Source organism: Rhinopithecus roxellana, chromosome 14 (genome assembly GCF_007565055.1).
Source record: "Rhinopithecus roxellana isolate Shanxi Qingling chromosome 14, ASM756505v1, whole genome shotgun sequence".
Lineage (NCBI taxonomy): Eukaryota > Metazoa > Chordata > Mammalia > Primates > Cercopithecidae > Rhinopithecus > Rhinopithecus roxellana.
In genome coordinates, this window is record NC_044562.1 from 31,233,905 (window position 1) to 31,515,730 (window position 281,826).

At 47.5% G+C, this 281,826-nt stretch overlaps 11 protein-coding genes, 3 long non-coding RNA genes, 3 other non-coding genes and 2 pseudogenes across 27 annotated transcripts; 8 read left to right on the forward strand and 11 right to left on the reverse strand.

Annotated features, from left to right (window-relative positions):
• The first annotated feature begins 6,605 nt into the window (after positions 1–6,605).
• Positions 6,606–8,744, forward strand: LOC115893299. The gene is made up of 2 exons (XR_004053301.1): positions 6,606–7,066; positions 7,504–8,744. It is a non-coding gene; the product is annotated as an uncharacterized LOC115893299 (long non-coding RNA).
• Positions 7,632–21,441, reverse strand: CATIP (ciliogenesis associated TTC17 interacting protein). 2 transcript variants are annotated; one of them, XM_010360222.1, is made up of 10 exons: positions 21,398–21,441; positions 21,135–21,227; positions 20,496–20,696; positions 20,138–20,193; positions 17,122–17,208; positions 13,475–13,642; positions 10,998–11,122; positions 8,619–8,695; positions 8,208–8,296; positions 7,632–8,002 (listed from the first exon to the last, which is right to left on the reverse strand). In XM_010360222.1, exons 1-10 carry the CDS (start codon positions 21,420–21,422, stop codon positions 7,760–7,762), a joined length of 1,164 nt encoding a protein of 387 aa, XP_010358524.1. In that variant the 5' UTR covers positions 21,423–21,441; the 3' UTR covers positions 7,632–7,759. The 2 variants fall into 2 exon arrangements, with proteins under 2 accessions (XP_010358524.1, XP_030772947.1); XM_030917087.1 differs by having other exon boundaries at positions 21,135–21,260; positions 21,398–21,440.
• LOC104660077 lies at positions 21,434–38,622 on the reverse strand (annotated as a pseudogene).
• LOC115893342 lies at positions 33,220–33,281 on the forward strand. The gene has a single exon (XR_004053356.1). It is a non-coding gene; the product is annotated as a U7 small nuclear RNA (small nuclear RNA).
• Positions 38,623–40,008: 1,386 nt separating the features above from the next.
• LOC104660018 (probable hydrolase PNKD) lies at positions 40,009–65,692 on the reverse strand. The gene is made up of 9 exons (XM_010360221.2): positions 65,406–65,692; positions 46,851–46,966; positions 46,612–46,724; positions 45,983–46,041; positions 45,141–45,233; positions 44,620–44,783; positions 43,190–43,276; positions 42,224–42,339; positions 40,009–41,986 (listed from the first exon to the last, which is right to left on the reverse strand). Exons 1-9 carry the CDS (start codon positions 65,567–65,569, stop codon positions 41,813–41,815), a joined length of 1,086 nt encoding a protein of 361 aa, XP_010358523.1. The 5' UTR covers positions 65,570–65,692; the 3' UTR covers positions 40,009–41,812.
• LOC115893149 lies at positions 54,669–55,798 on the forward strand. Its single transcript, XR_004053088.1, has 2 exons — positions 54,669–54,816; positions 55,493–55,798. It is a non-coding gene; the product is annotated as an uncharacterized LOC115893149 (long non-coding RNA).
• Positions 59,297–59,397, reverse strand: LOC115893411. Its single transcript, XR_004053418.1, has one exon. It is a non-coding gene; the product is annotated as a small nucleolar RNA U13 (small nucleolar RNA).
• Positions 65,693–70,527: 4,835 nt separating the features above from the next.
• LOC115893257 lies at positions 70,528–99,600 on the reverse strand. The gene is made up of 3 exons (XM_030916798.1): positions 99,544–99,600; positions 72,536–72,656; positions 70,528–71,208 (listed from the first exon to the last, which is right to left on the reverse strand). Exons 1-3 carry the CDS (start codon positions 99,598–99,600, stop codon positions 70,676–70,678), a joined length of 711 nt encoding a protein of 236 aa, XP_030772658.1. The 3' UTR covers positions 70,528–70,675.
• TMBIM1 (transmembrane BAX inhibitor motif containing 1) lies at positions 81,504–112,324 on the forward strand. Of its 4 annotated transcripts, XM_030916053.1 has the most exons (14): positions 93,948–94,006; positions 100,556–100,731; positions 102,339–102,436; positions 104,292–104,539; positions 106,357–106,457; positions 107,121–107,185; positions 107,388–107,441; positions 107,914–107,964; positions 108,504–108,543; positions 108,808–108,845; positions 109,025–109,112; positions 109,406–109,501; positions 110,457–110,510; positions 110,922–112,322. In XM_030916053.1, exons 4-14 carry the CDS (start codon positions 104,338–104,340, stop codon positions 111,066–111,068), a joined length of 936 nt encoding a protein of 311 aa, XP_030771913.1. In that variant the 5' UTR covers positions 93,948–94,006; positions 100,556–100,731; positions 102,339–102,436; positions 104,292–104,337; the 3' UTR covers positions 111,069–112,322. The 4 variants fall into 4 exon arrangements, with proteins under 4 accessions (XP_030771911.1, XP_030771910.1, XP_030771912.1 ...); XM_030916051.1 differs by lacking the exons at positions 93,948–94,006; positions 100,556–100,731; positions 102,339–102,436 and adding exons at positions 81,504–81,873; positions 83,116–83,205; XM_030916052.1 differs by lacking the exon at positions 102,339–102,436 and having other exon boundaries at positions 93,895–94,006; positions 110,922–112,324.
• Positions 112,325–113,572: 1,248 nt separating this feature from the next.
• LOC104660016 (probable hydrolase PNKD) lies at positions 113,573–116,133 on the reverse strand. Its single transcript, XM_010360220.2, has 3 exons — positions 115,930–116,133; positions 114,982–115,150; positions 113,573–113,950 (listed from the first exon to the last, which is right to left on the reverse strand). The coding sequence occupies exons 1-3, from the start codon at positions 115,994–115,996 to the stop codon at positions 113,758–113,760; spliced, it is 429 nt and encodes a 142-aa protein (XP_010358522.1). The 5' UTR covers positions 115,997–116,133; the 3' UTR covers positions 113,573–113,757.
• Positions 116,134–116,277: 144 nt separating this feature from the next.
• Positions 116,278–122,290, forward strand: AAMP (angio associated migratory cell protein). Of its 2 annotated transcripts, none has more exons than XM_010360219.1 (11): positions 116,278–116,565; positions 116,996–117,148; positions 118,830–118,949; positions 119,486–119,625; positions 119,885–120,029; positions 120,325–120,408; positions 120,525–120,640; positions 120,790–120,893; positions 121,012–121,102; positions 121,291–121,445; positions 121,813–122,290. In XM_010360219.1, exons 1-11 carry the CDS (start codon positions 116,445–116,447, stop codon positions 121,886–121,888), a joined length of 1,305 nt encoding a protein of 434 aa, XP_010358521.1. In that variant the 5' UTR covers positions 116,278–116,444; the 3' UTR covers positions 121,889–122,290. The 2 variants fall into 2 exon arrangements, with proteins under 2 accessions (XP_010358521.1, XP_010358520.1); XM_010360218.2 differs by having other exon boundaries at positions 116,364–116,565; positions 116,993–117,148.
• A 280-nt stretch (positions 122,291–122,570) lies between these two features.
• On the reverse strand, positions 122,571–131,315 carry GPBAR1 (G protein-coupled bile acid receptor 1). Of its 4 annotated transcripts, none has more exons than XM_030916045.1 (4): positions 128,525–131,315; positions 125,625–127,616; positions 125,205–125,310; positions 122,571–123,752 (listed from the first exon to the last, which is right to left on the reverse strand). In XM_030916045.1, exons 2-4 carry the CDS (start codon positions 125,780–125,782, stop codon positions 122,715–122,717), a joined length of 1,302 nt encoding a protein of 433 aa, XP_030771905.1. In that variant the 5' UTR covers positions 125,783–127,616; positions 128,525–131,315; the 3' UTR covers positions 122,571–122,714. The 4 variants fall into 4 exon arrangements, with proteins under 4 accessions (XP_030771905.1, XP_030771906.1, XP_030771908.1 ...); XM_030916046.1 differs by lacking the exon at positions 128,525–131,315 and having other exon boundaries at positions 125,625–125,827; positions 126,230–127,664; XM_030916048.1 differs by lacking the exon at positions 128,525–131,315 and having other exon boundaries at positions 122,571–124,377; positions 125,205–125,765.
• Positions 131,316–131,676: 361 nt separating this feature from the next.
• Positions 131,677–169,155, reverse strand: ARPC2 (actin related protein 2/3 complex subunit 2). Its single transcript, XM_010360213.2, has 11 exons — positions 169,020–169,155; positions 168,727–168,808; positions 160,323–160,357; positions 157,420–157,532; positions 151,590–151,635; positions 146,818–147,004; positions 146,182–146,275; positions 140,169–140,295; positions 136,769–136,869; positions 136,328–136,428; positions 131,677–132,139 (listed from the first exon to the last, which is right to left on the reverse strand). The coding sequence occupies exons 2-11, from the start codon at positions 168,798–168,800 to the stop codon at positions 132,115–132,117; spliced, it is 903 nt and encodes a 300-aa protein (XP_010358515.1). The 5' UTR covers positions 168,801–168,808; positions 169,020–169,155; the 3' UTR covers positions 131,677–132,114.
• Positions 169,156–184,308: 15,153 nt separating this feature from the next.
• On the reverse strand, positions 184,309–185,232 carry LOC115893271 (annotated as a pseudogene).
• A 7,874-nt stretch (positions 185,233–193,106) lies between these two features.
• Positions 193,107–193,759, reverse strand: LOC104665661 (60S ribosomal protein L29). The gene has a single exon (XM_030916930.1). It carries the CDS (start codon positions 193,708–193,710, stop codon positions 193,243–193,245), a length of 468 nt encoding a protein of 155 aa, XP_030772790.1. The 5' UTR covers positions 193,711–193,759; the 3' UTR covers positions 193,107–193,242.
• Positions 193,760–201,324: 7,565 nt separating this feature from the next.
• LOC115893394 lies at positions 201,325–201,428 on the forward strand. The gene has a single exon (XR_004053405.1). It is a non-coding gene; the product is annotated as a small nucleolar RNA U13 (small nucleolar RNA).
• Positions 201,429–213,956: 12,528 nt separating this feature from the next.
• CXCR1 (C-X-C motif chemokine receptor 1) lies at positions 213,957–217,666 on the forward strand. Its single transcript, XM_010360212.2, has 2 exons — positions 213,957–214,072; positions 215,741–217,666. Exon 2 carries the CDS (start codon positions 215,774–215,776, stop codon positions 216,827–216,829), a length of 1,056 nt encoding a protein of 351 aa, XP_010358514.1. The 5' UTR covers positions 213,957–214,072; positions 215,741–215,773; the 3' UTR covers positions 216,830–217,666.
• A 6,721-nt stretch (positions 217,667–224,387) lies between these two features.
• On the forward strand, positions 224,388–273,445 carry LOC115893194. Its single transcript, XR_004053142.1, has 3 exons — positions 224,388–225,040; positions 242,213–242,299; positions 271,962–273,445. It is a non-coding gene; the product is annotated as an uncharacterized LOC115893194 (long non-coding RNA).
• Positions 246,180–257,032, reverse strand: LOC104660011 (C-X-C chemokine receptor type 2). 3 transcript variants are annotated; one of them, XM_010360207.2, is made up of 4 exons: positions 256,947–257,032; positions 255,945–256,007; positions 252,965–253,016; positions 246,180–247,739 (listed from the first exon to the last, which is right to left on the reverse strand). In XM_010360207.2, the coding sequence occupies exon 4, from the start codon at positions 247,697–247,699 to the stop codon at positions 246,632–246,634; it is 1,068 nt and encodes a 355-aa protein (XP_010358509.1). In that variant the 5' UTR covers positions 247,700–247,739; positions 252,965–253,016; positions 255,945–256,007; positions 256,947–257,032; the 3' UTR covers positions 246,180–246,631. The 3 variants fall into 3 exon arrangements, with proteins under 3 accessions (XP_010358509.1, XP_030772126.1, XP_010358508.1); XM_030916266.1 differs by lacking the exon at positions 256,947–257,032 and adding an exon at positions 256,599–256,623; XM_010360206.2 differs by lacking the exon at positions 256,947–257,032 and adding an exon at positions 256,366–256,519.
• Positions 273,446–281,826: the final 8,381 nt, after the last annotated feature.

The following is a 281,826-nucleotide window of genomic DNA, read 5'->3' on the forward strand; positions in this document are numbered from 1 at the left end:
GACCCCCATCTCCACAAAATATACAAAGATTAGCTGGGCATAGTGGCATGTGCCTGTAGTCCTAGCTACTCTGGAGGCTGTGGTGGGAGGAGCGCACGAGCCTGGGAGATGAAAACTGCAGTGAGCCGTGATTGCACCACTGTACCCAGCCTGGGTGACAGAGCAAGACCTCCCTCAAAAAACAACCAAAAACCAACAGTCAAAAATCACAGTTAAAAAAAAAAAAAAATGTGGGCCAGACACAGTGGCTCACACCTATAATCCCAGCACTATGGAAGGCTGAGGCGGGCTAACTGCAACCTTTTCCTCCCAGGTTCAAGCAATTCTCCTGCCTCAGCCTTCCGAGTAGCTGGGATTACAGCTGTGCGCCATCACTCCTGGCTAAGTTTTGTATTTTTAGTAGAGACGGGGTTTCACCATGTTGGTCAGGTTGATCTCAAACTCCTGACCTTGTGATCTGCCCACTTTGGCCTCCCCAAGTGCTGGGATTACAGGTGTGAGCCACCACACCAGGCCGGCTAATGTATTTTCACCGTACCTTTTCTATGCTTAGATATGTTTAGATACACAAATACTTACCGTTGTGTTACAATTGCCTAGAGTATTCAGTACAAAAGCATGCTATACACATTTTTAGCCTAGGAGCAGTGGGGTATACCATACGGCCTAGGTGTGTAGTAGGCTATAACATCTAGGTTTGTGTATGTAAACACTCTATGATGGCAAAATCTCCTAATGACACATTCCTTAGAACATATCCCTGTCGGCCGGGCGCGGTGGCTCAAGCCTGTAATCCCAGCACTTTGGGAGGCCGAGACGGGCGGATCACGAGGTCAGGAGATCGAGACCATCCTGGCTAACACGGTGAAACCCCGTCTCTACTAAAAATACAAAAACTAGCCGGGCGAAGTGGCGGGCGCCTGTAGTCCCAGCTACTCGGGAGGCTGAGGCAAGAGAATGGCGTAAACCCGGGAGGCGGAGCTTGCAGTGAGCTGAGATCTGGCCACTGCACTCCAGCCCCGGCGACAGAGTGAGACTCTGCCTCAAAAAAAAAAAAAAAAAAAAAAAGAACATATCCCTGTCATTAAGTGACACAAGATGACATATCATAAAACAAAATGGGAAAACCATCCAACTGAACAAGAACGGATTTTAAGATGCTGGTGTTGGAATAGCAGATTATTAAAGGAAGAGCCTGACAGATTTAATAGGCTAGGTCTGCACCTTCCAGGGACACTCCAGCCCTGGCTTTTCATTTTGTCTAGCTGGATGTCAAAATGCTAGACTTTTCTTGTGTTTTGGTGTTTTTTGCTTTTTTGAGTCTTGTTCTTGTCACCCAGGCTGGAGTGCAATGGCGCGATCTCAACTCACTGCAACTTCCACCTCCTGGGTTCAAGTGATTCTCCTGCCTCAGCATCTCAAGTAGCTGGGATTAAAGGCGTGTCCCGGCCGGGCGCGGTGGCTCAAGCCTGTAATCCCAGCACTTTGGGAGGCCGAGACGGGCGGATCACGAGGTCAGGAGATCGAGACCATCCTGGCTAACACGGTGAAACCCCGTCTCTACTAAAAATACAAAAAGAAAAAACTAGCCGGGCGTGGTGGCGGGCGCCTGTAGTCCCAGCTACTCGGGAGGCTGAGGCAGGAGAATGGCGGGAACCCGGGAGATGGAGCTTGCAGTGAGCCGAGATTGCGCCACTGCACTCCAGCCTGGGCAACAGAGCGAGACTCCGTCTCAAAAAAAAAAAAAAAAAAAAAAAAAAAAAGGCGTGTCCCATCACGCCTGGCTAATTTTTGTATTTTTAGTAGAGACGGGGTTTCACCATGTTGGCCAAGCTGGTCTCGAACTCCTGACCTTGTGATCCACCCACCTTGGCCTCACAAAGTGCTGGGATTACAGGTGTGAGCCACTGCACCCAGCCTAGACTTTTTTTTTTTTTTTGAGATGGAGTCTCGCTCTGTCGCCCAGGCTGGAGTGCAGTGGTGTGATCTTGGCTCACTGCAAGCTCCGCCTCCTGGGTTCATGCCATTCTCCTGCCTCAGCCTCCCGAGTAGCTGGGACTACAGGCGCCTGCCACCATCCCAGCTAATTTTTTGTGTTTTTTTAGTAGAGACGGGGTTTCACTGTGTTAGCCAGGATGGTCTCAATCTCCTGACCTCGTGATCCGCCCACCTCGGCCTCCCAGAGTCCTGGGATTACAGGCATGAGCCACTGCGCCTGGCCCGGCCTAGACTCTTCTTGTAGGACTCCATCTGTAGCATTGCTCTTAGCTTATCTACTCTCATTAAGGCTTTTTGTGGGAGGGGACAAAAAACAACAACACAAATACAGGTAGGCATTTGGGCATTTGCCTAACCCACTTCCAGAGTTTTTCAGTCTCTGGGACGGCAGGCAATGCTTTAGTTGGGCTCCCATGCTCTTCACTATCTTCTCCTGTGTTCCTTGCAGTAGCTCAGACTCCTTCCCTCAGTGCTCTCTCCCTCTCACCTCTAGGCCTTTGCATATGCGCTTCTTCCTGAAACAGCCTCTATACCCTTGGCCTGGTGAATAACTTCTTGTCCTTCAGGATCCAGTTCTGCCGTGACCTCCTCCAGGAAGCCATTCTTGATTTCTCCTAGGTCAGGCGATGTGTTCCCTTAGCACAATGCCCTCCTCTTCTACCCAGGCAAGCCATAGCAGTGAGGCTGCCAGTAGTGACAATGCACTAAGGAACAATGCACTGAGGCCGGGTGCAGAGGCTCATGTCTATAATCCCAGCACTTTGGGAGTCTGAGGCGGGAGGATCGCCTGAGATTGGGAGTTTGAGACCAGCCTGACCAACATGGAGAAACACCATCACCACAAAAAATACAAAATTAGCTGGGTATGGTGGCGCATGCCTGTAATCCCAGCTAAGCTACTCGGGAGGCTGAGGCAGGAGAATCACTTGAACCCGGGAGGTGAAGTTTGCAGTGAGCTGATATCGAATCATTGCACTCCAGCCTGGGCAACAAGAGTCAAACTCCATCTCAAAAAAAAAAAAAAAGAAAAGAAAAAGAAAGAAACAATGCACTAGTTTCTGGGTGACTGGGGAAGGAGAAAGACAGTGTAAAGCCAATGTAAAGCCAAGCCTACTCTGGATATATTAAAGCAGGAAGGTGATTCTTCTCTGTTCTGGGATCTGCCTCCAGAGAGTTACATTTGATCTGTTTAGGAGAGTGGATTGGCACGTGGGCTCTGGAGCCAGACTCTCTGAGTCCAAATTCTGGCTCTGACACTAACCAGTGTGTAGCCATAAGCCTTGACCTCTTCCTCATCTGTAATATGGGAATAGTAATAGAAACCACCTCATAGGGATATAGTGAGAATCACATGCATTATGGGTTTCCTCTTAATATTGTTACTATTTTTAAAAAGCTTTTTTATTTTATTTTGTGTTTTAGAGACAGGGTCTCACTCTGTTGCCCAGGCTGGAGTGCAGTAACAAGATCATAACTCACCGTACCCTTGGACTTGAGGACTCAAGGTATCTTACCTCCTCAGCATCCTGAGCAGCTGGGACTACAAGTACCTGCCGCCATGGGTGGCTAATTCAAAAAAAATCTTTTTGGCGGGGTGCAGTGGCTCATGCCTGTAATCTCAGCTCTTTGAGAGACCTAGGTGAGTGGATCACTTGAGATCAGGAGTTCGAGACCAGCCTGGCCAATATGGTGAAATCCCTTCTCTACTAAAAATACAAAAATTAGCTGGGTATGGTGGCCCATGCCTGTAGTCCCAGCTACTCAGGAGGCTGAGGCAGGAGAATCGCTTGAACCTGGGAGGCAGAAGTTGCAGTGAGTGGAGATGGCGCCACTGCACTCCAGCCTGGGTGACAATGCAAGGCTCTGCCTCTAAATAAATAAATAAGTTTTGCTGTAGAGACAAGGCCTCACTACGTAGCCCAGTCTCCTACACCTGGCCTCAAGCAATCATCCGGCCCAGTCTCCCAAAGTGCTGGGATTACAGGCGTGAGCCACTGAGTCCAGGCTATTATTACTATTTATTTCCTTCTTCCTCCCTGGAGCCCCATACTAGGACAAGGCTACATTAGGCACTCTCACTACATGTCTAGATTCCCTTCTTAGCCCTTCCCGTGCCCTATACTTTTATATCCCCCATGGGATTAATGAGGGCTGTCACTTCCTCTCTAGGCTGACTGTGGGCCATGCAAGTGGCGCCTGGCCTGTTTGCTGGCCACAGCATTACTAGATCCAGTACCTGGCACTTCAGAATTGCTCAACATGTTTTTTCTTTATGCCGAGAAATGCATCTTTTTTTTTTTTTTTTTTTTTAACTTTTTTTAGAGCCAGAGTCTGTCTTTGTCACCCAGGCTGGAGTACGGTGGCGCAATCACAGCTCACTGCAGCCTTGAACACCTGGGCTCAAGCAATCCTCCCCCCTCAACTTCCTGAGTAGCTGAGACTACAGCCTGGTGTCACCATGCCCAGCTGATTTTTTGTATTTTTTGTAGCGACAGGGTCTCGCTGTGTTATCCAGACTGGTCTCAAACTCCTAGACTCAAGTATCTGCTGCCTGGGCCTCCCAAAGTGTTGGAATTACAGGCATGAGCCACTGTGGCCAGCTGAGAAATGTACGTCAGTATTATGGAGCAAGAGGACAGAGTCATGGTGGTTCTGGGAACAAATACCAAGATTTTAAAATAAACCAGTTTTGAAATAGACATCACAGAGGAGACAGGGAAGTGGCTCAACTCCTCCTCCCTATTGCAGGCGCCTGATATAAGAGCTCAGTAAAAGATGAACCTGGGTGGGTTGCAAGCTGCTGCCTTGGCCTCCTCCAAGCGCTGCAGGGTTTCTGGGACTAAAGGGAGCTCTGTGGATCTTTCTGGGAATGTTCTGGGTGCATGGGCTTGGATCAGCCTGTTTCAGTTCTCCACAGATCAAGAGAACTTGCCAGGGCCTGGGCGGCCCTCTGTGATCCAGCCCTGCCCATCTTGCAGTTACTGCATGCTTTTCTCCTGTCCTGTCATGCTCCAGCCTCAATGGTCTGTTCCCAACATGCCATGCTCACAGCCTTTGCACTTGCTGTTCCTTCTGCCTAGAAGGCTTTTCCCTCAGCTCTTCACAAGTCTGACTCCTCATCATTTAGGTCCCAGCTCAACTGAGACCCTAGAGAGGTCTTCCCTGAAGTCCCCACCCTCAACTCTCCATCATTGCAGAAAGTTCTATTGGGTACCACTGCTCTTGACCACAGACATGCATTACATTTTCCTACTTCTGTCCTTTGCTCATGTTATTTGCTTTGCCTGGAATCCTTTACCTGACCTTAATAGAAATCCAACTCATGTAGAATTTGGCAATATGTTAAAAGTTTTAAAATTAGTTCAGCAATGCCACTTGTCAGAATGTATCCTTAAGGAAATAACTGTTGATGTATGCAAAGATTTAGCTACAAGGATGTTCAGTGCAACACTGTTTATAATAGCAAAAATAGAGGCTGTGTGCAGTGGCTCATGCCTGTAACCCCAACACATTGGGAGGCTGAGGGAGGCGGATTGCTTGAGCCCAGGAGATTGAGAGCAGCCTGGGCAACACAGGGAGACTGGTCTCTGAAAAAAAAAAATGAAAAAAGAGGCCGGGTGCAAGCTCACGCCTGTAATCCCAGGACTCTGGGAGGCCGAGGCGGGCGGATCATGAGGTCAGGAGATAGAGATCATCCTGGCTAACACAGTGAAACCCTGTCTCTACTAAAAAATTACAAAATATTAGCCAGGCGTAGTGCCGGGCGCCTGCAGTCCCAGTTACTCGGGAGGCTGAGGCAGGAGAATGGCGTGAACTTGGGAGGCAGAGCTTTCAGTGAGCCGAGATCACGCCACTGCACTCCAGCCTGGGCGACAAAGCGAGACTCCGTCTCAAAAAAAAAAAAAAGAAAGAAAGAAAGGAAAAAGAAATTGAGGCTGGATGCAGTGGCTCACGCCTGTAATCCCAGAACTTTGGGGGACCAAGGTGGAAGGGTCAGTTGAGGCCAGGAGTTTGAGACCAGCCTGAGCAACATAGTGAGACCCTCATCTCTTAAAAAAAAAAAAAAAAATTTAGCCCAGTGTGGTGGTGCAAGCCTGCAGTCCCAGCCACTCAGGCTGAGGTGGAAGGATCACTTGAGCTCAGGAAGTCAAGGCTGCAGTGGGCAGTGATTGTGCCACAGCACTTCAGTCTGGGTGACAGAGCAAGACCCAGTCAAAAATAAATAAATAAAGTCCCCTGAAGTTATAAAGACCAAACAGTCTAGAAAAGGGCTTGACAGAGTGAGCACTCAACAAACATCAGCTGCTTTTATGCATAGGAGAGTAGAGAGGATTTTTGCCGAAACTTTGAGCAGCTGCTTCTAGGTAGAGAGATTAAAATGATTTCGTTTTCTTCTTTTGGTTTATCTCCCTTTCCCAAGTTTTATCTTATGAACATGTACTTCTTTTGAAATAAGGGAGAAAGACAATAAGAGATATATTTTTTTAAATCTTCAAGGCTCAACTCAAGTGATGGTCCTCCATGAAGCCTTTTTTCCGTGATTCTCGGGTCCTCCCCCGCCCCGGATCCCACCCAGCCTTGTAGGTGTCTGGTTATACTGTCCACTAGAGAGCAAAGCGTCTCTGGGGTCTGCAGCAGCAGGTCTGATGAACAAACAAGGGAGGGAGGGAGCCTGTACCCCCACCACTTCCTCAGGGGAGCTTGCCTCAAGTTTGCTACAGAGCATCCGGACAGAAGCCACTGGTCAGCACTGACGTTCCACGATGAGCCCAGAGGATGTGATGATCATCTGCCCATTATTTTTACTCTCGGACCCCCCACCTCCGGAGCTTGGGGGTCCCTGTGTGTCAGTGGGAACCGGGAGGAGCTGAGCATGAGTGCTAGCTGCGTTTGCGAGATTTCAGGGGTTTTGAGCTAAGCCAGCGGTGCTCCGCGTCGGCCCTCCTCCCTCCCCAGTCCCCGCCGCATGTTCTTTTTCTTTGGGCGGTGGGTTGGGCAATTATGCTCTGCGGCGACCGCGACCGTAAGATCTGAGTGCCAAGGCGCTCCGCCCCTCCGTGCTAATCTAGTAAGCGTGTGGGTTTTTTCTTTTTCTTTCTTTCTTTCTTTTTTTTTTTTTTTTTGAGACGGAGTCTCGCTCTGTCGCCCAGGCTGGAGTGCAATGGCGCGATCTCGGCTCACTGCAACCTCCGCCTCCCGGGTTCAAGCGATCCTCCTGCCTCAGCCTCCTGAGTAGCTGGGATTACAGGCGCGCGCCACCACGACCGACTATTTTTTGTATTTTTAGTAAAGATGGGGTTTCACCATGTTGCCCAGGCTGGTCTCGATCTCCTGACCTGGTGATCCGCCCGCCTCGGCCTCGCAAAGTGCTGGGAATACATGTTTAAGCCACCGCGCCTGGCCGAGTGTGGGCTTTCAAGTCCAACGTTCAGGTTCAAATTCTGCCTCCCCACCTGCCAACTCCAAAAGTTAAACTTTCGTGTGCCTCTGTGTTCTTATCTGCAGAATGGAGATAACGAAGAAAACAGCATCTAGGAGGAAAGGCTGAAATCCGCTCGAGGTACGACGGTAATGGTTTCTATTTCTAGCCCGAGACACGAGAGGCTAGCCAGGGAAGCTGTCGGCGGGCGCTACAGAGCCGCGGGAGGGCCCCGTTTATTCCCCCAAAACCAGAGCCCGGAAAGCGCCCCCGCCCCGGCGCGTCCCGCCCGCGTCCCAGCCCGACTTCTGGTTTCCCGCCCTGTCCCGGCCTGGGCCCAGCCTAGCCCGCCCCCGAGCGGGCGTCTCCCTCCGGCTCCAGGGAGCGGAAAGGGTTGGGCCGGTGGGAGGAGCCCAAGGCCGGTGACGACGGACGCCGCGGGTCGAAGGGGCCGAAGAACTCGGCGGCGAAGGTGACCACGTCCTCCGGCTGGCGCAGCAGCAGGAAGAGCAGGAAGTCGGAGATGAGCGCGTGGGCTTCGGGGTGCTGCCGTAGATAGCTGGCGTGGCCGAGCCGGAGCTCCTCCTGGCGGGGGACAGAGCCAGAGCCTCAGCCGGACGGGATCCCCGCGCCCCAGGAGCCCCCACCCACTCGCTCCAAGGAGAGCTAAGGGGCACTGGAGACTTCTAGCCCCTGTGGGTGTGCATTTCAATCAGGGGCAGAGAGATCAGTAATGAATTTAAGGCCGATGGGGGAATGGGAACCCCAGGCTGGTGGAGCCTGCCCTCACCTTACGGTCCAGGAACTTCGAATAGAGCTCCATATCCTCCTCCCACACCGGGGGCTTCTTCTCAAACACTGGGCGTGGCTCAATCTCATCTGGGTGGAGAACAAAGAAGGCTGGGCGTCCCCACCCCAGAACCTTCCCTGGATACACAGCGGGATCCCGAGAACATCCAAACAGAAGGCTCAGGTGAAACCCCAGGATTCTGCACACATGGGCAGAGTTGCAGGAAGGGACTCCCAGTAAGAAAGATCCTCCTCTTACTGCTTGGGGTCAGAGGCTGGAGGGCAGATGTTCTCCAGCTGATTCCAGGCTCCTGTCCCGCACACTCGGTCCAGCCCCCTGCATCCTGGAAGGCCCAGGTTTCCCCACTCCCCTTCACATTCCCTGGATGCCCAAGGCCTGGGCTTCACTCACCCTCTTCCCTCAAGATGGGCATCTTGGTGATGATGCAGCATCCTGGGGAGCCCACCTGTATTCTCTTGGCCAGGTGCCTGGAGTGCAACACAACATGCGAGAGTGAGAATCTTCCCAGGCAGCCTGGTATGGACTGAATTGTTGTTCTAACCCCCAGTGTGGTGGTATTTGGAGGTAGGGCCTTTGGGGAGGTCATTATGTTACATGCAGTCATAAGGGTGGGGCCCTAATCAGATAGGATTGGTTCTCTTATAAGAAAAGGAAGAGATGCCAGAGAGCTTTCTCTTCACTCATGCACAGAAGAAAGGCCATGTGAAGACACATTGAGAAGGCAGCCATCTGCAAGCTAGGGAGAGAGCCCTCACCAGAAACCAACTCTGATGGCACCATGATCTTGGACTTCCAGCCTTCCTGCAAATACATTTCTCTTGAAGCCACCCAGCCTGTGGTATTTTGTTATGGCAGCCTAAGCTGACTCATACATGACAGTGCCCCTTGAGAGACCTGTCCTGGGCCTCTTTACTTCTGCCTCTCTCTCTTGTTTTTTGAGTTCCTGGGTGGTGGTCATTTCTGGATCTCCACATAACACACAGGGCTTGGCAAGTATTAGGCTCCCCATTTAAAAAAAACAAAAAGGATCTTTAGAGGTACAGCACTAGTAAATCATGGAGCCTCTTGGCCAGGCACGGTGGCTCATGCCTGTAATCCTAGCACTTTGGGAGGCTGAGATGGGTGGATCACTTGAGGTCAGGAGTTTTGAGACCATCCTGGCCAACATAGTGAAATGCCATCTGTACTAAAAATACAAAAAACCGGGCAGACATGGCAGGCTCCTGTAATCCCAGCTATTTCGGTGGCTGAGGCATGAGAATCACTTGAACCTGGGAGGTGGAGGTTGTAGTGAACCAAGATTGTATCACTGTATTCCAGTCTGGGCAACAGAGCAAGACTGTCTCAAAAAGAGAAAGAGGCCTGTCACAGTGGCTCACGCTTGTTGCAGTGGTTCATGCCTGTAATCCCAGCACTTTAGGAGGCCAAGATGAGTGGATCACTTGAGGTCAGGTGTTCGAGACCAGCCTGGCCAACATGGTGAAACCCCGCTTCTACTAAAAATACAAAAGTTAGCCAGGCATGGTGGCAGGCACCTGTAGTCCCAGCTACTTGGGAGGCTGAAGCAAGGGGATCACTTGAACCCGGAAGGCAGAGGTTGCAGTTAGCTAAGATCATGCCATGGCATTCCAGTCTAGGCAACAGAGCGAGACTCCATCAAGAAACAGGGAGAGAGGAAGGAGGGAGGGAGGAAGGGAGGGAAGGAGGGGAGGAAAGAAGGAAGGAGGGAGGGAGGGAGGGAGGGAAGGAAGGAAGGAAGGAAGGAAGGAAGGAAGGAAGGAAGGAAGGAGACAGAGAAAGAAAGAAAAGAAAAATTATGAAATCTCCTGCTATACGGCATTCAAAATAGAAAGGTTGGCCTGGAGCTGTGGTGCATACCTGTAGTCCTAGCTACTAGGAAGGCTGAAGCAGGGGGATTGCTTGAGCCCAGGAGTTGGAGGCTGCAGTGGGCTATGAGTGCACCAAAACCAAAAACATACTAAGTTATGAGATAAAGCCAACAATGTTTTGATTACCTTTTCCCCAGTGTAGCGATCATGTCAGTACGTATTCTGAAATTTTAAGAAATAAACTCGGCTGGACTCTGTCTCAAATAGAAACAAAAAACCTCTTTCTTCCACCTGAATTTTCTTTGCTGTCCCCTAGGCTGGAGTGCAGTGGCACGATCTCGGCTCACTGCAAGCTCTGACTCCTGGGTTCACACCATTCTCCTGCCTCAGCCTCCCGAGTAGCTGGGACAGGTGCCCGCCACCATACCTGGCTAATTTTTTGTATTTTTAGTAGAGACGGGGTTTCACCGTGTTAGCCAGGATGGTCTCAATCTCCTGACCTTGTGATCCGCCTGCCTTGGCCTCCCAAAGTGCTGGGATTACAGGCGTGAGCCACCACTCCCGGCCCTGAATTTTCTTATGATTTGGAGCCAGTGCTTTGCTGGAGACTGCATGGCAGCCTGCCACAGGCAACTCTTCCAGCACAGTGATTTCATCAGGTGTGCAGTCATTCAAACCTTGCTGGTTTTCAATATTACCCCTTACACAGTGGTGGCTTCACTAGTTACACCTCAGGCCTGTGGTGTGCAGTGAGGTTTGGGAGGCGCTGTGAGGGTTAAGAGGACGAGCAAATAAATGAAGAGTGAATGATATGGATAAAGCAGAGGGACACTCCTATCTCAATGCCAGCTCTTCCTGGTGCTATCCCCAGAAGCAGCTGGTCTCCTTGAGCACCTACAAGCTCAGCACCATCCCTCTGGGCCCACCATCAGCAGCTCACCCATCGGAGAGCAGGTAGTACTGGCAGGACATGGGGATGCCCTCCTCTGAGTGGACAGTCTGCTCCACGATGAAGACTTTGGCTTGCTGATGGTCTACCTGGATGGTCTGGAAGCCCAGGTCTTGCTGGCAACAGCCAAAATTGGGGGGTGGGAGGTAAGGTGGATGCCCGCCAAGGGCTCTCCATTATCTCAGCCTTTTCTGTATCTCATAACCTCCCAACATTTGAGGTTGCATCTCCAAACCTCCAAGCTCAGTTGGCGACCCCTCATAGGGAGCTAGCTCCAGGTTGCCCGTGCCCTGACCCTTCCCATGTCATCACGCTGACCAAGTGCTTCTAGTTGGCAAATTCTGTTACAGGGATGAGAAGCAGTATGGGGAGGGGTGTGGGAGTGGAGAGGGAGGATGAGCTACTAGGGCCAGTGGGTGGAGGTAAAGTGAGGCTCAGAGGTGTGAGACCAGACAGATTTGTGGCCACCTCAGACCTGTGCTGTTGCTGGCAGGCTGTCCCTGTTGTAATTAAAACTTAAACCCCTGTTATAGCTGCGGCTATGGAGAGAAAAGTGCTAATGTTAAACACATGTTTCAAAGAACACGGAGGGGAATGGATTGTGTTTGTTCATGTCAAATGTATTGCTGCTTGGGGTGTTTTGATAGACAAGTCTGGAATGTAATTTACAAAGATGGTCAAAGAAACACAAATCAGCCCCCATAGTGTCTCACTGGAAATTGTGTGTTCAGTGACACGGCTCTAAAATCACCTATTGCAGCAAGTCCTAGGCATGTGATCATGAAATTTTAGTTAAAAACAAAAAACAAAACAGAAATGGAACACCCTCTGGGGTTAAGAAATAATAAAGGAAGGGCCGGGCGCGGTGGCTCACGCCTGTAATCCCAGCACTCTGGGAGGCTGAGGCAGGTGGATCATGAGATCAGGAGTTTAAGACCAGCCTGGCCAACATGGTGAAACCCCATCTCTACTAAAAATACAAAAATTAGCCAGGCGTGGTGGCACATGTCTGTATTCCTAGCTACTTGGGAGACTGAGGCAGGAAAATAGCTTGAAGTCAGGAGGCGGAGGTTGCAGTGAGCCAAGGCTGTGCCACTGCGCTCCAGCCTGGTGACAGAGCGAGACTCTGTCTCAAACAAACAAGCAAACAAATGAAATAATAAAGGAATATTTCAGTAAAGTTGGACAGTTATACTTCCTAAAGTTAAAAAATGATTTATTTTTATTTATTTATTTATTTATTTATTTATTTATTGAGATGGAGTCTTGCTCTGTCGCCCAGGCTGGAGTGCAGTGGCCGAATCTCAGCTCACTGCAAGCTCCGCCTCCCAGGTTCACGCCATTCTCCTGCCTCAGCCTCCCAAGTAGCTGGGACTACAGGCGCCCGCCACCACGCCCGGCTAGATTTTTCTATTTTTAGTAGAGACCGGGTTTCACCATGTTAGCCAGGATGGTCTCGATCTCCTGACCTCGTGATCCACCCGTCTCGGCCTCCCAAAGTGCTGGGATTACAGGCTTGAGCCACCGCGCCCGGCCTTATTTATTTTTTTGAGACAGAGTCTCCCTCTGTTGCCCAGGCTGGAGTGCAGTTGTGCCATCTCGACTAACTGCAACCTTTGCCTCCTGGGTTCAAGGGATGATTCTCCTGCCTCAGCCTCCCGAGTAGCCAGGATTATAGGCGCTCACGACCATGCCCAGATAATTTTTGTATTTTTATTTTATTTATTTTTTATTTTATTTCATTATTTTTTGAGACGGAGTCTCGCTCTGTCGCCCAGGCTGGAGTGCAGTGGCGCGATCTCAGCTCACTGCAAGCTCCGCCTCCCGGGTTTACGCCATTCTCCTGCCTCAGCCTCCCGAGTAGCTGGGACTACAGGTGCCCGCCACCTCGCCCGGCTAGTTTTTTTTTGTATTTTTTTTTTTTAGTAGAGACGGGGTTTCACCGTGTTAGCCAGGATGGTCTCGATCTTCTGACCTCGTGATCCGCCTGTCTCGGCCTCCCAAAGTGCTGGGATTACAGGTTTGAGCCACCGTGCCCGGCCAATTTTTATATTTTTAGTAGAGACAGGGTTTCACCATGTTGGCCAGGCTGATCTTGACCTCCTAACTTCAAGTGATCTGCCCACCTTTACCTCCCAAAGTGCTGGGATTACAGGCATGAGTCACTGTGCCTGGCAAAAATGATGTATTTTTTAAATCAGCCCTGCACTGTATTTATTTTTCCTGGACTGACTTCTGTGCAGAAGGGTTGCTTCTCTGAACTGTTCCCACCTCTCAGTCGCTCTCAGTTCATCTGCCCCACACTCCCAAACATGCTTTCCTGCCCTTGAAAGCCCCATTCCCACCTGTGCTGTTTTCTCCCCACCTGCCTCCCTTTTCTACTCCACAGTTGTTCCCGATCTCAGTGCTTTTCAAGCCCTTTCTAGTTTGCTCCCAAGCCAAGTCCCCTGCCCAGGGAGACCCCTCACATAGGTCAAATAGCAGAGTTTGCCCTCCGTGTCCAAGGCCAGGAAGCGGGCGTTGCTGGGCACCATCCTCCGCCAGGCCATCACCCTGAGCAGCACCAGGTTGGCAGCCTCTGAGACGAAGCCCTTGATTGAGCTCCACGGGAAAGAAGTCACTCCAGTCTTCACTTCCTGTTCAGAACAGATCTGGGTCAGGGACCTGGAACCAGCAAGGGGCAGGGGAAAACGGGTGGGCAAGCCAGGTGTTGGGCATATGGTTTTTGTTTGTTTGTTTGTTTGTTTATTTTGTTTTTAGACGGAGTTTTGCTTTTTGTCACCTAGGCTGGAGTACAATGGCATGGTCTCAGCTCACTGTAACCTCCGCCTCCTGGGTTCAAATGATCTTCTGCCTCAGCCTCTCAACTAGCTGGGATTACAGGCCACCGTGCCTGACTAATTTTTGTAATTTTAGCAGAGACTGGGTTTCACCATGTTGGCCAGGCTGGTCTTGAACTCCTGACCTGAGGTGATAGGCCTGCTTTGGCCTCCTAAAGTGCTGGGATTACAGGCGTTAGCCACTGTGCCTGGCCTTTTTTTTTTTTTTTTTTTTTTTTTTTTTTTTTTGAGACAGGGTCTTGCTCTGTTGCCCAGACTGGAGTGAAGTGGTTCAATCTTGGCTAACTGCAACCTCCAACTCCCGGGTTCAAGCGATTCTCCTGTCTCAGCCTCCCGAGTAACTGGGATAACAGGCGCATGACACTACACCTGGCTAATTTTTGTGTTTTTATGAGGGACGGGACTTCACCATATTGGCCATGCTGGTCTCCACCTCCTGACCTCAAGTGATCCGCCTGCCTCGGCCTCCCAAAGTGCTGAAATTACAGGCGTGAGCCACTGTGCGCCTGGCTTTCAACTGGGCATATGGTTTTTTTTTTGAGACGGAATCTCGCTGTGTCGCCCAGGCTGGAGTACAGTGGTGCAATCTCGGCTCACTGCAAGCTCCGCCTCCCGGGTTCACGCCATTCTTCTGCCTCAGCCTCGGAGTAGCTGGGACTACAGGCGCCCGCCACCACGCCCGGCTAGTTTTTTGTATTTTTAGTAGAGATGGGGTTTCACCATGTTAGCCAGGATGGTCATGATCTCCTGACCTCGTGATCCACCCACCTCGGCCTCCCAAAGTGCTGGGATTACAGGCCTGAGCCACCGTGCCCGGCGGGCATATGGTTTTTAATGAATCCTCAGTCCGGACTTGTTGTGGGAAGTCAGGGACCCTGAACAGAGGGACCGGCTGAAGCCATGGCAGAAGAACATAAATTGTGAAGATTTCATGGATATTTTTAGTTCCCCAAATTAATACTTCTATAATTCCTTACGCCTGTCTTTACTGCAATCTCTGAACATAAATTGTGAAGATTTCATGGACACTTCTCACTTCCCCAATCAATACCCTTGTGATTTCCTATGCCTGTCTTTACTTTAATCTCTTAATCCTGTCATCTTCGTAAACTGAGGAGGATGTATGTCGCCTCAGGACCCTGTGATGATTGCGTTAACTGCACAAATTGTTTGTAGAGCATGTGTGCTTGAATAATATGAAATCTGGGCACCTTGAAAAAAGAACAGGATAACAGCAATGTTCAGGGAGATAACCTTAAAATCTGACTGCTGGTGAGCCGGGCGGAACAGAGCAATATTTCTCATCTTTCAAAAGCAAATAGGAGAAATATTGCTGAATTCTTTTTCTCAGCAAGGAACATCCCTGAGAAAGAGAATGCGCCCCTGAGGGTAGGCCTCTAAAATGGCTGCTTTGGGGGCAGCTGTCTTTTATGGTCGAAGACAAAGGGATAAAATAAGCCCTGGTTTCCCATAGCATTCCCAGGCTTATTAGGATGAGGAAATTCTCACCTAATAAATTTTGGTCAGACCAGTTGTCTGCTCTCAAACCCTGTCTCCTGATAAGATGTTATCAATGACAATGTGTGCCCAAAACTTCATTAGCAATTTTAATTTCACCCCGTCCTGTGGTCCTATGATCTTGCCCTGCCTCCATTTGCTTTGTGACATTTTGTTACCTTGTGAAGCATGTGATCTCTGTGACCCACACCCTATTCGTGCACTCCCTCCCCTTTTGAAAATTGCTAATAAAAACTTGCTGGGTTTATGGCTCAGGAGCATCACGGGACCTGCCGACATGTGACGTCTCCCCTGACACCCAGCTTTAAAATTTATCTCTTTTGTACTCTTTCCCTTTCTCAGACCAGCCAATGCTTAGGGAAATAGAAAAGAACCCATGTTGAATATCGGGGGTGGGGTTTCCCCCGATACGGACTCCTGGTTTCATCTAATCTGGTCCCTTCTCAGGGTTCTGAAGAGGACATTGTGAAAGAAAAATAAATCTTGGGACCCCAAATCACTGAGCCAAAGGGAAGTCAAGCTGGGAGCTGCTTCAGGCAAAGCTGCCTCCCATTTTATTCCTAAATAAGGTAGCTACTAAGAGAAAAAAAAGCTACATACCTCCCTCACTATTTGCCCACAAGGAAATTGCTTGTGGACAAAGGAGAGGCAGAACTCAAAGTCATCCCTCTGCTCACGTGGATAAGTGCATATCTGATGGCTTTCTCTGCTCTATTGTTTCACTAAGCCAGACTAAAGCATAAGTGACTACTTTTCTACCCCCCATCACATGTAAATTGTGTATTCAGTGAAAGGCTAATCAGAAACTTAAAAGCATGTCTCTTATCTACCTATGACTTGGAAGCCCCCTCCCTGCCTCGAGTTGTCCTGCCTTTCCCAACAAACCAATGTACATTTTTTATTTTTATTTTTTTTTTGAGATGGAGTCTTGCTCTGTCACCCAGGCTGGAGTGCAGTGGCATGATCTCGGCTCTCTGCAAGCTCCGCCTCCCAGGTTCACGCCATTCTCCTGCCTCAGCCTCCCAAGTAGCTGGGACTACAGGCACCCACCACCACGCCTGGCTAATTTTTTGTATTTCTAGTAGATACGGGGTTTCACTGTGTTAGCCAGGATGGTCTCGATCTCCTGACCTCGTGATCTGCCCACCTTGGCCTCCTGAAGTGCTGGGATTACAGGTGTGAAGCACTGCACCTGGTGAACCAATGTATATCTTACATGTGTTGATTGATGTTTCATGTCTCCTTAAAATGTATACAACCAAGCTGTGGGCTGGGCGTGGTGGCTCATGCCTGTAATCCCAGCACTTTGGGAGGCCAAGGCGGGCGGATCACCTGAGGTCGGGAGTTTGACATTAGCCTGGCCAACATGGAAAACCTCCCCCTCTACTAAAAATACAAAATTAGCCAGGCGTGGTAGCGCATACCTGTAATCCCAGCTACTCGGGAGGCTGAGGCAGGAGAATTACTTGAACCCGGTAGGCGGAGGTTGCAGTGAGCCGAGATCGCACCAGTGCACTCCAGCCTGGGCAACAAGAGTGAAACTCTGTCTCAAAAAAAAACCAAAAAACAAACAAACAAAAATAAAAACAAGCTGTGCCCCAATCACTTTGGGCACATGTCCACAGGACCTCCTGAGGCTGTGTCATGGATGTGTCCTTAACCTTGGCAAAATAAAGTCTCTAAATTGATTGGGACCTGTCTCAGATACTCTGGGTTCACAGTGTGGAGTGCAACTCCCATCTGCCTCTCATCCTTACCTCACCCTCCTTGATGCTTCTGGTCACAGCCAGCTGATCATCCTGCTTCAGCAAACTTGTCTTCCGTTCCATGGGGAGGATGAGGAACTGAGGGCCAGAGCATGCCAGGGAGGATCAGGGACTCCCTGGGTCCCCCAGAGGTCACCTGACCCTTCTCCATTAATGAGAAAACTGAGGTTTAAAGATTGTGACTTAAAAAAACAGCAGCTGGGCCAGGCGCAGTGGTTCACGCCTGTAATCCCAGCACTGTGGGAGGCCAAGGCGGGCAGACCACGAGGTCAGGAGATCGAGACCATCCTGGCTAACACGGTGAAACCCCGTCTCTACTAAAAATACAAAAATTAAGCTGGGCGTGGTAATCCCAGCTGCTCGGGAGGCTGAGGCAGGAGAATGCCTGTAATCCCAGCTACTCGGGAGGCTGAGGCAGGAGAATTGCTTGAACCCGGAAGGTGAAGGTTGCAGTGAGCTGAGATTGCACCACTGCACTCCCGCCTGGGTGATAAGAGCAAGACTCTGTCTCAATAATAAAAATAATAACAATAAATTAGGGCCAGGCACGATGGCTCACGCCTGTAATCCCAGCACTTTGGGAGGCCGAGATGGGCAGATCACAAAGTCAGGAGATCAAGACCATCCTGGCTAACACGGTGAAACCCCGTCTCTACTAAGAATACAAAAAATTAGCTGGGCGTGGTGGCAGGCGCCTGTAGTCCCAGCTACTTGGGAGGCTGAGGCAGGAGAGTGGTGTGAACCCGGGAGGCGGAGCTTGCAGTGAGCTGAGATCCGGCCACTGCACTCCAGCCTGGGCGACAGAGCCAGACTCCGTCTCAAAAAAAAAAATAAAAATAGCCGGGCACAGTGGCTCAAGCCTGTAATCCCAGCACTTTGGGAGGCCGAGACGGGCGGATCACAAAGTCAGGAGATCAAGACCATCCTGGCTAACACGGTGAAACCCCGTCTCTACTAAAAATACAAAAAAAACTAGCTGGGCGAGGTGGCGGGCACCTGTAGTCCCAACTGCTCGGGAGGCTGAGGCAGGAGAATGGCGTGAACCCGGGAGGCGGAGATTGCAGTGAGCTGAGATCCGGCCACTGCACTCCAGCCTGGGCGACAGAGCGAGACTCCGTTTCAAAAAAAAAAAAATAATAATAATAATAAAAATAAAAATAATAATAAATTACAAAATAAAAAACAGCAGCAACAAAAACCAAAAAATACCTTTCATACACAGTGGAACTGAAGAATAGCAGTCATGTTATGATGAATATAAAGTTCAAAGCAATGCACTTCAGAACACTGGTTTTAAAAGATGGGGGTGGGCCAGGCGCAGGGACAGCAGGTTGCCACTGATAAGTTCTCCTGATACCCAAACTCTGAACCCAGCCCACACCCATCATCCTCCAGCCTGAGAGCCCAGTGCCTCCCTGAAGGCCTGGTGGGCTGGCCTTTCCCAGAGCCTAGCCTTCCCTGGGGGCCTGTTGCACCTGGCCTCCAAGTCCCCCAGCTTTGTGCCCCTCACACCCAGCCCTTGCCACTTACTTAACTTGTGGAATGTGAACATGACCTGTTTACACACTGGAAACTACTCCAGTCTAAAAACCTTCCCAGAGAAACCATCCCCATCTTTTTTTTTTGTCAGAGTTTCACTCTTGTTGCCCAGGCTGGAGTGCAGTGGTGCGATCCCGGCTTACTGCAACCTTCACCTCCTGGGTTCAAGCAATTCTCCTGTCTCAGCCTCCCAAGTAGCTGGGATTACAGGTGCCCACCACCATGCCCAGATAATTTTTTTTTGGCCTTTTTAGTAGAGGTGGGGTTTCACCATCTTGGCCAAGCTGGTCTTGAACTCCTGACCTCGTGATCCACCCGCCTCGGCCTCCCAAAGTGCTGGGATCACAGGCGTGAGCCACTGCACCCGCCTCCATCTTTTGTTGTTGTTGTTCTGTCACCTAGGCTGGAGTACAGCGGCGCGCACACTGCTCGCTGCAACTTCGACCTCCTGGGCTCCACTGAACCTTCCACCTCAGTCTCCCAAGTAGCTGAGACTACAGACACACATCACCACACCCGGCTACTTTTTTTTTTTTTTTTTTGCGACGGAGACTCGCTCTGTCGCTAGGCTGGAGTGCAGCCTAATGATCTCGGCTCACTGCAACCTCTGCCTTCCAGGTTCAAGCAATTCCCCTGCCTCAGCCTCCTGAGTAGCTGGGACTACAGGCGCATGCCACCACGCCTGGCTAATTTTTTTTTTTTTGTATTTTAGTAGAGACAGGGTTTCACCATGTTGGCCAGGATGGTCACGATCTCGTGATCCGCCTGCCTCGGCCTCCCAAAGTGCTGGGATTACAGGCGTGAGCCACCACGCCCAGCCGCTACTTTTTGTATTTTTTGTACACAAATTGTAAACATTTTTGGTGGGTGTTGCCATGTTGCCCAGGCTCAAACTCCTGGGCTCAAGGGATCCTCCTACCTTGGCCTCTCAAAGTGCTGGAATTATAGGCTTGAGCCATTGTGCCTGGCCCATGCTCGTTGTTTTTTTATTTTTTTTCTTGAGATGGAGTCTTGCTCTGTCACCCAGGCTGGAGTGCAGTGGCGCGATCTCAGCTCACGGCAACCACCGCCTCCTGGGTTCAAGCGATTCTCCTGTCTCAGCCTTCTGAGTAGCTGGGACTACAGGCGTGTGCCACCACGCCTGGCTAATTTTTGTAGAGATGGGGTTTCACTATGTTGGCCAGGCTGGTCTCAAACTCCTCACCTCAGGGTGATCTGCCCACCTCTGCCTCCCAGAGTGCTGGGATTACAGGCGTGAGCCACTGTGCGCAGCCCAGCCCCGTCTTTTAACATCAGTGTTCTAAAGTGCATTGCTTTTAAGCTTTATATTGCATCATAACACGACTGCTATTCTTCAGCTTCACTGTGTATGAAATAGGTTTTTTGGTTTGTTGTTGCTGCTGTTTTTTAAGTCAAAATCTCTCTTCTCTCCCCTGGATTGGGTCAAGGCTGGGGCCCTGGGAAGTACCTTGATGAAGTCTTGGCTGTGCTGTTCCATGAGCTCCAGCTTCTCTGAGAGATAGCCTGGGGTGCAGGGACACAGGCATTGACGTCACAGGAGATGTGGGTCAGAGTCCGAAGGAAGGGAAAGTGGTGGCCCAGGCTGGAAGACTAGGTGTAATATGGTCCCAGAAAAACTACAGGATGGGTAAGAGGTGCCCTCATCCCGAGTCCATGAGGAACTCACTGGTCCCTCCCCGACCCTGTGCCTTGTCCTGGTCCAAGGCAAAGCCAAGGGCTTGGTCCTGAAAAAAGATTCTAGGAATAGTGGAGGGGAGGGGTGGAGGACGGGGAGGGTGACAGGCAGCAGGCGGCAGGAACGCTACCCAGGAGGGAATTTCCGCAGAGCATTTTGTCCAAGAAGCCTCTGCTAAAGGCATGCACGAAAAGGCAGTATGTCAGCACGCCGAGCTTTTCCCGGTATCTCCCTCTCTGCACGTCAATGGTCAGCTCTCCCTGAGGCTCCCCGGTGTCTGAGACCATGGCCAGCGTCTCAGAGAAGAACAGCATCTGTAGCTCCTCCTCATCTGGGGTGAGGGGCCCGTGGGAACAGATAAAGCCCCTGCTCCTGGGCCCCCATCCAATCCTCTGACCCCATGACCACCAGTGTCCCCACAGTCCCCAGCTGCCTCCTCATCCCACAGCCTTCCTCACTGTTCCTCATGGACAGGTGAAGACTTCTGCCCCAAGTCCCCATGTCCCCGGGGGACCTTCCCTTGAAGAATGTCAGCAAACAGGCCTCAGGCCTTTTCTGAGTCCCAGGAGAATCGAAGAAGAAAGAGAGAGAGAGAGAAAGAGAGGGAGAGCGAGAGAGAGAGAGAGAGAGAGCGAGCGAGCGAGCGAGCGCGCGCGCGCGCGCGCGCGCGCGAGAGAGAGAGAGAGAGAGAGCCTGGACCTTCTCTCTTCCCTCCTCTCCAGACTTGCAACCCTCCCGCACCCCCAACCCCAACACTGTCTGAGCTCACGGAGGGAGCTGAGGAAGTCGATGGCTTCAGCATTGGCCTCTGGGAGTGGCAGACACTCCACACCCGAGGGCTGGTGGTCCTTGGCTCTGGAGCCTACAGAGGGAGGAGAGGCTAAGATGGCAGACCCTGGGGAGAAGGGCAGGGGCAGGGTACCTCAGTCCCAGCCCCAGCACCCAAGAACAGAATCCTCTAAGACTACCCTGAGGGTGGATTGGGAGAAAGAAGAGGATCCCCGCCTCCAACCCCAGCAGTCCTCTTCCCACCTGTGGAGTAAACTTTGGAGGACATGCTGTGGGCCTCTACCCGGTCTGTGTCCAGCTGTCTCCATGGCAACCAGAGCTGGCTAGTGCCTCTTAAAGGGCCATCAACCCACTTTACCACACCTAGACTTTGGAGGGAACTGACATTGCAGGTTTGAGGCTCAGCACAAGTTTGAGGTGTTGTCCAGCAGAGGGAGCATTTGATATATTTTTGGTTTTGTTTTTGAGACGCAATCTCGCTCTGTCACCCAGGCTGGAGTGCAGTGGCGCAATCTCAGCTCACTGCAACCTCTGCCTCCCGGGTTCAAGCAATTCTTCTTAAAGCCTCAGCCTCCCGAGTAGCTGAAACTACAGGCGCGTGCCACCACACCCAGCTAATTTTTGTACTTTGAGTAGAGACGAGGTTTCACCATATTGGCCAGGCTGATCTTGAATTCCTGAGCTTGTGATCTGACTGCCTCAGCCTCCCAGAGTGCTGGGACTACAGGTGTGAGCCACCGTGCCCGGCCCACATTTGATATTCTTAAGAGGCAGAGTGAAGAAATGGATCATTAGAATGACCTTAGAAGAGGCCAGGCGAAGTGGCTCATGCCTGCAATCCCAGCACTTTAGGAGTTCCAGGCGAGTGGATCACTTGAGGCCAGGAGTTTGAGATCCAGCCTGGGCAACCTGGTGAAACCCATCTCTACTAAAAATACAAAAATTACCAGGGAGTGGTGGCACATGCCTGTAATCTGTCTCCAAAAAAAAAAAAAAAAAATGACCTTCGAAGATATGACCCAAAGTAAGTGATTCTCCTGCCTCAGCCTCCTGAGTATCTGGAACTACAGGAGTGTGCCACCAAGCCCGGCTAATTTTTGTATTTTTATTTATTTGTTTGTTTGTTTTTATTTTAATTATTTTTGAGATGGAGTCTCACTCTGTCACCTAGGCTAGAAGGCAGTGGCATGATCTCAGCTGCAACCTCTTCCTGCCAGGTTCTAGTGATTCTCTTGCCTCAGTCTCCCAAGTAACTGGGACTATAGGCACCCGCTACCACACCTAGCTAATTTTTGTATTTTTAGTAGAGACAGGGTTTCACCATGTTGGCCAGCCTGGTCTTGAACTCCTGACCTCAAGTGATCCACCTGTAGGGTCCAGACCTACAGGGCTTAGCGGGTGTTCTCCCCGTGTGTGGAGATGAGAGACTGTAATAAATAAAGACACAAGACAAAGAGATAAAGAGAAAACAGCTGGGCCTGGGGGACCACTACCATCAAGACTTGGAGACTGGTAGTGGCACCGAACAGCTGGGCGCGCTGATATTTATTGCATACAAGACAAGGGGGCAGGGTAAGAAGGGTGACTCTTCTAAGTGATTGATAAGGTGAAACAAGTCACGTGATCACAGGACAGGGTGCCCTTCCCTCTTAGGTAGTCGAAGCAGAGAGAGAACACGTCAGCATTTTCTTCTATGCACTTATAAGAAAGATCAGGCTGGGAGAGGTGGCTCACGCCATCCCATCACTTTGGGAGGCCGACGTGGGTGGATCACAAGGTCAGGAGATCAAGACCATCCTGGCTAACACGGTGAAACTCCGTTGCTACTAAAAATACAAAAGAAAATTAGCTGGGCGTGGTGGCCGGCACCTGTAGTCCGCTACTGGGAAGGCTGAGGCAGGAGAATGGCGTGAACCTGGGAGGCGGAGCTTGCAGTGAGCCGCGATTGCACCACTGCACTCTAGCCTGGGCCACAGAGCAAGACTCCGTCTCAAAAAAAAAAAAAAGAAAGATCAAAGACTTTAAGACTTTCACTATTTCTTCTACTGCTATCTACTACAAACTTCAAAGAGGAACCAGGAGTATGGGAGGAACATGAAAGTGGACAAGCACCACAGGGAGGGGTTTAGGCCTCTGGATGACTGCGGGCAGGCCTGGATCATATCCAGCCTCCCACAAGAAGCTGGTGGATCAGAGTGTTCCCTGACTTCTCCAGGGAAAGGAGACTCCCTTTCGCGGTCAGATAAGTAATGGGTGTCTTCCCAGACACTGGCATTACCGCATGACCAAGGAGCCCTCAAGCGGACCTTGTGTGGGCATGACAGAGGGCTCACCTCTTGCCTTCTAGGTCACTTCTCACAATGTCCCTTCAGCACCTCACCCTATACCTGTCGGTTATTCCTAAGTTTTATTAGTAATGCAACAAAGAGTAATATTAAAAACTAATGATTAATAATGTTTATAATAATGATTGATAATTATCCATGATCATCTCTATATCTAATTTGTATTCTGATTATTCTTATTCTAACTATTTTCTTTATTATACTGAAACAGTCTGTGCCTTGAGTCTCTTGCCTCAGCACCTGGGTAATCCTCCACCCACACTTCCTTGGTCTTAGACCTGCGGGCCTCAGCCTGGTCAGCCAGGAGCTTCTTGCAGGCCTTGTCTGCCTTCAGCTTGTGGATGTGTTCCAGGAGAATCCGCTTGTGTTTGAACACATTCCCCTTCACCTTCAGGTACAGGCTGTGATACATGTGGTGACCAATCTTCTTAGATTCACGGTATCTTCTGAGTAGCCAGCAGAATCCTCATTCTCCTTATCCACGTGACCTCTGGCATTTGGACGTTGGTTGTACCCTCCTGCTTACCTATGCCCGTGTGCCTGCCCTTCCAGCGGGCCAAGGTGTTTTTCTGACATGGAGCCCGGGAATGGACCATCACAGGCTTGTGGATGATCAGCCCATCTTTGATTAGCTTTTGGATCTGCTGATGGGAGCTGGCATTGGCGATTTCACTGGTCTCATTGGGGTCCAACCAGACCTTCTTCTTGCCACAGTGGAGGACACTAGAAGCGAACCTCTTCTAAAGCCTGAGCGTACTTATGGCTGCGGCTGCAGCAGCGAAAGGAAAGAGCTCTGTTATTTCGGGTTCTTAAAATGTTTAAAATTGGCATATTAGAGTGCTTAAAAGATACGTCTACAGATTCGAGTTTAAATTGGGTAACTGAATAATTGATTTAGAATTTTAAAGTTTCTTATTGAGATTGCAAGTAGAACCGAACATTAAAAAAATAATGAAATAAGGCCAGGTGCGGTGGTTCACGCCTGTAATCCCAGCACTTTGGGAGGCCGAGGCGGGCAGATCACAAGGCTGGGAGATCGAGACCATCCTGGCTAACATGGTGAAACCCCGTCTCTACTAAAAATACAAAAAATTAGCCAGGCGTGGTGGCGGGCACCTGTAGTCTCAGCTACTGGAGAGGCTGAGGCAGGAGAATGGCGTGAACCCGGGAGGTGCAGCTTGCAGTGAGGCAGAATTGCACCACTGCACTCCAGCCTCGGTGACAGAGTGAGACTCCATCTCAAAAAAAAAAAAAAAAAGAAAGAAATTAAGATTTACTGTATTTATATGTTTACTTTTATTAGTTTGCAGTAAGGGTATTAAGGAGGCTGATTTATCAATCAATCGCTTTAAAAAAAAGAAATAAAATATATTGGATGAACAACTGCAGTATAAGCTGCCTAAAGTAGTTTTTTTTTTTTTTTTTTTTTTTTGAGACGGAGTCTCGGTCTGTCGCCCGGGCTGGAGTGCAGTGGCCGGATCTCAGCTCACTGCAAGCTCCGCCTCCTGGGTTCACACCATTCTCCTGCTTCAGCCTCCTGAGTAGCTGGGACTACAGGCGCCCGCCACCTCGCCCAGCTAATTTTTTGTATTTTTTAGTAGAGATGGGGTTTCACCATGTTAGCCAGGATGGTCTCGATCTCCTGACCTCGTGATCCGCCCTTCTCAGCCTCCCAAAGTGCTGGGGTTACAGGCTTGAGCCACCGTGCCCGGCCCTAAAGTAGTTTTAATTTTGAAAAGAAGACCAACCAATTATTAATTAAAGACCCCTTGGCTGGGTGCAGGGGCTTACACCTGTAATCCCAGCACTTTGGGAGGCCAATCATTTGAAGCCAGAAGTTGAAGACCAGCCTGGGCAACACAGTCAGACCCCGTTTCTAAAAAATGTTAACATTCACTAGATTTATGATGAGAATTACATGACTGGTAAGTTGAACTTAAAAGTTTTAAAAATACTTATGTTTTAAAATTTATATTTTTCCTATTCAACATAGTTTTGGAAGTTCTGGCCAGAGCAATCAGGCAAGAGAAAGAAAAAAAGGGCCTTCAAATAGGAAGAGAGGAAGTCAAACTATCCCTGTTTGAAGATGACATGATCCTATATCTAGAAAACCCCATCATCTCAGCCCAAAAGCTTCTTAAGCTGATTAGCAACTTCAGCAAAGTCTCAAGATACAAAATCAATGTGCAAAAATTGCTAGCATTCCTATATACCAACAACAGACAAGCAGAGAGCCAATTCATGAACGAACTCCCATTCACTATTGCCACAAAAAGAATAAACCACCTAGGAATAGAGCCAACGAGGGAAGTGAAAGATCTCTGCAAGGAGAACTACAAACCGGTGTGCAGAGAACTCAGCGATAATATAAACAAATGGAAAAACATTCCATGCTCATGGATAGGAAGAATCAACATCGTAAAATGGCCATGCTAGTCAAAGCAATTTATAGATTCAGTGCTATCCCCGTTAAACTACAATTGTCATTCTTCACAGAACTAGAAAAAACTATGTTAAAATTCACACAGAATGAAAAAAGAGCCCAAATAGCTAAGGCAATCCTAAGCAAAAAGAATAAAGCTGCATGCATCACGCTACCTGACTTCAAACTACACTACAGGGCCACAGTAACCAAACAGCATGGTACCAGTAAAAGAACAGACACATAACTTTCTAACAGGTCTGGAAGCTCTGAGTTTATCTTGGGACCTCAAGAGGAGAGGATCACCCAACTCACAGGTGTTAGAGGATGCAAACCCGTGGCTGGGCTTGGCTTTAATAGTCTTATCTGAAATTCCTTGTGAAACAGAGTTTCGGCCGGGCGCGGTGGCTCAAGCCTGTAATCCCAGCACTTTGGGAGGCCGAGACGGGCGGATCACGAGGTCAGGAGATCGAGACCATCCTGGCTAACACGGTGAAACCCCATCTCTACTTAAAAAAAAAACTACAAAAAACTAGCCGGGCGACGTGGCGGCGCCTGTAGTCCCAGCTACTCGGGAGGCTGAGACAGGAGAATGGCGTGAATCCGGGAGGCGGAGCTTGCAGTGAGCTGAGATCTGGCCACAGCACTCCAGCCTGGGTGACAGAGCGAGACTCCGTCTTAAAAAAAAAAAAAAAAAAAGAAAAGAAACAGAGTTTCATTAAAGCCAATCCAAAAGTCCTATGTAAGTAAAAATAACAATTCTTGCTGCACTTTATGCAGATAATCAGGCCAAGTATAAGATTGTAGGATATAATAAATTCCTCTTCAAAGGTTTTAGCCTGTAAATTGTTAAGTACAACGAGTTCTGAGATCCTCTTCAAAGAACCAACGTATCATTATGTTCAGCTCTACTGTTCTTTGTTCTTCATTTTAAAGTTTCTCATTCTTTACATCTCCTTGCCCCTAGTTATAGTAAACAACCCCCTCCTAGCCTCTATCACCTGCTATGACCTTAGTCACCCTTGGCCACCTGCTCTGTTCTTAGTCATCCTGAGTCACCTGTTCTGTAACCATCCTTCCTGCCAAACTACCTATCCTGCCACTCCGGCTCATACCCCTACTCTCTTTAAAATAGCCAATTGGAATTAGCTTAGACTGTGTGGTCCAACCCTAGCCAATAGGGGAAAGACACAGCAGTAGGGACTAGCTGCGTTAGGATAAGAACCCCTTCCCCTCCCTTGTTGAGGTCTGCTCTTGCCATTGCTCCATCCGTGAGACACACCCTTCTATAGAAGTAAAACTGCTTTGCTGAGAAAATTAAATTTATGCTCCAGTGCTATTTCTTTTTTTGTTATTCATTTTTGAGATGGAGTCTTGCTCTGTTGCCCAGGCTGCAGTGCAGTGGCGTGATCTCAGCTCAGTGCAAACTCCGCCTCCCTGGTTCACTCCATTCTCCTGCCTCAACCTCCCAAGTAGCTGGGACTACAGGTGCCTGCCACCACACCTGGCTAATTTTTTGTGTTTTTAGTAGAGACGGGGTTTCACCGGGTTAGCCAGGATGGCCTCGATCTCCTAACCTCGTGATCCGCCCACCTTGGCCTCCCAAATTGCTGGGATTACAGGTGTGAGCCACCGAGCCTGCCCTTGAGTGCTCTTTCTTTTGCAGCACTGAAAATTTATTTCTAGCAGGACTAAAGTTTATTCATAATTAGTGCTTGCCAAAAATGAGGACCGAAGAGAAAAATTTTGATCCAAAGCTTATCATACGTTTGTCATTAAATCCTAGTTTCATTGTTTTTAAGGTTTTGGCCTACATTTTAGAATCACCCTGCTTATTCCTGTGAATCAAGAGGTGATCTTCCGCAGCTTGGAAAAAAAAAAAAAAAAAAGGGATGGGTAAGGTAAAAAGGTGAATCAATACGCTAGCTCTGGGCAATTATCTTTCAGATTTTGCCAGGTAAAGAAAGTGAGTAAGGTGCTCATAACCCGGAGGTTTCTTTGCTTGGGAAAATAAAACCAAGGAACTTCATAGACCTTCAAAGGGGAATTCTATATCTTGGCAAATACAATTTTCTTTTTTTGAGACAGAGTTTTGCTCTTGTTGCCCAGGCTGGAGGACAATGGAACAATCTCGGCTCACTGCAACCTCTGCCTCCCCAGGTTCAAGCAATTCTCCAGCCTCAGCCTTCTGAGTAGCTGGGATCACAGGCATGCGCCACCATACCCCATTAAGTTTTTGTATTTTTGGTAGAGACGGAGTTTCTCCATGTTGGTCAGACTGGTCTTGAACTCCTGACCTTAGGTGATCTGCTTGCCTTGGCCTCCCAAAGTGCTGGGATTACAAGCCTGAGCCACCGCGCCCAGCTGGCAAGTAAAATTTTAGATGGAAATTATCTGCCACACCACACTTGTGGGAATTGCTGTCTTCACTCTACTATTTACAATAGTGTTATACACAGTAGCATCTTCTAACTAAAATATTGGACAGTTTGCATTGCTGTTGTATTTTGCTTAATTATTATCCTTATAACCGGGATAACAGTTACTGACAAAAAGGAAGCATATAAGTTTTACTATCACAAAGTCAGCTAGGATTTTTTGGGGGGAGGGGGGTGGAGAAGGAGTCTCGCTCTGTCACCCAGGCCGGAGTGCAGTGGCGCAATCTTGGCTCTCTGCAAGCTCCGCCTTCTGGGTTCAGGCCATTCTCCTGCCTCAGCCTCCGAGTAGCTGGGACCACAGGCGCCTGCCATCGCACCTGGCTAATTTTTTGTGTTTGTTTAGTAGAGACGGGGTTTAACCATGTTAGCCAGGATGGTCTCGATCTCCTGACCTCGTGATCTGCCCACCTCGGCCTCCAAAAGTGCTGGGATTACAGGCGTGATTACAGACTGCATATTGAAAAGGCTAGGGTGGGAGGGACAGCTTTTTCGCAGGCTTTGTGAAGGACATGCCTGGTGGATCCAATCCCCTGAGCCCTATACAAATCAGACACCACCTCCTCCAGCCTCTGAATATATAGCTGGCTGGTATCCACCACACTTGGGAACCTCCTCTTTTGGCTTTGGAGAGCCTTCCTCCCTCTGTCTCTGTAGAGGGGAGCTTCTTCCTTCTGTCTTCTCCCTTCCTTCTTGCCCCTTCTTGCCTATTAAACATTCCGCTCCTTAAAACCATTAATAATAATAAAAAAGAACAGACACATAAAAATGAAACAGAATAGAGAACCCAGAAATAAGACCGCACACTTATAACTATCTGATCTTTGACAAAACCTGACAAAAACAAGCAATGGGGAAAGGATTCCTTATTCAATAAGCTGGGAGTACTGGCTAGCCATATGCAGAAAATTTAAACTAGACCACTTCCTTACACCATATACAAAAATTAACTCAAGATGGATTAAAGGCTTAAATGTAAAACCTAAAACCATAAAATTCCTGGAAGACAACCTAGGAAATACTATTCCAGACATAGGCACGGGCAAATATTTCATGATGAATACGCCAAAAGCAATTGCACCAAAAACAAAAATTGGCAAATGGGATCTAATTAAGGCTAAAGAACTTCTGCACGGCAAAAGAAACTACAAACAGAGTAAAAAGACAACCTACAGAATGGGAGAAAAGTTTTGCAAACTATGCATCTGACGAAGATCTAATATCCAGCATCTATAAGGAACTTAAAGAAATGTATAAGAAGGCCGGGCGCGGTGGCTCAAGCCTGTAATCCCAGCACTTTGGGAGGCCAAGACGGGTGGATCATGAGGTCAGGAGATCGAGACCATCCTGGCTAACACGGTGAAACTCTGTCTCTACTAAAAAATACAAAAAACTAGCTGGGCAAGGTGGTGGGCGCCTGTAGTCCCAGCTACTCAGGAGGCTGAGGCAGGAGAATGGTGTGAACCCGGGAGGCGGAGCTTGCAGTGAGCTGAGATCCGGCCACTGCGCTCCAGCCTGGGCCACAGAGCGAGACTCCGTCTCAAAAAAAAAAAAAAAAAAAAGTATAAGAAAAAAACAACCCCATTAAAAAGTAGGCAAAGGACGACTGGGTGCGGTGGCTCAGGTCTGTAATCCTAGCACTTTGGGAGGCCAAGGTGGGCGGATCACTTGAGGTCAGGAGTTCCAGACCAGCCTGGCCAGCACGGTGAAACCCCGTCTCTACTAAAAATACAAAAATTAGTCGGGCATGGTGGTGGGCGCCTGTAATCCCAGCTACTTGGGAGGCTGAGGCAGGAGAATTGCTTGAACTCGGGAGGTGGAGGTTGCAGTGAGCTGAGATTGCACCACTGCACTCCAGCCTGGGCGACAGAGCAAGACTCCGTCTTGAGGAAAAAAAAAAGTGGGCAAAGGACATGAAAAGACACTTCTTGAAAGAAGACATAGGCTGGGCACAGTGGCTGATGCCTGTAATCCCAACACTTTGGGATGCCGAGGTGAGCAGATCACGAGGTCAAGATATCGAAACCATTCTGGCCAACATGGTGAAACTCTATCTACTAAAAATACCAAAATTAGCTGGGTGTGGTGGCACCCTCTTGTAATCTCAGCTACTCGGGAGGCTGAGGCAGGAGAATCACTTGAACCCAGGAGGCGGAGTTGCAGCGAGCTGAGATCATGCCACTGCATTCCAGCCTGGCAATAGAGCGAGGCTCCATCTCAAAAAAAAAAAAAAAAGAAGACATACATGTGAGCAACAAACACATGAATAAAAGCTCAACATCACTCATAATTAGAGAAATGCAAATCAAAACCACAATGAGATACCATCTCATACCAGTCAAAATTGCTGTTATTAAAAAGTCAAAAAATAGCAGATGCTGGAAAGGTTGTAGAGAAAAAGGAACACTTATACACTGTTGGTGGGAGTATAAATTTGTTCAACCAATGTGGAAGACAGTGTGATGATTCTTCAAAGACCTAAAGACAGAACTACCATTCAACCCAGCAATCCCATTACCGGTTATATACGCAAAGGAATATAAATTGTTCTATTATAATGATATGATGTGGCTTTGTGTCCCCATCCAAATTTCATCTTTTTTTTTTTTTTTTTTTTTTTTTTTTGAGACGGAATCTCACTCTGTTGCCCAGGCTGGAGTACAGTGGTGTGATCTCGGCCCACTTCAACCTCTGCCTCCTGGGTTCAAGAGATTCTCCTGTCCCAGTCTCCTGAGTAGCTGGGATTACAGGTGCTCACCACTGTGCCTTGCTAAGTTTTGTATTTTTAGTAGATATGGGGGTTTCACCATATTGGCCAGGCTGGTCTCGAACTCTTGACCTCAGGTGATCTGCCCGCCTTGGCCTCCCACAGTGCTGGGATTATAGGTGTGAGCCACTGCACCTGGCCCCAAGTTTCAGGTTGAATTGTAATCACCAGATGTTGAGGGAGAAACCTGCTGGGAAGTGATTGGATTATGGAGGCGTTTTCCCCATCCTGTTCTTATGATAGTGAGTGAGTTCTCACGAGATCTGATGGTTTTATAAGGAGCTCTTCCCCGTTAGCTTTTTTCACTCTGTCTTGCCTACTGCCGTGTAAGATGTACCTCTTCCCCTTCCACCATGATTGCAAGTTTGCTGAGGCCTCCCCAGCCATGCAGAACTGTGAGTCAATTAAACCTCTTTTCTTTATAAATTACCCAGTCTGGGGTATGACTTTATAGCAGTGTGAAAACAGACTAATACATATAAAGATACATGGACGTGTATGTTCATTACAGCATTATTCACAATAGCAAAGACATGGAATCAACCTAAATGCCCATCAATGATAGACTGGATAAAGAAAATGTGGTACATATACACCATGGAATACTATGCAGCCATAAAAATATGAGATCATATTCTTTGCAGGGACATGGGTGGAGCCAGAGGCTATTATCCTCAGCAAACTAACACAGGAACAGAAAACCAAATACTGCATGTTCCTACTTATAAGTGGGAGATAAGGCCAGGCACAGTGGCTCACGCCTGTAATCCCAGCACGTTGGGAGGCCGAGGTGGGCAGATCACGAGCTCAGGAGATCAAGATCATCCTGGTCAACACAGTGAAACCCCGTCTCTACTAAAGATACAAAAAATTAGCCAGGTGTGGTGGCAGGCGCCTGTAGTCCCAGTTACTTGGGAGGCTGAGGCAGGAGAATGGCGTGAACCTGGGAGATGGGAGTTGCAGTGAGCCGAGATTGCACCACTGCACTCCAGCCTGGGCGACAGGCGAGATGCCGTCTCAAATAAATAAATAAATAAATGGGAGCTAAATAATGAGAACACATGGATGCATAGAGGTGAACACACACTGGGGCCTATTGGAGGGTGGAGGGTGGGAGGAGGGAGAGGATCAGGAAAAATAACTAATGTGTAGTAGGCTTAATACCTTGGTGATGAAATAATTTGTACAACAAACATCCATGACACACATTTACCTGTGTAACAAACCTGCACATCCTGCACATGTACCCCTGAACTTGAAAGGTAAAAAGGACAGACGTGGTGGCTCATGCCTGTAATCCCAGCATTTTGGGAGGCCAAGGCAGGTGGATCACGAGGTCAGGAGTTCAAGACCACCCTGGCCAACTTAGTGAAACCCTATCTGTACTAAAAATACAAAAAATTAGCTAGGCCTGGTGGCGGGCGCCTGTAATCCTAGCTACTTGGGAGGCTGAGGCAGGAGAATCACTTGAGCCCGGGAGGCGGAGGTTGCAGCGAGCCAAGATCACGCCAGTACACACCAGCCCAGGCCACAGTATGAGACTCCATCTTAAAAAAAAAGGTAAAAAAATAAAAAATCGGTTAAAATAAAATAAAATAAAATTTGTATATTAGGAATTGAGAAAAAAATTGAATATTCATTTTTAAAAGCCAATGTCAATTCTAAATAACCTTTCCTCTACACATGAGCCACCATCAGTGGCATTAAGAAAACTTATGTGGCCAGGCACGGTGGCTCATGCCTGTAATCCTACAACTTTAGGAGGCTGAGGCAGGAGGATTCCTTGAGCCCAAGAGTTCAAGACCAGCCTGGGATACAAAGTAAGACTCCATCTCTACAAAAAAATCAAATAATTAGCTGGGTGTGGTGTCACGTGCCTGTAGTCTCACTTAGTTGGGTGGCTGAGATGAGAGGATTGTTTGAGCATTGGAGGTTGAGGCTGTAGTGAGCTATAATCCAGCCACTGCACTCCAGCCTGGGTGACAGAGTGAGACTCTGTCTCAAAAAAAAAAAAAAAAAAAAAAAAAAAAGAAAAGAAAAGAAAACTCATAGCTGCTTTAGGAAAGCAGTTTGGAAGTTCCCCAAAAAGCTAAATGTAGTGTTACAGCTCTTTTAGAATTTGTCTAGTGGGGTTTTTGGTTTTTGCTGGAAAGCCCCCTAAGTAAAAAAGCAAAATAAAACATAACAAAAAACAAAAAGCTAAATATGGAGTTACTATGTCTTAGCAATTCCACTCCTAGGTATATACCCAAAAGAATTGAAAAAGGGGCTAGGGGAGGGATAGCATTAGCAGAAATACCTAATGTAGACGACGAACTGATGGGTGCAGCAAACCACCATGGTACGTATATACCTGTGTAATAAACCTGCACATTCTGCACATGTATCCCAGAACTGAAAGTATATATATAAAAAAAGAATTGAAAACATATGTCTACACAAAAACTTGTGCATTAATGTTCATAACATTGTTCGTAATAGACAAAAAAATGGAAACAACCCAATTGTCTAACAGCTGTCAAATGGATAAACAAAATGTGGAATATTCACACTATGGAATATTATCGTAGCTAGGGGCGGTGGCTCATGCCTGTAATCCCAGCATTTGAGAGGCTGAGGCAGGCAAATCTCTTGAGCCCAGAAATTCGAGAATAGCCTGGGGAACATGATGAAACCCCATCTCTACCAAAAATACAACAATTAGCTAGGTGTGGTGGCATGCACCTGTAATGCCAGCTACTTGGGAGGCTGAGGTGGGAGATTTGTTTCAGTCCGAAGGTGGAAGTTGAAGTGAGCCAAGCCACTGCACTCCAGCCTCCTGGGTAACAGAGTGAGAACCTGTCTCACAAAAAAAAAAAAAAAAAAAAAAAGAAAATAATATTATCCAGCTATACAATGAGGTACTGACACGTATCCAACATGGATGAACCTTAAAAACATGTTGAGCAAAGGAAGCCAGTCACAAAAGACCACAGAATGTATTACTTCATTATATGAAATGTCCAAAATATGCTAAGCTACAGAGACAGAAAGTAGATTAGTGGATGCATAGCGTTGGTATAGGGTAGAGTGGTGAAGGCAGGGAGTGATATTAAATGGGCATGTGGTTTCTTTTTGGGATGATGAAATGTTCTAAAATTATATTGTGGTGATGGTCACAAAGCTGTATATACTAAAAACCACTGAATTGTACTTTTTTTGAGACGGAGTCTTGCTCTTTTGCCCAGGCTGGAGTGCAGTGGCACAATCTTGGCTCACTGCAACCTCTGCCTCCCAGGTTCAACGACTTTCTTTCCTCAGCCTCCCAAGTAGCTGGGATCACAGGCATGCACCATCATACCTGGCTAATTTTTGTATTTTTAGTAGAGATGGGGTTTTGCCATGTTGGCCAAGCTAGTCTTGAACTCTTTTTTTTTTTTTTTTTTTTTTGAGACGGAGTCTCGCTCAATCGCCTTGGCTGGAGGGCTGGAGTGCAGTGATACAATCTTGGCTCACTGCAACTTCTGCCTCCTGGGTTCAGGCAATTCTCCTGCCTCAGCCTCTGAGTAGCTGGGACTATAGGCGTGTGCCACCATGGCCAGCTAATTTTTGTATTTTTGGTAGAGACAGGGTTTCACTATATTGGTCAGGCTGGTCTTGAACTTATGACCTTGTGATCCACCTGCCTCGGCCTTACAAAGTGCTGGGATTACAGCCGTGAGCCATCGTGCCCAGCCTGAATTGTACATTTTAATGGGTGAATTTTGTGTTATGTGAATTATATCTCAATAAAGCTGTTTGTAAAACATGCAGAGGCACGACCATAGCTCACTGTAGCCTTGACCACCCGGCCTGAAGCAATCCTCCTGCCTGTCTCCCAAGTATCTGAGAATACATGCTTGTACCACCATACCAGACCCTCACTGCTCCTTGGTTAGGTCCCCCGCTAGCTGCATGAGGCTCCTGCCTGCCTGTCCTCAAAGGCTCCCCACCTTGTGGGAACTCATGTTCTCAACTCTCTTTGCACACCCCTCTGCCACCAATTCCATCCTCTCGGTGCTGGCTGTCTTCTGCCAGTGGCTAGGGGTGAAACAGTTCGGCAAAGTAGATTGCAGGACTAATGGCCAGTTTGTTGTCTGCTTTTTAACTCTTGGCAAGAGATCTATTTAGAAATGCTGTTGGCCTGGCACAGTGGCTCAAGCCTGTAATCACAACACTTTGGGAGGCTGAGGCAGGAGGATCGTTTGAGCTCAGGAGTTGGAGACCAGCCTGAGCACACAGCAAGACCTTGTCTCTACAGAAAATTTAAAAAAAATTATCTGGGCCGGGTGCGATGCCTCACACCTGTAATCTCAGCACTTTGGGCGGCTGAGGTGGGTGGATCATTTGAGGTCAGGAGTTCGAGACTAGCCTGGCCAATATGGTGAAACCCCATCTCCACTAAAAATACAAAAATTAGCCATGAGCAGTAGCAGGTGCCTGTGATTCCAGGTGCCTGTAATCACAACACTTTGGGAGGCTGAGGCATGAGAATCACTTGAACTCAGGAGGCGGAGTTTGCAGTGAGCTGAGATCACGCCACTGTGCTCCAACCTGGGTGACAGAGTGAGACTCAGTCTCAATAATTACATACATACATACATAAATTAAAATTTAAAAATTATCTGGGCATGGTGGCATGTGCCTATAGTCCCAGGTACTCAGTGGCTGAAGTGGAAGGATCTCTTGAGCCCAGGAGTTCAAGGCTGCAGTGAGCAGTGATTGCGTTACTGCACTCCAGCCTGGACGGGGGGAGATCCCGTCTCTAAAAGTAAAAAAAGCATTATAATGCGCTTTAGGCCAGTGTAGGAACACTCTGGAGCAGGATGACATACCTGCTGTGTGGCGCGGGGCAGGTTGCCCTCTCTGAGCCTGTGAGGTAGACAGGTGCCTGGCCGCTTGGGTCAGTGTCTGCTGAACAACTCCTAACCCGGAGCGGGCTGGCTCTGTGTCGAGCTCTGTAGGTAGTAACTCATTAATCCTCACAATAAGCTTTGAAAGCTCGGTAGGTTTTAATAAGCTCAGTAGTATCACCCCATTTGACAGATGAGAAACCAAGGCACGGAACGGTTAAGTAACTTGCCCGAGTTATTCATGGCAAGTGTGGACTTCAAACCAGATGGGCTGCCTCCAGAGTCCATGTTCTTTTTTTTGAGATGAAGTCTCACTCTGTTGCCAGACTGGAGTGCAGTGGTGTGATCTCAGCTCACTGCAGCCTCCAACTCCCTGGTTCAAGCGATTCTCCTGCCTCAGCTTCCGGAGGAGCTGGGATTATAGGCATGCACCACCATGCCCAGCTAATTTTTAGTAGAGACGGTGTTTCACCATGTTGACCAAGATGGTCTCAATCTCTTGACCTTGTGATCCACCCACCTCGGCCTCCCAAAGTGCTGGGATTACAGGTGTGAGCCACCGTGCCTGGCCAAGAGTAATGTTCTTAATCTGTTTATTCTACTGCTCCTGGCAGACTAACCCTAAGTTTATCGATAACAGTAAAAAGAGAGGCTGCTGTTAACACCTCTGTGCATCTCATTTAGTTCTCTACAAGGAGGCTCAGTGATCCTGAGTCACCCGTCCAGTGTTACACACAGCCAGTTAGAGCAGAACCTGTTTGTATCTTGATCAGTCCAATTTCAAATGTTTTCTTTCTACCACCTTGTCCAGCATTTGGCCCAAGCCTAGTGTTTATGGACCACTGGTGTTAGGTTCCCACTTTTTTCAAAGGCTCCACCTATGGGCAGGGCTTTGGAGGAGTAAAACCGCCCCCCGACACACACATGTTCATGCACACACAGGGTTTTCACGTTCGTTTCTTCAACTTCTTCCCTGGACCACCTAAGGCTGGCCAGTTATCCCACTCTTTCTCCTTTTCTGCACCTTCTAGCAAAGAGAGCTAGTCTGGGATCCAGGAAAAAAAATTTACAAATGAACTGCTTGCTGGTTATTTTTAAAACTACATATTATTCAAACACCTTTGAGGTCATGTGTCTACCTCCATTTCCTCTCTATAATTAATCATAGAGCCAGAAATCTGACACATAATTTTTTTTTTTTTTTTTGAGATGGAGTTTCGCCTGGAGTGCAATGGTACAGTCTTGGCTCACTCCAACCTCTGCCTCCTGGGTTCGAGCAATTCTCCTGCCTCAGCCTCCTGAGTAGCTGGGATTACAGGCGCGCGCCACCATGCCCAGCTAATTTTTGTACTTTTAGTAGAGATGGGGTTTCACCATGTTGGCTAGGCTGGTCTCAAACTTCTGTCCTTGTGATCTGCCCACCTCGGACTCCCAAAGTGCTGGGATTACCGGTGTGAGCCACCACGCCCGGCCCTTTTTTTTTTTCTTTTTGAGACAGGGTCTCACTCTGTCACACAGGCTGGAGTGTTCAGTGGTGCCATCTCAGCTCACTGCAACCTCCGCCTCCTGGGTTCAAGCGATTCTCCTGCCTCAGCTTCCAGAGTAGCTGAGACTACAGGTGCGCACCACCACACCCAGCTAATTTTTGTATTTTTAGTAGAGATGGGATTTCCCCACATTGGCCAGACTGGTCTCAGACTCTTGACCTGAAAGTGATCCGCCCGCCTTGGCCTCTCAAAGTGTTGGGATTACAGGTGTGAGCCACCACGCCTGACCTCCCCCTCCCCACTTTCAGTCCACCATAGTTCAGCTGGATCTGACACTGGCCTTCTGAGTGTGGTCAAATGAGACCTGGCCTGGCCAGTCAGAGAAGCCCATTCCCCTAACTCCTAGGACTGGTTCAGGGTTGGGCACATGACCCCAGCTGGATCAGTGAAACTCAAGTCTTAGAACTATTGGAGGCTCCACTAGTTTTGAGGAAGTTGCAGCCTAGAAAGCTGGAACTTCTAGAGACCATCTTTCTACTTCAGGGAGAAAGCCTGACAGAGAATGATACCAATCCTGAAGAAAGCAGAACCGAACAGATATTCCCATTGAGTCCCTGGATTCAGCCATTCCTGAAGCCACCACGACATCATCCCACACTTCTCAATTTCATGAGCTGGTAAATTCTCCTTTTGGTTTCAGCTACTTTGTTTTGAGTATTTGTCTCTTGCACCTAAAACGTTCTGCCTCATTGTCCTCTCCATTGGAAGGTGAAGAAACTGAGGTCAGGGAAATGACTTTCTCAAGGTCACTCGGCTACTGAATAACAGAGCTGGAACTGGAGTCCAGGTCTTTAAGGCCAGTGACACCTGCTATTTGGCAAGAAGCATGTGGTCTGGTTGTTACTGCTCAGTGCCACTCTGGGAGAGGCATGTGCCCATCATTCAGTACAGATGGCCCAGTGGGAGGATGCCCCCAGCCCCAGAGAACCATCACCAGGTGCCCCTCAAAGCTGGGCATACCCAGAGTGACCTGCATACTCCAGGGCCTGGCCCTGTGGTTTGTCTGCCCAATATAGCAGTGACTCAAACACATCAGAGCACACAGAACCACCTTCTTCAGGAAGGTGAAGACACAGTCCATGGCTCCAACCCCAGTTCACGTGCAGCCCCGATCCAAGACAGCTGGGCCCAGTGCCAAGGTCGTTGGCCTGGGGTGAAGGGCACCTAAGCGGCGAGGCTGAACTGTGGCCAGTGTGGGAACTCTGTGCCTTTGGCTGGCCCCAAGGAAGTGTGGAGCTGAGCCAGCGCTTCCTGGTCGTCAGCCATTCCAAGGCTACCTTCAGGAGCTTTGCTATAGCCAAGTGAAATAGGAGAATCTTATTCTTCTATTTCAATAAATATGTTTATTTTTATTTATTTATTTTTTTTGAGACAGCATTCTGTCGCCCAGGCTGGAGTGCACTGGCACAATCTCAGCTCACTGCAGCCTCTGCCTCCCAAATTCAAGCGATTCTCTTGCCTCAGCCTCCTGAGTAGTTGGGACTACAGGCGCACACCACCCTGCCTGGCTAATTTTTGTATTTTTAGTAGAGATGGGGTTTCACCATGTTGGCCAGGATGGTCTCAATCTCCTGACCTCGTGATTTGCCTGCCTCGGCCTCCAAAAGTGCTGGGATTACAGGCATAAGCCACCATGCCCGTCCCTTTAATCATTTTTATGAACTGAAAACCGGTGTCACTTGTCAAAAATAAATATTGACCCCAAAGATAAATACAATGAAAACAAAACGATGTTGTTAAAGCTTAACTAGAGACACCTCCCCAACTTAAAGTATGAATCTGGATCCCGGGTCTTTCTTTCCAAAGGCATTAAAGACACACTAGTGCCAAGGCCGTGTCCTTGAAGTCCGATTGATTGCTGTGCTGTGGCCATGTACAGCCACCCTACTTCAGCCAGTGTACACTTGTGTATCTCAAGCTTTGAGAAACACTGAGATAAGCCAATCGTAAACTGAACAGATGCCCATGGGCCTTGGGAGGAACATATTTTAGGCGTAATTTCTCTCTTTTCTTTTTTTTAAGTTGTTTTCTTTTTTTTTTTGAGACAGTCTCACCCTGTTGCCCAGGCTGGAGTGCTGTGGTGCGATCTCGGCTCACTGCAACCTCCGCCTCCTGGGTTCACGCCATTCTCCTGCCTCAGCCTCTTGAGTAGCTGGGATTATAGGCTCCCGCCACCACGCCTGGCTACTTTTTTGTATTTTTAGTAGAGATGGGGTTTCACTATGTTGGCCAGACTGGTCTCTAACTCCTGATCTTGTGATCCGTCCACCTCAGCCTCCCAAAGAGCTGGGATTACAGGCGTGAGCCCCCGCACCCAGCCTTTGGGCATCATTTCTGATCAAAACTCTTGAAGTGCCTAACTGCAAGTTAGCAGGCCTGGGGCTGAGATGGGAAAACTGCAAGAAAGTTCTCTGCTGTTTTCACTCATGTAGCCACAAAGACAAGCTGTTGGGTGATCAAGTCCTGGTTAAATCATTCACTCATTCAACATTTATTGAGCGCCTATTGTGTGCTAGGCACCGTGCTAGGCGCAGAAATACAGAGATGCATAAGATACAGTCCATGCCCTTAAAGATTCACAGTCTAGAAGGAGAGACAAACATGTAAACAAGTAAAATACAGTGTGATAAGTGCCACAGGAGAAGCATTGACAAAGTGCAGAGGTAGCCTGGAGGGGAGGGGCACAGGGGTTGCCTTCCTGGAGGAGGGGGCCTTTGAGGGGATCGTGAGAGATGAACAGGTACTTGCCAGGCAGACAAGGCAGGAGGAGCAGGGGAAGGCATTCCAGTTGGAAGAAACAGCGTGAGTGAAGGCACAGAGGCATGAAACTGCATGTCTTGCTTGGTGAGTGGGGAACTCTAACTAGTCTGGTGGTATTGCTAAAGTGCACTAGAGGCTGCAGCTGAAGAGGCGGGCAGAGGCCAGATCATGAGGGGAAACTGAGGGCAGGGGCATCTTGGAGGGTCACCAGAGGTGAGCAGAGCCCGAGAGCAGGCTTTAAAACAGGAAAAGAGGGCTCCTGGCTGACCCAAGGTACACCTGCCTGAGGACCACAGGGTTCCTCGCTGTGGCTCCAAAGGAATCTGGACCTAAGAGCAGAGGAACAGCAGAGCTGGAGGTGGAGTGAGCAGAGGGGCCGGGCCAGGCCTGGGGCCCAGAGCTGCCATGCACTCCCGTGCTCTGCTCACAGACTTCTGATTTCCAATCTGCACATCAGAGCCCCTCCTCCCAGCCGGGTGGGGGCCAGTGGGAAATCACATGGGAATGTGGCTGGCAAACCGCAAGGGCCAGATGAGTGTCAGGTTACAGAATAAATCTTTACTAACTGAAAGAAGAAAAGGGCTGCAGATAAAGCAGGAGAGATTAGTTAGATGGAGGAAGGCAGGCAGACGCGCCTAAGAACATGGGCCAAAGTGAGAAAACTACAGCTGCCAAAGAGGACCGTGGCTGTCTCTCCCCTGGCAAGGAGGGGCCCTTTTGGCCCAGGGCAGGGGCAGAGGCCAGCGGGCATGACCAGGCCAGATGCGCAAGGAGAGCGTGTGACCTGCAAGACTGTGGGGCTCCACACTCCAGACTCCAGTGTCTCCTTAGCTCAATGAGGAGGTTTCCTTGGCAGCCAGGACCCTCCTTCTTCCAGGCTGTAGGGAGGCCACTGAGGCAGAGAGTGGCCAGCCAGCCTTCCAGCCCTTCAGTGTTCTTAGGAATGGCTCTGTCTGAAAAATGACTTTGCAGGGATGGGTGGGGCAGGGAGGCTGTGGGAGGAGGGCAGAGTCTCAGGACACCAGAGTCCAGCTGCCCCTCTGAGTGGTGCTTTTGCAAGGCATCACACTTGAGGCCACTGTGAGGGGCTGAGCTTCTTTCCCAACCCTGGATTGGGGAAGGGCAAGATGGACTCAACCTGCGTGGGCCCTCTGCCCTGGGTTCCAGGGCTACAGTGAGATGAGGCCTCCCGACGGAGAAGCTAACAGCAACCCCCATGTCCTTGCTGCCGTCCCAGGAGTAGGGAAGGAGGGGACCCTCCCAGTTGGTAGGGTCTGGAGATGTCCCAAGACCCCTCCTTTCCTCTCCCATTGATGAGGCAGCCTCGTGCTGCGGGGTTCCCAGCCTCCGACTGGCCCCCTTCTCTTGGCTTCACAGTCTCATCGCCTGGTGCCTCCCCTCCCCTGAGCAGTGTGGGGGATGATGCCCGCTTGGGCGCCGATGGAGGTGGTGGTGTTAGCGATGAGAAGGATGGTGAGGTGTGGGTGTCTGGGCTGGAGGCGCTGGGGGCATCACTTGCTCTTGTGCATGTCCTTCAGCCGGCGGAGCTCTTCCAGGAGCTGGGCCCGGGAGCAGTCATCATCCCCAGTGGGGCCCGGCCCCGGCCCCAGAGCCTCTTGTAGTGCCAGGCAGTGGGTCCTCAGGAATGGGTTGTAGGAGCGCTCCTCTCCCAGAGTAGACGGGCACTGTGGGCAAGAGGAACCAGGTTTGGTGGAGAGAAGCTGGGAAACGGACCCAAGACAGAGAAGCCTGACCCGACACCTGCCCCATCCTGGAGTTCAGGAGTTCTGACTTGAGGGCCCATGGACCAAACAGGTCAGAGCTTTGGGGAGGTGCTCGCAGGCCTGGGGTCAGCATGGATGGGTTCCCGTTGGGGCTGAGTGCCTGCCCACACAGCTCCTCCTGGACCCCAAGTCCCTCACCGTGCCCTTGCGCTCCAGCCGCTGCCGCTGCACCCACTGCATCTTCCTCTCCCGGGCCAGGTTCTCGGGCTCCACCACACCTGCAAAGCCCAGGTTCTCCTCCGCATACTCATGACCTACCAACAGCCACGGGGGTGAGACGCACAGCAGAGAGAGATTGGTCAGAACAGTCTTCCCTGCCCCAGGTCCAGGCTGATGGGCACCCGACCACCAGGGACAAGGGCAGCACTTCCAGGAAAACCCCAATCTCCAGGAGCTGCTTCTCTAACTGCGGGCACAAGTCAGCCATGGGTGAAAACGTGGCAATGGTTCCAGGGGAAAAAACCACTAGACCTGGAGCTGGCAGGCCTGCATCTAGCCCTGACTCCGCCACTGCCTAGTGTGTGACCTCAGTCTAGTCATGGCACCTCTCTGAGGCACCATTTTCTCATTTGGCAAGTGGAGAGAACAATGATGCCACCAGATACAGATGTACCTGCTGTGTTCCTGGTGCCTAGAACAGAGCCTGGTATGTGTTAGGTGCACAGAAAGCACTTGTTGAATGTATGAATGAATGAATGAATGAATGAATATATGTTCTGAGGATTAACAGATATCTGTGAATGTTTTCAAGCACTACACGGCAATGGTTACATGCAGAGTGGATTTACTGACTTCTCCCCAGATTAAAAAAAGGCTATTTTCTGTTCTGGGCTTGGGCTATGAACAATTAGACATCTCTCTGGAATGCCCTGGGGCCTGCAGGGCTCCCAAGAGGCTGAAGTCTGGCTGGCAGGGGAAGGTAATATGAGAAGCAGAGGTGTTATGGAGTCAGCACTCCAGGAGGAAGGGAGGCCAGAACTCTGCCTCTACCCCTGGAGGTGGAGCTATGTCGCTTCTGGGCCAGGAACTGGGCTGGCCTGCTTTCTAGGGGAGTGAGGGGCTGGGAAGGCCCTTGGGATAGGGAGTAGTAAAGGGGTGTCTCACCAGGCCACAGCAGGGTGTCATCCCCTAGCCCCAGCACTGTGTCCAGTGAGCTCAGCATGGTCTCTGCGTTGCCCTCAAAGGTCCGTCCTGGTGGGGGGTTGGAGGGTATGTCACAAGGCGCCAGGATAACACGATACGACATAAGGCACACCCAGACAGGTGGGAACCAGCTTGTAATGCTCTGGCTGGCCACCAGCCCTGACTGTGCCCTTGCCAGGCCCACCCCAGGCATCTATTCCTTCCTTCTCACTGGGAGCTGGGCCCAACTGGTCACCCCTAACCAAGCCCATCTGAGGCCTCCGTTGCACACAGTGACACTTGAAGGGAGGGGCTGCAGAATCTTCAGGTTGCAGGCCCCAGGCTTGGTAGACGCAGGGCTGCTCTTTCCTGCAGAACACTTCTTCGCCTAGGCTGCCCTTTGGGATTCCATGCAGCCTGGGACTTGTGATCCTCACCCACCCCCTCACCTAGCGGTTCTAAACTTTTCATAACCTAGTCCTGCTAGTCAGTGTATCAGAGAACCAGGCTCCACCCAGGGGAAACTAATTCCCTGCATTCTCTCATTCTGTCCAACAGCTGGGGCAAGTCTTTTTTATTTTTGAGACTGAGTGTCATTGTTGCCCAGGCTGCAGTGCAGTGGCACAATCATAGCTCACTGCAACCTTGAATTCATGGGCTCACCACCACACCTGGCTAATTTTTGTATTTTTTGTAGAGACAGGGTTTCACCATGTTGCCCAAGTTGGTCTTGAACTCCTGGGCTCAAGCAATCCACCTGCTTTGGCCTCCCAGAGTTCTGAGATTACAGGCCTGAGTCACTGCTCCTGGCCTATAGTATTTATACTATTTAATTTTTTTTTCTTTTTTTTTTTTTGTGACAGAGTCTTGTTCTGTCTTCCAGATTGGAGTGCAGTGGCACGATCTCAGCTCACTGCAACCTCTACCTCCCGGGTTCAAGCAGTTCTCCTGCCTTCAGCCTCCCTAGTAGCTGGGATTACAGGCACGCACTACCATGCCCAGCTAATTTTTGTATTTTTAGTAGAGACGGCATTTCACTGTGTTGACCAGGCTGGTTTTGAACTCCTGACCTCAGGTGATCCTCCCACCTCAGCTTCCCAAAGTGCTGGGATTATAGGCATGAGCCACCGTGCCTGGCTTATTTTAAAATATTTTTGTAGAGATAGTCTTGCTATTTTGCCCAGTCTGGTCTCCAACTCCTGGCCTCAAGTGATCCTCCTGCCTCAGCCTCCCAAGGTACCCCAAGGGAAGTCTCAAGGATTAAAACCAGTCTGAGTAACACAGATGGAAGTAACTGCCACGGCAACACCTGTGCTAAAACTAAGGCTTCCGTGCTCTCCATGGGACTGTGGCTGCCCTGGCTTCTGTCTCTCCCTCCTCTCCCAGTTCCTCTCTCTTTCAGGGGGACTCACCACAGCCAGAGAGGAAGAGCAGGTCCCCTGAGAAGAGGCAGGAGGGACCCTTGTAGGGCTCCCCATCCAGTAGGTAGACCAGATGGCCTTGTGTGTGGCCAGGTGTAGCCAAGGCTCGGATCTGAAGCCGTCCCACGCTGACCACATCTTGATGACACAGGGGACTGGGGAACAAGGGAGTAGGGGAGAGAAGGTACTGGATCTGTGCCATGCTGATCCCTGCCCCCATCCCAGGCCCAAGGGGCTGGGTGATTCACAAGAGGGTGGGCTCCCATACAAAAGCAGATACCCCAATGCCCAGGGTCTCAGGTCCGAACACTCCCCCTTTCCTCTTTTGGGGACTAAGGCTGGATCAATTGGAGGATGGGCAGTGCCAGTCTTCAGATAGGCAGGGATTGGGCCAGGAAGGGCACTGGCAAAGATCCACCTGTTGGTACCCCTGAAACACTTCACTGAAGGCTGGGGGTGGGGGAAAGGGCCCATGGAAGGGGCCTAGGACCTTGCCTAGGTCAAGGACTTACTGGGTGAGGTAGGGGATGCCGTCCTGAGGGCTCCCGTACACCCGACAGTCCCGGTGCCGCCGGCTGAGGTCACGGTTCCCTCCACTGTGGTCCCTGCAGGATGGCAGAGACAGGCAGGGGGTTTCAAGGGGCAACTGTACCTAAGCCCCCCTCTTTCCCACAGCATCTCCAGGCCTTTAAGTGCTGGGGCTGTGGCTTCTGGACTAAGCAAGTTGTCCACACCTCTAGGCCTTTGTTCAAGTTGTTCCCTTGCTCAGAACATCGCCCCCAACAACTCAAGCTGGCCAATGCCAGCCGGTCTTCCTGGACTCTCAGCTCAGGTCACCATCTTTCAATTCTCCAAGTGGATCTGATCACACTTTTCCTGGGCCTCCCATCCCTGTACCCTGTTGCCAACTGCTACCTGAATATTACATACTTCTTTTGTGAAGACAAGGTCTCACTATGTTGCCCAGGTTGGGCTTGAACTCCCAACCCTCTTGCCTCCACTGTTATGTACTTTGATACAGGGCTATCTCCCCTATTGGTCTCAGAATTTCCTTGATGGAAGAGTCATAACTTTTGCCCATGCCCAGTGTGCAGTAGGTATCTAATACATGCCCATGAAATGAAAGAGAAATGACTGTCCTGCCCTCCTCTGGGGCTTCAGAAGCTCGATAAATGGAGTGGTGGAAGACTGTCCCCTTTCCTCCCTCCCTGCTGGTGTCCAGGTGACTTCACGAGGAAGGTGGGTGCCGGCCTGTACTGACTTCTTGACCTCCGGTCCCGGCCGTCCTCACTGGGCCCAGTCCTGGCAAGCCCAGCCGGACAAGGGTGGGCCAGGGAAGACAGGAGCCCCTTACCAGTGCTTGTGAGTACAGAGAATGGCGACCAAGGTGACCCCTTCCTTTTCAATGGAAGCCTGCGGGAGAGAGGAGGTTTGGAGACTGGGGAGCAGGATGCAAGGAACACTTAAAGCAGCAGGATCCAGGAGTGTGGGTGCTGGTAGAGAGGAGAGGAGAGGAGAGGATGGAGAGATGAAGTGGAGGGAGGGGATGGGGCTGGAGGGGAGAAATCCGGGAGTGTGAAGCACGGGGCACATGGAGGCAGAGGGACAGACACAGAGAAATAAGGAATGGGAGGGAAAGACAGACAGACCCAGATACTGACAGACAGAGGTAACAGAAATAAAGGGGGTCTGAAGGGGGCCAATGGGAGTGAAAGCCAGCCTGGAAACTCACTAGACCCACAGTCCTGGGCCAACACCCCCAGCCCTCTGGCTCTGCATCCCCCACTGCTGCTCACCCCTTCTGCCCAGCCATGCCCTGTACCTCCCTCCCCCAGGCCATGTGTGTGCATGTGCACGTGTGAACATGGAGCATATGGGATATATCTCACGGGTAGACGGACAAGGGTCAGCTCTCTCTAGCAGGGGAAACTGCCAGTCCCCAAGGTGACCCCAGGCACCCCCTGCTCCCTGCCCTCCCCTCACCTGCACAGCGCGAGGGTCTGAAGGGTCCACAGCCACAGCCAGCTGGGCCTGGGTGTCGATGATGAGGTAGCTGTAGTTGTCCGAGAGGACAGGGATGGGAAGCACCTTCACTCCTGGGGACAGAGATGGGCTGTGGGCAGGGTAATAGGCAGGGAGCCCAGGGGCTGGGGTATGTGAAGGGGAGTAGGAGGGTGGGGGCACAGAATGGGGGATGCTGGCCAGGGGCAATCAGAGCTCACCATTGAAGAGGCGGGGCTGGGTTTTCGAGTGGCCTTTAGGGTAGCGATTCCGAGCCCTGCGCAGCTGCTGTCGGTAGAAGAGGTACCCGAGCCAGGTGCGGGTGTACAGGCTGTACCTAGAGAGCGAGTGGGTGGTCTATGGTTAGCCTTTCTCCCTAGCTCCTCTAGACCCCTTCGTGATGCCTGCAGGCCCGACATCTCCATTCCTTTGGTCACCCCGTGAGCCAATGCAATTCCATCCTCACTTATTATGTGCCTACTGTTTGCCCTGCTTGGCGCTCATAACAAGATGGAGAATGAGACGGACACACCTAGAACTTGCAATCTATCAGGGAGATGTGAACTGAGGAACTCACAGAAGAGAATTGGAAAGGCTGGGCGCGGTGGCTCACACCTGTAATCCCAGTACTTTGGGAGGCCGAGGAGGGTGGATCACCTGAGGTCAGGAGTTCGAGATCAGCCTGGCCAACATGGGAAAACTCCATCTCTACTAAAAATATAAAAAGTAGCCGGGTGTGGTGGCGCACACCTGTAGTCCTAGCTACTCAGGAGGCTGAGGCAGGAGAATTGCTGAACCTCAGAGGCAGAGGTTGCAGTGAGCCAAGATCACATCACTGCACTCCAGCAGGTGAAGAGCAAGACTCCATCTAAAAAAAAGAGAGACTTGGGGCCGGGCGCGGTGGCTCAAGCCTGTAATCCCAGCACTTTGGGAGGCCGAGACGGGCGGATCACGAGGTCAGGAGATCGAGACCATCCTGGCTAACACGGTGAAACCCCGTCTCTACTAAAAATACAAAAAACTAGCCGGGCGATGTGGTGGGCGCCTGTAGTCCCAGCTACGTGGGAGGCTGAGGCAGGAGAATGGCGTGAACCCAGGAGGCGGAGCTTGCATTGAGCTGAGATCCGGCCACTGCACTCCAGCCTGGGTGGCAGAGCGAGACTCCGTCTCAAAAAAAAAAAAAAAAAAAAAAAAGAGACTTGGATCTCTTTTTTTATCTCTTTTTTAATCTAGCCCAGGGTCTAGCACCTCTGATGAAGTAACCTTTGCAGGGAAGAGGGAGTAGGAATTAGGAGGCTGAAATGAGGTAGGAAAAATATTTCAGAAAGAGCAGTGGTGGTCAAACTTTAGCATGCATCCTAATCATCTGAGGAAGGTTGGGTGAAGTGGCTCACGCCTGTAATTCTAGCACCTTGGGAGGGAAGGAGAGAGGATCACTTGAGCCCAAAAGTTCGAGACCAGCCTGGGCAACATTGTACCCTATAGGGTCTCTACAAAAAAAAAAAAAGAATAGCTGGGTGTGGTAGCACATGCCTGTGGTCCCAGCTACTCAGGTAGCTGAAGCAGGAGGATTGCTTGAGCCCAGGAAGTCGAAGCTGCAGTAAGCCATGATTGCACCACTGCACTCTAGCCTGGGTGACAAAACAAGATCCGGTCTCAAAAAAAAAAAAAAAAAAAAATCATGTGAGGCTGGGTGCAGTATCTCATGCCTGTAATTCCAGCACTTTGCGTGGCCGAGACAGGCAGATCACCTGAGGTCAGGAGTTTGAGACCAGCCTGACCAACATGGTGAAACCCCATCTCTACTAAAAATACAAAAATTAGCTGGGTGTGGTGGTGCATGCCTGTAATTCCAATTATCTTTTTTGTAGATGTAGAGATGGGGTCTCAATTTGTTGCCTAGGCTGGTCTCAAACTCCTGGGCTCAACTAATCCTCTTGCCTTGGCCTTCCAAAGTGTTGGGATTACAGGTGTGAGCCACCGTGTCCAGCCTGAAATTCTCTCTCTTTTTTTTTTTTTTTTGAGACAGCGTCTCGCTCTGTTGTCCAGACTGGAGTGCAGTGGCACAGTCTCGGCTCACTGCAACCTCTGCCTCCCAGGTTCAAGCGATTTTCCTGCCTCAGCGTCCCGAGTAGGTGGGATTACACGTGCACACCACCATTCCCGGCTAATTTTTTGTATTTTTAGTAGAGACAGGGTTTTGCCATGTTGGCCAGGCTGGTCTCGAACTCCTGACCTTGGGTGATCCACCTGCCTCGGCCTCTCAAAGTGCTGGGATTACAGGTGTGAGCCACTGCGCCTGGCTGAGCCTGAAATTCTTTTTTTTTTTTTTTTGAGAGGGAGTCTCACTCTGCCGTTAGGCAGGGGTGCAGTGGTGTGATCTCAGCTCACTGCAACCTCTCCCTCCCAGGTTCAGGTGATTCTCCTGCCTCAGCCTCCTGAGTAGCTGGAACTACAGGTGCGCACCACCATGCCCAGTTAATTTTTGAATTTTTAGTACAGACAGGATTTCACCATGTTGGCCAGGATGGTCTCAATCTCTTGACCTTGTCATCTACCCACCTTGGCCTCCCAAAGTGCTGGGATTACAGGCATGAGCCACCGTCCCTGACCCTGAAATACTTAATGATTTTATCTTTGACCTTGTGTCTTGTAAGTGGAGCCTGATAGGACAGTGGGACATGCAGGGAGCAGGAGACACATACAGTGAGTGTACTCCGTTCCTCGCTTACCATACCTGTACAGAGTCTGCAATGCCTGTGAGCACACAGATCTGGGGGACCCACAATGCATGGGAGTTCAACAAGACTCAAAGCGAGTACAAGGTGAGTGCACACCTATGACTGACCCAAGAGGCCAAGCTTTCAGTTCAAACTAGAATGTGCTTCAAGTGCACAAAGAAGACAGAAGTGTTCTAAGAAACACGAATGACCAAGGAATTCTGCTGCGTCCTTTCTTGCTTTTGTGTTATCCACCCATTTATGCTGCAAATAGCGATACAGAAAGGAAGGGGAAGATAGCGTAACCAATCCATCCTTTTCCTTTCCATCCTTCCTTATTAACTGGCAAGCCAACAGTGCTGGCAGAATGTGCACATATTAAGAATTGAAAGCCGGGTGCGGTGGCTCATGCCTGTAATCTCAGAACTTTGGGAGGCCAGGGCAGTGGATCACGAGGTCAGGAGTTCAAGACCAGCCTGGCCAAGATGGTGAAACCCCATCTCAACTAAAACTACAAAAATTAGTTGGGCGTGGTGGCAGGTGCCTGTGATCCTAGCTACTCGGGAGGCTGAGGTTGCAGTGAGCTGAGATTGCGCCACTGCACTCCAGTCTGGGTGACAGAGTGAGACTCCATCTCAAAAAAAAAAAAAAAAAAAAAAGAATTGAAGGCTGGGCGCGGTGGCACACACCTGTAATCCCAGCTCTTTGGAAGGCGGAGGCTGGTAGATCACTTGAGGTCAGGAATTGGAGACCAGCCTGGCCAACATGGTGAAACCCCATCTCTACTAAAAGTACAAAAATTAACAGGGTGTGGTAGTGGGCACCTATAATCCCAGCTACTCAGGAGGCTGAGGCAGGAGAATTGTTTGAACCTGGGAGGCAGAGGTTGCAGTGAGCCAAGAACACACCATTGCACACCAGCCTGGGCAACAAGAGTGAAAGTCCATCTGAAAAAAAAAAAAAAAAAAAAAAACAACGAACTGAAGGCCAGGTGTGGTGACTCATGCCTGTAATCCCAGCACTTTGGAAGGCAGTGACGGGAGAAGAGCTTGAGCCCAGGAGTTTGAGACCTGACTGGGCAACATGGTGAGACCCCATCTCTACTAAAAATGCAAAAATTAACCAGGCATGGTGGCACGCACCTGTGGTCCTAGCTGCTTGGGAGGCTTAGGTGGGAGGATCACTTGAGCCCAGGAGGTCAAGGCTGCAGTAAGCCATGTTTGCACCACTTCACTCCACTCTGAGTGACAGAGGAGACCCTGTCCTGGTAAGAACTAAATATATATATCCATGTATAAGCTAAGAAATATTAATTATGTAGTTTCTGTGACTCTACAGGAGTTAAATGTTCTTATATTTGTATTTAAAACAAGCATTGCACAATATTAAGCAAATGGTAAAATTCCTGCTAATAATTTAAATGCTTCTTAGAACTACATTCCATAGCAAATTAAAAACATAACAGGTCAAAACAGATTGTAGAAGAAAAAAAGCTTCATATTTTAGTATTTTTAATGACTATTTTTTCCCAACTTTTTTTTTTTTTTGAGAGAGAGTCTCGCTCTGTCGCCCAGGCTGGAGTGTGGTGGTGCGATCTTGGCTCACTGCAAGCTCTGCCTCCCAGGTTCTTTCACGCCATTCTCCTGCCTCAGCCTCCCGAGTAGCTGGGACTACAGGCACCTGCCACCATGCCTGGCTATTTTTTTTTTTTTTTTTTTTTTAAGTTGAGACAGGGTTTCACCATGGTAGCCAGGATGGTCTCGATCTCCTGACCTCGTGATCCGCCTGCCTCGGCCTCCCAAAATGCTGGGATCACAGACATGAGTCACCGCGCCCAGCCTTTTTTTTTTTTTGAGACGGAGTCTCATTCTGTCACCATGCCGGAGTGCAGTGGCACGATCTCGGCTCACTGCAACCTCTGCCTCCTGGGTTCAAGTGATTCTCCTGCCTCAGCCTCCGGAGTAGCTGGGATAATAGGCGCATGCCACCACGCCTGGCTCTTTTTTGTATTTTTAGTAGAGACGGGGTTTCACCATGTTGGCCAGGATGGTCTTGATCTCTTGACGTCGTGATCCACCTGCGTTGGCCTCAAAAGTGCTGGGATTACAGGCGTGAGCCATCGCGCCCGGCTGACCCTAAGTCTCTACAAGGATTGACTGTGTATGTGGGAGCAGGTGCAGCCGCTCTTCAGACTCCTTAGGGAAGAGCTGGCTGATTTGTCTGCAAGCAGTTGGGTGAAAACCAAGCAGGTTTCCATGGCAATTTGTAGAAATGATTTAGGTAAAGTTTAATCACTGCACTGTCTGCTCTATGTATCCATGGGCTTATATTGATTGGCAATCTGGGCACATGATTGAAGGGCTTTGCCAACCTTTATTTGCCTTTATGTTCCTTTTTTTGTAGGCCTTCTTTTTTTTGGTTTTATTTCTAAATTAGATTTGGCCAAGCTACACTTTCATTTCTTCAACAATATTTACTGAATCCTTGCTATCAGCCAGGCACTGAACACACACTGAGCAAGGCAAACTCACTGTCTTTGTGAAGATTCTATATCTAGTAGGACAGACAGGACGATTAACTTTTTTTTTTTTTTTCAAATGGAGTTTCACTCTTGTTGCCCAGGCTGGAGTGCAATGGCTCATTGCAACCTCCGCCTCCCAGGTTCAAGCGATTCTCCTGCCTCAGCCTCCCAAGTAGCTGGGATTACAAGCATGCGACACCACACCTGGCTATTTTTTGTATTTTTAGTAGAGATGGGGTTTCTTCATGCTGATCAGGCTGGTCTCGAGCTCCCGACCTCAGGTGATCTGCCTGTCTCTGCCTCCCAAAGTGCTGGGATTACTGGCATAAGCCACCGTGCCCAGCGTTTTGTTTTTTTTTTTTAAGAGATGGGATCTTGCTCTGTCAGCCAGGCTGGAGTGTGGTGGCTCAGTCACAGCTCACTGAAGGCTGAAATGCTGGGGTTCAAGGGATTCTTCCACCTCAGTATCCCGAGTAGCTGGGACTACAGGCATGAGCAGGCATACCCAGCTAATTATTTTTATTATTATTTTTTTAAGAGAAGATGTCTTGATTCGCTTCCAGGCTAACACTGAGAGTTTCTTTTTTTTTTTTTTTTTTTTGAGACGGAGTCTCGCTCTGCCGCCCAGGCTGGAGTGCAGTGGCCGGATCTCAGCTCACTGCAAGCTCCGCCTCCCGGGTTCACGCCATTCTCCTGTCTCAGCCTCCCGAGTAGCTGGGACTACAGGCGCCCGCCTCGTCGCCCGGCTAGTTTTTTTGTATTTTTTAGTAGAGACGGGGTTTCACCGTATTAGCCAGGATGGTCTCGATCTCCTGACCTCGTGATCCGCCCGTCTCGGCCTCCCAAAGTGCTGGGATTACAGGCTTGAGCCACCGCGCCCGGCCACACTGAGAGTTTCTAACACACAAGAGCACGTTCTAACACCTGGAGACCCTAGTCAAATCACCCAAGTACGATGAGAAAGAGAGAAAGAGGATATTTGCATAATCTCAAAGTATCTGCTTCACAAAATAACCACTAATTATAAAGACCATAGAAACCTGACTGACTCCACCTTAAGCCAGTGATCAAAGTTAATCTCACCAGTAACAATATATAGACATCATTTGCCTCTTGGTATGACGTACCAAGGAGGGCACAAGATCACTTCTGTGGTATTTGTGCCAAAAATGCAAATCTCTAATTCTTTTTTGGGACTTGCTCTGTCGCCCAGGTCAGAGTGCGGTGATGTGATCCATAGCTCACTGCAGCCTTAATCTCCTGGGCTCAAGCGATCCTCCCACCTCAGCCTCCTGAGTAGTTGGGACTACAGGTGCGTGCCAGTTAATTTTTTACATTTTTAGTAGAGATGAGGTCTCACTATGTTGCCCAGGCTCTACTCTTCAAATGTATGGACAAGACGAAAGATACACTGAGAAACTGTCCCAGACTGGAGGAGACCAGGAGATAAATGCAATGTGGGATCCTGGACTGGATTGCAGATCAGAGAAAGGGTAACAGCAGGGAAAAATGGTGGATTTGAGTAAGCTCTGAGAGTAGTTCATAGGATAGTATTCATGTTAATTTCTTGGTTTTGATGACTATAGTGAGATTATGAAAGATGGTAGTATTCAGGGGCGAGAGGCATATGGGAATGCTATGTAGTATTCTGACAAGTCTGAAATCATTTCAAAATGAAAAGTTGTGTTTGTTTTTATACTGAATCTTGCTCTGTCACCTGGGCAGGGGAATGCAGTGGCATGATCTTGGCTCACTGCAACCTCCATCTCCCGGGTTTAAGCAATTCTCCTGCCTCAGCCTTCCTAGAAGCTGGGATTACAGGTGCCTGCCACCATGCCCAGCTAATTTTTATATTTTTAGTAGAGACAGGGTTTCACCATGTTGGCCAGGCTGGTCTGGAACTCCTGACTTCAGGTGATCCTCTTGCCTTGGCCCCCCCAAAGTGTAGGGATTATAGGTGTGAGCCCCAGCGCCTAGCCCAAAATGAAAAGTTAAAAAATAAAATTAAATAAAATCACCCTTTCCTCTGACAGACACCACCTTGCACCAATGCCTGAGTCCCGTTCCTATCTTCATTTCTCGCTACATGGGCTTATGGAAAGAGCAGAGGCTCTGGCAACAGAAAGATCTGGGCTCCCATCATAGCCTGGCCCCTGTTGACTCTGTGACTTTGGGCAAGTCATGAGTTTCATAGATGAGGTTCCTCATCTATAACATGGCAATGTTGTGACTTACCCCGAAGGACTGTGCGAAGATTAAGTGCCTAAAATAAGAAAACTAATGTAAAGCACTCAGCCAAGAGCCTGGCGGGTGGAAGATGTTTAGCAATTGTTGTTTCCTTCCCAAATTCAGCCAGGCAGTCCTCCCAGCTGCTAAAGCAGGGTCATGCACATCTGGGAGGGGTGATAAGCTCCCCGCCTCCCCTTACTAAATGCTGACTACATGTGCCCAGGTTCTGTCCCTAACAAAGGACAAGATCTGTGGGGGCAGGGACTGTGCACCAAGAAGCTGCAGTAAACAAGGCCCTTCCCTGTCACTCACTGTATTTGGCAAATACTGTGCAAGATGGACACAGTGGAGATAGCAGAAACAAGGCAGAAGGGGCCCTGCCTTCCGGGAGCTTGTAACGTGGGGAAAGGGAGGGCCAACAGACATTAAACCAGAAACTGGATTAGTCAGCAAACTGCCAGTTAACTATGGCTGGGGGTGGAAAAGAGTAGCCGGAAGGGAAGAGGCCCTACTGTAGACAGGGTGCCCAGGGAAGGCCTCGTCCCCAGAGGGTGACATTCGTGCTGGAAACTGCAAGACCGAGCCAGCGGCATGGACGGTTCTGGGTGATGTGGCACCAAGGCAGGAGGAGTGTGGAATTTTAGGAATTGCCAGGAGGCCTCAGAGTCTCTAGGCAGGGCTGGAGGGACCAACAGTGCTGGAGAAGGGGTCAGTGAGGTGGGCAGAAGCCAGGCCATGCAGAGAGTGGAAAACGGCTGGTGGGCGTTAGAACAGGGTGCACAGGATCAGACTCCCTTTCTGAGAGCTCACTGGGCTGCTGGGTGGAGAAAAGGGTCAGGAGGTACCGAGTCATCCAGGTGGGAGACAGACAGGGGCCTGGAATAGAGAGGGTGCTGGAGGTAGAGAAGGTAGGGTGGCAGAGGAATGGGAGATCTGTGCCTGGCTTGGATGTGGGCTAGGGACAGGTTGCAGTCCTTGCTGGCCTGAGGTCTTGATCTTTGGGCAAAGCAGGAGAAGGCAGGGCTGAGGCGGGGAAGGAGGAAGGGAAGGGAAGAACAGCCTGAGGACCTAGTGGCTCTCCCCAGCCCTGTGTCCCGCCCTGCCAAGGGCTTCCACAGGACTCTCTAAGCCACTTAGCTCAGGCTCTTCCTCCATCTGCCTGCAGAGTTGGTGAGTGACAATCCCCACGGTCAGCTCCCCGTCCTGCTCCTTCTCTTTCTGGGAAAGGCCCCCTGTCCTTACAGTTGCATTTAGCCCTCTCCCTGGCATATGCAACCAAAACAGGATCCCTCTCAATTTTGCCATCCACTGCCCCCCATTGCAGCCTCACCTGTGGGAACAGGCCCTGGAAACTCACTTAGGGTCTTTTTTTTTTTTTTTTTTTTTCACTTAGGGTCTTATAAGAGCCTCTGTCCCCCAGCTCTCTACCTCCGACCCAAACTGCAAACCACAGGCAAAAAGAAGTTCCTAAAGCGCCGCGTTTTGCTGAGGCTTGCTCCCGCTCGAAAGTCTTCGGTGGCACCTCACTGCTTATGAACAAATGTCCAACTTCCAGTCAGGCCTTCTGGAAACTGAGACCACGGGAGTCGCCACCCCCTCCCTTCCTGTACCGCCCAAGGATAATCCCGTGCTCCCAAGAGTGAAAGGACAGAAACCCCCTAAATGACTGCCACCAGCAAAATGTACAAATAAATTCCAACATATTCAGACCTTGGAAAACTGCGCAGCAAGGGAAACACATGATCTAGAGCAACAGGTTTCAACATTCACAAAGCTCAAGCACGTATCGTTATGCTGAGACATACTGCAGAGAAAACAATATGACAATATTCATTAAAAATACAAAAGCATGGCTGGGTGCAGTGGCTCACACCCGTAATCCCAGTGCTTTGGGAGGCTGAGGCAGGTGGATCACCTGAGGTCAGGAGCTGGAGACCAGCCTGACCAATATGGTGAAACCCCGTCTCTACTAAAAATACAAAAATTAGCCGGGCATGGTGGCGCGTGCCTGTAATTCCAGCTACTCCAGAGGCTGAGGCAGGAGAACTGCTTGAACCTGGCAGGCAGAGGTTGCAGTGAGCCAAGATCGTGCCACTGCACTCCAGCCCGGGTGACAGAGTGAGACTCCCTCTAAAAAAAAAAAAAAAAAAAAAAGGCATGCAAATCAATCATGTATATTTTTTGGGGTTTTTTTTTTGAGACAGAGCTTCGCTCTTGTTGCCCAGGCTGGAGTGCAATGGCACGATCTCGGTTCACTGCAACCTCTGCCTCCTGGGTTCAAGTGATTCTCCTGCCTCAGCCTCCCGAAGTAACTGGGATTACAGGTGCCTGCCACCATACCCAGCTAATTTTTTTGTATTTTTAGTAGAGATGGGTTTCACTATGTTGGCCAGGCTGGTCTCGAACTCATGACCTCAGGTGATCCACCTGCCTCGGCCTCCCAAAGTGCTGAGATTACAGGCATGAATCACCATGCCCGGCCGGAACCTGTGCCCTTCTGTCTTCAATCCCCTGCTCCACCTTCCAGGATGTCACTGCCCCATGTTATGGCCCCTGGTTTCTTTTTTTTTTTTTTTTTTGAGACAGAGTCTCGCTCTGTCGCCCGGGCTGGAGTGCAGTGACTGGATCTCAGCTCACTGCAAGCTCCGCCTCCTGGGTTTATGCCATTCTCCTGCCTCAGCCTCCTGAGTAGCTGGGACTACAGGCGCCCATCACCTCGCCCGGCTAGTTTTTTGTATTTTTTAGTAAAGACAGGGTTTCACCGTGTTAGCCAGGATGGTCTCGATCTCCTGACCTCGTGATCCGCCCATCTCGGCCTCCCAAAGTGCTGGGATTACAGGCTTGAGCCACCGCGCCCGGCCGGCCCCTGGTTTCTTAAGCCATTACCAGAGATACAGCTTCTTCTTTTGCTGGAGGCAAGAAGCAGGAACTCACTCCCCTAACCTCAGTTTCCCTTTCTGTCAAATTGAGTGCTCCCCTGCAGCCTGGACCAGTAAGTTTACTTGACTCACAAGAAAATACTGATGCCCCAGGCCCAGATGCGGGTTCACACTCTCTGCATGGGGCTCCCAGGCACGGTCAGCAAGCTGGGATCTAGGACAGTGCTTCTCTAAAATGGGCCTTGGTCCATCTATATTAGAATGATCTAGGGGTGCTGGTTAAACAAGAAGATTCTGACCTTCTTCTCTCCCTCCCTCTTCCTAGATTTTGATTCAGCAGTTCTGGGGCCAGGAACTACCTACCCATCATCACCTCACCAAAAAGAAGATAAAGTTTCCTAATTGGTCCTCTAGGACTTAGGTGGGAGGCAGAAAAGCCATTCTGCAAGGTGGGGAGCAGCCAGCTTGGGTAAGTGGCAGCTGCCCCGAGGGACCCTCCCTGTGGGGTTACAACTGCAGACAGTGCCAGCGCCTCCAGTGTAGGGTCAAAGTGCACCTTCTACTCCTTGCCTCAGTGAGCTAGCAGTTGGTGTCTCTGGTGTCTGAATGTGAGCCTCCAGCCCCATGGGAGGCCATGTGTGACAGCTGGGGACAGTGAGCCACTGCCCCCCCAGATGCCCCTCCCTCTGACACAGTGGAAAACACACAATGAAGCTCTTCTTCTCTCCTCCATAGGGCCATTTCACCATCCTGGGCAGCCCTGAGAGAAGCCTGAAGGTTTTCAAGCCTCTGTCCCAGCTGGGCCCAGGGCTGGCCTCAGGCCAGGGGGAGTAGGAGGGAGGGTGGAGGGCAGGGGAGCAGCAGAAAGGGGGCTCTGCCTCCCACAGAATGACCTGGAAAGCCCTTATTGCCAGGGTCACCTGCCTTGGCTCCTCCCTTCCTCCTATATCTGCTAAATGGCCCCCTGATCCCACAGGGCCCCAGACTCCACTGGGACCCAACGGACAAGCTCAGGCTGGTGGGGTCTCTGGCCGGGGACTGTTCTGGCTTCTCCCTTCATGTCCTCAGGACCCAGACTGCCCAGGCTCTGCATCTTACCACCGACAGGGCACTCCTAATGAAACGGAACTGAAAGTGCCTGTCTGAGAGCTGAGGGACCTGGAGGGCAACCAGGACACAGGGTTCTATGGGACTCAAGGTCTGCTCCGAGGCCCCTCAGGAACGCAGAGAGCACCTCCATGTTTTGTGCATTCTCAAAACTGAGGAAACCGAAGAAGATAACGAGACAGCTAAAAGGCCCTTGAGGGTGAGGGTTTCCCGAAGCTGCCAGCATGCCTGGGGGCGGGGCGACTTCCTCACGCCCAGGAGAGGGACAGGGCTGCTCTGCGGTCAAAACAGGAGATCCCCGGGACGAAGGGGATGGGCTGCTGGGAGCTCTTGGCTAGAACTAGAAGCACAGTAAGAGCTGGTGGCCTCTCCATGGTGTCTCAGCCCTGGCTGGGGGGCCTTAGCTAGTTCTGTCTCCATGGGTGTAATCCCAGGCCACCTGCCCGCCAAGGGCTCTGGGCTTTGTTTAGTTTTGGTTTGTTTCTTGTGACTTTCTCCTTCTCTCCTCACTCATCCCAATCCCAGGCCTTCCTGATTCAATCCTGCTCCCTAAGCTAGGCCTGAGGGTCCCAGGGTTCTAGTGGAGCTGGGGTCTGCTCCAAGGCCCCTTAGTTTTTGTTTGTTTGTTTTGACACAGAGTCTCGCTCTGTCGTCCAGGCTGGAGTGCAGTGGCGCGATCTCCGCTCACTGCAAGCTCTGCCTCCCAGGTTGAAGCGATTCTCCTGCCTCAGCCTCCCGAGTAGCTGGGATTACAGGGGTGCGCGACCATGCCCAGTAAATTTTTGTATCTTTTAGTAGAGATGGGGTTTTGGCCATCTGGTCTATCTATCTTTTAGTAGAGATGGGGTTGGCCAGGCTGAGATGGGGTTGGCCAGGCTGGTCTCAAACTCTTGGCCTCAAGAAATCCGCTTGCCTTGGCCTGCCAAAGTGCTGGGATTACAGGTGTGAGCCACTGTACCCGGCCCAAAGGCCCTTAGGAACACAGAAAGCTGCCAGGAAGTCCGATCCATGAACACCTAACTTCAGTACAAGCAAGAATGCGCACGGGAAGCTAGAAGAGGGAAGATAGTGCCGGGGGCAGTCTGGAGACAAGAGGTTTATTTTGACTGAGGAGGCTGGGAAGGCTTCATGGAGAAAAGGGCACCTGAGCCAAGCTTTTTATTCATTTATTCATACACGCATGCATTCATTCAGAAACTTTTTTTCTTTCACATCAGATGGATACCGTGCTGACATCATCACAAGGTTTGAGGGATGCGCATGTTACCTTTGCGTGTGAAAACTCAATCATACTTAGGAATTAAAAAAGGATCATTCAGAGGCATTTAGTAAGGGCTACCTAGGTGCCAGGCACTGTTCTGGAATCTGGGATGCAGTCTTGAACAAAGCTTCTCCCCCTGTGTAGCCACATTCTGGTTGGGGGAGAAGAACAATCAACATGTAGTGTGTCCCATGGTGATGTGAACTAGGGGAGCATAAAGCCAGAGAGGGGACAGGGTGCAGGGGTGGGGGTGGTGCTACGTTTATGTGGGGTGGTCAGGGCAGGGCTCTCATATAAGGCAAAATTTGAGCAGAGAACTGAAGGAAGTGAGGCGACAAGCCATGCGGAGCCACAGAAAGGCCTGAAGGGAGGGGTGTCTTGGTGTATTTGAGGCCTGGGATTACAACAGGCAGAGACAGAATTAGCCCAGACCTCTCAGCTAGGACTGAAGCACCGTGGAGAGGCCACCAGCTGTGGCTGAGGCAGAGGAGCAGGCTGAAGGGCGTTAAAAGATGTGGTAGGGATGGGCAGGTCACAGAGGGCCCTGAAGCCATTCTTTGAACGGACTTGGACCTCATGAGAGAGGTGGGAAATCGCTGGAGGAGTCTGAGCAGAGAAGTAATCCATTCCTGACTTAAATAACAGTTTCTTTTTTTTTTTTTGAGATGGAGTTTCACTCTTATCACCCAGGCTGGAGTGCAATAGCGCAATCTCGGCTCACTGTACCCTCTGCCTCCTGGGTTCATTCAAGCGATTCTCCTGGCTGGCCCAGGGTGGTGGCAGTGGAGGCAGGGAGAAGTGTTCAGATTCTGGGTACCTTTGAAGGTGAGCTTTGAAGATGGAACAGAATTTGACAGTAGAGACGTAGGGAGGAAGGAAGGCAGGACAGGTCAGACAGAAGTGCAGGAACAGCTCAGGCCTGGGGAAGATAAAACTGGGCAGGTCTGTAGGGGGTGTGGGAGGGCTGCAAAGGCCTGGGCGAGGGGCGTGGCTCCATTATGTTGGCAATGTGGCTTGCAGAAGTGGACACTTGCTCAGAGCCACACTTTGAAAACTAACCAGGCAGCAGCGGGAAGCTGTGTTAGTGGGGAGAGCAGAGAGCAGCAGGGAGGCATGAGGCTGCTGTGGGTGCTCTGGCCGTAGCTCTCCAAGGTCCCACAGGCCCCAGAAAAGAAAAGGATCGGCCGGGCGCGGTGGCTCAAGCCTGTAATCCCAGCACTTTGGGAGGCCGAGACGGGCGGATCACGAGGTCAGGAGATTGAGACCATCCTGGCTAACCCGGTGAAACCCCGTCTCTACTAAAAAATACAAAAAAACTAGCCGGGCGAGGTAGCGGGCGCCTGTAGTCCCAGCTACTGGGGAGGCTGAGGCAGGAGAATGGCGTGAACCCGGGAGGCGGAGCTTGCAGTGAGCCAAGATTCGGCCACTGCACTCCAGCCCGGGCGACAGAGCAAGACTCCGTCTCAAAAAAAAAAAAAAAAAAAAAAAAAGAAAAGGATCCTGCTCCCTCCTGCCAGGCTGCGACGTGGATAGTCCAGCTCATCTACCTGGCCTCATTTGGCGGCTGGGAGGATTCACTCAAGGACCCTCCCATCAGGCTCCTGCCACTCTTGAAATCAAGCCAGTGGGACTCATTGGCCCCAGCTAAGGGCTTTCCTCTTGCAGAAGTAGAGCAAGCTAGGTCCATCCCAGGGAGGGTTGCAAGGGTCAGGAAGGACCTTCTACGCCTCGGAATGGAGAGGGGGCTTGGTCTAGGAGGGAAGGCTGTCACTAGGACTGGCTTTCCCCACAGGCCAGCTGCTACCCACTTCCTTGGTTCTGCAAGACACTCGCAGACCTGCCTGTGTCCTATCCATCTCCCCTCTGCAGACAGAGGCTCTCCTCAAGACTCTGTTCTGCAAAATCCCCACAACTACCCCTAAGAAGGCAAAAGGGCAACTGAGGCATGAAGCAGGGAACACACACGGGCGAGTCCTACATTCCTGATTCGACTCCCCAGGTGTATCGTGCTGCTTCTGGGGAGCTTGCCGTGCCCTGCCTCCTCCCGAGTTTGGGCCCCCCCCATTTTTTTTTTTTTTTTTTTGAGACGGAGTCTTGCTCTGTCGCCCAGGCTGGAGTGCGGTGGCCGGATCTCACCTCACTGCAAGCTCCGCCTTCCGGGTTCACGCTATTCTCCTGCCTCAGCCTCCGGAGTAGCTGGGACTACAGGCGCCCGCCACCTCGCCCGGCTAGTTTTTCTGTATTTTTTAGTAGAGACGGGGTTTCACTGTGTTAGCCAGGATGGTCTTGATCTCCTGACCTCGTGATCCGCCCATCTCGGTCTCCCAAAGTGCTGGGATTACAGGCTTGAGCCACCGCGCCTGGCCTATTTTTTTTTTTTTTTTTTTGAGATGGAGTCTTGCTCTGTCGCCCAGGAGTGCAGTGGTGCAATCTCGGCTCACTGCAAGCTCCGCCTTCTGGGTTCACACCATTCTCCTGCCTCAGCCTCCCGAGTAGCTGGGACTACAGGTGCCTGCCACCAGGCCCAGCTAATTTTTTGTACTTTTAGTAGAGATGGGGAGACCTCCTGACCTCGTGATCCGCCCACCTTGGCCTCCCAAAGTGCTGGAATTACAGGCTTGAGTCACTGCGCCCGGCTGGGCCCTTGTTTATATGTGTTCGCATGTGCTTTCCCCTTCCCTGCAGAACAGTGATCAGAACCTGTTCATATCTGGGACCCCACAGTCCTTACCCAGGGCAGCTGGGTGTTCCCTGGCTGAATGAAGGGATGTGGAGTTTCCTGCTGGGTGGTGAGTAGGACAGGCTTGGAAGACAGGGGTGGAGTTATGTAACGAAGCTCCGGAAGGACACAGGGCCATGGATCCTCTCCCACCCAACGCCAGGTCACAGCAGGAACACTTGCTAACATTTCCTGAACACTCTTTGGGCCAGGCCCTGTGTATTTTAGGTGCGGTTTCATTTGATCTTCATAGGAGCCCTATGAGATAGGCATCCCCAACCCCATTTTATAGATAAAAAACAACCAAGGCACAGAGACGTTACTTGTCCAAGGTCACATGGCTACTAAGCAACAAAGATAGGATGCATAAGCAGATTTGTTCAACCCCACATGCTATGTGCTTAGCTACTATCCACACTATCTCCCAGGTGCCATAGAGCCCCAAATGCATGTGTCTCACATCAGGTTCACCTGTGGCCACTGTGCTCAGTTATCCTCATCCTAAGACAATTGTAGTTACGGTTAAGGAAAGCCTTTTATAAAATTGCCAAACACCAGGGATGCTGATTATTAATGATAACATGGCCAACAGCTCTCCTCCCGGTGAGCCTGGTGTTTCCATCATTTCCTTTCCACCCCAGTAGAATCCTCTATTTGTGATCCTCCCAGCCACACCTTCAGGTTGGTAGCGCGTGTGCCCTCCCCCTCCCCACCATGTCCTGTCCCATCCCGTTCCCCCTCCCTCCCCATCCTTCCTGGAGACACCCCTAGCACCAACACCTGCCCATTTCCACCCTAGAGTTTCCTGCAAATATCCCCTTTCCCTCCCAGCAGCCAGCAACCTCTCCCCCTGGGGACTGGACTGATTGTTTCCCAGACTATGAGGAATAGGGTCTGGAAATCTGACTCCAGGCACACCCTTCAAATCTGCAAATTTGAGGAGTGGATTCCAAAGCAACCTTGAAATCCAGACACAGAAAAGCCTGTAGAAATACTGCATTTTGAAGAAGCTCTCCAATGATTCCAGTTTTGGAGATCTGTAAAATCCCAAGTCCCAATTTCCAGGCATACCCACACCCTCAAGATTCTGAGATAGTGATTCTGGCATTCTGATCTCAGGAATTCTGATTCCAGTTCCTTATGGAAACTTCTATTTTCCACTTCCTCAGGCCATTTGTATGACCTCAAACTTACTAATTTTGAAAGCTAGAAGTAGATTTAAATATCTTTCCCCAGATAAGACTGTAAAATTCCCAGAAATTTTATGGGGAGAAAATGTTTCCATTAAAAATCCCAAATATGGGCTGGGTGTAGTGGCTTCTGACTGTAATCCCAGCACTTTGGGAGGCCGAGGTGGGCAGATCATGAGGTCGGGAGTTCAAGACCAGCCTGACCAACATGGTGAAACCCCATCTCTACCGAAAATACAAAAATTAGCCAGGTGTGGTGGCGAGTGCCTGTAGTCCCAGCTACTCAGTAGGCTGAGGCAGGAGAATTGCTTGAACCCGGGAGGTGGAGGTTGCAGTGAGCTGAGATTGTGCCACTATACCACTCCAGCCTAGGGTACAGAGCACAAGTCCATCTCAAAAAAAAAAAAAAAAAAAAAAAAAGGCCAAGTGTGGTGGCTCATGCCAGTAATCCCAGCACTTTGGGAGGCCGAGGCGGGCAGATCATGAGGTCAGGAGTTCGCAACCAGCCTGACCAACATGGTGAAACCCCGTTTCACCATGCCAAGATCACACCATTGCATTCCAGCCTGGGCAACAGAGCGAAACTTCATCTCAAAAAAAGAAAAAAAAGAAAATTATTTAGATACCTTCATATTTGGGGATTTTCTTTTTCTTTCTTTTTTTTTTGAGACGGAGTTGCTCTGTTGCCCAGGCCTGAGTGAAATGGCGCTATCTCGGCTCACTGCAACCTCTGCCTCCCAGCTTTAAGCGATTCTTCTGCCTCAGCCTCCTGAGTAGCTGGGATTACAGGTGCTCACCACCGTGCCCAGGTAATGTTTTTAGTAGAGATGGGGTTTCACCATGTTGGCCAGGCTGGTCTCGAACTCCTGATGTCAGGTGAGCCAGCCACCCACCTCAGCCTCCCAAAGTGTTGGGATTATAGGCGTGAGCCACCACGCCTGGCCTAAATATTTTTCAGTCTCATTATTTTAATGCAATATGCAGAGCAATGGTAACTTACTTGGCGCATTATCTAAACGGTGACCAAGGTTTAGGATATTAGAGAGATGTGAATGCTCCAAAAGGCACAGACACAAGATCCCCACCCCACCCTCCAGCACCATGTTTTTCTAGTTTTCCCGTCCACTGAAGCCTTTATATCTCCGCTTCTTAGACTGTGAGTGGAATCCTGGGCCTAAAGCTTCTGGGCGTGTGGGTGGTCTGGGGAGGAGAGGGTGAGTTGCACAATGTCTGCTCAGAAGCTCAGGAAATTCCCAGGCTTAGGCTCTCCCCACAACCTGGCCTGTGGCCAGGGCTCTCACAGTTCCCATCCCCAACATTACTGTCCCTAAACTGGGGCTTGAGGTCCTGACCCTTGGCCAGGCCAGTAGTAGGAAGGGGACAGGGGCCCTCGGAGGCCTGTCTTCTTCCCTGCCTCTCAGCGTCCCTGGGGCTGAACAGTGCTTGCTAGTCACCACCCTCCCCTGGGGCCAGGAAGGAAGGGGTAGAGGGAGGCAGGAGGGCAGAGTGAGTGGGGGAGGGTCGATGGAGACAAATCACTGGAAAAGTGGGCAGAGTCAGTTGGGTCAGATTTCACAGCCTGGGGCTTCCACTAGGGCCAGGCTGTGGTTAGAAGGAAACGGACATGCTGGAATCCAACAGGGTTGAGACCCTTGCTTGGGACAGAAGAACCTAACTTGACTGGTGAGAAGTTGGGTGCTGGGGAGTGGGACAAGGACATACAGAAGGAGTTGGCGATTTTAAATGTCAGACGGTGGGAGGCATTCCTTCTCTCCGGCACTTGCCATCGGAGCGCGGGCATCTGCTGACCTTACCCCCGGACAGGGACGGTCTTTCCAGCCCTGGCTACTGCACTATCCTCCTGTCCAGCTTCCTGGTCTCCAGCCCCTTCTGTGGCACTTTTCTCCAGATATTCTCTCACGCCTCCTTCCGTGGCCACCCTGGCCCGCCTCTCCGATCCTCCTTCCCCAGCTTATCCCAATTCTCCAGCCCCCCAACTCAGTGGCTTCTCCAGTCCGTCTCCTCGATCCCTTAGACCAAGCCCCGTCCTAACCGCCACGCCCACCCCCAGCTCCGGCCCCCGCCTCCCGGTCCCCTCTCCCAGCGCGCCAGCCTCCCGAGCCCGCACGCTTCGGAACCCGGGCACTAACCCGATTCGGAAGAGCAGCCGCTGGCTGTGCGCCATGAGCAGGCCGCGGAGGCCCCGCCGCACTCTGCAGCCGCGGGGGCTCACAAGTAGGACGAGGACAAGGACGAGGAGGAGCCAGCAGCCGGCGACCCACTGCCACGGCGCGGGCCAGCCCTGCCAAGCCATGCTGGGGGCAGGCGCGCGCCAGTCGGGCGGGGCTGGGCGTTGCTAGCCAACGGCCCGGCCCCGGCCCCCCGCAGGGAACCTGCCAGCAGGCTGGGGGCGTGGGGGCGTTGTGGCCCCGCCCCGCCCATTGACCTCTGCTTTGGACCCGCCCCCTCACCACCTCCAGCGGGGCGAGCACCCCGAAGGCCACCGGCTTGCGGGGCGGCCTGGCTCCGCCCCCGGCTGGCGGCCAGGAGGCGGGGACGCAGCGGGCCGCGAGCCTACGCTGATCGGGGTCCACAGTAGCCTGAGCCCTGGGAGGGGATCAGAGCTCGTAGTTCGCCCCGCCCGCCTCCCCGTCCAGGGCACTGCTACAGTTTCTCAGCTGGCAGAAACCTGAGAGATCATCTGGGTCAGCTGCCATTCATGGATTTATTCATTCGCCGAATTACTTTTCTAGCTTCTCCTATGTACTTGGCACTCTGCCAGGCTCTGAGGAGGATGCAAAGGTCAAAGGCACAGCGTCTGCATTCCTGGAGCCCACAGTCCGGAATCCAGTGAGGAAACGAACCAAATAAGCAACCAAACAAAATTATATCTGTTTATGCACACACATACATATGCGCGTGATAAATTGTGAAAGGAAGTCAAGGAGGGGGCAATGATATGGAGCACAGAGAGGGCCAGCTTAGATGGGGAGGGCCTCCCCAGCAGATGACATTTAAGTCCTGCCCTGAAGGATAGGAAGAGGCCACACAAGCTCTGGGGGAGCAACATGACCTAGGATATGTAGCCGTCGGTGGCACAGAGGGGCCTAGGGCTGGGGCACTCCCACTCCCAAACCCAGGGCGATTTCCACATCACCGTTCCCAGCTCCCTCACTGCTGCCCTCCTGATGGATTCTAAAAGTTGTTAAGGTGCCTGGAATGCTAGTAGGTGTGAGGGCATGCGTGGTGGTGGTGAAATCTACAAATTTAGGCACAGGAGCCAGGACTGGGCTCATTTTGACTCCAGCCCTAGCTCTGGCCCAGGACAGGAAGGGAAGGAAATGCTCTAAAGAGTCAAGCTCAGCTAGGCTCGGTGGCTCACGCCTGTAATCCCAGCACTTTGGGAGGCCAAGGGGGGGGGGATCACCTGAGGTCGGGAATTTGAGACCAGCTTGACCAACATGGAGAAACCCCGTCTTTACTAAAAATACAAAATTACCTGGGCATGGTGGCACCTGCCTGTAATCCTAGCTACTCGGGAGGCTGAGGCAGGAGAATCACTTGAACCCAGGAGGCAGAAGTTGCAGTGAGTCGAGATCGTGACATGGCACTCTAGCCTGGGCAACAAGAGCAAGACTCTGGCTCAAAAAAAAAAAAAAGAGTCAAGGTCGGCCGGGAGTGGTGGGTCACGCCTTTAAATGCCAGCACTTTGGGAGGCTGAGGCGGGCGTTTCGCTAGGCCAGGAGATTGAGACCATTCTGGCTAACACGGTGAAACCCTGTCTACTAAAAATACAAAAAATTAGCCTGGCATGGTGGCGGGCGCCTGTAGTCCCAGCTACTTGGGAGGCTGAGGCAGGAGAATCGCTTGAACCTGGGAGGCGGAGGTTGCAGTGAGCCAAGATCGTGCCACTGCACTCCAGCCTAGGTGACAGGGCGAGACCCGTCTCAAAAAAACAAACAAACAAACAAGTCGAGCTTACCTCTGATGCTGCTGGGAGGTGTTTGAAGGGAGATTGGTGAGGAATAAGTTAAATTATCTTCAAAGTGAATTGTAATTCCAACACCTGAATCTAGGTTTAATCCAGAAAACCCAGACAGACATGGAGTTTCTCCTATGTGGGTACAGCTTGAGGGACAGAGCCTATGGCCTGCTCCCTCCCTGTCTCCTTGCCTGTAATTAGGCTGCTTCTCAGTGCCTGGCATATAAAGGGCTGGTACCACAGAGGAGGCAGAGGAGAGAGAAAACTAATAAGCCAATTTGCAGATGGCCCTTGTAAGATGCAGGAGTTTGCGTCTCCAAGTCTGTGTCTGTACATGCAAAGTGAAGGATCATGGGGCATCATCAAAAGTCATTGTGCACACACCTTTTTGCAGGTAAGGCTGTGCCAAGTAAGGCTGTGCCAGGCATTCTGTCGAGAAATTAAAATGCAGTCCTGTAATCTGAAACAGGAAATGCATGCTCAAGCATGAGCTTGCAGAGAATGTAGAGACGACCAAATTCTAAATCTCAAGCCACACAATTAACAAGATTATAGACAATAAATCCAAGATACGTTTGATGAAGTATATGGAGTCAAGGCGGGACTGGGATAAGGAGTGAGGGTGTATGTTTTAGGGGACTCATGCAGGCCCAGGGAGCCATAACCCCACCCTTAGACTGTTCTGGAAGACTTCCAATGTCTGCTGCAAGTTGGCTTTAGTTTCACCTCCTCTGCCATAAGAATCTTCTATCCCATTCAGGCTAATGCCTTATTATTACCCCTCTCCTGCACTTTATATCCTAGAATACCTAACTACTTATAGTTGCCTGGACCTACCATATTGTTTCACACCCCCATGCCTTTGCACATGCTGTGCCTTCTGCGTGGAATGCCATTTATCCTTTGTTCCCCAAAGACTCGGATTGGGTGTGGTCTCTCCAAGAAATCTCTTCTTGAACCCTCCTAGCTCCTTCATGGGCTTAAGCATGTCCCCTTTTGTGCCAACTCTGGGTCATATTCATACTTTTTTTAAAAAATAGAGACAGGGTCTCACTCTGTCACTCAGGCTGGAGTGCAGTGGCACGATCATAGCTCACTGCAGCCTCAAACTCCAGGGCTCAAACAATCCTACCGCTTCAGCCTCCTGGGCAGTTGGAACACCAGGCATGAGCCACGGGCACTGGCCTGTATATTTTCAAATAGCTAGAAGAGCAGACTTTGAATGTTGCCAGCACAGAGAAATGATCAATGTGTGGGGTGATGGATATGCTAATTACCTTGATTTGATCATTATGCATTATATACATGTATCAAACTATCACACTGTGCCCCATAAATATGTACAACTATTATGTGTCAATTAAAAATAGTAATAAAAGCAAAAAAGAGTAGGGCCAAGGATTTAATTTATTACTCTCCAGTGTCTGGCATGGTGCCAGGTACATATAAAACACTCACAAACGTTCTTTGAAAATGTCAGACTCCTAACCATATCCCACAAAGCCCCTGCTTGACAGGGCCCAGCCTGTCTCTTCAACCTCCTCAGATGCCTTTCCCTTGTCACCAGGGACCAGTCACACTTCCTCAAATGTGCCACTGTCATTCCCACCTCAGGGCCTTTGCCCATGCTCCCTCCCTTTAGAACACTCCTTCCCCAGTTCTCTGAATTGGAGGCAGCTTCTTAGCTGTTGGGTGTCAGCTCAAACGCCAACCCCTCCATGTGGAAATAACTGTATCTTGAGCTGAGTGCTGGCTACATGGTCTATGCCAGTGGCTTTCAACAGGGGCGATTTTGCCTCCCAGAAGATATATGGCAATGTCTGGGAACATTTTTGATGGTCACAACTGGGTGGGGAGGAGTGTTACTGACATTTAGTGGGTAGAGGCCAGGGATGCTGCTAAACATCCTATAATATACAAGACAGGGCCGAGCGCGATAGCTCACGCCTGTAATCCCAGTACTTTGGGAGGCCGAGGTGGGTGGATCACAAGGTCAGGAGTTCGAGACCAGCCTGACCAACATAGTGAAACACTGTCTGTACTAAAAATACAAAAATAAGCCAGGTGTGGTGGCGGGCACCTGTAATCCCAGATACTCAGGAGACTGAGACAGGAGAACCGCTTGAACCCAGGAGGCAGAGGTTGCAGTGAACCAAGATCATGCCACTGCACTCCAGCCTGGATGACAGAACAAAGCTCCGACTCAAAAAAAAAAAAAAAAAAAAAACAAGATAGTCCCCAGGACAAATGGCCCCAATGTCTGCAGTACAGAGGTTGAGAAACTCTGACATACACAAATTGAAAAACTCACCAAGTTGTACATTAAAGATTTGTGCACGGCCGGGCACAGTGGCTCACGCCTGTAATCCCAACACTTTGGAAGGCTGAGGAGGGCAGATGACAAGGTCAGGAGTTTGAGACCAGCCTGACCAACATAGTGAAACCCCGTCTCTACTGAAAATACAAAAATTAGCCGGGTGTGGTGGCACATGCCTGTTGTCTCAGCTACTCGGGAGGCTGAGGCAGGAGAGTCATTTGAACCCGGAAGGTGGAGGTTGCAGTGAACCAAGATCGCACCATTGCACTGCAGCCTGGGTGACAGAGCGAGACTCTGTCTCAAAAAGAAAAAAATTTTGTGCACTTTACCATACATAAGTTATACATCAAGTTAATCAAATGAAAGAAAAAATGTTACCCCCTCTATGAGGCCTTTGCTAACTACCTCCTCACTCTCTACTCTATTACTAATATTACTGTGCTTACATCCTTCACTTTCTTTTTTTTTTTTTTTTTTTTTTTTTGAGGCGGAGTCTCGCTCTGTCGCCCGGACTGGAGTGCGGTGGCCAGATCTCAGCTCACTGCAAGCTCCGCCTCCCGGGTTTACGCCATTCTCCTGCCTCAGCCTCCCGAGTAGCTGGGACTACAGGCGCCCGCCACCTCGCCCAGCTAGTTTTTGTATTTTTAGTAGAGACGGGGTTTCACCGTGTTAGCCAGGATGGTCTCGATCTCCTGACCTCGTGATTCGCCCGTCTCGGCCTCCCAAAGTGCTGGGATTACAGGCTTGAGCCACCGCGCCCGGCCCATCCTTCACTTTCATAGCACTTTTCACAATGTGATGTTATTTTGTGGATCTTTTCTGTTACTCCCACTGGAATGTTAGCCCCATGAAGCCCCATGGAGGGACCTGTGTTGGCATCACTGTATTCCCAGTGGTGTGAATAATACCTGGCCCAGAGTAGGTGTTCAGTTAAGTATCTGCTGAATCAATGAGTGAATGATAGAAACAAGGCATGGATGAATGACAATTTAGGTTTTGCCACCAAGCACTGTGACTGTCAGGAGACTGGAGCCCTCTTGTTCTGACTAGTGTGCTCAGGGCCCACAGGAGAGCTGTACAGAAGCCAAACCCCACTCCGAAGGGTGGATCATGTAAAGGAGTCAGAACAAGCCCGGTGGTGGCAGGCTCTTCATAATATTAGAGGAAGCTGCAGGAGAGCCACGGCTGAAGAACCCATGCACTACAGGGCTTTGGCTGTGACCCCTCCCCTGAGCAGCCTGGGGGGCACTGCCAAGGCTAAAGTTTGCCTCTGCCACTCTCTTAGGAGAGACACCTTCATAACCCGAGTCGGGTGCCTGGCAGTCATGCAGGTCTGGCCTGTGATGTGGGTTCCTGGGTTGGGGTGGGGGTTCTTGTGTCTCCTCCTTGTTCCACCTGTCATCCCGGGCTGCCTGTCCCTGGTGTCTGAATCTTGCCTTCCCTACTGGCCTGGGAAGTTCCCTTAGAATGGAGAGCCTGCCTCCATCATTGCACCGTGGCTCAAGCTTGATGACTGGTGCTTGGTTGGCATTCAGGAAATCACTGATGATGATGATGATGACAAAGACGACGGTGATGATGACGAAACAATCATGAAGATGCTGAGATGGTTGGAGCTGCTTAAATGTTAGAGAAAAGAGACATCTTGTTGGACCTGGGTGGAGAAATTAGTTCAGTTTAGAAAAGTGAACCCAGCACTTTGGGAGGCCGAGATGGGCGGATCACGACGTCAGGAGATCGAGACCATCCTGGCTAACCCGGTGAAACCCCGTCCCTACTAAAAAATACAAAAAATTAGCCGGGCGAGGTGGCGGGCGCCTGTAGTCCCAGCTACTCGGGAGGCTGAGGCAGGAGAATGGCGTAAACCCGGGAGGCGGAGCTTGCAGTGAGCTGAGATCCGGCCACTGCACTCCAGCCTGGGCGACAGAGCGAGACTCCGTCTCAAAAAAAAAAAAAAAAAAAAAAAGAAAAAAGAAAAGTGAACCCAAAGCAGAAGTGGTGACTGGGATAATCTGGCCTCTGCTTAGCCCAGTGCATCCCCTCATCTGTTGTCCCCAACCAAAGCTCAATTTCCCTCGTGGACCATTTTCTCATGGACTCCTCTCTGAGCCATTCTGCTATACTCTGCGGAACCCTGGTTTGTTCGGAAACAAATCCTCCCCCAACGTCCTCTGCCTTCTCACAGAGCTCTCAGCCTGTCTGGACTGAATATGATCCCTGTCTTCTATTCCCTCCCTTCTCTCTAACTGCCCTGCCTTCTGCAGTGGAAACCTTTAGTCTCACATTGTCTCCAGGTTGGAAAGGGATGCACTAGTAATAGTCCAGGCCAAGGCCATTGCTCTCCCTGACTCATGTACAGACTTCTTTCCACCCCTCCTCATCAGTCCCATACACTGATCCCGCCCAGGCTCTCTAAGGATTTCAACACCTGTTTTTAGTTTTCCTGCCTGATTCCTGCCATCAGGTAATTCCAACAAGCATGGCTCACTCAACATCATAGCGCGGCAGTTTTCAAGTGTTAGGGAGCCTAAGAACCACTCAGGGAGCTCGTCAAAATACAGAATGCTGGGTCCCTCCCCCTGAGATTCAGACTTAGTAGGTTTGGCTGGGGCCCAAGAGTGTGCATTTCACATGGGTGATTCTGAACTCTGCCTTGACCTCAGTTCCTGACTTCAATTCCAATGCCTTCAACATAATTCAGCAGCTTGCTCACATGGCCACACCCTAGATTCACCTGGAACTTCTCTGCCTCTGAGAACCTAAATTCCAATGTCCTTTTCCCTGATCCCCTCTCATCCCCAGTACACATGGGCCTCCAATTCCAGCACCTCAGGCAGTTTGTTTTCTTCCAGCCCTTCAGCCCCTCTTGCACCCATATTTGAACTTAGGCTCAATCCCTTGAACTACTTACCACCTGTCAGCTTCCTGACCCTCTGACCCCCTTGCCCCCCCAGCCTTAGCCTACCAACCTTCAGACCTACCTGAACCAACCTGACAGTCTCCTACCTCACGGACAGGGCTGAAGAAAACTGCTGTACCACATGGCTCAGGGCTGCTATGGTTCAGGCCAGCCCAAGCCCCTGACACCAATGCTTGGCAGTTCTATTTTGCTGAGGCCGCATCTCATCTGCAGTTGTTATTCCAAACCTCAAGCCGCAATGTCATTTCCTTTACTTTCAGCAAATATCCTTCTTAGAGAAAACAATTTCTGTGACTACCCAACCCTCTACAAATTTTGCAATTTTCCTCAGCCTAAGAGCAAATTCCAGTATCTCTTTGCCTTAAAAACTCCCCGGCCGGGCACAGCGGCTCACGCCTGTAATCCCAGCACTTTGGGAGGCCAAGGCAGGCGGATTGCCTGAGCTCAGGAGTTCGAAACCTGCCTGGGCAACAAGGTGAAACCCTGTCTCTACTAAAAATACAAAAAATTAGCTGGGTGTGGTGGCGGGCACCTGTAATCCCAGCTACTCAGGAAGCTGAGGCAGGAGAATCGCTTGAACCTGGGAGGCGGAGGTTGCAGTGAGCCAAGATTGTGCCACTGCACTCCAGCCTGGGTGACAGAGCGAGACTCTGTCTCAAAAAAAAAAAAAAAAAAAAGAAAAGAAAAAGAAAAAAAAACAAGAAAAAAACTTCCCTTGACCTTGTACCATTTCCTAGACTCCGTTCTGCCTTTATCACAACACAATCCAGTTTCCTGAAAGGCTGTCTCCAAAAGTGTGGTAGATGGCATTTCAGTTTCGAGTTCTTCATCTCTCGCTATAAATACACTGTTCACCCCGTGACTGTGCACCACTTCAATGGAGGCGTATTTTCCCACGCCACTAATGTTGCTGGTCTAAGGGAGATGAAAGGCACGTGGAGCCACCTGGATCCCACTCACAGCTTGGAAGTCAACCCAGCCCAGCAGAACCCAAGCTAGATCAGCTGAAGCTCAGCCTGCCCACAGATGCATGAGCGAGATACATGCTTATGGTTGCAGGCTTCTCAGTTTTGAATTGGCTTCTTATGCAGCATTAGTGCAATAATAGTTAACAGTGACAGAGGGAAACAGAATATTAATGATGCTGGAAAGACATGATGGATGAGTGATTAGCTATTTACAAAAGAGCAATTTATACTTGTGCCTCACGGAATCTACCAAAATAAATTCTACCTGAATTAAAGCATTAAGGATATAAAATCAAACCACAGAAAATTAGAAGAAAATGAAAGACATGTTAAATCTGGATTGCAGAGGATTTTCTAAAGCTAAAAATAACAAATGCATCATCTAATTTTCCTTAATAGGCATATATAATTCTTAAAGGCATTTATTATTCCTATTATTCCTTAAGGGCATACATTATTCAGAAAAAAGCAACAGAAGACCTAACAAGGGAAATAATTACTGTTTTAGTTACTTGAAATCAAAAACCTTGGCTGGGCACCGTGGCTCATGCCTGGAATCCCAGCACTTTGGGAGGCCGAGGTGGGCGGATCACGAGGTCAGAGATCGAGACAATCCTGGCCAACATGGTGAAACCCCGTCTCCAATAAAAATACAAAAATTAGCTGGGCATTGTGGTGCGTGCCTGTAGTCCCAGCTACTTGGGAGGCTGGGGCAGGAGAATCGCTTGAACCCAGGAGGCAAAAGTCACAGTGAGCTGAGATCATGCCACTGCACTCCAGCCTGACGACAGAGTCAGACATCATCTCAAAAAAAAAAAAAAAGAAAAGAAAAGAAAGAAAACCTTGGCCAGGCATAGTGGCTCATGCCTGGAATCCCAGCACTCTGGGAGGCTGAGGCAGGTGGATCACTTGAGGCCAGGAGTTTAAGGCCAGCCTGTCCAAAGTGGTGAAACCCTGTCTCTACTAAAAATACAAAAATTAGCCGGGCATGGTGGCAGGCGTCTGTAATCCTAGCTACTCAGGCACTGAGGCACAAGAATCGCTTGAACCCAGGAGGTAGAGGTTCCAGTGAGCCAAGATCGCCCTGTAGCACTCCAGCCTGGGCGACAGAGTGAGACTCTCTCAAAAAGAAAAAAAAAGGAATTTAAATATACTTGATCTTAGCCAAAAGGCCAAGGAGTGATTACAGACCTTAAATAAATGTGACAAACACGATGACCACAATTAATAAATGGATAAATGGCTAATAAATATGAAAAAATGTGAAAACTCAAAAGAATCAAGAAAATCCAAGTATAGCCAGGCATGGTGGCTAACTTGCACCCAAAGTACAAGTAACCCCAGCACTTTGGGAGGCTGAGGTGGGAGGATCACTTGAGCCCAGGAGTTCCAGACCAGCCTGGGCAACATAGGGAGACCTCATCTCTACAAAAAATTAAAAAATCAGCCAGGCTTGGTGGTGCACGCCTGTGCTTCCAGCTGCTCAGGAGGCTGAGGTAGGAAGATCTCTTGGGCCTGGTAGGTACAGGCTGCAGTAAGCTGTGATCATGCCACTGCACTTCAGCCTGGGAGACAGAGACTCTGTCTCAAAAAAAAAAAAAAAAAGCTGGGTGCTGTGGCTTATGCCTGTAATCCCAGCACTTTGGGAGGCAGAGGTAGGAGGATCACCTGAGGTTGGGAGTTTGAGAACAGCCTGACGAACATGGAGAAACCCTGTCTCTACTAAAAATACAAAAAATTAGCTGGGCATGGTGGCGCATGCCTGTAATCCCAGCTACTCAGGAGGCTGAGGTAGGAGAATCGCTTGAACCCGGGAGGCGGAGGTTGCGGTGAGCTGAGATTGTGCCGTTGCACCCCAGTCTCAAGAGCAAAACTCCAGCAACAAGAGTGAAACTCCATCTCAAAAAACAAACAAACAAACAAACAAAAACTGCAGTTAAACAATAAGATTTGATTTTCACTTAACCAAAACGCCAATATTAAAAACAAGAATAAAATCCTGAAGTTCTAAGAATATAGGAAGGTGAGTATTCATACATTGTTTGTGGGGGCATCAAATTTGTATAATTTTCTGGAAAGCAATTACCAATATGCATCAAGGCCTTAAAAATGTCCATATCTGTTTACTTAGTAATTCTGTTCTAGGAATCAGCCCAAAAGATAGAATCTGAAATGTACTCCAGGGTTACTGGTAATGATGCAACCCTACAAACAACCTAGAGGTCCTGCAACAAAAGTTAGGTTCTGTGGAACTCGGTGTTCCTTTTAAATGGTGTTTAAATTAGACATCAGTGCAGTGCGTGATCTTGAATTGGATCCTGGACTAGAAAAAAAAGACACTGGGGAACAACTGTCGATATCAATAAAGACTATAGGTAGGTTATTAGAATTGCATCAAGGCTGGGCTTGGTGGCTCATGCCTGTACTCCTAGTACTTTGGGAGGCTGAGGCAGGTGGATCATCTGAGGTCAGGAGTTCCAGACAAGCTTGACCGATATGGTGAAACCACGTCTCTACTAAAAATACAAAAATTAGCCGGGCATGGTGGTATGCACCGGCAGTCCCAGCTACTTGGGAGGCTGAGACAGGAGAGTTGCTTGAACCCGGGAGATGGAGGTTGCAGTGAGCCAAGATCACGCCACTGCACTCCAGCCTGCAGCCTGGGCGACACAGTGAAACTCTGTCTCAAAAAACAAAACAAAACAAAAAAAATTATATGAAGGTTAATTTCCTGGTAGTTAAGTAATATGTGAACATTTGTATCAAGGTTAATTTCCTGGTAGCTGATATTTGGGGAAGCTGGGGGGCAGGTATGAGATCTCTTATACATTTTCACAAATATTTTGTAAATCTGAAATTACCTAAAAAAAAAAAAGTTAAAAAAAATAGAACACATGCGAAGAGAATAATGCTTATACATTGATAGAGGGGGTTTTTTGTTGTTGTTTTTGTTTGTTTTTTTAAGGTGGAGTCTCACTCTGTCACCCAGGCTGGAGTGCAGTGGTAAGATCTAGGCTCACTACAACTTCTGCCTCCTGGGTTCAAGCGATTCTTGTGCCTCAACCTCCCAAGTAGCTGGGACTACAGGTGCACACCCCCATACCCGGCTAATTTTTATAATTTTAGTAGGGATGGGATTTCATCATGTTGGCAAGGCTGGTCTCGAACTTCTGAGCTCAGGTGATCCACCCACCTTGGCCTCCCAGAGTGCTGGGATTACAGGCATGAGCCATCTCTCCAGGCCCAGGTTTTTTTTTTTTTTTTTTTTTTTTTTTTCAAACAACATGGGTGTGGCAGATCCTGTTGGTCAATACCCATTCTCCACCTTTTTCCCTTGTTAACCCCTATTTTGCCCACTCTCCTCTGAACAGCCATAGCCTTCAAGTGAGTTCCTCCCCAGCCCTGATGGGTGGGTCTTGCTTGGTCCATGCCACACATTGCCAGCCAAGCTATTAGTTAGACCCAGGAATGTAATGTAATTCTTGCTATCAGACAGTAATAGCAAATATTTATATAGTACAAATCACAGGCAAGGCACTGTTCTAAGTGCTTTACATAGATTAACCCTCAGCTCTCACAACAAATGCAATTATATTTGTCATTACATGTGGGGAAAAGAAAGAGAGATCAGATTGTTACTGTGTCTATGTAGAAAAGGAAGACATAAGAAACTCCATTTTGATCTGTACTAAGAAAAATTATTTCTGCTTTGAGATTCTGTTAACCTGTAACTTTAGCTCCAACCCTGTGCTCACAGAAACATGTGCTGTAATGAATCAAGGTTTAATGGACTTAGGGCTGTGCAGGATGTGCCTGGTTAACAATATGTTTGCAGGCAGTATGCTTGGTAAAAGTCATCGCCATTCTCCATTCTCGATTAAGCAGGGACACAATGCACTGCGGAAAGCCGCAGGGACCTCTGCCCAAGAAAGCCTGGGTATTGTCCAAGCAAGGATCCCCCTCCCCGCTCCCCCCCCACCGTCCCCCCCAGACAGCCTGAGATATGGCCTCATGGGAAAGGAAAGACCTTACCATCCCCCAATCCCCCAGCCCGACACGACACCCGTAAAGGGTCTGTGCTGAGGAGGAGTAGTGAAAGAGGGAGGCCTCTTTGCAGTTGAGATAAGAGGAAGGTTTCTGTTTCTTCCTCGTCCCTGGGAATGGAATGTCTCGGTGTAAAACTGACCATTCCCATTCGTTCTATTCTGAGATAGGAGAAAACCGCCCTGTGGCTAGAGGCGAGATATGCTGGCAGCAATACTGCTCTGTTGCTCTTTGCTACACTGAGATGTTTGGGTAAAGAGAAACATAAATCTAGCCTACATGCACATCCTGGCACAGTACCTTTCCTTGAACTTACTCATGATATAGATTCCTTTGCTCACATGTTTCCCTGCTGACCTTCTCCCCACCTGTTGCCTGCTACACTCCCCTTGCTAAGATAGTAAAAATAATAATCAATAAATACTGAGGGAACTCAGAGGCTGGCGCTGGTGCGGGTCCTCTGTATGCTGAGCGCTGGTCCCGTGGACCCACTGTACTTTCTCCATACTTTGTCTCTGTGTCTTATTTCTTTTCTCAGTCTCTTGTCCCACCTGATGAGAAATACCCACAGGTGTGGAGGGGCTGGTCCCCTTCAATTACACAGATAGGAACCCTGGGGTCCTGAGATCAGATCAATGGCTCCAGGTCACACAGCTGATTAGATGGGGAGGCAAATAGGCTGGAGGCCTTCTAGGAAGGTTCTCCTTGCTCTTAAAAAGGGATGTACAATCATGTGTTACTTAAGGACAGGGATACATTCTGAGAAATGTGTCAGGTGATTTTGTAGTTGTGCAAACATCACAGTGTGTGCTTACACAAACCTAGGTTGATTGGCCTAGCCTGTTGCTCCTAGACCACAAACCTGCACAGCATGTTACTGTACTGAATGCTGTAGGCAATTATAACACAATAGCAAATATTGTGCATCTAAATCTAGAAAAGGTGCTTTAACATGGGGCACATGGTGGCTCACGCCTGTAATCCCAGCACTTTGGGAGGCCGAGGAGGGCAGATCACCTGAGGTCAGGAATTGGAGACCAGCCTGACCAACATGGTGAAACCCCGTCTCTACTAAAAATACAAAAATTAGCCAGGCATGGTGGCACGCACCCGTAACCCCAGGTACTCAGGAGGCTGAGGCAGGAGAATCACTTCAACCCCGGAGGCAGAGGTTGCAGTGAGCCGAGATTGCGCCACTGTACTCCAGCCCGGGTGACATGAGGAGACTACCCCTCAAAAAAAAAAAAAGCAGTAATCTCATGGGACCATCGTTGTACATGTGGTCCGCCGCTGATTAAAACATTGTTATGTAGGCCGGGCACGGTGGCTCACGCCTGTAATCCCAACACTTTCGGAGGTCGAGGCAGGTAGACCACAAGATCAGGAGTTCGAGACCAGCCTGGCCAATATGGTGAAACCCCATCTCTACTAAACATACCAAAAAATTAGCCAGGTGTGGTGGCACATGCCTGTAATCCCAGCTACTCGGGAGGCTGAAGAGGAGAATTGCTTGAATCCGGGAGGTGGAGGTTTCAGTGAGCCGAGATCCCGCCACTACCCTCCAGCCTGGCGACAGAGCGAGACTCCGTCTCAAAAAAACAAAACAAAACAACAAAAGCATTGTTATGTGGCACATGGCTGTAACAGGGCTATTTTCTTGCTTCAAGATGCCGTCACATGCCTATGATGCTGGAACCACAGCCACCATCTTGGACTGCTGGGGAGCAGTTTAGGAGGATATCCCAGCACCTGAGGATGGCACAGCAGAAGTGATGGAGACCTCACTGAGCCCCTGAATTAGCCAATCCTGGAATTACTCTGCTCTGGGCTTCTTGTTACTTATAATTTAAGCCACTTTCAGTTGGGTTTTCTTACTTTTCTTTCTTTTTTTTTATTTTTATTTTTATATATAGTCTCACTTTGTCGCCAGGCTGGAGTGCAATGTCGCGATCTTGGCTCACCACAACCTCCGCCTCCCAGGTTCAAGCGATTCTCCTGCCCCAGCCTCCTGAGTAGCTGGGATTACAGGCATGCGCCACCACGCCCGGCTAATTTTTTGTATTTTTAGTAGAGATGGGGTCTCACCATGTTGGCCAGGCTGATCTCAAACTCCTGATGTCAAATGATCCACCCGCCTTGGCCTCCCAAAGTGCTGGGATTATAGGCTGAGCCACTGCGCCTGGCCTCAGTTGGGTTTTCTGACACCTGCAGCCAAGAGCATCCAAACTAGTACTTTGGGTAAATTTTATATTTTCCCATAAAACTGGAGGCTGATGTGCTGGCCATGCCTGTAACTCTGGGAGGCCAAGGGGGCAGATCACTTGAGGTCAGGAGTTCCAGACCAACCTGGCCAACATAGCAAAACCCCATTTCTTTTTTTCTTTTTTCTTTCTTTCCTTTCTTTTTTTTGAGACACAGCCTCTGTCTGTTGCCCAGGCTGGAGTGCAGTGACATGATCTTGGCTCACTGCAATCTCTGGCTCCTGGGTTCAAGCAATTCTCCTGCCTCAGCCTCCCTAGTAGCTGGGACTACAGGCAGGCACCACCACACCTGGCTAATTTTTTTTGTATTTTTAGTAGAAACAGGTTTCATCATGTTGGCTGGACTGGTCTTGGCCACCACACCTGGCCACCACACCTACAAAAAATAAGACAATAAGCTGAACGTAGTGGTGGATGCCTGTAGTCCCAGCTACTTGGGAGGCCGTGGTGGGAGGATCTCTTATTTTATTTTATTTAATTTTTATTTAAATAGAGACAGGGTCTCACTATGTTGCCCATGCTGGTCTCGAATGATCTCTTGATCCCGAAGGTCAGGATTGCAGTGAGCCATGATTGCACCACTGTACTCTGTCTCAGAAAAATGAAGGAAGGAAGGAGAAAGAAAGAAAGAAGAAAAGAAAAAAAGAAAAAAAAAAAAAGAAAAAAGAAACGAAAAGAAAAGAAGTTGAGAAGGCCAGGCACGGTGGCTCATTCCTGTAATCCCAGCACTTTGGGAGGTTGAGGCAGGCAGATCCCCTCAGGTCAGGAGTTCGAGACCAGCCTGACCAACATGGTGAAACCCTGTCTCTACTAAAAATACAAAAATTAGCTGGGGATGGTGGCGGCTCCTGTAATCCCAGCTACTCATGAGGCTGAGGCAGGAGAATCGCTTGAACCCGGGAGGCAGAGGTTGCAGTGAGCCGAGATCGTGCCATTGCACTCCAGCCTGGGTGACAGAGCGAGACTCTGTCTCAAAAAAAAAAAAAAAAAAAAAGAAAAGAAAGTAGTGGAGAAAAAAATAGGACACAAAACTGGGTAAATTTTGAATAACTGATATGATATGATTGCACCTCTGTAAACAAAAACGGATTAAGAAAAATCTAAGGCTGGGCGCGGTGGCTCATGCCTGTAATCCCAGCACTTTGGGAGGCCGAGGCAGGCAGATCACAAGGTTAGGAGTTTCAGAACAGCCTGGCCAATATGGTGAAACCCCATCTCTACTAAAAATACAGAAATTAGCTGGGTGTGGTGGCAAGTGCCTGAATCATCCCAGCTACTCAGGAGGCTGAGGCAGGAAAATCATTTGAATCCGAGAGGCAGAGGTTTTAGTGAGCCGAGCCGAGATTGTGCCACTGCACTCCAGCCTGGGCGACAGAGCACGATTCTGTCTCAAAAAAAAAAAAAAAAAAAAATCGAAATGCTTCCAGTCATAATCTTTGGTTGATTGACTCATGGGGTACCATTTGTTTATTTTTTTGTGTGTGTGCTTTTAAAATATTTTCTGGTCTTCTATAATGAAAACATATTAGTATTTTAATTTTTTAAATTATTATTTTATTAAAACAAAGAGAGTAGTCCTCTCTGCTGTCTCTACCTTTCACTTCACGTCCATTCTCAGGCCACTCAACTGGGCCCCTGCCTGTACTGCTCCATCCTAAGTTGGTGCTGTCCTCTTGAAAGTCAAACCCATTTGTCATTGTTCAGCCCTTATCACTGATCCTCTGGGTGGCAGCTATGACAATGGAGCATGCCTTTTTCCTCTACCTTTCCTGCCACAGTTTCTCTGGCTCTCCTTTCCCCTCTCTGACAAGCTCCCCTTCTGCTCTAAATTTTAGCTCTAAATTCACCACTTACAGGCTACCACCTGTATACTCATTACTTTAAAGGAGAAATGTCCACGAAAGCCTCTCTTGGATGCCCCACAGTAGGGGCCCCCAGCCGCTTCCCTCCAACCCTATACCCGTCCTTGGTCTGTTAGGAACTGGGCCACACCACAGGAGGATGGGCAAAGCTTTACCTCTGCATCGCTTGCATTACCCTCTGAGCTCCGCCTCCTGTCAGATCAGCAGCAGCATTAGATCCTCATAGGAGCTCGCACCCTATCGTGAACTGTGCATGTGAAGGAGGTAGGTTACATGTTCCTTATGAGAATCTAATGCCTGATGATCTGTCACTGTCTCCCATCAACCCCAGATGGGACCATCTAGCTGCTGGAAAACAAGCTCAGGGCTCCCCCTGATTGTACATTATGGTGAGTTGTATAATTATTTTATTATATATTACAATGTAGTAATAATAGAAATCAAGTGCACAATAAATGTAATGCACTTGAATCATCCCGAACCCCCCTAATCCCCTCCCTCCCCAAGTCCCTGGAAAAACTGTCTTCCACGAAACTGGTCCCTGGTGCCAAAAAGGCTGGGGACTGCTGCCCTACCGGATCTTTAACTTGATTTGTCCAAAGCTACTTCCTCTTCCTCATGTGACCCCAACCCTCTCCTTCAGGTCCCCCAACTTGCCAAATGGTATCATCTGTGTTGCCAGATGATTTTGCCCAACTGTAAACGAATATCATTGTTCTGTGCATGTTTGAGGCAGCTTAGGTTAGGCTATGATGTTTGGTAGGTTTAGGTGTATTTAATGCATTTTCCACTTAGGATATTTTCTTTTTTTTTTTTTTTCTTTGAGACGGAGTCTTGCTCTGTTGCCCAGGCTGGAGTGCAGTGGCCGGATCTCAGCTCACTGCAAGCTCCGCCTCCCGGGTTCACGCTATTCTCCTGCCTCAGCCTCTGGAGTAGCTGGGACTACAGGCACCCGCCACCTCGCCCGGCTAGTTTTTTTGTATTTTTTAGTAGAGACGGGGTTTCACCGTGTTAGCCAGGATGGTCTCGATCTCCTGACCTCGTGATCCGCCCGTCTCGGCCTCCCAAAGTGCTGGGATTACAGGCTTGAGCCACTGCGCCCGGCCCACTTAGGATATTTTCAATGTAGGATGAGTTTATTGGGATGTAACCCCTCTATAAGTTAAGAAGCATCTGTGTTTGTCAAATGACCAAATGAACCAATTCTGAGACCTAGTTCCTGGGCGAGGGCATCTCTTAGGCCTAGGTAATGACTTGCCCACTTCGTTGCACACATGTCTCTGTGATAGTCCTTAGGCTGTGCAGTAATTCCTGGGGCTGCCCCTGTAACACTTCAAGTGCCTTGTGGGTAAGGAGGGTGAATTGTGGGGGAGGGAGTGGAATCGGGGTTAGGGGTTGTGTGCTAGACTTGGAATGACCAGCTTAGAACCCTGGCTCCACTAGGAACTCTGCACCTTGGGGCATGTTCTTAATCTACTCAAACCTCATTCTGTTTCTCTCCACAAGGGACTGGTAATTTGCATGGAGCTACTCTGAGGATTAACCGTGATTACCCAGCGAAAGGACACCTTGCCTGGTGTACCTGGGCCGTCTCAGGTACTCCATACATGTTCCTTGATGTTACTGATCTCATTCTTGCAACATCAGCATCTGTCCTGGTGGGTGCTCAAGTAAATATTTTATGAATGAATGATAAGAGGGTGTGATCTTTGCCTCCATTTCCCATTGCATCATCCCAAATCAGGCCCTTGGGTCCTCATGCCTGGCCCATTGCAGGTACCTGCAGCCCCTAGCCATCAGTTTCAAGCAGGGGCTCCCCCTGCTCAAAGCCAGTGTCTACACAATCAAATTTGCATCCCTTGTTTTAGCAACACGGTCTCAGCCCAGTTCTCTAGTGTGTGGCATTCCTGCTGCTCCCCTCCACATGCGTCCTGTCTGCCAGCCTGCCCAGATCACCGTCCTGGATTTCTGCCCCATGCCATCCAGAGAAATCCTTTCAGGCAGCTTCCTCAAGATACCAGGTACCTTCCAGCCCTACCATGCTCCCGGGGATATGATACCCTCCCAGGAGTAACCATAACTAATGAAGGTCCAATTCTCAATTTGGGGAGTCTGGCAGCTCTTGAGGGAGGAGGGAGGAGAGTGAGTTCAGTTTTTAAGGAGGCTGATAATGCCTTTCCTTTGAGTACAGTTTCCTTAAGGCTAAAAATAAATTCAACCTCCTCTTTGAAGACTTTTCTGATTACCACAATTACTTGCATTGCCTGGTCACTACTCTATCTCCAGACCCTGGAAAAAATGTCATTTCACAGCCGAACAGAAACGAATGGTTTGGCTATGGTGGGGGCGGGAGGGGGCACACCCAGGGGGCACACCTGGGGGAGCCACAGCCTTTCCTTTACCGCCAGGCATGGTGGTGGGCACCTGTAATCCCAGCTACTTGGGAGGCTGAGGCAGAAGAATCACTTGAACCCAGGAGGCAGAAGTTGCAGTGAGCCAAGATGACACAACTATACTCCAGCCTGAGCAACAGAGTGAGACTCCATAAAAAAAAACAACCCTCCAGGTCTTTAGATAATAACTCTTTCAGTCAATTACCAATCAGAAAATTTTTAAATCTACCTGTAACCTGGAAGCTCCCTTCAACACACACACACATTCTGTGCCCCTGTCCCCTCCACTCTGACTACCTTGGGCCACGTGTTCTCAGGGTCTCCTGAGGGCTATGTCGAGGACCATAGTCACTCATATTTAGTTCAGAATAAATTTCTTCAACTATTTTACAGAGTTTGAATGTTTTCATTGACATCTTTAGGGTGAAATTTGAAGTCCTTAAGGAGGCCCTGAGGCTCTGTAGACCTGGCCCCTGCCACCTCCCCAGTCTCCTCTTGGGCCATGCCCCAGTGCCCACCACTTTCCAGCTACACCGCTCTCCTGGAGGTTTCTGGAACACTCTAAGCTCTTTCAGCTTCAGGGGTGTCTCCACACCTTCACATAGCTTGATCCTTCTGCTTAGAAGGGCCACAGCACCCTTGCCTGCCGCCCCCCACGGCCTGTCCCCTCTGTAGCTACTCTTTCATGCCACCTTCTGCCAACCTAAGCGAGGTGCCTGGGTGCCACTCTTTTGTTTTTGTTTTCTGAGACGCAGTCTCACTCTGTCGTTCAGGTTGGAGTGCAGTGGTGCCATCTCCGCTCGCTGCAAGCTTCGCCTCCTGGGTTCAAGCGATTCTCTTGCCTCAGCCTCCCCAGTAGCTGGGACTATAGGCGTGCACCACCATGCCTGGCTAATTTTTTGTATTTTTAGCAGAGACGGGTTTCACCATGTTAGCCAGGATGGTCTCGATCTCCTGACCTGGTGATCTGCCTGCCTCGGCCTCCAAAGTGCTGGGATTACAGGCTTGAGCCACCACACCCTGCCTTGGGTGCCACTCTTTTAGGGCACTGAGTCAACTTTCCTTCAGTGCATGTATCACAGTTTGTAAAGATACCTTTGCTTATGAGATGAGTTGCTAATATCTGTCCTGCCTTCCCCACTGGACTGTAATCTCCAAGAGAGCGGGGACTGCATTTTATTTACTTCTGTATCCCCACAGGTCTGGCACACGGTAGGCCCCTCATAAATGCTTGTTAAATAATGCTTGGTCTTAATGGTATTGGGGTTGAGTCCTGGCTATTAAAAAGGGGTTCCCCTTTCTTTTCTCCCGTTTTTGTTTGTTTGAGACAGATGGTAGCTCAGGCTGTTGCCCGGGCTGGAGTGGCATAATCACAGCTCACTGCAGCCCTGACCTCCTGGGGTCAAGCCAACCTTCCACCTCATCCTTCCAAGTAGTTGGGACTACAGGCACGCACCAGCATGACCAGCTAATGTTTTTATTTTCTTAAAGAGATGGGTCTCACTGTGTTGCACAGGCTAGTCTTGAACTCCTGGGCTCAAGCGATTCTTCCGCCTGGGCTTGGCCAAAATGCAGTATTACAGGTGTGAGCCATTGCGCTGGCCAGGGCTCCCGTCTTCTAGCCAAACAGTGCTGGTCAGATTCTGCCCTCTAGTGGTCATATCTGGGAACTGATTGTGGCTTGTTTCAACCCCTCCCTAGATGTTTTTGACTTGCTGGAAGTAAATGGAACTCAGTAGAAAGTACTGAGCGCAGGCCCTGGGCTATGCATCTGGCCAAGATGAATTATGACCTAGACCCTTGCCCCCAGAATTCCCCCTCAAGTCAATGACCAGCGCTATATAGACCTGTGCTGTTTCTTTTCTTTTCTTTTTTTTTTGAGATGGAGTTTCGCTCTTGTTGCCCAGGCTGGAGTGCAACGGCACGATCTCGGCTCACTGCAACCTCTGCCTCCCAGGTTCAAGTGAGTCTTCTGTCTTAGCTTCTCCAGTAGCTGGGATTACAGGCATGCGCCACCATGCCCAGCTAATTTTGTATTTTTAGTAGAGACGGCGTTTCTCCATGTTGGTCAGGTTGGTCTCAAACTCCTGACCTCAGGTGATCCGCTCACCTCGGCCTCCCAAAGTGCTGGGATTACAGGCATAAGCCACTGCACCTGGCCAGATCTGTGCTGTTTCATACGGTAGCCACTAGCTACTTGTGGCCACTGAGCACATAAAATGTGGTTAGTGAAACTGTAAAACTGAATTTTTAATTTTATGTAATTTCTTTTTTTTTTTTTTTTTTTGAGACGGAGTCTCACTCTGTCGCCCAGGCTGGAGTGCAGTGGCCGGATCTCAGCTCACTGCAAGCTCCGCCTCCCGGGTTCCTGCCATTCTCCTGCCTCAGCCTCCAAGTAGCTGGGACTACAGGCGCCTGCCACCTCGCCCGGCTAGTTTTTTGTATTTTTTTTTTTTTTAGTAGAGACGGGGTTTCACCGTGTTAGCCAGGATGGTCTCGATCTCCTGACCTCGTGATCCGCCTGTCTCGGCCTCCCAAAGTGCTGGGATTACAGGCTTGAGCCACCGCGCCCGGCCTAATTTTATGTAATTTTAACTCATTTAAACTTAAATCTAAACATTGGCTGCTCTATGGAGTAGCCATTCTTTATTCCTCTACTTTCTTAATAAACTTGCTTTCGCTTTACTCTAAAAATAAAACAATAATAAAATAAACCTTGATGCTTATTTCAGTTATTGGAAAACACTCAAGTATGTACATTTTACAAACAGTTTTTAGATTTGATCTAAATACAGATCCTATATTTCTGATGAAAAAGTAACATCCTAATTGAGATATGTGGTAAGTGTTAAATACACACCAGATTTTGAAGACTTAGCATTTAAAAATCCCATTAAAAATTCACCTGTGGCCGGGTACGGAGGCTAATGCCTATAATCCCAACACCTTGGGAGGCAGAGGTGGGTGGATCACTTGAGGTCAGGAGTTCAAGACCAGTCTGACTAACACGGTGAAAACCCATCTCTACTAAAAATACAAAATTAGCTGGGCGTGGTGGGGCATGCCTGTAATCCCAGCTACCTGGGAGGCTGAGGCAGAAGAATCTCTTTAACCTAGGAGACAGAGATTGCAGTGAGCTGAGATTGCGCCATTGCACTCCAGCCTGGGCAACAGAGCGAGACTCCACCTCAAAGAAAAGAAAAGAAAAGACTCTCAACCTACCAAAGCAGACTCCGCATTTTCACACGATCCCCAAGCGATCTCTTTGCACATTAAAGTTTGAGAAGCAGTCGCCTGTTAGACATCCAAGTGGTGATATAGGCAGCAATTCTCTGCTTGCCCAGAGACATAGGAAGCAAAGTCCAGGCTGAGAGTGAGGCTGCAGAGGGGGTGTGGGAGTTCTGAAGGGACTGTAGAAAGTGTGGAGTAATTGCCTAGGATGCGTGTGTTAGTATGAATAGACAAGTTAGTGTGCATGAACTTAAAGAGAGATCAGTCAGGACCGTTGCATGTTTTTACCCCCACTTTCGGCTGTGTGGGTGCAGAGCTGAGATTTTGCTGCTGAGAACCATAAGGTACAGTTGAGACTGCATGCAAAGGAGTAATTATAATATTGGAATCCAAGCTAGTCAAAGAGGAAAGTGAGGATGTGAGGGACAAGAAAGAGGTGGTGGTCAGGTGGAGTGGCTCACTCCTGTAATCCCAGCACATTGGGAGGCTGAGGAAGGAGGATCACTTGAGCCCAGGAGTTTGAGACTAGCCTGGGCAACATAGGGAGACCCCATCTTTACAAAAATTATAAAAATGAGCCAGGTGCAGTGGTGTGTGCCTGTGGTCCCAGCTACTCGGGAGGCTGAGGTGGGAGGATATCTTGGGTTGGGAATAAGAAGAAATCACTGTTGGCTTTTCTTGAGTAGTAGAGTTGTTTAGACAAAAGCAAGTGACTATGAGGAGGAGCTTCCTAACTGGGGGCAAGAGAGTGGGAGAATGAGGCCCAAGATGGACAAGGAGAGGAGCTCGAAAGTTGAGAATCCCCCGGTATTCTGACTGGCAGAGGTGGTGGAGGTCCATGGCGAGAGGGCAGGGCGTAAAGGCACAGCTGGAGCCTGGCTCTGCTGAGCTCCCAGCTCAGGCAAGTTCATCCCTCCAGGCGCTGCTTAGTGTGAAAGGATGTTGTGTTCATCACTGGGAGAATCACTGGGCTTCTATCTCACAAACAACAATAACAATGAACATTTTAACTCTGCCCTAAGCATTTGAAGACAGCTATTATTTTTCATTCTTACAACTACCCTATATTATTACCACCCTTTTTACAGACACGGCACCAAGGCTCACAGCAGTTAAGTAATATGCCTAAGGTCACAGAGACACCAAAGACATTTGAATTTGGATTCAAACCCAGGTCTATCTAGCACCAAAGCTTGCTGGTGCGGCTGGCGATTTACCTGGGAGCGCTTGTCTATGCTTCCACTGAAGATTCTGATTCACAGGTCTGGAAAGAAGTATCCCCAAGGGAACGTGCATGTTTTCACAAGCAGCTCAGGTGTCTCTGAGGGTCAGGGAAGATTGGAAAGCATTTCGCTGGCCCTGCCTGCAGCATGGTGGATGCCAGGCTGGTTCGGTGGCCCAGCTTCCTCATGGTACCACCCACTTCCAGTTATGGCAGTTTCAGTCACCATCAACATCCGCCATGTGCCTTTCTCACTGCCTTTCACCTAGATGACCTCAGCTGAGGAAGGTGCCAGAAGTCACAGGAGGTAGAGAACTGCAGTACGATGTCTTTTCTTTTTTTTTTTTTTGAGATGGAGTTTTTTCTCTGTTGCCCAGGCTGGAGAGCAGTGGTGTGATCTCGGCTCACTGCAACCTCCGTCTCCCAGGTTCAAGCGATTCTCCTGCCTCAGCCTCTGGTGTAGCTGGGACTATAGGCATGCGCCACCACACTCGGCTAACTTTTTGTATTTTTAGTAGAGACAGGGTTTTACTGTATGTTAGCCAGGCTGGTGTCGAACTCCTGACCTCAGGTGATCCACCCGCCTTGGCCTTCCACAGTGCTGGGATTATAGGCATGAGCCACTGCGACCAGCTGCAGTGTGATTTCTAAGTAGAGAGATGGGCCTCCGGCCTCACAGTCCTTTAGTGCCGAAGCTGGAACAAAACCTCACTTCTGAGACATCCAAATCCACCATTCTTTCCACTCCCTATTTCCTTAGGAAAGTGCTAAATAATATTTACGAGTAATACGGCCAATTTTAAGGGGGAGGAGCCCCCATACCCCACCCCCACCTCCCCAATACGTCTCTATCATTCAAGCCGGAGAGGCTCCCTCCACCCCACCTTAGAACATTAGCATTCAATTCAACAGATGCTGGGTCAGGGCCGTGCTCAGGCCTAGGGGTGAATGAGACATTGTCCCTGCCCTCCAGTGGGGAGAAACAGGCACTTTCACCTTGGGCTGGGTTCAATGCCTCAATTCAGTAAATATGTCCTCTGAAAAAAAAGCAACTTTGGGCCGGGCACGGTGGCTCACGCCTGTAATCACCTGAGGCCAAGACTTCAAGACCAGCCTGGCCAACATGGCAAAACCCTGTTTCTACTAAAAATACAAAAATTAGCTGGGGGTTGTGGTGGGTGCCTGTAATCCCAGCTATTCAGGAGGCCGAGCAGAGCAGGAGAATCGCTTGAACCCAAGAGGCGGAGGTTGCAGGGAGCCGAGATCATGCCACTGCACTCCAGCCGGGATGACAGAGTGAGTGAGACTTCATCTCCCCCCAAAAAAAGAAAGAAAAAAAAAGAAAAACAGAAAAAAGGCAACTTCTTTCAGAAAGTTAGTGATCAATGCATGGGTAGAGTAACACATTAAATGCTAGGTAACCAGACAGCTATGAGAAGGATTTGGAGGACCAATTAGTAGAGCCCTGGAGCTGGGCTGGAGGGTGGCAACAGAGTAAGTTCCCTGGATCCACCACTCCAATTAAGTTTTCCCTACCCATGCCCTTCAGGTTCCACCTGGGCCCACCCCTTCCAGGCTGCCACCACCCCCTCCCACCAATCACTAAGCTTTAGCTACTCCAGTCCTAAAATAAACATCAGCCTAATCCCTTTCACTCCCCCACCCCTCTCCCGGCAGCCGTGGACTTGACTCCACTTTCCTCCCAGGTAGTGTTACCAGAAAAATACAAACGACCAGTTAAATATGAATTTCAGGTAAGCAATGAGTACTTTTTTTAGTGTAAGTATTTCCAAATATTATATGGGGCAGTGGGATATGCTTACATGAAAAAAAATCGTTTGGCTGGGTGCGGCGGCTCATGCCTGTAGTCCCAGCAATTTGGGAGGCTGAGGTGGGCGGATTGCTTGAGCTCATGAGTTTGAGACCAGCCTGGGTAACATGGCAAAACCCTGTCTCTACAGAAAATACAAAAATTAGCCAGGCGTGGTGGTGCTCACATCTGTAGTCCCAGCTACTTGAGAGGTTGAGGTGGGAGGATGGCTTGAGCCTGGGAGGTGGAGGCTGCCGTAAGCCAAGATCGCACTACTGTATTCCAGCCTGGGAGTGCAGAGCCAGACCTTGTCTCGGAAAAGAAAAAAAAAAAAGTTTGTTGTTTATCTGAAGTTCAACTTTAACTGGTTGCCTTGCATTTTTATTTACTAAAGCTGGAACCCTACCCCAGGGGCACCACCAGAGCCTCCCCAACCCTCCCAAACTCCCTCTAGGTGGTTATTTTCTGGCTCCCCATTGCTTTCAGGGTAAAATCTCAATTCCTGGCCCCCTGCCTCCTTGGCCAGCTCTTTTTCCTACCCCTTCTACCGCATTGCACCCTCCACCCCACATCCTAGCTTGCTGGGGCAACTGGCCCTAAGCCCCTTTCCCTCTGCCTGGAGAACCTTCTCCCCTCCTCCAACTAGGCTGGTTTCTAACACCTCCTAACACTCTACTCAGTTGTCACCTCCTCTGAAGTCCTTTCCAGAACCCCCACCCCATTCCCCACACTGGGTTAGCAGCTTTCTCTGGGATCTGGAGAAACCAAGCGAATATTTCTTGATCTGCCGGCACTTGTCAAACTGTCGACATTGTAACAATCTGTCATTTTACCTGGCTCCCTTAGACTGTGAGTTTCTTGAGAGCAGAGGCTGTGTCCTTTCAGCCTTCTCACTTCTAGAACCGGAAATTCCTGTCTGGTTGGCAGACAAAAAGAGCTTACTTAATAATTTTGCAGATAAGGCCCAAGAGAAAAAACATCATTTATTGAATGCCTACTGCCAGCGAAGCACTGCTGCTCTGGGCCAGCTGCTTCAGGTGTCACTTCTGACCCTGTAGTCAGAAAAAGGGCTCTGGAGCAAAAGCACGCAGCAAGGCTTGTGTGGGCTTGCCTCGTGTGCCCCATGTTCCACTCCCCCAGTCGGGCAGATGTGAGTCGCTGGTGATTGCTGGTTGGAAATGGAATCTCCTTGGATATTCACCATCCTGGTGGTTCTAGAAAGTGGAGGGTGTTTTGTGGAGAAGGGGCCTGCTATGGTCTGAATGTTGTTGTCCCCGCTCCTATTCATTTGTTGAAACTTAATCCTCAATGTGACAGTATTAAAAGGTGGGGCCTTTAGGAGGTGATTAGGTCATGAAGGCGGAACCCTCTGGAATGGAATTCATGCTCTTAGAAAAGAAGCTGGTGGCCAGGTGCAGTGGCTCACGCCTGTAATCCCAGCACTTTGGGAGGTGGAGGAGGGCAAATTGCTTTAGCCCAGGAGTTCAAGACCAGCCTGGGCAACATCATGAGACCCTGTCTCTACAAAAAATACAAAAATTAGCTAGATGTGGTGGTACATGCCTGTAGTCCCAGCTACTCGGGAGGCTGAGTTGGAAGGATTGCTTGTACCTGGGAGGTCAAGGCTGCAGTGATCCATAATTGTGCCATTGCACTCCAGCCTGGACAACAGAGTGAGATTCTGTCTCAAAAAACAAAACAAAACAAAAACCAAAAAAACCAAAACAAACAAACAAAAACCACGCAGGTTGGAGGGTGTCTATTCCTTCCTTGGCCATATGAAGACTCAGTTAAACGATATCATCTGTGAAGCAGAGGGAGCCTTCATCAGACACCTAACCTGCTGGCGCCTTGATGTTGGATTTCCCACCCTCCAGAACTGTGAGCAATACATTTCTGCTGTTTCTAAATTACCCACTCTAAGGTATTTTTGTTGTAGCAGCCCAGATAGACTAAGACAGCCCAAGTGTAGAGAGCATGAAAAAATGTCGGGGATCTGGCCAGATTCCACGGGCCATGCATTTCACCTGCGGCGTTACTCCTTAAACAAGGGGGAAACAGAAACTGAGCAGAACTGTACTTGCTCTGGTGAGATCACACCTTGGGTGGGGACTTTCTAAAATGAGGTTCTTGGCCTGTAGGAACTGGAATTACATTGAAGGGTTGGGGTGTCTGGGGGAGCTAGCCCACCATAATGGCCACCAGTCCCCCTAACTCCTACTTAAACTATATTTACATAAATAAACATACATAGTGTGCATATGGGGGGCAGTTTAAAAAAATTTTTTTTTTTTTTTTAAATCTCTGTTTTGGAGCTGGACGCGGTGGCTCGTGTCTATAATCCCAGTACTTTGGGAGGCTGAAGTGGGCGGATTGCTTTGAGCTCAGGGGTCTGAGACCAGCCTAGGCAACATGGTGAAAACCTGTCTCTACAAAACAAACCAAACAAAAACAAACAAACAAAATTAGCTGGGTGTAGTGGCACACACTTGTAATCCCAGCTACTCAGGAGGCTGAGGCTGGAAAATCACTTGAAACCAGGAGGGGGAGGATGCAGTGAGCCGAGATGGCACCACTGCACTCCAGCCTGAGAAAAAAAAAAAGACATTCAGTGGTGGTGTTGTGTGGTGCTGACCTGTAGCTATTAACACAAGATAAGCACTTTAAACAGAGTTGGTCAACTACTGGCAGCCTTGGTGTCATGGAAAGAGCTTGGACTTTGGAACCACGGAAACTCAGGCAAGCCTCGGTAATGTTTCTTTCTTTTTCAATTGAGACAAGGTCTCTCTATGTTGCCAAGGCTGGGTCTCCAACTCCTGGGCTCAAGCCATCCTCTGGCCTTGGCCTCCCAAAAGTGCTAGGATCACAGGCGCAAGTCACCATGTCCAGCCTCCAGTAATATTCCAGAACTTCCCTGAAACTGTTTCCTCCTTTGCTACTGCATTCTTCATTGGGTTGAGGGTTAAGACCTACCTAACAGTAGTCGTCGACATCTCAGTGCAGGACTTCTGAATTCTGACTCCAGGAAAACACCTGCTTTCCTGGTTGAGTAATTCTAAACAGAGATTCTAAGTTCCATCTCTAGGTTTGCATGTTTGCAGTTTTAAACTCGAAAAGTGCATTTATCTCAAAAGCACAGAATTATCAAGGATTTTAATTACTGATTTATTTCTAATGTAAAAATGGGAAACAAATGGCCTCCAGTAGGAAATTAATTTAATCTGCATAGTCATGCAACGGAATACTTTACGGCATTAAGATTGTGCTTTTGAAGACTATTTAGTGAGAAGAAAAATGTTCATGATAAAATATTAAGTAAAAAGAAGGGCAGTAAACGAAACATCATACAATATACCCCACTGTAGAAAAACAAAATACATACAGAAATGTAATAGCCAAAGAAGGCCCCAAAGCGAACGCTTCCCCCTAGGAACTAGGAGGGGTGGAGAGAAGTTACTTTCTTTCCTGCATTTCTGTTTCTTTTCTAGCTTCCCATCAATATCATGTATTGCCTTTAAATCCGAAAATGCCGCCGTGTTATTAGTGAGGCGTCGTCGGGGCTCTGAGAGATGCGCGCGCCCGGGACAGACCCCTGCGCCCCCTGGCGGCGCCCCGAGGCCCCGCCCCACGAGGCCCGCGCGACGGGGCGGGGCGCGGAGCCCCAGCCGAGCCCAGCCCTGCCCCGCCCGGGAGGACTTGCAACACTCGGAGGCCAGGAACGCTCCGTCGGGAACGGCGCAGGCAAGCCAGGGGGCCTGGGCCGGCGCCGTTGGGGACTGTGGGCGGTGGGGACTGGGCCAGGGCTGGGGCGGCCACGCGCCGGGGCGCCTAAACTTTTCGGAGCCTGCTTCCGGCTTGCCCGCTCCTGGGCCCAAGGAGCCCGTTCCAGAATGGGGATCTCCCCGCCTGGCCCTTGGCGTTTCGCTCTTCCTGGGCGCGCGGGTGGGCCGCCCGGTCTGTGGAACCTGGTTAGCCTTGGGAGCCCAGCAGCGTGTTGTGGGCACTGGTGAGCGGAGCCAGGGTCTGGGGGTGTCCTCGTGTCCCCTCTTTCGGGCACGAGTGGCCTCTCTGTCGCCGGGCCTGTCCACCATGGCAGCCCGAGTGGCCAGCTGTGTGGGATGAGGGCTTTCATGGCCCTCAGCTGGTGAGAAGAGAGAAGGGGGGGAGACAGCCAGGGCCTGGCACGGACCCCAGGTTGCCCCCGCACGCGCTGGGCCAGTCTTGATGTAGACAGGTGAATATTTAAGGGGTGGGGAAAGGGGGTCCTAGCTTGCAGCTCGGGCAGAAGCCAATGAGCAGCTCAAGTGTTTGGCATGGAGAAGTGGCCACCTCTGTCACCATGACTTTGCCCTCTGCCAGTCCCACGTCCCGCTGCTATTTCCCGGCAGGGTTCACAGAGCTACAGCGGAGTAACATCCCCCTCGTGACTTCTTTGGGTCAGAGTGAAAACAAAACAGGGAAACGAGAAAAGGGAAAGCAAGTGGAGAGGCTGGGGCAGGAGCCAGGGACCAGTGGGAGGAAGCAGAGTGAGGCTGCTGGGAGGCCAGGCCCTGACCTTGTGGGGTCAGCACCAATTCTTGTCCTATGGGGTCTCCATCTCCTCTCACTCCTCTGTGGCCTCTGCGTGGTATCCAGGAGTTTGGGGTTCTACCTGAGCACCCTGGACATGGGATAAGTAGGCCTGGGAACACAGGTCAGAGCCAGATGTCATGGAAGGGCCCTCAGGTGTCCAGTTCTCTGGGCTCTGAAATATTCATCTCATCGGTGAGCTTTGGTTTCCAAGCTGGCGCCTTTGGGCTGGCCAGCGGTGGCAGGGGAGCCAGGTGCCTCCTGGGGCTGTTTTGTTGGCACAAAGGGGGAGCCATACTTCCTTCTCACCTGCCTCCTCTCTTTGTCTCTCCGGTCATGAGGATCCAGAGAACCAGTTTATAGCTTAAATGGAAGAGGCAGGACCACAGTGTCAGGAGCCCTGTCTTCCTGTGCTATGACCTCAAGGCCTCACTTGTAAAAATGAGCACATCAGAGAGGTAATGATGGGTTATCCTGTAAGTGTTGGGAGAGCCTCATGTCATCAGCTGGGGTAATAGCCACCTGGGCTCAGCTTCCTCCCCTGGGAATGGGTGCCTCAGCCAGACGCTGTCTACCTCAGAGCACCTCCAACCGCTGGCCTCACCCTGGGCCCTTCAGAAACAGCAGAAGCCACAGAGAAGGGAAACACACGTACTTGTGTGTTTTCAGAAGGCTGAACTGGGAGGACCAGAGAGTGGAAGCTTATACACTTCTCTGGGAAGAAGTTCTGCTAATGACATGGCTGACCATGACATGGGCCTTCTGGACCTATTCTGTTGGGGACACTGGAAGGGATGACCTTGACAGAATCTTCCAACCCCAAGATTCTGGGATTCTAGGCCAAAACCTGTGTCTTGTTTTGAAGTAGAAATGATATCCAGAAGTCCACAGGCCACAGTGGCAGGTACCTCCATTGGAGGGGAGGGAGTTAATAATGGGCCCCCACTTTTGTCTGTAATGATTTGTGCTTTGCTCCGTTGCACAGAGGTGAGGTTTAGGGGTGCCCATTTCCTGGTTCTGTGCTAGCTGGATATGTCCCCCAGCCCTTGGCAGTAAATCCTATGGTGGGATAGCAGCTGTGTGGAATGGGGAAAGGGGAGGACCCTCACCAGGGATCCTGGCACTGGACTGACCCCCTGAAAGTGAGAGGGCATGTCTAGTACTTCATGTGACGGCTCTGAGGGGCAGCTAGGTGGACACACAAAGGTTTTAAGAGAGGAGGAGTTAGGATATGAATGATTCTCAGGGTTGGGTGTCTATAATACAAAGGTGGCCTGGATCAGCATCCCACAGAATGTTAATAGGTTTGCCTTGATAAAAGTGGTTCAGGCTTAAGGAAGTTTGAAGGAACACTGGGTTAAACAAAGCTGAACAGGGTTGCTTATGGCAGGACTTCTCAGGGGCTGAATATGCCATTGTGAATTTCCAAGAAGGGGGCGTGGATTGTTTCTCAAGAGTCATCTGTTACCAGTACTCATTCATTAACGTCTCCTGGGGCGTGTTCTTTAGAACAGTCAGGGAAGTGCCTGGCTAGGTGATTCTGTTTCTCCACTCTCTGGCTCCCATAAACAAGTCCCTACTCCTTTCCCCCACATGGCCTGATTTAGGGATAAAAGGAGGCCAGGGGATGTCATTTGCCTGGATTCCTGTGGCTAGTTCATGAACCCAGGTCAGTGGACTTCCTGCCTCTACTCTTTCTTTTCTAGAGTGTTATAATGTTTAGCTCAGGGGTAACTGATCACCCAGGAAGAGCCAGCCATAGGGTCCAGACAGCATTATGGGTACAGTTTGGGAGGGTATGGACAGCCCCATACTGAGAACATGCCATGTCCTTCTGCTTCTGAAGGTGTCCTCTCAAACGGTTGCACATCAGTAGTGACCCCCCAGTGTAGGTTCTTGGGGAGCCATGCCATTCTGCCCAGAAGCCTTCTGTTAGGCTATTCATTTGGAATCAGAAACTGGCAGAGTAGACTTTGATCTTTCAGGTTTTTTTTTTTTTTTTTCTGTCGCCCAGGCTGGAGTGCAGTGGCGTGGTATTGGCTCACTGCAACCTACGTCTCCCATGTCCCAGGTTCAAGCGATTCTCCTGCCTCAGCCTCCCGAGAAGCTGGGATTACAGGCACGTGCCACCATGCCCGGCTAATTTTTGTATTTTTAGCAGAGATGACGTTTCACCATGTTGGCCAGGCTGGTCTCGAACACCTGACCTCAAGTGATCCACCTGGCTTGGCCTCCCAAAGTGCTGGGATTACAGGCATGAGCCACTATGCCCGGCCATTCTTTCAGTTGAGGGGAATTGTCTTACTGATGTTAAAAGTCGGTCTAGAGATGTGGCTCTCACAGTGGAGTCAGTCCCAAAGCCAGGATAAGAACTTGGGTCCCTGCCTCCTAGCCCAGGACCCAGGCTTCAGATCAACTTTCTGCAGGGGAAAGAAATAATGGTAGCAACAACAGCTTGCTCAGCTCCTTTCTATCTATTGTTTTGATCTTTGCTGCTTGGCCCCCACCCTGGGTGCTGCCTATTCATGCAGGTGCCTGCTACAGGTGCCTCAGGGGCTTCTACTCCTGCCTGATATAAAAGCAAAGAGGCTGAATTTTAAATCAGGCATGAGATCTGGGCTTAAACTCATCTCTGCTGTTTGCCTGCTCTGGGACCCGAGATCTCTTTTTCTCTGAATTTCAGTTTTCTCATCTATAGAGTGGGATGGGGGTAAGAATACCTTACAGCACTGTTGCAAGGATCAGATGTGCCTTAGTTATTATAGGTTGAATATCCCTTATCTAAAATGGGACCATTTTGACAATTTCCTTCCCTCCCTTTTCCTTTACCCACCCCAACTCCCTTCCACCCCCAAGAAAACACTTTACTCTCCGACTCCAGCATATAGGCACGATACCCATGGGGGCAGACATCTACAGTGGCAGAAGCACATGGATTTTGGATTTTTTCAGATTTGGGGCTATGTATATTATACTTACTAGTTGAGCATCCCTAATCTGAAAATCTGAAATGAGAAGTGCTCCAGTGAGCATTCCTTTGAGTGTCATCTTGGTGCTCAAAAAGTTTCAGATTGTGGAGCATTTTGGATTTTGGAAATGAGGGATATTCAACCTGGACTTCCTTAGTTGTGTAGTAAGTACTGGAAGTGGTTCAACTACTCTAAGTGGTTCCCTTCCTTCCCTAGCTATTTTATTTATTTAGTTTTTGAGACGGAGTCTCGCTGTGTTGCCCAGGCTGGAGTGCAGTGGCGCCATCTTGGCTCACTGCAAGCTCCGCCTCCCGAGTTCACTCCATTCTCCTGCCTCAGCCTCCCGAGTAGCTGGGACTACAGGCGCCCGCCACCACACCCAGCTAAGTTTTTGTAATTTTTAGTAGAGACGGGGTTTCACCGTGTTAGCCAGGATGGTCTTGATCTCCTGACCTCGTGATCCACCCGCCTTGGCCTCCCAAAGTGCTGGGATTACAGGCGTGAGCCACCGTGCCTGGCCCCTTCCCTAGTTCTTTATTGGGGTTAGTTATCAGTCTCGTTTTTCTGTCTCTTTCCCCTCCTAATCTTGAAGTTCAATGAAAAGACAGGAGATGATGAAACAAAGAAGGAGGTGAACAAGGACTGCGCTCACAAGTATTTCAGCATCAGCTTGCTAATGTCTTCTTCTTCCCTTATCTGTACTCCCAGGCCATCCTGACTTGGGTGGGGTAACCTGAGATTACCACTCTGATCACAGGATTCTACTCCAGACAAAGGTGGCGGAGCTGCAGTGCCTGGGTCCTCTCGTGATCCCCAGGACAGCCCCTCCCTCCTGGTAGCTTGGAGCCACCCCTCAGTCTCCATGGGTTCAGACAGAGGCCACCCTGGCTAGAGAGGGGGCTGGGAGGGGTGGCCTCGAGTTGGGGGCCAGAAGTCGAGGGCTGGCAGTCTTTTTTTTTTTTTTTTGAGACAGAGTTTCACTCTTGTTGCCCAGGCTGGAGTGCAATGGAGTGTTCTTGGCTCACTGCAACCTCTGCCTCTCCGGTTCAAGCGATTCCCCTGCCTCAGCCTCCATAGTAGCTGGGACTTCAGGTGTGCGCTACCACGCCAAGCTAATTTTTTGTATTTTGTAGTAGAGATGGGGTTTGACCATGTTAGCCATGATGGTCTTGATCTCCTGACCTTGTGATCCACCTGCCTCGGCCTCCCAAAGTGCTGGGATTACAGGCGTGAGCCACTGCGCCCGGCCTGGTCTTAACTGTTTCTGAGCTGAGAGGTCACTAGAGAACTGAGAGAATGGTAGCTTGTTCTGGCTCCTCCTTGGGAGAGGGTTTGTGGTGGTGTCTGTCACTCAGAGTGGGTGGGGCTGGGAAGGGACGTTCCAAACCCATGACCAAGAGGGCTGTTCTGGGGTGGAGCAGGAACTTTCTTGGCTCTGGGGTTTCCTTGTCTGTCAAATGACCAGGTGAGATCCAGAGTCTAAGCCAGCTCTGATATTTTAGTGTTTAGATCCCTGTGGCTTCATCCTCTTAATCCCAAAGTTCAGGCTGATGGAAGGATATTCAGTTGATTCTGGGCCCCCTTGGTGCAGAATCAGGCCTGGTGAGTTGCCCAAACGTGCTCCTGGGTATATCTTTTTACTCATCTGCTCTCATGGCTATGAGGTCAGCTGTGCCCTGGGGTAGGAGGATAAAGTGTTTTCTTGTGGGGGCAGATAAAGGAAAAGGGAGGGGAACAAACCGTCAGATCTGGGCTGTGCTCCTGCGCCTGCTGGGTGGGGTTTCCTGAGATGCGCATGCTGAGCTATTCTTTCCACTCTGGGCATCCGTCCCTGGCAGGCAGGAGGGCAGGCTGCCTGGACCAGTCAGCTGCTCCTTTCCATCCCTCCGTCCAGTACACACACTTTCCTCTTGCTGTAACCCCAGTAGCTCAGGCCTCCTCTGCAGATTCCGGAGGCTTAACCCTTCAGATACCCCCAGGAGAGCCCCAGCCGGGGCCTCAGTAGGCCAACAGCAGGATTACCACACTGAGAGGACTCCAGGGGAGGATGTGCTTCCATCTCTGCATCTGAAAACCGTGACACCCAGCAAGTCCTGCTGTCTGAGCTCACCCACTTGTGCCGCTGCTGTGGTAGAAAGCAGGGGCTCTGGTTCCTTCCTAATGGGGGACTGCGGCCCTGAGAGAGGAGCAAACTTAGATCTGTAATGGGCAAGGATAGGGCACAGTCTGAATGCCTTGATACCAGGCATTGTGAGGCAAGGAAGAATGTTCTAATGATTCGAGCTGTCTGCAGCCAAGGGGCTTGCTCCATGTTGCTGGAGTTGCTTCAAGCAGAAGGTGGGCCAGACGCGGTGGCTCACGCCTGTAATCCCAGCACTTTGGGAGGTTTCGGTGGGTGGCTAACTTGAGGCCAAGAGTTTGCCAGCCTGGCCAACATGGTGAAATCCTGTTTCTACCAAAAAAACAAAAACAAGCAGAAGGTGAATGCCTACTGTATTTTGGGAAAATTCAGGCTTCCAGTGGGAACCTTAAAATTCCTTTTTAGCCCCTGCAGACTGTGAGCCCCTCTAGTAGCTGCTGGCAGAACCCAGAAGATCTGATTCCTAGTCTTTGGGTATCATCCTCACTCTCGGTCAATCTCGTGATCTCTCTCCCCTTCTCCCTCCTTCCCTTCCCCTCCATTCTCCGTCTCCACCCTTAGACATAGCTACGAAAGTAAACACTGACCCTTTCCCCCTTTGCTGCTACCTAGGCAGATGCCAGCCCCACACCTCATCCCTAGCGGAGGCCTCGATGATGTGGAAGTGCCCAGGGCCCTTATGGAGGCTGGGCAGGAGCCCAAGAGAAGGCTCTAAGGCTGCTAAACGTGGCAGCCCTGGGCCCCGGAGGCTCTTGCCAGTCTGACAGTGTTCTTGGCACTGCTCAGAGGTGAGTGTGGCTGAGTTTAGCAACTCCCCTGGCTAGCATTAATGCTGGGGTTTCCTCTCCTGTGCCCAGGTCTCTTTATGCAGACAGCTAGGATGTCGTCCTGTCCCCAGGACCAGCTCGGTAACCAAGGACAGGTCCCTGTGCTATGGCTGTCTAGTTAGTAAAGTGAGGGGTTGGCTGGCCTTGGGTGAGTTTCTTTTCAGCTCTGACCTTTATGTATCTCCACGCCTGGGCCACCCTCTTCACCCGGGGCCGTTGGCCAGGGTGTTAGCCCCGTGGTGATGTGGAGGGCCTGAGTAGTTTGGCTTTCAGTTGCGTCAGCCTCCTGTTGTCATGAGAGGGTTTTAGATGGAAGCTATGGCAGAAGTGATGAGAAGTTGGCTAGACAGGGTGTTTTCAGGTGAGGGATTAAGAGCAGGAGCTTGGGAGTCAGTCTTGGGGCTCATTTTGACTTCATCACACTTTAGCTTGGTTATCCTGGCCAAGTGATTTAATTCTTCTGTGCCTCGATCTCTTCACTTGTAAATGGGAATAATAATAACAGTATTAACTTGCTGGACTGTTGTAAGGGTTTAATGAAAATAACCAACCTTTATCCCCGTTGATCAGGGGTCGGGTTTCATTCTAAGCACTCTATGTGTATTTTCTTTTTTCTTTTCTTCGAGATGGAGTCTCGCTCTGTCACCCAGGCTGGAGTGCAGTGGCGCGATCTTGGCTCACTGCAACCTCCACCTTCCAGGTTGAAGCGATTCTTCTGCCTCAGCCTCCCAAGTAACTGGGATTCTAGGCACCTGCTGCCATCCCCAGCTAATTTTTATATTTTTAGTAGAGATGGGGTTTCACCATTTGGCCAGGCTGGTCTCGAACTCCTGAGCTCAGGTGATCCACCTGCCTCGGCCTCTCAGAGTGTTGAGATTACAGGCGTGAGCCACTGTGCCAGGCCTGCTATGTGTATTTTCTCACTTAATTTTTATAGCAACCCCGTGGAGGGTACTATTACTAGTGTGAGACCCATTTTCCAGGTGAAGAAACTGAGGCATAGTGAGTTGAAGTGGTCATGGCAATTTCTGGTGTGGATGGGCTGGTGGCTGAGGTGCCCGGAGGACTGGCCTGGAAACTGCTGTGTGCAGGCAGGCCTACTAGCACATGCTTTTGAAACCAAAAGCTTGAAAGGGAGGGGCAAGGGAGGCAAGAGTGAGGCTCTGAGTCAGCACCCTCTGAGCTGCACCAGAATCTTGGAGTCCTGGCGGCCCATGCAAGGCTGACCCTTCTCTCTGAGTCACCTTTCACACGGTGGCTGCCACAGCCCCTTGGTCTGGAAAGTTACCTGTTTGCCCTGCTTGGCTCAGAGGAGGGAGCAGGGGCAGCTCTCTGGCCAAGCAAAGGTCAGGCCCTGCAGAGCCGAGTTCCCAGGATCATAGTCTATTGTTAGAGGAGGCAGTGGGCTTAGAGGTCGTGTGGCCCCCACCTTATTTCACAGTGGTGCACCCTGAGGAGGTACTGGGACACGTCATGGTGACATCATGGTTGGGGTTTCTGCCCACAGAGCCTTTCCGGCCAGTGCCTTTTTTTTTTTTTTTGAGATGGAGTCTTGCTGTGTTGCCCAGGCTGGAGTACAGTGGCGTGATCTCAGCTCACCACAACCTCTGCCTCCCGGGTTCAAGTGATTCTCTTGCCTCAGCCTCCTGAGTAACTGGGACTACAGGTACACGCCACCATGCGTGGCTAATTTTTGCATTTTTAGTAGAGCACTGTTTCACTATGTTGACCAGGCTGGTCTCGAACTCCTGACCTCATGATCTGCCCACTTCAGCCTTCCAAAGTGCTGGGATTACAGGCGTGAGCCACTGCACCAGGCCAGCTTTGTATTTCTGACCTGATATTCTTGCCCTGGTTCTATCCCAGCCCCTCTGGGGAGATGGAGAACAGCTTTCCTCAAAATAACCCACTTAGAGACCTGGACTTTTGTTCAATTCCCCCTCCTCAACCCTCCCTGCCACTTTCCCCTCTCTGAATTATCCCAGTGGTCATAAGAGAAGAGTTAAGACAGTCCTTTATCTGATCCCTGAACTGTGCAGTGTGCCCTAAAAAGAGACGCTGGTCTCTCTTGCTTCCAGCAGAGCCTCTGAGAGCCTCTGGTGTCTGCTGATTTGCATCTGGGGGTGTCCTCCTTGGGGATCCTAAAGCCCCTGTAGATGCTCTAGAAGAGGTGGTGGCCCTGTCAAGCCCAGACTGCCAGGGCTTGTCCTTACTGGGGATGCAGGGGCCCTCTAGGGGCCTCCTTAGCTCTTCCTAAGCCTGCATCTCTGCTACCTCAGAGGGGACCACCAGGCCCAGAGGACAGTAACTGGCAGAGGAGGCATAAGAGCACCGCATAACATAAAGGACCTGGACCCAGGATCTGGAAGGCCTCCGTCCTGTTTATGCCACTGACCTGCGAGTTCTGGGGTCCTAGGGGAATCACTTCCCTGTTCAGGGCCTGCATTCTCTCATCTGAAGTGAGCATTTGGAGCTTATGGCCTTGAGGTCCTTTCCAACTCCAGTTTGGGGTTCCCTCCCCCTGGTTCCTTGGCCCTCCCCTGGCTGTGGGACTCTTCCTGCTGCAGGGAAGGCATTCCCTTGACCTTGTGGCCTGATTCCTCAGCTCTTTCTCCTCCCTGCTAGCACTGCACCTGGAAAACAGGCGGAACTCACAGAGAGCCTGGGATTCAGAACATCTGTCTCCCCCTCCGGGGGGGGGGGTGGCCGAGGGGCCCTGCACTCACTCACTCCTCCCTAGCAAGGCCAGAGAGCAGCCGTGGTTGCAGGCTGCCGCATGCCTTTCTGACACGCCACTGCTGTTATTTGAAGGAACCAGAAAGTCCTGTGCTCAGGCTGGCCCTTTGGCACAGCCTCCCTGCCCCCAGCCCCTGTACTACCCACCTCTGCTTCTCAGGCTTCCTGACTGAGCCTGCCACTGGTCCCCGGGTCCCTGGATCCTTTCCCCCTTGGGACCTGGCAGCTCTGGCGCTAGGGCTAGCTTGTTTTCCTCCACTTCTCCCCCTGGCTCTCAACTTTGAGCCTTGGCTCCAACCCAGCTCTGGCTTCCAGGCCTGGCATCCCCGTGGCAGCTGTGGCAGGGGCAGAGCTGACCCTTTCAGAGGGTCCCAGCTGGACCTGTGAGTTGCCGGGAGGCTGTGCCTGGGCCATCTGGCTTCTTCGCTGGTTCTGCCATTAAGCCACCAACACTGGAAGGTTTTCTTAAATGAGAACAGGGAGTTCCCAGGCTCCCTGGTTCCCTGTCTCCTCAGCGAATCCTTCCTCCTGCTTTCCTATGGCTGGGGAGCTGCACAGTGAGAGGCCCGTAGACAAAAAGCAGGTGCAGAGGCAGGAGGGACAGGAGCCCAGCTGGTGGGGAGGCGGCCTGTGGACAGCAAATGACACGCTGCCCTCTAAGGAGAAAATAGGAGGTGTTCCTCTCCACAGAGGCAACCTGGATAAGGCTGGAAGTGGGTGGGGCCACGAGGCTGAGCGAGCTGGGCCTGGGTATTCACGATTGCTTTTCTCCTCTTCCATTTCAGGTCCCAGCAGCTGGGGTTCCCCTTCCCCTTCAGCCTGTGAACAGCCATGTCCAACCCCAGCGCCCCACCCCCATATGAGGACCGCAACCCCCTATACCCAGGCCCTCCGCCCCCTGGGGGCTATGGGCAGCCATCCGTCCTGCCGGGAGGGTATCCTGCCTACCCTGGCTACCCGCAGCCTGGCTACGGTCACCCTGCTGGCTACCCACAGCCCATGCCCCCCATCCACCCGATGCCCATGAACTACGGTGAGTCCTGGAAGGGCAGATGGAGGGTGGGTGGGAGGGACAGCACTTGGAGCAGATGAGGCCACCACCTCCTGCCCCCTTTCTCTTCTGGTTCCCTTTAAGTCGCTTTTCTCATCTTCTCTGTTGAGATCTCTCCCTCTGTTTCTCGTCTTTGTTACCCTCCACTTTTTCTCTCAGCAACTGGCCCCCAGCCACTTGCTGACCCCTTTGTTCAAGGAGACCCACGAGGCATGTCCCAGAACAAGTACACACCACAGGAGAACGGGGCTGGGTCAAGTCATGACTCCTGAGGGGTTACCTCAGGGCACCGGCTCTGTTTCCCAACAAGCTGCTGCCACCTCCCAGACCTGATGACTTCCTTAGGAACTCCTTTGGGAACCTGAACCACTTTCTTCATCCTTTAAAGTGAAATCTGACTTTTGCAAAAGACATTTGGAGCCAAGTTTGGTAAATATCATGGCAGGGACATGCTGTGTTTGGTCAGAAATGAGGTGGGGCTGGGCGCAGTGGCTCACGCCTGTAATCCCAGCACTTTGGGAGGCTGAGGTGAGCGGATCACCTGAGGTCAGGAGTTCGAGACCAGCCAGGCCAGCATGACAAAACCCCATCTCTACTAAAAATACAAAAACTTAGCTGAGTGTGGTGGTGTGCACCTGTAATCCCAGCTACTTTAACTGAGTGTGGTGGTGTGCACCTGTAATCCCAGCTACTTGGGAGGCTGAGGCAGCAGAATCGCTTGAACCCAGGAGGTGGAGGTTGCGGTGAGCCAGGATCGCACCACTGCACTTCAGTCTGAGCAACAGAGCGAGACTCTGTCTCAAAAAAAAAAAAAAAAAAAAAAAAAAAAAAAAAAAAAAAAAGACGGCCGGGTGCAGTAGCTCACGCCTGTAATCTCAACACTTTGGGAGGCTGAGGTGGGCAGATCACGAGTTCAAGACCAGCCTGGCCAACATGGTGAAACCCTGTTTCTACCAAAAATACAAAAAATTAGCCGGGTGTGGTGGCACATGCCTGTAATCCCAGCTACTCGGGAGGCTGAGACATAAGAATCGCTTGAACCCGGGAGGCAGAGGTTGCAGTGAGCCGAGATCATGCCATTGCACTCCAGTTTGAGCAACAAGACCAAAACTCCGTCTCAAAAAAAAAAGGAAATGAGTTGAAGTTAGAGTGCAGTGAGTCTTCCTGGGTGGCTCAAGTGTGGATTTTAAAAGTAGTTCCCAAAGAGGCATTCAGGCATCCAGGGAACGTTTGCAGCCCTGCAGCGTCTCTGAACCCCAGAGGGCTGTCAGCCAGCTCTCACCTGGACATGTGCGCTGGTGCAGATCTGCACATGGGTCTTGGATAGTCACGCATACCCTCTGCACACCTGCCTCTGTGAGGCTGATGCAGATCCCCATCTTCAGCTCTATCCCTGCTCTTGCACAAACTGCACTCTGCTGCCTTCCTTTTCTCCGACCCTCTGTCCCTGTCCCCTGTTCTGCCCTGGCTGGCTGCCCCAGTGGATGCCCGCACATGCTCCTGCCTGGCTTCCTCACTACATTATGACCCCGCAGTGAACCCCTAGTGGCGTGGGCTGGGCACACAGAAACCCTCCACAGATGGATGCGAGGAACATTTCCCACCTAAACCCTCTCGTGACAGGCCAGCTCTGGGTCACTCTGAGGGTGTCTAGAGGACCCCAGCTTGGGAGAAGAGTTCCTATTATAACACTTGTCTTTTGGCTGGAGATACCTAAGACTTTGAGAGTGTCAGGGAGGCTTTGGGATTGAGTCCACATATCTCAGGTCCCCAGCTGGTCAAGTGTCATCTGTCCCTAGGCCCAGGCCATGGCTATGATGGGGAGGAGAGAGCGGTGAGTGATAGCTTCGGGCCTGGAGAGTGGGATGACCGGAAAGTGCGACACACTTTTATCCGAAAGGTAAGATACGCGCTGGGAGGTGGGTGTACCTGGGGCCCTTCAGGCTGTGGGAATGGGGAGTGGGTAGGCCACAGTAGCCCCACGGCACCAATTCCATGAAATACACTGGCTGCCTGTCTCTCTAGCCTTGTCTGCTTCTCAGAGGGGCACCTGGCTTCTCTAACTGCAGGGTTCCCCCTGTGTTTGCACCTCTCTTCTTGACCATGTTTTGGGAGGACACATTCAGTCTGGGAGAATCTCCTAGGTGGGTTCTGCCACAGTGCCTGCCTTCCCCAGACATCTTTCTCCCCTTAGACTATAGGCAGCTTGGAGCCAGAAATGATCCTACTCGCTTGTAACCCACGCTTTCCATCTCATAGCTGCACAGAACGTGCAGAGTGAGCTGCTGGGAGTGCAGAGGCCATACTGGTAGAGCATGGTGGCCAGGCAGGGCAAGTCAGTAGTCACCGAGGCTGGTGTTGGACAGGAGGGAGATTGCAGGGAGCATGGGAGGGGGGCTGAGGACACATAGCCTCTGAGCCAGGCATCTCACTGGGGTCGCCTCTGGGCCAGGCTGCAGCTAGGAAGGGTTCTTGAGTGGGAGGAAAGGATTGGGGGCTGGCAGCTTCCTGGGGGAGGCCAGGGGTGCCAGATGGTGACCCATGCCTGGCCGTCTGTATCCAGGTTTACTCCATCATCTCTGTGCAGCTGCTCATCACCGTGGCCATCATCGCTATCTTCACCTTTGTGTAAGTCTCTAGGCCTTGCCACCCCACCCACTCCTGCCGCCCTGGGGGTTCAGGGTCACCTGCTGGGAGTGTGGGGGGTGGTGGGCCCTGCTCTCAGGGTGACCATGGGCAATTAGAGAAGGTGGAGCCAGGGCTGCCTGGCAGGCCTGGGTGGGGCAGACAAGCCTCAGGGTGACTCCTCCTGTCCTCCCCTGTCCCACAGGGAACCTGTCAGCGCCTTTGTGAGGAGAAATGTGGCTGTCTACTACGTGTCCTAGTGAGTGTGTGCTCCTCTGTGGTCGGGCAGGGAGGCAGGGGTTGCAGTTTCTGTTTCTAGGTGACCAGCTTTGCTCAGGGCAGGATCAAAATACTTTTTGGGAGGGCCCCCAAGTTGGTGCCGATTTCCCATGCCAGAGGGTGTGGGTGTGCGTGCCCAGATGATTAACAGACTGCCAGAAGTCAAGAGAGCAAGAGTGGGACCTGCTGGTGGTAGCGTGCACGCTGTGCTGCAGCCCCCATGTCCTCAGCCCGTCAACTGCAGCCTCCCCAGACCTCCTTCCTGGCCAGAGCCTGGTGCTTCAGAGCATCTTAATGACCCTGGCTGAGGGTAATCTTGTTCTTGCTTCCTGTTGTGTTGCTTTCCCTCAGACTTCCAGACAGCTGTTTGGGCCCCGACTCACTGGCCTGGTGTGTGCTGCCAGATGGGGCAGGTTTGGGCCTGAACTGCTTCCCCATCTCTTTCTCCCCAGTGCTGTCTTCATCGTCACCTACCTGATCCTTGCCTGCTGCCAGGGACCCAGGTGAGTCCCAGAGACGTAGAGAGTGAGAGGGGTGACAGGGGTTGGGGTGGGGGCCGAGTATTTTGGAAAGAAAAATGATTCCTTTATAGCAGCTGAATGGAAACTTACAAGAAATGAGGAGGAGGAGGATGGCAGCTACTGTTCAGGTGTATACAAAGGACTGTGTGTGTGCAGGAGCTAACTAGCTGTCACTCTAATAGCAACCCTGCAAGACAGGTAGCATTTTAACCAGTTAACAGATAGGAAGAACCTGAGGCTCAAAGAGGCCGAGTAACTTTCTCCACATCACACAGGCAGTCAGTGTAAGAGCTGCAAACCAGTCCAGGTGTTTCTGGCACCACAGCACAGGTCTGTCCCACTGGACTATGTTGTCCCTGCGTAGAATACCTGAACAGGTGCCAAAGGCCATGCCAGCCTCCCTCCTTGGAGTCACGGCTTAATCCTCCAGGCACAGGAGCCAAGCACTTCCTTCTGCTGCAGGAACCTCTGACACCTGAGGGGCCCCGAGTCATTTAATCAGGGCTTCTGTTTCCCTTCAGACGCCGTTTCCCATGGAACATCATCTTGCTGACCCTTTTTGTAAGTCTAGAAGGGTGGCGGGAGGGTGTGGAGATGCTGAGAGGGAGGCTGGTCCCAGGGAAGGGATGGGGACACACTGCAGAATGATGTCCTGGCTGTCTCCCCCACCTTATCTGGGCCGCCTGTTCTGATCTCCTCTGTGGCTGCCTCTTTCCAACTTGGTGGCGTTCCCCAGCTCTGGCAGAGGCCACCATGGCCACTCCCCCAGTGCCCTGCCTGCCTTCCTTTTTAAGCGTTTCATTCTTGTTTCTCTCCTTCCCTCAGACTTTTGCCATGGGCTTCATGACAGGTACCATTTCCAGGTACATTGAGGGATAAAGCACCACTCCTGGAAAGTGTGTATTGTGGGGAGTGGGGTGTTCCTGGGCCGGCAGCCAGATGCATGGGTGGATTCTGGGCAAGTGCCCTCTGGAAGTGGTGATTTTGAAGTCATTCATATGTGGATTAATGCCTGTTGTCTCTAACTCCTGCTTCTCCCCAGTATGTACCAAACCAAAGCCGTCATCATTGCAATGATCATCACTGCGGTGGTATCCATTTCAGTCACCATCTTCTGCTTTCAGACCAAGGTGAGGGCATGGAGGGCCCTTCCCTGGTGCCCCCGACTCCCCTTTCTTATCAGGCCTGGCCCTTGAGCAGGCCTGGGCAGGCCCGGACCCCTGTACACCAGGGATGTTCCTAGAGACCTGATCCCCTTCTCCTCATCTGCACCTACAAAACTGTGTCCTGTTTCTGTCCTTAGAATGTTGTGGGCACTCCCATGTCCCCTAGGAGGCAGCACTGGGACTTCCTGGCAGGACTAGTCTGGCTGGACTGGTTGTCACAGCAGTCTGACAGGTGCCTCTTTCTCCCTTCCTGGCAGGTGGACTTCACCTCATGCACAGGCCTCTTCTGTGTCCTGGGAATTGTGCTCATGGTGACTGGGATTGTCACTAGCATTGTGCTGTACTTCAAATACGTGAGTGTCCCAGGAGAGTTGGGGTCAGTGAACCCAGTGTTCAGAGCAGACTTTCTATATAGTATGGTCTCGCAAGCCCCAAAGGCCCCCAGGGCGGGCTCTGACCTCCAAAACCTCTCGACTGGCTAGCAAAGGCACCAACATGGAGGCAGCATCCTTGTGGGTGAGGGTAGACTCTCTACGTGGAGATGGGTGGCCTTGGAGCCAGAGCATCTGAAGCTCTGGACTGCATCATTGCACTCCTAGGGGAAGGGGTGGATTCAATCTGCCTGGCAGCTGAGAATCAGGTTCTAGGAGGCAGACTGGGAGAGGAACCCAGAGGACTGAGATGGTGGGCCTGGGTGGAAGGGACCTTGGGGGTCTCTAGATCCAATTATTTCCTTTATTCCGTTCAGCTGGGGGAGAACAGTGCCGAAGGGGAAGGATGGGGACATGAGGGCTGCCTGCCCATGGGCCAGCTTTGCCCTTCTGTGGATGGCCACCTGTGGGCATGTCATGCGGGCTGTCCTGTGGGTGTTCCCGGATTCTGATACTCACCAGAGGGGTTGGGGGCCTCCCTTCTTCTTTAGTCTACCCCTCCCAGGCTGGGCTGTAGGAACTGGTCTATTGAATTCTGTCCATGACTGGGGTGGGCGGGGGGGGTGTGCTGGATCCGCCCCCTTTAGAGCTGTAACTCAACTGCCTTTTTTCTAGAAGTATAGTGGACACTTGTGTACCTTGACTGGCTTTGGAGATTGGTTTTATACAGCCATTGCAGGATGGCCTCTGCTTTTTCTGCTGGATATAGCACCAGTCTTAATTTCCTCCAGGATCTGGAAAGGCAGTAGCCTTTCATGGAGAGCTAGTTTCCCTAGTTCTACCCACTCTCACGCCACTATCCTGGGGGAAGCTGAGGCCTGTGGGCCTGTGGTTTGCTGAGGTTTCTAATGCCATTCCCTGTCCCCTTCTTCCCCAGGTTTACTGGCTCCACATGCTCTATGCTGCCCTGGGGGCCATTTGTTTCACCCTGGTGAGTAAGTCCCAGCCCCACTCTAGGAAGGGGAGCTGAAGGGATGAGGGGAGGAACCTAGGGAAGGGAGCATGAATTTAGACTGCCTGGGAGGCAGGGAATGGGGCTATAGCTGGCCATTCCTCTCACTACTGTCCAGAGGTTCCATTGATTTTTGTGGGCACTCTCACCATCTTTTGTTGACGCTGCCTGCTATTGGAAAACTAGTCAGCCATATCATTGAGAACGGTGTGTCTGCCTCCTTTCCTAGACTGTGAGCGGCTACAGCATAGAGCCCATATGTTACGCTGTGCATTAATGTGGCCCTAAGCACTGTGTGGCGCATAGGCCCCCAGGACAAATCTGCTGACCTAAAATGAGCTCTGGACACTGATGCCTGAGTTCTCACTTCTGGCTCCCCTATCCTTGCAGTTCCTGGCTTACGACACACAGCTGGTCCTGGGGAACCGGAAGCACACCATCAGCCCGGAGGACTACATCACTGGCGCCCTGCAGATTTACACAGACATCATCTACATCTTCACCTTTGTGCTGCAGCTGATGGGGGATCGCAATTAAGGAGCAAGCCCCTGTTTCACCCGACCCTGGGCTCTCCCTTCCAAGCTAGAGGGCTGGGCCCTGTGACTGTGGTCTGGGCTTCAGGCCCCTTTCCTTCCCCTTGAGTAACATGCCCAGTTTCCTTTCTGTTCTGGAGACAGGTGGCCTCTGGCTATGGATGTGTGGGTACGTGGTGGGGACGGAGGAGCTAGGGACTAACCGTTGCTCTTGGTGGGCTTGGCAGGGACTAGGCTGAAGATACGATACCAAATTCTTCCTAACAGCTGGGGTTGGGAGGAAGATGAAAAGAGCCTATTCGATAGCTAGAAGGGAATATGAAAGGTAGAAGTGACTTCAAGGTCACGAGGTTCCCCTCCCACCTCTGTCACAGGCTTCTTGGCTATGTAGTTGGAGCTGCTTCTTCCCCCAGCAAAGCCAGAGAGATTTGTCCCCGGTGTCCTGGACACATAGGCCATTATCCTGTATTCCTTTGTTTTGGCATCTTTTAGCTCAGGAAGGTAGACGAGATCGGTGCCCATGGGTCTCCTTGCTTCAATCCCTTCTTGTTTCAGTGACATATATATATTGTTTATCTGGGTTAGGGATGGGGGACAGATAACAGAACGAGCAAAGTAACCTATACAGGCCAGCACGGAACAGCATCTCCCCTGGGCTTGCTCCTGGCTTGTGACGGTATAAGACAGAGCAGGCCACATATGGCCATCTGCTCCCCATTCTTCAAAGCTGCTGGGGCCTCTTTGCAGGCTTCTGAGATCTCTGGTCAGAGTGAACTCTTGCTTCCTGTATTCAGGCAGCTCAGAGCAGAAAGTAAGAAGCAGAGTCATACGTGTGGCCAGGAAGTAGCCAGGGTGAAGAGACTCGGTGCGGGTAGGGAAAATGCCTGGGGGCCCCTCACCTGGTTAGGGAGATACTGAAGCCCACTGTGGTACTGATGACTTCTGTATTATTTCCTTCTGCTAACCCAGGGACGGTCCTAAGAGGAAGGTGACTTCTCTCTGTTTGTCTTAAGTTGCACTGGGGGATTTCTGACTTGAGGCCCATCTCTCCAGCCAGCCACTGCCTTCTTTGTAATATTAAGTGCCTTGAGCTGGAATGGGGAAGGGGGACAAGGGTCAGTCTATCGGGTGGGGGCAGAAATCAAATCAGCCTAAGGATATAGTTAGGATTTCTCTATTAAGTAATTAATCCTAAATATATCACACAAAGGGACACAACTATAAATGTAATAAAGTTTATGTCTAGAAGTTAAAACCCTGTATGGCTCCAGGAATATGTCTGGCTCTGCCCGAAGCATCCACTTCTTCCTTCTGCATTCTGGCTTGGTCTCTCCCACCTTTTCCAAGGTAATCAAATACACTCTATTGCAGCACTTCCCAGGGATGGAAGCAATAGACTAGCGAAGGCTCAGGAGTTGGGTGGGGAAAGGGAGAGCTCAACCCTACCACACTGGATCACTGGATCTGGAAGAGACCTCTTGGCTGTAGTGCTTGACCTTTGCTACACCATGGACCCTTTCCAAAAGCTCATGAGAGCTAACTGTCTTCCCCAAAGAGCTGTATGTATACCTACAGTTTTGCAGATGGAGGAGGGGATGGACTGCAGGTTCAGTCCATGTCAACTCCTGTCTTAGAAATCACCAGTCCCAACTCTTACAAATGAGGAAACTGGGCCTGGTACGGTGGCTCACACCTGTAACCCCAGCACTTCGGCAGGCCGAGACGGGTGGATCACCTGAGGTCAGGAGTTTGAGACCAGCCAGACCAACATGGTGAAACCCCATCTCTACTAAAAATACAAAAAAAAAAAAAAAAAAAAAAAAATTAGCTGGGAGTGGCGGTGGGTGCCTGTAATCCCAGCTACTCTGGAGGCTGAGGCAGGAGGATCACTTGAACCCAGAGGGTGGAGGTTGCAGTGAGCTGAGATCATGCCATTGTACTCCAGCCTGGGCAACAAGAGTGAAACTCTGTCTCAATAAATAAATAAATAATAACAATAAAAATAAAAACACAAAAAGTAACTGGGCATGGTGGCACTCACCTGTGGTCCCAGCTACTCAAGAGGCTGAGGTAGGAGGATCACTTGAGCCCAGGAGGTGGAGGTTGCAGTGAGCTGACAATCACACCACTGCACTCCAGCCTGGGTAACAGAGTGAGACTCCGTCTCAAAAAAACAAAACAACCCAACAAAAAAACAAATGAGGAAACTGAGGCCCAGAGTCGAGTCCTTTGGACTCAGTAAAGAGCCGTGCTTTTTTTTGCCTCCACACCCTGAATACCTTCTTTGATTCTCATTGTTTCAAGGCTGAGTGGGACCCCACCCTCCTGGCCGGCAGCTCTGAGGACTTGGTCCGGAGGGCTCAGGGCCTAGGCTGGTTGCACTTAAATCTCTGGGTTTGCCCCACCATCCAGCTGGGAACACTGAGCTCTGTGAGAGGGAGCACACATGAGTAACCAGCCCCACCCGCTGCCCCTCCCATCCCAAGGGACTCACAAACCCAGACCTGGTTCCTTTCCACTAAACACTCAATAACTTTATTTGCCTTTGGCTGGCTCCTTGGTGTGGGGCGGGGTAGGGTTTGGCAGCAGCCTGGGCTTTATGCGCCCTCTGGTGGACCTCAGAGGCAAGAACTGGAATCCAGGCCGAACCTGAGGGCTTCACAGTCAATAGCCTAGGAGGGTTGCAGCACTCCTCAGGTCTGCACCCCAGACCCAACATCAGGGGATGGGGCACCCTGGGAGGAGGCCCTGAACCTCTGGCTCTCATACTCGCCCGTGTTGGACAACCGCATGTTCTGCCGAGCCTTCATCTGCTTCACACGGTCCTTGTCCACTTCCCGCTTGGTGAGGATGAAGAGGAGGATACCACAAGGGAAGCCGATGGCCCTACGGGTGGGGAGATGTGCACGGGGTTTGGGGAGGGGCCAAGCCTGAGCCAGAGGAGCTGGGGGGAGTCATTCTAGCTTTAATTGCATGAATGCTGCAGTACCTCTTATAGTCTATTCGTCCTCTGTGCTGGCTGCTGGAGGGACCCACACAAATCAGATCCTGTCACTTCCCTGCTTAACACCCCTTAATAGTGCTCCATCACTTCCTGGCCAAGTCCACCTCCTAAGCATGGCACAAAAGGCCCAGTGTGGCTGGGTCTATGCCTACCTCTTTCCTCCTCCCCACTAGAGCCTGATCCTCAGCAGGAGCTGTGCATTCCTGCAATAGCACCTGTGCAGGATTTTCCAGGCAGCCCTGAAGCTTTCCCTCTCTGAGACTTGGTCAAGGTCCCCTCCCAGTTCTCCCCTCAGTTAAGCTAAGTAACCACTGCTTGGGAGGCACTTTGGTGTGGGGGAAAGAGCATGGAGTCACAGACCAGGTGAGAATCCTAGCTCAGCCTCAGTTCCTTCCTCTGTGAAATGGGGATGTAATATTTATCTCAAACCCTAAAACATTACATGGCAAAGTGCTAGCACACCTCACATGCAGAAAAAAGTTGATTTCTTTCTCCTTTCCCTTTAATATTGGTCAATAATATGTATTAAGGTCAGAGTCAGAGCCCAATCACAATATTCATAACGCCTTCTGAGTACTACTATACAACTAGTACAATCTCACATGATCTCAGCGAACTACTTAACTTCAACTTGAGTCTCACTCCAAGCTCCCAAAAGGGGAGGATGAGGCCAGGGACCCAAGTCTGAATCAGATCAACTCAGCTTACTCCACAGTAAACCCACTATCTTCTCAATTCCACATACTTTCCCATATCCCCTGCCCCACCCGTCTCAGATTCCAATCGAACCCAACAATTCTGTTCCCACAACTTTGGATTCAGCTAGCCACCTGAAACTTGGAGAAGTTTCTGAGTCCTGCCCTTCCCTAGAAGCCAGGCCCCGTTGGTGGGCAAAGGGGTGGTTAAAACTCACCAGGCCAGTCCCACAGCTTTCATGGGGTTCTTGCCCCTCTTTCTGGGAATGTATTCCAGCTCCGGGGATAGGGGTTCAGGTTCCTCCTTGCCCTCTGGAGAGCTGTGGCTTTGCAGTGCCCGGGTCCTGTTATGGGAAGCCTTGTTAGCTGTGGCTCCTGCGAGAATGCCTGTGGATGGAGGTAAGGAATGTCAGTAAGAAGAGATGAGAAGAAAGGAAGCGGGGAGGTGGGGGAGCAGTAAGGGCTGGGGAGGAATGGCTGAGATCTGGGGAAGGGGAGTGACTGCAGTCTGAAGTAACAAGTGCCAGGGAGAATCCAAAGGGAAATGGGAAAATCGCCATCGAGGTGGCACCTTTGGAAGTCACTTCCACGTCACTGCGAGCTCATCACCCTGGTGCCAGGACGAAAAGCTTCGCTGTTCTTCCTCAGACGACAGGATGGGAAGGACTGCAGTGGGACTCGCATGAGACGTATGAAGGAAATCCGGGAAAAGGTTTTGAAACTGCAAATGTTAGCACTGGAAGGGACTTTAAAGATAGTCTACTCCATCCCCTGCACTGTATGGAAGAGGAAACTGACGCCCTGAGAGACAAACTGCTTTGCCCAAGGTCAAACTTCTAATTATCCGGGGCTGGAACCCAAGCCTCCAGAAGCCTGGGGCTCTTTCCTCTGCACTGCGGTGAGTGTGAAACACCTGGAGCGCGGGAGTCTAACAGGCTTCCTAGGAGCTCCCTCTCGCAGCAAGACCCCGGAGGTGTCGAGCAACCCAAAGGCGGGGGGATGCACTGGGTGACCTCTAAAGAGCATCTCTTCACCCCCAGACTCTAAGATCTTGCAGAAAAGTGTGGTCAGGAACCGAGAGCCCCGACCTCCTGCTACCGTCAGGCTGGATGTAAAAGAAAAGGGATCTTCTGCAGTCCTGCCCTCCCTGGGGTCCCTCTCCTTACCCCGCAGGACGCGGGCATTTCTCGCCCCCCGGCCCTTCAGCGCCGTAGCAGCTACCACCGCCGCCATGTTCAGATCCCACCCCCCTTCACCGCGCTCCCCGCCGGGAATTGTAGTTTGCGTAAGGGGCCTCCCCCGCTCCTTCCGTCCTGCCTACAGACCAGAAACTACATCTCCCAGAAGTCCACAGAGCCGACCCAGGAGAACTACTTTTCCCAGGAGACCCCGGAGGCGCGCACGCTCGCTTGTTTCCCTCCAGTTGGGGGCGGAGTCAGGCGGGGCGGAGTTTGGGTTCTCTCTACCACGCCCCGGCCCCGTCTTCCAATGCCGCTCTATGATTGGTGGGGCATCCAGCCAACCTTCGTAGCTATTGGCCGAACGGCCGTCGCTCTTCCTGCCGGGGAGTCGCCTACGCCTACTTCCTCCCGAGAGGAGGGGCTCGAGTTCCGCGTCGTCGCGCAGAGCTGACTCTGGGAGGCGTTTGGGCCCAGAGAAGTGGATCAGTCGCTTGCGCCGCATGGAGTCCGAATCGGAAAGCGGGGCTGCTGCTGACACCCCCCCACTGGAGACCCTAAGCTTCCATGGTGATGAAGAAATTATCGAGGTGGTAGAACTTGATCCTGGTCCGCCGGACCCAGGTGAGAACTGCCGCTCCTCAGGCCATGGGACAGGAGACGCTCACCCCTGGCCTCTGACCCCTGCTTTTCCTCGCTCCCCTCCACACCCGACCGGTCATTCCTACCGATAACCCTCTTCCCCTCCTCCCCCACTCCCACCCTCAGACTTAGTTCTCAGGCCTGGCTGGGGTGGGGGTTCCCTGACGCCTCCTCTGGCCCTTCCCCTCACACACCCCCTTCCCATCATCCCCTTGGCCCTCCCTTCCCGCACTGTCGCTGGCCAGCCCTGGCCTCCCGTGCTGTGTCCTGCGCGCCCCCGGGACCCAGGTGTGTCTGACTCCACCTTCCCCTCTCGCCACATTACCCGCCCCAGCCTCAGGCCTCCTCACGCTTCTCTCCGTACCTCTTACCGCCTTCCGAGCCCCATCTTCTAACCCTCTCCCCAAAGCAGATGACCTCGCCCAGGAGATGGAAGATGTGGACTTTGAGGAAGAAGAGGAGGAAGAGGGCAACGAAGAGGACTGGGTTCTAGAACCCCAGGAAGGGGTGGTCGGCAGCATGGAGGGCCCCGACGATAGTGAGGTCACCTTTGCATTGCACTCAGGTAGGTCTTTGAGGCGATTCACCTCAAATCAGTTTAGGTGGGCGTGTAAGCATTAAACATCCGCCGTGGACAGAGCGTTATGGGGGACACAGAGATGAGCAAGATGCTGGCCTTGCGCTGGAGGAGCCCACAGGTAGGGACCTGTGGCAGAATGGATGACTGCTTGACTTCTGTCATCAGTTGAGACACCAGGCTTCAAGTCCTCCCTCTACTTTGCTGGTTAACCTTGATTAACCTCTTAGTTCTCTTTTAAAAAGTTATCTTTGGCCAGGTGCGGTGGCTCACTCCTGTAATCCCAGCACTTTAGGAGGCTGAGACAGGTGGATCACTTGAGGTCAGGAGTTCGAGACCAGCCTGGCCAACATGGCAAAACCCAGTCTCTACTAAAAATACAAAAATTTGGCCGGGTGTGGTGGCTTACGCCTGTAATCCCAGTAATTTGGGAGGCCAAGGCAGGCGGATTGCAAGGTCAGGAGTTCCAGACCAGCCTGGCCAATATGGTGAAACCCTATCTCTACTAAAAATACAAAAATTAGCTGGGCGTGGTGGTGGGCACCTGTAGTCTCAGCTACTTGGGAGGCTGAGACAGGAGAAGGAGAATTGCTTGAACCCGGGAGGCGGAGGTTGCAGTGGACTGAGACTGCGCTGTTGCACTCCAGCCTGGGTGAGAGAGCGAGGCTCTCTCAAAAAAAACCCCAAAAAACAAACAAACAAAAAAAACAAAAATTAGCCAGGCGTGGTGGCACATACCTGTAATCCCAGCTACTCTGGACGCTTAGGCAGGAGAATCGCTTGAACCTGGGGGGGTGGAGGTTGCAGTGAGCCGAGATCGCGCCACTGCACTCCAGCCTGGGCAACAGAATGAAAGTGTCTCAAAAAAAAAAAAAGAAGTTATCTTTGATAAAAGTTAATAAAAGTAGTGAGTATAAAATTAGAGATAATTGGTCAGGTGCGGTGGCTTACGCCTGTAATCCCAGCATTTTGGAAGGCCAAGGCAGGCGGATCACCTGAGGTGAGGAGTTCAAGACCAGGCTGGCCGACATGGTGAAACCGAACCACATCTCTACTAAAATAAATAAATAAATAAATAAATTAGCTGGGTGTGATGGCATGTGCTTGTAATCCCAGCTACTCGGGAGGCTGAGGAAGGAGAATCACTTGAACCTGGGAAGCGGAGGTTGCACTGAGCCCAGATTGCGCCACTGCACTCCAGCCTGGGCGACAGAGCAAGACTCCATCTCAAAAAAATAAAGTAAAATAAAATTAGAGATAATTGTATCTTTTTGAGCATATTTTTTATAATTTTCTCAAGTGCTATTTCTTAGTAAGAAACTCCTAATATGATGCTCTGCTCACTCTGTACCCAACCCGGTGGCATCCCATGCTGAGACCTGTAAGGCCTGCACCTGTACCCACCTCTTGTCCATGGCATTGGTGCCGGGTGGTAAGGGGAGTCGCACAGTGAGGGGATCTGCTCTGGCAAATAGGGAGCTTAGCAAATATGGGAAGGATCTTAACAACCCGATTCTTGAAACTTGGAAGAACTTGGATGTGCCTGTGTTTTCCAGGAGGAAAGACACATTGCTTTGGGTGAAAGGGGGTGGGTTTCCTGAAGGTTCTGAAGGACAGAGCCCTAGGTGGGAGCTCTGTCCCCTTATCCATGGAATATCTCTTGGGACAGCATCTGTGTTTTGTGTGAGCCTGGACCCCAAGACCAACACCTTGGCAGTGACCGGGGGTGAAGATGACAAAGCCTTCGTATGGCGGCTCAGCGATGGGGAGCTGCTCTTTGAGTGTGCAGGTGAGGGGGCTGAGGTAGAGGCCTGGGAGAGGTCATATTCCTTTGGGAGATCTTAGGAGCCTGGCCTGCAGGTGTCGTGCATCCAATAGCCACTTAGTGACGTCTCTTTTGTGCCAGCTCTGTGCTGGGCCCCAGGGACACGGGGAGAATACTAATGTGTTTTGGGCACAGAGGCAGGAGGCACTCATTGGCCAAGGGAGTCCAGGAAAGGCCAGAGGAGGTCACATTGGTATAGGAGCAGTTGGGCAGAGGGGAGGACTTGGGATTGTGGGCAGAGGTGTAGAGTGGACAGAAGGGGGAAGGCATAGGAGGCTGGGGCTTGGCCTGGTTGAGTGAGGGCCAGCAGTGTCTCTCCTGGGGAGACATGGGAGGGTTGGGTCCTAGAGCGGCAGTGAGTTCCAGCACCTGTTCTGCTCAGGCCCGCCCCTCTTTTTTTTCCTAGCTGGTCGTTTCAGGGGGGCCAGATAGCAGAATCATATGCCCCCAGCACTAGGTACCTATTGTTTTCCTCTCTTTCTGCCCACTTTTCTTTGAAGGCCATAAAGACTCTGTGACTTGTGCTGGTTTCAGCCATGACTCCACTCTAGTGGCCACAGGGGACATGAGTGGCCTCTTGAAAGTGTGGCAGGTGGACACCAAGGAGGAGGTCTGGTCCTTTGAAGCGGGAGACCTGGAGGTAAGATCATCAGAGCGGGAGTCAGCTCTGTGGGGCCTTGGGTTGCTGGGTGTACAAGCTTGGGAGGCCAGTTCTTCCTTTATTGAGCCAAGCCAGCTCTGAGCCAGTGCTCCCCAAGGCACAGGAAGAAGGTCTGCCTGCTACCTGGAAAATCCCCGCGGAACCCCAGAGGCAGGAAACCTTGGGTGGAGCTCATAGGACAGGCTTCTAGGTGGGATGGGGTGACAGGCCTTCCTGCTGCCCCTTTCTCCCTGTCCAGTGGATGGAGTGGCATCCTCGGGCACCTGTCCTGTTGGCGGGCACAGCCGACGGCAACACCTGGATGTGGAAAGTCCCGAATGGTGACTGCAAGACCTTCCAGGGTCCCAACTGCCCAGCCACCTGTGGCCGAGTCCTCCCTGATGGTGAGAACACCTCCCTTGAGTGTCCTTTCCTGGGTGCAGAGGCTGAATCCCGGGATATACACCTCTTGGAGCAGCCTTCTGGGCCACAGCCGGCAAACTCTGAGGCCTGCTCTTTGGAGTGCTTACCTCCTGGGCCCCAAAGCTCATAGCGCCTCCTTCCTGCTCTGAACTCACCTGTGATTCCTGGGGCAGTGTCTGGGCGCTTCCACTCTTCTTTCCTCTCCCTCTCCCCGTTCCCTTGCTTAGTGTATCTGAGCGTGCCCTCTGCTCTCTCTTCATCTGTGCCTCTCTTCAGGGAAGAGAGCTGTGGTAGGCTACGAAGATGGCACCATCAGGATTTGGGACCTGAAGCAGGGAAGCCCCATCCATGTACTGAAAGGTATCAGAGGTGGGGGAAGTGTTAGCCTGGGCCTTTGTCAGGAGGGGCTGAGATCCTGGGGGAGGACTCAGAGGAGAGGTAGGATGAAGCCTGACTGCCTTCCTGCTCTGTGCTAGGGACTGAGGGTCACCAGGGCCCACTCACCTGTGTTGCCACCAACCAGGATGGCAGCTTGATCCTAACTGGCTCTGTGGACTGCCAGGCCAAGCTGGTCAGTGCCACCACTGGCAAGGTGAGTTGACCTGGAGCCCGGCTGGGGGCCTCCGCTTTCTCGACTCCTCTCCTTCCTTCCTGGGTCTTCACTGTCTCCTCTCCCCACCGTCTTTCTCTCCATTAAGCACCCGGATTCCGGGCCCTCCTCTGATCCTCTCTGGCTTTCAGGTGGTGGGTGTTTTTAGACCTGAGACTGTGGCCTCCCAGCCCAGCCTGGGAGAAGGGGAGGAGAGTGAGTCCAACTCGGTGGAGTCCTTGGGCTTCTGCAGTGTGTGAGTGAGGATGGGGAGAGGGGTTTGTGGGAGGAGCCTGGGCTCAGGGCCCCGGGGGGAGGGCAGGGCGTGTGAGTCCAGGCCCTCATGAGTCTTCATGGTGCGCTCCTCTGCCCAGGATGCCCTTGGCAGCTGTTGGCTACCTGGATGGGACCTTGGCCATCTATGACCTGGCTACACAGACTCTTAGGCATCAGTGTCAGCACCAGGTACGGGCAGCTGGAGCTGGGGTTGTGTGGGCTGTGGCCATGGTGGTGGGGAAACCCAGGCCTCCAGGAGCATCTACCCCAGATCTGGCTTCTGCCTGGCCGTGGTGTGTGGCTCTTTGTGAGAATTGGGAGATGGCTCTCAGCTCTCCTGCCAACCTCTGCCCTGCCTCTGTCATTCTTCGGGGCAGTCGGGCATCGTGCAGCTGCTGTGGGAGGCAGGCACTGCTGTGGTTTACACCTGCAGCCTGGATGGCATTGTGCGCCTCTGGGACGCCCGGACCGGCCGCCTGCTTACTGACTACAGGGGCCACACGGCTGAGATCCTGGACTTTGCCCTCAGCAAGTAAGTGAATTGGCCAAGGGCTGGGATCTCTGTGTATTTGGAAGGTGGGAGTAGTGGGGGACACAGGATCCTTGGGGTGTGGGAGGGGATTCCTAAGGCAGGGATGCTGGGAAGCCTGAGGGTTCACAGCCCAGCCCCTACCCCAGTGACTGATAGTGACCCTCCGGGGCCCCACGTCTCAGTCATGAGGGAGAGGCTGAGACTGATTTTCCCCATCCGAGTCAGCTCTGCTTCTCCCGTGCTGGGGGCTTCCTGTCATCCCCTCCATGCTGGCTGCACAGATGTCGGCCCAGTGCTGGGCACTAGGGCCCCTGGGTGGTGGGCTTGGGTCCCCCCGTCTCTGCAATCACATGCTTTCTGTTTATAGAGATGCCTCCCTGGTGGTGACCACGTCAGGAGACCACAAAGCGAAAGTATTTTGTGTCCAGAGGCCTGACCGTTAATGGCTGCAGCCCCTGCCTGTGTGTCTGGTGTTGAGGGGACGAAGGGACCCCTGCCCCGCCTGCCAGCAGAGGCAGTAGGGCACAGAGGGAAGAGGAGGGTGGGGCCCTGGATGACTTTCCAGCCTCTTCAACTGACTTGCTCCCCTCTCCTTTTCTTCTCTTTAGAGACCCAGCCCAGGGCCCTCCCACCCTTGCCCAGACTTGGTGGGCCTTCAGAGGGAGGGGCGGACCTGTTTCTCTTTCACTTTCATTTGCTGGTGTGAGCCATGGGGTGTGTATTTGTACGTGGGGAGTAGGTGTTTGAGGTTCCCGTTCTTTCCCTTCCCAAGTCTCTGGGGGTGGAAAGGAGGAAGAGATACTAGTTAAAGATTTTAAAAATGTAAATAAAATATACTTCCCAGAGACAGCGTCTGTGTGGATTTTGTGGTGGCTGGACCCTAGGAGGAGCTAGCTAGGGCCCCGTCAGGGCAAGGCTCTCCCGCAGAGTCGGCTGGATGTTGAGATATGCTAGCTCCCCGTCTCCAGGGTCTGTGCACACGACACTTCTTGTCTGCCAGGAGTCGACTCTGCCTTAATCCATGACTCTGCCTTAATCCATGCGTATGTCTGTAGGTTCTTTCTGTTGTTGGTGTGTGGAGCCATTTCCTCCTGCCTCGCCCTGAGATATGGAATGAGATAAGCATAAACAGCCAGAGGAGCTTTATTCAGTCAGTGTGGGGTCAAATAGAGGCAGGGTCTCTGATCCAGAGAAGTGGGGCCCAGTGGAGACAGGCTGGGTGGCTGAGCTGGATGGATGCTCTGGTAGGAGTCAGCAGAGGCCCTTCCTTTAGTTCAAGTCCAGGTCCACGCTGCTTTGGCTGCTTGGGTGGTAGGCAGTGCTGGGGCCGGGACTGTCCCGGAAGGCTCTTCCCCGCAGCCCCTGCAGGCACCTTTGGGCGGCTGCCCTCCAGGGGGCTGTGTAGCGCTGATCGCCCAGCCCCATGGCCACAGGCACTGCCGCTGCACTGGCACTTCCCAAGGAGATGAGGGACAACAGAGTCCCAGGCCCCAGTGGTGGGCGCTGCTCATAGGCCAGGACTGAGAGGAGCAGTGTGGCCACATAGGGCCCCCAGCACAGCCCGAAGAGCAGCATGGCTCCAGCCTGCGCCCTTGCCTGCCTCCAGGTAAGGGCCCGGGCCAGGGCCGAGGGCTCCTCGCGGCACACTGCCCGCTCTAACCGGCGGATGTCCTGCAGCTGGCGGTGGGCAGTGACCAGCACGCGGACAGAGAGGAAGGCAGCAGCACCCACAGCGGGCAGCAGAAGCCCATAGACTTCGAGGTAGAGGTAGGGGGCTGGGAAGATAGCCTGGGAACTGCAGTTGGCACCAGGGGTCCAGTGGTTCCACCCCAGAGCGGGCAGACTGGCAAAGAGCAGGGGGCCAGCCCAGGTGAGGAGCAGGGCCAGCCGAGTGCTCCCAGGGGGCTGGAGTGGCCTCAGGACTGCTATGTAGCGCTCCCCATGCACCAGCAGGAGGTTGGCGAGCAGGGAGAGGAAGGAGAAGTTGGGAGCCAAGTAGAGGAGGAGGCAGGACCAGTAACCCCGGCGACTCTGGTTCCACAGCCCTGGCAACGTGGGCAATGCCAGACCCGTGAGCAACCCAGCCAGCAGCAGGCTCAGGAAGAAGCAGCCAGCAGGCGGGCTGCGCAGATGGCGGTCCCAGGCAATGCCCAGGGCTAGCAGCAGGTTCGCCGTGACGATGAGGCTTGCCAGGGCCAGGGAGAGCCCCAGAACCCCCTTGGGAATGGGGCTGGGCACCTCGCCAGTGCTGTTGGGCGTCATCTCGGTCCTGAGGACAGGGGAGTCCTGGAGTGGCAGCTGGCATGCCTGCAGGATGGGGTGGCCAGAGTTAGGATGGGGCTGCAGGTCGTGTCCTCCTGGCAGGGTGGCATGTTAGTCCAGGGGCACAGACCCGCAGGCTGTGGGCTGTATTATGTTCGCTGATACACAGAATTTTTCAATGAATTGCCAATTAAACATTTATATAAAAAACTATCTTTGTTTCTATTGAAAAATCAGGTCTGGCAACACATATGTCCTGTATGGTAGCAAGCAGCCGGAGCTCACCGATGGCTGCCCTTCGGACAGTCCCCACCCGTCCAGCTTTATCCATTTCTGCTATCTGCCTTTTCTGGGCAGCTGTGTTTAGGTCTCTTGGTTAGACTGAAAGGAGGGTCCATCCAGCCCCAAAGCATTTTGTGTATTCCTGCCTCTACCGGGGAGGCCCCTAAATGAGCCAAAAGAATGGACCAGGGCTGGCTGGTGTGTAGTGGTCTTCCAGCCAGCCATTAGGTGACAGGCTCCAGTGGGCCAGGTCTCGGGCACCCTGTGCCCTTCCCCCTATCTGTCCTTGTAGCCATCACAGCTCAGTGAGCAGCCTCCGGGTAGGACTTCCAGCCCATAAACTTGACTCGTCTTTGCTCCACACTAGCAACAGGGTCCTTCCTGGGAGCTGGAGGGAGGAGAGAAGCAGCAGGAGGGGACCTGTGGCAGTGAACATGGAGATGCCAGCAGCAAGGACAGGGACTCCTCAACACCCCCAGGCCTGAGGCTGAGCCCAGAGGAGAGGGAAGAGGAGTCAGTGGGCAAAGCCTGGCTTCTCTGTGGCTCTCATCTGTCCCTCTCCTTCCCGTCATTCCCTGGTCTCAGTCCTCCAGTGTCATGGCTCTGCTGCCACATCCTGGGGACGGGGGAGGGGTCCTGGGTCCTGTGGGAACTCCTGCTTCTGTCAACAGGGGAGCAGCTGCTGTTGCTAGGATCCAAGTCAATAAGGAAAGGATTCATACCTCTCCCCTCCTCCAGGACAGGGGATCAGGGCCCCATGGCCACCCTGAGCTGAGAGGAAGGAAGATGCTCCCCTTCCTTCCCAGGTTCCCCCAGCACCCCGAACCCGGGCCTCCAAGGCCTTGTGCCCCCTTTCCCCTCCCCTAAGCGTGTTTTCTCTTCCTCATCTCCTCCAGTGCCCTCCACCCAGGATGTCTTTTCCTCTCTAGAGGCTTTCCAGTTTCTGTTCCCTTCCCCCCAGCACCATCAACTCTCTCAAGCCCCGTGAGACTCAGGGTTCATTACCCCAAACCTGGCCTAAGCTGGAGCTCCCAGCCCTAATCGGAATGATTCCCCCCACCCCACCTCCACCAGAACAGCGACAAAGGCAGGGGTGATTTCCCAGCAGGGTGCAGGCTGTACCACCTGCACACCCCCGAGGGTCTGGTGGCTTGGGCTGGGTGCAGTGGCCTCTCCAGGATCTGGGGTTTGGGGGTTGGGGGGGAAGCTACTCACATGGCTGTTGGGAGCAGGTATTGCCTGCCCAGCCTGGGCCTTCCTGAGTGTCAGGGAGTTGCTGCAGCCAGACCTGCAGGGGTTTGGACCATGTCTGGTGTCCTGGCTGAAGAGCACAAGTGGATCAAGCGCATGGTGTCTCCACCCGGTGGAGACAGCAGGGCCAGGCTCTCCTACCCAGGCTCTGCCCCTGTCTGGGTTCTCAGAGGGATGGAGAAACGAGGCTGGCGGGACTCAGCCCCGGCCCCGCCTCTGGGAGGGTGGGACCTGGCATATTCTGAACCACAGCAACTGGGAGGCCTGCCTCCCACTCCCACCCAGTGTCCCTCTGCCCTGCCACCCAGGTGGCAGTTTCCCTACTCCGGCTTGGAGTAATCTGAGAAATGCATTCCAGTTAATGAATAATAGTGATTGACTTACCCCTCCTGACTTCTCGCCTCAGCTGATGCATTTACATTTAAGTCCCTGGACTGGCCAGTCAGTTGACAGTACACCAGGCTCCCTCTACACTTCCGTGTGTGGTGGCGGCAGTGGCGGGCGTTTGGGGCCTGAGGATCTTCACTTCCCCATCCCATCATCTGATGGGCCTTTCAGTTTATAAGGCCAGACTTGCCTTCCTGAATCTGGGGTCATTCCATACTTTTCTCAACTGCTTTCTAAGTTCTGAACTATGAGGGACAAAAGGCTCTGGGGATGTGACCCTGGGTAAGGTACTACTGGGCCTCAGTTTTTGCCTGTGTTAAAATGGGAACAAGATAAACCACCTCTAATTAAGGTCGTGGTGGGGCATATCACAGGATAACACATATGGCTGCATATACGCCAGTGGCTTGGCCCTTGATGGGTGGGGGTTTGCTCCAACAAACGACTCCCTCTCTTTCCTCCCCCATGATGAAGAGGCATGAGCTGGCGCTGGAATCAGAGCTGTCTGGATCCTTTTAAAAGCTGGTGAACTTGGGCAAATGACTAAAGTTCTCTTGCCTTAGTTTCCTCATCTGTAAAATGGGGCCCATAGTTGTACTCACCTATCAGTGAGACTAAATGAGGTCCCGTGTGATGAGGACTCAGATCAGCACTTGGTCCTTCAGCACTCCGTGACAGGCAGCGATCGCTAGGAACATTATTAGGATTTTTGCCTTTCTCTGCACCTGGCCCCTCTAAGACAGATCCGCTGAGAGAGGCACATGGGGAGCTTAGGAAAAGCAAGAGGGGAGTGACACTTTTGCTGCACAGGGAAACTGAGGAAACCAGGTACACTGAGAGGGAAGGGCAAGTTCAAGGCTGGGAAGCCAGGAGGAGTGGTGCCTCAATTTCCACCTTATATCAAGGGTGGCTTTGGAGTGAGGGGGAGGAGAGAAGCCCAGCCACACTCCCTTAAGGCCTGAAATGGGAGGGAACAGGCGGAAACTGCAGCAGGAAAGCTGGAGCTGGGGGTGAGACATTAGGAAACACTTCCTGGCTGAAGAAGTAAATGGAGCAAAGGGACTTCCGTGCTCTCCAGGACAGCTGGGCCCGAAGGGCTGGAGGTCCGCGGAGTGTGGCTCTGCCAGCTCTGCACAGTCAGTCAGGGATCCTGAAGAGGAGGGACTTCTGTTGGGACAAAAAGTGGGAAGACGAAAGCATCCAGCCTCAAATCCATCCTCGAGGGAGCTGGTGGGTGCGGAGGACGCAGGGTTCCAGGGCCGGCCCTCAGAACCACGTGATATGGTGGGGCAGAAGTCACAGGCTCTGGGAGAGTTCAGCCTGGGGCCTGGACAGAAGTGGGTGTGGGACCCTTCTGATATGGGACTGCCAGGAATAAACAGACCTCCTGTTCCCAGCCCTGGCCTGCTCCCCGCGGGATCCAGGATGTCTGTTTCTTCTCTGCTGCTCTGTCTAAACACTGTGTGTGGGATGTGTGAAGGGGGACAGATTAGGCAGTGGCAGCCAGGGAGCCTGGGCTGTCTCTTGCTCAGCCTCGCTTCTCCCTTACTAGATCATCTAGTTCCTGTCTGTTCCATCAAGCCCTGGGGCTGACTCACTCCCTGGCTTCTTCCTTCAGCCACGAGGGCTCTGGTGCAAGCCGTCTTCAGATGCTCTGTCCAGCTGACTGTGCCCGGACCCCATTCTCCTTTCCTCAGGCAGAACCTGAACGGGGGTGACCAATCCAGACTCTGGCACAGAATCCTCCTGTGCCTCCTTTGTCCGTTTCCATTCTCTTAGCTATCTGAATTTCTCTCTGTTGACTCACAATGTCTGGGACATGAGTGTCATGCTGGCTGGGGGTACCAGCTTTGGACCAGTGGAGGCAGCAGGGACGGGGTTTCTTGGACCCTGGTTGGCCTCCCTGAGCCGCTGTTCACTTCACACTCATGCCTGTAATCCCAGCACTTTAAGAGGCCGAGGCCTGGGCAACGTGGTGAGACTCCGTCTCTACAAAAAAAAAAAAAAGATTAGCTGAGCACAGTGGTACGTTGTGTGGTTCCAGCTACTCAGGAGGCTGAGGTGGGAAGATCGCTGGAGTCCAGGAGGTCAAGGCTGCCGTGAGCCTTCATGGCGCCACTTCATTCCAGCCTGGGTGACAGAGTGAGACCCTGCCGCAAAATAATAAAAAAAATCAGAGCCAGGCACGGTGGCTCACGCCTGTAATCCCAGCACTTTGGGAGGCCGAGGCGGGTGGATCACGAGGTCAGGAGATGCAGACCATCTTGGCTAACACAGTGAAACCCTGTCTCTACTAAAAATACAAAAAAATTAGCCGGGCGTGGTGGCGTGTGTCTGTAGGCCCAGCTACTCAGGAGGCTGAGGCAGGAGAATTGCTTGAACCCGGGAGGTGGAGGTTGCAGGGAGCCATGATCGTGCCACTGCACTCCAGCCTGGGCGACAGAGTGAGACTCTGTCTCCCAAAAAAAACCACAAAAGAAACAAAAACCAAAAAAACCCAAATCCTCCCCGCCCAGAAATGGCAGTGCTTTTAGCAACCCCCAGTAGGGGGCAGCATTGCTTGAACTCAAAATCGCCATCAGAGTAGACCCAGGTTCCGGTTGAGCACCCATCAGTACTACTCCAAATGAGGGTAACTTAATGGCAAACAACTCCAAGTAACAGCTCCCCCCAAGAAGGCTGAGGCAGCAGCTAGGGCTATTTCCTTTTCTTGGTTTCAATTCCTCCTCCAAGTCCACCCTTCCACTTCCTGTTAGTCTGTCTTTCCTGCCAAGCTCCTAATTCTTAGCTTGCAGCTTGCCCCAGGTCCCACTTTTTCCAGACATGGAGATTCCTACCTGCCTTGCCCGGGCAGTAAGGGCCATTCAAGCAGGGGAAAATACCAAAATACCAAATACCTTGGGGAAAGCCTGGGAAACCCCAAGCACCGAACGAGGGTTGGCTTCTGCGGGACTTTGCTGGGGCGGCAGCCTGTCACTTCTGATCCCCTTGGGTGTATAAAGGGAACCAAGATTCATTAAGGACATTATAATTACAGGCATCATAATGCTTACCATGTAAGAGACATTTATTCTCTTTTCCTTTTACAAATCCTCAGGTAAATGTCCAATTTAAATGAGGTTACCAGGGCTCAGATTAAGAGCCCTGTCACACAGCTACTGGATGGCAGCACCTGGATTCAAACTGTTCTACAGCCCATATCCAAGGACACCTGCACCTCCCAGGTGTGAACCCTTGGGGCACTGGCTTCCTGAGACTAGGAAGAAACAACTAGATCCCCTTTTCCCAGCCCACACTCTCAGTGTGCTTGACCCTCATCCTGAGATGTTCTTCCTGCGGTCCTAAGGCCTCAACTGGTCACAGTGGGCTGCTTCATCTGTGAGGAGGGTCTTTGAGGCTAGATCCGTACTAACACCAAGTGTGTCCTTGTTAAGAGAAGAGTCAATCTGGACAGGGGTTTACACCAGTATGGATTTTTTTTTTTTCTGAGACAGGGTCTCACTCTGTTGCCCAGGGTGGAGAGGCACACACAGCTCATTGCAGGCTTGACCTTCAGGGACTCAAGCAATCCTCCTGTCTCAGCCTCTTGAGTAGCTGGGACCACAGGCATGCACCACCACATCCAGCCAATTTTTATTTTTTGTAGAGGCAGGGTCTCGCCATGTTGTCCAGGCTGCACGACAGATTTATTTATTGGTGAGATTATTTATTGGAGAGTTTTGCTCTTGTCGTCCAAGCTGGAGTGCAATGGCATGATCTTGGCTCACTGCAACCTCCGCCTCCTGGGTTCAAGTGATTCTCCTGTCTCCGCCTCCCGAGTAGCTGGGATTACAAGCACCCGCCACCATGCCCAGCTAATTTTTGTATTTTTAGTAGAGATGGAGTTGCACCGTGTTGGCCAGGCTGGTCTCAACCTGACCTCAGGTGCTTCACCCGCCTTGGCCTCCCAAAGTGCTGGGATTACAGGTGTGAGCCACCACGCCCGGCCAGATTTATTTTTTTATAGAGATGGAGGAGTCTGTTACCCAGGCTGGTCTTGAACCTGGGCTCAAGCAGTCCTCCTTCCTCATCCTCACAAAGTGCTACAATTACAGGTGTAAGCCACTGTGCTCAGCCTGCACTATGGATTTTTAATGTTGACAAAGTGTCTTGGAACTAGTTACTTCCTTAGGATTTACTGCTGTAGAAAATATTTATGCCTTTTCATTTTTCTCCTAACTCCTTATCTTCTAAGCAACCTTGGTTCTGCCATCTACAGTACCTACCAGAAATCGGATTCCTGCTACTGGCAACAGAGTACAGTGAGCTCCAACATTAGTTATGTTCTACTAAGGAAGAAAGCAAAAACTCAACTGGGCATGGTGGCAGGTGCCTATAGTCCCAGCTACTCCGGAGGTCAGGAGCTTGAGTACAGCCTCGGCAACACAGTGAGACCCTGTCTCTAAAAACTAAAATTAAAATAAAAAAAGAGCAAAAACTGCTTATAGTCAAAATTACACCAGAAAACCCCTTAAATAACTCATGAGGTAAGGCATGCATACGTTGCTGTCAATATATCCAATTAATCTAGGTTTTCCAAGTACCAGAAGTGGTCAGGGGCACCCTGAGCAGCCAATTAGAACTATCAGAGTACCCTGAGCTCTCTAGCAGCCCATTTTAGTGAAATGAAAATGAAGTCTGATGACTCAACGACCTGTGGTTTTCAAAATTCTCCACTGTGACCCACAGTCAAAAGACATTTCTACAAGCCAGGCATGATGTGCATATGTAACTAATATGTTTCCAAATCAACACTTACCCTTAACAGATGTGATGCACTCCGATACTATTCAGTTGCTTAAAAATGCTGGTGTCACATAAAGCTACACATATGACAACAATGCACAGATGTACACCACACACAGTGCAGGTAAAACTGGCCAAATCTGAAGAAGGTGGGTGGACTATACCAATGACCTTTTCTTGGCTGTGATGCTACACAATTATACAAGATGTTAGCATGGTGGGGGAACCAAGTGGAAGGTATACAGGATCTCTCTGTATTGTTTCTTACAACCGTATTTAAATCTACAGTTATCTCAAAATCGAAAGTTTAGAAAACAAAAATGCTGGTTGTGATATAGTCAGGTTATATCACAATTAATGGGCCCCAAGCCAGTATGAAACACACTGCCATAGATGGAAGGCAGAAACCATTCGAATGACCATCAGACCATTGTAGATGCCCCTAAAATTCTCCTCTTAATTCCTTACACCAAGCCAACTTTCTGAAGCAATTTCATTTCAGGGACCAGAGTCCTGCTGGGGGACAGCTGCTCGACTAGGCTCTGTACTGTTTTTGACAACTTCTCTCCCTGAAAGCAGTCTTTTGGGCTGCCATGTGAGAAAGACAAATTGTGGCCAGTTAGTCTGCATCAGACATACACCTGAATAACCATCAATGTCCTGCAGGACCACACACTAAGGAACACATTTTGGGAAATTCCACACATTATTCACAATAAAAAGATAAACCAGAAAACCCTTTGACTGTCACTGTCCAGGGAGCTTCAGGAACAGCCACAGAGTCTCAGCGACCAAGCTTTACAAGGAAGCATATAAGTTTGTATTAATAGCTCGGGTTCCATGGCTCATGCCTATAATCCCAGCACTTTGAGAGGCTGAAGCAAGCAGACTGCCTGAGTCTAGGAGTTTGAGACCAGCCTGGGAAAGATGGCGAAACCTCATCTCTACTAAAAATACAAAAAATTAGCCAGGCATATAGTGGTATGCGCCTGTAATCCCAGCTACTTGGGAGGCTGAGGTGGGAGGATCACCTGAGCCCAGGAGGCAACGAGACCCTGTCTCTTGGTGCGGGTGAGTTTAAATATAGTTCACTGGCCAGCCATTCTCTCCTCTAGGGGAGGTGAGGACCTAAACTTGATGGGCTCCTGAAACTAGGGCTTCCCAGCTTAGGTTTGCAGGTTCAAGGGCAGCATAGGTCTATCCTTCTTCATTCCTTCTCTTCTCACTTTGGACCCGCGGTCCAGAAACCCAGTAAATTCTCATGTAAGATAGAAAGATTTTCTTTATTAATGACCCCAACCGTATTTCTTTAGATACAGGAGTTTTGAACTCAAATACTTAGGAGAAAACAAGTTAAGATTGCATTATCCTGCAACTCATTACCAGTAACATATTGCAAAGCGAAACAGCTTGGAAAAGAGGGTGGGAGGAAAGGGAAGTGAGGGAGGGAAGATAAAGAAAAGGAATTAAGTTGATCAAGTGGAATTCTTTTTTTTTTTTTTTTTTTTTAATTCTTGGGAACTATGAAGTCTTTGCAAGCACAGCTCGTTTCTGCAGATTATTTTCCAAACGTGTACAAAATGGAACCAAAACGGAGAATCCCTTAAGAACCTGAAGAGGTGCAACATTAAAAGCTACGATTATCCAGTAGCAAGTGTTCCAGCCTTCAGTTGCCAGCCGCTTCCTCCTCTTATTCCCAAGATTAGCGGGATGAAAACGTCTTCCCCCTTCAAAAGGAGAGATAAGTGCGAAGGTCAGTTTCTGGCTGCCCTTTCCTCCCACCCCACACTCCTAGACTAGATGGGATCCCAAAGAAATACCAAATGAATGGTGGAAAGGGCTAGATTTCTTAAGCAGAGGCACTGGAACCACAGGACATGGGCTAAAATCTGGCTTTCACAGAACGGTTTCACCAGCTCTTCCTTCCTATTGGATACTTTGGATGCCCAGGAATTATCAGTGTTAAGCCCATAAGGATATTCAATGTACCAAGTTAGATAGAAGAATCACTTGTCCACAATTTCTGGATGGTCTAGATGTACCTGAATTTCCGACTAGGCTCAACCATCTTAGTACCTACCTCATTTGTCAGCTCCTCCTACACAGCGTATACCTCTCAGGGTTCCCAGATAGCAGTTCCTTCATCTCTCACCATGAAGGCAGGTGGCTGGTTCAAAGCAATCCTCAGAACTTCCAAGGCTAAAGGTATTTCTGCTATCACGTGGTGACTCCTCCTCTGGCTTATACAACACCTGCCTGGTTCGAGGCTCCTGAATTGTGGTGTTCTGTTCCACCCACTATTTCTCCAGACGGGCTAGGTGGTCCTCAAGGACAGAGCCTCTAACTGGTACCTAACAGCATCTGGGAAAGGAGCCTGGAAGCTAGAGCTGAGAACTATGGGAAATCAGGGCAAAAACACGGGCTCTGCATTTTCCCTGCCTTGGATGTATCACTCATTCCAAAATGAAGCTACACCTTATTATCCTTCTCTCCAAATGAAAAGCTCATGAGTGTTCAATTCTGGGCAGCCCATCGAGGGTTCCTGGCTTCTGCCCACAGCTGAGTCACTTAACTCCTACCCACCATTAGTAACATAATCTGGTTTTCAGGGTGGATGCAGCTGTTTGTCTCCTGCTTCTCCTTTCTGGGGCCCAACTCTGCCAAAGAGAAGCTGCAGCACAGAAGAAGGCAAAGTTGCTCTTTCTAAGTCCCAGAAAGGAGGCTTATATACAGTCTGTTCATTTCAAGGATTCATCCTTTCCTGGGTTTCTCACCAGGACAGGAAGCTATCCCTGCCCGCTACACAACTGCACTCACTGGGCAGGGACTCCCAAGTCTGCCTGCTGGCTATGGAGTCGGGCAGCAGCTGCCTGACAGACCTTCCTCCTGGATGCACAAGCAGCTACCAGTGCCAAAGGCGATGCTGGCAGCCCCAAGACTATTATGATGCCCAGCCTTCCAGTCCGGTTATCACAGGCTGCCAGGTCAGGCTTCCCTCTCACTGTACCTTGATGCCAGTTTACCTCTGGGCCTCTAATGAACTGCCTGTCTACTGGTCCCTGAAAGCAGCATGAAATTCGCTGCCTCACACTCCAGGTCACCAAACAAGTACCTGATGAGAAAAGCACTCCTGTGTAGAGCAAGCAGGGAAAGGGGAAAATGCAGACACCAGGATGGAGACTAGGTTCTGCAGAGGCAGCAAGAGCACATCCTCTCACCTGCCCACCCACCTTGTTGGTTACTTTGCCCATTTAAGGATCTGCCCAAGAAGCTGCAGAAAAGAAACGATGCTGCTATTTCATTGCATGGCATTTGGACACTCTTCTCTGAATTGCTACAGAGACAGGCCTTTACCTAAAGAAGGGTGATTTAAACTGCGTTTTTTTTTTTTGAGACTGAGTTTCGCTCTTGTTGCCCAGGCTGGAGTGCAATGGTGCAATCTCAGCTCACCACAACCTCTACCTCCCGGGTTCAAGCGATTCTCCTGCCTCAGCCTCCAGAGTAGCTGGGATTACAGGCATGCACTACCATGCCCAGCTAATTTTGTATTTTTAGTAGAGATGGGTTTCTCCATGTTGGTCAGGCTGGCCTCCAACTCCTGACCTCAGGTAATCCGCCCGCCTCGGCCTCCCAAAGTGCTGGGATTACAAGGGTGAGCCACCGCACCCGGCCTTAAACTGCATTTTGAGAATGTCTGAAAACCCTCACCTACTGCTCAAGTCCTTGGATCTCTTTCTCATCCTTTCAAATGGCAGCAGAAACTAACTTGGTAAAAGAGCCCTCAAATGCAAGAGAGAGAGTGTAAAGCCCTAGGCATACCACAACCACTAAAACTTTGCCTCAAGAGTACTGAGTGCTGGGCCAGGTGCGGCGGCTGATGTCTGTTATCCCAACACTTTGGGAGGCTGAAGTGGGAGGATCACTTGAGTCCAGGAGTTCGAGACCAGCCTGGACAACATGGTGAAATCCTGTCTCCACAAAAATACAAAAATTAGCCAGCTGTGATGGTGCACACCTGTGGTCCCAGCTAGCTGGGGGGCTGAGGTGGGAGGACTGCTTGAGCCCAGGAGGTTGAGCCTGCAGTGAGGCAAGATTGCACCACTGCACTCCAGGCTGGGGATCACAGAGTACTGGGCTAGGCGTGGTGGCTCACGCTTGTAATCCCAACACTTTGGGAAGCTGAGGTGGGTGGATCACGAGGTCAGGAGTTCAAGACCAGCCTGGCCAAAATGGTGAAACCCTGACTCTACTAAAAATACAAATAAATTAGCCGGGCTTAGAGGTGCATGCCTGTAGTCCCAGCTACTTTGGAGGCTGAGGCAAGAGAATTTGCTTGAATCCAGGAGGCAGAGGTTGTAGTGAGCTAAGATTGTGCCTCTGCCCTCCAGCCTGTGCTCCAAGAGCGAAACTCCATCTCAAAAAACAAAAAACAAAAACAAAACAACAAAACAAACAACAACAATACTGGGGTGCTGGCAAATACACTGGCTGTTAGGGAGGCTTATGATTTCAAGACTTTTAGTTCAACTGGTACAAAAGACAGCAGATGGGAAGCCGAGGTGGGCGGATTGCCTGGGCTCACGAGTTTGAGACCAGCCCAGGCAACATGGTGAAACCCCATCTCTACTAAAATACAAAAAATTAGCCGGGCGTGGCGGCGTGCACCTGTAGTCCCAGCTACCTGGGAGGCGGAGGTTGCAGTGAGCTGAGACTGCGCCACTACACTCCAGCCTGGGCGACAGAATGAGACTGTCTCCCCCAACTCCCCCCACCAAACAAACAAACAAACCAACAAACAAAACAAAAAACAGCAGATGAACACTACTACTATATCTTAAGGACGGGACTGCCTGAATTTCATCAGAAGAACGAAGGTCTGGACTACACTCCAGCCTGGGCGACAGAATGAGACGCTGTCTCCCCCAACTCCCCCCACCAAACAAACGAATGAACAAACAAACAAACAAACAAACAAAACAAAACAAAAAAAACAGCAGATGAACACCATTACTGTATCTTAAGGACAGGATTGCCTGAATTTTATCAGAAGAACCAAGGTCTGGCACCTTTCACAGAGATGGAACTCTCTAGGCTCTAGGCCATGCTCGCCTTTCCTGCATGCAGAGCCACACCCCTATTTAGGGCTCTCCTCAAAAAAATGTTTCTTTCTTTTTTTTTTGAGACGAAGTCTCACTGTTGCTCAGGCTGGAGTGCAGTGGCACAATCTCAGCTCATTGCAACCTCTGTCTCCTGGGCTCAAGCAATTCTCTGCCTCAGCCTCCCGAGTAGCTGGGATTACAGGCACCTGCCACCACTACTGGCTAATTTATTTTGTATTTTTAGTAAAGATGGGGTTTCACCATCTTGGCCAGGCTGGTCCTGAACTCCTGACCTTGTGATCCACCTGCCTTAGCCTCCCAAAGTGCTGGAATTACAGGCATGAGCCACTGTGCCCATCAGGGCTCTCCTCAATTCTATTCTCAATAAAGAGAACCTTCCTCTGCATGCAAACTTCCCGCTGAGAGTGCACCAGGGAAAGAACACTGAGTGGGTGGCGTCAGGCCTATTTACCCAATTAAAGGTCCTTAAGCAACTTCTTCCATCTCTCCAGAAAGAACACCAGAAGCACATGACTGAAATCATAACTCAGGCCCAAAAACAACAGTCTCTTGGTAAACTTTATTTCCTAGCTGCCATTCTCAGAGCTCACAAATAAATGGAAACAAGGAAACCCATCCAGGCCTATACGGCACTGAAAACCTGGAATCCCACCTTTGTTTTATCTACTTAGCCCTGCTGGCCTCACATGTAGCCAGTGCCCAGACACATGGAGGACCAGGCCACCAGCACCCACTGCTTCCTTCTCGGTGACTCAGGAGAGGAAGGTGGTCCTGCTGGAGTGCTGCCTAACTTACGTGATTGTTTTCATTTCTTTTTTCTCAGCATCTGGGCGTGCCCGGTTCAGCACCTTGAGGAAGTCAGACGTTTTTGCCCGCATACGTGTGTGAATATAGGCCTGGGAACAAACATAACAGGTACTGAAGCACAGTCACCGTCTAGAAAGACAGCTTTGCTTTCATCAGAGGCGTTTGGGAACATACACCCTGGGACTGACCCAGGCCCTGCAGCAAAGCAGGAAGGTGAGCAATTCTGGAAACAAATATTCATCTCTGCTATGGGGAGGGGTAAGGGACAGTGGCTTGATGAACAAAGACCATGGTTTCTTGAAGCCTCTAGAATTATCTACCTAAGAGTCAATATCCACAGCCTAGACTAACAGATTGACTTTTTGTCATGAGTTCTGGTGGAGGAAAAGACCCAGAGCACAGCGGCTGAGATGCTGGCACCTCCCTCACCTTAGAGCACTTGATGTGGTAGTGCAGGTAGTCCCGGAACGTGTGGATCAGGTTGATGGTGTTGTCTCGAGCGCTGGCATTGGTGTGACGAGGGAACAGCACTGAAGGTGGAAGACACAAGGCGTTAGGACCCAACACGAATGCCAAAGGGTGGGGAAGAACAACAGCCTAGTGAACTTCACTCCCTCTCTGCTGAAGTACCTTCCACTTGTGTCAATATTACCAGGCTTTGTCAGAGTTTTTTCTTGACGTGGAAGGGTAAACAGCATGGCCAGGAAAGGTGTCAATGAGCGTGAATGGAGGAGCCCATGATGAAAAACAGGGTTAAACCCTAGGCCTTCATTCTAGTCCTGGATTCTGCAGCTGTGCATTTTGAAATCTATTCCCCGTCTGCCACACATGTAATAGCTCCTGCCTGTGCAGCTGGGCACACTCCAGGATCACATTAACTGGCTCTAACAGTTTACCTTAAGGAATCAGGATTAGGAAATGCAGCTGCCTGTCTTAGGTCCTTGGTGCTGAAATAGAGTAAACCTTCCCAGAAAATAGATGCCAGAGAATTTCCCACATTCTCACTGTGAAAACAGACAATAAGGTGTAAGGACCTGAACCCTCATGATAGGCCAGGCAGGAGGAGCTGCTCTGACTGGGACTGACTGAAGTCCAACCCTGTGGCAACAGCCACCTAAAGACCTGTGTGAGGCCAGGCGCGGTGGCTCACGCCTGTAATCCCAGCACTTTGGGAGGCTGAGGTGAGTGGATCATCTGAGATCAGGAGTTCGAGACCAGCCTGGGCAACATGGTGAAATCCCATCTCTACTAAAAATATAAAAATTAGCCACATGTGATGGCATGTGCCTGTAATCTCAGCTACTTGGGAGGCTATGACTCTAAGTCTGCCATAATTTTATGTACCACAAGAGAAAAATGCTGCCAATTAAACTATGACATGCCATGAATTGTAAGATGCATCCCAGCTTCAAAGATAAAAACTTGAAAAAAATGGTATAGCTGGCTGGGCGCAGTGGCACACGCCTGTAATCCTAGCACTTGGGGAGACTGAAGTGGGTGGATTGCTTGAGGTCAGGAGTTGAGATCAGCCTGGCCAATAGGGAAACCCTGTTTTGTTTTGTTTTGTTTTGAGACGGAGTATTGCTCTGTCGCACAGGCTGGAGTGCAGTGGCATGATCTCGGCTCACTGCAAGCTCCGTCTCCCAGGTTCACGCCATTCTCCTGCCTCAGCCTCCCAAGTAGCTGGGACTACAGGTGCCTGCCACCATACCCGGCTAAGTTTTTGTATTTTTAGTAGAGATGGGGTTTCACTGTGTTAGCCAGGATGGTCTCGAACTCCTGATCTCGTGATCTGCCCGCCTCGGCCTCCCAAAGTGCTGGGATTACTGGCGTGAGCCACCACACCCGGCCGGAAACCCTGTTTCTACTAAAAATACAAACATTAGCTGGGTGTGGTGGCACGTGCCTGTAGTCCCAGCTACTCGGGAAGCTGAGGCACGAGAATTGTTTGAGCCTGGGAAGCGGAGGTTGCAGTGAGCCGAGATCACAACACTGTACTCCAGTCTGGGTGAAAAGAAAGAGAAAAGAAAAAAGTATATAGTTTAGATTTAATGAAATTTGGTAAATCAACAGATTCATCACCAATAAACAGGCTCACCTTTACCACTGAGGTGAATTAAATTACATTTCACAAAGGAGACAGTAAGTGGATCATGGCTGGAGCTTGGGCTTAATAAGCAAAAAAACCAAGAATTGCCAAATGACAGAGAACCACCATCTAGCTGCTTAGGTGGTTTCTCTTCTTAACTCATTTTTCTGGTAAGACAGGGTCTCACTCTGTCACCCAGGCTGGAGTGTAGTGGTGCCATCACAGCTCACTGTAGCCTCGACCTCCTGGGTTCAAGTGATCCTTCCACCTCAGCCTCTCAAGTAGTTATGACTACAGTCATGCAACACCATGGCTAGCTATCTTTTTTTTTTTGAGACAGTCTCCCAGGCTGTAGTGCAGCAGGACGATCTCAGCTTGCTGCAACCTCCACCTCCCAGGTTTAAGCAATTCTCATGCCTCACCTGGTCAAGTAGCTGGGACTATAGGCACATGCCACCATGTCCAACTAATTTTTGTATTTTTAGTAGAGATGTGGTTCACCATGTTGGCCAGGTTGGTCTTGAACTCCTGACCTCAAGTGATCTGCTCACCTTGGCCTCCCAAAGTGCTGGGATTACAGGTGTGAGCCACCGCGCCTGGCCCCTGGCTTTTTGTAGAGATGAGGTTGTGCCATGTTATCCAGGCTGGTCCCAAACTCTTGGACTCAAGCGACCCAACAACCTTGGGCTCCCAGAGTGCTGGGATTACAGGCATAAGCCACTGTGCCTGGCCTATCCTTAACTCTTTTTCTTTTTGAGACAAGGTCTCACTCTGTCGTCCAGGCTGGAGTGCAATGGTGTGATCTTGGCTCACTGCAATCTCTGCCTCCTGGGTTCAAGGGATTCTTGTGCCTCAGCCTCCCGAATAGTTGGGATTACAGGCGTATGCCACCATGCCCAGCTAATATTTTTGTGTTTTTTTTTTTTTTTTTGGTAGAGACGGAGTTTCACCACGTTGGCCAGGCTGGTCTCGAACTCCTGACCTCAGGTGATCTGCCCACAGTGCTAGGATTATAGGTGTGAGACACCACACCCAGCCTCCTTAACTTTTTTTTTTTTTTTGGGAGACTGAGTCTTGCTCTGTTGCCAGGATGGAGTACAGTGGTGCGTGCAATCTCAGCTCACTGCAACCTCCCTCCTCCCCGGTTCAAGCGATTCTCCCACCTTAGCCTCCCAAGTAGCTGGGACTACAGGCGCATGCCACCATGCCCAGCTAATTTTTTTTTTGTATTTTAGTAGAGACAGAGTTTCACCATGTTGGCCAGGATGGTCTTGATCTCCTGACCTTGTGATTCGCCTGCCTTGGCTTCTCAAAGTGCTGGCATTACAGCTGTGAGCCACTGTGCCTGGCCAAAACTGTACTTGTACTCCTTCAAGCTGGAATCAAACCAGCGACGTAAGGACATCTCCTACTGAGGAAGTAGCTACAGTCCTCTGCTCTACCAGCTGAGCTATTGAAGGGACCTTAACTCTTGATATCAGAATTCAGTCTTATTTTTAAGATTTAAGAAAAACGGGGAAAAAAACAAAGGAAATGATTACTGTACAAAAATAGCATATGGCCTGCTCTGTGATTAATACCCTGTGACATCCCTCCTTTAGTCACAGCAATGGCAACAGGAACAACTTGGTACGCCTGCTCTTGCCTACCTTAAAATGTTAACCAACGTTCTGTGCAGATTTAGGTATTCTGTGTGAACTCACTAAAGCGGCATGAAAGCAGCAAGTGCACCCTGCTCACCAAAGGTGATGTAGCCAATGTTGTCACCCACAGCGGCGTCTGTGTCTTTCAGCTCCAGAGGGGGTTCCCTGTGGCTAAAGAGGACCTGTGGGGCTGTGTGGCTGGCTCTGCGTCCTTCTTTGAACTCCTGCCAAGACAAAGCAAAAGCAATCAGAAGAGAAGTGGGTGTAAGATGAGTGGCAACTCAAGCTATGGGGTTTGTTCTATGCGGTGTGACCTTTGTAGCCCTCCAGAGCAGCAGGAGGTTAAAAATAAACTACACCAAACCTGAAACATTACAAGTGCTAGCTGCTGCCACTGCACTTCAGATTCAAAAGGAAGAGACTTCAAAGTAATAGGTCAGATCTTCAAAATGTGATGAAAAGTAGTGATAATCCTTTTCCCTTGGACCAACATAGGTGATAAACTACCATACTTTCTCTGGGCTCTGGGACTTTGCATGAGTCTTTTTTCACTGAGGATCCTGTTGCTATTTAGAATTCATCAATAAAATCTTTAGAGCAAACTTAAGCTCTTCTTGGAGACAGAAGACAATGGAATGAAAGAAGCTGAGCTGTCTTGGTGCTCATAAAGGAAGCCCTTCCTTTATGTTCCAATCTCCAAACCTGAAGTTTCTATAGTCCATGCATGTAAATAGACAAGTAATACAAGACTTCCTTCTCTCAGCCAGATCTGCAAGAATAGAAGCAGATTTGCTAGCAATGCCAGTAAAACTGGATGATCCAAATTCATCAAGCAGGCCTTCGACGATGATAGATAGCAGGAGGATGCAGCCAAGGACTCTCCAAGGTCTCTTGTTTTAGGAGTTCTGAAGGCATGGTTACAGTCATGTGGCCTGCAGTGCCCTTCTACTGCTGCTCAAATACCACCTCCTAACACCATCTCCAACAAACCCAGGCAGGTACTGCTCTCTTGCTGGAGCTGCCATGTCTTTTCTACAAACCTCTACTATGACATTTTACTATTCATTAATGCATCTGACCCCCCTAACACATTATGAGTTCAAATCAAAGATCCTGCTTAATGTATCTTTGTAATTTATTCCTCTGTCCTTCAAAGAGGCTATGCAGCATATGCCTTGCTGAGAGAAAGCAAGTGCTTCTATCTGAGCTGGTTTAGTATCATCACACTGTACAGGAATAGGCAAGGGCTGTTTTCAGTTGCAGGCAGGAAGAATACACACTGATCAGCAAGCCCTCTCAGCAATTAGTGGCAAAGGAAAGATGATGGCTGAGCAGCCGCAATGCCCAGCCTGGGATCTCACCTATTTCACAAACTGCCTCTCATGCTAACACTACCAAGCTTTCAGTAGGGAAAGAAATGACCATAAGCTGGGTTAGATTAGTCCCCTTTTGAACAGATTTTGTGCCCCAAAGGAAAAATATCTGCAAAGGGAGGGAAGGAGTCAAGATTATCCCAAATGGAAATTTCTAGAGCAAAGCTTCTAAAATCGCCCTTCTCTAGAAAACATTTTTTATTCTACAAAGGGGTTAAGAAGCTTTTTAACTTCTATTGGTTTTACTTTTCAGTCTTAAGGAATTAAACAGAACAGATATGTAACTGCTGGCATTTTCTTGTGTTTATTAAGTATCTCTAAGGCTCCAATTCACAGGTACATGTGGTATTCACAATGAGATGGGGTATTTATAAACCAGTGGTGACTTATTAGCACTCATTAGTTTTGTATGTGGAAAATAATATATTTAAGACTCGGTCAACAATCTGTTTCCGGTTTGGGCCTACTCTTTTTTTCTTTTTTGAGACAGGGTTTCACTCTGTCACCCAGGCTGGAGTGCAGTGGCACGATCTTGGCTCACTGTAACCTCCACCTCCTGGGTTCAAGCAATTTTCATGTCTCGGCCTCACAAGTAGCTGAGATTACAGGCGTGTGCCACCATACCCGGCTAATTTTTGGCCTTTTTAGTAGTTGGCCAGGCTGGTCTCAAACTGGCCTCCTGTGATCCACCCACCTAGACCTCCCAAAGTGCTGGGATTACAGGTGAGAGCCACTGTGCCCGACTGGACTATTCTTTAGATTATCTAACGTCTTTGCTTCTCCTCGGTTCTCTCTCCCAAATAAAACTTAAATAAACACACCCAAACAGCCCTCCATTTTCACTGGCATCTTTGTTATATGTAATTCAGCAATATTGTCTTTTTACTCTCCTGGCTAGGACGTCTTTTGAGCATCAGACTATTTCTCTCTTCCAAACTACTATTTATCATTGGAAGTTCGGAATAAATTCAAATATACACAAGGAATTTAGTACATGATAAAAGTAGCACCTTAAATCAGGGATGTAAACACGGAAATAATTGCTACTGGGACCACTGGATAGCCATTTAGAAAAAAAGACAGATTATTCTTTCATACCATACACCAAGAGAAGCTCTCAACAAATAAAAAATCATGTATAAAATATGTAACTGTAAAAATACTCAGAAAATAACAGGTAAATTTCTTTATAACCTTGGAGTAGGGAAGGGCTTTCTACCCCTATAACTCAAAATCTAGAAGCCATAAAAGGCAAGAATGATTAATTTGATTACACAAAAACAAACTTCCACATGAGGGAAAAAACCCCACAAAACAAGATCCAATGACAAACGGGAGAAAATATTTCAACTCTTAATCACAGATGAAAGGCTACTCTGCCTAGTATATAAAGAAATTGAGACGCTCAATGACCCTACAGAATAATGGGTAAAGGACATAGACACTTCATAAGAAAATCAAATGGTCTATAATGTAAGAAAAGATGTTCTGACCTCATTCATAAGTGGACAGAGACATCACTTTTAACCTATCAGATCAGGAGAAACCCAAAAGTTGACAACATACTCTGGGAAAACAGACACTCTTACCCATCACTGGTGGATGATAAAATGCTACTACCCTGATGGAGAAGAGTTTGGCAATATCTACCAAAATTACTGAACTTGGACTCAGTGTTCCCAGTTCAGGAAAATACCCTACAGACACAACCACACATGTAAACAGGCAGAAAGGGCCCTTAAAATAACGTCTTTACAACTGCTTAAGAGGCAGATGCTTGTGTCTTTATCCCTGAACATACAGAAACCAGTGGTTTCCACTTAACTCTTCCTGGTTATTTAGTTACTAACTTGACTTTAAAATCTTACAATATGAAAAGAATTCTAGTTCACCATAAGCTAATCTCCAAAAGCACAATTACTGGTCCTATTGCTTTTCATGGAATAAGCGTTGAAATGATGGCTTCTATCAGACATTCTCCAGTACTAAGCTGATCAACGCCCATACCACTAACAGTAAGACATCCATGAGAGTGGAGGAATAAACTTCCTGTCTTTTTCTGAGAGGGAAAAAGCATCCCTTAGAATCTGCTTGCCAAATGACAAAAGGAAGACTTGACTTCTGATCAGGCTGGATGTGCATGCTGGAAGGGAAAGGCCACAAAGGCCGGCAACAAGTAGACTACTGACCATGAGGAACTTCAAACAGTGTTCCCAGGGTACAACTTTCTGTGCCAGGTGATCCTCATTCTTTTTTCTAGAAATTTACAATTCCAGGCCTAGGAAAAAGTTCTATTTATTTTTTGGAAAAATCCAGCAAAAGTCCAGTTTTCGATGGTCATTTCCAACAAATTACCTCAGCCTCTGAATTTGGAAAGGGTGGCAGGGCAGATGACTTCCTGAGTCTAGCATTGCACAAGGCCAGTTATTATCTAGAGATCCTGTTAGTGCCAAAATGCAAGAGAGGCTTTGTCTTCACTTTTAGGTAAGTGACCTACCACAGGTACCCTGAAGGAGGCATTTAAATTCATATCCCAAAAAAGAATACCCAAATTCTCCTTAGGAACAAATCTCCAGTACACTCTCCAAGATAAGATCTGTTTAAAGTATAGAAATAAGTTGTTTCCTGGAATAAAATGGAATAAGATTGGTAAAAAACCAGCCAAATCTAAATATATACTTCAGAGCTTTAAAAGTTAGTTTGTGACTCTGGATTTAGCCCAATTTCTGAGGTACTGCATTTAATTCCCCTGTCAATTTCGCATAAAAACACATGAAATGCCTATCTAGAGGCTTATTTTAGGACCCAAGAGATATATGCATATTTTTATATTCTTTCATCAAGTTCAGCACTAGCAAATGCTGAAGTGTCAATATTCCAGTTTTTCTGTATAAGGACTCCCAAACTAGAGTTTCTGATTAATTAGCCAAAACACAAAAGCTGCTAGGGATGGAGCAATTGAGAATACCACTTTTGAAGATTTCCCTAGCCACTTAGAAGGCTATGCAAGGTATCTTTACTGTTTAAGAACAGTTGTCTTTCTATTTGGCAAAACAGATTCTGCTTCAGAATTTAAAAATCTTTACCACCCTGCCAAGGAACAGAATGAAGGTAGTAACGTTTTCAAAAAATGTTACCATTGTACTCGATTTTGAATGCTGAGCCATCTCAGAAGAAACCAGCCTGAATGTCACCTGACCAATGAACTCTCATGTCCATCCTAGAGCCAGCAACTACCTGGCCAGCAGAGATTGGTACACAAAGACCTGAATACAACTACACCAAAAATCCAATTACAAAATGCCCTGCTAACTCTCATGACTATTTTTTTTTTTTTTGGAGATGGAGTTTCACTTTTTTTGCCCAGGCTGGAGTGCAATGGCACGATCTTGCCTCACTGCAACCTCTGCTTCCTGGGTTCCAGTGATTCTCCTGCCTCAGCCTTCCAAGTAGCTGGGATTACAGGTGCCTGCCACCATGCCTGGCTAATTTTTTGTACTTTTTTAGTAGAGATGGGGTTTCACCATGTTGGCCAGGATGATCTCGATCTCTTGACCTCGTGATCTGCCCACCTCGGCCTCCCACAATGCTGGGATTACAGGCGTGAGCCACCGCACCTGGCCTCTTATGACTCTTCTTAAGATGAGCTTCCTGTGAGGGAAGTACTATATGGTGACCCATCATCCAAACTCAGGCTCAGTCTATCAGTTCAACAACTCTACCTGTTCGTGCGTTATCTACTACCAAAGAATTGGCTATAGAGCCCATTCTGAAAAGACCTTAGGACCAAACCAAAAGCAGAACTTACTAGAAATCTGACGAAACACAAGAGGTTAGGGTTAGGAAACCTGACAAAGTTTTAGGTCAAAGAACCCACAGTAGGAAGGATACATAATATTCATTCATAGTATGTTTAATTCTCAACTCACCCTTTAGTTCTGTCCTGCAAAACTAGAACCACTGAGAAAAAAAAGATTAGGCTGGGCGCAGGGGCTCATGCCTGTAATCCCAGCACTTTGGGAGGCTGAGGTGGGCAGATCACGAGGTCAGGAAATTGACACCATCCTGACCAACGTGGTGAAACCCCATCTCTACTAAAAGTATAAAAATTAGCCGGGTGTGGTGGTGGGCGCCTGTAATCCCAGCTAATTGGGAGGCTGAAGCAGGAGAATCGCTTGAACCCAGGAAGTGGAGGTTGCAGTGAGCTGAAATCATGCCACTGCACTCCAGCCTGGCAACAGAGCAAGACTCCATCTCAAAACAACAACAGCAACAAAAAATATTCATTGAGTTTTGTGGGAGTTGTCTATTAAATCTTCAACAAATTCTAACGTCAAGGCTGGGTGTGGTGGCTCACGCCTGTAATCCCAGCACTTTGGGAGGCCAAGACGGGCATCACCTGAGGTCGGCAGTTGGAGACCAGCCTGACCAACATGGAGAAACCCCGTCTCTACTAAAAATACAAAATTAGCCAGGCATGGTGGCACATGCCTATAATCCCAGCTACTCGGGAGGATGAGGCAGGAGAATTGCTTGAACTCGGGAGGTGGAGGTTGCAGTGAGCCGAGATCGCGCCATTGCACTCCAGCCTGGGCAACAAGAGCGAAACTCAGGAAAAAAAAAAATAATTCTAACATCAATAGAGCTGCTAGATCTCTTTCCTATGCTCATGGTATGTTTGGGTGCAAAGGTGTAAGTCGCTATGCATGGTTTTCCCCCAAGATGTCTGCTCCATACCTGCATGAACACCTTTCCAATGACCACATCGTCGTCATCCTTAAACACTGTGCTGAAGACTACTGTGACTCTGTCCTTTTTAGACTCAACATACCTGAGGGGAACAAAACCCATGAGGGTAAGTACAGAATCAGAATGGGGTTTTTGTCAATAACTTGATCTACAAGTGCATCAGAAGGCTAAAGTCACAAATCTCTTAAATCATAATACAAAGGTGTGCCAAATGAAATGATATTTATGGTCAACAAAGTTAGTGCACAAAATGAATGCCCCAAGAGAGGCAGCAGATGGAAATTATCAGAAGTAGATTTTATTGACTTGTAAATATAACATGGAACCGATGGTCACCTTGCCTGCTGATTATCCAGGTTATACTCTTAAACATGACTCAGAACAGTGGTGCCTTAAAAGAAAGCATTGGATTCTCTTTCCACCTTCTATCAGCTCTCAGTATCTGGAGAGTAGGAGGAGTGGCTGATTTTTGCCCTATCATCTACTTCCTGGCTTAAGAAATTTTATGAGAAAAACATTTTCATGCAATACAGCTTAAGGTCTGACCAAGCCATATTTCTTTCAGTAAGTGCCATGGTGGTGTGACAGTCATATCCAGGCTTCAGGACTAAATTCTATACTCACATGGTCTCATCATCCCTATAATGGATAACTGCCCTGTTCTCTCCTTCCTTGCCCTCTTCTTGGAATTGGAAGTATTTTTCAAAGACAGAGGCGAAACAATTTCGCTTCAACATGCCAGCTTGATGCACAATGGAATCCTTGGATGCTGGAAGATTTTCAAGGTCGTATAGCAAAGAGACATTGTATCCTGGAGGGAGGAAAAAAAAAACAAAAAACAACCCAGCAGCTACATTAAAAAAAAAAAAAAAAGCAGCATACTATCTCTTATCAAGTAAACAGAGACTAGAGGCAATTAAAAAAATTTTTTTTCAGGTTCTATTGACATTTTACTTTGTCTCATTATCTGTACTTTTAACCTCTGTAGAATATAGTCTATTTTCATCTACCTCACAGGGAAAAATGAGGTGAAATAAAATCTTTTTATAAGATTCTTGTAAATATATATAATGAATGTTAATCAAAAATTTGAATCAGTATCAAAGATGACTAATTGCAAGTATGTAATGGGAGAAAGTCAGAACCTGGGAACTCTGATTGGAAATGTACTCTTCCAGACACAGTTGTAAAGGAGCCACATAACTTTCTCTGATAGTTTAATGTGCCAAGTATCAATATGGCCAGCAGATGGGTAGCTTTGTGATAATAAGACAGACCCTTCTACATGCCACTGCAAACTCTTTGAGGCAGGGTAGAAAAACCAACTATCTGTTCATGTACACGCCTCTCCAATAGCTTTTATTGGTATACATTGTAAAATTTTCAGTATTTTTTATAACATTTTACTTCATTTGATCTCCATAACCATGCTTTGAAGTCTGCAGGCTAGATAAGGTTACTGTTTTACAGAGGGAAAAGGAGATTCAAAGAAATGACGTGAATTGCCAAATGCAGCACGACACAAAAGTGTAGGGCACTCTATTTTGAGTTGAACAGAACTGGGTCCAAATCCTGGCCTTGTCATTTTGTAACCTTAAAAAAACTTCTGGGGCCGGGCGCGGTGGCTCAAGCCTGTAATCCCAGCACTTTGGGAGGCCGAGACGGGCGGATCACAAGGTCAGGAGATCGAGACCATCCTGGCTAACATGGTGAAACCCCATCTCTACTAAAAACTACAAAAAACTAGCCGGGCGAGGTAGCAGCGCCTGTAGTCCCAGCTACCCGGGAGGCTGAGGCAGGAGAATGGCGTGAACCCGGGAGGCGGAGCTTGCAGTGAGCTGAGATCCGGCCACAGCACTCCAGCCCGGGTGACAGAGCGAGACTCCGTCTCAAAAAAAACAAAAAAACAAAAAACCAAAAAAAAAAAACCAACAAAAAAAAACAACTTCTGGGTGTGGTGGCTCATGCCTGTAATCCCAGCACTTTGGGAGGCTGAGGTGGGCAGATCACCCGAGGTCAGGAGTTTGAGACCATCCTGGCCAACATGGCGAAACACTGTCTCTACTAAAAATAAAAAACTAGCCAGGTGTGGTAGTGGGCACCTGTAATCCTAGCTACTTGGGAGGCTGAGGCAGGAGAATCGCTTGAACCCACAAAGTGGAGGTTGCAGTGAGCTGAGATCGCGCCACTGCACAACAGAGTGAGACTCCGTCTCCAGAAAAAAAAAAAAAAAAAATTGCCTAACCTGTTAATTCCCTCATCGGTTAAAAAAAAAAAGGGGGCGGTAGGGTGGCCTGGGCACAGTGGCTCACACCTGTATTCCCAGCACTCTAGGAGGCCAAGGTGGGTGGATCACCTGAGGTCAGGAGTTCGAGACCAGCCTGACCAATACGGCAAAACTTTGTCTTTATTAGCTGGGTGCAGTGGTGCATGCCTGTGGTCCCAGGTACTCTGGAGGCTGAGGCAGGAGAACTGCTTGAACCCTGGAGGTGGAGGTTGTAATGAGCTGAGATCATGCCACTGCACTCCAGCCTGGGAGATAGTGAAATTCTGTCTCAAAAAACAAAAAGAAACAAAACAAACAAACAAACAACAACAACAACAAAAAAAAGGAGGTGGGGAGGGAGGGGGTGTGGAGATAGGGGAGACTGTTGTGAGCATTAAAAGAATGTACAATACTTAAAGTGTGTGGAACATGACAGGTCATCAATTTGGGTGCAGAATATGGACTGAAACCGTTGGGTGACCTGCCTCTTTACAGCATGTCCACTATGAATTCCCAGAAGCCGGGCTGGAACACTTGATTATGGAATCAAATGATTAATAAGTGTCAAAAAGGTTTAGAGATGTTTTTGCAAGAATATTTGTATATATCACTGAGGATCATTTTATATTCTAGGCAACTGACGGGAATAACTTCACCAGAACTGTACAGATTTCATACTTCTAAGTATCTGAAACCTCATTACTATTTCATTTTTTCCCAAAAGCATTCTTGAGATCTTTTTTTTTTTTTTTTTGAGACGGAGTTTTGCTCTTGTTGCCCAGGCTGGAGTGCAATGGCCTGATCTCTGCTCACCACAACATCCACCTCCCAGGTTCAAGCAATTCTCCTGCCTCAGCCTCCTGAGTAGCTGGGATTACAGGCACGCGCCACCACGCCTGGCTAATTTTGTATTTTTAGTAGAGATGGGGTTTCTCCATGTTGGTCAGGCTGGTCTCAAACTCCCGAAAGCAGGTGATCTGCCCGCCCCAGCCTCTGGTAGTGCTGGGATTACAGGCGTGAGCCACGGTGCCCGGCTGAGCTCTGTATTTTTTGTTGAACATGGGGTCTTTGGGAGGATGGGCTAAATCTTTGCAATAGATAATACTTAGCACATTTCTGGCACTCCAGTATTAAATAATTATCAATCATCATTCCATTTTGGGTACTTGAAAAGCAGATAAGCACACAGATAACAAGGTTAGATTAAAAAAGAAAATACTTAGAACTGAGGTTTGCTAGTTTTAGGAAGCCAAATAAAAGCAAATAAAACTATAGCTAAGGTAAAGTCTGTCTTTAATAAGGCTTCTAACATGATGAACAGAATATACTGAGGATGAAGAGAAGTGAAAGTCTAGTATGACTTGCTGAGTTTTCCAAACGTGCCTAGATAACCCATTAAAAAAGAGGAGGGGGGACTCTACTTTTTTTTTTTTTTTTTTGAGACTGAATCTTGCTCTGTTGCCTAGGCTGGAGGGCAGTGGCGCAATCTCGACTCATGGCAACCTCTGCCTCCTTGGTTCAAGCGATTCTCGTGCCTCAGCCACCCGAGTACCTGGGATTACAGGTGGCTGCCACCATGCCTGACTAATTTCTGTATTTTTTGTAGAGATAGGGGTCTCATTTTGTTGCCCAGGCTGGTCCTGAATGCCTGGGCTCAAGCAATTCACCCACCTTGGCCTCCGGAAGTGCTGGCATTACAGGTGTGAGCCACTGTACTTGGTTGAGACACTACTTTCACACACTTTTACATTTTACACTTGTATGAAGACAGGGTCTGCAATCTGGCAATGTCTATGATTTAGTGGGAGGTAGGAGGCGGCCCAGGGACAGAAACAAACTTTCCATGTCAGGATGTTGGCTGTGACAAGCATGCCCAAGACTTTGGACACGGTTTTTCTGTTCTAGATCTGTTTGTTTCTTTCTTTAATACCTTGATTCCGCCAAAAGCCTACAGTGTTATCTTGGCTTTTATTTCTGTGACACATTCATCCCGCCAATTTGGAGATTAAAAAAAAAAAAAAGGGTGCTGGGTATGGTGGCTCATGCCTGTAATCCCAACTCTCTGGGAGGCGGAGGCTGAGGTGGGTGGATTGCTTGAGGCTAGGAGTTTCAGACCTCCTTACTCTGTTTTGGCAGTCTGCGCAGCAGACAGTGAGACCCTGTTTCTACAAAATAATAAAAAAATTAGTTAGGTATGCTGGCATGTGCCTGTAGTTTCCAGCTATTGGAGAGGCTAAAGCAGGAGAATTGCTTGAGCACAAGATTTGGAGGAGGCTGCAGTGAGCTGTAACTGTACCACTGCATTCCAGCCTGGGCAACAGAATGAGACTGTCTGAAAAAATAGGTGAGGTGATGAAATAAGCTAGCACAAGTAACTGCTGTTAAAAGTGACAGAGAACTTCCTTCTTAGAAGACTTTTCTAATCAAGGTACCAGAGTTGTAATAGTTGAATAAAAAATATTATGTTCCAATGGTCTTACTACCTGGTTCTCACTTTGGGGTCCTGCTAAATGCCTCAGAATTTGAGACATGCCACTGATTCACAGGGTAAAAAGGCTGTTCAGTTTTTCCACTTTAAACCTCCTTTAAAGCAGTATAACATAGCTGTTCTATTCAAGGATGACACGGTACCTTTCAATTCCTCTGGCCATGAATGCTGAGACCACCTATTAGAAGACTGGATTAAGAAAGGGTCTGATTTTTATTACTTGAAATCACAACTAGTGTGGTGAATATTCCTCTTCCTTCTCCAAATATGTAGTGTGCAGAAAAAGGTTACTAAGGGCTGAGGGTGGGAATCAATGTTTGCTTATCCTTTTCAAAGGCATTTTAATCACCATGAACAAACAAATGTGGCCCTCTGGCTGCAAGATTAAGTAAGAGTCATGTGGCCCCATCAAGTAAATGTTAAAAATGCCATACATCAATTTTGTACCCCTACTGTGTTCCATACAGGACAAAGCAAAGCCCCTTAAAAGCTATTTTTATGGAGGGAGTTGAATTAGGAATGGGCTCATGAAGAAATATTTGTAATAATATTTAAATGAAATCCGTTGGGTAAAAAAAGCGTAATATAAAAAGGACACCTCTCTTCCCATGTCATTCCATAACTGCTCACACGACTACATACCTGATTCTGGATTTACCAAGAAACTCCCGTACACCCTCTTTAATAACTAGAAAATAAAAACAAAACAAAACCAAATACGTTAATCCAAAGGCCATGATAATTTCATTATTTTTAAAGTAATGTACTTGTCAAGCTCTTCCTAAGTTGGCATCCTTCCTAACTTTCATTTGGTGGATGGGCAAGTAGAGACAGGGGAAGTGGATTTAGTCACCAACATGTCACAGAACTGAGACGAGAATCTCTTTTTGCCCAGGCTGGAGTGCAATGGCGCGATCTCAGCTCACCATAATCTCTGCCTCCCAGGTTCAAGTGATTCTCCTGCCTCAACCTCCCAAGTAGCTGGGATTATAGGCATGCACCACCACGCCCGGCTAATTTTTTTTTTGTATTTTTAGTTGAGATGGGGTTTCTTCATGTTGGTCAGGCTGGTCTTGAACTCCTGACCTCAGATGATCCACCCACCTCATTCTCCCAAAGTGCTGGGATTACAGGCATGAGCCACTGCGCCCAGCTGAGAATCTTTAATCAAAGTTCATCCTTTACTTTTTTAGGACTTGACTCCACCCTTAATATGTTCTCTGTTCTCCTCCAGATCCTACATTGTTTGTACTTAATCATGTTTGGTTTTCAAGAGAGCAAAAGGAGGCCAAATGTCAAGTGAGGGAACAGATTGTTAGTTATCAACCTAAGCACAGGCTGAGCCACTAACCCAGGTGAATAAAGAGAAAAAACCAGGACTCTTGGGAACTGATCTGTTTGTCTGCTGATCTTGTATGCTTTAAAATTACTCAGTGCATAGACAGCTTTTAAGGCAAAGGACAGTGAATGAAATCTTAGCTAGTTATTAATACTGGTGTCCAGAAGGCTGTACACTTTACATGTCTTTTCCCCCAAACCAGAACCTACTGCTGGCTACTTTCCAGGTTTTTGAATCAAATGAAAACAACAATAAAAAACCCCAAAAAACCAAGAACCCCTTTTATACCTTCTGCTATGGTTTGAACGTCCTTTCGAAAACTCATGTTAAAATTATGTTTTTTTTTTTTTTTTTTTTGAGACAGAGTCTTACTCTGTTGTCCAGGCTGGAGTGCAGTGGTACAATCTCAGCTCGCTGCAATCTCCACCTCCTGGGTTCAAGTGATTCTCCTGCCTCAGCCTCCCAAGTAGCTGGGACTACAGGCGTGCACCACCGTGCCTGGCTAATTTTTCCCAGCCCGGCCAAAATTTATGATGATGATTCTTTTTTGGAAGCAGGGTCTCACTCTGCAGTCCAGGCTACAGTGCATTGATACAATAGCTCACTGCAGCCTTGAACTTCTGGGCTCAAGTGACCCTTCTACCTTGGACTCCCCAAGTATTGGGATTACAGGAGTGAACCACCATGCCTGGCCACATGTTGAAATTTAATTGACACTATGACGGTAATTAGGTGATTAGGCCATGAGAGCTCTGCCCTCATGAACGGATTAATGTTGTTACAGGGGAAGTTGGTTTGTTATCACAAGAAGGGTTGTTAAAAAAGTGAGTCTGGGCCGGGTGTGGTGGCTCACGCCTGTAATCCCAGCACTTTGGGAGGCTGAGGTGGGCGGATCACAAGGTCAGGAGATCGAGACCATCCTGGCTAACACAGTGAAACCCCGTGTCTACCAAAAATACAAAAACAAAAAAAATGAGCCGGGCATGGTGGCGGGTGCCTGTAGTCCCAGCTATTGAGGAGGCTGAGGTGGGAGAATGTGTGAACCTGGGAGGCGTGAACCCAGGAGGCGGAGCTTGCAATGAGGCAAGATAGCGCCACTGCACTCCAGCTTGGGTATGCTCCAGCCTGGGAGACAGAGCAAGACTCTGTCTCCAAAGGAAAAAAAAAAGTGAGTCTGGCCCTCCCTTGCCCTTCTGCCTTTGCTATAGGATGATGGGAAAGGGCACGAAGGCCCTTGCCAGATGCTGGTGCCATGCTCTTGGACTTCCCAGTCCGCAGAATGTGAGTCAAATAAACATATTTTCTTCATAAATTATTCAGTCTGTGGTATTGTTATAGCAACAAAAAACAGACTGAGACTCCCTATTTTTTTCTCTGTCACTGTGACTGCTGTACCTGGTGGAAACTGCTTCCAGAATGAGGTGGCTTAAGAAACAAACATTTTATTTTACTTCAATTTAGTTTAGTTTTTTTTTTTTTTTGAGACGGAGTCTTGCTCTGTCCCCTGGGCTGGAGTGCAGTGGCCAGATCTCAGCTCACTGCAAGCTCCGCCTCCGGGGTTTACACCATTCTCCTGCCTCAGCCTCCGGAGTAGCTGGGACTACAGGCGCCCATCACCTCGCCCGGCTAGTTTTTTGTATTTTTAGTAGAGATGGGGTTTCACCATGTTAGCCAGGATGGTCTCGATCTCCTGACCTCATGATCCGCCCGTCTCAGCCTCCCAAAGTGCTGGGATTACAGGCTTGAGCCACCGCGCCCTGCCAATTTAGGTTTTTTGAGACCGAGTCTCACTCTGTCGCCCAGGCGGAAGTGCAGTGGCGCAATCTCGGCTCACTGCAACCTCCACCTCCTGGGTTCAAGCAATTTTTTCTGCCTCAGTGTCCCTAGTAGCTGGGATTACAGGCATCCGCCACCACACTCAGCTAATTTTTATATTTTTTAGTAGAGATGGAGTTTCACCATGTAGCCCAGGCTGGTCTCAAACTCCTGACCTCAAGCAACCCACCTGTCTTGGCCTTCCAAAGTGCTGGGATTACAGGCATGAGCCACTGTGCCCCGCCTATTTATTTATTTATATACAAAGACAGGGTCGCACTATGTTGCCCAGGCTGGGCTTGAACTCTTGGCCTCAAGCGATGCTCCTGCCTCGGCCTCCAAAAGTGCTGAGATTACAGGCATGAGTCCCCGTGCCTGGCTGAACAATAATTTCTTAATATTCCACATATTTATTTAACCATTTTCCTATAGCTGGAAGAAACTTTCAATGGGCAAGATTACATTTTTTTATACAAGGGCAAAAGATAAATAATGCCACATGTAGTTCCTATTTGGTGAACACACAGCCACCGTGAGGTATCTCTTTTACAGAAGAGGAACTGAGAGGAGGGGCTCAAGGTCACGAGAGTTTGTTGGTGGCACAGAGAGACTTGACCTTCAGGTGTCTGATACACCACTTCTTTTAAAAAAGTAACATGCATATTCCAAGAATTTGAAACAGCATGCTACCTCTGAGCTACAATTCTGTGTTGCACATACTATTGGTATTTCGAGGAAGGGGAAATCAGACGTGGCAGGGATTTAGTTTAAATCCCTAAGCCCCTAAGATTTCGTTTAATTTCAAGCTTACTAAGTTAATATTCTGAGATCTAAGAGGTACTGAGAGCCAAACTCATATGACATTCAACTGCTTTGCTCCCTCCCCTCGGTAAAACCAGCCAACACTTCCTTGTTACTTCACTTGCACTTTTAACCACGATTCATTTTTCAGTTTGCACCCCCTCTCCCAAGATGACACCAGGAGATGGGTGGAGGCAACCTATCACTTATCACCATTACCTTCCCACTTCAGCAGCAGAGGCATTCTGCCTTTAAAAATGGCCTGTGACAAAGTAATAAGCTTCCTGTGGTTATCATGGGTTGGTCACTGTTTAACCAACCCAGGGAGCCATTTACTGTGCACTCTGCTCCAACACTATGAATGTTACTTACTCCACCCACTTGAGTGGGTGGGGTTGGTTCTTTGACCCTTGTGGTGGCTAGAAGAACAGCAATGTGTTCTGGAGCTCCATTGTAAGAAAAGCACAGAATGGAAAGGAGATATAAGAAATCTAGCTTAACTCTTTTTTTTCAGGATTATTATTATTACATTTAGATCTTTTCCCTTTTTTGAGATGGAATCTCACTATGTTGTCCAGGCTGGACTTGAGCTCCTGGGCTCCAGCGACCCTCTCCACTTGAACCCCCCAAGTAGCTTGGCACTACAGGTGCATGCCACTGTGCAGGCTCGCACCTAGTGAAGACTGTCTAGGGGAGAATGATTACACAATTTAAAAAACGTCTGTTCAAATACTGTGACACTTCTTTTCAGGTAGTTATAGCTAATTCAAAGCAGGGCTGCAGCTGGACATGGTGGCTCACATCTATAATCCCAGCACTTTGGGAGGCCCAGGAAGGATTGCTTGAGCCCAGGAGTTCGAGACTAGCCTGGGCAACATAGTGAAACCTCCTGTCTATAAAACAAAACAAAACAAAAAATAAGCCAGGTGTGGTGGCACGTGCCTGCAGTCCCAGCCACTCAGGAGGCTGAGGTGAGAGGACTGTTTGAGCCTGCGAAGTTGAGGGTGCAGTAGCTGTGATTGTGCCACTGCACTCCAGCCTAGGTGACAGAGCAAGACCTTGTCAAAAAAAAAAAAAAAAAAAAGGGCCGGGCACAGTGGCTCACACCTGCAATCTTAGCACTTTGGGAGGTCGAGGCAGGCAGAGCACCTGATGTCAGTAGTTCGAGAGCAGTCTGGCCAACGTGGTGAAATCCCATCTCTATGAAAAACACAAAAAATTAGCCAGGTGTAGTGGTGCTTGCCTGTAATTCCAGCTGCTCAAGAGGCTGAGGCAGATGAATGCTTGAATCCAGGAGGCAGAGGCTGCAGTGAGCCAAGACAGCACTACTGCAGTCCAGCCTGGGCAACAGAGGGAGACTCAATCTCAAAAAAAAATAAATAAAAAAAAATAAAAGGGCAGGGCTGCTTTAATAGCCATTTGTTTTCTTTCACTCTTTATCTGGTAAAGTGGTGTCAGCCACTATCTTTTACAAAACAATTCTTCATAAGCTTTATAAAAGCACTAGATCTTTCTGAGCTTTTCTTTTTCCAGTAAAGTAACCTGGATTCCAAATTCTCTAAATGTTTCTTCTTTCTTTGAACTTATGAGAAAATCAATTGCATTTGAATAACTAAGGGAAGTAACCGATGGATCTTGGTATTAAGTAAGACCAATTTCAGTTTTTATGCTAAAAAATTAAACAAGCTTTTGCCCATATTCCTTTACAAATCATCTTTTATTATATAAATTTTAAATAATTCAAAAGCTACTACTTTTCAGAAAGAAAACAGCTATGATTATATCTTCATTTAACAGATTAAGGAGAACCTAGTTTGTTAAAACTAAGAAATTTGAAAACTGATTCAGGAACTGAGTCATATTTCCTGCTTTGAGACCCAACCATAACGTGCACAAACTGGTGTAATAGCATTTTCTTTCTTCCATAAATGGCTCTCCCCAGAGCAAATACAGTTCAACAGGAACCAAACCTGCCACTTAACTATTTAAAGAAGCCAGTGAACAAGGCATGCCACCAAAGTTTCATAATGTCTGGACGTCCTTTCTTATTTCCCCTATGGCAGTTATAAAAAAGAGACATTTAAAGAGGATAGCTTTAAAGAGCTTTAATTAAAAATTTCAAAAGACAGCTATTTGTGCCTAAGCTTCCAGAATAAGAACCTGAGACAATAAAATTTAAACAAGCTAGAAGTTATCTATCTGCCTTGCTAATATTACAAAAATAGAACAGAACCTAATTCTTGCAACAGCTATTTTTGTCCTGATCAAGTATTCTTTGCTATGTTTTTGGAGAACTAAAGCTGTGTTCGTTTCCATTGTTTTAAAGCAAGCAAGCAAGAGTCAAAACCTTTTCTAGACACACACTTAATTCGTTACAGTAATCAAGTCAAGAGCCCCTAGTTAGGTGAGCAAGTAGTCATGCGGGGGTGATTTAGTGCCATGGATCTTCCATGAATGGCAAACTGCCAATAAAAGGTGAGGAAACAAAAGTCCTACAGAAAATGATGTGGACCTTACCTCATCAGCACCATGTGCCTGAAGTTCCTTGTAGAATTTCAAAGAAATACTGACCATCACTTTTGTTTTGTCTCCATTAGGATTTGAAATATGATAGAGGACCCCATCGAAATCTGTGAGGAAAGCAAATAAGATCGTATAACAATTTGGAAATGGGAAATAATCTCTCCAAGCGCCTACCTTGCTGTAGGCCACAAGGAAGACCCCTTACAAGGAGGCATGTAAGTAAAACGGAATTTATTTTAAATTCATGTGACAAATCAGCAGAAACACTGGGACAGAATTGCTGAGTACTCATCTCTTTGACCTTTCTTAAAATTACAAAGCTATTCTTTCTTTAATCACAGCTTGATGCTGAAATAATTGGATTTTACATGTATACAACCAGAACGAACAGTATAATGAACTCCCATCTCCACTATGAGGCTCCAACTTTTTTTTTTTGAGACAGAGTCTTACTCTGTCACCCAGGCTGGAGTGCAATGGCATGATCTCAGCTCACTGCAACCTCCGCCTCCCGGGTTCAAGAGATTCTCCTGCCTCAGCCTCCCGAGTAGCTGGGACTACAGACATGTGCTACCACACCCGGCTAATTTTTGTATTTTTAGTACAGACAGGGTTTCACTATGTTGGCCAGGCTGGTCTCGAACTCCTGACCTCATGATCCGCCCACCTCAGCCTCCCAAAGTGGTGGGATTACAGGCGTGAACCACCTCGCCCAGCCTCAACAATTATTAACACATGGGCAATTACTGTTTCATTTAGACATCCTCCTTCCCATTGATTTATTTTGAAGCAAATCCCAGACACGACACATAATTTCATCTATAAATACTTCAGAATGTATCTTTGGAAGATGCAGAAGACTATTTGTTAAAAAACATAACCATGATACGAGTGTCATGCCTAAATTTTTAAAAACAATTTCTTAATATCAAATATTCAGTCAAGGCCAGGCACGGTGGCTCAAGCCTGTTAACCCAGCACTTTGGGAGGCTGAGGTGGGTGGAACACTTGAGGTCAGGAGTTCAAAACCATCCTGGCCAACATGGTGGAACTGTCTCTACTAAAAATACAAAAAATTAGCTTGGTGTAGTGGCACACGCCTGTAATCCCAGCTACTTGGGAGGCTGAGACAGCAGAATCACTTGAACCCGGGGGTAGAGGTTGTAGTGAGCTGAGATTATGCCATTGCACTCAAGTCTGGGGGACAGAGCAAGATGCAGTGTGGAAAAAAAAAAAAAAAATTAGCCGGTTGTGGTGGTAGGAATCTGTAGTCCCAGCCACTTGAGAGGCAGAGGCAGGAGAATCAATTGAACTTCGGAGGTGGAGGCTGCAGTGAGCAGATTATGAGCGCCACTGCACTTCAGCCTGGGTGACAGAGTGAGACTCATTCTCAAAAAAACAAAACCAAAACCAAAACAAATATTCAGTCAAGTATTTAAATATTCTCTATTGTCTCAAAAAAGTTTAAGCATTGTTGTCTTATTTGAATTCAAATGCAAGCAATATCCACACATTGTATTTGGTTATCTTTTGAGCTGCTTCTAATCTATAGGACTCCCCTCTTTTTCGGTTTTATCTTTCTGCAGTACACAGGAGTGACTCAGCCTATGTAATTCCTGAAACTAGGAATAGGTTCCTGCAACTAGAATTAGGTGCTGAGTGCCATCACTTTAGAGAGCTATCGTAAGAATCACGAAAGGGTATCTGGCAATGCTAGTTAGGAGGGTAAAGGGATGGTGCCTGGCCTCCAAGTAACAGCACTTCAGAGCTGCAAAAGTCTTCCAAGATCATCTTGTCAAGGACTCTCATTTTAGAACGGGTGGTTATATTCCTCTGAGTTCATTCACCTAACAAGTAAATAGTACCAACACCTAACCCTTTATAGGGAACAGAAAGCAGCAACATCTCTCTCTGACTTGATGAACACATCTCTAGCTGTTCACGTTTCCCTATCACTCTAGTGCTAGGCAGACTAAGACTGACGGCTACTTGGATAATGTAATATTTCCAAATTAAAAAATAAATTAAAAAAACCTTAGTTTGTACCACAAAATTAAATCCAAACTTCTAACAAATCCAAACTTCTAACTTATCAGCAGGTAACTTTATATTGTTAGTCATCAATGGATTAAATACATGAAACGGTCATCTATTATAAAGAGCTCAAAAAGTCCTGATGAGGGACAGTATCCAAAATGTCAAAGCTTTTTTTCTTGAGATGGAGTCTCGCTCTGTCGCCCAGGGTAGAGTGCAGTGGTGCGATGTCTGCTCACAGCAAGCTTCGCCTCCTGGGTTCATACCATTCTCCTGCCTTAGCCTCCGAGTAGCTGGGACTACAGGCACCCGCCACCATGCCCAGCTAATTTTTTTTTTCTGTTTTTAGCAGAGACAGGGTTTCATCGTGTTAGCCAGGATGGTCTCGATCTCCTGACCTCATGATCCGCCTGCCTCGGCCTCCCAAAGTGCTGGGATTACACGCATGAGCCACAATGCGCCCAATCCATGTCACGGCTTATTTTAGGTACAATTTTCTTTTCTTGTCTTTTTTTTTTTTTTTTTTTGACAGAGTCTCACTCTATCGCCCAGGCTGGAGTGCAGTGGTGCGATCTCAGCTCACTGCAACCCCTGCCTCCCAGGTTCAAGTGATTATCCTGCCTCAACCTTCCGAGCAGCTGGGATTACAGGGGCCCACCACCATGCCCAGCTAATTTTTTCATTTTTAGTAGAGGGGGTTTCACCATGTTTGCCAGGCTGTTCTTGAACTCTTGACCTCAGGTGATCCACCTGCCTTGGCCTCCCAAAGTGCTGGGATTACAGGCATGAGCCACTGCAACCAGCCTATTTCCTATTTTTCATATTGTACCTTCTCTTCAGAGGGCTGAGATAAAGATGCTTACCTGCAAATGTTACTTCTACTGCTTCCGGTTTGTTTCTGTAAACAACAAAAAAAGGCCCCCAGTTAAGATGACTGTATTGCTGCTTACCTTCAAGGGGACTGGAAAGGCACCTGAGCTTCATTTAAGATCAGACCATTCTGTATAAGTTTTAGGTTACTGCCAATCAAAGTACACAATTCATTTTCTCATGGACCTGAACTTTTGGACTTGCTTTAAGTAGAAGACAAAAAAGGAAGGTCAGCTATAGCTTTTGTTTCTCACCTGCTGTTGAATCTCCTGCCTTGGTTGGTGTTCACTTTCAATTCTGAATTTCCTAAGAGCACGCTATATACCTGTTTGTATATGTGCACCACAAAATGCCATCTTTTGGTCAATGCCTTCCCCACAGGACAGTGGTATTAGGAGTAATAAGTTCAGCAGGAAAATGGCTAAGTGTAATGTAGAATGGTTTTAATATGCTTAAAGTGAAGGATGATTTCGGGCCATAAACAAAACGGCAAGTTCTATTCCACTTCAAAATCCGCCTGTAAGCGTATCTACTCATCTTTCTTTCTTCCTTTACATCACCAAAGTGCTTACCACTCACCTTCACGAAACCCTCTTTAGTTCTACCCTAGTTTTGTCTTGCCTTTTAAATTCCAGCTCTGAACTTAAAATAGACAGTGTAACACAAAATAGCACTATGAAGTCACTAAGGAGAATAGTCAGGACATCTGCTTTACAACTTCGGCTTTCTCATCACACTCATGTTTTGGGACAAATACCCTTATACCTTTGCATTCTGCCCTATCATCTATAAAATGGGGGAATACAAATGATCCTATCTACCTCATGAAACTACTACATATAACACAAGAACAGACCTAAAGTCCAAAGTAGGAAGCAAATGAAGACTATTGCCTTATCAGCTAGCTACCTGTAACTCAATGATTCCACTTTGTTTTAGGGGCTAGCAAACAAGATGGACACATTTTCACATTTATTTTTGTCTAACTTGCTCAAGACCTCTTAATCAAGTACGTATCTTTTCCGTGATCTCTGCTCCATCACCTGTGAAAGAAACCAAGACTAAGTTGATCTGCAGGGCTGCTGGAAATAATGGAATATATAACATGGTTTATGAGTGTTAAAAAGTTGATATAGAAGACAGACAATACCTTTCAAGGAAACTGGCTTCTATGAAGCATGCTAGCCCTGCTGAAAATCAACCTATATGAATCATACAAAGCTTCACCCAGCCTCTTCAAAGCCCTCTATATGTGACTTAGGAAAAGCATGTTGGGTATCTCTAAGAATTGAAGAATCAAGTGGGTTTATGGATAAGCAGTGAGTTCAGAACAGAAGGAAAAACTATATGAAAATTTAAATTGCTTCTGAGCCTTCATTTTGAAACTGTAGCCAGAAAACAAAGGCAATGAGTCCAATACCATTCCTCACCTTTAGAAAACAAGAGCAAAGAACAAAAATATGGAAATGTTAATCATGGCCCAACTGAATCAAGTATTAAAAGGACGACCAATGGGAGGAAGCATACTTTCCTGGGGAAGGCTGGCTGTGCTGAAGAGTCAGGGAGTTTACAAAAGCCCATTATTCCATCACTTAGTAGGTTTTTTTTAACCTTTAGGTTTTAATTCAGCCAAAGATGGGCTGAGTTCCTCACTCTCCTACTTTATCAAAAGACCTGAGAAAAATAAACTATAAATAAATAACCTTTGGGTTCCAAGTCATAAATACTTTGAGTCCGTAATTTCAAATTTCTCTAGGCATAAAGTACCCTGAGCACAGATCCCTGGGGGAAAAGTTGCTATGATCGATCTTAAGTGGTTTGCTGTCTGACTTAGCAATACTTGTCAAATCACTGCCATTAATATTTTAGTTTACTATTTATGGCTAGAAGAGAGAGAAAGGCTGCTGAGGAGAGCATTAGGCCAAAGGAGACTTCATGAGAAGTCTTCTGGGAATTAGAGGTCCGAGAACTCAGTGCCTTAACGAGGAGTTCGCTGAGTGTGAAGTATACCATCACAAGATGGCTTCTCAATTCCAAGACCTTGCGCTTGTTATTTTACTTCCACGGTTTAAAATTACAAAGGAGCAGGAGTGAGACCGGCCCTGGGAAAGTGTTCCACTAAACAGGGGCCCCAAATTAATAGTTACATTATTTACTGTTCTACCAGCTGCTAAAATTTCAGATACTGGGGGTGAGAAAAAGCAAGTTATTTAGAATTCAGAAATTATTGGCTATGTGACCATAGGCAATGCTCCTCAAATGTCACCGGGCCTCAGGTTCCTCTTCTACAAAATGGGGACAAAACACCTACCCCCCAGGTTGGTGTGAAGGCTGAGACGATATATGTACAGTAGTACAGCAGTCTCCCCTTATCTGTGGGGAATATGTTCCAAGACACCCAGTGGATAAATAAAACTGTGGATAGCACTGAACTCTAGCAAAGAAACACCAAGGTCACTTTTTTTACTTAAAGAAATCACTTTATGGGTTCTCTTTGGCATATTCAAATTGCCAGCATCATTACTCCTGTACTTTGGAGCCATTATTAAGTAAAATAAGGGTAACTTGAACACAAGCACTACAATGCTGTGACAGTCATTCTGATAACCTAGACAGCTATTAAGTGACTAATAGAGGGTAGTGTACACACTGTAGATATGCTAGAAAAAAAGATGATTCACGTCCCCGGTGGGACAGTGCAAGATTTCATTATGCTACTCAGAATGGTGCACAATTTAAAATTTATGGATTGTTTATTTCTGGGATTTTTCCATTTAATATTTTCAGACCATGGTTCACTGAAGGTAACTGAAACTGCAGAAAGCAAAACCACAGATAAGGGTGGACTACTGTACAGCAAAGTTTCTCAAACAGTGTCTCGTAAGTTACCGATATGCTGAGATAATGATGCCTATATCCCTTAGGGCAGGCAGCAGGTGGCAGGATCTCTGAGAGGCTAGACCATTTACCCAAACGTGCCATACAAATACAATCATGTTCTGTGTGTGCCATATGATAAACAAGGTCAAGAATCACAGTGAAGGATGCCTGCATGGTGCTTACTTAATATGTAGTAGTTACTTACTCAATGTCTACCCCCACCCCCTATCCTTAAGAGCCCTAGTTTTCTCAATTGTAAATGAGATCCACTATGTGTCACACAGGGGCACTTTGAAATGAAATGAAGCCATGTTAAGGGAGATAGCACAGTGCCTCGTTCACAGAAGGTAATCAATAAATTAGTTCTTCTCCTAGGTGGAGTCAGAGATCAGACTCTGAAGCTGTGGTAGGGAGAGGTTTTAGGATTGCAGTAATTCCCTGAATCAGGAATTGGTTAGCAGTACAAGGAGAAATAGAACTGCTATAAGTGTCAGACTGCTGTAATGTCTGGAATCCTAGAACAAGCTGGCTGGATACGTCCTCAGTTACTGACTGGACAACCCAAGACACTAAAACATAATCAATTCATTCAGATAGGTTTTAAGAGCTATTCTCAAAATCCTTTGGAAAAAATTTTCTTCTATCTTTTCTCTAAGGAAGTTTCTAGAATGTCAATAATTAATCCAGAAAGGGCTCCTGGCAACTGCATTATCTCATCTTCTTTTCTCATTAACAACTTTGGGCTTTTTACTCCTGAATGCACCCTAGGATACAGTTCCCCATTTTTTTTCTTTTTGAGATGGGGTCTTGCTCTGTCACCCAGGCTGGAGTGCAGTGGTGCCATCTTGGCTCACTGCAACCTCCGCCTCCTGGGTTCAACTGATTCTCCAGCCTCAGCTTCCCAAGTAGCTTGGATTACAGGCATGTGCCACTACACCTGGCTAATTTTTGTATTTTTAGTAGAGGTGGGGTTTCGCCACGTTGGCCGGGCTGGTCTCAAACTCCTGACTTCAAGTGATCCGCCCTCCTTGGCCTCCCAAAGTGCTGGGATTACAGGTGTGAGCTAGGGTGCCTGGCTCCAATTTCCCATCTGGGCATTTATGTCTCTCTCCTACTTATCCCTTCTTATGTCCTGAATTAGAGGAATTATTGAATTCTGCTCGCTATAAAGGTTTCTGAGCATTCTACTTTAAATCTTCTATAAGGCTCCCATCATTCTTTTTGAGCAAAGCCTACAAAAATAGATCATATTAGGTAAGAGGAGGTCCTATTCTCTGCTAAGCCATATCTCAAAATATGGAGAACAAAGAGACCTAAAAGCTGATTTACTCAATGTCAGAAAAATGCCAGCTCCTAAAGAAACAAGAAATCATTCTATCTGGCTTCATTCATTTCTTCAACAAACCAATTTACTGAGCTGACTATATATATAATGAGGATGCTGGGGAACCAAAGACGATTAAAGCGATACACCCAGCCCTTAAGGAGTTATCAGTTTGGTCCAGCACAGCTCTGGGACTTCATGACCAAAGTGGTCCCAAGTAGGCCACAGGACAGGCGGCAGTGTGTAATTAACTACAGTGACCTGTAGAAAGACCAACCAGGTCTTCTTATCGAGTTGGACACAACATTCCATTTCTTCTAAATGCTTAAACAATGTCCTAATTCCAAATCACTCCAAACCAGCCTGTCTCTCTGAGGACATATGCAATATATTTGGGAATGAGAACAGAGTATCAGCAAGATTTAATTTATTCCTTTTTCAAATTTCTCTTCCCACCATCCTCACCCACCCCAACTGGCACTGCTTGCTTACTGAGTTTCACTTCCCCTCACGGAACCACAGCTCCCCACAATATGTACTGGCTGTGGCAAGGAGCCAGCACACACTTATATCCAATAGCAATTTGCATCTGATAGAATTTCCTCAATTTTGGATTCCAGACTCCAGATAAGTTGACAGGCTTAGCTTCTCAGTATGAAACGGTTCTTGGTATGTACACTAATGAAAGAATTAAATTAATTTGCCTGATTACTTTTGCTTTGAGGGTCTGGGTAAGAATTCCCAAATGAAAAGGCAATGCTGTTAAGACCTGTGCATGAGGTTATTTGCAGTGTTGGGCATAGCTTTTAAGTCAGTCACATTCTCTTAGTTTGCAGGCTGCTGGGAAGACAATTTACCAATAATTATTATTTTGTGACAACATACGGGTTGTTTCAATAAAGCCACTTTCCAGAAGTGTGGTAGGAAAAAATTAAAAAGCAATCTGTTTGGAATGATCCTTAGGCTTTGCTGAACTGCCTCCAAATTAAAAGGTTATCATGACCAAATGTACTCTTAAAACAGTTTAGATGATAGCACTGCTTTACCCAGAAGAAAGGTGATACTTTTAGTAGGAGGCCACTGGTGAGACGATCCAGCAGGATGATCTGAGAGGAATCATTAAAACAAAACAAAACAAAAAACTTCAAAAGAAAAATTAATGCAACTATATTCTGAAGTATATGCCACAGAACTATTTTTAAGACCATCTCAAGCTTTCATTTTCAGAAGCTGGAACAGTGCTAATAGAACTTTCTGCAATAATGGAAATGTTCCATGTCTGTGCTAAATACAACAGCTACTAGCCACATGTGGCAAATGAACACTAAAAATGTGGCTAGTGTGACTGAGGAACTCAATTTTACTTCATCTTAATTTTTATTTAAATTTCGCTGGCCACTTGTATGGCTATCTTATTGGACATCACAGAGATGGAAGACGCACTCTGGAAAAGGCTGCTCTGAACTGTAATTTCCCCAACTGGTTTATTCTGAGAAGTGGAAAAAGTAGGGTGGAGCTGACCTCTCCTAGCAGGTTCTCACACCAGCAAAGTCTTTCAAATCTCCGGGGTTTATCCTCCAAATTACTCCCATTCTTTAATGTCTTTCTCTGATCTCCACCCCAACACCTTTCACCCTTTAGCACCTCCCTAACTTGGCTAATAGGCTCTCAGAAAGGTCCCTTTTTTTCTGTTGCTGCCTGGGCTGAGCACTGGTAGAATCTCATACATGTTTATGATAATCACACTGGGCAAACTTTGCTGGAAGTTCTGGAATAAGCCTGCACCTTGCTTTACCTTACTGGGATGCCTGGTAATTTCCACTTGCTTCATTCGGGCTTCTGCTGGGTGATATATCTGTAATCCCAGGAGAGTCCTGCCTACTAGGCAGGATATTGTGGTCTTTTAAAAGACTTTCAAAGTTTCAAATTCTCAGCAGAATGTTCTCAGCCGCCTTATTGAAAACCAAATCTCAAAGAGGGAGCTGGGCCAGAATGAAAGCCTGAATTTATACACACACACCCGCACATGTGCACAAGCACACACAGCAGTGCACCCCCATACAAGTTCCCTACAATGCAAATCTTTGTAAAAAATGTCCTGAGCACAGGCGCGGTGCTGTAATGCCAGCACTTCGGGAGGCGGAGGTGGGCGGGCCACCTGAGGCCAGGAGTTTGAGACCAGCCTGGCTAACATGATGAAACCCCATTTCTACTAAAAATACAAAAATTAGCAGGCTGTGGTGGCACGTGCTTGTAATCCCAGCTACTTGGGAGGCTGAGACATAAGAATCACTTGAGCCTGGGAGGGCGAGGTTGCAGTGAGCAGAGATCGCGCCACTGCATTCCAGCCAGTGAGTCTGTCTGGGGGAAAAAAAAAATGTCCTAGAAGTTCTAACGTTTGTCTTCCAGACTTGAGGGCCTATTTAATCCCTCCGAAATGGTTAGCTTCTTTTTTTAAGAATAATTTTTTAAAAGAAAAAGAACTGAAGTTCCATATAATGGGCCATATTTTGGAATCACAAGTCATTAATACACAAATAGACGAGAATGTACTCCTATGTTAAAAGACATGCCTCTTCTTGCAAATACACAGCCATTTATCTTGTAGATCAGCTTATAACCGCCCAGGTCTCATTCTTTGCTAGTCTGGACCTGAGAATGCATTAAGATCAGTTATGAAAATGCAGAAGTTAATTCAACTTCCTCCTATGTGCTACACTGCTTAGAAAAAAGTATACAGCAATCACCCAAAATAAGACTCTGGGCTGATTCATCTGAATATTTAAAATGCAAAGAAACTGGTAAGAGAGGCTAAGACAAGAAAGAAGCAAGTCAGCCTAAAATATAAGCAACTGCAGCCCCTGGCAGGAAACAGTACTGCTCACTACACATATTACTTCAAGGAAAGTAGTGCTTTGTTTTACAGATAAAATCTGTTGCCTTATAAAGGAGACAGGACATACTACATATTCAATTTAAATGGTAGTTAATACTTTTTAATGCCTCCAAGCCACAAGTACATTATGACCACTTAAAAACTCCCCCCTACCCATCTTCTCCCATCTGTGGATCTCCAAGTACTTTCCTATTACTAGCTCCCAGTTCACCAGAAACAGTCTGCTCTTATTTCCTCAACTGTGAAACCCAGATGTGAAGCCCCATGCTCACAGATAGGGAAATGAGGCAAAGGGATTGGCTACAGGCCAGCAAAAATTAGAACCCAAAACCCTTAGCTCATGTTTTAAATATTATATTAGAAAAGCAAAGCAGCTTTGGAGGAGGTTGTCTTCTACTGATTCTTGTGTTTGGCAGAGAAGGCTGCCTTGGAAATATGCCCTAAGCCAATCTTTTAAAAAGTCCAACTGTAAAGAGAGGTTATCTAAGAACTTTATAGATTCTGGAGGCTTTGAAGTGTGTAACTGGGCCAAGGCTACCACAGAAGAAATCACAGACCAAGGGTCTTGATGTAAGAATTTACAAGATAACCAGATAAAGGTTAGAGGGCGAGGAGAGAGCATTAGAACCTCAAAGGAGAGATAAGGAAGGGGTGTGCAGCAAGGGACAATTAGCTTTGCTTGAAAAATATGTAACAAAATGGCCCAGTATCTCTCACAGAAGGGTTCGGGGAAGGGAAACCAGAGATCGCGTTTTTCCGGCTCTAAGACTGGGTCGGCTTTCAGTCATCTCTTCTGCCCCTTTTAGAGGAGACGGCAGTGGGGAACGAGAATACTGGTGGCGATGTGGGCCTGCATCTCCTTTCCTCCTCCAGTCCTGGGAATTCCTGAAAACTCCTTCCAACCCAATTCCAAACAAGCTCTCTCTGGGTTCAGAACAATGCCAGGGAATTTCACGCAGTGAAGGGGTCGCCTTCTCGCCCCAGCGGGCAGGGGGCTCCTCCAGCGCGAGTTCCGGCCCCAGCGTCCCCCACGTCCCACAGGTCTCCTGCCCTTAGGCACGCACAGCCGTCACCACTCGCTGCTTCCGCATCCCTCCTCTGAGCCTCTCCCCACGCATCTCTGCCCCTCGCCCGGCCGCGCCCAATCGCCTCCCACGTCTACCCCGCTGGGGCAGCCCCTACACCCTGCCACGCACCCCATTTCTCTCCTCCAGGTCTGGGGGACTGGACGACACTGGGGATTAGCCGGGGTCAACTCTGCCTCCCCCGCCACCCCCGGCCCCGGGCGCGCGCTCACCCGGCGGCCGCGTTCTCGAACTTGAGCGCGAGCGTCTCCTCGATGATGCGGTTGTTCACCTCCAGCAGGATCATGGCGGCGGCTGCCCCGAGCAGGGGAAGGAGAAACAAGGGCCGGTGAGGGTGGGTAAGGGAGGGAAGGACGGAGGAAGCGGCCCTGCTGCCCCCTGAGGGGACCTGGGTGGGGTAGGAGGTTAGGGGAGAAGGGGAGAGGGGCCGGGATGGAGGGAAGGGTAAGACGCACGCGCTGGCCCACGCACGCAGACTGTGGAGACACCCACCCACCCAACCGACCTGGCCCCCAAAGCCTGAACCCGCCTGCCGAGCCGCCGCCGCCGCCGCCACTGCCGCTTCACCGACAAGCCCAGTCCCCGCCCAGCCCCCGGCTCTGGCCGGCCACTTCCGCTCTCACACCCACTTCCGCTCGCCGCCTGGACGCGCGGCCCCGCGGCGCCATTTCCGCTTCAACCGCTCGTGAACGCGAGCGCAGGCGCGCCGGAGGAAACGGAGACTGCGCTTGCGTATGTGTGATGCCGCCACCCCACTCTATTTTCTCACAGACCGCCTTACGTCTACAGCCTACCAGTGCGTCCCCCGCGGAGCTGTCATTCCCCGAGGCTTGCCTAACTGTCCAGCTTATCACTCCCGCTTGTCCCAGAGATCCAACTCCGTTCTTCCGGTCTTGTCATTTCAGAGACCTCGCAAGAAGCTCGCCCTTGTAGTCTCCCAGCGGGCTTCTTTGCTCCCAGCGGGCTTCTTTGCTCCCAGCTTGTTTGCTGGGGGTGCCTCTTTTTCTTTCCAGGTATAGCTGTCCAGCGACACCATCACACATTCATTTCTCCAACAAACATTTTCATGGGCTCTTGCTCTATACTGGGGATGTAGTGGTAAATGAAATAGACGAGGCCCTGCCCTCGTGGAACTTATAGTCTGGTAGAGGAAAGACAATAAAATTCTCAATTGTGTAAGGAGGTAGAGATGCATGGGGAGAGGGTCAGAGTAGGGATGCGGAAGCAGCGAGTGGTCAGGAGTGTACGTGCCAAAAGGCAGGAGACCTGTGGGACGTGGGGGTAGCTGGGGCCGGAACTTGCGCCGGAGGAACCCCCTTGCCGCTGGGGCGAGAAGAGGACACTTTCCTTGCGTGAAATTCCCCGTATTGTTAAAAGGACAATTAAGGAAAGGAATGAGAGGTCACCTGGGTGAATAGGCAACTTAGATGGGCCTCCCTGTGTTCCTGTCATGCCTCCAATTCTGCGTCCAGGTGTCCAGAACACATTTTTTTTTCTACTTTTGAAACCTTCCAGTACCTCTGGCAGAGATAAACCCTCCTTGTTACCTGCATGCGGAATCTTAACTCCTCTTTGTGCTACATCTGCACCATCTGCCTTAGTGCCTTGTTTTGTGTTTTCCCTCCTCCGGGGAGAATGTAATAAACTTAGCTGAGTCCCTTCTACATACAAGGAAATAATTTATTTTCTGTTATGTGTTTGGGGGTGGGGATAAAAAAATGAACAAGAAACTAACTCCTATCATTAAGGCACAGATAGTCCTTTGAAACATTACTTAACGGGCTGTGGATGAACTTCAGGATATTGCTGATCCCCCAAAATTATACGCTAATTTAATTAATTAATTTTTTTTTGAGACAGAGTCTTGCACTGTTGCCCAGGCTGGAGTGCAATGGCATGATCTCGGCTCATCGCAATCTCTGCCTCCCCGGTTCAAGCAATTCTCCTGTCTCAGCCTCCCAAGTGGCTGGAATTACAGGTGCCTGCCACCACGCCCATTTAATTTTTTTGTATTTTTAGTAGAGATGGGGTTTCACTGTGTTGGCCAGGCTGGTCTCAAACTCCTGACATTGTGATCCTCCAGCTTCAGCCTCCCAAAGTGCTGGGATTACAGGCGTGAGCCACCGTGCCCGACCGATATGCTAACTTTTTAACATTAATGACTATTGAACTAAAATAATGTTTATAAATTGTTTAAAATATGTATACTTATAATACTAAAATGAAATTGTCATGAAAAAAGCAGTTCCCTCTTTGGAGGCAACATGCTCAACTCTTTCACAAATTCATCCTGATGTTTACCTTCATCTTCCTTCATCCCTCCCTCCCTCCCTCCCTCCCTCCCTTCCTTCCTTCCTTCCTTCCTTCCTTCCTTCCTTTTCTTTCGACAGGATTTCACTTTGTTACTTAGGCTGGAGTGCAGTGGCACGCTCTTCGCTCACTGCAGCCCCAATTTCTCCGGGCCCAAGCAGTCCTCTGGCCTCAGACCCCAACTAGCTGGGACTACAGGTGGCCACCAATATGCCCAGCTAATTTTTGTATTTTTAGTAGAGACAGGGTTTCACCATGTTGCTTAAGCTGGCTCCGAACTCCTGAACTCAAGCGATCCGCCTGCCTCAGCCTCCCAAAGTGCTGGGATTACACGCATGAGTCACTGCGCCCGGCCTACCTTCATATTTCTAAGTGAATGTTTATACCATTATTTCTTGGTTTGTTAATTTTTAGCATTATGTGTTGACTTCCTGACATGGTAAAGAAGAACTTGACTGTATCACTTCTGCTTCCCACCATATAGCTGTGTAACAACTTTTGGTTAAACCAATAATCTGCGCCCAGCTGCATTAAAATTATTATGTATGCAAATATTGTTTAGTGATGAGCCAAGAAATACACTACAATCATGACTTCTAGTTTACATGGCCCTTCATTTTTCTTAGGGTTAATTATTGCCTTTTTTCTCTCATTTGTCTGATTTTCTATAAACAGTATTTACAGTTGGCTTTTCACCTCAAATGCTCTAAGACTGTATCGAAAAGTCTAGCAATAATGTTTTCCATATACTCGGTATATAAGTTCCACTTTCTTTGGAGTTTTTGTCCCAGAGCCTGCCTTCCTCTTGTTTCAGTCTGGACTAGCTGCTCACTAGACTTGCTGTACAGTCGTCATTCTGCAATCTTCCTTCATTGCTGTTCTGGGGTGGTTTTGCCCATTTCCTGGATCCCATGTCTTCCTCTTGTTTTACTTCCTTGTTTTGCTAAAGCATCTCCTCTAGTAACTTCCTAAGAAAGGGAGATGGGGGAGATATGTTGTTAGAATCTTTGCATATTTGAAAATATCTTACTTCTATTTAACATTTGATGTGTTGTTGGGCTAGATATTCAAGTTTGAAAATAATTTTCCCTTTTTATTTCGAAGGTATACTACATTTTCTTGTACCTTCTAGGGTTGCTATTAAAAAAGTATAATTCCTATTCATATTTCTGATCCTTTGTCTGTTACATCTCCCCCATCTGTGAAAGCCTTAGGATTCTGTCTTTAACTTGTTGGTTAGAAATTTTATAATGATTTGCTTTATTGTACCACTTTCTTAATTTGTTGTACTGAGCACTGATTCAAAATAGAAATTCATAGAGCTGAGCGTGGTGGCTCATGCCTGTAATCCTAGTACTTTGGGAGGATGAGCAGGGAGGATTGAGCCCAGGAGTTTTAGGCTGCAGTGAGCTAGGATCATGACACTGCACTCTAGCCTTTACAACAGAGCGAGAACTTGTCTTAAAGAAAAAACACAAAAAACGAAAGCTTTTCATCTTGCAAAACTGAACTCTAAAGCAACCCATTGTTTGTTTTTTGTTTTTCTATTTTTGTGGAATATCTTCTTGCATTATCTTCAGCCATTTTAACTTTTTTTTGGTTTTTGTTTTTGAGACAGGGTCTTGCTCTGTTGCCCAGGCTAGAGTGCAGTGGGCAATCTCAGCCCACTGCAGCCTCGACCTCTTGGGCTCAAGCGAACCTCCCGCCTCAGCCTCCCAAGTAGCTGGGACCACAGGCTTGTGCCACCACATCTGGCTAATTTTTTGATTTTTTGTAGAGATGAGGTCTTCCTATGTTGCCCAAGACTGAACTTTCAGTTTTCTTAATTCCCAAGACCTTTTTTTCCTGCTGACTGTCTCTTTTCCATATTATTCTATCCTGGTTTTATGGACAGGCGTGTTTTCCTGTCTGTGAGGATATTATAATAGTGAATTTGTTTTTAGTTTTTCTTCTCTCTACTTTGTCTCTGTTTCCTTGGGTTCTTTTTAATGTTAATTTATTTTGGCTACTCTCATGTTAATGGCCATGTCAAACTTCTGTCTACTTTAGCGATCTATTCATATTTAAGGATGAGACAATAAAAAGCTGAGTGGAGACTCTAAGTGTTTGGGCAAGATGAGTTAACTAGCTCCTTGCTACTCAAAAAGGACCAGCAGCATTGACATCATCTGGGAGCTCATTGGAAATGGAGAACCCCAGGTTCCACTGTACCTACAGATTTAGAATCTGCATTTTAACAACATCACCAGGCAATTCAAGTGCACATTACATTTTGAGAAGCACTAGGTTGACCGTAAGTTGCATAGATGATGTGCCAGATGTCGAATGTCGATATTGGGAGGTCTTCTCTCCAGGGAAGAATCCTCCAGTTGCGTTTGGAAAGTGGCTGTTCTTAAATAGCCGGAAATTTGCTGCATTTAGTCTTGAAGATAGAGGCTCGAGGTAATTTTGGGGTTGGAGTGGCTGTCTGGCCATTCTCCAATTAGTCCTCCACATCCACTCTTCATCCTTTTTCACCCTTCTATCAACTGGACTCCCTTACACCTTGGTGTTTGGTTGGCCAATAAGGAGCCCCAGCAGGAGGAGGGGGAACAGAAGTAGTAGTGGTAGGAGGAGGAGGCAAAAGAGTAGTATCAGGCTCTTTAATCTTGGGCTTCCTTCATCTTTTGAGGTCGCTTCAGGCTGGCTTTGTTCTTCAACCAAATGTCACTGCTTCTTTCAAGGTGGCCACCTCAGCACAACTCTTCCCTTCATTCCAGGTCCTGATCCCTCTCCTCAACCTTCTGGGCTTAGGGATAGTGTTAGCTTGGCTGCTATTAGTCCTGGGTTACTGTATTCTCTCTTGTGGCTCCCCTACATCCACACTTTTGTAAAAAATCCTTCTTAAATACGTTCTCCTCAAATTATCCTATCTTGAGGGTGCCATCTCTTTCCAATGGGATAAAGACTAATGTGGTGGGGTGGGGGAAGAGTGATGTCATGGAAGATGGCGGAGTAGAATTGATCCCTTCACCGGAACCACTATTGAGCTGGCAAGAACTGTCAGAACCAACTATTTGGAGCTCTGGATTCTAGTGGAGCACTTGCAGCATTGAAGGAAGTACTTGATGAAGAAAGAGGCTGGTGAATTTTGGTGAATACTTCCCAGCAGCATCCAGTTGTAGAGATGGCAATCTGTATCCCTGATGTGCTTGGCGATGTGAGGGTGGGCTATAGGGACCTTGTTCTCCAAAAATCAGGCTTGTGTGTTTTGATATACCTTATAGTTTGCTAAGGGGGCCACCTCAGAGGTTGGCCATTGTTTCAACCTCCATGGGCTGAGCTGAAATGGTTTTCTTATTGGTGGAGGGGATTTAAAAAGCTATGTTTTTTTCTTTTCTTTTCTTTTTTCTTTTTTTTTTTAAGATAAGGTCTTGGCCAGGCGCAGTGGCTCACACTGCTGAGCCACATGGCTGAGGTGAGCAGATTGCTTGATGTCAGGAGTTTGAGACCAGCCTGGTCAACATGGTGAAACCCTGTCTCTACTAAAAATGAAAAAAGTTAGCTGGGTTTGGTTATGCACCTGTAATCCCAGCTACTCGGGAAGCTGAGGCTAGGGGAATTGCTTGAACCTGGGAGGTGGAGGCTGCAGTGAGCCAAGATCATGCCACTGCACTCCAGCCTGGGTGACAGAGCGAGACTCCTATCTCAAAAAAAAAAAAAAAAAAAAAAAAAAAATGAGGTCTTGCTATGTTACTCAGGCTAGGCTCAAACTCCTGGGCTCAAGCAATCCTCCTGCCTCAGCCTCCTGAGTGATGGAGGGGATTAAAAGAGAAAAAACAGCCCTTTTCTTTTTTGGATCCAGGAATTGAAGGAAATCTCTGTTAGGTCACTGGTTGACTGCAGAAGTAATAAGAGTCTTTAGTGACTACACATGCCAAGGAATATAGTCTTTGCAACATAGTTTTTTTTTTTTTTTTTTTGAGATGGAGTCTCGCTCTGCCACCCAGGCTGGAGTGCAGTGGCCGGATCTCAGCTCACTGCAAGCTCCGCCTCCCGGGTTTATGCCATTCTCCTGCCTCAGCCTCCCGAGTAGCTGGGACTACAGGCGCCCGCCACCTCGCCCGGCTAGTTTTTTGTATCTTTTTAGTAGAGGTGGGGTTTCACCGTGTTAGCCTGGATGGTCTCGATCTCCTGACCTCGTGATCTGTCCGTCTCGGCCTCCCAAAGTGCTGGGATTACAGGCTTGAGCCACTGCACCCGGCCACAACATAGTTTGGAAAAGGCACGAAATAGATAGATGACTGTAGCTTTCTTCAAGCAACAATAATCCTTGAAACTGAGACAGAAGAGAAAATCTAATTTCAAGGGTTACAATTTTAATATTCAAAATTTCCAATTCTCATCACAAAATTATAAAGTATGCAACATAAAATGAAAGTATGGCTCATTCACAGTAAAAGGAATATAGAAAAAAAGTTGATAGAAACTATCTGTGAAGAGCCCAGACATTGGACTTATATAAAAAGACTTAACTGTCTTAAATATGCTGAAGGAAAAAAGAAAAGAGCTCATGGAAACCATGAAGAATAGCTAAGGAAAATCAGGAGAATGATGTATATACATGCATAGAATATCATAAAGAGATAGAAATAATAAAAAGGAACCAAATAAAAATTTTGGAACTGAGAAGTACAAAAGCTGAAGTACAAAAATTACTAGAGGGGGTCAACAGCACATTTGAGCAGGCAGAAGAATCAGTGAAATTGAAGATAGGGCAGTTAAAATTACCCACTTTGAGGAACAAAAAGAAAACAATTGAACAGAGCCTATTGGACATGTGGGACACAAATTAAGCATATCAAAACACATGTTATAGGAGTTACAGAAAGAGAAGAGAGAGAGAAAGGGGAAGGAAAAATATTTAAACGGGGAAGGAAAAATATTTAAACACATAATGGCCCCAAAGTTCCCAGATGTGGTAAAACATGTGAATCAACACATCTAATGAGCTTGATAAACTTAAAGCAGGATAAACTCAGAGATTCACACTGAGACACATTATAGTCAACTGTTGAAAGCCGAAAATAAGAGAAATTCTTTAAAGTAAAAGAGAGAAGTGACTCATGATTTACATGGATCCTGCATAAGAACAACAGCTAATTTTTCATCAGAAACCATGAAGGCAGTGTAATGGTGATATCTTGAAAGTGCTGAAAGAAAAAAACCTGTCAACCAGGAATATTATAGCCCGTCAAATGTTCTTTCAAAACATGAAGGAGCCAGGCATAGTGGCTCACGCCTGTAATTCCAGCACTTTGGGAGGCTGAGATGAGTGGATCAACTGAGGTCAGGAGTTTGAGACCAGCCTGGCCAACATGATGAAATCCCGTCTCTACTAAAAATACAAAAATTAGCCAGCTGTGGTGGCATGTGCCTGTAATCCCAGCTACTCAGGAGACTGAGACAGGAGAATCGCTTGAACCTGGGAGGTGGAGGTTGCAGTGAGCTGAGATTGGGCCACTGAACTCCAGCCTGGGTGAGAGAGAGAAACTCCATCTCAAAAAAAAAAAAAAAAAAAAAAAAAAAAAAAGGCAACCAAATACCACATGTTCTTACTTGTAAGTGGGAGCTAAACATTGAGTATATATGGACACAAAGTAGGGAACAAGAGACACTGGGGCCTACTTGAGGGTGAAGGGTGGGAGGAGGGTGAGGATCAAAAAAACTGCCTATTGAGTATTATGCTTATTACATGGATAATGAAACAATTTCTACACCAAACCCCCATGACATGCAATTTACAACAATTTATGTAACAAGCTTGCACATGTACCCCTGAACCTAAATTAAAAGTAAAAAAAAAAAAAGAAAGAAAACAAATAGCATGATGGTAGAGGTAAGTTCTTTATTATCAATAATCATTAAAAATGTAAATAGATTAAACTCTTTTTTTTTTTTTTTGAGACGGAGTCTCGCTCTGTCGCCTGGGCTGGAGTGCAGTGGCCGGTTCTCAGATCACTGCAAGCTCCGCCTCCCGGGTTTATGCCATTCTCCTGCCTCAGCCTCCGAGTAGCTGGGACTACAGGCGCCCACCACCTCCCCTGGCTAGTTTTTTGTATTTTTTAGTAGAGACGGGGTTTCACCGTGTTAGCCAGGATGGTCTCGATCTCCTGACCTCGTGATCCACCCGTCTCGGCCTCCCAAAGTGCTGGGATTACAGGATTGAGCCACCGCGCCTGGCCATTAAACTCTTAATTAAAAGACAGAGATTGGCAAAATGAATTTTTTTTTTTTGAGACAGAGTCTTGCTCTGTCACCCAGGCTGAGGTGCAGTGGTGCGATCTTGGCTCCCTGCAACCTCTGCCTCCTGCTATATTTTTTGTATTTTTAGTAGAGGTGGGGTTTTACCATGTTGGCCAGGCTGGTCTCAAACTCCTGACCTCAAGTGATCCGCCTGCCTCAGCCTCCTAAAGTGCTGGGATTATAGGCGTGAGCCACTGTGCCTGGCCAGCAAAATGAATTTTTTAAAAATGATCAAACTATATGCTTTTACTAGAGACTAACTTAAGGTCCAAAGATGCAAATAGGTTGAAAATAAAAGAATGAAAAAATATATTCTGGGGCTGGGCACAGTGGCTTATACCTGTAATCTCAGTACTTTGTCTTTTGTTTTTTTTTGAGACAGAGTCTTGCTCTGTTGCCCAGGCTGGAGTGAAGTGGTATGATCTCAGCTCACTGCAACCTCCGCCTCTGGGGTTCAAGCGATTCTCTTGCCTCAGCCCCCCAAGTAGCTGGGACTGCAGGTGGGTGCCACCACACCCCAGCTAATTTTTTTTTTGTATTTTAAGTAGAGATGGGGTTTCACCACGTTGGCCAGGCTGGTCTCGAACTCCTGACCTCAAGTGATACACCCACCTCAGCCTCCCAAAGTGCTGTTATTACAGGCGTGAGCTACCATGCCTGGCCAATCCCAGCACTTTGGAAGGCCAAGCCAGGAAGATCACCTGAGCCAGGAGTTTGAGACCAGCCTAGGTAACATGGCAATACCCTGTCTCTACTAAAAAAAAAAAAAAAAAAAAAAAAGGCCAGGGATGGTGGTACACACCTGTGGTTCCAGCTACTGGAGAGGTTGAGGTGGAAGGATTGCTTTAGCCCAGAAATACTATGCAGCCATGGCTGCAGTGAGCTACAGTAAACTGTGTTTGTGCCACTACATTCCAGTCTGGGTGCCAGGGTGAGACTGTGTCTTTGGAAAAAAAAAAAAAGATATTCTATGCAAATTATAACCAAAATAGAGCTGGAATGGCTATGTTAGTATCAGAAAGAATATATTTTAAGTCAAGAATTGTTATAAGAGACAAAAAATATTTATATTGATAATAGGATCAATTCATCAGGAAAATATAATAATTATAAACATAAACACATCAAACAATAGAGTCCAAAATATATAAAGCAAATATGGACAGAATTAAAGGAAAAAATAGTTCTACAACAATAGTTGGAAACTTCAATATCCTACTTTCAATAATAGATTGAACACCTAGACAGAAGATTGGCAAGGAAATAGAGGACTTGAAGAACACTGTAAACTAACTAGACTGCAGACATACAGATCACCTAACAACAGCAGAATATACTTCTCAAGTGTACATGGAGCAATCTCCAGGAAAGAACATATGCTAGGCCAGAAAATGATTCTCAATACATTAAAAAAATCAAAATCATACAAAGTATCCTTTTCAACCACAATGGAATGAAGATAGAAATAAATAGCAGAAGAAAAACTGGAAAATTCACAAAGATAGGGAAATTGAACAACACATTTTTAGCCAATTTAAAGAAGAATTAATGCCAACTCTACTCAAACTTTTCCAAAAAATGGAAGAGGAACGAACATCTTCTAACACATTCTATGAGGCCAGTATTGCTCTCATATCCAGACAAAGATGCCATGAGAGAAGCAAAATTCACGCCAATATCTCTTATGAATATAGACAGAAGGAATCCTCAACCAAATACTAGCAAACCAAATCCAATAGCACTTTAAAGAATTGGCTGGGTGTGGTGGTTTGCACCTGTAATCCCAGCACTTTGGGAGGTCGAGGCAGGAGGATCATTAGAGGTCAGGAATTTGAGACCAGCCTGGCCAACATAGTGAAACCCCATCTCTACAAAAATACAAAAATTAGCTGGTGTGATGGCATGTGCCTGTAATTCCAGCTACAGAGACTGATGCATGAGAATCACTTGAACCCGGGAGGCAGAGATTGCAGTGAGCTGAGATTGCACCATTGTGCTATACAGCCTGGGCAACCAGAATGACACCCTGTCTCAAAAAAAAAAAAAAAAAAGTATATATATATATGTGTGTGTATATATATATGTGTGTGTGTGTGTGTGTGTGTATATGTGTGTGTGTATATGTATATAAAGAATCACGTACCACGTCTAAGTGGAATTTATCCCAGAAACCAAGAGTGATTCAACACAAGGAAATCAATCAATGTGATATACCACAATAGCAAAATGACAGGAAAAACATGATCATCTCAATAGATGCAGAAAAAGCATTTGATAAAATTCAGCACCTTTTCATGATAAAAACTCAGAACACTAGAAATAGTGGGTGCTGTGATTTGAATGTGTGTATTCCTCCAAAATTCATGTGTTGAAACTCAACCCCAGTGCAATAGAATTAAGATGTGGGGCCTGAAGGAGGTTATTAGTGCCCTCATAAAAGGGCTTGAGAGAACTAACTGGGCTCCCCTTTCCCCTTCAGTCTCTTCTGCTATGTGAGGACACCATGTTGATCTCCTTTTGCCCTTCTACCTTTTCCTGCTTACTGTGAGGATGCCTCAAGAAAATGCTGTCTATGGAACAGGCCCTCACCAAACACCAAATCTTCTGGCATTTTGGTCTTGGATATCCAAGCCTCCAGAACTGTGAGAAGTAAATTTCTTTCTTCTTTTTGGTGGCAAGGAGACAGGGTCTCACTCTGTTGCCCAGGGTGGAGTGCAGTGGCAAGATTCTGGTTCACTGCAGCCTCAAACTCCTTGGCTCGATCAGTCCTCCCACTTCAGCTTCCCAAGTAGCTGGGACTATAGGTGCCTGCCATCATGCCTAGCTAATTTTTAAATGTTTAACAGAGATAAGTCCTCGCTATGTTACCTGAGCTGGTCTTGAACTCCTGGCCTCAAACAGTCTTCCCACTTCGGCCTCCCAAACTGTTGGTATTACAGGGATGAGCCATTGTGCCTGGCAGAAATACATTTCTATTATTTGTAAATTAATCACTCTAAGGTATTTTGTGATAGCAGCAGAATGGGTTAAGATAAAAGGGAACTTCCTTTACATGATAGAGGACATTTATGAAAAAAACCCACAACACATTATTCTCAATGGTAAAGACTAAAAGCTTAAAGTTTCTAGAATCAGGAACAAGACAAAGATGTCTGTTGTCATCTGTGGTATTCAACATTATACTGGAAGTCCTAGACAGAGCAATTAGGCAAGAAAAATAAATAAAAGGCCTCCAAATAGCAAAATAAGAAGTAAAACCACCACGATTTTTAGAGGACATGGCTCTCTTTATAGAAAATCCCATAGAACCTCAGAAACCTACTACAGCTGGTAAAGGAATTCAGCAAAGTTGCTGCAAGGCCAACACACAAACATCAGTTCTATTTCTTTAGGCTAGCAGCGAACAATCTGAAAAGGAAATTAAGAAAACAATTCAATTTACAGTAGCATCTGAGAGAATAAATTACCTTGGAATAAATGTAACTGAGGAGGTGAAAGACTTGTACGCCAAAAACTAAAAACATTGATGGAAGAAACTAAGGAAGACCTAAATGAATGGAAAGACATCCCATGTTCATGTGTTGGGAGTGTTAATATGGTTAAGATGGCAGTATTCCCCAAACCAATCTACAGATTCAGTGTAATCCCTATCAAAATTCCAATGGTCCTTTTTTTTGGAGAAATTGAAACTTATCCTCAAGTTCCTATAAAACTGCAGGGACCGGCTAGGTGCAGTGGCTCATGCCCGTAATCCCAGCACTTTGGTAGACTGAGGTGGGCTGATCACGAGGTCAGGAGATCAAGACCATCCTGGCCAATGTGGTGAAACCCTGTCTCTACTAAAAATACAAAAATTAGTCAGGCATGGCGGTGCACACCTGTAGTCCCAGCTACTTGGGAGGCTGAGGCAGGAGAATTGCTTGAACCTGGGAATCAGAGGCTGCAGTGAGCTGAGATCACACCACTGCACTCCAGCTTGGGCAACAGAGCAAGACTCCGTCTCAAAAAGAAAAAAAAAAAAAAAACTAAAAAACAAAACCCAAAAAACTGCAGGGACCTCTAAATAGCCAAAACAATATTAAAAAAGAAAAAGAAAATGGAAAGACTCACACTTCCTGATTTCCAAACTTACCAGGAAGGTACCTGATTTCCAAATTTCCCAGGAAGGCGTTTTTTTATTTTTTTGAGATGGAGTCTGGCTCTACTGTCCAGGCTGCCCAGGAAGGTGTTTTTGAGACTGGGCCTAACTCTCACCTAGGCTGGAGTGCAGTGGCACAATCTTGGCTCACTGTAGCCCCTGGGCCCTGAACTCAAGTGATTTTCCCATCTCAGCCTCCCAAGTAGCTGGGACTACAGGTGCACACTGCCACATTTGGCTAACTAAAAAAAAAAAAATTTTTTTTTTTTTTTTTTTGGAGACTTGAGGTCTCACTATATTGTCCCAGGCTGAAGTGTGGTACTTGTATAAAGACAGACACATGTAGACCAATAAAATAGAATTGAGAGTTTAGCAATAAAACCAAACGTCTATGGTCAATTGATTTTTGACCACGGTACCATTTAATGGGAGGAAAGAAGAGTCTCTTTAACAGATTGTGGTGGGACAACTGGGATAACCACATGCAAAAGAAAACATGAATTCATACCCTTGCCTCATTCCACATGCAAAAACTAATTCAAACTGGATCAACAACATAAATGTAAACGATAAAACTATTAGAAGAAAACATGAGGTAAATCTTCATGACCTCAGATTTGGCATTCAAATCTTGAGCAACAGAGAAAGAAAAAGATAACTTGTTCTTTCTTTCTTTTTTTTTTCTTCTTGAGACAGAGTCTCACTCTGTTGCCCAGGCTGGAGTGCAGTGGTGCTATCTCGGCTCACCGACACCTCTGCCTCCCGAGTTCAAGTGATTCTCCTGCCTCAGTCTCCCGAGTAGCTGGGACTACAGGTGTGTACCACCATGCCATCCTAATTTTTGTATTTTTAGTAGAGACAGGGTTTTGCCATGTTGGCCAGGCTGGTCACGAACTCCTGACCTCAGGTGATCCACCTGCCTCAGCCAAAGTGTTGGGATTACAGGCGTGAGCCACCGTGCCCAGTCAAATTGTTCTTTCTTAAAATTAAAAACTTGTGATAGACTTGTACCAACTGTTCCTCCAAATGTGATACGACTCAGCCAAGAACTGCCATTAAGTACATTAAGCTGAAAGTCTGAACCTATGTAATACAATAGGTTGTGCTATTTACAGAAAATGAGTGATTAAAAAAATTTTTTTTTAATTAATAGAGATGGGTTCTCACTATGTTGCCCAGGCTGGTCTTGAACTCCTAGGCTTAAGTGATCCTCCCACTTCAGCCTCCCAAAGTGCTGGGATTACAGGTGTGATCCACTGTGCCCAGCCTGTTGTTTAAATTTTAAGTGGTTTAATGGGCCTCCCAAGGAGTTACCTGCTTTGGAAAATCACATATGTTGAACCTCTCATTTTGGCATAAAAAGAGATGCAGCTGGGTGCGGTGGCTCACGCCTGTAATCCCAGCACTTTGGGAGGCTGAGGTGGGTGAATCACGAGATCAGGAGATAGAGACCATCCTGACTAAAAATACAAAAAGTTAGCTGGGCGTGGTGGCATGCGCCTGTAGTCCCAGTTACTCGTGAGGCTGAGGCAGGAGAATTGCTTGAACCTGGGAGGTGGAGGTGCAGTGAGCCTAGATCAGGCCATTGCACTCCAGCCTGGGTAACAGAGTGAGATTCTGTCTCAAAAAAAAAAAAAAAAAAAGAGATACATCACTTTTATCAGTAGACAATTTCTCCTCATCTCTACTGAAAAAACGTTGAGTTGAAGAAATGTGAAATTATTAACTTGCCTGGGGTGCTCTCGTGGCTTGGTCCAGTTAAGATAGGAGGAGCAAATGTGACAGTGGAGATTAAGGCGATATTTTAAAAAATTTATTTATTTATTTATTATTTATTTATTTATTTATTTATTTTTGAGACAGGGTCTTGTCACTCAGGCTGGAGTGTAGTGGCGCAATCATAGCTCACTGCAGGCTTGATCTCTCAGGCTCGAGCAATCCTCCAGCCTCAGCCTGCCTAGTAGCTGGGACCACAGGTCCACACCACCATGCCTGACTAATTTTTTTGATTTTTAATACAAACAGGGTCTCGCCATGTTGCCCAGGCTGATCTCAAACTCCTGGGCTCAAGCAGTCCTCCCGCCTCAGCCTCTCAAAGTGCTGGGATTATAGGTGTGAGCCACTGTGCCAGGCCAAAAGATATTCTATTTGGATAGGAAGTGATGGCAGTTTACTCTGGGTGGAGTAGTGGAGATGGAGAAAAGTGGAGTTTTTGAGAATTATTTCAGTGAAAAAATCAAAAAGTTCTGGTGATGGACAGGTGCTCCACTAGTTTTCTATGCTGAGTAACAAATTACCACAAACTTAGCAGCCCCAAATAACACCCATTTATTATCTTACAGTTTCCATGGGTCAGGAGTCTAGGCACAACTTAACTGGGTCCTCTGCTCAGGGACTCACCAGACTTCAGACCAAGTATTGACATGGGCTGTAATTTCATCAGAGACTCAACCAGGGAAAGGTCAATTTGCAAGCTTCCTCAGGTTGTTGGCAAATTCATCTCCTTGCAGTTGTAGCACTGAGGTCCCCGTTTTCTTTCTGGCTCTCAGAGGCCAACCACAGTTCCTTGATAAACATGATAGCTTCTTCTTTTTTTTTTTTCCTAGTAAAAGATTGTACTTACTTAGAAGCATTCAGAATGTCAACAAAACAGCTGCAACTTTTTATTTTTTGCAATTACAAAGTGGTATTCCGTTAACAGAACAATTATTTTGTATAAGCTGCATCAGAGACAACTGAAGATGAAAAAACTACCATCCCTGTATATAACTAATTTGTGCTGTGGACCAACAAGAAGTTGCTTTAAATTTCCATGCCAATTTACAACCCCCGTACTGTACCAGGCAAGGTTAGTGGCTACTGAAAATACCACCAGGAGAGGGCTATCTAAAGACACATTTGGCAGTGTGTTAGCTATACAAAATAAAAGACACTGTGCAGTTTAAAAACAAATCTTACACAGCCTTACATTTCAATTTTTTTCTTTAAAAGGAGTGAGTTTTTTGCAGGGGGAGTTAAATGCTTTATAGACAAGAAAAAAAAAAACTGTGCTAGAACCAACTTATTCATCATCTTCTTCATCTTCATCTTCTTCATCTTTTTCTTCCTCCTTATCCTCTTCATCTTCCTCCTCTTCTTTTTTCTTGCCTTTTCAGCCTTGACACCTCCCTTTTTTTGCTTCATCAGGCTTTCCTTTAGCTTGATATGCACAATATCCTTTTCATATTTTTCCTTCAGCTTCGCAGCGTTCTTTTCATAAGGGTGCTTTTCATCTGCAGCAGTGTCATTCCACATCTCTCCCGGTTTCTTTCCAACATCACCAATGGACAGGCCAGGATGTTCTCCTTTGATTTTTGGGTGATACTCAGAACAGAACAGGAAAAAGGCTGAAGGAGGCCTCTTGGGTGCATTGGGATCCTTGAACTTCTTTTTGTTTTTTTTGAGACGGAGTCTCATGCTGTCGCCCAGGCTGGAGTGCAGTGGCACTATCTCTGCTCACCGCAACCTCTGCCACCCGGGTTCTAGTGGTTCTTCTGCCTCAGCCTACTGGGTGGCTGGGATTATAGGTGCCTGCCACTGCGCCTGGCTAATTTTTGTAGTTTTAGTAGGAAGGTGGTTTCACCATCTTGGCCAGGTAGTCTTGGATTCCTGACCTCGTGATCCACCGGCCTCGGCCTCCCAAAGTGCTGGAATTACAGGCGTGAGCCACCGCGCCCGGCCTGAACTTTTTTGTCTCCCGTTTAGGAGGGATATAGGTTTTCATTTCTCTTTCATAATGGGCCTTGTCCGCCTTTGGCATATATTCAAATTTTCCTTTCTCTTTAGCAGTCATGGTCTTCCACCTCTCTGGGCACTTCTGAGAAAACTCTGAGAAGTTGACTGAAGCAGCTGGGTGCTGCTGCTTATGCTCCTTCCAACAAGTTTGCACAAAAAATGCATATGCTGACATTTTGCCTCTCGGCTTCTTAGGATCTCCTTTGCCCATGTTCAGTTATTTTTCCTCAGTGAGGCACAGAGTCGCCCAGTGCCCCTCTGGCTCTCACTTGCCCTGGCGTGGTCTCTATGGAGCTCAATGTACTGCAATGGCTGTGAGAGCGGGAGCCAGATGCAGCCTCCTCACTCTCTGCTCTGTAACATTACTCTTCAATAGCTTACTTCTTTAAAGCCAGCAAGGGAGTCTCTCTCCAGTCAGCTAAGATGGAGTATTATATAACATAATGTAATCACAGGAATGCCATCCAGTCACTATTGCCATATAACATATCCTAAACAAGATTCTAACATCTATCACCTTGGCTATATATCCCAAGTAGCTGGGATTACAGGTGTGTGCCATGACAGCTGGCTAATTTTTGTATTTTTAGTAGATATGGGGTTTCACTATGTTGGTCAGGCTGGTCTAGAACTCCTGACCTCAAGTGATCCACCCACCTCGGCCTCCCAGAGTGCTGGGATTATAGGCATGAGCCACCACTCCCAGCCCACCTTGGCTATCTTCTATTGATTAGAAGCAGGTCACAGGTTCTGCCTCAAGGGAAGAGGATTCTACAAAGACATGCCTCATTGTGGGTAGGGGGATGCTATTTAGAGTGTGTCTCCCCCAAGTAGAATAAGGGAAAGTGAAGTATCACCTATAACATTCAAGTTTCTGGCATGAGCAGGTGGGTGGAAGTTGTGCCATTTATTGAGACACAGAGCATGTTGGTTGAGGAAAGCTCTTGAGTTCAGTTGTTGACATTTGAGTTGGGCTGCTCAGGGGCATGAACCATGCCTGTTTTGTTTTTCATTCTATATCCAGTGACTGGTGTAGTTCCTGACACATAGTAGGTACATTATAGAATGAATGAATGAAATCTGTGAGATACCCAAGCAGAGATGTAGATGAAGCCGACATCTCCTGGATGCCAGTTGTGAGGTGTTGACTGACCGTGCATTTTCAGAATGCACGTGTTTTGCACCATTGGTGCGTAATGGTGATGAACATGCTGGCTTGGATGAGATGGCCTAGGAAAGAGGGTTCAGGGAAGAGAGCAAAGGTCTTGGGACTGAGCACTGCGAGCCCCAGGACTGAGAAGTGAGGCTGGAGAAGAAACATTGGCAAAGAATGCGAAGAGAGGACAGACACAAAACTGGTGCCAAATGCTGCTGGGAAGTGGAGACAAGATTGAGAGGTGTGCCTAGGGGGAACTGGTTTTGGTAGAGTGGTGGGGCTCAGCTGCCAACTTAGTGGGTGAAGAAGTGGAGGAGGTAAGGACATGGAGGGCAAGTAGACAACTCTTTCTAGGAGTCTGGCTGAAGGGGAGGAGGGACTGAGAAATGAGAAATGAGCCATCCATAATTGAGATCATCCAGGTCCTGACTCCAATAGACTGCATCCTGAGGCAGGGGCTGCAGTGCTCTGGACTGGGTCCACCCTCTGAGTCAGAGAGAGAGAGAGAGAGCACCTTCTCTGCCTAGCTCAAATTCTTGCTTTTATATTATCTTGCTTTTATATTACTGTCTCTGTCATGTTCTTTTTTTTGGGGGGGGGGGATAGAGTCTCACTCTGTTGCCCAGACTGGAGTGCAGTAGCGCAGTCTCGGCTCACTGCAACTTCCACCTCCCAGGTTCAAGTGATCCTCTTTCTTCAACCTCCCAAGTAGCTGGGACTACAGGTGTGCGCCACAACGCCCAGCTAATTTTTGTATTTTTAGTAGAGACGGGATTTCACTCTGTTGGCCAGGCTGGTCTTGAACTCCCGACCTTAGGTGGTCCACCCCCACCCCCCGGGCCTCCCAAAGTGCTGGGATCACAAGCGTGAGCCACCACACTAGGTATTATGTTCTTATAATAGTTAGGCTAACATATTTCTTTAAGAAGGTTTAGCTGGGCGCGGTGGCTCACGCCTGTAATCCCAGCACTTTGGGAGGCCGAGGCGGGCAGATCACGAGGTCAGGAGATGGAGACCATCCTAGCTAACACAGTGAAACCCTGTCTCTACTAAAAATACAAAAAATTAGCTGGGCATGGTGGCGGGCGCCTGTAGTCCCAGCTACTCGGGAGGCTGAGGCAGGAGAATGGCATGAGCCCAGGAGGTGGAGCTTGTAGTGCGCCGAGATTGTGCCACTGCACTCCAGTCTGGGCGACAGAATGAGACTCCGTCTCAAAAAAAAAAGAAGGTTTAAAAGTCACAAATTTGGAGAATATGCTTGGATACCTCTTCCCCTTCCTCCTCCCTTCTCTCCCCAATAATTCTGTCCAGAATGTCCTTCCTTCCCTCCCTTCCTTTTATTTAGAATGAAAGAGACTTGAGAGGTTTTCATTGCTGACTAGGTGAATGCAATAGAGAGGGAAAAGTTGGAAAGAAAGAAAAAAAGAAAGAATGATAATGAATAGTGTGAGGCTTCCGAGAAAATGATGAGGAGATGGACTCTAGGATGCAGATGGTGGGATTGGGTGTGGAGTGGCCAAGGGACACCAACTTATTTGTGGCAGGAGGAAGGCGTGTGTGTGTGTGTGTGTGTGTGTGTCTGCATGTCAGGTGGGGGCAGTGATAATATCGGTTTGGTTTCAGGAAGCAGAGAGAGGCGTAGGTCCGATTGTCTTTTGTTTCTACCTCAGTCCTGGAGGCACTACCTTCTATGTAATAAACTGTTCATACTTGTTGAACAAAAGAAAGGGTAAATAAGTCCTTAAAGGACAGCATAAATAGCATATCTCTTCCTTAGATTTTCAGAATGAAATCTTTATTCACTTTTGTTATCATACAAATAACACATGGTGTTTGTAAGAAGTTTCAATAATACAGAAAATTTCCAGCCGGGTGTGGTGGCTCACACCTGTTATCCCAGCACTTTGGGAGGCCAAGGCGGGTGGATCATCTGAGGTCAGGTGTTCGAGACCAGTCTGACCAAATTTTTAGTAGAAACTCTGTCTCTACTAAAAAAATCCAAAATTAACGGCATGGCGGAACATGCCTGTAATCCCAGCTACTCGGGAAGCTGAGGCAGGACAACCTTTTGAACCTGGGAGGCGGAGGTTGCAGTGAGCCAAGATCCCACCATTGCACTCCAGCCTGGGCAACAAGAGTGAAACTTTGTCTCAAAAAAAAAAAAAAAGAAAAAAATTTCCCTCAAATTCTAACCTACAGGGATAACAACTGTTAAGTGTCAGCCTTACCAGTAGTTATACATTAAACAAAAGAGGATCACTTAATATGTGGAATTGTGTCAGCTGTTTTTCTCATGTGAACATTTATGTGCTTTGTGTCAATATGTAAAGACGTTCTTTATCTTTTATAACACCTGCCTGGTCTCCATAATACCTCCAAGTCTCATAAATTTATTTAACCAAAACCCTATTGATGGACATTCAGGCTGTTTCTAACTTTTCAGTACAATGGCCCTTCTTGTTCACACAACTTTGCACTGTGCACCATTATTTTCTTAAATTCCTAGAAGATGACAACATGCCTGTGCATTTCAGCTTTTGATACAATCTTCCAGGTTTGCCTGCTGAAGCCAGTTTAGGCTTCCATCAATAGAATGGAAGTGCACCTGTTTCTGCCCTGCCCTTGCCAACAACTGGCTACTAGAAATCTTTTTAATCCTTTCCATCTAAGTGAAAAATGATATCTCATTTTATTTATTATTTATTTTTAATTTCATTTTTTTTGAGATGGAGTTTTGCTCTTGTTGCCCAGGCTGGAGTGCAATGGTGCGATCTAGGTTCACTGCAATCTCTACCTCCTTGGTTCAAGCGATTCTCCTGCCCCAGCCTCCAGAGTAGCTGGGATTACAGGCACCCGCCACCACGCCTGGATAATTTTTTTGTATTTTTAGTAGAGATGGGATTTGACCATGTTCACCAGGCTGGTCTCGAACTCCTGACCTCAGGTGATCCCCTCATCTTGGCCTCCCAAAGTGTTGGGATTACAGGTGTGAGCTACTGTGCCTGGCTAATATCTCATTTTAATTTGCTTTTCTGTAATTATTAGTGAAGTTGAACATCTCGAGTGTGAATTTTGGACATTTTTGTGTCTTCTTTTAAAATAGAGTGCTTCTTTATGCCTTTTACTCATTTTCCTACTGGGTTTGTAATTTTCATATTATTTCCAAACAATTCACAGTTTAATAATATTACTCTTTCTCCATCATGTTGCGAATGCTTTTTTTCCATTTTACTGTCTTTTGCTTTGCCATATAGAGATTTTAGTTTCATATTTGTCAGTCTTTTTCTTTTCTTATGGCTTTGTCTTTGACATGTTGCTGAGAGAACTGATTGCCACATTAAAATTATAAAACATTCTTTCATGTTTTCTCTGTTACTTTGTAGTTCAGCTTTGTTCATTAAGTTTTGTTCTTTTCCGCTTTTTAAAATTAGATGGGCAATATGTGGCAATATATGATTATATTCTAATGACATCCTTGAATGTAATCACTTTATCTCCTCATAATGCCCTCATACACACTTCAAAAGCAGAGAGGAGAAAAAGAGGGATGATGAGAAATACTTTTTTTTGGTGAACTTAAATAGAACAGCTGATCTTATGCAATTAGTAAGTAAATAATTCTGCATTTCCATGAAAAAAAGAATGACTGTTACCCAATTAAGGTTTATCCTTTCAGACTCTATTAATGCATTTCATCATATGTTCATATGGATATCTATGCACACATTTAACATAAATGGTATCATTCCATATATGTTATATATAATTTGGATTTTTTTGAGACAGAGTCTAGTTGCCCAGGTTGGAGTGCAATGGTGTGATTTTTGCTCACTGCAACCTCCACCTCTTGAGTTCAAGCGATTCTCCTGCCTCAGCCTCTCTAGTAGCTGCAATTACAGGCGTAGGCCACCAAACCTGGCTCACTTTTGTATTTTTAGTAGAGATAGGGTTTCACCATGTTGGCCCGACTGGTCTTAAACTCCTGACCTCAAGTGATCTGCCTGCCTTGGCCTCCCAAAGTCTTGGGATTATAGTTGTGAGCCACCACACCTGGCCTATAAACTGCTTTTTATTGAACATTATATAGTTCTTTGTCAGTACATACATATTTACTTCTTCCTTTTCTAACTGACTACTGCACAATAGTCTATTGTATGAATGTAGCATAGTTTATGGATAAATTCTTTTATATTTAAGGCTTTCGCCCATCTGATTTTTTTTTGCATATGTGTATATAAGTGGAGTGAGTTAGGGATATAACTATTTTTGCCTAATAATTTCTCAACTATCCTATCACCACTGTTGCATAACCCATCTTTTCTCCACTGACTTGAAATGTTACTGTCATAATTGAACTAAGCGGACACTAAGCGGAGAATGCTGGGAGGTGGGTGGAGCAAAGTGTTCAGGAACATCTGAAGGAGCTTCCTGCTTCTGCTGGACCAGCGGTACCAGCTGGCCTGGGTATTTCTGTTTCTTCCACAGCCACATAGCTTTCTCTGCACCGACACAAAAAAAGGACTGCTCAGTATTCCCTAATTTATCCCCAGAAATAAATGCAAACATCTTAGTTTTGAAATGAGACCATTTAATACTACTACCACGAATCCTGTGTAAGTCTTACTATTCAGCAGACCTACTGATCATCTCCATCTCTGTAGAGTTCCTGAGGTGTGTGTGGGCCTAGGTGCCATGTGACTCGGGGAAGAACCTGCTCCAGAGCCTTCCCTCCTGGGAGTTGAGGGTGGGGGCATAAGAGACATAGCCGGAGCTGGGTTTGCTTTTGCAAAGTGCTTCATTGGTAAAAATGGGATGGTTTTGGTGAATCCCAAAAATGGGTGATTAATGGTGAATCTATTTTAATTTAAATCATTATATATTTGTTTTAAGTCACGTTAATAAAAGTGACTCAATTTAAAGAAGAACATGGTACTTAAGCAGGCATGGCAAAAATGCTGAAGGTGGTTTGAGGATGATGGAAGTTGGGAAGACCCCAAATTAGATGGTCGTATTATTAATCAAGAGTGCCCTCAGCTGCTAGTGACAAAAACCTAACTCCAGTGGCTTAAAAACATAGGGGTGAGGTGTTTTTTTGGTGTTGTAATTTTACACATAAAATTTGCTAATATTGGTTGGGTGCTCAGCAATGTCCAGGACTGATTTCTCTCTTCCCAGTTCTTTTGTCCTTTTCCTGATGGTACCATGATGGTTGCTGCAGCTCTAGCAGTCACAAGCAAAAGGAAGGAAAAGGGAGAGAGGGTGCCAAGCAGTGTCTTTCTTTCTTTCTTTTTGGTAGGAAAAGCGAGGTTTTTAGAGTTCCCAGCAGTCTTCTCCTTGAGCCTCATTGACCAGAATCATATCCGTGGCCACCACTAGGTGTAAAGAAGGCTGGCAGAGTGGGCAATAGGTTGCACAACTGGCTTAGACCATCCTCATCCAATGGAGGTTCTGTTAGTGAGAGAGGAAGGGGGATAGACAACTGCCACGTCTACCATGTAGGAGTGCACGGACCCACAGAGGGAAGCAGAGATGCGGACCATATGGCTCCAGAGAGAATGCTGCAGTGGGAGCAGCGTCAGGCTTCCAGCTCCAGTTCCTGAGTGGCAAGCTGTCCTGCATTGCCTGTTCTTGCAAGTTGGCGAGATTGCCTGTTGTAACATTTCCATCAACTCTCTTTTGACTTGAGCTCCTGGCAGTGGGTTTCTGTTCTTTATAGCCTGGAGCAGAGTTTTGGAGTTTTATTTAAGAGTTTTAAAATAAAACACATTTTATTTTATTTTATTTTATTTTGAGACAGAGTTTCCCTCTTGTTACCCAGGCTGGAGTGCAGTGGCGCGACCTCGGCTCACTGCAACCTCCGCCTCCTGGGTTCAAGCAATTCTCCTGCCTCAGCCTCCAGAGTAGCTGGGATTACAGGCGTGCACCATCACGCCCAGCTAATTTTGTATTTTTAGTAGAGACAGGGTTTCTCCACGTTGGTCAGGCTGGTCTCAAACTCCTGACCTCAGGTGATCTGCCTGCCTCGGCCTCCAAAAGTGCTGGGGTTACAGGCATGAGCCACCGCGCCTAGCTCTCGGACACATTTTAAAGTTTATTTTCTCATTTGTTCTTTACAGTAGTTATTATTAGCCTTATTTTACAAAGAGGAGAAGGAGGTTCCAAGAGGTTGGGTTAAGTTGGCAAACTCCATGTGACTCTAACCCAGGTCTTCTGACAACTAACACATTTTTCATGCTGTCTTTCTATTTTTAAGATTACCACCTTTAAAGGGGAAGTGTTTGTCCTTAAATAGCACCAAGAGGACAAAGGGAATAAATATATGGGAGACTGAGTTTCTTCTGGGGCTTGTCAGTGCTACCCATCAACTCTGTCCCTGGATTAAGTCAAAAGGCAGGAGGCAGCTTGGCTGTGTTATGCACTGGGCTTTAGAGACCTAGGGAATGTTTAGTTTTCTGTTTGTCTATTTCCAAACATTATGTGTGTAATTTATTGTCCCGATTATAACTCAACATGGTTGGAAGATGTGAGTCATTCAAGTCACAGATTTGTGTGAGAAGCACCAGAGAAAACAAGTGCATTTGGGAGCTGCGACCCTTATCCCTTCTCATGCCTTAGTTTCTCCTTGGGTGACCTCAGCCACCCATAGTTTTTATCACTGCCAAGACAACACTTTGAGAGCAAACGTTTTAATCAATTCCTGGTCAAAAATAAATCATGATTTCTTTTCCCTAAACTTGCTGTTTCTCCTCTGTTCCCTGTCTTGGTAAATGGTACAACCATCTACACAGTCATGACAGGCTGTCCTCACCCTGGCACACAGCCCCTTGACTACATTATGCAGATTCCTTCCCCTAAATTACACAGTAACATGCCCCTCCCCCTTTCCCTTTATTTTTTTTTTTTTTTTTTTTTTTTTTTTTTTTCATAGACAGAGGCTAACAAATCCTGCCTCAGGTTTATTTGTACAAACAGCACAGGAGGACCACAGCGCCATGCAGATGGCAGCCCGGAGGTGGGGATGGGGGGTCGCACCAGTCCTGTCCTCACGTTGGCACACAGAGATACCTACTCTGTAGCCTTTGTAGTGGCCTGGGCACCTTTGGGAGCCTGAGCTGGAATTGAAACTGGAGCTGCAGCCTGAGCCTTGGTTTGATCCTTGGCCTTGGCCTTTGGCCGGCACAGCCGGAGCCCCTTGGCAATGCGAGCACGAGCACGCTTCCCAAGCTTGGGGTGGGCAATGTAGGCAAGTCGATCAAGCTTGCGGCTGACACCCTTTGGGATCTTGGGCTTAACCTCCTTGGGCTTTACGAGGGCCTTGACAGCCTCGGCACGTGCACTCATGGCCTTGGCATTGTTGGCCTGCATCTTCTTTAGGCCCTTCTTGTTGTGCTTCTTGGCAAAGCGCATGTTCCTCAGGAACTTGGGGTCCACCCCCTTAAGAGATTCGTATCTTTGTGATCGGGGTTTCTTGATACCATTTCTGTGCCATTTTCGGGACTGGTTGTGTGTGGTGTGGTTCTTGGACTTGGCCATGTCTGCACCTTTAGCCGCTGCTCCCGAAGCTCCTAGAACCGGAAGAGAAAGGGGCCCCCTTTCCCTTTATTCTCCTACAGAGGATGGTGGCCACAATCTCCTACACTGTTTTCTTGGTTGTTAGAAAACCTGGGATGCCTGTTAATCATATCGATTCCCAGGCCCTTCCCCTAGACTCAGCAGTTCTGGAGGGGGCCTTGCAATCTGTATACTTAACAAGTACCCCAGGCAATTCTTCTGAGCAATGGGCAGCACTAGTGGCTGGCCTTGCTTCAGGTCTCTCTCTTGTCAGTATAGCCCCATTCTGCTGTAGAAGTATCTTCCTAAAATATGCTGATGGTTCTTTATCTGCAGCACAAGATCCAAACTCTTGTAGCATGGCAAACAGGGCATGATTTGGTTCTGACCTCTCTTGCTGGCCTCATCTGCTTCCCTGGTTGCTCATAATACAAACTATCTGTTAACTCTGAGGATTCCTTCCATTGCTCTTTTATTGCTCAGTGCCTTTGCATATGCTGTTCTTGGTGCCTAGACAGGCCTCCTTCCCCAGGTCTACCTGGAAAACCCCTATTCATCCTGCAAGACTCAACTCAAGTGTTGCCTCTTTCTGGAGGCTTTTCTTGACGCCACTGCAGCTTGAACGTACATGTATTATTGCAGTTACCCCTGTGGCTCCGCTTTAGCAGAGACTGTGCTTAGCCCACAGGTACACCTAGTAGTAGGTGCTTGTTGAACAGGGTTGAATAAAGGTAGCTTCTCCTATGTGAGAGGAAATGTAGTGAAAGCAAATAGGGCAATTTTTAGGAAAACAGTATTCCCACCCTTAGTTTGTGAGTCTAAACTCTCGGGAGTTTCTTACTGTGAAAATCAGTCATCACTTTATCTGTGTGCATTTACAAAGTCAATATATTAAACTGTGTAATAATAGTTAACATATATCTGGTGCTAACCAGTGTGCCAGGAACTTTGCATTCATCACCTCACTTCATCCTACAGATGAGGAAACCTAGGCTCAGAGGAGAATTAATTTTCCCAAGGTCACGGCTGGGTGTGGTGACTCATGCCTATAATCCCAGAACTTTGGGAGGCCGAGGCAGGTGGATCAACTGAGGTCAGGAATTTGAGACCAGCCAGGCCAACATGGTGAAACCCCGTATCTACTAAAAATACAAAAATTAGCCAGGCATGGTAGTATGCACCTGTAATCCCAGCTACTTGGGAGGCTGAGGTAGAAGAATCACTTGAACCCGGGAGGCAGAGGTTGTAGTGAGCTGAGATCAGGGCACTGCGCTCTAGCCTGGGTGACAGAATGAGACTCCATCTTAAAAAAAAAAAAAAAAAAAAATTCCAAGGTTACAGAACTGATAAGTAGTAGAATTGTTACAATGCTATTCTGCTTCTTCTAGAAATTTGGTTAACAATCATTAGGATATGCAGTATGTGTCTAGGATGAAACATGCTAGGTAATGTAAATGAGTGAAGCACTCTGGCCATGAGGCAACGAGGGGTACAAAGAGTGGCAACCAGTTACGGGTTAAAGGAGTTGGCCAAGACAATGCCAGCTGATAGCCCCAACATTTTATTGTGAACAATTTTAAACATAAAGAAAAGTTGGGCCTGGCCTGGTCGCTCATGCCTGTAATCCCAGCACTTTGGGAGGCCGAGGTGGGTGGATCACTTGAGGTCGGCAGTTCGAGACCAGCCTGACCAATGTGGAGAAACCCTGTCTCTATTAAAAATACAAACAATTGGCCAGGCATGGTGGCTCATGCCTGTAATCCCAACTACTTGGGAGGCTGAGGCAGGAGAATTGCTTGAACCTGGGAGGCAGAGGTTGCGGTGAGCCGAGATCGCGCCATTGCACTCCAGCCTGGGCAGTGAGAGTGAGACTCCGTCTCAAAAAAAGAAAAGAAAAGAAAAGAAAAGTTGACAGAATTTCACTGACTGTCTACTTGTACATCTACTACCTAGATTCTGCCATTAACATTTTACCTGCTTTATCTCGTATTTATCCGTTATCCATCCCTATAGCCATTAATCCATTCTTTTGGATGTGTTTCAAAGTAACCGTGGACAGCAGTATACTTCTCCCTAAATACGTCAGTGTGTACATCCTTGATTAGAGATCAATATTTGTTTATAGTTATTTTTCTTTTTTGTTTGAGACGGAGTCTCTGTTGCCCACGCTGGAGTGCAGTGGTATGATCTTGGCTCACTGCAACCTCTGCCTCCCAGATTCAAGTGATTCTCCTGTCTCAGCCTCCCAAGTAGCTGGGATTACAGGCGTGTGCCACCACGACCTGCTAGTTTTTGCATTTTTAGCAGAGATGGGGCTTCACCATGTTGGCCAGGCTGGTCTCAAACTCCTTACCTCAAGTGATCCTCCCACCTTGACCTCCCAAAGTGCCAGGATTACAGGCGTGAGCCACTGCACCTGGCCTTTAGTGTTTTCTTTTGATGTAAAATTTATATACAATGAAGTGCACAAATCTTAAGTGTATATTCTCTAAGTTTCAACCAGTAGGTGCTCCTGTGTAATTCCAATGCCCATCAATATAGAAAACATTATCATCATTCCTAAAAATCCTCTTGTATCCCCCTGTGGCTGGTTTGTCTCTGCCTCCATCCTCCCAGAGGTAACTTCTGCTCTGATTATTTTCAGATTAGTTTCGCCTGTTCTAAAACTTCATAGAAGCGGAAGGCTTCTTTCACTCAGTGTAATGTTTTTAAGATACATCATGTTGTGGAGTATATCAGTAATTCAATCCTTTCTATTGATGAGAATGATTCCATGGTATGACTATTCCACTGTATGTTTGTTTAGCCATCCTCCTATTGATGGACACCTGGACTGTTTCTAGTTTTTGGCAATTATCAATAAAGCTATTAATACTTTTGTGAACATCTTATTTTCATTTCTCTTGGGCATATTCCTAGGAGTGGGATTGCTGGGTCAGAGAGTAGAAGTATGTTTAATTTTATAAGAAACTGCCAGACCTTTTACCAAAGTGGTTGCACCATTTTACATTCCCAGCAATTATATGTGAGGATTCCAGTTGCACCACAACCTCACTAACAGTCGATATTATCATGCTTTTGTATTTTTAGTCATTCTGGTGATTGGGTAATGATGTTTCTTTTCTTTTTCTTTTTTTTCTTTCGAGATGGAATCTCACTTTCACTCAGGCTGGGTCTTAGCTCATTGCAACCTCTGCCTACCAGGCTCGAACAATCCTCCCACCTTAGCCTCTCCAGTAGTTGGGACTATAGGTACATACCAGCACGCCCAGCTAATTTTTGCATTTTTTGTAGAGACAGGGTTTCGCCAAACTGCCCAGGCTGGTCTGAAACTCCTGGCCTCAAGCAATCCACCCGCCTTGGCCTCCTGAAGTGCTGGGATTACAGGCGTGAGCCACCGTGCCTGGCCCGCATTGTTGATAAAACCTTCCTTTCCCTCAATGGATTGCTTTGGAACTTTTGATGAAAATCAAGTGATGGTGTAAGTTTGGCTCTATTTCTAGGATTTCTTTTACATTCCAGGTTTAGCTGAGTTTTGCCATGAGCTCAGTGTTGTCAAATCTTCAATTTTTTTTTTTTTTTGGGACAGAGTTTTGCTCTTGCCACCCAGGCTGGAGTGCAATGGTGTGATCTGGGCTCACTGCAACCTCCGCCTCCTGGGTTCAGGTTGTGTATATAAGTAAAACTGTCTCAGCCTCCGGAGTAGCTGGGATTACAGGTGCATGCCACCACGTCCAGCAAATTTTCATATTTTTAGTGGAGATGGGGTTTCAGCATATTGGCCAAGCTGGTCTCAAACTCCTGACCTCAGGTGATCCACCCGCCTCTGCCTCCCAAAGTGTGGGGATTACAGGCGTGAGCCATGGCGCCAGGCCCAGATCTTCAAAATTTTAAAGGAAAGTGTATAAATCCAGATGTTTTTAAATGTGAAAAAGTCTCAAGTTTTAAAAGTTAGAAACCAATTCTAATTTAAACAAACAAAGAAAGCAATCCCATGCAGTCAAAGAAACTCATCTGCAGGCTGAACTAGACGTGTGGCATTGGAAAAGGGAGAGGTAATTTCAGCAGGAATCTGGATATACGTGTATCTATTATATATACATTATATATTTTATAAACATATATATTTTATATATATATATATAAAAGTGTAAATCAAGGGTCTTATTTTATTTTATTTTATTTTTTTTCTGAGATGGAGTCTCGCTCTGTCGCCTAGGCTGGAGTGCAGTGGCGCAATCTCAGCTCACTGCAAGCTCTGCCTCCCGGGTTCCCGCCATTCTCCTGTCTCAGCCTCCTGTGTAGCTGGGACTATAGGCGCCCGCCACCTCGCCCGGCTAGTTTTTTGTATTTTTTTTTAGTAGAAACGGGTTTTCACTGTGTTAGCCAGGATGGTCTCGATCTCCTGACCTTGTGATCTGCCGGTCTCGGCCTCCCAAAGTGCTGGGATTACAGGCTTGAGCCACCGCGCCCGGCCAAGGGTCTTATTTTAATTGAAAGGTAATGGGAGTGTTCTCAGGGCAAGTAGGTGGGTTCCAGTGGTCAGTGAAAGTCAATAAGAATTCACTGCAAGGGTGAAATTAAAGCCCATGGGTCAAGGTTTCTTTGGTGCCTAGGAAAGTGGAGGAAGCTATTAGAATCACATTTAGAAACCATAAGGACAGGAAGGGCTAAGGGGAGGCACTGAGTGGAGGCAGTTGACACACCAGTGACGGAAAGACACAGGGCCAAGAAAGCCCAAGGTGAGGTGATTTGGAGAATCTGGAGCAGAGGGAATAAAGAGAATCACAGGTCTCTAAACCCAGGGCCCAGAAGATGCTCTCTGGAATTGGCTGAAGGCTTCCTTGGCTCTGTGGATGGAAATTGAGACAGAACAGCCAGAAGACATACAACTGCACATGCCAGAGCTTAGAGCAGGTTCTCAGGTGCACCACAGGCCTCCTGCCACCATGGTTGAATTACGACTGTTTAACATTTTAAAATTATTTTTTCAATGTTGAAAATGTGTAATGGGAACTATGTCACATGTTTCAAAAATAAAAAAAAAATTAAAAGCTATTCACAAAGAGTCTTCTTCCCACCTGTCTCCCATCTGCCCAGTTTCATCTCCAACCCTTCCACCCTCCAGCCCCCTGGTCACCATTTGTGAGGTTTGTTTTTACTGCAACCATGGATACCACTTTGGCAGCTGAGTCCATCAGACAGAATGTTGACTATGCAGGTTGGGCCATATCAGGTAGAGCTTAGTACCGCTGGCCACGTGTAAGAGAAAATAAGCAAACCTGTATCAAAGACAGACAAAAGTTTGTTAGAACTGGCTAGAGCCTTGACTCATGAATATGTAAGGGAGTGTTATCAGCGAAGGAAATCGTTCCAGTCAAACTGTGACATGGTGCTTGCTATGGATTCAAAATGTTTGTGTCCTTGCCAAGTTCATATGTTGAAGTCCTAACCCCCATTGTGATGGTATTTGGAGGTGGGGCCTTTGGAGAGGTGATAGATTATGAGGGTAGGGCCCCTGTGTGAAATTAGTGTCTTCATAAGAACAGGAAGAGACCAGACCTCTCTTTCTTTCTCTCCACCATATGAGGACACATTGAGCAGACAGCCATCTGCAAGCCAGGAGGGCGCCCTCACCATAACCCAATCACACTGGCACCCTGACCTGGGGATTCTAGTCTCCAGGACTGTGAGAAACACACTTCTGTTGTTGAAATCACTGGTCTATGGTATTTTGTTACGGCAGCCCAAGCTGGAGGACCTAAAAACTGTGAAACAATCTTCAGTTCTCTGAAACTTGCTTTCTGTATACGTTTTAATCCCTTGGCCAGTAAGTCCCAATGTGCTGTATTTGAAAGTGTGGGTTCACTCAGAGAGGCTGAGAATCTTCTGGAGAAAGGGTCTGTGGGCTGGAAATGGGGGTTGACCATGGAGACAGGACTGTTAAGTGCTTGGAGCCTGTGACAAATTGAGGAACATGGGACCACATGGGTGATATCGTTTGATTGCTCAGTGCAAACTCTGCTCACACTCCAGCAATGCTAAACTCTCATCTAGGAGGACTTTAAGGGGAGAATGAATGTATGTGAAAGGGTTTGCAAACCTTAAAGGGTGGTGTTAAGTTCTAGACGTGGGCTGCCTAATGCAATTTACAATTGCACTTCCATGGGGTGGAAGAATTTTCACATAGGTTACTTCCTTGGGCGCCTCCAGTTATTTGGTTTGATTTGGAGATAATGCTGCCCTCTCCTGGACTTGCAACTCCAGACCCTGGCCTCCAAGAGTAGATTCTGCACCTGCCCCTGCCTCTCTCCACAAAGCAACCTTGCTTGATCTCAGGGGTTTTCAGAACAGTTAGTGGTCTCCTGCTTTGCTAAGTCATTTCTTACAGCCATGGTGGACTTAACTTGCCCTCCAGTGTTATTTCCCAGAGACTGGAGGCAAGAGAAACATAGGGCAAGTCACTGGTGGGTCCTCAGTTTCTAGAAATAGAATCCTTCTTTTCTTCTTTTCGTTACTTTCAACAACTGTTTATTGCATCCTCTACTTGCCAAGGAGATGTGTAATGTCTTCTAGGCACATGGGATACAGTGGTCAAAATAGATACGGATCCCTGCCCTCATGAAGCTTATATGCACCAGAGGAGAGAGACAATAAGCAATAGCCTGTATAACAAGCAGATGGTGTAGTATGTTAGGAAGGGATGCATGTGTTAAATTGATCAGGGCAAGGGACGTCAGGAAGGCTGGGGGAGGTGCAGCTGCGGAAAGGGGGACAGCATGGGCCTCAGCAAGAAGGTGGGCTGGAGAAAACACTTAGAAGAGGCGAGGGAGTTACCTGCAGGAGCAGCTAAGGAAGAGCTTTCTGAGGGAGTGAACAGCCAGAGTCAATGCTCTAAGGCAAGACCAGTGCAAGGCCAGTATGTCTGGAGCTGAGCCACAAGGGGCAAAGTGGAAGGGGTTAGAAGGTGTTATGGGTTGAAGAGTGTCTTCTCCCTGCAAATTCGTATTTTGAAGTTCTAACCTCCAGTACATCAGAAGGTGGCCTTATCTGGAATTGGGGTCGTTGCAGATGTTATTAGCTAAGACAAAGTCATTAGAGGGGGGACCCTAATCCAATGACTGCTGTCCATATAAAAAGGGACGCAGAAAAATGCACAGAGGAAGAATGCACCATGAAGTGGAAGGCAGAAATTGGGGTGATACTTCTACTGGTCAAGGAACACCAAAGATTGCTAGCAACCACCGAAGCTGGGAAGAGGCACAGAACTCTCCCTTATAGCCCTTGGAAGGAACTAACCCTGCTGCATTTTGGTTTCGAACTTCTGATCTCCAAAACTATGAGATAAGAAATTTCTGTTTGTTCAAGCTGCACAGTTTGTGGTTATTATAGCAGCCCTAGCAAACAAATCCAGAGGGGTAATGAGGTGGGATGAGGGGAGAGGGTGAGGGCAGGGAGATAGAGTAAAGCCTTGAAGACCATTTAAGGACTTTAGTATTTATCTGATTCACTTTTTCTCATGATGAAGTGTGATTTATTCCAAAAATTCAAGCATTATTCAACACTGGAAAACCATCAATATCATTCCCACACTAGATACTTTAGTAACTCCTAAGCGTGATGCTTGGGTGTTCATGTGCATGCGTGAGATGTGCCTCCCTTAAACCTTGGCACAACATCAGCATGTTACCCATCTGACATGAACAAAATATATATAATTCTCATACGAATGTACCTCAGAATAAAAAGTCATATAATTATCTTCATAAGCCTTTGACAAAATTCAAAACCTTTTTTTTTTTTTTTTTTTTTTTAATAGATGAGAGGCTCCCCATGTAGTCTGGGCTGGTGTTGAACTCCTGGGCTCAAGGGAGCCTCCCACCTCGGCCTCCCAAAGCACTAGGATTACAGGCATGAACCACCAAGCCTGGCTCAAAACCTATTCTTGATCTGAAGAATAAACTCAATAAAATAAAATACAGATGGTTTCCAACTTATGATGGTATGACTTAAAAATTTCCACTCTATGTTGGATTTATCAGGACATAATACCATGGCAAGTCAAGGAGTGTTTGTAGGTGCTTTCAAAGCAAGTATTAACTAAACTCCAGATTTTATTTGGATTTGGTCTGTTTTTCCATTACTCCCTCTTTCTATTCCAGGATCCAATCCAAGACACTACATTTCATTTAGTTGTTAGCTCTCCCTGATCTCCTGTGGTCTGTGACAGTTTTGCTCAGTTTTTTCTTGTTTTTTTTTTTTTTTTTTTTTGTTGTTATGACTTTGACAGTCTTCATCTTCAGAAATACTGGCCAGATGTCCTGTAGAATGTCCCTCAATCTGCCTGATGTTTTTCTCATGATGACACAGAGATTGCGGGTTTTGGAGGGCATACCCCAGAGGTGAGGTGCCTTCTCATCACATTGTATCAGGTGTACCTCAGGTCCATACATCATCCCTGGTGATATGAGCCTTCCTCACTTGGGTAAGGTAGTGTTTGCCAGGTTTTTCTGCTGTAAACGTAGTTAAAATGCACTTAAAATGTTTAAAGCAATAGAGTTTGTACTTTGGAGACATTGTGATAGGGACAGGAGACAGGGAAATTCTGGGCAGAAGAGGGCAGGTCCTTGACGAGGGCCCCACCCTCAAGCTGAAAAGCCTGATACCACAGCCTAAAGAGAGAACATACATCCCTGTTTTCCTGCACAAATGTTGCCTTTTTCAAAATCACCCATGGCCTGCCCTGCCCCCATCCTGTGCCCGTAAAAACCCCAGGCTCAGCTGGCAGAGAGAGGAGAAGCAGCTGGATGTTCGAGACTATGGCTGGATGTCAGAAAGAAGTGTCTTGATTTCAGAGGGACAGTTTGATGGTATAGCTTTGGGGGAGGATTACCTTCCCACCCCGTCCCCTTTTCAACTCCCCATCCCGCTGAGAGCCACCTCCATTTGCAATAAAATCTCCCTCATTTACCATCCTTCAAATTGGTTCGTGTGACCTCTTTTCTTTTGGATGCCAGACAAGAACTGGGGTGCCACAAGTGTGGGTGCTGAAGTCTGTCACACTAACTTCCCACTAAGCTGTTAACACTTAAGCCATCCATGGACAGCAGTGCTAAAAGAGTACTGTAACACTTCCTCTGGGGCTTCAGGGGTTGTGGGCACTCCCGCCAGATGCTGCTGCAGGGCCAGTATAGAATTTGTTTCTGCTGGTGACTGAAAAGTACTCACCCCAGCTCCTGTACCTGCTCACCTGCATGCTCCCCCTTCCATGAGTGAGGAGTGCAGTGAGTCCTAATGAGTAGAGTTTGCCCCTGTCCTTTGAACTAACGCCAAAGCAGCCAGCTAATTCCAGCACCCACACTCCAGTTCCTGCCTGCAAGGGGTCAGGGAAATATCCTGCTTCAGTTGCAGGATACTAAGAAGGAGTGACAATGATCTGACATGCATTGTAAAAGGATTGCTCCCGCTGGTGTGATGAGAATATACGATAGAACACAATGGGTGGGAGCAGGGATGAGTGGGGTTGTCTCAATGATGTAGGTGAGAAGGGACACTGGGTGGCAGAAGACAGGGCAATAGCAGTGGAGTTGGTGAGAAAACAGGAGCTGCAATGTATTTTGGCAGAGCCAGCAGCAGTTTCTGGTGGATTGAATGTTGAGTGTAAGAGATAAAGAGGCATCAGTGATGAGTCCATGAATTTTGGCAATTGGAAGAATAGTTGCTATCCATTGAGCTAAGGTGAGAATTCTGTGCTGCTATTTCTCCTCTCCACTCCTTCAGTATTTCATCTAATGCATATTTAACTGGCATCAAGACTGGCTACATAATTTGCAGTACCCATTACAAAATGAAATTGTAAGCCTCTTTCTATTTTTTTAAAATTTTTATTTATTATTATTTTTTTGAGACAGAATTTCATTCTGTCACCCAGGCTGGAGTACAGTGGCACAGTCTCGGCTCACTGCAACCTCTGCCTCCCGGGTTCAAGTGATTCTCCTGCCTCAGCCTCCTGAGTAGCTGGGACTTCAGGTGCATGCCACCATGCCCAGCTAATTTTTGTATTTTTTAGTAGCGATGAGGTTTCACCATATTGGCCAGGCTGGTCTTGAACTCCTGACCTTGTGATCTGCCAACCTCGGCCTCCCAAGGTGCTGGGATTACAGGCGTGAGTCACCATGCTTGTCCTAATTTTTTAACATTAAAATTAAAATTATTATTATTTTTTGAGACAGGTTCTTGCTCTGTTACCCAGGCTGTAGTGCAATGGCATGATCATGGCTCACTACAGCCTCAACTCCCTGGGCTCATGCAGTCATCATGCCTCAGCCCCGCAAGTAGCTGGGACTACAGGCACATACCACCATGCCTGGCTAATTTTTGTATTTTTTGTAGAGACAGGGTTGTGCCATGTTGCCCAGGATGGTCTCTAACTTCTGGACTCAAGTGATCCACCTGCTTCGACCTCCCAAAGCGCTGGGATTACAGACGTGAGCCACTGTGCCCAGCGAGGCCCCTTGTTTAAATGCTGGAGAAAGCTTTTTCCTTTCTTCCTTTGTCTTTCCCTTGACTGGAAAGAGGTGTGTGTGTGTGTGTGTGTGTGTGTGTGTGTGTGTGTCTGTGTGTGTAAATCAGTTTATTGATGAAGACACAAAGTCAAGCTTCCCCCAGTCCCCACCCTCCCCAAGAACAGATCCCAACAAGAACAGAGGAATGAGACTCATTCTTAGGGCAACATTTACCTATTCCCGTTTCCCCATTTCCTTCCAGAGTCCCAGGCTTTACGACACAGACACACGGAGCAGGCCGGGGTAAGGACAGACACTCGGGGAATCTCTGACCAGCTCTGGTCAGAGCGCTAGGTGTGGGCTTCCCTCGCCCTTTGTATGACAAAGGCATTTGGAAGCAGAGGAGAGGGGAATGTGGGGCAACTCCCACCCCACATCCCCAGTTTGGCCAAAATTGCTGTGGCAGAGGCAACAGTTCTGTCTGCTAGGAGAGAGGTCCTCTGATGGAAGCAGGATCCTTCCCTGACTCCACTCAGGGGTGTGAGGTGAGGCAGCCACCTCAGGGAGGTAAGTGTTCATCGATTAGCTCAGCCAGGGCAGCTGAGAACAGGAGCTATTACCCGTCAGTGGTGGGGAAGCTAAGAGAAGCCTCACTTCAGGGTGTGAGGGACACATCCTGATACAGAATGGTGTTGTCTGCTTGCCCTGACATACACGGTTTCCTTGGGAAGTATAGTTTGCTTTGAGATGAGAACACTGTATTTGCAGTGTGAACCTTCTTCACCACTTACAGCCATTGATTTCACAAATGAGTCCCAACAAGGGAACTTTATCAATCTGCTTTTTCACCCCACACATCACTGAAACCACCTTTGGAAAATTATGATTGAGACAGTGAAAGAGATCTAACTTAGTCCACTCCATCTTGCCGCTAACCTCCAAGCTGTCCTTGTTTATTTCTGGGCGTAGGCTGAACTAACTTTGGGAGAAACTCAGTTTATAGTTTATAGTTTAAAACAAAGATGATAACAGCCCTTTCCCAAAGTAGATCTCCTTCTTGCCTGGGGACTAGATGGCCTTTGTAGGGCTAATATTAGCCATAAGATTAGAAATTATAATTTAGGAGTCATGTAGCTGGAGGCTGCAAGATTCTGACCCTCCCTCCTAAGATCAGTGCTTGAGATATTTTGCAGACTCTGCACTTGATGGATCAGCTGGCACCACCCAGATCGATAAACTGGCTCATCTGATCTTGTGGCCCCCATCTAGGAACCTGACTCAGCACAAGATGACAGCTTTGACTCCCTGTAGATTTCATCCCTGACCAATCAGCACTCCTCACTCACTGGCTTTCCCCGCCCACCAAGTTGTCCTTAAAAACTCTGCTCCCTGATTGCTCCAGGAGACTGATTGGAGTAATAATAAAACTCCAGTCTCCCACATGGCTGGCTCTGTGTAAATTACTCTTTCTCCATTGTAATGCCCCTGTCTTGAGGAATCGGCTCTGTCTAGGCAGTGGGCAAGGTGAACCCCTTGGGTAGTTAGATCACTGACTGTCCACCTCCCACACACAATCCTGTGCTATCTCCTGTTGCCCACGTGCCTGAGGGGTGGTGAGCGAAGGACATCTTTCCCTTCCCCAACCCCAGGCATTCTTCTCTTGGAGAGTCTCAGGGCTTAGGAAATGGTGTTGGGGGACCCACCCTCCCAAGCTTTGTAACTGGTATGAAGCGGGGTCATTTATGACATGATGAAGCTGGAGGGTAGTTTTTGCTCTCGTTTTCCTCGAGTCCTCCTCTGAGGCCAACACATTAGGTCTGAGTCCAATATGAGGCCTCTGGACGCCGGCATGCCTCTGATTTGAGCAGGGGCGTCTGAGAAGAGCACTCTCAGTCATGGACCCTGAAGACTGAGTGCCAGGCAATGCCACAAGTGCCCAAGATCAAACAGTGCCACACTGCGAACAGGTTGGTGTTTGGGGCATGAAACATTCTTTGACAAATCATATCCACTGTGTTAAGGTGGGGATATTTCACATCCCCCCCGTCTTTTCAGAGATGACAAGAACTGCTTGAACCTTTCTTAAAACACTTTTTTTAGAGATGAGGGTCTTGCTATGTTGCCCAGGCTCTTATGATCACTTTATTTATTTATTTAGTACACAACCCCCTGTGGTCCCGTTGGGGGACTGTGTATCAAACACACCCAAAAATGCAGAACCTTTGACCCTGAAATTCCACTAAAAGAGGGAAGGGAGGAAGGGAGGAAGAGGAGAGAGGGAGGGAAGATTACTTGAACCTTCGAGTAATCTTCATATGCCCTGCAGCCCCAGTAACAAGAAGAAAGAGCAGATCGAGAACTGAAGGGATAAAGAGAATTTGTGGCATGTCTAAGCTCATTTCATCGTTGTATTCGCTGGACAGAGTGTTTTTTATTTGCTTTTAATGTTGCAACCCCCGGGGCACAGGGATACTTGTAGGACAAGTTCAGACCGTCGTGGGAGCCTGAGTCCCGATGCTGACCCTCCCTGTGGCTGCACCAAGGTCACCTCCAGGGGGTGAGGACTGTGGTGGTCTTGGGGCTGGGGAGTGGGTAGCTGAGACCTCATCCCTCAAGGCAACAAAGGTAGGACAGCATGTGAGCTGAGGCTCCCAGTATCTGTGCATGATCCAGTGGACTTCACGTGTTATTTTACTAATTTGTAGTTACAAAACAATCTTTTTTTTTTTGAGAGGAAGTCTCACTCTATCGCCCAAGCTGGAGTGCAGTGGCATGGTCTCGGCTCACTGCAAACTCCGCCTCCTAGGTTCAAATGATTCTCCTGCCTCAGCCTCCCGCGTAGCTGGGATTACAGGTGTGTGCCACCAGTGCCCGGCTAGTTTTTGTATTTTTAGTAGAGACAGGGCTTCATTATGTTGGCCAGGCTGGTCTCAAACTTCTGACCTCGTGATCCACCTGCCTTGGCTTCCCAAAGTGCAGGGATTGCAGGCGTGAGCCACCACGCCTGGCCTAAAAAAAATTTTTTTTTCTTTGTAGAGATGGGGATCTCGCTATGTTGCCCAGGCAGATTTCAAACTCCTGAGCTCAAGCGATCCTCTAGTCTTGACCTCCCAAAGTGCTGGGATTACAGCCATGAGTCACTGTGCTTGGCTGACTTCACTTGTAAAACACACATTCCAAGATAAAATTATTAAGATTTATAAGACAGTGACTGTAGAATATCAGACCCTAAGTTGGGGCTTTTCTGAGCCCAGGTCCCAGGCATCTGCAGAGGTCACACACCCCTCCTTGTGTCACACACTTTGCTGGGCACCAGGGATGCAAACTAGAATCCTTTACAGTTCTTGCCTTCAGGAGGGGCCAAGAGAGAAGGCAGGGGAGCTTTATGAATCATGACCACATGCCAGGCTTTGTGCCCGAGTCCTGCCTACTGATACTCCAGTGGGAGACAGAGACTCCTAAAAATAAGCATAGAACAGTCTGATAAAACAGCAGCAGTGGAGAACTAAGTGGTGTGGGAGCCCAGAGGCAAAAAAGCCTGCAGGTTTCAGGGCTGAGGAGGGAGGAGCTCAGTGGGGCGGAAGCTCAGAGTCCTGGGCATCTGCTCACAAATGGAGCTGTGCAGGCAGATTGGAGTGAGGGGACGCGAATGACTGCCGCAGTGGTATTTATTTACTGATTTTTATGAAAACGGCTAAATATGTATTTTTTTTTCTTTTATTTTTTGAAACCGAGTCTTGCTCTGCCACCCAGGCTGGAGTGCAATGGTACAATCTCAGCTCCCCTCCGCCTCCCGGGCTCAAGCGATTCTCCTGCCTCAGCCTCTCGAGTAGCTGGGATTATAGGCACATGCCACCATGCCCTGCTAATTTTTTTTATTTTTGGTGGAGACGGGGTTTCACCATGTTGGCTAGGCTGGTCTCGAACTACTGATCTCAAGCAACCCACCTGCCTCGGCCTCCTGAAGTGTTGGAATTACAGGCATGAACCACTGCGCCTGGTGTGTATTGTTTTGTTTTGTTTTTTTCTGATTGCAAAAGTAATGCTCATTTTAAAGATTGGGCAACATCAAAAGACATAAGCAAGGAAGCAAATAGCTACAATCCCAAATATCTACAATCCCCAAGATAACCCCTGCTAACATTTGGCTACATTTCCCATGTTTTCCCTGTGCATATACATATATGTGTTTGATACAAAATGTTATACTGTACATTCTGCTTGTTAATCTTTATTGCCACTTGGCATCCTATTACAAACATTTTTCCATAGCATTAATTATAGCTGTACATTATTTTAAATAGAAGCATAGTGTTTCATTTTATAAATCCAGTATAATTTGTATAAACATTTTTTGAAAAACATTGAAATTATTGCCATTTTATTATTATAAACAACCCTGCGATAAACTAACTTACTAACTTCCTTCCTTCCTTCCTTCCTTCCTTCCTTCCTTCCTTCCTTCCTTCCTTCTTCCCTCCCTCCCTCCCTCCTTCTTCCCTCCCTCCCTCTCTCCTCTTCCTCCCTCCCTCCCTCTCTCCTCTTCCTCCCTTCCTCCCTTCCCTCTTTTAGTGGAATTTCAGGGTCAAAGGTTCTGCATTTTTGGGTGTGTTTGATACACAGTCCCCCAACGGGACCACAGGGGGTTGTGTACTAAATAAATAAATAAAGTGATCATAAGAGCCTGGGCAACATAGCAAGACCCTCATCTCTAAAAAAGTGTTTTAATTATCTGGGTGTGGTGGCACACACCTATAGTCCCAGCTACACGAGAGGCTGCGGCAAGAGGATCGCTTGAGCCCGAGAGTTCAAGGCTGCAGTGAGCTATGATCACTCCACTGCACTCCAGCTTGGGAGACAGAGTGATGTCCTGTCCTGAAAGAAACAAAAATAAAGGAAAGTGGGCATCTGAGCCCTCGTTTGAAGGAAACCCTCCGGAATGGATTCAGCAATCCTCATGAGGGACCCAGAATTCCCTGCTTTGGAGCCAGCCAGACCAGGATGAACTAAAAGTGACTGGACACTTATTATCTGCCAGACACTGTGCCAACCACTTTACACATATTAACTAATTGATCCTGATGCCAATCTTACAAACTAGGTCCTACTTTTATTATCCTTTTACAGGTGAGAAAACTGAGGCACAGAGTGAGCATCTAAGCTGCCCAAGAGCATACATCTAGCCAGGGACAGAGTTAGGATTTGTACCAGCTGGTTTGGTGCTCAAGCCTTCCATCATCACAACACCTTGGAGAGGTGAGTATTATTATCCCCATTTTTATAGATAAGGATATTTTGATAAATGTTAAGAGATGCCACATTTCACCAGTTGACTGGCATTCAGGCTGCACCTGTCACAGCTTTCTTCGTGGCACTGGGTGTTCTACATAGAATATAAAAATGCTTTCCTATCACCATCAAGATCACGAACTGGTAAAGAAGAGCCAGTATTTCCATCCTGGTCTGTCTGGCTCCAAAGCAGGGAATTCTAGGTCATTCATGAGAATTTTCTGAATCCATTCTGGAGGGTTTGATTCAGATGAGTGTTCAGACACTCACTTTCTTTTTTAAAATTTTCTTTCTTTCGGGACAGTATATCACTCTGTCTCCCAGGCTGGAGTGCAGTGGAGTGATCACAGCTCACTGCAACCTTGAGCTCCTGGGCTCAAGCAATCCTCTTGCCTCAACTTTCCATGTAGCTGGGACTATAGGTGTGTGCCACTACATTCAGATAATTAAAACATTTTGTAGAGATGGGGTGTCACTATGATGCCCAGGCTGACTTTATTTATTTATTGAGAGACAGGATCTCACTTTATCACCCAGGCTGGAGTGCAGTGCTGTAATCATAGCTCACTATAGCCTTGATCTCTCCGGCTCAAGCGATCCTCCTGCCTCACCCTCCCTAATAGCTGGGACTACAGGCACTCACCACCATGCCCAGCTAATTTTTACTTTTACTTTTTATTTTTAGAGAGATGAGGTCTTGCTGTGCTGCCCAGGTTGGTCTTGAACTCTTGAACTCAAGCAATCCTCCCACGTTGGCCTCCCAAAGTGTTGGGATTACAGGCATGAGCCACCATGCCTGGCCTATTTATTTACTTTGTTATTTTATTTTTTAAACTGAGATTGCAGGAAACAATTTTTTAATTTAATTTAATTTTTAAAACAGAGATTGCAGGAAACAAATATGCTCATTTTTCAAGGTCCTTCTCTGGCTTCCTCTGGAGATTGGAGATCAGGGCTGGGAGGTCTGCACCTGGCCAGGTCACATGTCTGTCAATGCCCCTGTATCTTTACCACTGCAGCCTGGACCCAGTGTCTCACTGACACTACTTCCTGCTCTTCTCATCCTAGACCATGTTTGGTTTCCAGAATTCTCACAGTTGGGCATGTTTTGGTTGCTAGTAACAGAAAAGTCAACCTGAACTGGTCTTAACAATAAAGAGAATTTATTGGCTTATGGAACTGAACAAAGTACAGAGAGAAGATAGCCTCTGGGCATGGTTTGTTCAGGACTCCGGGCCTGTTTCTCTGATTCTCTCAGCTGTGCCTTCTTCTGTGTGTTGGTTTCTTCCTTGGACTGTTTTTGCCATTTATGGTGGCAAAATGGCTGCTGTCTGCAACAAGACTATATACTTGCTTTTCCTCAGTGATTGAGCAAATATCTGACCTTTGCTCTGACCGGATCATCTCAGGTCACAGACTTACTCCCTGAGCCTGTTGCTGTAGTTATGAGGATGTCACTGGGGAGAGAGGAGAAACCTCCTTCTACCCCTTTCCTCCACTTTGATCCCAGATCCAAGTGGATTCTTCTGGAGGAATGAGAAGAGATGCTTAAGCTGGCATAAGGCTGATTCAGGGACAAAATAGATGTTCTTACAGCCATATTGTGCTGTTCATATGGTCTGTGTAGAAGCCACCATGTTTGAAACAGAGTGGTAAGAAGATGTCACCCAAAGAGACGCCACATTTTGCCGGTTGACTGGCATTCGGACTGCACCTATCACAGCTTTCTCTGTGGCATTGGGAGCTCTACATGGAATGGAAAAATGTTTTCTCAGCAGGAGCATTCTAGGCCATTTTAAGAGGGCACAGTTATAAGTGGGAAGTGAGGTATAGAAGATAGTTCGGGTGGGCTGACTTGCTGGAGCATTTTAAAGTGGGTAAAATTTTATTCTAAACTCTTCTATATGTGCTTTCTCCCTCCTTCAGTAAAATGCTCGTCCTACTGCGAAGTGAAAGATTCTTTCCACCCTTGTCCTCCAGATGCAACTTCTCCCAGAGACACCCGCATCACTGTTGCCCCCACCACACTCATGCAGCAGGGCTACTTCCCCTTAACTCCTTAACTCCTTAACTCCTTAACTCCTTAACTCCAGGAGACCAGACCCTTCCCTAACCCCTCAGTGATTCCTTGAAATACACTGGAATGGTGAACCGACTTACTGAGGGTTTAGGAAAAGCAGAAGGGAATTATACACCAAGAAGAACTTCACACTGGGTATTAAATATACCTGCTCTTGGTTGGCCCTGGTCTTTCTCAAGGGGGTGTCTCGCAGGGGATTCCCTGTCCAGCGACTGCTGCCCCCTTGTGGCAAAAACTATCCTTCTCCCGGCCTCAGGGTCATTCTTGAGTATAATAGGCAGGTGTTTTGCAATCTAGGCCCCTGTCTTTTTTCTCCTGTGTCCCCAGTGACTATTTTCTGCCCTCGGGGCTGCTTTTACCCTAGATGATTAATAGAGGGAGTCTCCCAACTCCTGGGACTACCCCATTTTTGACTCCTTTCTAGTCTAGGCATCAGAGCACAATAGTCCAACATCAGTAAAAGCAAAGCGTGAGTGGCTAATTGTCTCCTTGCACTTCCTGTTACCATTTATGAATGATAAAAGAGCCCAGGAGGAGAGCACGACTTAGCTTAAAAAATAGGCTTGCCGCCTGGGCATGGTGGCTTATGCCTGTAATCCTAGTGCTTTGGGAGGCAAAGGCAGAAGGATCACTAGAGGCTAGGAGTTCAAGATAAGCCTGGGCAGTATATCAGGACCCTTTCTCTACAAATAATTAATAAATAAATAATAAAAATAAAAATAAAATATATAAAAAAAGAAAGCCAGATGTAGTAGGCTCTTGCCGGTAGCCCCAGCTATTCAGGAGTTTGAGGTGGGAAGATTGCTTGAGTCCAGGCATTTGAGGTTACACTGAGCTATGATCACACTACTGTACTCAGCCTCGGCAACACAGTGAGAGCCTGTCTCTTAAAAAAGGAAAAAATGGGCCGGGTGCAGTGGCTCACGCCTGTAATCCCAGCACTTTGGGAGGCCAAGGCGGGCGGATCATGAGGTCAGGAGATCGAGACCATCCTGGCTAACATGGTGAAACCCCGTCTCTACAAAAAAATTAGCTGGGCGTGGTGGCAGGCGCCTGTAGTCCCAGCTACTTGGGAGGCTGAGGCAGGAGAATGGCGTGAACCTGGGAGGTGGAGCTTGCAGTGAGCCGAGATCCCGTCATTGAACTCCAGCCTGGGAGACAGAGTGAGACTCCGTCTCAAAAAAAAAAAAAAAGAAAAATTGTCTTTCCAGTGCAGAACTGTAGGAATCCACGGCATGATAAATTTGGCATTTGTGGTAGGGCAGGATTTATACTTGCACAGACTGGCACTAGCTCCAAACATTAGAGGAAGGTTGGGAAGAAGCAATGCCAGGCAGACCAGCTGGGCTGTGTGGAAGTGAAACTATCAGGCATACCAGTGACTTTAGTGTGTAGCCAAAAGCAATAGACACTGAGTTGTGGTGGTGACGTATGGTCCATGAATCACAGGCGCAATGTCTCTCTTCATTTATTCTACAATCATTGATTGAGCACCTTCTATATTCCCCGAAAGAGAACATAAAAATGAACTGAAGAGGGTTCTTGCTGTCTCATGGCTCCCAAGCTAGAAGAGGGCTGACTTGTAAATGCCTCACAGTAGGGTTCATGTTATATGGAGAAGTGACGAAGGTGCCAGAAGACTCAAGCTAGGGGACAGCTATTAGCTGCTGGAGGCAGCTAAGGTGGGTTCCCAGAGAAGCCGTTCTCCATTACTGAGATAGGGGCAGCAGTGACCTTGACCCCAGCTCTTCCATTCGTGGACTGCCCCAGCTCTGTGGTCTCTCTGCTAACCAGCCAGCCTCTGGGAGTGGCCTATGCCCTCAGCCTCAGAGCCATTTCAATCAACTGGTCACTGTCAGTGGTTGTGCAAAAGAGTGGCTGGCGGCAAAGGAGGGTTCGTGTTCCCTTCACATCCCCACCAGGCCACCTCAAAGAAGGCTGCAAAATAAGTAGAGATCGAGGGCCTGCTGTTCACACACAACTCAAGTGCAGTCCTCCTCCTCTTTCCCATCGGATTGCCCCCAAGTCCCTCCTGCAGGGACTCCTTCTGAAGTCTCTGCTGTAAGTCAAATCCTTCCCCCTTTATTCTTATCAGACAGTTGCAAGTTTCCACAGGTGATCTACCAGGGAATTTAGGAATAAACAAATGGAAATAAATCCAAGAAAAGGAAAAGAATAAAAACGATCATCCATAGAGTGGAGATTTCAGATAACGGACCCTCAACCCCAGCTTCACACCTGGGACCCCTGCTTGGTCATATGGACCCTGGCAGTCTCTAATCATGAGTCTGCGATCCCTTGACTTAAACTGTTCCTCCCCAAATGTAGACGTGGGTGGGGCTCAGAAGGGAGGTGTCGTCTGACGTGATTTCCTTATTTTCCTTTATTCATCAAGGGCCTTCTAGCTGTTAAGTCACTCTCATCTCTGACTGCAGCTCCTACCTTTGGACACACCTGGCCGGTGCCTCAGGTAGGAAGCCGCCTCCGCTTGCTAGGACTTTCTGTGGGGTGGGGCTGCTCGGCTTGACTTTATTTTGGAAAATGTGTTCATTTCTGTGGGAGCTGAGGATTTCTGCTGCCTGCTTCCTCTCTTGTGATCACCACTCATACATAGAGGTAGCAGGTGAGGAGGACAGTCTCCTCATCCTCTCTTTTTATACCTCACCCTTTTGTGGAAAGAGGCTGAGAATTCCCCAATTTGACGTTTATTGCTTCACCTTAAGACTTTGTCTTTGGTGAAAATGCAAATACTGGTAGGGAGGGAACATACTAAAATGTGTGGATCTCAGTGGACTCATCATACACCCTCAGGCCTGGCAGCAAATGAGAAGTGGACGACTCTGTCTTCCTCGATTTGCAGATGAGAAGACTGAAATCTATGGGGGTACGAGACTCCATTCAAGGTCATGAGACTTATTTATTTACTAATTTTTTTGAGATGGAGTCTTGCTCTGTTGCCCAGGCTGTAGTGCAATGGCACGATCTTGGCTCACTGCAACCTCCATCTCCCAGGTTCAAGTGATTCTCCTGCCTCAGCCTCCTGAGTAGTTGGGATTACAGGTGCACGATACCACACCCAGCTAATTTTTTTTGTATTTTTAGTGGAGACGGGGTTTCATCATGTTGGTCAGGCTGGTCTCGAACTCCTGACTTTATGATCCACCTGCCTCGGCCTCCCAAGGTGCTGGGATTACACACGAGACTTATTAATAGTAGATTCAGGATAGAATGAAGACTGGATGCTAGGTGACTTTACAACCAACTTGGGTGACTTTCCAAAGGTTTTCAGACGGTTCTCTGGAGAGCCCTGGAGCTTTGAGGGGCTCTTTAGGGGCCATCTGGGTTGGGAGGTTAGCACACTCTGCCCCACATGTGGCTTAGCTTTTATCTGTTTCACATACTGGGCTTCTGGGAAGATCTTATTTCAGCAAAATATTTCACAATAGGAAATACATTTGAAAACTCTTGAACAATTTTGTGTATTTTGTCAGGGGTGGAGGGTTTCAGGGACCAAGATGGAGACTTTATCTTCTCAAATACTTAAAACTCTTTTAGACAGAGGAACAAAATGTGTGCTGCTCATTTAAAGACAAGGCTTAAAATATACAGTTTAATGCAACGTGTTGTTATCACTTCCTTCCCCCAGTAGATTTTAAGGAGGGTAAACAAGAATCAGGGAGAACATAGGAAAGGAAATAGTAGAAGGGGCCACCTGGGAACAGGTTTGCCTTCTTGCATTTTGCTTAATGCTGGCCCTTCCCTGAATGTCTAAGACCAACTTGGTTCCCACATCTGAATGCACAGACACAGCTGAGGATGGAGAAGGCTAAAGAGGGACAGAGGTAGAGAGACATAGGCTGAGAGGAGGCAGTTGTAGGTTGAGCTAGGGCTAAGGCGTTTTCCCCATATTCCCCATATTACCCCATACTCAGGCCAGGCCTTGGAATTGTGGAAGGTGGAGAGCACTGGGAAGCCAACCTCCAAAGAACCCCAGGTCAGAGTCAAAGGAGGAAGGGGGGCTCTCGTTGCCAAAAAAACAGGGAAGCAAAGGATATCCCAGTAACTGCTCTCTCATCCTTGATAGCAATGCCTTGAATCCAAGCTACTAAATCACATTTCCTTCCTTCTAACCTTCCAGCTAGATCAAACCATTGCTGAAACTGAAGAGAACATGTCAAATACTATAGATCCACAGATGTGGGGTGATGACTATGATCTAAATTTCACTGGCATGCCACCTACAGATGAAGATTACAGCCCCTGTAAGCTAGAGACTGAGTCACTCAACAAGTATGTTGTGATCGTCACCTATGCCCTAGTGTTCCTGCTGAGCCTGCTGGGAAATTCTCTTGTGATGCTGGTCATCTTATACAGCAGGGTCAGCCGTTCCGTCACTGATGTCTACCTGCTGAACCTGGCCATAGCCGACCTACTCTTTGCCCTGACCTTGCCCATCTGGGCCGCCTCCAAGGTGAATGGCTGGATTTTTGGCACACTCCTGTGCAAGGTGGTCTCACTCCTGAAGGAAGTCAACTTCTACAGTGGCATCCTGCTACTGGCCTGCATCAGCGTGGACCGTTACCTGGCCATTGTCCATGCCACACGCACACTGATCCAGAAGCGTCACTCAGTCAAATTTGTTTGTCTCAGCTGCTGGGGACTGTCTACGATTCTGTCCCTGCCCTTCTTCCTTTTCCGCCAGGCTTATCATCCAAACAACTCCAGTCTAGTTTGCTATGAGGTCCTGGGAAATGACACAGCAAAATGGCGGATGGTGTTGCGGATCCTGCCTCACACCTTTGGCTTCATCTTGCCGCTGCTGATCATGCTGTTCTGCTATGGATTCACCCTGCATACGTTGTTTAAGGCCCACATAGGGCAGAAGCACCGGGCCATGCGGGTCATCTTTGCTGTCGTCCTCATCTTCCTGCTCTGCTGGCTGCCCTACAACCTGGTCCTGTTTGCAGACACCCTCATGAGGACCCACCTGATCAAGGAGAGCTGTGAGCGCCGCAGTGACATTGGCCGGGCCCTGGATGCCACCGAGATTCTGGGATTTCTCCATAGTTGCCTCAACCCCATCATCTACGCCTTCATTGGCCAAAATTTTCGCCATGGATTCCTCAAGATCCTGGCCACACATGGCCTGGTCAGCAAGGAGTTCTTGGCACGTCATCATGTTACCTCCTACACTTCTTCCTCTGTCAATGTCTCTTCCAACCTCTGAAAATCATCGATGAAGGAATATCTCTTCTCATAAGGAAAGAATAACCAACACTCTGAGGTTGTGTGTGGAAGGTGGTCTGGCTCTGGACAGGCACTATCTGGGTTTTGGGGGGACGCTATAGGGTGTGGGGATGTTAGGAACTGGTGTCTTCAGGGGCCATACCAACCTTCTGAGGAGCTGCTGAGGTACCTCCAAGGACCAGCCTTTGCGGCTCCATGAAAAGGAAGCACCATCATTCCTGTTGAACGTCACATCTCTAAACCCTAACTGGCTAATTAGCATGGTCACATCTGAGCCCCGAATCTGACATTAGATGAAAGAATAGGGCTGAAGCTATGTCCTCATAAGGGTTGGATGCTCTCGTTTACCCTCTCAGGAGCATCTCTTCAATTCTGAGTGTTAAGTGTTGAGCCACCAGGCTGGTGGCTCTGCGTGCTGTGATCTGAGCTCAGGGAGTGGTTTTCCCCTCTCAGGTGTGTTGTAGTGTTGGCTGGAGACACTGAGGCAGGCACTGCCAAAACATCAACCCCTCAGGTGGCTTTGTGAGGAGCTGGAAACATATGTTCCCCTTGGGGGTGTTGGGTGAACAAAGAGGAAGAGGGTTTGGATGCCAGATCCATGCCACAAGAACCCCCCCTTTACCCCCATGCCCAACATTGCACACACATGTGCTGGCCATCTGCTGAGCCCCAGGTGGACTGAGACAAGCAGCCCTTAGCCCTTCTCTCCTGCAGCTTCCAGGCTGGCACGGAGCATCAGCATCCCCAGAAAGCCATGCACAGCCACCAGTCCACTGGGCAGGCAGATGTTCCTAATAAAGTTTCTGTTCCATGCTTGTCCCTGTGGAAGTATCTTGGGTGTGACAGAGTCAAGGGTGTGTGCGGCATTGTTGACTGTTCCTGCAGTAGAATGGGGCAGCATCTCCTAAGAAGGCACCTCTCTGGGTTGAAGGGCAGCATTCCCTGGGGCTTTAACTCCTGCTAGAACAGTCTCTTGAGGCACAGAATCTCCTGTTCATGCCCATACTCCAGGCGGAGGAGGATCCCTTTGTCCACAAGTAAAAGGAAACGCTCCTCTAGGGAGTCTCAGCTTCACCCTGAGGTGAGCATCATCTTCTGGGTTAGGCCTTGCCTGGCTTCCTCAAACTACGTGAGCTTGCCTCTCCCTCCCAAAATGCTTTCCGTGAGTTGCAGTTTTTTCCTAGTCTGTTTTCCCTCCTTGGAGACAGGGCCCTGTCAGTTTATTCACTCTATGTCCTTGGTGCCTGTAGCCTATTAAATGCTCAATAAATAATCATCACAGGAATGAACGTATGCTGAAGAGACCACAGCTCATTTTTTTTTTTTTTTGAGATGGAGTCTCGCTCTGTTGTCCAGGCTGGAGCACAGTGGCATGATCTTGGCTCACCGCAAGCTCCGCCTCCCGGGTTCACACCATTCTCCTGCCTCAGTCTCCCGAGTAGCTGGGACTACAGGTGCCCACCAACATGCCCGGCTAATTTTTTTGTATTTTTAGTAGAGATGGGATTTCACCGTGTTAGCCAGGATGGTCTCGATCTCCTGACCTCGTGATCCACCCTCCTCGGCCTCCCAAAGTGCTGGGTTTACAGGTGTGAGCCACTGGTCCCGGCCAACCACAGCTCATTTGCACACCATCTGCTCAAAGCTCCTCCTGTCTGTCCTCTCCCCTTTCAGCCTCCCGCTGTCCACTTATTAAGTTTGCCTTTGTGGTTTAGCTTCATTAGATGTTTATCTGTGTAAAGATAAACGATGTCAGGGCTCTTCTGATAGCAAATGATAGAAACAAAAGTCAAACTAGCTTAAGCAAAACTGAGAGTGTGTGGGTTTAGCATGTATGGGGAAGGATCAGGGATGGCTTGAGGTTGGGAATAGGGTGAGGCACAGAGACAGGACCTAGATCAAGCTTGAGATGGGGATCAGCGATTCATGTTGAAATCAAAGATGGGGTGGGGGCAGGGATGGGGTGGCAGCTTGGGATGAGGTCAGAGAAGGATGAATGCCAGGAATCGGGAGAGATCTACAAGGAGGGAGAGTGAGAGTCGGGGTCGCAGTGAGGTGTTGGGAACAGGGAGATTCAACATGGAGCTGGGACCAGATACAGTGTGAGGCTTTGGAATGGGATAAGTGTGGGAGAGTGGTGAGGCTCAGGGAGGGGGTGTCAGGCCTGGAATGAATGTCAGGAAAGGCTTAGTAGCTACAAGGCTACAGAAGACGTGCCTGGTAGGGTCACCACCCCATATGGAGCATCATCTAAGATGCTCTTCCAGGGGCCAGGACTGAGGCTTCTCAGTCTGTCCTGCTTGAGGCTCTCCAGGCAGGTGAGTGAGGAGGGAGTTAGGCACTCGAGCCCTAAGATTCAGCAGAGCCTGATTCAGCAGAGAAGACAAGAAGGATGCAGAGGATGCAGAGAGAATCTAGGGCAGAAGGCTGAGAACTGGGACCTCCTTTTCCTCTCTTCCCTCCTCTAATCCCCCTCAACTTCTCCTACTGTTTCCTCAAAGTCCAACTTCCTCCTTCTTCACCTTATGCCCCTGCCAGGATGATCCCATCAGGGGCTTCAGTAAATAAATTCCTTCAGGGGCTTCCATGTTGGGTCCAGGGGAAATGCAAATTACTTATAACAGCATGAAAAATGCTCAGCCTCACTAGGAACTTGGGAAATGAGGCTCAAACAGCAACGAAACAACTCAGAAGTGTTTTATACAGGGGAAGGATATAGTGGACTCTTCAAACAAGTGCAATATTTTTCGATTAGATTTTTTTTTTTTTTAAATGAGACAGAGTCTTGCTCTGTCACCCAGGCTGGAGTGCAGTGGTGCATACACAGCTCACTGCAGCCTCAATCTTCTGAGTTCGGGTAATCCTCCCAACTCAGCTTCCACAGTAGCTTGGACCAGAGCTGTGTGCCATCGTGCCCAGCTAATTTTAAAAATTTTTTGTAGTTATGGGGTCTTGCCACGTTGCCCAGGCTGGCCTTCGACCCCTGAGCTCAAGTGATCTGCCTGCTTCGGCCTCTTGAAGTGCTGGGATTACAGGTGTGAGCCACTGCACCCAGGTTGATTGGAAATTTTAATGCAACCTGTAATTTTCTGGGTATAGCTCAAGACACAAATGATTTGGATTTCAGATTTTTTAAAAATGTCAGGATTTTGGTACTCAGTTAACAGCATATTGAAGTATCAAAAACTGATATTTCAATTACTAGACACGGTGAGGATTAGATCTGGTCAGAGCCAGGGAGAGTGTTTGCCTTAAGGAGGGACTCACTTGTCCAGGAAAGGGCTGGGACTAGGGATGGGGTGAATCTTAGGACAGGAATGGGGGTCAGAAATGGGAGGGGTCAGTGATGAGATTGGGATTATGGAGCGGATGCATATCAGGGTAAGGTGAGGGACGGGGATTAGGATGTAACAGCATGTTCTGCACAATGCTTCCTGATGTTAAAATTCTAAAATTTGTTTTGTAGCCTTGGTGACAACATTTGAGACTCTAAATCAAATGTCAAAATCTACTGTTTTCCCCTAAACCAGTTCCCCTTCTGACCTACCACAGCCTCTCACCACCCCTTGCCCTCCATCCCCTAGCCCATTCTTGTTAATTCTAGCAAAAATATGAATTGAAAATCCACATTTTATGCCATAGAGGTAAATTTTGCCCCTTTCTCAGCAAAGTAGTATTTCAATGAGTCTTTCAGAGACTGAAAAATCTCATAGATGCAAATGAAGTAAAATGACAGTCTCCTCTTTGGTCTGAGGAGTGTCCCAAAGATGCACCTTCCTAGAGAAGACCACTCACCAAGAGACAGTGGTGGAGCCCAGTCTTTTGTTGTTTCCATGCAGAGGTCAGAGAGGCCACTCTGGATTCCACCCAGAAAGCCACAAGGAGCTAACAGCGGAGCTCTCAGCACCAATGTTTTCTTCCAGCTTGGTATTCAGGTTTTAAATCCAAAGTCTTCCTTCCAATGTTCAGGGTAGAAATGAATCAAAGACATAATAAAATAAAAAATAATGGAAATATGTTAACTCGACTTTTTAAGATTACATTTTCTTTTTATTGTCTAAGTATTTCATACACATTGTTGAAAAAATGAAATGGCTTTATGAAGCTTATAACAAAAAACCAGCAGCCTTCCAGCTCCAATCCCTGCAGACAAGGGCAGCAGCTGTCAGCTCTCATAGCTGTTTCATCTGATAGTGATCTATATATTTCTAAATATCGTACTTGTTCTGCTAGTTTTTTTCTTTTTTTTCTTTTTTTGTCTCACTCAGTCTCCCAGGCTGGAGCGCAGTGGCATGATCTCAACTCACTGCAACCTCCACCTCTCTGGTTCAAGTCATTCTCCCACTCCAGCCTCCTGAGTAGCTGGGACTATAGGCGTCCGCCACTACGCCTGGCTAATTATTGCATTGTTTTGGTAGAGACAGGGTTTCACCACGTTAGCCAGGCTAATCTTGAACTCCTGACCTCAAGTGATTCCCCCCACCTCAGCCTCCCAAAGTGCTGGGATTACAAGTGTGAGCCACTGTGACCAGCCCTCTGCTAGTTCTTGTTTTTTTCCCCCTCCAGGTTTAGGTATCATCACTGACTCTCTCTTTTGACTTTGAGAACGTAATATTCTCCCAATCTCTCTCCTGCTTTCACCCCCATCCAAGCAAACACAAATACTGCCTTCTCCATTCTCCAGAAACAGATACCACCTTTTTTGGTTAAGTCAACATTCAATTTTTTGTTATTATCACTAGGTAAAAAATTATTCACAGTTGGGTTCGATGTTTACACTTCCTTTCTTTGTACAAGTTTTGTTTTCCCTGCAATTGAGGAGAGGACGTTCCATGCACTTATCATGACATCAGTTCCAATGTCTCCCTCAATATATCCACATTCAGCAGATAATCTATTAATTTTTCTTTCTCGAAGACCTCTCTCCTGGAGTCCTTCATTGTCTTCTTCCAACCTGGACAGGTGACTCTTAGGAAAGGGGCCAGTTCCTCTTTCCTAAGTTGCTTTGACTATGTTTTCAGAGAAATTTTAGAATCTGCTTATCAATTTCTATAAAACATCCAGCTGGGATTTGGATTTGGATTATGTCGAATCCACGGATCAATTTAGAGAAAATTGATACTATAGTATTGAGTCTTCTGGTCCATGGGCAAGATATCTTTCTCCATTTAAGTCTTCTTTAATTTTTTTGCAAAGGATGTTTTATAGCTCCTGGTACATAAATCTTGTACTTATTTTGCTAAATTTGTCCCTAAGTATTTTATGGGTTTTTTGGATGCTATTACAAATGATATCTTAAAAAGTTTTCATTTTCCAAGTTTTTTTTGGTCACTATAGCATATAGAAATGTAGTTGCAGTATGTATATTGACCTTGTAACTTGGGACCTAAGTAAATTCATTTATTAGTTCTAGCAGCTTTTTTTTTTTTTTTTTTTTTTTTTTTTTTTTTTAAAGATTGCTTTGGATTTTAACTGTAAGCAATCATTTCAGCATTTAAATCTTCTTTTTAGCTTTAGAATTCATGATGTGTGCCTTGGTGGTGTTTTTCTTCATTCATTGTGCTGGGCACCTGGTAAATTTTCTTAACCTGGAAGTTTAGGTTATGTAAATTTATCTGGTATTAGTTCTTTGACAGTTTTCCACCCTTCGTTTTCCTTATTCTTTAATTTTCTTTTAAAGAATTTTTTTGTTTTTATTTTTGAGATAGGATCTTACTGTATCACCCATGCTGGAATGCAGTGGCCCAATCTCAGTTCACTGCAGCCTTGACCTCCCAGGCTCAGGGAATCCTCCCACCTCAGCCTATTAAGTAGCTGGGACTACAGGTGTGTGCCACCATGCCTGCCTGGCTAATTTTAAATTTTTTAAATAGAGTCGGGGTCTCCCTATGTCACCCAGGCTGGTCTCCAACTCCTGGGCCCAAGTAGTCCCCTCGCCTTGTCTTCCAAAGTGCTAGGATTAATGCACCCTGCCTATTTAAAAAAAAAAATTAAAAAATCCTCCTGCCTCAGCCTCCTGAGTAGCTGGGGCTACAGGCATGCAACACCACCTTTGGTTAATTAAAAAAAAATTTGTAGAGACAGAATCTTACTATGTTGCCCAGGCTCGTCTTGAACTCCTGGGCTCAAGCAATCCTCCTTCCTTGGCCTCCCAAAGTTCTGGAATTTCAGGCATGAACCACCAAACTTGACCTATTATAAAAAAAATTTTAGGGTCTTGGTGCAGTGGCTCATGCCTGTAATTACTGCCCTTTGGGAATCCAGGGTGGGAGGATCATTTGAGTCAAGGAGTTCAAGGCCAGCCTGGGCAACCTGGGCAACAGAATGAGACCTTGTTGGCTCAAAAAAAAAAAAAAAAAAAAAAAAAAAAAAAAAAAAAAAAAAAAATCCTCCTGCCTTAGCCCCCAAGTACTTGGGAGTACAGGGACACAACATCACCTCTGGCTAATGTTTAAACTTTTTTTTGTAGAGATGGAGTCTCACTACATTGCCCAGCCTGGTCTCAAATCACTGGCCTCAATTGATTCTCCCACCTCTACCTCTCAAAGTGTTGGGATTATGTTGGGATTATAGCTGTGAGTCACTGTGCATGGCAAAAAATATACTTATTTTAAAGTCAAATCCAAATTTCTGTATTATCTTTAGCTCCTCAGGTGTGAATTCTCCCATTTGCTGTTGACTGACTGTTGATTGCGATAATTGTCAGCTCTTTGTAACATTTTATTGTGAATTCATCTTTTGAAGGCATTTTTTTTTTTTTCATGGGAGTCTTGCATGTGCCCTGGATTATGAAGAAGTCTATACAGGGTGGCTTTATGGCTGCACCTGCTGGGCCCTTACTGGGTTACATGGCTCAGACCATTTTTTGTTATTGATATTTCTTGGCCCTGAGTTTCCATACCATTGCAAATGGCAGATTTGGGTCCTCCTCACTTGATACTAGGGCTTGGGATTCTGAAATGTTCCTCAGTTGGCCCCTTTCCTCTCACGACCTAGGAAGGCAGCTCACTTGGGGGTTGTGTCTCAGGCTGCAAAGTGCTTTTCTATCCCCATTCAAGGGCATGGCAGCTCTTTCTTGGTCCTGACATTTTATAGGCGATCAAGTTATAGTTCCTGCTATATATGGGGCCTCTAGGGTCACTGGTATTATCATTCCCATCCTTAAGGCACGTGATCAATTTTAGTATCTTTCTGGGTTCCTCTGGCTTTAATCCTACCCCCTGATAAGCCCATATATTTTTAAACTCCCTCTTCATTTCTGGCCCTTGGAGATTTTTTCTGTCTCCCTTTGCCTGCTTTTGATCTCAGATATTTATTTTTTAAAATTAATTAATTAATTCATTTATTTTTGAGACAGAGTCTTGTTCTATTGCCCAGGCTGGAGTGCAGTGGCATGATCTCAGCTCACTGCAACCTCTGCCTCACGGGTTCAAGCAATTCTCCTGCCTCAGCCTCCTGAGTAGCTGGGATTACAGGCACCCACCACCACGTCCAGCTAATTTTTGTATTTTTAGTAGAGACAGGGTTTTGCCATGTTGGCCAGGCTGGTCTCAAACTCCTGACCTCAGGTGATCTGCCCGCCTCAGCCTCCCAAAGTGTTGGAATCACAGGCGTGAGCCACCACACCCAGCCTAGTTTTAAAAATTAGAAAGAATGTTATTCAGGATGCCTATGGAGGGCATCCTTGTGTTGCTGTGTTGCTACTATGCCTCCTCAGTCCATTATCATAACCAGAAATCAGTACGAATTCAGATAGCACATCAAACAAAAAACAAAGTTCCTTTTCTTGTATTTTATTTCCCTTTCTTATGTTAAACTTTCTCCCAGGAAATGTTATGTACCCCAGGAGGATACATTGACGGGATTTCTAGGTAACCCACAGTGTGTACGTGCATGTTGCTTATGCATGGGTGCATACGTATATCCGTTTTGGGGATGAATGATCCAGTGTTATTCCAGAACTATCACCCCCTTCTTTTAGCCAGGCTTGCATCAGGGGGATGGAACAAGTAAGATCTAGAACATAAATGGGGAGTGGCCTCTGAAGAAATCTAGTCACTTCCGACATGGGAAGGAATTGTGTTGCCCAACTGAAACCTAAGAGGCCACATCCGTACCTCTCCCTTGGTTCCCATACTGTAAACAACATGGCTGTCTTCCTGAAAGACCTGGCTTTGCTCCAGCTTTAAAGGTATTGGGGGTGTGGGGAGACTAGGCAGTTACAGGTCTCAGGGCTGTGCAGTGCAGGGTTCCCCACTTGGTCAGCATCCTTGAGCATTCCTCTGAGTGGGACCCTGGCAAGACTCAGCATGTACTGTCTTTGTGCACATTCCCACATGTTCCGAAGTGAGAATCCGCTAGTTGTCTGATTATGTAACAAATGCTTGTTTGCATCTAACTCTGTGTTAGGTCTTAAAGTAATGGGTGGCGCGGTGGCTCACACCTGGAATCCCAGCACTTTGGGAGCTGAGGTGGGTGGATCATCTGAGGTCAGGAATTCAAGACCAGCCTGGTCAACATGGTGAAACCTGGTCTCTACTGAAAATACAAAAATTACCTTGGCGTGGTGGTGGGCGCCTGTAATCCCAGCTACTCGGGAGGCTGAGAAAGGAGAATCGCATGAACCCAGGAGGAAGAGGTTGCAGTGAGCCAAGATTGTGCCATTGCACTTCAGCCTGGGTGACAGAGCAAGACTCTATTACAAACAAACAAACAAACAAACAAACAAACAAACAAACAAACAAAGTAATGTACCAAAAAGAAGTAAAATCTAAGGGGACAAAGGAAATGTGTGAATGGAGGATATGTGAGGAGTTTATGAAACTTCCTGTAGGGTCACTGGAACAAAGAGATCTATTTGGGGGTCCTAGTGTACCACCAGCCAAACCTGAAGATTTGGAAAAATGTTTCTAATTAAATAAAACAGAGCGAAAAGACAGACTTAGTTGCTGTGCTGCTGTGTTACTTGAATTTTCACTTAAATTTTCAGAACCTTGGTTTCCGCTCCCATAAAATGAAGTTTGATTAGGCAAGCTTCCTTCCAGTTCTAAGAATGGGGGATGCTCTAAATCTAAGAGTGTACTGCGACAGACAAACAGCACTATAGCTCTAGTGAACTTGACATGAAACGTCTATCTTTGCCCAGATCATGATTATCTGCAATTAGGTGTCCTGTGAAGGCCAGTTCTTAGTATGTGTTTTCCAGGTAGCTGCTGACCAAGTCTAACCTGAGGAGTTCCTAGGAGGCCTCTCTCTGTCCCCTTTTCTTTCTCCTCTCTTCCACCTCCCCATCCAATATTTCCCTCCCTGGTCTGTCAGCCATTCTTTTATTTGGCCTAGGCAGGCCTCTTAGAAAAAGAGCAAGTGTCCCTGGGTTGGGGGAATTCTTTCAGTCATTAAGCCAGGGATGAGAATGGAGTTTTGAAAGCGTTCTCCAGCATAGGATCCTCTATTCTAAGCCTTCAAGGTCATGAGCAAACTGGCACACTCCAGTCCAACGTGTTAAGCTCAGCCTCTCACTAACAGGTAGGTCCGTGCTCACTGATATGACCGCACTTTGGATTTAGGAACAGCCTCTTAGATGCTAACGTTAATCTGTTGGAAGATTTTGCAAGGAGAGAGAGAGGAGCAATCTGGGATTCCTGAGGGCTTTGTTGCAAAGGAAGAGCAATGAGTTGTTGAAAGGGACCCAGGCCGGGGGCAGCGGCTCACATCTGTAATCCCAGCACTTTGGGAGGCTGAGGCGGGTGGATCACTTGAGGTCAGGAGTTTGAGACCAGCCTGGCCAACATGACAAAACCCTGTCTCTACTAAAAATATAAAAATTAGCCAGGCTTGGTGGCGCACGCCTGTATTCCCAGCTACTGGGGAAGCTGAGGCAGGAGAATCGCTTGAGCCCAAGAGTTGGCGGTTGCAGTGAGCTGAGATCGCGCCACTGCACTCCAGCCTGGGTGACAGAGCGAGACTCTGTCTCAAAAAAAAAAAAAAAAAAAAGCACCCAAAGGTCAGCTGCTTCTGCCCTACTTCCATGGAATTGTCACTTTGATCCCTGAGTTCTGTTTTAGATTCTACAATACAAGGAAAACCCTTATCTAAATCCTTATATGTACAGTGTGTTTCCCATGATACTGTAATTGAAGACTTACTCTGTGCCAGGCACTGAAAAAAACACTTTTATTTTATTTAGTGGTCATCAAGACCTGATGGTGGGAATTATTATTATCCTTATTTTATAGAAGAGGAAAATAAGGGCCAAAGAGATTAAGTCCTTCACTCAAGGTAACAGCAGTGGGTAAGTGGCAAAACTGGAGTTTAAGTCAAGGACTAGCTGCCTTCGGAGTCTGAGCTCTCAACTGCTGTGTGACACATGGAGAGGTGCTGTGGTGGAGAGAGAGCCACGGAGTGAATTTGCGCTAGCCTAGGGCTTAGTCTATCCCGACTCGTGTGATCCTGAGCAAGTCATTTAACTTCTCTGGACCCCTCCCTCCTTGAAGGGATGGTAGCATTGGAAGCTTGTTGTCAAGGTTCAGGGTAACATATGCCAGGCTCTCAGGGTAGACTAGGGTCTCCATAAATGGCAAACATTATATATCATAGCAGAGAAATCTTGGAAAGGCAAGTCCACTGGGAAATCCGGATGTAACTCTAAATCCTCTATGTGATGGCAGTGTTTCCTACATGATGTCATAGCTCCAGGGAACTTGGAGGAGAGTTGAGATATACCTCTTCGCAAGAGATGCTTTGAGATGAAAAGATAAAACTTGGAAAGGTGATCAAGGTATATCCTTATTCCTGTGACATCCATTTTTTTCTCTTCTAGATGGCCCGTCAGCGCACGACCCGCTGTAGGAGTGCCCATCTTATAACAACCCTCCCTTGATCCCACATCACATCAGTTATGGTCCTATTTTTCTGCTCCACTTTGCAGCTAAGGTCTGAGGCCCACTGCTCAAGGGGTGCTTCAAGTCCGTGAGGGGAGATTAGCAACACTGAGCAGAGTCTCAGTTTGAACCTAAACTGGGCTCACTCTGGAATTCATGTAAGTCAGTGCAAGCAACGTCCCTGAAAGAAATGAAGAGTTGAGAGCTCTTAGGGAGGAGCTCATTTCTGGGGGTCAGGAGGAAAGCACACAGGCCTGCTGAAGGCAATGCCTCAGGTTCGGGGCTTAGAGAGACCTTGAGGGTTACAGGAGTTGAGCGCTGAGGCCAAGACCAGCCCAGGTCCAGGGCTTCTCACCTGAGTAGTAGGGAGATGGGGCTGGGAGGGAAAGTGAAAAAAAACGGGGAGATTTTGGCAGTGCCAGCAACACACTCAGGGAAACCTGGCCCTTTTCCCCTGCAGGTGGCCGGGCTGGAATTGGTAGAGGGTGGAGGCCAACTTGGCAAATGGGTGCAGGCAGCCTCATGGATGCATGTGGGGGGAAGGACCTGGGGAGGCTACCTGAGGTGCTGAGTCACAGGTTGGCTCACGGGGTACACAGGTACAGAGTGTGAACACAGAAAGAGCCAAAAAAAAAAAAAAAAAAAGGTAAAAAAAGAAAAAAAGCACTCATATTTCCACCACTCAAAGTCAACCCAGTGCACATTTTGGTTTATTGCCTTCTAGCATTAAAAATCCATAAAGAGTTTATTTTTCAGAGCAGTTTTAGATTTACAGCAAAATTGAACAGAAAATCTTCTAGTATTTTTTCTTCACTTTACTTTTTTTTTTTTGAGTCAGAGTTTCGCTCTTCTTGCCCAGGCTGGAGTACAATGGTGCGATCTTGGCACACTGCAACCTCTGCCTTCCGGGTTCAAGCAATTCTCCTGCCTCAGCCTCCTGGTGTAGCTGGGATTATAGGCACCTGCCACCATGCCTGGCTGATTTTTGTATTTTTAGTAGAGATGGGATTTCACCATGCTGGCCAGGCTGGTCTCGAATCCTGACCTCAGGTGATATACCCGCCTCGGCCTCCCAAAGTACTGAGATTAAAGGCGTGAGCCAGTGCGCTCAGTCACATTTTTTCATTGTGGTATTTCTTTTTGAATGTTTCAATGTCATATGTGATCGTATCACCACAATGTCTTGTCAGTATGGCTTAGGTTCATACTATGTTTGTTGAATAATTTAATGCAGTTTTCACGTTATTATGTTTTAATCTTTTTTTCATTTTTAAAAATCAGCCTACATAGTGCTTTGATTTCATGTTATTATCATATTTAACATTTCCTTGCCTGTTATATTCCTCCCACTTAGTGATTTTCTCTGCCTTTCTCCTGGCCTTTTGTTATTTCGGTCACTTTCTTCTCTAGCTTGCCATCCCAAGGTTGTGCATAGTCTTGCTTTCTCTCTCCCAGCTAGAGGCCTCCCGTCGACCTAAGAAACTAAAGGCTGCTGGGCCGGAGGTTCCTCAGCAATTTGACGCCTCACCAGCATCCACACTTACTCTCCTCTCCTGCCTGTCCCTTACGTGGTGTCCCGGGAGGAGGTGGCCTCTGCTCCTTCTGTTTGGTTGAATCCCCCTGCAGTGCCTGATCCACCCACCTCCTCGGCAATGTTGAACCAGCTCTGGCTTCCTGCCCCCTCTTAACCCACTGTTGTGTCAACCTCTCCCAGTCTTCAGTTCCTCCCCTAGGTCTCTGCATATGGGATTTCCGGACAACACTTCCTCTCTGTAGCATTTGACCCTATTCGTATCCTTTCTTCATTTACGAAAAAGAAATGGAGCAATGTCTGTGTGTCAGGCCTCCTGCAGTACCTGAGGAACAGCAGGAGCAAAATGTTCACAAACCTGCCCTACAAAAGCCTAAATCCACACCTCTTGCCTGATTTTTTTTTTTTTTTTTTTTGAGACAGAGTCTTGCTCTGTTGCCCAGGCTGGAGTACCGGGTGTGATCTTGGCTCACTGCAAGCTCTGCCTCCCAGATTCACGCCATTCTCCTGCCTCAGCCTCCTGAGTAGCTGAGACTACAGGCGCCCGCCACCACGCCCAGCTAATTTTTTGTAGTTTTAGTAGAGATGGGGGTTTCACCACCTTAGTCAGGATGGTCTTGATCTCCTGACCTCGTGATCCACCTGCCTCAGCCTCCCAAAGTGCTTGGGATTACAGGCATGAGCCACCACGCCTGGCCTTCTCTTGCCTGATTTTTTAAAAAAACACAAATCCCCAGATTCACAGTATGAAAAGGAGAAAATTTACTGTATAAAAGATTATCTTGGGGGTCAGGGGTTGTGGCTCACACTTGTAATCCCAGTGTTTTGAGACGCCGAGGTGGGTGGATCATTTATAGCCAGAAGTTTGAGACCAGCCTGGGCAACATAGTGAGACCCCTGTCTCTATAAGAAATTAACACAATTAAAAAACATTAAAAAATGAGAAGATTTAGAAAAACTAAAGAAGACCATAAGAGTCTATTTCCTCACTTACAGATAACCACTGTCAACTCGTGGTATATCCTGCCGTACCTTGGTCTATGCATATAACACTTTAAAAAACAAAACAAAAATGTGGTATTTTGTAGCCTTATTTGTTTTTTCTCTCAGTACAATCTGTTTTGCCATAACACCATACAGCATTCCTAGGAAATTTCGTTATACCAAAAGTGTCTTAAGGGGAGAAGAAGGGTTGTAATCCAGAGAGCTCAAATTCACAATAACAGTTATAGCTTTCTAGAAACGTATATAATGATAATTTTTGAAGATAGTTAAGTCTATGGCTATAAGCCCTAAATATCACCAAGCAAATTCAGAGTTGATGAAGTCCACCTTTTACTCAAAAGACGAGTTTTCTCTTATTATCCCTGATGTGTAGAGTCTCCTGTCATTTTATAAACTGTCACCTTCAAGTTCTCCCTAAGATGCAACCCTAAGTCATTACTTTCTCAAGTCTTCTGAGATTCCAAGAGGGACCAGCACCAGGAGCAGGAAGGTGGTGCCTTTCTCAGGCTCGCTCTTTCTAGGGCCACTGATTTCTCACCTCTATTTCATTTGGCAGGTCTGTGTCACTCTTCTTTCTAGGCCCACCACCTTTCCCTGCCTTTTTCTGCCTGTAGATGCTCCCTGAGTTTACATCACCCCAGATCAACTGACAAGTCCAAGTAGCATCGTGGTTGGCCACTTCCAGGAAAGCAACTGTGGTTGGCTCAGCTATGGCCAGGGAGGCGCCTCCAGGAGAGTGCAGGAAAGGGTGGAAGAAGGAAGACCAGTTAGGAGGTTATTTCAGTCGTTCCAAGAGAGGTGATGGTGGCTTGGATGAAGGTGATAGGAGAGGAGATGGTGAAAGGTGGTCGGATTTCCACTCCCATCAGGAGTGCAGCAGAGCGTTATTTTCTCACATGTCGTGCTTCCCCTTGCTTCAAGTTCTATTTCTCAGGCCTCCTCTTCTTATCCAGAGTCTTTGGCTTCTTTTCAGTCCCCTTTGAAAGCCCCTTTTCCTCTTTTAGTCCCTCAAATGCTGGCATTCTCCAAGATTCTGTTCTCTCCCATTTTCTGTCCTTTCTCTGTTTCCTAGTTTCCTTGTGTGATGTCATCTCCTCCTGTGGCTTTAATGTGCCATCTCTGGGAGAATGATCTCTGAAAAAGTGTGTGGAGGTTCTGAAAAATGTTTTTCCTGGGCTCCCAAAGCTAAGTGTCCCAATGCACAGTGACGCATCTACTTGTACCCTCACCACAAGACCAGAATTGAAGCCAACATCTTCCCCCCAAACCTGTCCCTTTAAGCCATTTGTCCAAGCTATGGGCTGAAGAATCCTGTTTGAATCCTTCTATTTTTCTCACTGCCCCATCCTCCTTCCAGTTGCTAGCCAAGTCCTGTTGGACTTGCCTTAAAGATCTCTTGAACTCACCCCCATCTCCACCCCCATTGTTGTTCCAGGTCTTCACTACCTCTGCTCTAGCCTCCTAACTGGACTCCTGCCTTGAGCCTTTACCCCTTTCTATGTATTCACACACAAGCTCAGGGGAGTGATGGGATTGTATTATGCATTTGCTGAAAGCTCTTCTAGGGCTCCTGTTGCCTGTGAGATAAAGTGCAAACGTTTTAGCTCAGCACTCAAAGCCCTTTGTGGTTTGGTCTTGCCTTCTGGGCCAGGTGCATGTCTTATCTATTTCATCCCACATCTGGAATGGCCTTTGCTCTGGTCATTCTAGATTCCTTAGTTTTCCCCTGATGCCTCATGTCGTCTGCCTTTGACTGGATTTCTTTTGTTGTAAGGGACAGAAACCTGCTTTGAAAAGGCTGAAGCCAAGAGGGAATTTAGCAGAAGGATCAAAGGGTATCTGATGGGCCCCAGGGTCCTGAGATTCCATGATTTTCTCAGGCTCATTCTCTTTGGAGCCACTGATTCTTCACCTCTACTTCATTTAGCGGATCTGTGTCACTCCTCTTTCTAAGCACACTTACCTTCCCCTGCCTTTTTCTGCCCACGGACACTCCCTGAGTTTACATCACCCCAGATCAACTGAAAAGTCCAGGTGGCATTACAGTCTCACATTTCCAGGAAAGCAATTGTGATTGGCCCAGCTATTAGCTATGGCTAGGGAGGCAGCCTCATGGAGAACAAACACAGCTTGGAGAAAGAAGGCTTGGAGGGACAGCCCCAGAAAAATTCCCAAACTCTCCATGTGAATCTTTACGTATACTATTTCTTGTCATTGGATACCCTTCCCTGTGTCTTCATCTGGCTAAGTTTTTTTTTTTTTTTTATTTAATTGAGACAGAGTTTGACTCTATTGCCCAGGATAGAGTGCAGTGGCATCATCTCAGCTGACTGCAACCTCTGCTTCCTGGGTTCAAGCGATTCTCTTGCATCAGTCACCCAAGTAGCTGGGACTACAGGTGTGCACCACCACGTCTGGCTAATTTTTGTATTTTTAGTAGAGACTGGGTTTCACCATGTTGGCCAGGCTAATCTCAAACTCCTGATCTCAAGTGATCCACCTGCCTTGGCTTCCCAAAGTACTGGGATTACAGGGGTGAGCCACTGCACTCGGCCCATCTGGCTAAATCCTATTCATTCCTTAAGAGTTAGACCTTCCCAGAAGCCTCCTCTGGCTGAGTTAGGAGACCCCTCCATGTGTTCCTGTAAATCCATAGCAAACCTTGATTCGAACACATCATATTTGGGTCATATCCGTTGATTTCTTCTCTGTCTCTCAGTAGACCATGAGATCCTTGGGGGTAGGCTCAGAACCTGTTTATCTCCTTTTCTCTAAAGTCACGGGAAGAACAAGGTCTAAAACAAGGACAGATTCAATTTTTTTTTTTTTTTTTTGAGATAGTCTTGCTCTGTTAGCCAGGTTGCAGTGCAGTGGTGCCATATCAGCTCACTGCAACCTCCGCCTCCTGGGTTCAAGTAATTCTCCTGCCTCAGCCTCCTGAGTAGCTGGGATTACAGGCATGTGCCACCACGTCTGGCTAATTTTTGTATTTTTAGTAGAAACAGGGTTTCATCATGTTGATCAGGCTGGTCTCGAACTCCTGACCTTGTGATCCACCCGCCTCAGCCTCCCAAAGTGCTGGGATTACAGGCGTGAGCCACCGTGCCTGGCTGACAGGTTCAATTTTTAAATGAAGGAGCCAAACAGCCTGTTAGTTTTCATCCACCCTGGGCAAGATGCAGGGCATATGATAGAAAAAAAGAGAATACCACAGCTAGCTTGCTTACGGCATTGGCTGCCTGTTCCTCATAACTCATCAGAGTCCCACGAGTATCAACCCTCAGGAAGCTACATAACTTAGGATTCGTTTTCTGCAACACTACAGGGTTATCTGTGGCTTTGTAGATTAAAATTGCCCAATCTGACTTATTAGGTGGTGTAAATAAATGAATGGCTAAAAGTAGAATAAGCCTGGTTTAGAACAGATTTTATTAACTTAATTAATTTTTTATTGAGACAGTCTTGTTCTGAGACCCAGGCTGGAGTGCAGGGGTGTGGTTATGGCTCTCTGCAGCTTCCACCTTCTGGGCTCAAGGGATCCTCCCATCTCAGACTCCTGAGTAGCTGGGATCACAGGTGTGCACCATCATCCCTGGCTAATTTTTACAAATTTTTTGTAGAGATGGGGTCTCCCTATGCTTCCCAGGCTGGTCTTGAACTCCTGGGCTCAAGTGATCCTCCTGCTTCAGCCTTCCGAAGTGCTGGGATTATAGGTGTGAGCCACTATGCCTAGCTAGAACAAATTTAAAAATGTCACAACGTTTGACTGAGTGCCGTGGCTCATGCCTGTAATCCCAGCACTTTGGGAGGCCGAGGCGGGCAGATCACCTGAGGTCAGGAGTTTGAGACCAGCCTGGCCAACATGACGAAACCCCATCTCTACTAAATATACAACAATTAACCTGGTGTGGTGGCAGGCATCTGCAATCCCAGCTACTCGAGAGGTTGAGGCAGGAGAATCGATTGAGCCTGGGAGGTAGAGGTTGCAGTGAACTGAGATTGCGCCAGTACACTCCAGCCTGGGTGACATAGTGAGACTCTGTCTCAAAAAAAAAAAAAAAGTCACTACTTTTATATGACAGGCTAGTTGATGATGGCTATGTGTATTTTGTATTAATACTATAGCTAGGATCTTGTTTGAATTTTATATCAAAATTTCTATTTACAAAATTTAGCCCAAATTATTTTATTTGTGAACTTGAAACAAAATTAAAGATTTAAATAAAGATCAACAGCTAACATTTATTGAGAGCTTACCACGTTCTAGGCCCTGGGCTAAGTGCTTTATGTATGTTTTTCTTTACTAACCTAATCCTTAAAATTACCTTATAAGGCTGGTTCTATAATGAGCCCATTTTATGCAGGAGGAAACTGAAGCACAAAAGTTTAAGTAACTAGAGTTGGGATGTGCATTTAACATTCTGGCCCCAGGGCCCATACCCTTAACCACTCTGCTAGACTGCCTCAAGGCACAGTTTGGTACCTTTCTCCCAATACTTATTCATTAATGGTTGTTATTTCAGTTATGTCTTGTTCACCATACTTTAAAATAGTTTTTCTTTTAACACTTCTTAAATATTTATGTTTTCGGGTAAAAAATGAAACATCTCTCTGTTTGAATACAAGGCATCTTGGCATAAAAGCTCTTGCAAGAAGCTGTCATCATGCCAATGTTAACCACTAAACCAGCTCCAAATGTTTACTTGACTTGCATGATGAAGAGGAAAAAAATGAATAAGTGAAGGAGTAGCTTTAGGACTGTCCTCTGTGTCTCTATTCCTGGGTCTTCTTTTTCTCTGTATCTTTATCTACAGGTACTGGAAGAAAAAGGCCATGGGCATAACCTTATGAGTCTTGCCACCAGTCCCATAAGAATCATTTTCTCAGTGACTTGAGAGTGGCTTCCTGGTAGTGAGGAGGGTAATGAATGGGGAATCTGGAGACCAGTGTCCAGTGCTGCTTCTGTCACTTGTAGTTTGAGATCTCTTGCAAGTGTCCACCTGCTCTGAGCCTCCAGTCATTCACCTGTCAAAAGGGGAGGTCAGTTCAGAAGTGGATCTTCAAGATTCCTTCCACCCAGACAGGGTAGATTTAGGTAAAGCAGTTCAAGGCCACCACTCACACAAGTGATGAGTGGAGAGTGGAGAGTATGATATAAATAACACACTTCTGTGTGTATGTCCTAAACTGAATGAGCAGAATCTTCCCATAAACAGAGGGTTTCTGGGCACCCCTGACTGTAGTTCCTGGGAACTACTATGACATCGAGACCCCTGAGCCTTGCAGAAGATCCCTGGCAGCCCTGCTTATGCATTTTTGGCAGTTGGGTTGGACTGTTGGCCAAGCATGGAATTAGGCATGGGGAAGCGAGGTATTCCAAGTGCCATAGCTAGCTGTGCAGTCCAGCAGAGCAAATCCCTTAGCATGTTGCTTGACTTCTAAGAAAGTCCTCTAGAAATGCCAGCTGGGATCATGACTGTAGCAGAATAGACAAAAAAACACTGGACAGACCACCTCGTGGGAACCAGGACTTTAGCCCTGTCTCTGGGTCTGCCTGGCACAGAGCCAGTGTTGATGGGAAGCTGGCTCTTCTGTTTATGAGCAGGGAACATGTCTGACATCAGACCTAGCAAGTCCCTGTTGAGAAATCAGTGGTGTGTTTGTCTTCTCCCGGAAGGTGCTCCTTTGTTCACGTTTCTGAAGCTGTCCTTAGCGGAGGGCCCTTGAGTTGGGGCCATGATTTCTGCTCCTCCCTTTTTTCCCTCTGGACTCCCATAGTTGCTCCACCTTGGGCAGATAGAGTGACCACAAGAGGCTCCAATACAAGACCATCTTCTTTTTGGCTAGGCCAAAATCATGGCCGAGTGCCAAGACCAGCTCGGTCAGGAAGACCCTAACCCAGTGGCGCCAGAGGAATTAAAGACACACACACAGAAATATAGAGATGTGAAGTGGGAAATCAGGGGTCTCACAGCCTTCAGAGCTGAGAGCCCCAAACAGAGATGCACCCAGGTATTTATTAACAGCAAGTCAGTCATTAGCATTGTTTCTATAGATATTAGATTAATTAAAAGTATCCCTTATGGGAAACGAAGGGATGGGCCAAAATAAAGGGGTGGGTCTGGCTAGTTATCTGCAGCAGGAACATGCCCTTAAGCCACAGATCGCTCATGCAATTGTTTGTGGTTTAAGAACTCCTTTAAGTGGTTTTCCGTCCTGTGTGGGCCAGGTGTTCCTTGCCTTCATTCTGGTAAACCCACAACCTTCCAGCGTGGGCATTATGGTCATCATGAACATGTCACAGTGCTGCAGAGATTTTGTTTATGGCCAGTTTTGGGGCCAGTTTATGGCCAGATTTTGGCGGGCCTGTTCCCAACAGCCGGGTGCGGTGGGTCACATCTGTAATCCCAGCACTTTGGGAGGCCAAAGAGGGCAGATCATCTGAGATCAGGAGTTCGAGACCAACCTGACCAACATGGTGCAACCCTGTCTCTACTGAAAATACAAAAATTAGCTAGGCCTGGTGGCAGGCACCTGTAATCCCAGCTACTTGTGAGGCTGAGGAAGGAGAATTACTTGAACCTGGGAGGTGGAGGAGCAGTGAGCTGAGATCACACCGCTGCACTCCAACCTGGGCAAGAGCGAGACTGCCTCAAAAAAAAAAAAAAAAAAAAAAAAAAAATCACCCTCAGAAGCAATTCTAATTCCAAGAGGGCATTTCTCCTCTGTAGTTTGAGAGCTCTGCTGCTATTACTTCTGGGTTGGTGGGTTTTAAACTTGAGTCATGACCAGAGTCATTGGGGCTCCAGATTCTCAGGATCTACCCTCAGCCGTACAGATTTGGTAGAACTGGAACCATCACTCTTAACTTGAAGCTTGGGTGGTGAATTGGATATCATCTATGTTTTCCTCCAGATACACTCTCTCCCTTTCTTTACTGTGTTCTATGCCCTGGGATGCTACTACATGGGCTATCTCAGGGCAGTCCCTTGTCCTCTGGTTTCTGAGCTGAACCAATGGGAATCCTGGTGATACGGGAGTGGGGCAGGGAAGTGCTGGGTAGAGAAGGGTGGGGTCCCTGGTGAAGGATCCACTCTGGGCCTGTGTCCATGGACCTAAATGAGGAGAGTCATTCCTGTTGCATTTTCCAAGCCCACTCTGGCCCCCTACGCCCCCCTTCTTGTGCCCATATAAACCCGAGAGACCTTAGCAGGTACACACACAAGTAGCTAGACGTCAAGAGGAGCAGAACAACACACCAACAGACACCAGCAGACACCAGCAGGCCATTGAGGGTGGGACAACATGGAAATCGGTTGGGGGTGGTAGGAGGAAAGGCTGGCTGCTGGGCAGCCTGACTCCAGGGGAAGACCACCTTCCCACTCCATCCTCCTTCTGGCTTCCCATCCACCTCGCTGAGAGCTACCTCCACCACTCAATAAAACCTTGCACCCATCCTCCAAGCCCATGTGTGATCTGATTTTTCTGGTACACTAGGGCAAGAACTTGGGGTACAGAAAGCCCTCTGTCCTTGTGATAAGGCAGAGGATCTAATTGAGCTGATTAACACAAGCCACCTGCAGATGGCAGAACTGAAAGAGCACAGTGTAACACAAGCCCACTGAGGTTTCAGGAGCTGTAAACACTCAACCATAGGCGCTGTTGTGGGGTCGGAGCCCAAAAATGCTCCCCACGACCTGCCCACCTGCATGCTCCCCCTCGAGGTTTGAGCGGTGCAGCACTGAAGAAGTGAGACACACCCCTGTCACATGCCTTGTGAGGGGGATAAGGGAACTCCTCCTGTTTCACTGGTAAGAGATTGGGTTGAGCTCAACCCAAGGGGACCCAAGTGGGAGATGGGACTGAGTTCAGCCAATGGGAACCCTGGTAAGAGAGGCTTCAGGAACCCTAAACAGGAGCAGTGTCAAGTCGGGGCATTTCTTTGCTCAGCCCTGTCCCTGCTGATTGCTGGGGCTGGCACCTGTCAGGTAGTCCACATCATACTGCTGTCTCTTGGACTCCTGTCATAGTTCCTCACCTTGTTGCTTCAGGCCTAGGGATAGTGACTGCTCCCTACTGTCATGGTCCTTAGGGTACTGAATTTCACATTACTTTCCCCAAATCCTCCACACACTGTTGTTCAAGGTCCCTTTATTCAACTCTTACTGAAGTTGATAAAACTCTCTCTCCTTGCCTAGCTCAAGTGCACTGTCTAGTTTCTGCCAGGAAACGGGATTATCCATAAATCCATATTTTAAGCAAGAAGCCTATTATATTATATTATATTATATTATATTATATTATATTATATTTTATTTTATTTTGAGAAAGGGTCTTGCTCTGTTGTCCCAGTTGGAGTGCAGTTGCATGATCACAGCTCACTGCAGCTGAAAGAGATCAAATGAAAAAAACTAAAAGGCAGAAATGAAGTCCACAGGCAAGCAGCCTGGGCGGCGCCCTGACAGCCCGGGCGGCGCCCTCAGCCTAGTTAAAGATCGACCCCGGACCTAACCGATTAGGTTGATTAGGTTATCTATAGACTCCGGACATTGTAAGGACAAACGTTGTGAAAGTCTCTGTCCTGCTCTAATTACCGGTGTCTGCCACATATCTTAGTCCTGGACCCAGTACAAACACAATCCCCTATTTTGTCCCAACTTCCTGAGCCCAACACAAACACATCCCCCCACACATCTCAGAAACACCACCTAGAGAGCCCCTGATAAGATCACAACCGTTTGTAGTTTTACTAAATGTGCGGGAACAAATGGAAAACTGTTAATTGTATTAACCAATTACCAGTTGTAATGCTGCAACCAAAAGAATTCCTTTGTACCTCTGTAACCTTACATATCCTGTATGCATCGGGCTATAAAAAGCGGCCACATGCATCATTCAGGGCCCTCTTGTATGTTGTAAAACAGAGGGACCAAGTTCGAACTTGCATTAAAGATCCTTGCCGCTTGGCTTTGACTCCGGATTCTGGTGGACTTCTTCGGGGAATAAAGGGTCTGGGCATAACACAGCCTCCACCTCCTGGGCTTAAATGATCCTCCCATCTCAGCCTCCTGAGTAGCTAGGACTACACATGTACACCACCATGTCTGGCTAATTTTAAACATGTTTTGTAGAGATGGGGTCTCACTGATGCTCAGGGTGTTCTCGAACTCCTGAGCTCAAGCAGTCCTCCTCCTGCCTTGGCCTTCCAAAGTGCAGGAATTACAGGCAGGAACCACCTGGCCAAGAAGCCCATTTTAAGCATGGAGTATTTTAGAAATGCTGTCCCATGGCCATCAGTGGTGCCTAGTTCTTTTTTGGTCAAATATCAACAAGCCTCTTTATTACTTAACTCATTTGGGACTAAGGTGATGTTTTTCAAAAAGCAACTTTACCAGGAAATGAAGTAAAAAAAAGAATATGAATATTGTTCAAGAAAGAATATAAAACATAGAAATGGTCATGTCCACAAAGCCCAGCTTCTTTGCCTATAAGGAGGCCTGTGCAGACCCCTCCAAAATCAGCCTCAGGTCCTTCGTTTTTGGAAAAATACAGCCCCACCAAATAAATGGAAACAATGCAAAACTGTACAAAGCAGTGATGAACCCCATCCTCCGGTTCTCTCCAGCCGTAACTCCTACTGACAGCTTGGTATGTGTTCTCTCAGACATTTTTCTGAACATTTACAAACCCATATATAGATTAGAGTGTTTTTTACACAGGCAGGTAAGCCATTTACTACACATGCTGTTCTACCTTCCTTTTTCTTTTTTGTTGTTGAAATTTTTTTTTTTTTTTTTTTTTGAGACGGAGTCTCACTCTGTCACCCAGGCTGGAGTGCAGTGGCCGGATCTCAGCTCACTGCAAGCTCCACCTCCCGGGTTCATGCCATTCTCCTGCCTCAGCCTCCCGAGTTGCTGGGACTACAGGCGCCTGCCTCCTCGCCCGGCTAATTTTTTGTATTTTTTAGTATAGACGGGGTTTCATCGTGTTAGCCAGGATGGTCTCAATCTCCTGACCTCGTGATCCGCCTGTCTCGGCCTCCCAAAGTGCTGGGATTACAGGCTTGAGCCACCACGCCCGGCCGTTGTTGCAATTTTAAACACTGTATTTGACCAAACAGCAATTCATGAATCATCTGCCTTCCTTTTCCATTCAACATTATTTCTTGAAGATCTTTCCATGTCCATTCACAGAACTACTTCATTATTTTTATATTACATTATATTTAATTTATTTTTTTTTAGACAGAGTCTCCCTCTGTCACCTGGGCTGGAGTGCAGTGACGTGATCTCAGCTCACTGCAACCTCCGCCTCCTGGGCTCAAGCGATTATCGTGTCTCAGCCTCCTGAGTAGCTGGGATTAGAGGCACCTGCCACCATGCCCGGCGAATTTTGTATTTTTAGTAGAGGTGGGGTTTCACCTTGTTGGCCAGGCTGGTCTCAAACTCCTGAGCTCAAATGATCCACCTGCCTCGGTCTCTCAAAGTGCTGGGATTATAGACATGAGCCGCTACGGCCGGCCCTACTTCATTATTTTTAAAGATTGTTTTAAAGAACGGTTTACTGAGATATCTCTAACCTACTATCAGATTCAGTCTGTCCTAAGAATGCCATCCAGTGAATTTTAGTAAATTTACAGAGATGTGCAACCATCACCATAACCCAGGTTTAGGATATTTCCATCACTCCAAAGGGAACCCTGGTGCCTGTTTGTAGTCAATCCCTTTTCCCACCCTCAACTCCAGGCAACTGCTCATATGCTTTCTGTCTGTATAGATTTGTCTTTTCTGGACATTTTATGTAAATGGAATCATACTATATGTGGTCTTCTGATCAGCGGCTTCCACTTTGCACGTTTTACTTTTATTTTATTTATTTATTTTTTGAGACAGAGTCTTGCTCTGTTGCCCAGGCAGGAGTGCAATGGCACGATCTCCTCTCACTGCAACTTCCACCTCTCTGGTTCAGGTGATTTTCCTGCCTCAGTCTCCCGAGTAGCTGGGATTGCAGGAGTGCACCACCACGCCTGGCTAATTTTTGTATTTTTAGTAGAGATGGGGTTTCACCATGTAGGCCAGGCTACTCTCAAACTCCTGACCTCGCGTGATCCACCCACCTCGGCTTCCCAAAGTGCTGGGATTACAGGTGTGAGCCACCGCGCCCGGCCGTACTTTCCACGTTTCAAACATCATTTTCAAACCACTGCATTCACAGTATTCCACAGTGTGGCTGCACCTTCAAAGTGTTTCTAACCATTTTCCCACTGATGAATATTTAGGTTGTTTCTGAGCTTTGACTTTTATTAAAAAATGCTGTGATGAATATCCTGTACACATTTATCCACCTAGATGTGTATTTCTATAGGATAGATTTGTAGTAGTATAATTCTTGGATCAGAGAGAGTGTGCATTAAAGTATATATCACAAAATTGCCTTCTTGAAAGATCGTTCCTCATTCCTCTCCTACTGGCAGTGGATGATAATATCTTCTAATCTGGTGAATTCTGATCCCCAAACTACACAACACAAAAGCTTGCAGTTCACTCCCTGCGGTGGTTCCTTGAAGTGACCCAGGCTGTCCTTTTGTTCTTCTGATCACTGTTTCTTTATTTTTTCCTTCATTTTAATGATTAAAAACACTTTTATTATGAATAGCATACATACCACAGGTTACAGAAAACTAACATTTATAGCTTAAAAAATAATAATATAATGGCTCTTAAGCATCTATCATGTAGGATAGGAGAGAGGGCATTATCAGTGGTCTCTAAAGCCCCCATGTGTTCCTCCCTTTCCCGACCCTTTAATAAATATCACCTGAACCTTTGTGGGAACGATTCCTGTTCTTTAGAGTTTGCACATAAGTTTGTGCAGAGAATTTGTACTGAGTCGGCATAGATAAGATAGAACTGTATTTCCCTAAATTATCTTCCTTTCACATTTCCAGGTCAGTGAGGGGCCCGAAGGAACCTTGTATGTGAGATCTGGAAGGTGGAAGTGGAGCAGCAGCTACATTCTGTTTCAGCTCAGGAAGGTCAGTGCAAGGTACCAGATACCACCATAGAAGTCACTTATCTGCCGGCTTCTGTAGGTGTGGGGCCTGATTTGGCCTGTAGCCCCTCAGGTGTGGGTTTACCTGCCTGGTGCAGGTGCCAGCTTCTCCATAGGCCATTCACATACTGAACTTCGATCAACGCAGGTGTCAGCCTATCCTGGTAGGTTCCAACTCCTCCTCGCTATTCCCCACTTTACATCTATCTTTCCTTCCAGGCTGTCCATCCTACCAGCTTCAGATCCCAGCCAAGAAACAAAGCCAACAGCCTGACACTAATGGTTTAGCCAGCTCCCACAGTTGCCTAGGGTCAAATGCCTGTCACAAATTCCTCCTCCCAGTGGTTTTGCTTCTCTGGTTGGCCCCTGCCTGATACGTGTCCTCTGTAGAGGGGTTAGTTGTGCCTTTCTCTGAATTTTGTGTTGGGCTCTGATTGCGTCTTTATTTATTTATTTATGAGATGGAGTTTCACTCTTGTTGCCCATGCTGGAGTGCAATGGCGTGATCTCGGCTCACTGCAATCTTCGCCTCCCAGGTTCAAGTGATTCTCCTGCCTCAGCCTCCCATGTAGCTGGGATTACAGGTGCCTGCCACCACACCTAGCTAATTTTTGTGTTTTTAGTTAGAGACTGAGTTTCACCAAGTTGGCCAGGTTGGTCTTGAACTCCTGACCTCAGGTGATTCGCTCTCCTCAGCTTCCCAAAGTGCTGGGATTACAGGCGTGACCAACTGTGCCCAGCCATGACTGTGTCTTTAACTGTCCTGCCTGCCAGCCGAGAATAGGAAAACCTAGCCTGAGACTGCTCCCACATCTGTGCCCCTGAGCCTCCGCTGGGGCACCCCTATCAGGATGACAGAGACTCCAGCAACCCCAGCTCAAGGCACAGATGAGTGCAGGTGCAGAAAATGTAGACTGATCTTACCCATGTGAGTGAAATGGTCTGAAAAGGTCATATCTACATGTAATTTTCCATCTGTCTGTCAGGTGCTCGCACCGAAAAGCAAAATATCGGTTAAAAAACGAACTGACTAGGAATCTTATTTCAGCTCTACTACTGTCTAGCCATGAGATTTCGGCCAGGTTGCTTTGGTAAAGCTTCAGTTTCCTCATTTACGTATGGAAATGCAGATCTTCAGGCCTCTTTGACTCTGCTATGCATGGTAGTGTGGTTCTCCCTGTGGGTCTGCATGTTGAGTTTGAACAGGACATGCAGACTGGGGTGCTTTTTAGACTGGGGGCTGCCCAATGAACAACGGGAGTCCATCCTGCAGAGACTGGGGATTGTGGTGGAGAGAGACACCATGAACTCAGAGAGATAGATAAAAATAGACAATGGTGTTAAAGTGAGTAGAGGAAGCAAGAATGGCCAGTTCAGACCGAGCAGGCAGATCAGGCAGAAAGGTGCTGGACCCTGAGACCTTGGGACTCAGGCTCAGAAACATTAGAGGGAAGAAAGAAGTCAACAACTCAAAAACAAGCTCCAGATTTGCCTGTCCTAGGGATGGTGTGGTTGGTAAATTATTTGTGCCAAGACTGTTCTTATGAGAGAGAGTCTGAAAGAGAGAGAGAGAGAGAGAGAGACAGACAGAGAGAGACAGACGGAGAGAGATTGGAGATAGAGATGAATAACAGAGTTCACGTAAGCATAATTTAATCTCTGCCTCATTTTCCTAGGCTGAGGGTATCCTTTTATTATCCTTGGAGAACCATGTTTCTTCCAGTCCTTGTTAGAGGAAAGAGCAGAGTCCTGAAACCAGAGGCATAATTTGGCCTCCTCCCTCTGGCAGTCGTCTCGGGGAGCCACCTGGTCCATCAGCCTTGTCCAGGCAGAGCACCATTGGTTCCTCTGGCAAGTCAGGTCCTTGGTAAACACACGTTCCCCTGCATTTCCTGCTACTGAATCAGAAGCTGTTCCGAAGACTCAGCCAGAGCAGTTGAGTCATGCTTGGTCCTGAGTTTAGCAAGTGCCCAGCATAGAATGAGCAGGAAAGAAGGGATTGTTGTGCTGAATGCAGTAGGAAAGGCACTTTTGTGGCTTTTGAGTGGAAGTTCTCTGCCCCCAAGCCTTCCCACTCAGAGGTGTGCTCCTGCCTCCCTGTTTTCTCCTAGATTTAGTTGTTAACCTGAAGGGGGTTGTTTGGGAACTGAGGTCGTTTAGTTCCTCTTGCCTCCTTCCTTCCTTCTCAGGCTGCTCAGACCCAGAGGCCCTCTAGACAAAGACCCTGCAGAGACAAGCCCTAGGAATGCGAGCTCCCCCAGGGCAAGGCACTGTCTGTCTTGATCTCTGCTGTATTCCCACTCTCTGAACAGTCAGCACTCCATGCTGTTGGAGGCATGATTCGAATCTTTTGTTTTCTCCTAATGACGGATTATAAACCATTTCCCCATTCTGCAATCGGGCTGTCCTGTCAAACCTGGAATGATGGGTGTGTGCTTGGGTGGGAGAGAGGGGAGAGGGTAGGGCACTCACAGTGGGTGCTGCTGGCTGAGCTGGGAGAGCTCTCTGCCTTCCTACTATGTGATCAGGGGGATTTGGTGAACTTACTCAACCCTCTGCACCTTCTAATTCTAAGTCTCACCCCTGACACTCCTGCCTACTGACTAACCCAAGGCCATGAGAGGCCCTAGAGCATCCCAGAACACATTTCTTTCCATGATGCGTGGTCTACAGCAGGAAGCTTGGGTTGGGGGCACGGGGATGGCAAGGCTGGGCTCCATCTCTATTCCATCCTTCTCTCTACGACACAACAAACGACAAAGAGATTTACTTCTTGTAAAGACTCTCACTCAAGACCTCTTCTCACCCTTGCCCCACTGCTCTGTAGCAATTTGGAAGCAGTAATATAAACACCCAAGTAAAAATAGTTTATTAAAACAAAAGATATTAATGGAATCATTTAACAAAAAATATAGCCAAGTGGTTCCAGCCTCGGTTCCAGCCTTGGTTTAATCAGCCTTGGTGCTTAAAATACCTTTTAGGGCTTAGTTTTTTTTTTTTTTTTTAATTGATATAAAAATATACATAACAAAATTGATCATTTTAACCATTTTAAGTGTCAATTTAGTGGCATTAAGACACATTGCTGTACAACTATCACTACTGTTTATCTTCAGAACTTTTTCAACATCCCAAACATAAACCCTGTGCCCATTAAACCATCACTCCCCATGCTCCCCTCCCCTCAGTCCCTGATAATCACTGTTCTCCTTTCTGTCTCTATGAATTTGTTCACTCTCAGTGCCTCATGTAAGTGGAATCATACCTGTTTATGTCTGGCTTATTTCACTTAGCATAACATTTTCAAGGTTCGTTCATGTTGTAACATGTATGAGTACTTCATTCCTCTTTCAGGCTGAAGGATACTTTGTTATGTACATATCACATTTTGTTCAGCCATTCATTCATTCATTCATGAACATTTGGGTTGTTTTTGCCCTTTGGGTCTTGCGAATAAGCTAATAAGCTGCTATGAACATTGATGGACAAATGTGGGTTCAAGTCCCTGCTTTCACTTCTTGTGGGTCAATTCCTAGAAGTGGAATTGCGGGATCATGTGATAATTCTATGTCCGATGTTTAGAGGAAAGCTGCCATACTGTCTTCCGCAGTGGCCACACCATTTTACATTCCCGCCCTCAATGCTCAAGAGTCCCAGTTTCTCCTCTACATCTTCATGGACTGAGATGGAGTTCACTCTGTCACTCAGGCTAGAGTGCACGGGCACGATCTCAGCTCACTGCAACCTCTGCCTCCCAGGTTCAAGTGATTCTCCCACCTCAGCCTCCCAAGTAGCTGTGATTACAGGCACTTGTCACCATTCCTGGCTAATTTTTTTATTTTTGTATTTTTAGTAGAGACAGGGTTTCACCGTGTTGGCCAGGCTGGCCTCGAACCCCTGACCTCAAGTGATCTGCCCAACTCAGCCTCCCAAATTGCTGGGATTACAGGCCTGAGCCACAGCGCCCAGCCTGATTTTCTTTCTTCTGATACTAGCCATCCTAATGAGTAAGCAGAGCTGTCTCACTGGAGTGTAGATTTTCACTTCTTAGAATACAGAGTGCCTTGGACTCAGGGGCGGGATGGACAGAGCTCCAGCAAGTGACGTAGTAATTATGGCAAGGGGTGAGGCACCAGAGCAGGCTTTCTAAACCATGCAAGAGAAACTAGTAAGAACGTGGCCTCCTCTGCTTCCTGGGACCACAGTGGGGGCTGCACTGACACTGAGACCAAGAAGAACCAGTGGACATGAAGCTTGGAATGTGACTGTGAAGAGAAGGGAGGAACCCCACGGGGCTGCACTTAGGCAGGACGTCTTAGAGAGTAGTGGAAGTGTGCCCTGAAGAAGAGCCAACAAAGGAAGGCCTGCTGTCTTTGGGCAGGGAGTCCTTGCTGATCAAGCCATGTGTGGCTAGAATCTTGAGGAGTCCATGGCGAAACTTCTGACCAATGAAGGCGTAGATGAGGGGGTTGAGGCAGCTGTGAAAGATGCCCAGAATCTCGGTGGCATCCAGAGCCTGGTCGATGTCGCTGCGGCGCTGACAGGTCTCGTTGATCAACCGGGTCCTCATGAGGGTGTCTGCCAGCAGGACCAGGTGGTAGGGCAGCCAGCAGAGTAGGAAGATGAGGACGACAGCAAAGATGACCCGCATGGCCCGGTGCTTCTGCCCCATGTGGGCCTTAAACAGCGTGTGGAGGGTGAATCCATAGCAGAACAGCATGATCAGCAGCGGGAAGATGAAGCCAAAGGTCTGGGGCAGGATCCGCAACACCATCCGCCATTTTGCTGTATTGTTGCCCATGTCCTCATAGCAGACTGGGCTAATATAGGTCGGGTAGACAGTCCTTCGGAAAAGTAAGACGGGCAGGGCCAGGAGCAAGGACAGACCCCAGATACTGAGACATATGAACTTGACCAAGTAGCGCTTCTGGGTCAGTGTGCGTGTGGCATGGACAATGGCCAGGTAACGGTCCACACTGATGCAGGCCAGTAGCAGGATGCCACTATAGAAGTTGACTTCCTTCAGGAGTGAGACCACCTTGCACAGGAATGTGCCAAAAATCCAGCCATTCACCTTGGAGGCGGCCCAGACGGGCAAGGTCAGGGCAAAGAGTAGGTCGGCCATGGCCAGGTTCAGCAGGTAGACATCAGTGACGGAGCGGCCGACCCTGCTGTGTAAGATGACCAGCATCACGAGGGAGTTTCCCAGCAAGCTCAGCAGGAATACCAGGGCATAGATAATGACCACAAAATACTTGTTGATTTCCAGGGATTCTGGTCGACATGGGGCAACATCTGGTAGAGAAGGGGGCAGGTCACTACTGTAACTGTAATTACTAAAATCTTCACTTTCCCAGAGATCTTCAAAGTTGACAGTCTGCATGTTAATATCTTCTGTTTTTGAGGTAAACTTAAATCCTGACCTATAGAAGAGAGACGAAGGTTACTGCACAATAAATTCCCCAGATTCTTGCACATCCACCCAAGAAACTGAGATAGGATTCTTTGTGTTGGCTTGAGTATTACATTGAAGTAATTTTTCCCTACAAATATGTAAGCAGTAGCTCTTAGGTTATGAGATAAATCTGGTGATAAATGGTACATTTTATGAAAGGACCATGGTTCTCTTTAATATAAGAGAGAAATTCTTAGCATTTCTTTTAGCATCACCATCACCTAAAACTTTGCAGAAAGTTCTCTTGGACAGGCCCTGGTGTGTGATGTTCCCCTTCCTGTGTCCCAAGTGTTCTCATTGTTCAATTCCCATCTATGAGTGAGAAGATGCAGTGTTTGGTTTTTTGTTCTTGCGATAGTTTGCTGAGAATGATGGTTCCCAGCTGCATCCATGTCCCTACAAAGGACATGAACTCATCCTTTTTTATGGCTGCATAGTATTCCATGGTGTATATGTGCCACATTTTCTTAATCCAGTCTGTCATTGATGGACATTTGGGTTGGTTCCAAGTCTTTGCTATTGTGAATAGTGCCACAGTAAACATACGTGAGCATGTGTCTTTATAGCAGACATGGCACAGGTATACATATGTAACAAACCTGCACATTGTACACATGTACCCTAGAACTTAAAGTGTAATAAAAATAAATAAAATTAAAAAATTATAAAATATATAACCCCCCCCCCCCCCAAAAAAAGAAAGTTCTCTTTGGATAATCCCCACAGAACACTCAATACTGCCTGGATCCTGCAGTGGTGAGCATCTTTGGCTATCAAGGCTGGGTTTCATGTTCAGAAATGTGAGATGCCACTCAGTTCTTTTTTTTTGTTTGTTTGTTTTAGAGATGGGGTCTTGTTATGTTGCTCAGGATGGTCTTAAACTCCTGACCTCAAGTAATTCTGCTGCCTCTGTCTCCCAAAGTGCTGGGAATAAAGGCATGAGCCACTGCATTCAGTCCCATTCAGTTTTTAATCAAGGGATTAAGCAGGCACTCCAAATGGGCTGTAACCTCAGAAAAGATCATGGTTTGACTATAAAACTGAGGCATGAATCCCTTTGTTCAATTTTCTAAAAGTTATTTTAAAAGATGTACTCTGGAAAATGGTTTGAACAATTGTGGCATAGAGTTTTGGAAGGTTCTCGAGCTAGCAGAATCTTCAGTTAATTAGTAAGGTCCAGCGTTTCTCCTTTGGGTAGAAGGAGGCCTGCTTTGGGAATGTGTGTGTAGTTTGGAAAAGTATATTAAAAATAATAAGCAAGTGGGCTGCCTGATTCTCCCTGTGGGTGGAAACGTAACAGGTTATTCAGGGAGCTCTGGGCAGCCGTGGCCACCATGCAGGATGAGCAGACACAGCCAGTCTGCTCCCCAATAAGAGAGAGGGACAGCAGGAAGCAGAGAAGACAGGGTTGCACTACCCTTGCTTGGTGGCTCTCCAGCCCTGTTGGGGACCCTTCCTGTCCTGCATGTGTTTGTCTCCATCCAGCCCTGACTCCCCTGTTCTTCTCAGATTTAGTCTAACTCCCCAGGCTCTGCCCTTGCCACAAGGACAGCACAGATCCTGCTTTGGTGAAGCCTGGGTGTAGAGGGTGGGCTGCAGCTATTCAAAAATACGATCCCGACTGTGCGTGGTGGCTCACACCTGCAATCCCAGCACTTTGGGAAGCCAAGGTGGCAGGATCACTTGAGGTCAGGAGTTCGAGACCAGCCTGGTTAACATGGTAAAACCCTGTCTCCACTAAAATTACAAAAATTAGCCAGGTATGGTGATGCGTGCCTGTAATCCCAACTACTTGGGAGGCTGAGGCACAAGAATCACTTGAACCCAGGAGGTGGAGGTTGCAGTGAGCCGAAATCACATCACTGCACTCCAGCCTGGGCAACAGAGTGAGACTCTGTCTCAAAAAAAAAAAAAAAAAAAAAAGAAAATCCTAGTTTCTCAAAGAAGAAGTCAACTAAAGCAATCCAGCTCCCTAATTAGCTTCTTTTTGAACCACAAAACAGATCACCCTCCAGCCATTGCCTTAGAGTAAGGGATGACCATCCTACCACCAACCATGTCCAAGTCCATAACCTACCTCCAAATGGAACCCAGTGTCAGAGAAAAACCAGGAAGTTAAAGGTCCCAGGACCCACTTCACACTCACCAGGCTGGGCACACTCAGAAAAAGACACCCAAGAACAATGTGGGTGAGGAAGTGGAAAGGTCAGAACTCTCCCACATTGCAGGTGGGAATGTAAGATGGTGCAGCTGCTTTGGAAAACAGTTTAGCAGTTGCTCAAAAAAGTTAAACATAGAGTTACCACATGAACCAGCAAACCTCATCCTAGGTGTATACCCAAGAGAACTGAAAGCTAATGTTCATAGCAGCATTCATCATTAAGCTCAAAAAGTGGAAACAAACCAAATATCCATCAACTGATGAACGGACAGACAAATTGAAGAAAAATCATGAGCAACTGGAAGACATTTTGGTCAATGACACATCACAAATACCACAGTGGTCCCATAAGATTATAATATTGTATTTTTAGTGTTCTTTTCCTATGTTTAGATATACAAATACTTACCATTGTGTTATAATTACCTACAGTATTTAGCACAGTAACATGCTGTATAGGTTTGTAGCCTAGGAGCAGTAGGCTTTACCATATAGCCCATGTGTGTTGTAGGCTATAACATCATATACTCTACGATGTTCACATGACATAGTTCTCAGAATGCATCCGCATTGTTAAGCAACCTATGACTGTATTATATACAATGGAATATTATTCAGCCATGAGAAGGAATGAGGTACTGATACACAATACAACATGGATGAACCTTGAAAATGTTAGTCTAGGTGAAAAAAGGCAGACACAAAAGTTTTCCTGTTGTGTGATTCCGTATATGTGAAATGACCAAAATAGGCAAATGGGTAGAATTGGTAGAGACAGAAAGTAGATTGGTGGTTTCCATGGGCAAGGGGAGTTGGGAGAGGAATGTTAATGACTACACAGTTTTTCTTTTGAGTGATAAAAGTGTTCTGGAATTAGTGGCAATGGTTGTAGAATATGCTAAAAACTTTAAATGGGTGACTTTTGTGGTATGTGACTTATGTCTCAATTAAAAAAAAAAGATTAATCAAAAGGTGCACAGCCTTGCAAAGCAAATACAAATATTACAACAATAACAACAAAAGTCCTAGAGAGGATTTCTCTTTAGCAGAAAGGAAGTCTCTGTTGTTGTCAATCACATGTAGCAAAGAAGAAAGCTGAAGAAGATTAAGCAAAACTGGGAAAATAATGCCCTTTTTCCCCCAAGAGTGATGGAATTCTTAGCCATCACCTTTCTGACAAGTTTTTACTTTCTCTTTTGAGAGTTAGGGGCCAGATACATTGCCTTCCCAGCATACCAAGGCAACTGATAGAGAAGATTCAATCAGTTGATGAACCTAGAGAGACATGGTGATGATGGTGAGGCCCTGCCTGGCCAGAAGGCTGGGCAGGTATTGAGAGGGCTGGTAATACAGCTTGCTGGACCAGTATAGTCAGCAAGACCTGAAAGAAGTCACCAACTCCACAGTCCCATGGTTGAGAGCAAGTTTGCTCAGAGGTCCAGGGTATGTCCAATGAAGTCATGAGGTCAAGGGTGGATCACTTCTGAGAGCAGATGATTACAGATGCTCTTAAGGGAACAAATGACCCAAGAGAAGACCCATCTTTGAGAGTAGGTGCAGGGCATATTGGGTGCAGAGAGCTTGTGCTCTTAGAGAGCAGGGCCTTGTATGTATGAGTATTGGCTATGAGAAGCCAGGACTGGGGCTGCTGCAGAAACTGTCGTGTCAGCACAGGCAGCAGTGGCAGAGCATGTTTCACAGGTAAATCCTCACTGTGGATAATCCAGTGCTCAGCTGTGCTGGGGGTGGGCTGGATGTATATGGGTGAGTTCACGCTCCCAGGCATTATGGGTCAACTGCAGGTTCCAGAGGGAGAGCATATAGTCAGGACAGAAGGTAGAGAATTCAGCAAGGAGAACCAGGTCAGGCCAATGACCTCCAGCTCCTAGGGTAGGGAGAGGGGTGTTTGTTGTTGGTATTGTTTTTTAGTTTACCAATCTCTACAGAGGATGATTTGGCAGACAGAGGGACAAACAAAAGGAAGGAGATGACACATCTGAGGTCTGCTTTGTGCCTCACAGGTACATGATCTCCATGGCTCATTACAAACAGATACAATTAGGTCCTGTTTCTAGAAGACTGAGGCACAAGCAGGTTCAGCTGACCTAAAAGGGAGGCTCAGTGACCAGCCTGCGATCGCAGGGTGCAGAAGTGGTGAAACCACTGTTCCAGTGAGGCGTGAAGGGCCCCACCTATATTATTTGCAGTTTACAGCCCTTCTTCTTAAAAAAAGTGCACCTCATCTATTAGACATATTTGTAAGTTAAGTTCTTGAGATATAATTAAATCAACCTGTGTGTGGTCCACTCACATTCTTTGATGTTTTATGCATTGTTTTCTTTTGCCATTTCTTAGGCCCAGAATGAAAGAAACAGCTCTGGCAGGGATGATAAACCAAACACCCTTGAAATGGCTGGGTCCGGCTGGCCATCCAGTCATATTTTCCAAGATAAAAAGGGGGCTTTCTTGACTTAGGGAAAATGCCAGCCCCTTAGTGACTCATGGTAGTTTGGAAACTCCATAGATGATGGCATGAATTCTAATTTATTACATGAAAATGCTATAGAATGAGAGACATTTACAAGATCTCAAACATTTAAGGCAATCTTTTTAACAACAAAACGGTCATTTTTGTACAGTTTCAGTATTCTTTCTCTCTATAAATATAATCCACAAATATTTGGATTTAGTGTAGGGAAGTGGGAAGCGAACAGTGTTCGGCCCATCCTCAGACCCAGTCCTAGCCCAGGCCAGGAGGGCTGGTTGAGTCTTGGAAGGCCACTAGGCCAAGGGAAGAGCATGGGCATCAAGTGGTCCTGAGCGCTTGGAGAGGGTTGTGAGGGAGGAGGAACAGAAGTTCTCCCTTTGGGGACCCCATCCCCAAAGGAGAAAATGAAGAGGCCGAGGGGTGAGGGTGAGGGGCCCACCAAGGGTGGGGAGAGATGCTTGGGATAAATGTAGGCTGGATATCAAGGGAAACAAAGAACAGAGACATTCTAGCTGTTGGGAAGGGTGGGTGTTCCAAGACTTACCAGGATGCTGGCCTTTTCACCTGTAGGACACCTCCAGGAGGGCAGCTGCAACCTATGAAAGGGAGGTGGTGGTGAGAACACAGTGGAGGAAGTGAGTGGTGGATTAGATTGCTCAATGTAGTGCAGGGGTGGAGCTCCTGAGGGTGTGGGTGATTCTGATAACTTTGAATAATTAGTTCCCAGGTCAGCTCTCGGATCCATAGTCATTTCACGGACTCGTAGAGTTTATATTGGGAAGGGACCTGAGGGGTTTTCTAGCTAGTCTTTTCATTTTACAGATGGGGAAACAAGCCCAGACAAAGGAAATAGCTTGCCCAGAATTGCATGGATTTCTTTCATCTTTGCTGTATCTCAGAGCCCCTGGCTCCTTCAGCTGCCTTGTCTGAGTCTCCTGGCACTCCAGCTGCCTCAGGCTTCCTCATCTTACCATTGGCAGTACTATAGCTCTTGAATGTCTTTCACATGTCAAAGGGGAGCAGTGCATTAAAACGACAGAGATGGACTAAAGCTTCTGGTGAGTCTGGTGGTGTTCCTCCCTGGACCTGATGCCTCTACTTTTCGGCCCCACTCCTGCCTCTCTTCTTTCCCCTCACTCCCCAACCATCTGCTCTGACCACAAGTCCATCTCTGGGTATTGATATTCTTTCTTGGTTCATACACTTGGCATTGGGTCTGAGGACCCCAACTCTGTAGCAGCTACCACCCTTGGAGCCAAGACCCTCTAATTTGGAAAGAAAGCCTTTTGGTAAAAGTGAAGATTCCACCCAAGTCCAAAATACATTTTTAAAAACAGTGTTGAGTGACCCTAATAATGTATTTTATCAATTTGCTATTGATTACAGATGAATGAATTAATCCAGGTAGAGCTATGAACACTAATTCTGCTCCCTCCCAAGTGCCCACCCCAGTGAACAACACCTCAATCCCCTCCATTACTCTTTACCCTATCTCTTGCTCCATGCATCCCAGGGCCCAGAGGGCACTCAATGCCTGTGGCAGACGCACTTAAACTGCCTACGTACCCCAAAGAAAGAATGTTTGAGTCTAACTGTTTAGCAAATGTTTCTTAGTCTTTGTCACCTCTCTTTCCCAAGCTGGGGAAGAATGCAATGCCACCTGGCCAGCTGACGCTAAAACCAGATAAAGGCTTATTACATATGGAGAGAGGCAGATGAGACCAGAGCTAGCTGAGCAATTCTGAGCTACTGACTTTTCCTATCTGAGTCTCAGTTTACTCATCTGTAAAATGGGGCCAATACGGACTCCAAATTATGGGGTTGTGGTGAGGATGAAATGAGGGATTGCTTGTAAATCATGTAAGACATACATAAAGTATGTATGTTAACCTTTATTGTTGTGATCATTATTACTGGAATAGTTTATTCACTGATAACATGCTGCCTCTCTCACTACATCCCCAATCAAGGGAAAGCAGTGGGCAGTGGGTCTGCTTTCAAGGCTGACTTTGATGACATCTAATTTGCTTTGCCCTAGATATTAATTGTCACATTAGCTATAATGTTGAGTGTCTACCAGGTTCTAGCTTCTGGGCAAAGTGCTTTCTAGAATTTATATCAATTAATCCTCAGGACAACCTCATGAAGCAGGCACTTTCTGGATGAGGAAATGAAGACTCTGAGAGGTTAAGCAACTTACCTACACAGCTGAATTAGGCTTTCAGTTTAAAAAACCTCTAAAAATCTACTCTCAAATGCTATCTCCTGTTCACTGTAATAAGGAGCAGGATCCCAGCCTAAAGTTTCTGAGCCCCATTAGGTACCTCCTTGTGTCCCAGAAAGCCAGATACAAAGGATGTAGAGAGGGGAGCCCAGATTTGACATTTCCCAGTCAGCCTCCTTCACACTCCTTAGGTCAATTTCATTTCCACGGAGATCACTGCTGTTATATGTAGGGTGGAGTGAATTAAAAAACTGGCTTCTGGTGAGGTGGCTCATGCCTGTAATTCCAGCGCTTTGGGAGGCTGAGGCGGGTGGATCACTCAAGGCCAGGAGTTAGAGACCAGCCTGGCCAACATGGTGAAACCCCGCCTCCACTAAAAATGCAAAAATTAGCCAGGTGTGGTGGCACATGCCTGTAATCCTAGCTACTCCAGAGGCTGAGGCATAAGAATTGCTTGAAATCGGAAGGCAGAGGTTGAAGTGAGCCGAGATTGTGCCATTGCATTCCAGCCTGGGTGACAGAGCGAAACCCTGTCTCAAACAAAAACAAAATGAAAACCTGGCTTCTAATCCTGCTTGGAGAAGTCATTCTTTCTGGGCCTTGGTGTGTGCCTTTGGAAAATGGGAGCTTCTTTCAAGTCTATTCTGTCCAGCATGATAGCTGCTAGCCATGTGTAGCTATTTAAATTAAAATTAATAAAATAAAGGCCAGGCAAGGTGGCCCATGCCTGTAATCTCAGCACTTTGGGAGGCCGAGGTGGGCAAATCGCTTGAGCCCAGGAGTTTGAGACCATCCTGGGCAACATGGCGAAACCCTGTCTTTACAAAAAAAAAAAAAAAGTACAAAAAATTAGCTGAGTGTAGCAGCACGTGCCTGTAGCTGCAGCTACTTGGGAGGCTGAGGTGGGAGAATCGCCTGAGACCTGTAGGTTGAGCTTGCAATGAGCCAAGATCACACCACAGCACTCCAGCCTGGGCATTGGAGTGAGACCCTGTCTCAAAAAATAAAAAATAAAATAAAATAAAAATTGAGATCCTCAGTCACACTAGTCACATTTCAAGTGCTCCGTAGCCATGTGTGACTAGTGGCTACCATATTGGGCAGGGCAGATCTAGGACATTTCTATTATTGCAGAAAATTCTTTTGTGCAGCGCTATCTAGGTGAAGACTTAGTTGTCTTTAGCTCTAAGTTTCTACACTTCATCACCCTAGTTCTCAGGTCCTCAGAGGAGGCTGAAGTTTCTCGATCTCTTCCATTAGAAATATGTCCCCAGCATCTCAGACTGAACAAGTCACCTACCTGCTGTGATTGGAGTGGCCACCGATGTCTTCAGTGAGCCTCAAGGTTGGATGGTAGTCAGAGCTGTTAGACAGGAAAAAAAAAAAAAAAAAAAAAAAGAGACAGCTTTGACGATGAAACTTCTGACCTGGGTTGCAAGGGGGAAATCCAAGAGGCCCTCCTGGGGAGGTGTTCCCACAGAGGAACAATGAGGTCTGTCCTGGGACTTTGGCCCAGGAGAGGTGCCACTTAGTAATTCTGGGATGAGTGCTGGGGATTTTCACATCTTCCTGTCTGATGGCTTCTGGAGGAGCCTACCAGTCTGAAGGTGGAGATTTGCCTACCCACCTTCTGTCTCTAAATGTTTTGAACCTGCACTTCCTTTTTTAACAAGGAAGATGCGGGCATCCCAGCCCCCGCCAATGGACATGTCTGAACTCACACGCAGTTTCTTCCTTCTTTCCAGGGTCAGAGTGAGAAACGTCCCTCCTTCTGTTTCTGTTGAATCCCCGCACCTGACTGTGGGCCCCACTGCCTCTCTGGTCCTTGAGGATCCTCTTTCTCTGCCCTCTGTCCTGGCTCTTTTCCTTCCACCACACCTTACTTATGGCTTTATCATGCTCCCTCTGTCCTAGCACCCTTCGGCTACCACAGCTGCTCTTTCCACTTCCTTACCTCCCCTCCACTGCTCAACAAAGACACTGCAACTGGCTTCCTTCCTACTGCTCCACCAAAATAGCTTTCACCAAGGTTCCCAATGAGCTCTGGGTTGCTAAACCCAGCAAATCTATTTTTTTTTTTTAAACCAAACTGCTTCTTTTCCCCCCAAGATAAACAGATTGGAGGCAGCGTTCACATGCCTCTCCCACTTGGAAGGACAGAATAGTGTGTAGAGATTCACACTATAAATTTTTTTCTCCAAGAATGAATGCAGGAACTGAACAGGAAAACTGAAAGAATCCACAGAACTTTTGAAAGAAGTGGCAGCTGCAGCCTACTCTGTGAGACAGGCAAAAAACTCACCTCTAGGCAGAATAGCACTGCACCCAGGAAGGAGAAAACGGCTGCATATTCTCAGCTATCACCATTGCTTACAACACTCTGGCTAACCAGAAGTCCTGCGTCCGTCCACGTGATAACATCACTATAATTATAACCAGCATTTGAGAAAGTCAGCACGCTAAGCCTTTCGAATCTTGCAGAGTTTACATCACTCCCCTTCCACGTCTATCAGAGGTGGTGCTGGTATTCACTGCTGGGAGTCTTAAAGACAGGTCACATCACTGGATCCCTTGCAGACATTCCCCAGCACTAGCCCAGAGTCTGGTAGGCCCACTGCGGGGATAGACCCAGAAGAGCACTGTAGTCTGGCTCTCAGGAAGTCTCATTCCTAGAGAAAGGGGAAGAACATCACATCAAGGGAACACCCTGTGGGACAAAATAATCTGAACGGCCGGTCTTGAGTGCCAGATCTTTTCACTGGTGTGAAGTTTCCTATAGCAGAGACACAATTGCTGTGCTGTGCTGGGCAGAGTAGGGAAAGTTTGCACCTCTACCCAACAGGCAGGCAGCCTATGGTATTGTGAAGGGTCTTAGAGAAGGGATCCTTTTTCCCCCTGGTACGCCACTGCAGACAGAGCTGGGGCTTCTCCCAAAGGAATGCAGCATGGATACACCTACAGACAGCTTTCCTGAACAAATCAGGGTGATTGCATCCCCACAGGAGGAGCACTCCCCAGATTCAGGCTTGCATGACAGGCAGTCACAATTCTACTCTACTTGGAGCATCAACATTTCTACAGATGAAAATAACTGCCTGTCTGATCTGAATAGCCAGAACACTGGGACAGGAGTAAAGTGGGGAGGTGGATAGCTTTCCAGCTGGCCTTGTGGGGGACCTGAGGTAGCTCTTACCCTTCACCCTGACAAAACCTCAGCATATCTAATTGAGAGCTCCCCCAGCCACTTTCATCAAGGCTGGGATCTCTGCCCACCATTGGGTATTACATCTACCCACCTGCTTTAGCTACAACTGGTGCCTACCCACGGATACTTCTCCTACTGGTCCGAAGCCTGAATCATCAACTCAGTAAATAAAATACTGGGGAAAAATTAAATAAATAAAGAAAGAGTACACCACGAGAGAATGAGGTACGCTTAAAGAGATTCCTGCCATTCCAACCCCATAGGAGACAGTAAACCTTCTCACACACCACGTACATAACTACTACAACCAGGATCTGGGAAAGCCAGCACACACTCTCTCACACTAAGGAACTCATACAGAGTCTTCACTCCTAAAACTCAAAAAGTCTTCACCCCTAAAAACCAAGGATCAAATTAGGCTAAAATAAACTATAAACATTAAAGTCAGATCCTTGAGAGGAAAGAAAAACAAATTAAAAAAAAAGAAAAACATAGTCGCTGGGCATGGTGGCTCATGCCTGTGATACCAGCGTTTTGGGAATTTGAGGCTGGCAGATCATCTGAGGTCAGGAATTTGAGACCAGCCTGACCAACATAGAGAAATCCTGTTTCTACGAAAAATACAAAATTAGCCAGGCATGGTGGCGCATGCCCGTAATCCCAGCTACTTGGGAGGCTGAGACAGGAGAATTGCTTGAACCCGGGAGGCAGAGGTTGCAGTGAGCCAAGATCACATAATGCACTCCAGACTGGGCAACAAGAGCGAAACTTCATCTCAAAAAAAAAAAGTAAAATCAAAAATAAATTCAAGAATAACTTGAAGAAATAGTCTACCCAAATGAGAAGGAACCAGAAAAGTAGTTCTGGCAATGTGACAAAACAGGGTTCTGTAACACCCCCAAAAGATCACACTAACTCTCCAGCAATAAATCCAAACCAAGAAGAAATTTTCAAAATACCAGATAAAGAACTCAGAAGGTTTATTATTATTATTATTATTTTGAGACAGATTTTCACTCTTGTTGCTCAGGTTAGAGTGCAATGGTATCATCTCGGCTCACTGCAACCTCTGCCTCCCAGGTTCAAGTGATTCTCCTGCCTCAGCCTCCTGAGTAGCTGGGATTACAGGCATGTGCCACCACGTCCGGCTAATTTTTGTATTTTTAGTAGAGATTGGGTTTCGCCATGTTGACCAGGCTGGTCTCAAACTCCTGGCCTGAAGTGATCTGCCTGCCTCGGCCTCCCAAAGTTCTAGGATTGCAGGTGTGAATGACTGTGCCTGGCCCAGAAGGTTGATTATTAAGTTACTTAAGGAGATACCAGAGAAAAGTAAAAACCAACATAAAGAAATTTTTAAAAACCAGTTCAGGATATGAACGAAAAAATTTCTGGAGAGGTATATATCCTAAAGAAAAACCAATCAAAACCTCTGGAAATGAAAGTACACTTAGGGAATACAAACTGTGGTGGAAAGTTTCAACAATAGACTAGAACAAGTAGAAGAAAAAACTTCAGAGCTCAAAGAAAAGGCATTTGAATTAGCCCAATCAGACAAAGATTAAAAAAAAATCAAAAGAAATGAACAAAGTCCCCAAGAAATATAAAATTATGTAAAACAGCGAAACCTGAGAATAATTGGTATTCCTGAGGGAGAAGATAAGTCTAAAAGTTTGAAAAACTTATTTGAGGGAATAATTGAGGAAAACTTCCCTGACCTTGCTAGATATGTAGATATTTAAATATAAGCAGCTCAAAGAACTTCTGGGAAATTCATTACAAAAATATTATCACCTAGGCACATAGTCATTAGGTCATCTAAAGTCAACATGAAGGAAAGAATTTTAAGAACTGTGTGACAAAAACATTAGGTAACGTATAAAGGAAAACCTATCAGACTAACAGCAGATTTCTTGCAGAAACCTTGCAAGCCAGAAGGGATTGGGGTCCTATCTTTAGCTACTTTAAACAAAATAATTGTCAGCCAAGAATTTTGTATCCAGCAAAACTAAGCTTCATAAATGAAGGAGAGATAAAGTCTTTTTTCAGACAAACAAATGCTGACAGAAATTGCCACTCCTAAACCAGCATTATCAGAAATTCTAAAAGGAGTTTTAAAAATTTAAACAAAAGCTTTATGTGCACCAAAATAGAACCTCCTTAAAGCATAAATCTCACAGGGCCTATAAAACAATAACCCAATGAAAAAAATAAAGTATTTAGGTAACAACTAATATGATGAATAGAACAGTAACTCACATTGAGAGGTGAAGCTGGCTGGGCTTCTGGGTTGGATGGGGACTTGGAGAACTTTTCTGTGTAGCTAAAGGATTGTAAACACACCAATCAGCACTCTGTGTCTAGTTAAATGTTTGTAAACACACCAATCAGCACTCTGTAAAAATGCACCAATCAGCACTCTGTGTCTAGCTAAAGGTTTGTAAATGCACCAATTAGCACTCTGTAAAAACGCACCAATCAGCACTCTGTAAAAATGTACCAATCAGCACTCTGTAAAATGGACCAATCAGTGCTCTGTAAAATGGACCAATCAACAGGATGTGGGTGGGGCCAAATAAGGAAATAAAAGTTGGGGACCCGAGCCAGCAGTGGCAACCCACTCAGGTCCCTTTCTGCACCTTGGAAGCTTTGTTTTTTCGCTCTTCACAATAAATCTTGCTGCTGCTCACTCTTTGGGTCTGCACTACCTTTATGAGCTATAACACTCACTGCGAAGGTCTGTGGCTTCACTCCTGAGGTCAGCGAGACCACAAACCCACCAGGAGGAGCCAGCAACTCTGGATGCGCCACCTTTAAGAGCTGTAACACTCACTGCAAAGGTCTGTGGCTTTACTCCTGAAGTCAGTAAGACCACGAACCCACTGGAAGGAAGAAACTCTGGACACATCTAAACATCTGAAGGAACAAACTCCGGACACACCATCTTTAAGAACCGTAACACTCACTGTGCAGGTCCGTGGCTTCATTCTTGAAGTCAGTGAGACCAAGAATACACCGGAAGGAACCAATTCTGGACACATTTTGGTTACCACAAAGGGACTATCGCCTATTGCCAAGCGTTGAGTACCATTGGATCCCTTTCCCTTCCTATTCTGTCCTATTTTTCCTTAGAATTCAGGGGCTAAATACTGGGCACCTGTCAGCCGGTTAAAAGTGACTAGCATGGCTGCTGGACTAAAGACATGGGTGTCAGGCTTTCTGGGAAAGGGCTCTCTAACAATCCCTGACTCTTAGGAGTTGGGAGCATTGGTTTGCCTGGAACCAGCTTCTGCTATTCCTGTACTTCTGGGCTGAGCCAAGGGTCGACAGAGAGGAAAATCATTTAGCTCCGGGGTCCTGACAACAAGTTGGTTGACCCTGCGGCCATGAGCGGAACTCTCAAAGTCATGTCACCCAAGCGAGACTCGCCCATCTATCCTATCTATCCTGACCGTTGCCTCCTGGGTCCTAATGCCTGTCAGACAAACTTCCTCTCACCTCTCTTCTCTGAGGCTAGTCCCGCTTCTAAAAACCACTCTCTGTCTCTGGTGCTTTTCTAGTTTCTCTTGTAAGAATGATTTCTAGTATAAACTTCAGGACTCTGTTACCTTCTGTAGGCACCTGGGCTCACCAATCAGAAAGACATAATTTTTCTTGAAAAGCCCCATCATAGGGGGTCTATCTGGAATTTTAGGATCCCTCCCCAGATAAGCAGGCCTAACAAAAGCGATTCCTGAAGCTAGGATATGGGGAGCCTCAGAAATTGTATCTTTCCTATTCATATAAATGAGGACAAAAGGCATCACTCTTCCAACTCTGGAAATCCCTTCCCTCCCTCAGGGTATAGCCCTCCACTTCATTTTTGGGGCATAACATCTTGGGACATGGGTAAAGTCCCAATACTAACAGGAGAAGACTTAGGACTCTAACAGGTTTTTGAGAATGTGTCAGTAAGGGCCACTAAATCCGATTTTTCTCAGTCCTCTTTGTGGTCTAGGAGGACAGGCAAGGGTGCAGGTTTTTGAGAATGCATCAGTAAGGGCCACTAAATCTGACCTTCCTTGGTCTTCCTTGTGGTCTAGGAGTAAAACTAGTGTTTCTGCTGCTGCGTTGGTGAGTACAACTATGCCGATCAGCAGGGTCAAGGGACTTTGCAGTTTCTTGGGCAGGGGAAGAAACAAACAAACCAAAACCATGGATGGTTTTGTCTTTCAGATAAGAAACAATCAGGCATCAACAGGCTCACCCTTGAAATACATCCTAAGCCATTGGGACCAATTTGACCTGCAAACCCTGAAAAAGAGGCGGCTCATTTTTTTCTGCACTGTGGCCTGGTCCCAGTATTCTCTCTCTGATGGGGAAAAATGGCCACCCGGGGGAAGTATAAATTACAATACTATCTTGCAGCTTGACCTTTTCTATAAGAGGCAAGCCAAATGGAGTGAAATACCTTATGTCCAAGTTTTCTTTTCATTGAAGGAGAATACACAACTATGTAAAGCTTGCAATTTACATCCCACAGAATACACAACTATGTAAAGCTTGCAATTTACATCCCACCCCTTACCTGAAAGATCAAGTAAGCTGATCTTTCAGCTTACCCCCATATCCTAGCCTCCCTATAGCTCCCCTTCCTATTAATGATAAGCCTTCTCTAATCTCCCCTGCCCAGAAGGATATAAGCAAAGAAATCTCCAAAAGACCACAACCCCCCCACCCCCCCGGGCTATCAGTTATGTCCCCTTCAAGCTGTAGGGGGAGGGGAATTTGGCTCAACCTGGGTACATGACCCCTTCTCCCTCTCTGATTTAAAGCAGATCAAGGCAGACTGGGGAAGTTTTCAGATGATCCTGATAGGTATATAGATGTCCTACAGGGTCTAGGGCAAACCTTCAATCTCACTTGGAGAGATGTTGTGCTATTGTTAGATCAAACCCTGGCCTTTAATAAAAAGAATGTGGCTTTAGCTGCAGTCCGAGAGTTTGGAGATACCTGGTATCTTAGTCAAGTAAATGATAAAATGACAGCCAAAGAAAGAGACAAATTCCCTACTGGTCAGCAAGCCATACCCAGTATGGATCCCCACTGGGACCTTGACTCAGATCATGGGGACTGGAGTTGTAAACATCTGTTGACTTGTATTCTAGAAGGACTGAGGAGAATTAGGAAAAAGCCCATAAATTATTCAGTGATGTCTACCATAACTCAGGGAAAGGAAGAAAATCCTTCTGACTTCCTCGAGTGGCTATGGGAGGCCTTAAGAAAATATACTCCGCTATCACCTGACTCACTGGAGGGTCAATTGATTCTAAAAGATAAATTTATTACCCAATCAGCTGCAGATATCAGGAGAAAGCTCCAAAAGCAAGCCCTGGGACCTGAACAAAATCTAGAGGCATTATTAAACCTGGTAACCTCAGTGTTCTATAATGGGGACCAAGAAGAACAGGCCCCAAAGGAAAAGTGAGATCAGAGAAAGGCCAAAACCTTGGTGGTTCAGAGAGGACAGAAAATGGAGCAGCCAGTAGGACTTGTTATCAGTGTGGTTTACAAGGACACCTTAAAAAAGATTGTCCAATGAGAAACAAGTTGCCCCCCTCGCCCATGTCCACTATGCCGAGGCAATCACTGGAAGGCATACTGCCCCAGAGGACAAAGGTTCTCTGGGCCAGAAGCCCCCAATCAGATGATCCAAAAACAGGACTGAGGGTGCCTGGGGCAAGTGCCAGCTCATGTCATCACCCTCACTGTTAAACATACCCGGGTATGTTTAACCATTGAGGGCCAGGAAATTGACTTCCTCCTGGTTACTGACGTGGCCTTCTCAGTGTTAATCTCCTGTCCCAGACAACTGTCCTCAAGGTCCGTTACCATCTGAGGAATCCTGGGACAGCCTGTAACCAGGTATTTCTCCCACCTCCTCAGTTGTAACTGGGAAACTTTGCTCTTTTCACATGCCTTTCTTGTCATGCCTGAAAGTCCCACACCCTTATTAGGAAGGGATATATTAGCCAAAGATGGAGCTATTATCTACATGAATATGGAGAACAAGTTACCCATTTGTTGTCCCCTACTTGAGGAGGGAATCAATCCTGAAATCTGGGATTAGAAGAACAATTTGGAAGGGCAAAAAATGCCCACTCAGTCCAAATCAGGCTAACAGAGCCCACCACTTTTTCTTATCAAAGGCAATATCCCTTAAGGCCTGAAGGTCATAAAAGATTACAGAATATTGTTAAACATTTAAAAGTTCAAGGCTTAGTAAGGAAATGCAGCAGTCTCTGCAACACCTCAATTCTAGGAGTACAAAAACCGAATGGTCAGTGGAGACCAGTGCAAGATCTTACACTTATCAATGAGTCAATAATTCCTCTATGTCCAGTTATACCCAACCCCTATACCCTGCTCTCTCAAATACCAGAGGAAGTAGAATGGTTCACTGTTCTGGACCTCAAGGATGCTGTCTTCTGTATTCCCCTGCACTCTGACTCCCAGTTTCTCTTTCCTTTGAGGATCCCACAGACCACACGTCCTAACTTACATGGATGGTCTTGCCCTGGGGGTTTAGGGGTAACCCTCATCTGTTTGGTCAGGCACTGGCCCAAGACTAGGCCACTTCTCAAGTCCAGGCACTCTGGTCCTTCAGTATGTGGATGATTTACTTTTGGCTACCAGTTCAGAAGCCTCATGCCAGCAGGCTACTCTAGATCTCTTGAACTTTCCGGTTAATCAAGGGTACAAAGTGTCTAAGTGGAAGGTCCAGCTTTGCCTACAGCAGGTCAAATGTCTAGGCCTAATCTTAGCCAGAGGGACCAGGGCCCTCAGCAAGGAACAATTACAGCCTATACTGGCTTATCCTCACCCTAAGACATTAAAACAGTTGTGGGGGTTCCTTGGAATCACTGGCTTTTGCTGACTATGGATCCCCAGATACAGTGAGATAGCCAGGCACCTCTACACTCAAATCAAGGAGACCCAGAGGGCAAATACTTATCTAGTAGAATGGGAACTAGGGGCAGAAACAGCCTTCAAAACCTTAAAGCAGGCACTAGTACAAGCTCCAGCTTTAAACCTTCCCACAGGACAAAACTTCTCTTTATACATCACATAGAGAGCAGGGATAGCCCTTGGAGTCCTTACTCAGACTCGTGGGACAACCCCACAACCAGTGGCGTACCCGAGTAATGAAATTGATGTAGTAGCAAAAGGCTGGCCTCACTGTTTATGGGTAGTTGCAGCAGTGACCGTCTTAGTGTCAAAGGCTATCAAAATAATACAAGGAAAGGATCTCACTGTCTGGACTACTCATAATGTAAATGGCATATTAGGTGTCAAAGGAAGTTTATGGCTATCAGACAATTGCCTACTTAGATACCAGGTACTACTCCTTGAGGGACTGGTGCTTCAAATACATACGTGCATGACCCTCAACCCTGCCACTTTTCTCTGAGAGGATGGAGAACCAATCAAGCATGACTGCCAACTGCTGAGACCAGGTTGGTCAGGGAGACCCCAACCCAGCGGTGCTAGAGGAATTAAAGACACACACACACAGAAATATAGAGGTGTGAAGTGGAAAATCAGGAGTATCACAGCCTTCAGAGCTGAGAGCCTCAAACAGAGATTTACCCACGTATTTATTGACAGCAAGCCAGTGAAAAGCATTGTTTCTATAGATTGTAGATGAACTAAAAGCATTCTTTATAGGAAACAAAGGGATGGGCCGAAATAAAGGGATGGGTTTGGCTAGTGATCTGCAGCAGGAGCATGACCTTGAGGGACAGATGGCTCATGCTATTGTTTGTGGTTTAAGAATGCCTTTAAGTGGTTTTCCACCCTGGGTGAGCCAGGTGTTCCTTGCCCTCATTCCAGTAAACTCACAACCTTCCAGCGTGGGCGTCATGGCCATCATGAACATGTCACAGTGCTGCAGAGATTTTGTTTATGGCCAGTTTTGGGGCCAGTTAACGGCCAGAGTTTGAGGGGCCTGTTTCCAACATGTCCCCCTTTGATTTGCAAAGCGATAAAAGCAAAGGCAGCTTTGTCATGGTGAGCTACTTCTTGCAGGAGTCAGGATCTGCATCTGCAGACTATACAAAGACAAATAACACAGATTAATAGCACAATCACCATTGAAATCACACAGTTTCTAAGTGTTTTTATCCACTTTAATTGGTTACTAGCTGCTAATCTGTCTGCAGCTCCTTCAAGCACTCTGGTTCCTGGCATTAAGGTCAGGTTTGCCTGGGATGCTTTAAATATTTGTTCTTTTAATTTTGCAATATCCAAAAACAACCTGTAGAGTGTCCTTCTAGATGATTTTTTATTCTTTCCCAAATTTTGATCTTATTAAGAGCTATTAACAGTTTCCACAAATCCTTATGTTAAGCTCCTAGAGCAGGACATGTCACTTGAGGTTGAGGTGCCACTATGCTGCCATGATTCCAGATAATAGGAACTCTTGCCATACTTCTTATCATCTCTATCATCTGACCCTTTTGTTCAGACTAGCTGGACATGGTGTGGCCATGGCATGCAGACTGAGAGGTGCAATTTAAGCTAAACATCCCCTTAGGGGACCAAGCAACAATGATCCCATAGGAATCGTGCAGTACCTCTGCCTGTTCTGCAATGCAATCTTCCTAAACAAGTACATTCATTATTTCTGGCCAGGTTCTATTTTGTTTACAAATAGGTTTTTGAGGGTGGTATGCTTCAATCATAGGAGCAGATTTATTATAGTAAATACTGAGATCAGAAAGCACGTGTAACTGTGTCACAGAGTGATTACATTCAGGCATTATTGCCAGCCAAGATTGATAAATATGCCCAATAAGTATAATTGTTCTCTGTGTCAGACCTTGTTTAAGGAATACTCATGGCAATGATGATCACTGCAATCATAGCTACCATTAAATTACTCATTGTGACTGGTTGTCCCGCTTTCCTCAGGTTTTCTTCTGCCATCTGTGACAGCTTCTTGATCTGTCCCCAGGTGGGTGGCTGTGTTTGACAGGTGTTGCTTATGACAGTTGGGGTCCTCCTCAGCATCAGCCTCGACATGGCTGCAACCAGGGGGTCTTGGGGATCCTCCCGGAGTATCTTCCTCAGCATATGGCGCATGATAAGGTTTCAGGTGTCTTGATGGTATCCAAATCGGCTGTTGATTTTGGCCTGGAGAAACACAAGCATAACCTCTACCCCAAGTTATTTTTGTACCTATTTCCCAACTTTCTGTTATCGGATCTTTCCACCAAACCAGTTGTTCTGCTTCTGTCTTTGCAGCTGGCTTCTGTACATGCTGTTCAGCTGCTGATAACATCTGGCCTTTGGGCATGCTCAAAAAATTTAAAGTTAATAATGCTAGATTCAGTTGTATATGGGCTGTCCTGTAATCACTATTTCTCCCCCTTTTTTGTTTTTGTCATCTGTTGTTCATCTGTATTAAATCATAACTGAGCATTTTCAATTAACTGTGTGGAATGAACCACATATGAAGAATCAGAAATCACATTAATAGGCATATCAAAACAGTCAATACCTCAATTACAGCTACAAGCTCCGCTTTTGAGCTGAAGTATAGGACGTCTGGAAAATCTTACTTTTTGAGCCAGAATAAGAAGCTTTACCATTACTAGACCCATCTGAAAATAATGAAAATGCTTAGCAGGCTGCAGGTTGTTTATTGCAGGAATTGTAAATGCAAACCATTTACAGTTTTGCTCAGCTAAGGAGATAGTCAAGAGACAGGCTTTTAAATCTATGACTATTAAAGGCCAATTTTAAGTTCTCTAAAGTCTCCAGTTTCTCTTTACTCAGCAGCCATTGTTCTATCCAAATTGGCTTATCTGTTAACCATTTTAAAGGTATAGGTTCTGGAGGCTTAACAATGGCTGCCATCAAAATGATATCCTAAACCTTGGTGGGAATTTGTCTTTCCGCTTGAAGTGGTTCCTTTAAACCTTGCAAATTTTTTCCTAATCTCATACCAGGGACATACCCCATTTTATGCATCATATGTTGACTTTGAGGGCTATATAATTGTTCTGGAATTAGAACTTGTACTCCCCATTATTGTAATAAATCTCTCCCCCATAAATTTATAGGTACAGAAGTTATAATTGGTTGAATAGTCCCAGGTTGTACATGGGGCCCTTCACAATGCAAAATATACTACTTTGATATACTTCAGGGACTTTTCCAACTCCAACTATGTTAAATTGAGTGGGTTGAATTGGCCATGTGGACGGCCAGTGCTGTAGAGAAATGATTGAAATGTCCGCTCCTGTATCTCCCAACCCTTTAAATTTATTTTCCTGAATAGTTATTTTATAGGCAGGATGTTTATCAGTAATTTGATTTACCGAATAAGCTGCTTTGCCTTGTTCATCTGTGCTTCCAAATCCTCCTGTTCATTTAATTTCACTTTTCCCCATTCCCACATACGGCACAATCAGGAGCTGTGCTATGCCCTCTCGTGGCTCTGCTTTCCAGGGAACAGAAGTAGATATAACAATTTGAATTTCCCCATTGTAATATGAATCAGTGACTCCTGCATGTATTTGTATCCCTTTTAAATTTAAACTAGACCTGCCTAGAAGTAATTCTATCATTCGCACTGGCAAGGGTTCACAGACTCCTGTTGGGACCTTTTGCAGGGGTTCCCCAGGCAGAAGGCTCACAGCTGTTATGCAGTATAAATCTACTGTGGCAATCCAGCTGTGGCGGGGGACAGACATTGTACAGGGGTGAGGGAATGGCCTGAGCTGGAAATGCCCTGGTTTGGAATGGGGCCCGGGACGGGCCTTTCATGGCGTTTCCTGAAATCGGGTTCCCATCTTTATCAAACTTAGAGTGACACTGATTAGCCCAATGTTTTCCTTTTTTACATTTTGGACATATTTCAGACTCAGCAGTTTTCTTTCATCCCCTATCTGGTGGCCTGACTAGCTGATTTTTTCTACATTCTTTTTTAGTATGACCATGCTTCCCACAGTTAAAACAAGCTCCAGGAAACAGAGTATTTCCTTTATCCACTCAGTCCTGCCGTTGCCTGTGCCAACAAAGTAGCTTTATGCAGATTACCTCCGATACCATTATAGGCCTTGATATAATCAACTAAATGTGCTTTCCCAAATTTAAAAGGAAAAGGCTCAAATGTAGCTATAATATTTCCCTGTTGATCTGGGGGGTATATTCTAACAGGGAACTGCCAAGCCTCCATATCACCCTCTTGTCTAGCTTGCTGAATTCCTGCCTGAATAGAGCTGAGAGTGATCACTCGAGGCGCTGCTCAAACAGTCACTGGGGCAACAGCTTTTCACTGTGTCCTCCAGAAAAGAAAGATCTGGAGGGTCAGGCTGCTGTTTTTCTTCAAAATAATAATGAAGGGGTGCAGAAGGGTAGGGATGAACCTCTCCTTCCTTTGTTGTTTTAGTTTTAGCTGGCAAACAAACCTGCTCTGTAACCTCTTCTGTTACTTCATTATACTGTCCTTCCTCCTCCTCATCAGTGTGAAAAGGTTCCAAGGTGGAACAAACCAGAGCCCACACTTGTCCCATTGTTACTGTGATGCGTCTGAGCTCCCCTTCTTACTCACTATGGGGATTGCTTTAAGAGTACTCAGGTGTGGCCGGGCGCGGTGGCTCATGCCTGTAATCCCAGCACTTTGGGAGGCCGAGGTGGGTGGATCACGAGGTCAGGAGATCGAGACCATCCTGGCTACACAGGTGAAACCCCGTCTCTACTAAAAATATAAAACATTAGCTGGGCGTAGTGGCGGGCGCCTGTAATCCCAGCTACTCAGGAGGCTGAGGTAGGAGAATGGCATGAACCCGGGAGGCAGAGCTTGCACTGAGCTGAGATCGCACCACTGCACTCCAGCCTGGGTGACAGAACAAGACTCCATCTCAAAAAAAAAAAAAAAAAAAAAGAATACTTGGGTGTCCTCCAGCTTAGTTCCACGTTCTCCAACCATTGCTCCGGCAAGCCTTTGATCTGAATTCGAGCCCCCACAATGGATGCCACTTGCTGAGACCAGCTCAGTTGGGGAGACCCTAACCCAGTGGTGCTAGAAGAATTAAAGACACACATACAGAAATATAGAGGTGTGAAGTGGGAAATCAGGGGTGTCAGAGCCTTCAGAGCTGAGAGCCTCAAACAGAAATTTACCTATGTATTTATTGACAGCAAGCCAGTGAAAAGCATTGTTTCTATAGATTGTAGATGAACTAAAAGCATTCTTTATGGGAAACAAAGGGATGAGCTGAAATAAAGAGATGGGTTTGGCTAGTTATCTGCAGCAGGAGCATGAGCTTAAGGCACAGATCCCTCTTGCTATTGTTTGTGGTTTAAAAATGCCTTTAAGTGATTTTCCGCTCTGGGTGGGCCAGGTATACCTCACCCTCATTCCAGTAAACCCACAACTTTCCAGCGTGGGCATCATGGTCATCATAAACATGTCACAGTGCTGCAGAGATTTTGTTTATGGCCAGTTTGGGGGCCAGTTAATGGCCAGATTTTGGGGAGCCTGTTCCCAACAGCCAACAAATTATAGTCCAGATTTATGCCACCTGATATGATCTCTTAGAAGTCCCCTTAGCTAATCCTGACCTTAACTTATATACCGATGGAAGTTCATTTGTGGAGAATGGGATACGAAGGGCAGGTTATTCCATAGTTAGTGGTGTAACTGTACCTGAAAGTAAGCCTCTTCCTCCAGGGACCAGTGCCTAGTTAGCAGAACTAGTGGCACTTACCCAAGCCTTTGAACTGGGAAAGGGAAAAAGAATAAATGTGTATACAGATAGCAAGTATGCTTATCTAATCCTACATGCCCATGCTGCAATATGGAAAGAAACAAAGTTCCTAACCTCTGGGGGAACGCCATTAAACACCACAGGGAAATTATGGAGTTATTGCATGCAATGCAAAAACCCAAGGAGGTGGCAGTCTTACACTGCCAAAGCCATCAGAAAGGTGAAGGAGAAAAGGCAGAAGGAAACCTTTGGGCAAATGCTGAGGCCAAAATTGCTGCCAGGTGGAACCTCCCATTAGAAATACCTACAGAAGGACTCTTAGTATGGAACAACACCCCTAAGAGATTAAGCCCCAGTATTCCCTGACTGAAACAAAGCAGGGACTTTTACGGGGGCATAGTTTTCTCCCCTCAGGGTGCTTAACAACAGAAGAAGGAAAGGTACTTATACCCGAAGGCAGCCAGGGGAAAATACTTAAAACCCTCCACCAAACTTTTCACATGGGTATTGAAAACACTCATTAAATGGCCAAATCCCTATTTATAGGGCCAAATCTCCTCCGGACCATCCGACAGGTAGTCACAGCCTGTAAGGTGTGTTAAAGGAACAATCCCTTGGTCCATCGTAAGGCCCCTTTGGGGGAACAAAGAATAGGTCACTATCCTGGAGAGGACTGGCAGTTAGACTTCACCCATATGCCTAAGTCAAAGGGATTTCAATACGTGTTGGTCTGTGTTGATACCTTTACAAATTGGATAGAAGTTTTCTCCTGAAAGACAGAGAAGACTCAGGAAGTGATTAAAGTCCTAAATCATGAAATAATTCCTAGATTTGGGCTTCCCCAAAGCTTACAGAGCGACAGTGGTCCAGCTTTTAAAGCCACCATAACTCAGGGAATTTCCAGGGCGCTAGGGAAACATGACCGTCACTGCACCTGGAGGCCACAATCCTCAGGGAAGGTCGAGAAGGCAAATGAAACACTCAAGAGGCACTTAAGGAAACTGACACAAGAAACTCATCCCCCATGGCCTACTTTTTTGCCCATGGCCTTGTTGAAAATCCAAAATTCTCCTCACAAAATGGGGCTCAGTCCATATGAAATGCTGTATGGACGACCTTTTCTCACAAATCACCTACTTGCTCAGGAAACAGCCAACTTGGTCAAAGATATAACTTCTTTGGCAAAATATCAACAAAACCTTAAAAACCTACCTGAAGGATGTCACAGAGTAAAGGGAACAGAGTTGTTTCATCAACCAGGAGATCTAGTGTTGGTCAAATATCTTCCCTCTACCTCCCCATCAATGGACTCTTTGTGGGAAGGACCATACTTGGTAACCCTCTCTTCCCACTGCAGTTAAGGTGGCAGGAGTGGAATCTTGGATTCACCACACCCGAGTTAAATTTTGGATATCCCCTGAGGAACCTGTGGGACCATCAGCTCAGGAGTCCCAAGATCAGCCAGACCAACCTCAATACACCTGAGAACCATTGGAGGACTTGCGTCTCCTGTTTTGGAAGGAAACATCCCAGACTAAAAAGGCTCCTACCACTGATCCTGAAGAAAAACCCCTTCCTCCTTAAAAAAGATAAGTGAAAACCTACATAATCTTTAACGCCTCTCCTTGCTCCTTTAATGGAATCCTTTTACTATTTCATCATATTATTAAACAGCATAATAACCATACTCTTCATGATAGGACTATATACTGTAGCTCCTGCCAGGACGACAATAAAATAGAACACAGGGAGTCACTCTGTTTGCTCCCAACACCCCTTTCCAGACACTCACCAGAGTTAGCTTGCCAAGTACTCTAGAAGTATGAAAAAATGAAAACAACAAACTTACATGCTTTTTTAACATACACAACCAGTTCTTTCTACCCAGTCAAATTATATTCTTCTTATGTGGAACATTGACCTATATCTGCCTCTCCACTAACTGGACAGGCACCTGCACCTTAGCCTTTCTAAGTTCCAACATTAACATTGCCCCAGGAAATCAGACCCTATCAGTACCCCTCAAAGCTCAAGTCCGTCAGTGCAAAGCCATATGACTAATACCCCTATTTATAGGGTTAGGAAAGGCTACTGCTACAGGAACTGGAATAGTCAGTTTATCTACTTCATTATCCTACTACCACACACTCTCAAAGAATTTCTCAGACAGTTTACAAGAAATAACAAAATCTATCCTTACTCTACAATCCCAAATAGACTCTTTGGCAACAGTGACTTTCCAAAACTGCCGAGGCCTAGACCTCCTCACTGCTGAGAAAGGAGGACTCTGCATCTTCTTAGGGGAAGAGTGTTGTTTTCACACTAACCAGTCAGGGATAGTATGAGATACTGCCTGGCATTTGCAGAAAAAGGCTTCTGAAATCAGACAACGCCTGTCAAACTCTTATAACAACCTCTGGAGTGGGGCAACATGACTTCTCCCCTTTCTAGGTCTGGTGGCAGCCATCTTGCTATTACTCGCCTTTGGGCCCTGTATTTTTAACCTCCTTGTCAAATTTGTTTCCTCTAGGATCGAAGCCATCAAGCTGCAGATGGTCTTACAAATGGAACCCCAAATGAGCTCAACTAACAACTTCTATCAAGGACCCCTGGACCGACCAGCTGGCCCTTTCACTGCCCTAAAGAATTCCCCTCTGGAGGACACTACAACTGCAGGGCCCCTTCTTCGCCCCATCCAGCAGGAAGTAGCTAGAGTGGTCATCACCCAATTCCAAACAGCAGTTGAGGTGTCCTGTTTAGAGGGGGCATTGAGAGGTGAAGCTGGCTGGGCTTCTGGGTTGGGTGGGGACTTGGAGAACTTTTCTGTCTAGCTAAAGGATTGTAAACACACCAATCAGTGCTCTGCGTTTAGCTAAAGGTTTGTAAATGCACCAATCAGCACTCTGTAAAAATGAACCAATCAGCACTCTATAAAATGGACCAATCAGCAGGATGTGGGCGGGGCCAAATAAAGAAAAAAAAGTTGGCCACCCAAGCCAGCAGCAGCAACCCGCTCAGGTCTCCTTCCATGCTGTGGAAGCTTTGTTTTTTCGCTCTTCACGATAAATCTTGCTGCTGCTCACTCTTTGGGTCTGCACTACCTTTACGAGCTGTAACACTCACTGCGAAGGTCTGTGGCTTCATTCCTGAAGTCAGCAAGACCATGAACCCACTGGGAGGAACAAACAACTCTGGACATACCACCTTTAAGAGCTGTAACACTCAGAAGGAGGTTCCAAGATGGCTGAATAGGAACAGCTCCAGTCTGCAGCTCCCAGTGTGAGCGACGCAGAAGATGGGTGATTTCTGCATTTCCAACTGAGGTACCAGGTTCATCTCACTGGGACTTGTCAGACAGTGGGTGCAGCCCATGGAGCAGGGTGGGACATCGCTTCACTGGGGAAGCACAAGGGGTCGGGGAATTCCCTTTCCTAGCAAAGGGAAGCCATGACAGATGGTACCTGGAAAATCAGGACACTCCCACCCTAATACTGCACTTTTCCAACAGCCTTAGCAAAAGGCACACCAGGAGATTATATCTTGTGCCTGGTTTGGAGGGCCCCATGCCCATGGAGCCTTGCTCACTGCTAGCACAGCAGTCTGAGATTGAACTGCAAGGTGGTAGCTAGGCTGGGGGAGGGGCATCTGCCATTGCTGAGGCTTGAGTAGGTAAACAAAGCAGCCAGGAAGCTTGAACTGGGCGGAGCCCACTGCAGCTCAAGGAGGCCTGCCTGCCTCTATAGACTCCACCTTTGGGGGCAGGGCACAGCTGAACAAAAGACTGCAGAAACTTTTGCAGACTTAAATGTCCCTGTCTGACAGCTTTGAAGAGAGTAGTGCTTCTCCCAGCATGGAGTTTGAGATCTGAGAACAGACAGACTGCCTCCTCAAGTGGGTCCCTGAGCCCTGAGTAGCCTAACTGGGAGACACCTCCCAGTAGGGGCCAACTGACACCTCATACAGCTGGGTGCCCCTCTGAGATGAAGCTTCCAGAAGAAGGATCAGACAGCAACATTTGCCATTCTGCAATATTTGCTGTTCTGCAGCCTCCACTGGTAATACCCAGGGAAACAGGGTCTGGAGTGGACCTCCAGCAAACTCCAACAGACCTGCAGCTGAGGGTCCTGACTGTTAGAAGGAAAACTAACAAACAGAAAGGACATCCACACCAAACTCCATCTGTACGTCACCATCATCAAAGACCAAACATAGATAAAACTACAAAGATGGGGAGAAACCAGAGCAGAAAAACGGAAAATTCTAAAAATCAGAGTGCCTCTTCTCCAAAGGAATGCAGCTCCTCCACAGCAAAGGGACAAAGCAGGATGGAGAATGACTTCGACGAGTTGAGAGAAGAAGGCTTCAGATGATCAGTAATAACAAACTTCTCTGAGCTAAAGGAGGATGTTCAAACCCATCACAAAGAAGCTAAAAACCTTGAAAAAAGATGAGACGAATGGCTAACTAGAATAAATGTAGAGAAGTCCTTAAATGACCTGATGGAGCTGAAAATCATGGCAAGAAAACTATGTGATGCGTGCACAAGCTTCAGCAACCGATTTGATCAAGTGGAAGAAGGGGTATCAGTGATTGAAGATCAATTGAATGAAATGAAGCGAGAAGAGAAGTTTAGGGAAAAAAGAGTAAAAAGAAATCAACAAAGCCTCCAATAAATATGGGACTATGTTAAAAGACCAAATCTACTTCTGATTGCTGTACCTGAAAGTGACAGGGAGAATGGAACCAAGTTGGAAAACACTCTTCAGGATATTATCCAGGAGAACTTCCCCAACCTAGCAAGGCAGGCCAACATTCAAATTCAGGAAATACAGAGAATGCCACAAAAATACTCCTCAAGAAGAGCAACTCCAAGACACATAACTGTCAAATTCACCAAAGCTGAAATGGAGGAAAAAATGTTAAGGGCAGCCAGAGAGAAAGGTCGGGTTACCCACAAAGTGAAGCCCATCAGACTAACAGCAGATCTCTTGGCAGAAACTCTACAAGCCAGAAGAGAGTGGGGGCCAATATTCAACATTCTTAAAGAAAAGGATTTTCAACCCAGAATTTCATATCCAGCCAAACTAAGTTTCTTAAGTGAAGGAGAAATGAAATCCTTTACAGACAAACAAATGCTGAGAGATTTTGTCACCACTAGGCCTGCCTTACAAGAGCTCCTGAAGAAAGAACTAAACATGGAAAGGAACAACCGGTACCAGCCACTGCAAAAACATGCCAAATTGTAAATACCATCCATGCTATGAAGAAGCTGCATCAACTAACGAGCAAACTAACCAGCTAGCATCATAATGACAGGATCAAATTCACACATAGCAATATTAACCTTAAATATAAATAGGCTAAATGCTCCAATTAAAAGACACAGACTGGCAAACTGGATAAAGAGTCAAGACCCATCAGTGTGTTGTATTCAGGAGACCCATCTCATGTGCAGAGACACACATAGGCTCAAAATAAAGGGATGGAGGAAGATCTACCAAGCAAATAGAAAACAAACAAACAAAAAAAGAGCAGGGGTTGCAATCCTAGTCTCTGATAAAACAGACTTTAAACCAACAAAGATCAGAAGAGACCAAGAAGGCCATTACATAATGGTAAAGGGATCAATTCAACAAGAAGAGCTAACTATCCTAAATATATATGCACCCAATACAGGAGCACCCAGATTCATAAAGCAAGTCTTTAGAAACCTACAAAGAGACTTAGACTCTCACACAATAATAATGGGAGACTTTAACACCCCATTGTCAACATTAGACAGATCCATGAGACAGAAAGTTAATAAGGATATCCAGGAATTGAACTCAGCTCTGCACCAAGCAGACCTAACAGACATCTACAGAACTCTTCACCCCAAATCAACAGGCTATATATTCTCCTCAGCACCACATAGCACTTTTTTCAAAATTGACCACATAGTTGGAAGTAAAGCACTCCTCAGCAAATGTAAAAGAACAGAAATTATAACAAACTGTCTCTCAGACCACAGTGCTATCAAACTAGAACTCAGGATTAAGAAACTCACTCAAAACCGCTCAACTACATGGAAACTGAACAACTTGCTCCTAAATGACTACTGGGCACATAACAAAATGAAGGCAGAAGTAAAGATGTTCTTTGAAACCAATGAGAACAAAGACACAACATACCAGAATCTCTGGGACACATTTAAAGCAGTGTGTAGAGGGAAATTTATAGCACTAAGTGCCCATAAGAGAAAGCAGGAAAGATCTAAAATTGACATCCTAACATCACAATTAAAAGAACTAGAGAAGCAAGAGCAAACACATTCAAAAGCTATCAGAAGGCAAGAAATAACTAAGATCAGAGCAGAACTGAAGGAGATAGAGACACAAAAAACCCTTCAAAAAATCAATGAATCCAGGAGCTGGTTTTTTGAAAAGATCAACAAAATTAATAGACCACTAGCAAGACTAATAAAGAATAAAAGAGAGAAGAATCAAATAGATGCAATAAAAGATGATAAAGGGGATATCACTACCGATCCCATAGAAATACAAACTACCATCAGAGAATACTATAAACACCTCTACCAAATAAACTAGACAATCTAGAAGAAATGGATAATTTCCTGGACACATACACCCTCCCAATACTAAACCAGGAAGAAGTTGAATCCCTGAATAGACCAATAACAGGCTCTGAAATTGAGGCAATGATTAGTAGCCTATCAACCAAAGAAAGTTCAAGACCAGACAGATTCATAGCTGAATTCTACCAGAGGTACAAAGAGAAGCTGATGCCATTCCTTCTGAAACTATTCCAATAAATAGAAAAAGAGGAAATCCTCCCTAATTCATTGTATGAGGCCAACATCATCCTGATACCAAAGCCTGGTAGAGACACAACAAAAAAGAATTTTAGACCAGTATCCCTGATGAACATCGATGCAAAAATCTTCAATAAAATACTGGCAAACAAAATCCAGCAGCACATCAAAAAGCTTATCCACCACGATCAAGTTTGCTTCATCCCTGGGATGCAAGCCTGGTTCAACATATGCTAATCAATAAATGTAATCCATAATATAAACAGAACCAAAGACAAAAACCACATGATTATCTCAATAGATGCAGAAAAGGCTTTCGACAAAATTCCACAGCTCTTCATGCTAAAAATTCTCAATAAACTACGTATTTATGGGATGTATTTCAAAATATTAAGAGCTATTTATGACAAACCCACAGCCAATATCATACTGAATGGGCAGAAACTGGAAGCATTCCCTTTGAAAACTGGCACAAGACAGGGATGCCCTCTTTCACCACTCCTAGTGTTGGATGTTCTGGCCAGGGCAATCAGGCAAGAGAAAGAAATAGAGTACTCAATCAGGCAAGAGAAAGCAATAAAGGGTACTCAATTAGGAAAAGAGGAAGTTGAATTGTCCCTGTTTGCAGATGACATGATTGTATATTTAGAAAACCCCATTGTCTCCGCTCAAAATCTCCTTAAGCTGATAAGCAACTTCAGCAAAGTCTCAGGATACAAAATCAGTGTGCAAAAATCACAGGCAATCCTATACACCAATAACAGACAAACAGAGAGCCAAATCATTAGTTAACTCCCATTCACAATTGCTTGGAAGAGAATAAAATACCTAGGAATCCAACTTACAAGGGATGTGAAGGACCTCTTCAAGGAGAACTACAAATAACTGCTCAAAGAAATGAAAGAGGACACAAACACATGGAAGAACATTCTATGCTCATGGATAGGAAGAATCAATATTGTGAAAATGACCGTATTGGAAGGTAATTCATAGATTCAATGCCACCCCCATCAAGCTACCAATGACTTTCTTCACAGAATTGGAAAAAACTACTTTAAAGTTCATATGGAACCAAAAAAGAACCTGCGCTGCCAGAACAATCCTAAGCCAAAAGAACAAAGCTGGAGGCATCATGCTACCTGACTTCAAACTATACTACCAGACTACAGTAACTAAAACAGCATGGTACTGATACCAAAACAGAGATATGGACAAATGGGACAGAATAGAGCCCCCGGAAATAATACCACACATCTACAATCATCTGATCTTTGACAAACCTGACAAAAACAAGCAATGGGGAAAGGATTCCTTATTTAATAAATGGTGCTGGGAAAACTGGCTAGCCATATGTAGAAAGCTGAAACTGGATCCCTTCCTTACATCTAGTACAAAAATTAATTCAAGATGGATTAAAGACTTAAATGTTAGATCTAAAACCATAAAAACCCTAGAAGAAAACCTAGGCAATACCATCCGGGATATAGGCATGGGTAAGGACTTCATGACCAAAACACCAAAAGCAATGGCAACAAAAGCTAAAATAGACAAATGGGATCTAATTAAACTAAAGAGCTTCTGCACAGCAAAAGAAACTCTCCAGAGTGAACAGGCAACCTACAGAATGGGAGAAAATTTTTGCAATCTACCCATCTGACAAAGGGCTAATATCCAGAATCTACAAAGAATTTAAACAAATTTACAAGAAAAAATCAAACAACCCCATCAAAAAGTGGGCAAAAGATATGAACAGACACTTCTCAAAAGAAGATATTTATACAGCCAACAGATACATGAAAAAATGCTTATCATCACTGGCCATCAGAGAAATGCAAATCAAAACCACAATGAGATACCATCTCACACCAGTTAGAATGGCGATCATTAAAAAGTCAGGAAACAACAGGTGCTGGAGAGGATGTGGAGAAATAGAAATGCTTTTACACTGCTGGTAAGACTGTAAACTAGTTCAACCATTGTGGAAGACAATGCGGTGATTCCTCAAGGATCTAGAACTAGAAATACCATTTGACCCAACCATTCCATTACTGAGTATATACCCAAAGGATTACAAATCATGCTGCTATAAAGACACATGCACACGTATGTTTATTGTGGCACTATTCACAATAGCAAAGACTTGGAACCAACCCAAATGTCCATCAATGACAGAATGGATTAAGAAAATGTGGCACATATACACCAGTGGAATACTATGCATCTGTAAAAAAGGATGAGTTCATGTCCTTTGTAGGGACATGGATGCAGCTGGAAACCATCATTCTCAGCAAACTATCACAAGGACAGATAACCAAACACCACATGTTCTCACTCATAGGTGGGAATTGAACAATGAGAACACTTGGACACAGGGTGGGAAACATCACACACTTGTCGTGGGATGGGGGGAGGGAGGAGGGATAGCATTAGGAGATATGCCTAATGTAAATGATGAGTTAATGGGTGGAGCACACCAACATGGCACATGTCTACATATGTAACAAACCTGCACGTTGTGCACATGTATCCTAGAACTTAAAGTATAATTTAAAAAAAAAAGAAGAAGAAATTAGTCTTACAGGAGGCATGGACCACATAGAAATCCAGAGAGGTGATAGGGAGACAGAGTTACTACAACCTTTGGTCTCTTAGTGACTAGGAGGAGTTGAGTTAGTTTCTACATGGAATAATACCACAGTCTAGAAGATCTTAGCTTGTAAAACCGCATTCCCTATAAGTAACAAGCATAATAAGCAAAAAGTCACCATCTAAATCTAGAATCAAAAGGAACCATGTAAACACACTGAGATAGCATCCTAGGTGTTTCTGCCATAGCCAATAGTTACGTAAACCAGAATCCCAAATCTACCAAAGGAATTACAGGATTCTGTTTGTTGGATGGTGTAAGATAAGGGGGTGTTCTCATAACCAGGAGACACCAGGACGGCTCAGAGAGAATGGAATTAAATGAACAGAAATGTAGACAATAACTCAGAAGTTAGTTTTCTTCCTTAACATCACTATACTACAAATTTCTTATTGCCTCTACTTTTATAACAAAACATATCCATTCTTTAGGACAGTGATTTTTGGACTCTCTTTTTAAAGTAAACACTTTCTTTGAAGATATCTTTAAAGATAACTCGTGTGAAATCCTACTTCATAAAAGTAGTAAAAGTGGATCTTTTCTGGTTGAAGTTGATTCTCATAGCAAAGAGCTCTGCCTCTTTGACCATCCTCCTTTCTCCCCATCCATCTGTCTGCCTCCTGCATTCCTCCAAATCCAAGCCCCTTTTAAAACTTTTTGAATCTGAGAACACTGTATGAAGGTGCTTCTTTAATTAACGTCTTCAGAATTGTTTTTGTATATTGGTTACTCAGACCTTTGAGAATTTCTACTTCTTACCTGAAAGTATGTATGCAGAAATGAATGTCATGATGAAGCAACTGCCTATGAAGTTTAATTATTGGCTGTGATTCTGACTTGTTGATTATTATACTTAAAACATGAAGCGATTTCTGGCTCTGACTTAGCTTCTTTAATCGGAGGGTCACCCACATTACCTTGCCCTGAACATACTTCAAGGCTGCAAGTCATTTGCTTGTTTGTTTTGCTGATGTTCTGTTTTCTATATTAAAAATATTGTCTCACAGATCTGGAACCAAGCATAACTTTGATAAAATAAAATAAAATGTAAAATTAAAAAAAAAAAAAAAGAGCTGTAACACTCACTGCGAAGGTCTGCAGCTTCACTCCTGAAGTCAGTGAGACCACGAACCCACTGGAAGGAAGAAACTCCAGATACATCTGAACATCTGAAGGAACAAACTCTGGACACACCATCTTTAAGAACTGTAACACTTACTGCGAGGGTCCATGGCTTCATTCTTGAAGTCAGTGAGACCAATAACCCACCGGAAGGAACCAATTCTGGACACAATATCTCAATTTTAACATTGAATATAAGGGGCCTAAATGCTCCACTTAAAAGATATAGAATGGCAGGATTGGTTTAAAAACCACCCACCAAATATCTGCTGTCTTCAAGAGACACAACTAACATGTAAATGTTTCCAGATGAACAAGGTCTGGCTGCTTGCACTTATGGTCTGATAACAAGATGCAGACAGACTGGGAAAGAAGGGAGTTTATTTCTGTAACTGGTTACAGGGAGAAGGTTGGAATAACTCAGCAGACCAACTCAAAGTTACAAATTTTCCCCCAGTGTTTATATATATTTTGCACTCTATGTCTACATGTGGGAGTGCACCTACAAGCAAGATTGTTTTATTCAATATATATCTAATCTTTAACTAGGGTCTGGAGTCTGGAAAGCTTTCTCTAGAGCCTTGGAAAGTTTCTTAATCTTAAGTGGGTCCTGGTATGAGGTATATGTGTTAGAATGCTTTT

Coding starts and splice junctions, on each gene's coding strand:
- CATIP (XM_030917087.1), bottom strand. CDS start 21,422: ATGTCCTCCAAAGTTTACTCCACAG. Junction 8,297..8,618: donor GCCCATCTTGAGGGAAGAGG/GTGAGTGAAGCC, acceptor TTCTCCACCCAG/ATGAGATTGAGCCACGCCCA. Junction 8,003..8,207: donor CGAAGTTCCTGGACCGTAAG/GTGAGGGCAGGC, acceptor GTCCCCCGCCAG/GAGGAGCTCCGGCTCGGCCA.
- LOC104665661 (XM_030916930.1), bottom strand. CDS start 193,710: ATGGCCAAGTCCAAGAACCACACCACACACAACCAGTCCCGAAAATGG.
- AAMP (XM_010360218.2), top strand. CDS start 116,445: ATGGAGTCCGAATCGGAAAGCGGGGCTGCTGCTGACACCCCCCCACTG. Junction 120,409..120,524: donor CCCCATCCATGTACTGAAAG/GTATCAGAGGTG, acceptor GCTCTGTGCTAG/GGACTGAGGGTCACCAGGGC. Junction 120,894..121,011: donor TCCTTGGGCTTCTGCAGTGT/GTGAGTGAGGAT, acceptor TCCTCTGCCCAG/GATGCCCTTGGCAGCTGTTG.
- GPBAR1 (XM_030916045.1), bottom strand. CDS start 125,782: ATGATGGGATGGGGAAGTGAAGATCCTCAGGCCCCAAACGCCCGCCAC. Junction 125,311..125,624: donor GAGGCGAGAAGTCAGGAGGG/GTAAGTCAATCA, acceptor TGTGCTCTTCAG/CCAGGACACCAGACATGGTC. Junction 123,753..125,204: donor TACCTGCTCCCAACAGCCAT/GTGAGTAGCTTC, acceptor CCCATCCTGCAG/GCATGCCAGCTGCCACTCCA.
- CXCR1 (XM_010360212.2), top strand. CDS start 215,774: ATGTCAAATACTATAGATCCACAGATGTGGGGTGATGACTATGATCTA.
- LOC115893257 (XM_030916798.1), bottom strand. CDS start 99,600: ATGCGCATCTCAGGAAACCCCACCCAGCAGGCGCAGGAGCACAGCCCA. Junction 72,657..99,543: donor AGCACAGCCCAGATCTGACG/GTTTGTTCCCCT, acceptor TCAGCAAAATAG/AACTGCCAAGCATTGGTGTC. Junction 71,209..72,535: donor AGACTGTCAGGTTGGTTCAG/GTAGGTCTGAAG, acceptor TTCTCCACCCAG/GTCCAACAAGATGTCTCTTT.
- LOC104660018 (XM_010360221.2), bottom strand. CDS start 65,569: ATGGCTTGGCAGGGCTGGCCCGCGCCGTGGCAGTGGGTCGCCGGCTGC. Junction 43,277..44,619: donor GCTCTTCCTCTCTGGCTGTG/GTGAGTCCCCCT, acceptor ACCCCCCACCAG/GACGGACCTTTGAGGGCAAC. Junction 42,340..43,189: donor TGACACCCTGCTGTGGCCTG/GTGAGACACCCC, acceptor GGCTGTTGGTAG/GTCATGAGTATGCGGAGGAG.
- ARPC2 (XM_010360213.2), bottom strand. CDS start 168,800: ATGATCCTGCTGGAGGTGAACAACCGCATCATCGAGGAGACGCTCGCG. Junction 160,358..168,726: donor TTCGAGAACGCGGCCGCCGG/GTGAGCGCGCGC, acceptor TGTTGTTTACAG/AAACAAACCGGAAGCAGTAG. Junction 147,005..151,589: donor CTTGGTAAATCCAGAATCAG/GTATGTAGTCGT, acceptor TCCTCCCTCCAG/GATACAATGTCTCTTTGCTA.
- TMBIM1 (XM_030916051.1), top strand. CDS start 104,338: ATGTCCAACCCCAGCGCCCCACCCCCATATGAGGACCGCAACCCCCTA. Junction 107,965..108,503: donor GCCTGCTGCCAGGGACCCAG/GTGAGTCCCAGA, acceptor GTTTCCCTTCAG/ACGCCGTTTCCCATGGAACA. Junction 109,113..109,405: donor TCTTCTGCTTTCAGACCAAG/GTGAGGGCATGG, acceptor CCTTCCTGGCAG/GTGGACTTCACCTCATGCAC.
- LOC104660016 (XM_010360220.2), bottom strand. CDS start 115,996: ATGGCGGCGGTGGTAGCTGCTACGGCGCTGAAGGGCCGGGGGGCGAGA. Junction 115,151..115,929: donor AAATGCCCGCGTCCTGCGGG/GTAAGGAGAGGG, acceptor CTCCATCCACAG/GCATTCTCGCAGGAGCCACA. Junction 113,951..114,981: donor AAAGCTGTGGGACTGGCCTG/GTGAGTTTTAAC, acceptor CCCCACCCGTAG/GGCCATCGGCTTCCCTTGTG.
- LOC104660011 (XM_010360207.2), bottom strand. CDS start 247,699: ATGCAGACTGTCAACTTTGAAGATCTCTGGGAAAGTGAAGATTTTAGT.